The 235,274-nt window shown below is 58.4% G+C and overlaps 3 protein-coding genes across 3 annotated transcripts; 1 reads left to right on the top strand and 2 right to left on the bottom strand.

Annotated features, from left to right (window-relative positions):
• Positions 1 to 26,015: 26,015 nt before the first annotated feature.
• LOC122387601 (rho GTPase-activating protein 32-like) lies at positions 26,016 to 159,692 on the bottom strand. The gene is made up of 19 exons (XM_043377941.1): positions 159,515 to 159,692; positions 138,000 to 138,108; positions 128,800 to 128,953; positions 116,258 to 116,416; positions 113,462 to 113,698; positions 50,124 to 50,342; positions 41,632 to 41,867; positions 37,359 to 37,471; positions 35,063 to 35,165; positions 33,866 to 34,090; positions 33,274 to 33,421; positions 31,684 to 31,918; positions 31,272 to 31,447; positions 30,598 to 30,720; positions 27,675 to 30,284; positions 26,964 to 27,470; positions 26,505 to 26,636; positions 26,196 to 26,348; positions 26,016 to 26,108 (listed from the first exon to the last, which is right to left on the bottom strand). Exons 2-19 carry the CDS (start codon positions 138,101 to 138,103, stop codon positions 26,016 to 26,018), a joined length of 5,727 nt encoding a protein of 1,908 aa, XP_043233876.1. The 5' UTR covers positions 138,104 to 138,108; positions 159,515 to 159,692.
• Positions 139,632 to 149,891, top strand: LOC122387600 (B1-hordein-like). The gene is made up of 2 exons (XM_043377940.1): positions 139,632 to 140,006; positions 149,775 to 149,891. Exons 1-2 carry the CDS (start codon positions 139,632 to 139,634, stop codon positions 149,889 to 149,891), a joined length of 492 nt encoding a protein of 163 aa, XP_043233875.1.
• Positions 159,693 to 170,409: 10,717 nt separating the features above from the next.
• LOC122387599 (nascent polypeptide-associated complex subunit alpha, muscle-specific form-like) lies at positions 170,410 to 227,075 on the bottom strand. Its single transcript, XM_043377939.1, has 19 exons — positions 226,811 to 227,075; positions 209,629 to 209,749; positions 204,267 to 204,617; positions 196,560 to 196,670; positions 191,570 to 191,612; positions 191,021 to 191,076; positions 190,114 to 190,124; positions 189,785 to 189,922; positions 183,831 to 184,038; positions 182,837 to 182,953; positions 182,326 to 182,439; positions 180,859 to 182,009; positions 179,222 to 179,384; positions 177,678 to 177,796; positions 173,954 to 174,040; positions 173,255 to 173,365; positions 172,422 to 172,602; positions 171,858 to 172,017; positions 170,410 to 171,399 (listed from the first exon to the last, which is right to left on the bottom strand). Exons 1-19 carry the CDS (start codon positions 226,855 to 226,857, stop codon positions 171,269 to 171,271), a joined length of 3,420 nt encoding a protein of 1,139 aa, XP_043233874.1. The 5' UTR covers positions 226,858 to 227,075; the 3' UTR covers positions 170,410 to 171,268.
• Between the last annotated feature and the right edge of the window lie 8,199 nt (positions 227,076 to 235,274).

The raw sequence follows: 235,274 nt of genomic DNA, 5'->3' as shown, positions 1-235,274 counted from the left end.
TGACCTGCTGTTAAGTATTGTGGTTTCAAAGCACAAAAGTGATAGAACGAAGCGGATATCTCCAGTATTTTCCGAATTTAGTATTTTCCCATAGGCTTAACATTACGACGTAATGACCTCTAACTGACCTCAGGTCAGTGACCTCAAAAAAACGAACTATATGTTATACAACTCGGTGAACTTAGCACATCCTGAAAGTTTGAAGGAAATCAGTCCAAAACTGTGAGTTGGACAGGTGCAAAAAGAAAATTGAAATTTGACCATGACCTTGTACCGGTTTTTCTGACCTGGTGACCTGACCCAAGGTCACCCGGATCTGAAATTATCAGGTCATATGTAAAAAGGTTGCCTCATAAGCTGTGCCAAATTTGGCGGCGCTTTACGCTATCTTCGAAAAACCTTAGGGGGGGTCGCATCGACCCCCCCCCCCCTGCCAGGGCGAGGGTTAAATAGCGACAGTATACTAGTTCACAGTTCGGGAAGGTCATTTCATGCACAAAAGAAACGAAATATACCATTCGAGAGCTGACGGTGAGCTGATTCCAAAAATGTACTTTTTATCAAAATAGTACGATGGCCTTTTTCAAAAATTGCGTTTTTGTAAAAACGTTATAATTCTTTATTCAACGGGTCCTAGTGAAAGCTGAACGCCAAAAGAACAATATGCCGCCAAAAATATTCTCAAATAATAATATGCGTCTCTCACAGCCGACAAAAAGGCGCAACCTCACAGCTCAGTCTCACGATGGACCAAAGTCAGCCACAGAGAAGCGTGTAATGACCCTTATCGACTCGCAAACCCGGCACTCTCGGCCCGCCCGACCGACCACGGAAGGAACGTTCGGCTCTCGTCTACTAAACGAGTGTCATATTTGTTAGTTTAACGGTCCACATCGCTATCGAAGTTATTCAAGATACCTGTGAAGAAAATTCATTGTTCTGCTTGATTTACCACATGCTTTAATTTACATGTTGTTATAAATCCAGCTTCGCTCAATGCCCGCGCCGTGAAAGTTAGCGGGGTTTCACTGTCAGAGACTGTACTAGCGACAGCTGTTCGGCCGCGCGACCGGTCAAAGGTTACCCTGCCACCCTGCCCACCGGGCGCTACCCCCACTCCAGCCCCGCTGAGGCCGGTACAGCCTCTGACAGTTGTTTTTACAAAAATACAATTTTTGAAAAAGGCCAACGAACGATTTTGCTAAAAACTACATTTTTTTAATCAGCTCACCGTCAGCTTTCGAATGGTATATTTCGTTTCTTTTGTACATGAAATGACCTCCCGACGAACCGTGAGTTGCAGCTGGGAAAAAGTAGGTATGCGGAATGGTCACGACCACATTATCAATACAAAATGCATTATCATCTTCAGATGTTCAAACACACTGATACTGGTCACGTTCAAACAGCTCTAGTTTGTTTATAGTTTATAGTTTGTGTGCATTTTCAACCATGCCGATAAATGCTTAAGAACGTATCCGGTTTATGACAATGTCACACTACTCTCTGTTCCAATAGCAGCGCGGCCGCCGTTCCCGGTGCCGGCTTCTGGCCTCACCCGCTCCAGGCCGCACTCTATCAGCTGGCATACTCCGGGCACCACAAGAAGTTAGCACACACACACACACACGCACCACATCCGAACCGGTCGGCCCGCCCCGGCGCGCAGGCAGCAGCTTTCCATGCCGAGTTTTTACGTGTCACTGGCGCCGGAGGCCGGTGGCTGAGGCCGCACCCCGCGCGGACTGACTGTCTTGATCTTAGGGGTACCCCGCCGACTGCCCTGACCTCAGGGGCGCCCCTGACTGCCCAGGCCGCAGCTAGGGGCGCCCCACCCTGCCCTGACCGAAGCTGGGGGCGCCCCAGACCGCAGCTAGGGGCGCCCCAGACTTCCCTGACCGCGGCTAGGGGCGCTGTCACACAGCTCTCTCCGCCAGAAAGCGCTGTCAGACCACCCTGTCCGCCCGGGGGGGGGGGGGGGCTGTCACCCCTCTCAGCGGCGGGGGGATAATCACCCCTCTCAGCGGCGGGGGGGGGGCTGTCGCCCCTCTCAGCGGCGGAATGGCGCCCCCCCCCCCCCTAATCAAAGGCGGGTGCAGCTCGGTGGGTTTAGAAATGACAACTATGAAGCGGCTATCAAAGAGAAAGGTGAGTGCATTGTGTCAACAACAAAACCTAAGGCAAACCTCAGCGAGCAAAATGCATCCGATTACCTGGGCCAAAACTGTTTCAGTATACCAGTATAACGCCTTTTTGGGCGACTAACGGAGCGAGCGAGAGGCCTTGCACGAGCCTTGCACGTGCGAAATTTCGAGGGGGTACCTCCAGCTGACTTGTGCACGGCACCTTACTGACCAGCTGACTGCCTTGCACGTGCGAAATTTCGAGGGGGTACCTCCAGCTGACTTGTGCACGGCACCTTACTAACCGGTCTCTAGCAATGTGCCAAATTTGAGCACAATCGGCCCAGCCGTTCTCGAGATCTGGAAGCGGCACCCTGCACGTGCGCACGTGCAAAATGGGTCCCAACCAGGGCTGCGGAGTCGATGGATTTTCGGCGACTCCGACTCCAACTCCGACTCCGGCTTTCAAAAACCAGCTCCGACTCCGACTCCGACTCCGGGCAGAATTGTCGACTCCGACCGACTCCAACTCCCGACTCCGACTCCGCAGACCTAGCAGGGCTGCGGAGTCGACAGATTTTCGGTGACTCCGACTCCGACTCCGGCTCGGGTTTCTAAAATCGACTCCGACTCCGACTCCGACTCCGGTCACAACTGTCGACTCCGACCGACTCCGACTCCGACTCCGACTCCGACTCCGCAGCCCTGGTCCCAACTGACTTGTGCACGGCACCCTACTAACTGGTTCCTAACCGTGTACCAAAATTGAGCGCCATCGGTCAAGCCGTTCTCGAGATCTGGAAACGACCCCTGCACGTGCGCACGTGCAGCAGCACCCCAACTCTGGCACATGGATATGCAGTGCCTAGTGGGTGCCTACCTACATGCCAACTTTCAGCGCAATCGGCCAAGTAGTTACCGAGATATTGCAACAATTACAAAACTGACACCCCTTCGTTTTGCACGTGGCACGTGCATAAGGGGTCACCCACATGCATCGGGAATAGTCCAATACTTGGTAGAAGGAATGAAGCTACCCTACAAAAATTACCGCGTGTAAATCGGTCAAGTGGTTGCTGAGATATAAACGTCGCAGAATCGTGACCACGGCCGGCCGGCCGCTCATACTCAGAAATTTCCGTTATTCTACGTAAGACTCCGCTCGCTTCGCTCGCTCCGTAATCACAGCCTCACATCTGCCACGCACAGAACCAATTCCAATTTACGAGCTGCAAGCCACAGCCCGGTAAATATTTGCAGAGTCAAATAGTCACAATGTGCACTGTGCATGTCATTGAATGTAGGTTCATCTTAAATGAGCTCTGAATAAGCCACGTCGCCTGCGCCAGACGATAGATATACAGGGTGGAAAGAAAAATATGTTCTGATTTTAACAGCCCGTCACATCAAATCGAGTAGTAATATCTCAAAATGAATTAGTGCATTTGAATCATCTTTTCTGGAAGTTTCATACCTGGTGTCATTCACACTCTTTCTCGCTCCTGGGCGTCCCCCACAGCACGTGTTCTGAGTAACCTCTTTTTCGCAGAATTTAGAGATATGTGTACCGCGCAACCTCCGAGATGAATTCAGCGCACAAATCGGGTGGATTCTACGTGCGACCTTCCAAATCGTCTTCATCACGTTCGGGAGACTCTCTGGGCTCATGGCTGGTACCTGTGATTTCATTAAACCCCACAGATAAAAACCAGGGGCGTCGGGCCTGAGAAGAGGGCTGGCCATGAAATTTCGGCTTTTTTGACTGGTCACGTGCCCTCTAAAGTGTTCCTCCGGCCAGGAGAGGCCCGCTCTTTACGTGCTAGGTGGAGCCCCGTCTTTTTTGGAAACAATTTACTCAGTTAAAACCTTCAGGGCTGCCACTATTTAACGCTAGAGCCTCTCCAGCACCCGAGCGTAGCGTTCCTTATTGACGGTGGCCGTGGTGCCTTTCGATGTTTCGAGGGAAACGGTCCGAATGAGCGGTAAAATCAACCCAGAACTGTCAAGTTTGGGCTTCATTCCCTCTGGGCACAACGTTATAGAGCCCTCTGCACAGTCTCACATTGACGTAATGATGTGTTATGTTCACCGCCTGTCTCATCGGACCGTTTTCCCTCGAAACATCGAAAGGCACCACGGTCACCGTCAACAAGGAACGCTACGCTCGGGTGCTGAGAAGGCTCGGGCGTTAGATAGTGACAGCTCTGGAGGGTGTAACTGAGTACACTGTTTCCAAAAAAAGACGGGGCTCCATCTAGCACATAAAGAGCGAGCCTCTCCTGGCCGGAGGAACACTTTAGAGGGCACGTGACCAGTCAAAAAAGCCGAAATTTCATGGCCAGCCCTCTTCTCAGGCCCGACGCCCCTGGTTTTTATCTGTGGGGTTTAATGAAATCACAGGTGCCAGCCATGAGCCCAGAGAGTCTCCCGAACGTGATGAAGACGATTTGGAAGGTCGCACGTAGAATCCACCCGATTTGTGCGCTGAATTCATCTCGCGAGGTTGCGCGGTACACATATCTCTAAATTCTGCGAAAAAGGGGTTACTCAGAACACGTGCTATGGGGGACGCCCAGGAGCGAGAAAGAGTGTGAATGACACCAGGTATAAAACTTCCAGAAAAGGTGATTCAAATGCACTAATTCATTTTGAGCTATTACTACTCGCTTTGATGTCACGGGCTGTTAAAATCAAAACATATTTTTCTTTCCACCCTGTACATCACAAGCCACGCCGACCGAAGAATCCAGCCTTGCATAATGTATGGGGGCATGCTTCTTGGTGTATTTAAAATGAAATAATATTAGGTCGTTCAATAAGTAACGAACAATCGGTCATAACTTCTTTATTTCTTTATTTAACACTTTCAAACTTTCACAGATTATAGATCAGACATTTTTGAATGCAGCCTATGCCTCAAACCAGTCGCCGCCCGCCTGCACACACTTCTCCCAGCGTTCCGGCCAACGCCGGAATTCCGCCCGGAAAAACGTGTTTTCCGTCTTTTTCACCCAGTTCATGACAGCGCACATGACTTCAGCGTCGGTCTCGAAGTGTTCACCATGGAGGCCATCTTTTAGGGGACCAAAGAGGTGAAAATCTGAAGGAGCCAGGTCCGGACTGTGGGGCGGCTGAGGCATGATATTCAGCCCTGTCACGCGATCTCCTCGCGCGTGGCGTGAGACAAGTGCGGTCGGGCGTTGTCATGGTGTATGGTGATGTTGTTGACATCCGAGCCGCGCCTCTTCTTCAGGATTGCTTTTCTCAGTCTCCTGCAGGACTGTGATGTAGCGGCCCGCTATCCATAGTCCGCCCAGGTTCAAGAAAGCCCACCAGGATGACACCATGACAACGCCCGACCGCACTTGTCTCATGCCACGCGCGAGGAGATCGCGTGACAGGGCTGAATATCATGCCCCAGCCGCCCTACAGTCCGGACCTGGCTCCTTCAGATTTTCACCTCTTTGGTCCCCTAAAGGATGGCCTCCATGGTGAACACTTCGAGGCCGACGCTGAAGTCATGTGCGCTGTCATGAACTGGGTGAAAAAGACGGAAAACGCGTTTTTCCGGGCGGAATTCCGGCGTTGGCCGGAACGCTGGGAGAAGTGTGTGCAGGCGGGCGGCGACTGGTTTGAGGCATAGGCTGCATTCAGAAATGTCTGATCTATAATCTGTGAAAGTTTGAAAGTGTTAAATAAAGAAATAAAGAAGTTATGACCGATTGTTCGTTACTTATTGAACGACCTAATATAATTCCTACTTAGAGAGTCAGCCATTATCAAATGAAGCTTAGGTTTTAGCAGTTTTTTCCTTGGAAGGAAAGCTCTTGGTTGAACATTATTGATTCAAACTGGTAGGTATTATTCAATTTTTTGGTATCATGGAAATGGAATGGTATTAGGTAGGTGTAATACCTAAGTGGTTTTCCTCAATACAATTCACTTTCCTGCTTAAAATGGTATCATTCAATCCATCTTGCGTATAGGTACCTAATTGTATATACCTAGGTAAGTACCTACCATAGGCGCGGGAGCCGGGGGGAGGGGCAGTGGGGGCAGCTTGCCCCCCCCCCCCCCAACTCTGGGGCCGTGGAGGCGGTGCCCCCCCAGGGCCTCCTCTAAGGAATTTCCACTGGGGGGGCCAGAGGCTCAGAAGCCAAACCTAAGGTACCCCCAAATCCGGTTTTCTCATCGGATTTAGGCCACTTATTTTTCGTCACAGCCCTGATGCCATGATTTTTATTTTTATTTTGAAAAAAAAAAAGAAATAGTAGGCCACCTGACCCTATACCGGTGGATCCAGACCGGCACGGGCAGGGTGACATTTGGGGTAAATATTCCCCGCAGCGTCCGAAATCGACGAAAATTTCCGGCTTTCCGAAAATGAAGAAATGCCTTTATTAAAAAAGTATTAAACGGCACAGCAGTTCGTAAAGACTCTAACCGTCCGCAGAAAGTGTGAGGGCTTAGGTATCGATTTTCCAAACGCTGGAAACCAACAGCTACCTGCCTGAAAACAGCTCACCATCCTAAAAAGCTATTAGCTACTTGCCTGAACATGACTCAAGAAACAGGCCACATGAGAAACATGAAACATGAGAATGAGGGTTAGGGAACAGGGTAATTACATTGTCAGGAAATGTGTAGAATTGAAGCAATCACGCGAATACCTACTAAAACATTTGCCACGCTGGGTCACTTTTTATGCGAGTTATTCGCAAAAAACCTAGGGGTGGGGTCTATCATAATTCATACCCCTAAATAAGTGAGAGGGCTTATCGCTGCTAGTCCAAAACACTGAAGAAAAAACTTTTATATCGTGCTATAAAGCTCAGCCGCACTCTTATTTGCTCATAGAAAAATTTCCTCTTGAAGAATAAACCCGTCTCCCGAAAAAAAAAAACATAATGCTTCTCCGTGTTGAACCGTAAGCGCTTGACTGAATGAGACTATAGAGGGCGACCGTTCGGACTTCGGGCTGTTTCCTTCTCAAAATGATGCCCCGTTCGGGCTTCAGTCGGCGTTCGATTATACAATCTGCAATGTCTGACCTCATTCCGCGGCTCATCCTAGGCGGATCTGTAAAAAAAAACCCTGTAGATAAGAAACCAACGATATAAGGAACCTAAAATAAGTAGCGTGGTGATCGTGGAGATAGTCTGGATTGTTTGTTTGGTAAGCTTATAGTGAAATTTCCTCGTTTTTCTACGTGATTTGCTTAACTGCGTGGCCCCCCAGTGACGCGATTTCAGCTCCACTGGGGGGGCCAGCGGCATCACTGGGGGGGGGGGGCGGCCCCCCAGTAAACATGTTAGAGGAGGCCCTGGTCCCCACAGCTTTGAGACGGAATACCACACTTTTTTTGCAAATGTTTTCTTTTTTGTTGAAAAAGCCAAGGGATGAAAAATAAGTGGCCTAAAACCGGTGAGAAAACTAGATTTGGGGATACCCTAGGTTGATATCTATTATGGTGTGCCCCCCCCCCCCCCCAGTCTGAAAGTAGTTCCCGCGCCCCTGGTACCTATAAAGCTGCGGAGTAGCTATCTTGATCTATGTACCCACTACCCACTGGCCACTACCCAGGTCCCAGAGATGTTTACAAAAAGTCCAAAAGTCGAGAATGACCCTATGGTCTTTAGGCACCTGGTTGCCGCCCTTGTTCCATTTATTTACTCCTCCCCGAAACCAACAAGACAGAGAGAGGGCCGAGTGGAGTCTGGTTGCAGTTACGGTCCACGGCGCACAACACTGACATTCGGAACAGAAAATGAAGAAACAATCCCTTCCACCGGCAGAAAGAGAGACTATAGACTTAGAGGGACCTAACTAGGGAGGGAGGGAGGGAGGGAAGGATGGAGAGATGAGAGAGAGAGAGAGAGAGAGAGAGAGAGAGAGAGAGAGAGAGAGAGAGAGAGAAGGCGAGAGCGGGTGCCGAGCCGCCACGAGAGAGCGCAGAGTGATGACTGCTGAGTAATGGGTCACACCGGTGAATACGATGCATGACGCTGGGTCGCCACTGGGGCACAGTCGGTACGTCACCTTGGAGGTCACCCGGTCGTCAGTTGAGGTCAGCGGCGGTCAGCAGCCCGGGGCGGGCGCCCAGTCGTCCCCCGCGGCGGTCAGCAGCCCGGGGCGGGCGCCCAGCCGTCCCCCGCGGCGGTGCACGCGGCTGTACTCTGACAGAGTCGCGGTCACCAGTCGCCTGCCGCCCCCTGAGGCTGCCGGCCGTTCACCATAGTGAGCCGCGGCGGCGCACTGCCCACACCAGCACTGCCATCACTACCTGTGTTCTTTACTCTGTGTTCACCGTCACCGTCACCAGCACCGTCACCAGTAGGCCGGACGGCACCGTCACCACTACCAATCACCACCACCCACCTCGCCACTGATTTGTCCTTCCGCGTCTGCGTCCCACTGCCGCTCGCCCGGGCCGTCCCGAGGCAGGTCCCGAGGCGCCGCGCCGCGCCGCGCGTCTCCTCGTTCCATGGCCCCAGGCGGTGGCCTCTGCCCTAACCCCCCCCCCCCCCGCCCCCGCCCCCGCCGCGAGCTGCCGCGAGTGCTGATTGGTGGAGGTCGGACTCGTCCGAAGCCCGAGAGCGGGTCTGGGGAGGGGCGGGGGAGTGGGAGGGACAGGGTAGACGGAGTCTGATGGTTGAACAATTAAACATGCAATGTGCATTGTGCATAAAGGATAGACCCTGGCCCTGGCAACCATGAAGAGAGGACATGGAGGCTACGCCTACCTATCACTCCTAACATGGTGCGTGAAAGTACAGTATAGCGGACTCCCGACTATCAAATGCTCTCTTTCTGCCTCGGCTGTCTGTGTGTAACCTTATGATGTCAGGAGCCAGTCCAACGACGCTTATGCCTTATCTGGCACACATTTGGTCACAAGTTTGGTTCGATTTGGTCAGATTATATTCTTTATTCTTAGCATTTTTGAGCTTAGCCTTAGATTGTTCTAACCTAACTTGTTCTAACTTCTAACTTAGTTGTTCTTAGTTCCTCAAATACCTAAATTATCTAATCATCCGATATTATTTTCGATTAAAACATGGAAATAAAGTAATGATCATGAGGATGCTGTTTGCTGTAAAATAGATTTGGCTAGACTTGATCAAGTGCGCCTGAGCCAAGTTTGTTGCATTCGCCGAATAACCCGTCGTGAAAACGGCCAGTGTCCTTGGCACTCCGCGGCCTGCATGACTCACTCAGCAAGGCTGCAGAGTCGGAGTAGCAGTCAGAGTCAGCCGGAATCGACTGCTCTGGCTGGAGTCGTAGAGATCGTATTTAATAGTCGGATTTACTGGCAGGGCTCCGATGATTGCTGATTTTCGGATTCCAAAGCCATTCTTACCATACATCACCATATTACCAAGGTTAGAATGCAAAAACTATTGGTAGCGCTCAGATCATGCCAGGCCTACATCGAGTAACGACACCCGACCATATCTGGTAGCCAGCACGGTATTATTAACGTATTGGGAATGTGCAATGTAACAATGTTATTAACTATTATCGTGCACTACATAAGTTCGACATTGAAGCACGATGCAGAGTGGATGTTTAGTACGGGTCAGCATGCTGTCGCTCCTGCTGAAACTCTGCTCCTGTCGAGGAGCTGGCGTGTCCTGTCCACTGCAGAGCTGCACTCTAAAGTAGGTAAGGCATCGCACACAAGTCTTTGGAATGTCCCCGAATGCTCAGATAAATACAATCTCAAGCATCATACCATCATACATACGAATTTTTACCGTGATGCAGGATATCAGAAGAACACCTGGGCATGCCCTGAATTGAAATCGCAATCGCAATAGAAAAAGGAGTATGCTGTATTGAAGGCGGAGTCCGAGTCTGGGGCCGGAACAGAGCCGGAGCCGGAGCCTCCTGTGGCGGCCGAGACGAATGATAATGATTAATGATAAAGTTATATTGAAACAAAAATAAAAACAATACAGTTTGAAAGAAGGCCGCACACTAAACTAAAAACAATTTCTAATATCGACGTTGACTCGGTTTTCTGAGCTAAAAAAAAATATTGTGTTTCACCAGCGCAACAATAAAAGAAAATAAACATGAATCAAATAAGGCGTGATAAAATAGGAACAAAGACCTCTAATAAAAGGAAGTAAGACCTCGCCACAACACTCCCCGCCCCAGAGCGGAGCTAGAAAGTAGGTATAGTAAATTGCTAGCAAAATCGATCACAAATTGTCAGGCAGAATGGGCGCAGACCAGCTCTTATTAAGGGCGACACAGCGCCTGCCGCGTCGGACGGGAGCGGCGATAAAACGGCGCAGCCCGGAAACTCCGGCGACGGCGACTTGCGACTCGCTGACTTGTGTTCTGCGTTCGCGGCGACGTATAGTACATGTCGTTGACGAACGCTTGGGTATGTAGGTAGGTAGGTAAGAAGATAAAGAAGCACCGCGGTGGAGCAGGCGGCGTGGCTCAGCGCGGCCTGGATCCACCTTGGTTACGGCCACAAGTCAGCGAGCCGCTCGGAGAGGCGAGCTTGAGGTCGGTGCGCTGGGATCAGCCGGTGCGGAGGGAGGCGGCGCGGCATGGGTGCGGCGCGCACTGACAACCAAAACGATTCTCTATTCCCTTTGATCATGGTGTGTCATGCTCCTATAACTCTGCCGTTTTTCTGGCGGAATGCCCTTAAGATACTCAAATGATTCCTCAAACGATTCCTTTTAAGCATATCAGGGGTTTTGGTCTAAAACAACACCCTGATCATTTCTTTCGAACATACCCAAACTATGCCCCTATTCTTTAAAGACCTCCCTTGAATTCTTCTAATATACCCTAGTGTACAGTCTTTGCCGCTACTGTCAGATACCGTACCTGTGCCGCTCGGCGACTCCGGCGGTGACCGGTCGGCGGGCCGGGACTGGCCGGCCGGGCGGGCGGGGAGGACGGGCAGTCGCTCCCTGGACGTGTTGCTGACCACTAATACAGCACCAAACGCGGTGCCGTCTTCGCTGAGTGCGTGTGGGCGAGGCGACGACATAACTGGCAGCTATAAGCTTGTTTTGACGCGCGGTATGGGCAGCTATAACCAGTCGCGGCGCAAGTGCGTTTGAGCCAGGTGATTCGCAACCGCCACCCAATCAGCATACTGCAATCCAGTGCCGGCAGTGACGTACATGACACGTGATCAGACAGCTGGGCCGAAAGCGCGCCAATTTTCAAAGGGTTTGAGCGCGCCAGTTGAGTTTGAGCGTGCAGTGCGAGAAGGACGGTTGTGCTCAGCGCGGGTGATAGCGGGTGTGTAGTGTGTGCATTGATCATTCGAGCAAAGGACTTCGTGGAGGACATCGAAAGCACAGCTGTGGAACCCAGAACAGACGAAACCTGCACGACAACGACTTTTCGGCGTGCCGAAAACCGGAAAATTCACCCAAGAGACCCTTGGTGGGCGTGTTTGCCCGCACCCGGTGTAGATCTGCACGACTATTTTACGGTCAGCGCCCGGACCCGAGCAGTGCGCAGTATCTGGTCCTATTATCCCGTTTACAGGATCCGGTATAAAGTTTTGTCTTGTAAAAATGTGTCGTGTAAGCTGCTAGGTGAAAGTCAGCAATTGTTACAGGATATGCAATGCTCTAATGACATCTCTTTGGTAATGAACAGTTATTCAACATACACGCCATTTTTGCGTAGCTGAAACCACCGTTGATTTTCGTGTTTTATAACCGAAATAGATATAAAATATCCGTTCATGATGATCTCATTTCATTTCCTTTCATTTATTCACCATATCAGCCACGGGACATGCCCATTTACGGCCAAAGTCACAGCACAATAAAAATACATGAACCATACACAGTCTTCATAAAATTTTCCCTATTGCTAAAGTACAAGATAAAATAAGGAATAAATTTAAAAATAAACAAATGCGAGCACTAAACATGCTAAAATCGTTTCAAGCGCTATGAGAACAAGCACTCTTAACATACCTTAACCCGCGCGGGGCTGGGGTCTCCAGCCGAACGCGCGGGGCTGGGGGGGGTGCAAATTTTACCCCCCCCCCCCTGTTATCTCCCGAACTAATGGTACGATTTGGAAAATTCAAACGCCAATCGAAAGATCTCATCACGAACAACTAAAAACATGTACTTAATATAAAGTTTGAGGTCAAGGTCAAGGTCAGGTCAAGGGTACAAATTGCAAGTTCCTACAGTATCGGCCTTGCACCGTAGTTGCCGAAGAATGGAGTCATGGACTGAGACTGATTGCCCAAAACGTGTTCTTAGGCTACCAAGACAATATTCGTTGCATACAACATCATTCAGAGGTCAAGGTCAAGGTCAGGTCAGGTCAGGTCAGGTCACCAAAAACAAAATATAGAAAAGGGCATGTGCGACACATGTTTTATGGGTGATTTTACTCATAGAATTCAATAGGCACACTCAATAAGTGATATGGACCACCTCTGGATGAATTTCAGGTCGAGGTCAGGTCAAGGTCAGGTCAAGTGAGGTCAATTTTTAAAGTTGGTTGTTAAGGCCTAAAAAGGTGTCTATCTGATGCAGTTTTTCACGGCAAATCGAATGATGCAATTTTTGTTTCCGTACGAGGTCTAGAACTTCCCAAAAAAATCATTTTTCAAATTTTGTGTGTGTCGTGACGTCATAAAATGTTTAATAACTCCCACCTTTTTGAACCGATTCTTCTAAAAATTGGTATGTAGGTGCACATAGACCACTTCTATGACATATATTCCGTTTTTTTTTCGATACACTCAAAATTTTGGATTTTATAATTATTTTCCCAAAAAAGTCAGTTTTTTGGAAAAATTTGGGACAAAATCCAAAATTTTCAAAAAACCGAGATAGCCATTTGATAGACAAAGTAGAACTACGTATAACCTTTTTTGTTACGCCTTGATTCCTTTTAAAATGAAGTTGTTAGCGGCGTTTGAAATTGTGCCGTTTTTGAGGCGAAAATGGCGAACATGACGTCACTAAAACGTCAATTTCTCAAAATTTTTCCGACGGATTTCGCTCAAATTTTCAGAGAACGTGTCAAATTGAGGTCAGAAAAGGTACTGAAAGTTTGGCGGCGCTGCGCGCCGCCGTTTTTGAGATATTGCAAAAGTTCGCGAGGGGGGGGGGTAAAATTTACCCCCCCCCCTCCAGCCCCGCGCGGGTTAAAATACAAGACCTGACGCGAGATAAAGAATCATGAAATATGTCAACCTGATCACATCGCTGCAAAAACTCATTCATCACCCTGGGAAGCCTACAAAACATGCCCATTTTCACCGTTTCTACTCTTCCGTGGGGCACCGCAAGAAAAGTACGCAGCCGGGTGATGCGGGGCGGAACGGCCAAACCGAAGTGCGACCGCAAGAAGCTGGAGTCGATATTATTTTTCAAGATGCGTGTCGAGAACATTAAGTCATGTTGAGTTCGCCTTACATTCAGTGGACAGAGAGAAAAGTGAGAAAGCAGGCGGCTATAGTCGAGAGTTTGTGGCGCGCCAGAAACGTGGGTCGACAACCAGATAACAAATTTGTGTTGTACGCGCTCTATTCGTTCTGTATGGGACTTCGCCGCCCCACCCCACACCACGCTACAATACTCCAGTATGGACCTCACATTAGCACAATATGCAGCATGCAGCAATATGCATCTCAAATTTACTTAACCCAAGTTGCGTCTTATCGGAAGAGAAACGGTGAAGCATGTCCATGCTGTTGTCACCAATGTAAAACATGAATAATAATAAAAGACCAAATGTCTGTGAGTTTTGGATGTGTTACGATATATAAAGGGAAATCGGACGAGGGAGCTGAGAGTAATGAGACAGTTTCTGAGCAAGTTCTACGACGAATATACCTAGGGCATTATTATTTTCCCTTCTGGGTTTATGTTGGGTCTAATGCAAGAATACATTGAGATCAGTGATAGAAATCACAGAATAATACGGGAGTGTTAAGTGGTATAATGCGAGTATAGTTTGCAAAATATTCCCCTTATACGCTTAGAAGGAATACTAGAGGTTTCGATGTAAGGGTATTTTGGTAGGTTAAAAGGAGTACTGTGGGTATGGCAGGGAATAGAACAGGAATCATATTCCTTTCCTCTTCGGTACTTACTAGGTTATATTAGAAGAATTTAAGGGAGCTATTTAAAGAACAAGGGTATAGTTTGGGTATATTCGAAGAAATGATCAGGGTGTTGCTTTAGACCAAAACCCCTAATATGCTTAACCCTATTAGTGGCAGGGGGGGGGGTGTTTTCATCCACCCCTCAGGTTTTTCGGGAATATCTCCGAAACCGCTGAAGCTACGATGCTGAAATTTTCTGACTTTTCCTAAAACTACATTGGGCACATTTCCTGAAAATTTCAAGTTCATAACTTTACCAGGGGCGGCTCCAGAGCACTGGGAATTGGGGGGTCCTATTCGTGAAGCGAGTCATTTGGGCGAAGATCACGATGCTGCACCAGTTTTACGAACAGTGAATGAAAGGTATCATGTGATAACATATACAGTTATTGTGCATCCTCTTTTGACACGTTTTTGCTATAATAGGCGGATCCAGGCGTCCAAAAAGGGGGGTTATGTTTTGCCTCCCAACATAGGTGCCCTGACACCACCTATGCATGACCAATACAATTGTAGTCGTTCTCTCATAAGAAAATTGTAACATAACAAGACCATTACCACCCTTTTTAGAAACAGTACCAACAAAAACCTTATTTACTATACTTTTTGTGTACCCCCAATCTCAATGATCTGTATCCGCCTATGATTTTTGAAAATGCATATTTTTAGGATCCATGTGAATTCCTGGTTCATTCTCTATCGATCGGCAAAAGTTGCGTTAAGATTGGTTCAGAAACCTGGCCGTGATAAACAGTCTAAAATGTATCTGCAATTTGCCCGTTTTGACCCCCCTCTACCCCCCCCCCCCCCCTATTGACATTTTTTAATTTTTATTTTTTAGAAATGTAGATCACGTTGAGCGAAATCGAATGCCGTTTGAATTTTGAAAATCGGCCCGTTAGATCTCCAGATATCAAGGGGGGGTCGTAAACAGCCCCCCCCCCCTGCCACTAATAGGGGTAGCCAGGAGCCTGCCACTAATAGGGTTAAAAGGAATCAAAAAGGTTTCAGTGTAGGGTATATTAGAAGAATTTCAGAGCGATATTCAAAGAAAGTGTATTTGGGGTATATTCGGAGAAATGATCAGGGTGTTGTTTTAGACCAATTCCCCTAATATGCTTAAAAGGAATCAAAAAAGCTCTCAGTGCGGCCCGAAACCACCGGCGATTCTTCAGGTGATCGTTTGATAATGGTTCTTGTTGCATGAGAAAATATCGTATTTCGCTTTCGTTTCGATGATTGACATTTCCTCATTCTTATTCTTGATGTCGCGTCGAAGGACAGACGTCGACATCGTATAGATACATAAAATCTTGAAGATCAATAATTATTTACTGTTATAAGATAAAGAACGATCACGTCAGGGTCACCAATGTGGCAGCCGAGACGAATAATAATGATAAAGTTATATTGAGACAAAAATAACGAACAATAGCTACATGCAGTTTGAAAGTTAGCCGCACACTAAACTAAAAACAATTTCTAACATCGACGTTGACTCGGTTTTCTGAGCTAAAAAAAAAAAACTATTGTTTTTCACGAGCGCAACAATAAAAGAAAATAAACATTAGTCAAATAAGGCGTGATAAAATAGGAACAAAGACCTCTAATAAAAGGAAGTAAGACCTCGCCACACGCCCCCCCCCCCCCCACAACTCGGCAGCCCCACGCCGGCTCGGGCCGCTCGGCGGGCGGACCTCTCAAGTCGCACGGCACCAGCGATATTTCCGATTCCATGGGGCCATAGCCCATACCTCCCTCTGATACTCGATTTGCATTGCTCCTACAGCAGTGCACGGAAAGAAGCGAACGGTCGGGTCTCGACTGGCAATCCCAGTGTTTGTCCCACCCTCTTTCAGTCCCAGCTTTAGTCGCTGGTGCTTTTCATAAAAAGTAATTCAACTTCTCTTGCGCCTGAAGCTACCAGTGCAGAAGTCGCCAGGGACGTTTCCGAACAAAGACTTACTGTGTGGCCGGCGTGGTTCGTGGGAAGAACCAAGGAGCGATGACGCTCGGCCGTACAGTTTACACTGGCGATGAAAGGTAGCTCTCGTTTGTGGGGTGGAACGACATAGTCAACAGAACGTTGCTAGGTAGGGGAGAGTGGGGCAATGGCGACACCATAAGCATTTTGCTCAATAGCTTAGCTATTTGAAGCTATTTTATGGTGATTTTGACTGTGGTTATAGCCAAAGGAATAGGCTTTCAGATAGCACCCAGTTTTAGTATCTCAGATCACTGATGACAGATTCAGAGCCTACGCGAAAATGTGGTGAAAAATGGAGGTGCAAAAAAGCGAGGGGTAATGCCGGCCACTAAGTGCAATAGCACAAAAGTCGAAATATCGTCACTGGTATTCATCCTTAAACCGTTCTTTCGATGGAAATTTAAGTGAGAATTAAGAAACGACAACTGTATTCAGCAGTTAACAGTACACTGCACTGCAACACAACACTGCACTCGCTGCAACACAACAGCGCAGCGCCAACAGAGCAGCAAACTAACACAACCGTAAACACAGCAAGCAAACTAACACAGCCGTAAACACAGCAACCCGAAACGTTGAGCTTTAACGACAGAAGTCGCAAACAAAACCACGTGGAGTCATTCCGGACACGTGTCCGGTATTACCCCGAGGTCAGCTTTATTTTAAGAAAGCAGGCAGCAGTCAAAGGCATTGCGCCGCAAACGCCTCACATCCAGCAGTCGCCTAAGAAAGGCTTAATTGAAGGTCATTGCAAAGCAGCACTTCTGAAAATGCGTTAACACATTTCACAGTCAGCAAATAGATGCAACAAAAATTAAAAATCAGATACGAAAAACACATTTAACGCTATAAAAATGAAAATAATGGAGCTACCGTGACAAACTTGCACCACGTGCTAGAATGGCGCTCAACTGAAATGTAAACAACATCAGCTGATTAGTGATGGACAAAGTACTCACTAGAGATGGGTGGCCGGCATTACCCACCGTCCGCCATTGCCCCACTCTCCCCTATGTGGCGTCAGGCGTGTATTTGCACTCAAAGCTCAAATGCCGAGTGAAGTAAATGACACAAATAGAAGTTCTGTCTGGGGCTCATTGTTAAGTCGATGTCGGCTTGTTTCAATCCCACAGGAGCACAGTGCAGTATAAGTTTTGTCTAAGTTCTAAGGTCCGCCGTTCCGCCCCTCAGGAGCGCAGAGCAGTTCACGCTCTGTCTGTAAGGAGGGGGCAGGTGCGCTGTTCCGCCAATGACGACCTGTTTCGCGGCCCTCAGGAGCACAGCCGGCTGACGGCCACGCTGGTCGGCATCATCGTGCTGTTCCTGGTGGGCGAGTTTCCCACCCACCTGGCCAGCCGGCAGTCGAGCCTGACGCTGCTCTACGCCGGCGACCCGAGCCGGCTGCGCAGCGCCCAGTACCACCGGCTCAAACTGGCCGCCTCCCTCCTCATGGCCGTCAACTACTCCTGCAACTTCATCCTCTACTGCGCGCTCAACTCGCACTTTGTCAGCATGCTGCGCTGCGTGCTGCGCTGCCGGGCGCCGGGCACGCGCCGGCGCCGGCGCCCCCGGCGGTCCGGGGCGCCGCCGGGGCGCGCCGCTGAGCGGTCCGGGGCGCCCGCTGAGCTGCAGCGGCTGGACGGAGCACCCGCCGAGCTGGAACAGCTGAATGGGGCGCCCGCTGAGTTGGAACAGCTGAATGGGGCGCCCACTGAGTTGGAACTGCTGAATGGGGCGCCCGCTGAGTTGGAACAGCTGAATGGGGCGCCCGCTGAGTTGGAACAGCTGAATGGGGCGCCCGCTGAGTTGGAACTGCCGGACGGAACGGCCACTGAGGAGCGGCCCAAAGAGACGCCCGCTGAGTTGGAACGGCCGAATGTGACGCCCGCGGAGTTGGAGTGATTAAATGTGACACCCGTTGAGTTACCGTGACTAAATGTTACGACCGCTGTGTTAAAGTAACTAAATGTGACGCCAGCTGAGTTAAGATGACTTAATGTGACGCCCGCTGACCTAGAAGGTATACAATCGGTACCTGAGTTGCTGCCATCACGGCAATGCACAATGCGCATGTGTCATGTATGTGTCAATGTTACATTTGCGTGTCATTTAGGCACCTACATATGTGTCAATGTCATATTTCTAAGCTATTTACGTGTACGTAGGTATGTGTCATATTAAGGTATTAACCTGCGCCCTGGTGGGTGGGGTCTGTTTATAACACGACCTGGTGGAGGGGGGCTATTTTTGCCCCTCCCCCCGTATCTCCGAAACTACTGGAGGGATCCACAAAATTCAAACGGTGTTCGAAAACCCTGTCAAATTTGTTGAAAGAAATCCAATTTCATTGACCTCGAGGTCACCGATGACGTCAGATGTCAGGTCAAAGATGTTTTGTCGTTCACGGGTCTTCTAGGGAATGCGCTATAACATCGAGTAAAACGCATTTTATCGAAAACCAGCGTTAAGGCGTCAGTTGCCTAGTAGGTACATATGTTGTTATTAGAGGTCACTGATAATACCAGGTCAGGTCACAGGTCAGGCAGGTCACCAAGGGTCAGCACATTAATCCAATTTTACTAGGGCTGTGTAATGTACGTTTCATGGCCAATTTTTCATTTCCAACTCAATGATGCTGGTTAGGTATAACTATAAGACCATCATGAACGATTTAGGTCACTTCCTGGTGGAGGTCAGGTCAATGTCAGGTCACGAAGCTCAAACTTCAAACCTGATATTTTTGCATTAAATGGGTATTGATTCGATGCAGCTCGTCACGGTGAGGAGTCTAATGGTAGTCTTTGTTTTGCGCTACGTAGTCTAGATTGACTGAAAACTGAGTTTGAAATTTTAACGTCATCAATTTTGAATACGCTATAACTTGGCCAAAAAAAGAGGCATCGATCTACAATTTGGCATGTGAATAGAAGTCGGTAGGGGCTATCACATTTAGTTATTCCTGTTTTTCATAAATCATTTTTTTTTTGCTTTTTCTGCTATTTTATTCAATTTTTTACTTTTGGGGGTCAAAATCCTAAAATTTCAAAAATTCTAGATAGCATTTTATTAGCCCTGGTAATTCTACATCTTTTATTTTTCGCACATTTTTCTGTATCTTCAAAGCCTGACAGCTCTTCCCACGAAACCTTTTTCGGGTCGAAAACGACAGAACTTGATGTCACTCTAACGTCATTTGCGGACAACCTATCATATAGCCTGTTTTTTTTTGTCACAATGTGTAACATTGATGCCGAGAGGGTACTGAAAGTTTGGTGACGATCGGCGCAGCGTTTCTGGAGATAGTTATATCGAAAAGTCTGGAGGGGGCGGAGCAAAAAAAAATAGCCCCACCACCAGGGCGCAGGTTAAGAGCAAGGCCCTATATACTGTGAAGAGTAACAAGGTGTTATTCATGCGTCACTGTCGTTATCTATGGTCATCTTCCATGCATTCACTAATCAACTATCGTATCAATACCTAGGCCTACTATTTATCGTGAATTTGCAGGTCACTGAATATTGAATGGGGCATTACGCTTACCCGGTCAGAATGTAAATTGCCTGAGGAGTAGGAGCACTGCCCGGAAAGCAGACACTCTTCCTTTTTCTATCCACTTTTCACATACGGATAGGTGTTTTCATAGACAATGTAGAAACTGTTGTCATTAATATTTTGGCTTACATATTTAGGCAGCTTTAGTTGTAACAAGTTTAACTGTTTACCCTTCGCCCGGAAAAGGGGTTGGTTCAACCCCCTAAGGCTTTTTCACAAATTGCGTTAACCTTCGCCCCAGTGGGGGGGGGGGCATATGTTACCACCGCGTCGCGTTTTTTGCGTGCGAATATAAAACCGCGGCGCGTAGCGACGCGTCGTTTGGAGTATCTTTCTGTTCATCAATTTCGAACAATATGTGAATATGTGAATTCGAACAAAAATGTGCCTGATATTAGGCATCTGGGATCAATTATTTTGCCTCGAGATAGGTAGCTTTCAATAAATCATGCGCTTTTTCGATCCACTATATACACTGGGAGGTATGGGCCATGGCCCGGGAGGTATGGGCCAGTGTCATGTCTCATATTCTGTTCTCGACATTTAAGCACAATACTCGTAACTGGGATCTACCTTGAGCTCTCTTAGAGCCCAGGAACCGCACAAGCAGCCAACAGCTTACTTCATGGAGGTCACTTGGCCAGAAGCGGCGGAACACCTCCAATTAAGGGGGAGGGGCACTGCCGACTTTTGGTCCCATTCTTTCCATGCAATAACCATAGGGCTAATGTTAACCCGCGCCCCACTGGGGGGGGGGGGGGCTATTCATAGCCCCCTCCCGTTTTTCTGCAATAACTTCCAAACCACTTGACGTATCGACGCCAAACGTTCAGTACCTTCGGCTGCATCAATTTGACACCGTGTGTCAAAATTTGAACTTCGTAGCTACCATAGGTCGGCCGGAAATGACGTCAGAGTGACGTCATGTTTGGCCGATTTCGACGCAAAACATTGAACCACGGCAATCGCTCCCAAGAGCTCAATTTTTAAGCTAGATCCAATTTCTTTGCATGAAAGGACTCAGAATTGACTGCGCTATCAAACTTCCATCTCGGATTGTCAAAATTTTGAACAATTTCGAAAATGTGATATAATAATACAGGCATCGGTAAAATCCTTTTTGAAAGGATTGCATTCCCAATCCACATTCCTAGTGCCGAAGCGGATTGCATTCCTACCCGCAATCCCCTTTTTTCACTTGGATTGTGATCAAATCCGCAATCCTTTTTTGCAATCCTGTTGTATTATTATGTGCACTAGTGGATCTGGGGGAGGGAGGGGGGCATAGGGCCGTGCCTCCATCCCCAAATCACCCATTTCTAGTACCTAGTCTTGCGAGTAATTCCTATCTAAGGCACAGGTATTTTATGGGAAATATTTTTTGCCTCAAACACCCTCACATTTAAACCTCTACCCAACCAGTGTTTCATATTTTTAAAACTCGCCCTCAAATACGTTATCTTGCCCTTCCTATTTAGTTCATCAGCGTATATTATTTTGATCGTTTAAATTAAAAGCGTTTAAATTATTTCAAGTTTCGATGTAAAGCCCTTGATAGCAAAGTACATTCAGCCGATGAAGCCGATCTCATAATTTTCAATCGCAACAAACCATTTCAAATCACTTATCAAACACCAAAACACGCAATCCGGATTGGATTGCAAAAATTGGAAGTATGATGCAATCCAATCCGCAATCAAATCCTGTTTTTTTGAATGGATTTCAAATCCAGGTGCAATCCACCAAAAAGGAATGCAATCAGGATTTTGCAATCCTGCAATCACAATCCTACCGATGCCTGTAATAATATTTAAAATTTATATTTTTATATTTTTTCAAAAAGTTTTTTATTTTTCGAAAAAAAAAACAGAATACATGTGACAGAACGAATGCTTATGACTAACTCTAGCAAGTTTTAGCTAAATATCTTCAAAAATGGCCAAGTTATACGCATTGTTGCAAAAATTCTCAATTATTAATTTTTCAAATCAATTTTTCAGTACGTATTTGACATCGTACACCAATATAAATAGCACCATCGTGTTCCTGAGCTCAAACTGCATCCTATAGACACTTTTTTGTTGAAAAATTTTAACTTCAAAATTTGACCTTTTTTGACCTGAAAGTGACCTGACCTAAGCTAAATTCGACTCAAAATGACCTCGAATGACACAGAAGACATCAAATTCGAAATCTATGGCCTAAATGGACCATAAAACATGTGTCACGTGACCGACGCATGCTATAATATTTCCGTGACCTGTGATGACCTGACCCTGACCTGAAAATCAAAGTGCAAGTTTAGTACCCTCAAGGTATCTAGAGCATCTGTTCACGAGTGTGGAAACCAAAAATGAGCCTGATCTGACTTGTAAGACGGCGGCCAGAGCCCAAAATGTGAACAAGCCAAAATGCTAATAATTCTTACTTTGACCTGACCTGTGACGTCATCAGTGACCTCGAGGTCAATGAAATTAAGTTTCGTTCGACAGTTTTTCCGGGGCTATCAGACGCCGTTTGAATTTTGACGATCGGCCCAGTAGTTTCGGAGTTAGGAGGGGGGGGGGGCTATGGAGAGCCCCCCCCCCCCCAGTAGGGCGTGTTATACGCAGACCCCAGTGGGGCGCGGGTTACAATGCCAAAATCAAAGGGGGTACGGCGGCGGTGCCCCGGTGCCCTCCCCGTTCCGCCGCCTATGCACTTGGCCACATATTTAGGTGGGTAAATTCTATCAGGTTCCATGACATAAGACAAATAGGTAATATTTTTTCAGTTTGAACATAACTTGTAGTTAAATTTACAACCACGCACGACAAAAATAAGACTTATTGAAGAGGGCATTCAATGAAAGCACTATTTTATTGATTTAGGATCAACGGGGGTGGGTGGCCCGAACCTCCCGGTTAGGACGCCAGAATGTGCGTAGCATCTCAGCTCATAATCTTGCAAGAAAGCTTCAAAATGTCTATCCAGTCTTAATTTGGGTGCTTTAAACTTTATGTTAGCGATGGTCTGACATCATAAAACGAGCCTGGTTCAAATATATCACCAATTTCTTGTATGTACCGTATTTTACTCGAAGAGGGAAAACACGCTTTATCACCGCTCATTGCCAAGGAAGACTGAGGAAGATTTTGGAAATCATGTGGGCTGCATAACGGAACGGCTGCTACCAGTTTACGCAGTCAAATGTGTAAAAATACGCAGCACTTCCTCAAAACTGCGATGGCCCATACCTCCCGGGGGCCCAATGCCTCCCGGGTCTCCCCTACGGCTACCTAAGTTGTTCAGGATACCTGAGAGGAAGATTCATTGCTCTGTCATGTTCACATTATGTATGAATTTGCATTTGTTTATGTCTACTTTGCTCAAATCAGCTAGGCATCAGGAAAGCTGACCGCGCTGAGCTGCCAGAGCTTGTACCGGCCTCAGCTGGGCTGGAGTGGGGGTAGCGCCCGGTAGGGCGGGGCAAGCTTCTGACCGGTCGCAGGGCCGAACAGCTGTCACTGGTACGGCCTCTGACAGTGAAACCCCGCTAACTTTCCCTGCGCGGGCATTGAGCGCAGCGTTACGGAGCAAAACCTGCATAAAAAATGTAAATTAAAGCATGTTGTAAATCTAGCAGAACAATGAACTGTCTTCACAGGTAGGTATCCTGAATGGCTTTGATAGCGATATGGATGGTTAATTGGTTAAACAAACAAATATGACACTTGTTTAGCAGGATGAGACTCGAACGTTTCGTCGGTGGCCGGTCAGACGAGCCTAGCGCCGGGTCTGCGAGTCGATAAGGGTCATTTCACGCTTCTGTGTGACCGAGCTTGATCCATCGTGACGCTCAGTTGTCCATCTGCCGGCTGTGAGAGGCGCATATTAACCCGCGCCCCGTAGGGCTACCGGCGGACCCTACCACCCGTAGGGGGGGGGGGGGGGCCGTTTCGGCCCCCCCTAAGATCTCGGAAATTTACCGGCCGATTTTCAAAATTCAAACGGTGTTCGATAGCCTCACCCGGGAACTACCTTGTGACAAAATTTCATTGACCTAGGTCAAACCGATGACGTCACAGGTCAGGTCAAAGGTCGGATTTTCACCGTTCACAGGCATTTCAAGAAATGTGTTTTGAAAACGAGTAAATTGGTAAGTTATTGAAAACCATCGATAGTACATTGTTCGTCAAACACATACTTCGCTATCTGAGGTCACTGACACCAGGTTAGGTCACAGAGGTCAGGTCACTGGGGGAACACAATATGAAAGTGTCGTGTGATACGTTTTATGGTCCATTTTACATGACAAATGCGATTATGTGGGTCAGGCAGCCTTTGGGGCTAGCTTAGGTCACGTTTTGGTAAAGGTCAGGTCAAGGTCAGGTCATATTAGGTCAAATTTCAAAGTTGATATTTTTGCATAAAATGGGTATCGATTCGATGCAGCTCGTCACGGGGAGTCCAATGGTGGTCTTTGTTTTGCCCTACGTGGTCTAGAATTGCCAAAAAATGAGTTTGAAAATTTGACGTAATCATTTTTGAGCAGTTTTTCGCTATAACTTGGCCAAAAAAACGAGATATCGATCTCTGAAAGTTGGTATGTAGATAGAAGAGGGTAGGTACTATCACATCTATTCCGGTTTTTTCGAAACTCAAAAAACTTTTGGGATTTTTTTTGGGGTCAAAACTAAGAAAATTCAAAAATCCGAGATAGCAGTTTTGTAGCCCTGTTAATTCTACACCTTTTATCTCTGATAATTTTTCTGTATCTTCAAAGCTGTAGGCCTGACAGCTCTTCTCGCGAAGGTCTTTTTTCGGTCGAAAATGGCAGAACATGACGTCATTCTGACGTCATTTGTGGCCAACCTATCATAGCCTCTGGAAAACTTTTTTTGATCACAATGTGTGAAATTGATGCCCGGAGGGGTCCTGAAAGTTTGGTGGCGATATCTCCAGCCGTTTAGGAGATATCGACGGAAAAGGACAGGGGGGTGGGGGGCGTTTCGCCCCCCCCCCCCTACGGGGCGCGGGTTAATATTTGAGAATGTTTTATTGCTGCATATTGTTCCTTTGGTATTCAGCTTTCACTGGAAAACGAAAAAAACATGTCTATGATTTCAAGACTGTCCTGGACAGCTCGTTGAATAAAAAATCATTAGGTATGTTTTTAGAAAACGCAATTTTTGAAAAAGTCCATCGAACGATTTCGATTAAAAATACATTTTTGGAATCAGCTCATCGTCAGCTTTCGAATGGTATATTTGGTTTCTTTTGTGGATGAAAAGACTGTCCGCCGCTGGACACCGACGAACTCCTGCACCGGAGCCGTGCGGCACAGCCTACCTGCAGGCGCCGACCGGCAGCGCCACCTATGGACGGAGGACGGCGCGATCCTCCGCCGGCGCGGGGGCACCGCAGGGCCTCCCCCCCCCGACCCCCTGGTGGAGATACGTCACGGACGTCTCAAAATGACAGCTAGGTCAGTTTCGAACTGGAGCAACGTCCGGCTGATCCAAAATTGAAACAGATAGTTCTTTGACATACAGTGGTGGGGTGTAGAGTGGTGGGGTCGCCGCGCCAAATTGCCTGGGCGCTTCTCGGTGCATATCTACAGACAGATGTAGACCAGTTTATGACATGACAGTGTCTGCTACGTAGATACTCTCGTTAACTGTAAAATAAACTGATCTGCGCACGAGGCCTGTCGTTCTGTCGTTCGCTCACTGAACTTCCAGCTTAATTTAGTTCTTTCTAGTTCGTTCCAACCAAGCCATCAAAAAACGTGTCCTCAGTAACTACATTCTTTTATGTAAGCATTGTTCAGTCACTTTCTTACATAAATAAAAGCAGCAAGCTTATATACAAAATCATTTCGAGTGGCACAGTACCTGACAGGTCGACATACCATTTCTGTTCTCCACGTCACGCTTTCTTTGGCAACATCCACAATCAGGTCAGGTCAGAGCGAAGCTCCGTCCGCACAGTACACGAGCAACGAATCCAAAACACGAGATGAGCAAATCCATATTGTCACATGGACAGACCTGGCGCAAAAATTATGAACAGGTGTATAAAGTAGGGTGAACAACACAGGTGATGAACTGGCGAGCGGCATGCGTACGACACCGAATACATACAAAATGACATGGCTCCAGCGGCCGGCGGCCGGCGGCCGGGCGCGGGCCAACAACAACGTCCCAACAGTCAGATACCGGCACACACTCTGGAATGGGTTGGCCGCCTACACGGACCAGACGACGCCGCCCTGACCGGCGCCCTCGGCCGCGCCCTCGAACTTGGCGGCCATGTGACGGATTTTGCCCGGGTCCGGCAGCTGGCCACGCGCCGCCGCCGGCCGGGCGGGGGCGGCGGCGGCGGGGGCGGGGGCGGCGGCGGGGGCGGCGCGGCTCCAGCCGGCCACCTGCTGGCGCACGTTGACGTCCTCTGTGGGGTCGCGGACGGGCGCCGCCGGCCGGCCCCGCGCGGCCGAACCCTCCTGGCTGCGAAACCGGGAGACCTTTTCCCGCGCCGCCGCCAGCCGGTCGTTGACGCTGGCCGAGGGCGACACGGCAGCCTCCGGAGCCGGGGCGGGGGCGGCGGCGGGAGCGGGGGCGGCGGCCGCCTCCTGGCCGGGGCTGCGCAGACTGGCCGTGCGCCGGAAGGGCGCGGCGGCCGGCGGCGCCGACACCACGGCCGGCCGCAGGGCGCGCCGCTCGGCCGCGGCGCCCACCTCGCTGTCACTGCGGCGCAGCAGCTCGCGCTGGCGCCGGGTCGGCGACGGCGACTGCGGATCGACGCCGGCCGGCCGGCGCAGCTCCTGCATCACCTCCGTCTTCTCGCGCTTGAAGCTCTCCGTGTTGAACTTTTGGCGGAGGGCGCTGCGTCGCTCCTGCTTGTAGCGCTCGATCCTCTCCCGTGCCGTGGCGTCCAGAGTCGCCGCCGACGGCTCGGCCGGCCGGCCGGCGTCCTCCGCCAGCGCGGCGCCGGGCTCGGCCACAGGCGCCGCCGGTTCGGTCACGGGGGACACAGCAGCCGGGTGAACGGGAGCCGGAGCCGGAGCCGGAGCCGGAGCCGGAGCTGGGGCGGGGGCGGGGGCCGTGGAGGAGGCGGGAGCGGCCGCGAGGCGGTGGGCTGCAGCAGGGGCCGAGTGATGAACGGCAGCCGGGGCGGCCGGTGTGGCGGCGCTAGCCGGGGCCGGCTCCGCGTCGCCCGGCCGGCTCGGCAGGCAGCCGACGCGCGGCTGGTGGGTCGGCACGGAGCCCCCGCGCAGCCCGTCCAGCGGCCGGGCCGGCTCGGCCGCCGAGCGCGCCAACCGCTCGGTGGCCGCGTGCAGCGGGTTCTCAGTGATGCGCAGCGCGGCGCCGGAGGCGGGCGACACCAGCGGGCTGACGCGACTGCCCTCCGGCCGGGCGCGCGCCGCCGTCTGGTCAGACAGCTGACGCTGGAACGGCTTCGGCGAGAACAGGTAGCGCGGCCGCTCCGGCAGCGACGTCTTCCGCGAGACGGGCTCGCGGTCCGGCTGGACGCCGGTGGCGGGCGCCTCCCCGGCCGGCCCGACCAACTCGTCGCCCTCCTCGGCACCGTCGCCCTCCTCCTTCAGCTCGAACTTGGAGAGCAGCTGGCGCACGCTGGCGCGCCGGTCGCTGAGCCGGCGCAGGTCGGAGCGCAGCCAGGCGGGCGCCGGCTCGCCGGCCCGCTGGCCGCCGCCGCCGTCCCCGGGGCTGGGCCAGCTGGCGGCGGCGCGCGCGCCGGCCGGCCGCCGCTCCGCCTCCCGGCCCGGCACCGAGACGGGCGACGAGACGTCCCGGCCGGCCGGCTCTGGCCGCGGCCGCGCCACGGCCGCCTCCTCGGCGGTCAGCACCACGCCGCGGCACCCCCGGCCGCCGGCAGCGTCACCGGCAGCCGGCGGCGGCGCCCGCTCCTCAGAGTCCGGCTCAGCGACCGCCGCAGACTGGACCGGCGCCGGACACACAGCGGCCGGCGGACTGGGACTGCCGCTGCCGCTCGGGCTCGGACTCGGGCTGGGGCTGGGGCTGGCTCGCGCCGCGCCCACCAGTCCCCCCTCTGGCGAGCCCAGTCCGCTGTCGCCGGCCGGCCGCGGGGGAGTGGCGCCGCCCGCCGGCGACTCCGAAGACTCCGTCCCGCTGGCGTCACTGCCCTCCGCTCCGTTCTCGTCGGCCGGCGGCGGAGGCAGCGGGCTGGGCGACAGCAGGTCCTCCGGCGGCGCCGCACAGTCGCCGTGCAGCAGATCTGCGAGTGCGGACACCTCCTCCGGCCCGAGACTCACTCGGTGACCGGTCAGATCCAGTGGCGCAGATTCCCGGTCAGGGGTCGGAGCGTCCGGCGACTCCTGGTCGCTTCCCGGACCGCCTCCGTCAGATTCTTCTCCTGAGACTCGACTCTCGGGCGGCGGCACGCCCTCTGTCCCGGCCGGCGGCGGGGCTGCGCCAGTCCCGCCGACAGAACACTCCCGGCCAGCAACGGCCACCATCAGATCAGCACAGGCCTCGGCCGTCAGCTCCGAGCCCAGCTCCTCCAGCAGGTAGTCCACGGTCGTGTCCTCAGACAGCGGCTCTCCCGTCACAGGCGACACCAGCTCCTCCGCCACACTGTCCTCCAACCTTCCCTGCAGCTCCGGCGGGGCGGCTCCGGCCGGAGTCTGACCGTCCTTCGCAGCTGCTCCGGACACGGTCAGACCGATCTCCGCAGGTGCTCCGGCCGGCGTCGGACCGTCCTCCGCATGTAATCCCGAGATCAGACCGTCGTCCGCAGCTGCTCCGGACAGAGTCGGACCGGCCTCAGCAGCAGCACCAGACGAGGTCAAACCGCCCTCCTTGGAACCCCCGGCCGCCCCGGACGCGGTCAGATCACTTTCCAGCCCCGCAGCTCCGAGCCGCGGCTGGTCGTCGGCGCCGTCGCTCGCCGGCGACTGTCGGCCGTCGGGCGGCGGGCAGCGCTCGGCCTCGGACGGCAGCGGCCGCTCGTCCAGCGTGTCGGAGCAGGTGGCCGCCGTGGTGAGGTCGGCGGAGCCGGGCAGCCGGTCCGGCGAGCTGGCCGCTGAGCTCAGCTGACTGTAGCGCACGTCCGTCGGACTCGGCGAGCCGTCAGAGAACGTCGGGCACGAGCGGGTCGGCGAGCAGCCGCCGGCGGCCGCCGAGTCGCCAGGCTCGACGAACGAGCGGCGCGCCGGGGCGGCCGGCCGCTCGGCGGCCTCGGCCCCGGCGCCACCGCCCACCAGGGCGTTCACCTGCTGCAGCGAGTCGCGGAACACGCGCACCTGCTGGTGCACGGCGTCCGGCGCCGGTGGCGACACGTTCTCGTACACCAGCTCGCCGCCGTCGCCGTCCGCGGCCGGCGCCGGCGCCGAGCGCGGCTGCCACACCTCCGCCGCGCTGGCGAACGCCGCGTTCTCATAGACGGCGGTGCCGGCGCCGTCGCCGCCCGGCGCGCCGAACGACACGGGCTCGTAGCAGTCATCGGCGTGTTCGGCGTGCGGCGTGCGCTCGTCGGCCGGCCCCACCGGCGAGATGTTCTCGTAGGTGTCGTCGCCGTCGGCGCCGCCGGCGGCCGCGTCGGCCACCGCCCGGCGGAAGCTCTCAGAGTTGAGCCGGCGGTCCAGCAGCTCGAGCGCCTCGGGCACCAGCGTCGAGAGCCGGTTGGCGTCGGCGGCCGGCGTGAGTGCGCCGTCAGAGTCGGCGATCTCAGACACGTCGCGCTCGGTGACGTCGTCGGCCGGCGAGCTGACCGACTGGCGCACGTACTGCTCGGCGCTGGAGGCCGTGCACTCGCTGATGGGGCTCAGCAGGATGATGTCCTGGCACGTGCTGGGCTCGGGCGACACGTGCACCTCGGCCACCACCTGCCGGCCGGCGGGGGCGGCGGCGGGGGCGGCCGGCGGCGTGCCGCCCTCGGACAGCGCGCCGCCCACCGAGCCGTCCGTGCGCAGCGAGGAGACGTCCACGCTGGTCGACTCGGAGCAGGTCAGCGTCTCGACCGAGGCCTTCTTGCGCACCTTGACGCGCGGCGAGCCGCCCGCCTCTGCGGCGGCCTCCTCGGCGCGCCGGCGCGCGCCCGGGCTCAGCGCCGACAGCACCTTGTCGCGGAAGGAGCCGGAGGCGGCGCGCTTCACGCCGCCATCCTCTGAGCGGGCGGCGCGCCGCACCCTCGGCGGGGAGGTCAGCTGCCGGATCCGGCCGCGCCAGCCGGCAGAGTCCGAGGCGCGCATCGTCTCGTCCTCGCTGAAGACGCGCATGTCGCTGTCGTCGAAGCAGTACTGGGTGTGCAGCTCCTCCTCCTCTTCCTCCAGCCGCTCCTCGGCGTCGCAGAAGGGCAGCTTCAGCTCCAGCAGGCTGTTGAAGTACGAGTCGTGCGACACGGAGCGGGCGTGCGCGCGCACCGCCGGCTCGGCGGCCTCGGCCGTGTCCGACTCGGAGCACGAGCGGAGCGCGGCCGCCTCGGCCGCCGGCGCCGAGGCCGGCAGCGTCACCGGACTGGGGCTGGCGTCCAGCAGCTGGGGGCACAGCGCGGACCGCAGTCAGTGGGTGGGCCGGGTGGCCGGGGCGAAATCAGCGGCACAGGGCGCGCAGGGGAGGGCACCGGAGGAGGGACAACAGATCAGTCGAGCGAGCGGAGTTGGTGGGAACACATCACTGGAACACAAAGCTACCCTCCACAGTCACCTACGGGAAGCTGCAACAAAGAAGCATCTCAGAAATGTCTGCCGCATCCCATTAACATTCGGACTCATATTAGAGCATCCCCCTCCCAACCACCACCCCACCCAGCCACAGGGCCCTCGCGCACCACGCCACACCGTGCCGTACCATGGAGCCGCGCTGGCTCTCGGCGTGGCAGAGCGAGACCAGCGAGTCGGCCGATTTGACGGAGCGGAGGCGGCGCGTGCGCATCCGGCCCTGGGTCAGGTCGGACTCGGTCAGCGTCTTGTCCTGCAGCACGAGGGGGGGGGGGGGTCAGACACCGGCCCTGGGTCAGGTCGGACTCGTCAGCGTCTTGTCCTGCGGCGCGGAGGGAGCGGGGGGGGGGGGGGGGTCAGACACCGGCGCAGTTACACGGCACGTTCAGATGGTCCGATCACAAAATACATCAGACATTATCCACATTCCACGATGGATGCAGGCCAGAAATGGAGAACAAACGCAAAAGGCTTACTTAATAAAGTCACATTAGGTCTGTACGTTCCATTAATGCAGAGCCATGCGAGAAAATGGCGTTTTTACCAAAAGTTATTATGCAGAAGTGAAGATGTGGAAGCAAAAAGTTGCGTAATTGTATACAGCATATAGGCCATAAAAGTGTCCCATCCATGCATTAGCGCCACTTTTTCATTCTAACCATGAGAAGGCTCTGCGGCCTGTAAGTCAGCCCTCATTACGCTACCCACTAGCCACCAGTAGCGCTCCTCCCTCCCCGGCCCCCGGCCACCGCACCCGGCCCCGTGACCGCCGCGCCCCCGTCCCCCTCACGCCCCCGGGCCCACCGTCAGTCCGATGTCGATCGGCTCGGAGCCCTTGCGCTGGTGCGCCTTGGCCGGCCGGCCGCGGAACAGCGACTTCCAGCCGAGCGGCGACCGGCCCAGCTTCAGCGAGCCCGTCTTGCGCTGCGGCAGCTCGATGACCGTGTGGTACTTGGTGGGCAGCTGGGACGGGCCGCCGCCTGCCGCGGACAGCACGGGGCGGTCAGCGAGGCAGCAGTAGGTTCGAACTTGCACGACACGGGTAAATTTGGCAAATCCCATACAGCCTGTAGCTACGTAACTCATTGGATGCACGCAGCTCAGAGTGTTATCTTTCCAAATGCATCACCCTGACTAACAAATAGCCATAACAAGTGCACCACAACGCGCAGTTTCGTAGCCCCTGGCCGAAGCCTGCTCCCGTGCCCGCACTGACCGACTTCGATGTACTTTTGGTCGGCCTTGGCCGAGACGCCGAGCGCCCGGGAGCGCGCCTCCTCCAGACTGAGCAGCTTAGTCGGCGTGGAAATGGCCAGCGACTTGGGCCGGGAGCGTTTGGGCGTGCGCGTCTGCGGCGCCAGCTCCGGGCAGAAGGCCGGCAGCTTGTCGCTGAAGATGAGCTCGCAGTAGCGGATCAGGTACTCGACTACCACCGCCTGGATGCCCACGCCCTGCCGGTGGAACGGGGAGGTCAGCCATACCACGGTGGTACTAGGTGATCCGTCACACTGTCGACGGAACGGGGACGTCATCGAAGGCCACATCAGCATCCCACTAGAACCCTCCCATCCGCGCCGACCTCACACCCAGACTCCACCAGCAACGTCTGCGGCCATCGGCAGGGACATAGCCCACCACACATATCCGGGTGACAGCTCAGCGCACCCGGCACCAACAGTCCAGGGGGCCGCCCGCTCGGAGTGAGGACCCGGCCTCCTGACGCCGCCAGAGAGGGCCGTCCTTCACACTGTGTGTACGGTGTATATCAGCACGGCGGCCGTGCAGCCCGCCGGCCGGCCGGCGCGCGGTGGGGGCGGGGGCCGCCGGCCTTCTGCAGCGAGCGGTGGTGAGTGACGGCACTGGCCGGCGGCCACGCGCCCGGCGCTGCCGTCATTAATACTGGCGGCCGGCGGCTGTATGTCAGCCGTGAGGTCACCGCCGGCCCACACACAGATACACAGACTCGCACACAGGCAGCTCAGACCCACAGACCCACACACGGACACACGGACCCACACACAGGCAGCTCAGACACACAGACCCACACACAGACACACGGACCCACAGACCCACACACGGACACACGGACTCGCACACAGACCCACACACGGACACACGGACTCGCACACAGGCAGCTCAGACCCACACACAGACACACGGACTCGCACACAGGCAGCACAGACCCACACACAGACACACAGACTCGCACACAGGCAGCACAGACCCACACACAGACACACGGACTCGCACACAGGCAGCACAGACCCACAGGCCCACACATGGACACACGGACACACACAGAGAGGGAGCGGACACCTGGACACACACAGGCCGGACACACACAGGACGGGCCGCCTGCGCGGGAGTAACGCCACCGCCCACAGGTGCTGAGGGACATCAGTCCAGATGGTAAATGTCAGCAATGTAACTAGGATTTAGACAGCTGTTTTATCATATAGGCACTACTCTCCATGTAACTGATACATTAGTCAGTGGTTTCATATATGACATCCATGTCACTGCCCCGCGGTCGGTAGGTAGTGGTGAAATTTTGGTCGACCTGAGGACCGCGCCGCTGGTCTCGATCCGGTCCTGGTACAGACCAGCCCAGTCACCACAACCAAACGCGCCATAGCCAGGATGTGCCGGACGTCCTGTGATAGCCCGCGCTGGCCGCCCAGACCCCTTCTCCTGTGGTGTAAGGTCCGTCCCTCCCCGCCGCGGTGCGCGCGCTGTGACCCTCCCCTCCACTGTGTTGTGAGGTCCGCCTCCCCCCGCCGCGGTGCGCGCGCGCTGTGCCACTGACCTGGAGCGCCGCCACGCCGCCCACCTCCAGTTCCTTGCTCCGCACCAGGTTCGGCGCCCACACGATGGCCAGGTTCTTGGGCGTCATGCCCGTGCTGTGACCGTGAGCCGAGACTCGCGACAGGTGCCGGATCAGGTACTCCAGGGTCCTGGAACAGGTCAGGTCGGGTCAGGTTAGGGACCCACGACAGGTGCCGGATCAGGTACTCCAGAGTCCTGGAACAGGTCAGGTCAGGTCAGCCAGCTATAACGGATCGGGTCAGAGCTGCCAGGGGCGGACCCGAAGCACATCCTGACGGACCCGCGTGCATCGCAGCAGTCGGAGTACGGCGTGCGTCTTGTGTTACTCCGTGCGCTAATGAAAAACAAACAAAATAAACTTAATAAACAAATGACAATCAAACAAAGGAAACCGGAAACAAAAATGATACTTCCCTCCATGACCAGCTGAAATATCTATACTGTGCGCTAGTCAGCCGCCGGTACATCATCCCTAACCCAGCAGAGGCCACACGTTAACACCCCCGTCCTGACCCGTCCCATCCCTGACCGCCGCCCGCAGCCGCGGCGCCCGCTGTGCCAGCGCCACCGACCTGTAGTGGGGCGGCGGCAGCTGCTGCACCACGTCTCGCATCCGCAGCAGGCGCTGGTCGTCGCCGCTCTGCACGGCCGACACGAACTTGTCGTACAGCTGGTAGGTGAGCAGCGGGTTGGGCAGCTCTCGCAGGTACTGTTTGAGCAGACACGACACGCTGTGGATGTCCTGGCGCACGCTCGGGTCCGCCAGGTCCGGTACCCGGTCCTCGTCAAACGTGTTCCTGTCGACGGTCACACTGGGTCACACTGGGTCACAACGGGGTCACACGGGGAGCGGACACAGTGCGCCCGGTCAGGGGGCGAAACGACCATCCAGCGGGGAGCAAGGGCCTCCGGGACCGGCGGGTCGACTAGCCAGGTAGAACCAGTTTCGTTAAGAAGTCGCGAACCATCTGAGCTGACCCAGCCGACAGGACATGACACGTCAGTGACGGGGCCGCCGGCTGCGGAGACGGCGTCACACAGACACCCTTCACACAGGCCACCGTCACGTCACAGGCCACGGGGGTACACCCGCACAGAGCCGGCCCGCCGGACTGCAGTGTCCTGAATCGCGGGGACGGGTACATCGGTCCGGCGAGTACGTCCCGTGGGACGGGTACATCGGTCGGCCGCCGCCCCGTCCCCGCCGGATAGGAGCGGCACGCCTCCCTCGGCGGCACGCACTGGCCGCTGCACGGCCGCGGCGCCGCCGGCAGCCGGGCGCGGCGGAGCGCGCTGGTTCCCCGCGCCGAGCGGGCCAGAACATCAGACGCGGCGGCGGTCCGCCTGGCTGTCGGCGCGGGGCGCCCGGACCGGACTGACTCAGCCGGCCGCGCACTGTTTACGGCCGGTCACGCCGAGGTCCGGGCCGCCGCGGCGGCGGGTGGCACTCTGGTCAGACAGCGTGCCCGGCGGCGGTGACATCAGCGAGCTCCGGCCGGCCGGCCGGCCGGGGCGCTGGTCAGGACTGGGAGGTGTGGTAAGGATCGGGCGTCTGGTCAGGACTGGGAGGTCTGGTCTGGACCGGGGGTCTGGTCAGGACCAGGAGGTGTGGTAAGGACCAGAGTTCCGGTCAGGAGGTCTGTCGGAGTCGGGAGGTGTGGTCAGGAACCGACGGCTGCGGAGACTGCGGAGTCTCAGGTCTGAGAGGTGACATCGGCCCCTGCTCGGTTGAATCACCTGAGCCGCTGGATGTTGGAGCTGACCCTCACCTGAGCCGCTGGATGTTAGAGTTGACGCCAGATAGCCGGTAGATGCCGTCCACGATGCCGTGCGCCTCGATAAACTCGGCACAGCTGCGCAGCACCACAGGAACTGCAGGGAGACGCGCACAAACCAGATCAGACAGTGGGGCAGACGGGCATCAGACATACCAGGCAGCGAATCAGTCAGGTACCAGACAGACCTCACAGCGGGTCAGACTGGACCGCACGGTGGACAGGATAGACGGGAGGGGCGACACGCGCGCTCGGCGGCCCCGGCTGGCCTGCAGGGCAGACGGCCAGTCTCCGACGGCACACCAAACATGAAAACAAACCGGCGGTCCGTGGACAGGGTCCGAGGGGCGGGCGACACGGACAGACAGACACACGGGCGGCCGAGTCAGGAGCCGACCAACTGCAGCCGCGGCACGTGGTTGGTACAATGGCGGGCAAACAGGGGCAACGCACCCAGGGAGGAGTGGACCAGATCAGAGGCATGGACGGATCACAGCGGCAACGGTGACGCCAATGGCTGCATGACCCACTGCTGATAACACACGAAAGCGGAACTGGTGACCGCCCAGCCGCTGGCCTCCCAGTCATGCCCTCTGGCACAGACTGTGACACAGACGGGCCGGAAGTGCGGCGTCCGAGGCTGGATAAACACTCGGGGGACACCGGAAGACAACCAGCCGGCCGCGGCGGCCGGGGCCAGGCTGCGCGGCACTGGTGGCAGCTCCGTGATTCAGCTCAGGAACCGGCGAGGTCTGACGGGTGGAGGGGAGGACACAGCGTCCCCGGCACACACCGCACATACCTCGCCCATCCCCCGTCCCCCGGCACACACCACACATACCTCGCACCCCTCCCATCCCCGGCATACACCGCACTGGTCCGTGTCAGCAGCAGCGGGGCGACCAGTGAGCACACTGCACAGCACGCAAGGCCCCCTAGGTCGAACACGGCCGAACTTCCCCAACATGCGGTCGGCCACGGCCGCAGACCCTCCCGAACATGCGGTCAGTCCCCACACAGCCCTGTAATGCACATTGCACACTGCGGGCCGCATCCCAAGCGACGCCTTAGTCGAATCTGCATACGGCGAGCCCGGCCGCCCGGTGACACCGAACACGGGGCGCCACACAGCAAGGAGCGTAGGACAGGGAACACGAACCGGGGACACCGTAGGGGACGCACGATATCACACTGAAGGGCGCGGAACACACCACGACGAGCATAGGGTGGGTTCAACGCATACACACCAGTGATCTTGAAGGTGGAATGGAAACATACAACAGTGAACGGAGAACATAAGAATGCGGTAGCAACACGACTGTGACAATACAGATGAACATCAAAACTGTCATCACATTGGACTTCAGAGAGTAACATCATGAATAGTACTCAGCAGGGAGACCCACCACACGGCAGACGAGCACATAGAACACATTTATGGACTACAACCACCCACCGGCTCCTGCCCACCGCGTCCCGTCGCGCCCCTCCCAGTGCTCACTGTCGCGTCCGGCGTAGGTTCCCGCCACGCCCCTCCCAGTGCTCACTGTCGCGTCCGGCGTAGGTTCCCGTCGCGCCCCTCCCAGTGCTCACTGTCGCGTCCGGCGTAGGTTCCCGTCGCGCCCCTCCCAGTGCTCACTGTCGCGTCTGGTGTGGGTTCCAGTCGCGCCCCTACTCACTGTCGCGTCCGGCGTAGGTTCCCGTCGCGCCCCTCCCAGTGCTTACTGTCGCGTCTGGTGTGGGTTCCAGTCGCGCCCCTACTCACTGTCGCGTCCGGCGTAGGTTCCCGTCGCGCCCCTCCCAGTGCTTACTGTCGCGTCTGGTGTGGGTTCCCGTCGCGCCCCTACTCACTGTCGCGTCTGGTGCGGGTTCACGTCGCACCCCACCAGTACTTACTGTCGCGTCTGGTGTGGGTTCCCGTCGCGCCCCCAACAGCACACACTACAACACTACCACAGTGCAGCATCAAGATACAGCAGCAAGACATGTAAGTACTCAAAATCCCTCTCGGTACTGCCACTCTGGCACCCTTTCTGGCTTCCCCTTGCACTTGCTTCCACCGGACGTCACATGAGCCGGTCTAACGTAAACTTTGCTCTTGATATTGCCTCGGGCCGGAATAACATAGCCGGCATTAAAGTAAAGTAAAACGAAAGATCTGGCTAATTGCCAGCCAGTAACTTCCCCTACCCCGACCAGGGCCTCGGCCTGTCGGGAGCAAAATTCAAAAAAAAAAATACTTACTGTCGCGTCCGGCGTGGGTTCCCGTCGCGCCCCCACCAGTACTTACTGTCGCGTCCGGTGTTCATGAGGTGCTCGCCCAGGTCACAGCCGAACACCCGCTCCTTGAGGATGCCCGACTGTTTCAGCTTGCGCCGCGACGGCCGGGTCTGGATGAAGCTCCTGCAACAGGTGGCCACGTTACCGAGACCGCCGCTGAGCAGCGCCATGGCGCCGACTGACACTCAGTCACAGTCACTGCACTACCACTCCAGTCACAGCCACAGTCACTGTGACTGTCAGTCACCACTGCTGGAACTCAGTCACAGCCACAGCAGCTCCAGACCGCCGCTGATCAGCGCCACATGGCGCTCACTGCCGCTCTGTCAGTGCCACAGTCACTGCAGGGACTCGGTCACTGGTACTGCCACATCCACAGTCATCGCTGTTTCAGTCACCACCCTGCCGGGACTCGGTCACCACAGTCGCCACCGACACTGCCGCCCCTGGAGCGCCGACTGTCACTGCCACTCCAGGCCACTCGCCACTCCGCCGCCGGCCGCCGCCGCGCCGCTACTGCCCCGGACGTCGCTGCCGCCGCGGCCTCGGCCGTGCGCGTCCGACATTAGCGGGCGCTGCCGGCCGGAACGGCAGGCGGCTGGACGGACCGAGCCGACCCTCGCCGGTCACCCGTCAATGGAGTGCTGGCAGCTGCACCGAGTATCGCCTCCTCTGGTGAGCTGTTGGATGGGGGGCATCCGCCCAGTCCCCCTCGCTGCAGCTGGGAGGTAGGACAGCCTGTCCGCGCTGCCCCCCGGCCGCGCCGCCTGGCGCCGCCGCTGCGTCACCATGTGACCGTCACAGTCGGTCCGCATACATATGCCGTCACCGGCGGCGGCGGCGGCGGCGGGCCACGCACGGTGCGGGTGGGAGGGCGGCGGCGTGCAGATCGAAACATGCCGACAGGAGGCCGCGGGCTGCCGGGGAGCCCAGCGAACGGACCGAGAGACAGCGGAACGGGCGTGGCTCAGATGATCAGATATTACTAAGGTAAGCCTCCAGATGGACTCAAAGTCAGTTCATTGAACGGACACTGTCGTTACGTGTGAATATGTGAAACTGGTGAGGTCCCGTTCCTTTATATAACATCCAAAGAATCCGACATATCCAGTCTGGACAATGCATCACACCAACCGGCGACCAACAGTGAGGCAGCCAGAACAAAACTCGGCGGACCGCACCAGAGATGACAGACAGCCACCACCCGGGGCCGGGCGGGCCGGCCGACACTTCGGCGGAGCGCACCAGGAATCGACCACAGGTCGGCCATCATTAGAGGACAGCCGGGCGAGAAGGCACGGCTGTGGTTTACAGAGAACAGGGAACAAATAATTCCTTGAGCAGACAGGACGTGTGCACGGGACGGCCGCCCCCGCTCCGTGACAGATCGCCACCAGAGACAATTATTGGTCCACAGGCGACGGCGCCATTCGTACCCAACACAGGGTCACCCAGGATGATCCGGAGGTGCCCGTACCGACCCCCCCCCCCCCGCCCCCGCCGCGCCGATCGTCGACCATCGACCGGGCCAGAGTCGGCGGCGACTATCGGCGCCCGCGGCGCAGTGCGGATCACCGGGTTCGTCCGTGTAGTGCCGGGTTTATCTTCGCTGCCAGGCCGTGACCGGGACCCGGTGGCCCGCGGACAGCGGCGGGGTAACAGCCGCAGGGGAGCGCGGCACTGCGACAGCGGAGGACGGCGCGGCGGAGACAGCGTGGGTAATCCGACCGAATTACCACACAATCGGCCCACCGGGAGCACTCACACACGGAGCGGTGAATGGTCGCCGGGGGCACTGTCTCGCCGCGCTGAATACGGGGTGCACCCAGAGCAGGGCGGCGCTCCGCGTCTGTCTGTCGATACACTGTGGCCCGCAGAGGCGGCGGCCTGGGCCGGCCACTAATCCGTCTCAGCTGTCTGCGGCTCACAACAGACGCTCAGTGCCGTCCCGTCCCAGGGAGAAGGACAGCCGCTCCCTGGGAGAGCTGTCCCTCTTCTCTATCAGGGAGAGCCGCTCCACACACGCCACAGCTCTCCAATGGCCCTTCAGTCCCAGAGAGACGGCAGATCTCCAACGGCCCTTCAGTCCCAGACACAGGCAGGAGCTCTCCAATAGCCCTACAGAAGACTGACAGTCGGCGGTATCTTCCAGGACAGAGACAAGAGACACCGCCGCTCCTTCAGACGAGCGACGGGCGCAAACAGCTCTGTTCGGTCGGGAGAGAAGGAACCGGACGGCGCCGCTCCGTAGGAGGAGAGACGGACACCTCGTGATAGACGGATCGCAGATACTCCCCTACGGAGACGTCGTTTCTGACTGACGGTGCGGCCAGCTACCGGCTAATAGTGAGCTTTTTGACGTAAGAACGCAACAACATAGAGCCCGAAAGCTGTCGGCGGTTTGTCACACGACACAGCGAGCTCACCATCCACCCTCGGATGGAAGCGACACAGAACGCGTAATCCGTTCACTAAACACACTGCCATTGATACAGCCAGCCGAGCAATAAGCATGCTGTTCACTTTCCAGCCGTGCTATTCTAAAGTCGGGATCAGTGGCTGTTGCTGACCGCAGTGCTCAGTTATTTTGCCTGACATCAGACCCTGGACTCTGCAGTCGCACAGGCTGAACCGACCGACCTGACCAGTGCCCCGAGTTAGTTCACCTCGGACCAGACTCTGGACTGTGCACCGTACCCCGAGTCGGCCAGCCGACCCATTCAATCAATTCCTCTGGCGGCAGTCAAACAGCCCGTCCGGTTCCGCCCGGCAGCCGAGACTCTGTGGCGACTGAGACTGACCCGGGACCACGCCCGGCCAGTGACGTCACCGACCGCGGTCAGTGCAGGACAGACACCAGCACAGCACAGCGGCCAGCGACGTCACTGATACAGCACAGCGGCCCGTGACGTCACCGGACAGACACCGGTACAGCACAGCGGCCCGTGATGTCACAGGACAGACACCGGTACAGCAAATCAACCAGTGATGTCACCGGACAGACACCGGTACAGCACAGCGGCCCCTGAAGGCACCGGTACAGCAAATCAACCAGTGATGTCACAGGACAGACACCGGCACAGCACAGCGGGTTCAACACTCTCGGGGTACACTAGACTAGCTCATATCCATCGAGCGCGCATCGTACTTCTGCGTCATTTTGAAGGCAGTACTGCTCTAATAGCCAATCCGATTCTAATCAAAGTCCCTTGGTAAGCCGTAGTAACATATTTTGGCCTCATTTGACCATTCATCATCGAAAACAATCTGGTTCGACACGCGAGAAGGCATGTAATGTAGATTAGCAAACCGGGATCAAAATATTACATCGATCAAAACACCGAAGAAGGGACGGACGCAAAGCGTTTCAACTCGACTCGATCGGTCTTCCGATCACTGCGGATCAGGCGCCTAATTTGTGGCCAGTGGGTAGCGACGGGACTGATAACCGCAGCATTCAGCCGTCAGCGAGGTGTCACCACTTGCAAACGAGAAAAACCGCCCATTTACTGAGCGTATCACTATAGTTGTCGGAACAATGCGATCACCACATCATTCTTCTGCAAAAGTAACCGGATCTACCGAAAAAAATGAAGAAATCCTCCAAGCGTGCCGTAATATTCGTTCAGAAATACTAATCAGTCTGGTTTCAGCCAGGGGTGGAGATCTGTCAGAATTTCAGGGGATCCAGGCCGGGCAGATGGAGGCGGGCTGGATGCAGTACCATTGACTTACATAGCAGTAATTCGTTTTCAGGAGGGGGTCCTGACCCCCCCCCCGAGATCTCCACCAGAGGTTTCAGCACAAAGGCACGCTAGCTCGGCTGTTTAGAGGACATTTTTACCCCATTTGCTACTTTGTACATATAGCATTGACCAGTCTCATAGTTCATCATTGTCTCTCGCGCAGAGGTTGGCTGCAAACATTGGTATTCAACTAAGGTCCACTACAGACACAGTACAGTTATATCATCCTTCTAACAGCCTTCCAAAGGCCTTCCGTGGCACATTCAAAATAAGCTGGAGAGATTCTTCCTTTCCGTTCAGTATACACGCAAGATGTCAACACAAACAACTTCACATAAAACTAAAAACACACATCGTTCAGTGCCGCTTGTAGGCGTCCAATTTTTAATAGCAGACCTCAAACCTGAAAAAAAAAACACCCTACCAGCGCATGCAGTAACATTAATCGCAATTGCTCGCCATGTCCACTCGAGTCACGTCCTTACAAGTTTACCCATCCCCAGCACTGACCCGCGGCTCAGCGGGCGCCCGGCTCACCTGAAGAAGGCGATCAGTTTGCCGTGTTTGCGCAGCACCGGCCGGCTGGGCTGCTGCTGCAGCGTGGCCGAGCGGCGCGGCCGGGCGGCCACCTCGGCCAGCTGCGACGGCACCTTCTCACCGATCAGCTCCACACACTCGCACGGAAAGAAGCCCACCTCGAAGCCGCGCTTACCGCGCCACCAGACCGACTCGTCCGGCGGAGCCATGTCGATCACAGAGATCATGTCTCCCACCTGTGGGAGGGGGAGGGGGAGGGGGCGGGTCAGGTCAGCTCAGGCCAATCACAGAGATCATGTCTCCCACCTGCGGGAGGGGGAAGTCAGGTCAGGCCATGACAATCATCGATATCATGTCTCCCACCTGTGGAAGGCGGAGGGGGCGGGTCAGGTCACCAGGCAGATCAGTGGCACACAAAACACAACCTACGCGCCGACAGACAAAAATGAAAACGAAAACATAAGCTTAGTTCACGGGCTCTTGCATTAACGCGAATGTCCTTCCTGGCAACCTCAGTAAATGGAGTCTCCAAAATGAGCTCGTAGCTCCAATAAACGACACCACTCTGCGGCCAGACCCGCTGCTCCGGCGCCCAGGCCGCCGTTCGGGAGCAGCGAATGGCCGGCGCCATGTGGCGACCGTCGCGCCAGCTCCACCCCCTGACGCCGTGTGGGGACCGCCGGCCCAGCTACACCCTGACGCCGTGTGGGGACCGCCGGCCCGGTTACACCCTGACGCCGTGCGGGGACCGCCGGCCCGGTTACACCCTGACGCCGTGTGGGGACCGCCGGGCCAGCTACACCCTGACGCCGTGCGAGGATCGCCGGCCCAGCTACACCCTGACGCCGCGCTGCCAGCTCGCCACGGGAAAGTCAGTCAGAACGGCAGACTGGCCGTCCTGTCTGCGCAGCCTGCCACGTAAGGAGGCCAGCAGCGGGTGTTAGCGAGCCAGGACACCATAGAGCAGGGCAGGCCGGGAGCGTATTGAGATGGAGGAATGACGGACTGGACAACGACGGGAACGGAAGGCGACCAGACATCCTATTCATATTGGCTTAGTTTGTGAACTCTGCATCACCACGGACCTAAAAACGACCCAGCCAGTGAAGTAACTAGCGCCATCTCTGATTTGCTGGCGCCACAGTACTGAGAACGGAGCACTCAGCAGAACACTCAGCAGAACACTCAGCGGAGCACTGAGCTCTCAGCGGAGCACCCGGGTCTCGCGGCGGGTCGGCACGCACCGGACAGAGCCGCCAGAGACGTCTCTGTATTCATACAGACGCGCCTGTGCATCTCCTGTGCTTGGCACGACCACCGCCGTCCACCGTCCACCGCCCACCGACCCTCTGGCTGCCCCCCGCCCCCCGCCGCCCATCGACGTTCGCCGGCCGTCGATACCGACAGCCGTCGGGAGCGACGGCGGCACACAGGGCGCGGCCGGCACAATGGGCCCGGGTGGCGCGGCGGCGTGTCCGACCCACTGACGGATGCTGGCGGCGCATTGTGGCCGACTACCGGCCTGTAAGGTCGCTGATGGAGCGGCGGCCGTAATGAAGAGAGCAGCGCGCCCGGCCGCCGGCACAGCGCCGCTGCCGCACTGTTTACCCCTGGAGCAGGAAGCGGCAGCCGGGAACGACAGCACACACACACAGATCGGACAGACCGACGGCGGTGCTCAGTCTGTGGACACCGGCGAATCGATAACACAAACATGCTTCTGGCTACACTGGAGCGATCAGTAACTACTCGCTCGCTCGGCCCGCGTGGAGACAGCCGTCACAGAGCGCTCTCGAGCACAGCCCAGCCGTCAGCCGCCAGCCGCCAGTCAGATCTCACGGCTTCCTGAAATCCCCCACGGCCGCCACTGAGCCCCGTCAGTAGCTGCGACCGTCCAGTGGCAGCACAGCGGAGCCGGCCGCGGTCCGGCGGTCCGACGCACGCACAGACCGTCCATGGCCAGCGCCGCGGGACGGCCGCCGATGGAAAATAAACACTGCACCGACCGACCGCGGCGAACCTGATGAGAACGCTCCACCGGCCGCCGCTGCTGCAATAATGTTTGTGTCCGTGCGCCGTGTTGTCGCTGGCCGCCGGGGACGCCGGCGGTGCGTCGGACCGACGGGGGGCGGGGGGACGGTCCCACGCCGGGAGGGTAGACACTGAGCCGAGCCCACACAAACGGAGAGGAAACGGGAGAACGGAGTCTTCAGCCGCCCAGCAACTTCAGCCGACAGCCGACTGAAACTGAAACGGGCTGATACAAAAACCGATAAACTTTGACCAGTGATCTCTGCGGCAGTGGCAGCCGCAGCCAGGGCGCCCGTCGCCAAGCCAGCTCGGTGGGCGGCGGCGGGCCGATCGTTATGGGCGGCGCTGAGCCAACAGCCGCCGCTGCGGCATCCATCGGGACGCGTCTGAGCAGCCCATCCGCGCGGCCGGCCACGTCAGACGGCGCACCCGGCCCCACCGCCGCGCCGCCCGGGGTCTATCGGCAGACCGAGCGGGGCGCCCGGCTCTCCGCGCCGCAAACACAGGCGCCGCGCAACAGAGTCTGTCAGCCAACCATCGCTGACACTGGGCGCCTGTGATATGACACAAGCAGCGCAGCGCCGCCCGCGCACCAGCAGTCGAGCGGCGGGCCGGGCACCAAGGAGCTCTGTGCGAGCTCGTCAGGAAATGGAGCCACTGTTAGTCACAAGCAGAGGCTACAACCAGGGATGCGGAGCCGGATGCGGAGCCGGAGCCGGAGCCGGAGCCGCCGGAGCCGGCATATTTTGCCCGGAGCCGGAGCCGGAGCCGGAGCCGTCAAAAAAGGGGGCGACTCCGGCTCCTTTTCTTAAGAGGAAACAATTATAATTTGCCTAGTTCGGTTTGACAGTACATACAAGGCGTAAAACAATGTGGTATTCAAAATATCCTTGTTATACAAATACAGAAGCAACGTGAACCAATCCCATCGCCTTTTTTCTTCCACCCGTATTTAATTGATCGCATAGGGGATGTACTGAGTAGAAGCCGGAGCCGGAGCCGCCGGAGCCGGATCATTTTACTCGGAGCCGGAGCCGGAGCCGGAGCCGCCATGACATTTCACCCGGAGCCGGAGCCGGAGCCGGAGCCGATTTTTTTCTCCGGAGCCGGAGCCGGAGCCGGAGCCGTCTGAAATTTCCACGGCTCCGCATCCCTGGCTACAACCATATCGGAGCACATCATAATATGCAGTTCCGGACCCTGGGAAACCAGGGGGCCGCCAAGGACAGGGGTTCCGCAATCCGCCTCAGACCGCCGCAGCCGGATGGAACAGCGGCTCCGGCTGGCGTGAGTACGACCCAGCTGCTGCGCCGTTCCCAGAGCGGCGTACCCGGTGCGGCAGCTCACCCAGCCGGGCCGGCGCCGGTACATTGTGATGGTAATCCACCGGGAGCGCCGCCGTAACGCCGCGCCAATTTACGGCCGGTAACGAATGGCGGCAGCGCGCGCGCGCGCGCGCGCCCGCGCACAATGGCCGCCGCTCGCGCCGCGTGCGATTAATAACACTGGTCTGCGTGATTTATAAGGTCAATGGTTTCTCAACTGTTTGTAGATCAGTTTTTCACGCTGATTCCGGAAATGGAATCCGTTTTGCTCGATTAGCTCGATTTTTTTAAGATACGTTGTTTTGTCCATATGAACAAAGCCATGCTGATTGGTTTAGTATAGTTAATCCCACAGAAGCATATATATGTTTAAACTGCAAACTGACGCACCATAAGTGAATTCCGATCACAGTACACACGCACTGCTGCGACACAAATGGCCTTTTCACGGATTTCCGACTGTGTTGAGCACGTGGGACGTCCCTCTTCAAGCACCAGCAATAGTCCGCCAGAAAGTTGACGTCCCACCGACCCTCGTACCGTTTTTTCCATCACACGCATGTCTTTGTGGAAACGTTCTGCCTGCTCTTCAGTATAATCACCAGTTTTCTGGGAAATAATCGAGATGGGACCTAAAAAAGTGCAGAATGTATCAGTATGCCGGATGCCCACTCCAATGTGCATATGAATGCATCGGTGTGTAATGTATCCTTGACAGTGTGGAAACTCGAGCTAATCGAGAAAAATGGATAGCTTTTCCGAATTCGGCACACAAAACATGCATTAGATTTAGAACAGTTGATAAATATTCAATCTTGGGGGAAAATGTTTCAGTATGCCCACTTCAATATGCATATTAATACATCAGTGTGTGAGCTGTTATCCTTGACATAGTGTGAAAAGTCGAGCCAATCGAGAAAAATGGATAGCTTTTTTGGATTCAGCACACAAAAGTTGTATTATAGAACAGCTGAGAAATCTCCAACTTTGGGGAACAATGTATCAGTATGCCCACTCCAAGATGCATATTAATACATCAATGTGTGAGCTTTTATCATTGACATAGTGTGAAAACTCGAGCTAATCGAGAAAAATGGATAGCTTTTTTGAATTCAGCACACCAAACTTGTATTAGAACAGCTGAGAAATATCCAACCTAGGGGAAAATATATCAGCATGCCCACTTCAATGTGCATATTAATGCATCAGTGTGTGAACTTTTATCCTTGACATTGTTTGAAAACTCGAGCTAATCGAGAAAAATGGATGACTTTTTCAGATTCAGCACACAAAACTTGTATAAACAGCTGAGAAACCTCAGACCTTTTGAAAAAAGTCTTGAAACGCAGGCCAGTGTAATCGGCTCTGTATACAGCCGGACACGCAGATCGCGTGCATCTCTGGCGGACGTCGCCGCGACGTGCACAGGACGGACGTCGCCGCGACGTGCACAGGACGCCGGCAGCACGTCAGTGGGACGTGCCAAGGACGCCGGCAGACAGGGCAGTGCGTCGATGGGACGTGAAAGGGAAGTAGGAGGGCATGACTAAACGGGTGCTGGTCGCATAAAGCGCGTGTCTGTGGGCGGGCGAGGGGGAGGTAACACGGTAGTTCAGAGGGCGGCAGGTGCCGTCGCCGGGTGTCGTGAAAGGAGAGCACACGACAGGGTCGTCACCGCTCCATGATATAATCGGAGGCTCAGTTCAGTTTGCCATCCACGGGCGGGGTCGGGGACGGCGGGGGCAGGGGCGGGGGCGGCGGGGCGGCGCCACATGTATCGCGCCGTCGCCGCCGCCGGGCCGTTGGCGGCAGTAAGCTGGCGCCGAGCGAGGGCCAAGTGCCGGTCAAACGGCCGCCGTCCCGACTCACGGCCAGCAGAGCCGCGCGGCGGGCTGGCTGCAGCCCGGGCGGCCGGTCAGTGCACCGCGCCGGGCGGCCCCGACCGGCACTGAGGCACTGACACGACCGCGGGTCAGTACAGCAGAGTCGGCCGGCGCCTCAGACTAGTCGAACTGACCCCGACCGGACACTGACGGCCGCCCACCACAGACACATCATCAGAGAGGCGCACACACTACACACTACACTGTACACAGTGCAGCAGAGGTGACCAGGCGCCTGCGACTCGGAACGCCATCTCACCTCCGCTGGGAGCAGCGAAACGGACAGAATGCTGGTGCGCCCCGGTGTCATTTTGATATGCTGTGATTCCGAGCTCAGCGCAGCTCAGACTGAGAGGGCAAATATGTGAGTGGCCGTTCCTCGGGTCACCGCCGCACCAGACGACCTCGTCCGGCCGGGGGCGGACCTGTCGCACGTCACTGTCCGACCGAAGTGATCTGAGCGGTCAGCCGGCCGTGCCAGCCCGCTACAGGCGGCACGCTGAGACACGGCCCGGCCGGACCGGCCGCAGCCGCCGTCCGGCGTCCACCCCGGTCCGGCCCGCAGACCACGCTGCGGTTGCCGGAACCGAGCCGACCGCGGCCGAGCCGCCCCAGATGACGGTCACTCTGGCCGGCGGTCTATTTCCACACCAGCCCGGCCGTCCGACAGCACACAGAGCGGTGCGTTTGATCTCCGGTTGCCATGGCGACCAGTCGGCGACAGGCCGTCTGGTCGGGACAGATGAAAAACGCTCCCAGCTGTGACCCAACCAGGCTCGGTCTCGGGGCGTCTGTGGTCTGCTTTTCATTCAAGAACAAGCTGGGAAATTTGAACATGCAAGGTTTGAAATTTTTGACACAATATGCTTGGACAAACAGTTCTGCGCGTAAATAAATCATACAGCTAACCACGACCCCAGCGAGGCCCAAAGGTGGCCCACGAGCTGCGTCATTCGTCTGCATCATTTCGGGCGGCTATTTCAGCGACGAGCTGCGCCGTCACCGGACCGCCGCCCCGTCCCCGTCTAACGAGCCGAGCCGTCACATTAAACGCGCGCCGAAAAATGAGTCTCGCACAATCCGTCATGCGGTGCCGGGAGCGCGGGCCGGCGGCCGCCGAGCCGTCGTCACACGACTAACAAGGCGGCAGTATTAATGACCAGTCGAGGACGGACGAGCCGGCTCCGTCAGGACGGAGACGGGAGAGGAGCGGCAGCAAACGAGAGAAGACCGGACAGCACAGGAGAGGACGGGCCGACAGTGAAGGTCGGGACGCGGACCAGTGGTGTGCAGAGGTCGCCGGTGACGGATACGTGTCCAGGAGAGGACGGGCCGACGGTGAAGGTCAGGACACCTACCCGCCAGCGGTGTGCGCGGCCACAGAGGTCGCCGGTGACGGAGCCGTGTCGGAGGTCGGCCGACGCCGACGGCGTCACGCACAATTCGTCTCGACTGTCAGACTGAGCCGCCGTAGGTGCCAGCCGCCCGGACACCCGGAGCCGAGGAGAGAGGACACGACAGCCGCCCGGACACCCCGAACAGAGGACGGCATGACCGGCGGGTGCGGGGCCGCCATCGAGGTCAGCACCTACCCAGAGAGACCGGAGCATCACCGGCGCCGTTCGTTCGCGACCTGCAGTGTCACTAACACCGAGTCCGGTCTGAGCCGGGGGCTGGCCGGGACGCGTGCCGTGCCGGTCCGGTCCGGTCCGGTCCGTGTCGGCTCGGCCCGGTCGCGCCGCCGTCTCCGGTCCGTCTCCCCCGGACAGGTGCCAGTGGCTCCCTCCGCCCCTCCCTCCCTCCCTCCCTCCGCAGACACAGGTAGAGGGTGGCGCGGCCGCTCCGGACCGCCGGCCGCCGGAGAAAGGACGGCCCCGCTGCCCAGTCGCTACTCCCCGGAAATGGGTCAGTTCGGTGGTGGAATGGACCGCCCGCTGGCCCCGCCCCCGGTCCGGGTAACCGGGGTTCGTGGGAGTCACCGAGCACCAAGGGCCGGACAAATGGCACCCGTGGCACCTGGCGCCGTGCGCGGATACAGGGGTACAGGGCGGGGCACCTGGTGTCGGTCCATGTGCCGAACCACCTGGGGAATCAGAGCAGAAATACCCTCAAGCTGTTTGGCATACGCAGAGCTAATCTGATATTTACGATAGGGCCGTTTAGGATGAACAGACGGGCTGCGATCGCCCACTGGGCCTCGGACTCGGACTCAGACTCGGAGCCAGTCACCGCTAGAACGTCAGAGCCACAGAGACTCGAACGACCACCACCCCGCACCCGGTCCGCCGTCCCCGACACCCCGACACCCCTCTAACGGCGCCCTTCTGCCGGCAAACCGAGCAGAAACGGCACCACGCCCGGAACCGGGCGAAGGTCGCCAGACGCCGGAACTCGCCCGTCCCCTCCCTGTCCAACGGCGCGGGGTGGGGGGGGGGGGGGGTGGGGAGTGATTCGGCACGCGCCGACCAGAGAGGGGTTCTACAGAGGGGAGATGTGGAGTGATTTAACAGGAGTCCACCTGGCCAACTACCACGAGCAGGAGGGTGCAGTGCCGGTGTAGCGAGAGTCGGACAATGTCGCCTGCCACGGAGTCAGTGCCATGTCAGCTGTCATGCCACGCCTGCCACGGGTCAGCTGTCACGAGTGACACACCGTCACCCTCACACCAGGCAGAGGATATGACAGTCTCTCCGCGCTGGCGACCGATCTCAGCCGGCAGGCCCGCAGCGCCCCGTTCATGCCCCACCCGGCTCGGGGACGCACCGCTATCTGCCGCCCCGTCCCACTGATACAGCAGCGATAACAGCCCTCGAATGGGTCCCGGGAGACCGGCGGTACCTCAGCTGAATGGTGTGAAATCGGACACCCCAGGTGTTCTAAACGACGTGAGGGCACACGCAGAACAGACGCGCACATCCCTTTACATTCCCAGGCGTGCCTTTTATCTATGAAACAGCCGCTTTCCGCCATAGGCCTATGTGTCTCTGATGCATCTACCAACCAAGCATCTGGAGACGACACCCCAAGCATATGCTCGAGTATGCATTTTATCATACAGTTCCGAAGATTCAGTGCCGTAGAAAGACAATCAAATTTCTGAGCCAACCCACCAGGCACTGCTCCGAGTTCACCGAGCCCGCACCACCTGACAAGTGACAGCTCCCTCCCCGTCCCGCCGACACTCCCGGGCCCCCACCCCCCCGCTCACCTCCTCCCCGTCCTGCCGACACTCTTCGGCCCCGCCGCCGCTCACCTCCAGGCTGATTTCGTCGCTGGCCTGTGCCACGTAGCGTTTCCCGACGAGCGCGGCGGCCACGGCCGGCGTGTTGATGTCCGAGTCGTCGGCCACCAGCAGCCGGTTGCCGCGGTTGTCGAGCTCGAACCAGTTAAGGATCGGCGCGCAGTTGATGAGCGGGCCGGCGATCTGAGAGAACCGCTGCAGGTAGTCGGCCACCAGCGCCTCGACCGCCTCCTGGGAACACAGGACAGCAGTCCGGTCAGGTCAGGTCACGTCAGGTTTGGTAACACAGCTGACATCATCTCCATCGAATCTTGAGAACTCCGGGCACCAGTGCGGTCGGGCGCCAGGGACAGCAGACTGGCGCCAGTCTCTCCGTCCGTCCTGATCCGTCCCGCCTGGCGTGGCACTGTCCACTGACTCCGCCAGGCGACTGGTCACTAACAGAGGTGACACCCGATCACCCCGCCAGTCTCCGACACTCGCCACACATCCCTCAGTCATTACCATCAGCCCCTGTGGCGTCACTGGAAGCAGAAAACGGCGCAGGGTCCAGCACATCTCATCCATCCAGTCAGAGGTGCCGCTCCGAGTCCCAGAAACTCCGGTGGAAGATACGAGCCGGTACATCTCGTTAAGCTGCGAGTGAGACGTCATTCGCCGGCCACGAGAGCACCGGAGCCGGTAGCACGTCGGGGATGTTCCCGCTGGAATAATTTCAGCGCCGGGATAGTTCGCCCGGGCTGGCAGCCAGTCGCCGCCCGGGCGGGCCCGGCTCCCGTGCGGAGCACCGAGGTCGTGCGAGCAGTGGCGTGCGGGCGAGCCTCGATGGCGTGATCCCACCAAAGCCGCACTCTAGCCACACAGAGCCCGCCTAATTCCTCCGCAAATAAACGCATTACGGCCGGATTGTGCGGCCGAACGCTGAGTTAATCACGGACCGATATATCGGATGGGGCCGTGCCGCCGCCCACCGCTCGGCACGGCAGCGGGCCCGCCGCCGGTAGCACGGCAGCCGGCACCGCACGGCCGCCGCCACTTCCTATTTACCGGCGCCGTCCGCCGCAGCCGCGCCGTCTATCGTCCCAGCCGCGCCGCCGCTGTCGCCGCAACAGGCGCGCCGACAGCCGCGTCGGTAGGGGATCGTATCACCACGTTTCTCCCGCCGCCCGCTGCCCGCACCTGCGTCGAGGGCAGGTGCGAGTCGAGGGAGGAAGCGGACCTCGGGTCGATCACTGACCTCAGGTGGTGGGGAGCACTGACCAGAGACAGGGGGGGGGGGGGGGGCGGACCCAGCTCTCACCACCGACCGGAGGCAGGTATTGATGACAGACACCCCAGCGACGCCGGCCGGGCGATATCAAGCCCAAGAAACTGCGGCGTTACCACGGACACGGTGCTGTTACTTTGGAGACGCTCAGTTACTGCCGCGGCTGACGGCCCGGCCCGGCTGCGGATCGCGCCAGCCCGACGCGGCGCTGTCGTACGGCTCCGGCTGCGGATCGCGCCAGCCCGACGCGGCGCTGTCGTACGGCTCCGGTGTTCGGGGAATGGAGCCCACCCGGCCTGATCCGGCGCCGGTCGTCACCAGAGCCCACGGCGCACCTGAACCGACCCACTGCACTGGCTCGGAGCCGGACCTGCCGCCCGATACCGTACAGGGTGTCCCATAAGTTCCTTCTCACCTAAATTTTTCTTTTAGAGGCTCTCTTATTTAAAGCCACGCTTAATTCATTTTGTAACTGAGCTTTTGGGGTTGCCATGGCAACTGTGAATGTGCTCCACGGTAAATAATTCGTCTAGACAAAATATTTTTTGCCAGAGAGTTCACTTCCTTTGGAGACGGCTTACGCCGCAACATAGAGGTCTCTGATACGGGAACGTCTCGGTATTTAGACCGCACTGGGCCATTCACGACGGTTGAGGGTGATTGAGGCCATCCAGTATGTAGCCAATGTCTGTCGCTAACTGGACGCACAGTCAACAAGTGACGCCGATGATTTGTCGGGAGTCAATCGCTGCAAGTTTATGCTCTTTTTTTGTCAGCTTTCACGAGTGAGCCATGTGGCCAAAACTGTGTGGCGCCAAAATGGCCGTCAAAAAGGTCTTAGCGTTAGAAAGTTGGTAAACAGGCTTTTCAGGATGCATTACCAGCTGTCTAAGAGTATCATTTCGGGGTACCTAACTCAAGGTCACTTAAGCTCTACTTACTGGAGGGCTCAAAACAGTCAAAAACGTCTTAAAATGGCCAAACATGTGTTTCGTTATGCCTGAGGCTAAAAAAACTGGAGGGCCGATAACATCAATGTGGTCATCTGGACTACCTAGTCCGTGCTCGAGATAAAACACCCGTCCAAACCCCAAAACGGTCCCATATGGGCGACGGAAAAGGCCTTTGTGTCATCCAGCTTTATTCCTATGCAAAAGGCCAGGGTCACGGTAATGTGGAGTAATATGCGTCCAGACACTGATCACGTTGCGATTGATGCTCCAGAAACAGTCTTGGGACGCAGAATGCTTCTCCAAGAAGATCTAGGAGGAGTTTCAGCTTTCTAGCTTAACTCGAACCGCAAGTATGACCACATTTTTTTAGAAGAAAATGGCATCCGTGAGGTCGTAGGCCCATCTTCAAGCAAGACAGTGCATCAGTGCAGAGGTCAAGCAAAGCATAAAAGCAGTGCCAGGAGACTGTGATAGGCGTGTGTGGCAAGATCACATCCCAGGCAACTCATCGGATCCAAATTTCATAAAAATGTGTTGGGAATATTGAAATCGAGGCTCGTCGAAGCGAAGCGGTGTTCCAGCATTGAGGAGCTCACGGCGCATGCCAAGTCAGTCTGGGCTAACTTCAAGCCTGCTATGCTGCCAAACATACCGGTTGGCATGTCGCAGCATGTATTAACGTGTTTGCCTATGAAATGGGGAGCACATTGAGGGGTTATAAACATATCAAAACGCAGTGTACTATGTTTTACATGCAAATAAAAGGTGAGAACGAACTTATGGGACACCCTGTACACCTGCCCAGCTGCCGACAATGGGCCATCGCCGGGCCCCGGCGGAAGCGGACACTGCCCACGCGCCGGCGGCTGATCCCACCCGAGGCGCCGGCGGCTGACACCGTCCGGGGCGCCGCGGCCTCCAGTGGCGGTCCTGGGACGGGTCGGGGCCCGTAACGCGGGGGTGGCACTGGCGGCCGACGGGCGGGAGGGACGGGTGCGTCGCCACACGCCGGCGACGACACGCACACCGGCGGAGCGCCATCACGCAGCTGCACAGGACAGGTCGATCGGGATCGACGGGGAGCTCAGGTCACAACGTCCGCACATTTCCCGCACGGTCCGCCATGCCACAGCTCAGTGCACCACATCCCCTCTCAGCTTCCAGGGACACTTGCTGTGACGGGGGCGGTTCGCCACGTTACAGCGGTGGGCGCACACGGTTCGCCGTGCTATCCGCGCACCAACTGGTGCCGGTCGCCTCTGCCTGGCCTTCAGCCCTATATGCTTAGCTAATTAGGTAGGTCATACAGGGCAAGGTCGACTTTTCCATCTTTCCTATCACCCGCTCTTCGGGAGACTCTTAGTCTCCCCCCTCCCCCATCGCTCATCTTTCCTCCTCGCGGTGAGTCGGGTTTTCCGCGGTAACCGGCAAGCCGGCCCGCTCCGCCCAATTTTTTTATATTTTTTTTTTCATCAGCTATCTTCGACTTAGTCTCAAGTTCGACCGTACCGGTCATGTATCGGCAGGGGGAGGATCCCCCTGCCATCCTCGAACTAAACGACAGACCGCCGGAGGGAGCTTGCTTCCTCCTGGCAACCAAAAAAGACAAGTCCACGGACTTTAAAAAGACAAACCCCTTCGCTCTCGCCCGCGAAGTTGACCGTTTGCTCGGCCCCGTTCTGGACGCTAAACCGATCCGGTCGGGAGCCCTCCTACTAAAGACCCACAACCTGAACCAGACCAAAAAAGCACTCGCGACCCAGTCCATCTTGGGTCAAGATGTCAACGTGCAAGTGGCGGTGCACCTAAACAGTGTGCACGGCGTGATCCGCAGCGAAATGCTGTCGGACATGTCCAACACCGATCTCCTGAAAGAGCTCGCCCCCCAAAAAGTCATCCGGGTGCAGCGAATGCCCTCAAGGAACCTCGCGACGCGAGGACCAAACCCTACCATCAGGGTCAGCTTCGCGGGCACAGAGCTCCCCACCCACATCCAGTGCGGGTATGCCCGGGTACAGGTGGATCCCTGGGTCCCGCCCCCGCCCCTGTGCCAAAATTGCTGGGCAAATCACCCCACCCGACACTGCCGCCGCCGTAACCCGCTGTGTGGCAGGTGCGCGGACGAGCACCCGACAGAACTCTGTGAGGCCGCGAGCTGCACCTGTGCCCACTGTGGCGGTGAACACCCTGCCTGGGACAGGCGATGCCCCATCCGGCGGTATTCCGCCGAACTCCACCGGACCGAACAGGCCCGCGCCCGAGAGGAGCATCATGCTCGCGGGCCGCGGTTCAACCGCCCCATCTGGCCCCCGGAGGAACAAGAGTTCCCAGAGCTGCCGGCACGCGCCCAGCGCACGCAGCAGTGGCTCGACCCCAACCGGGAAGAGCATCAACCCAACCAAGGTCGCAGGGATGAGCGCCCACAGCGCCAACCCATTCGAAGCGACAGAGCCGCTGAGCCACCTCTGACGAACACCCGACAGGAGCACGCTAAGCGAGCTCCAGGTCACAGGGACGAGCACGCACAGCGCCGACCCATTCAAAGTGGCCCAAACGCAGCCGGCCCTCAGCCAGCTGTCGCTCACCCGACCCGATCAGAAGAGTCCGAGCGCGCAGAGCACGCTCAAACTCGATCCAACTCCGACCAGGGGCAGTCTAACCTGACTCCCGACCCGCGCCATCCTGCTGACGCAAAGAGCGCAGCGGCGCCACATGCGCAGGAATCCGGAAAAGAGATAACTGCGCATGCACCCCCCGTAGCGACTGAAAGTGTCGCTACACTGAAAGATGGGGACCAGCTGGGAAGCCCGGCGGAAACGGAGTCCCCTTTCAACTCCCCACTCTCGGAAGCCTCAACAGTGGAACACGAAGTCAGTGTCACTGAAGAGGACGTGAACTCAACAATAACGGAGAACCAGTCGCCCCTTGACTCAGAGCAGTCTTTGCGGCTGCGTAATCGCACAGTCTCCAGGTGCAGCTCGCGGACCTTATCCCCGTCCACCACCCAGAGCTCCCCGGTTCTCCGTCAAACCACGCTCTAAAGTTTTCTAACCACTAACATGGGTAGCATCAGACAGGAATTCATTCTCCAATGGAATACAAGCTCGCTAGTATCCCATTGGGGAGAATTCCGAGAATATATGACCGACAAAAAACCATTGATAGCCGCAATACAAGAAACCCGCTTCCTTGATTCAGACGCTGAGAACTATTCCTTTACTTTGCCTGGTTACTCAGCCTACTTCAATAACGTAAATGAACAACCCCGCCGAGGTGGCACGGCACTTTATATATCAAATAAGCTTCTCCACTATCAATTTAACGTAGACTCGACGCTTAATTATGTAGCAACTAATGTTCAACTTGCAGAACAAAGTATCAACGTAATATCAGTTTACCTTTCTCCAACTAATGTTATCCCTAGTGAAGAAATTGATAGGTTTTTTGAACAACTACCTACCCCGACCCTCATACTTGGTGATTTTAATGCTCATCACGTAGCCTGGGGCTGCTCCACAAACAACACTCGCGGAAACATACTCAACACCCTACTTGACCAGCATCAGCTTGTCTTTCTCAACGACACTACTCCAACACGACAAAGTCTTTCAACTGAGAGACATACCCAGTCAGTAATTGACCTTGTTATATCAACACCTAGAATAGCGCCTATTTTTAAACCAGAAGTTCAAATCGATACTTACTTTAGCGATCATTTTCCCATTCATATTATGATAGGAGCACCTTCAATACAACAAGAATTGTTTATGCCAAAATGGAGATTTAAGAAAGCAGACTGGAATAAATTTAGAGAATACGTTGATGAGAATCTAATTGAAACCGAAAATGAATGTATTGAAATAAATCAAATACTTAACGTAATATCACAAGCTGCTTTTGACAATATACCCCGTAATACAGGTCGGAAAGATCAAAAACACGCACCTTGGTGGAACGATGAATGTAGGAAAGCGGTAGCCCGGAGACGCAGAGCGTTGCGGGCTTTCCAAAGACATATTACGCCTAGATACGAACAGGAGGCTAGGCAAGCTAGATATGATGCTAAAATGACAATCCTTAAAGCAAAACGTGAGGCGTGGGAAGAATTTTCCAGTAAATTTAACAGATTTACCCCCCTTAGTGAGATATGGAACCTTATTAGATGCTTTAAACTCAAACGTAAACCTAACTTTAAAATACCTCATCTCTCAATTGAAAACATACAATACACCACACCTTACGACGTTGCAAACCAGTTTGCAGCCCATTACGCTCGAGTATCAGCACACAACATCTACACACAGCAACAACACAACACTCTCAACACCATACTTTCAACACTCCACTTCGAATCTGACAACACAGAGCATTACAATCAACCATTTGTACTAAAAGAGCTTCAACTTGCCATCAGCAAATGCGGTAATACTTCAGTTGGTCCAGACCTTCTAGCCTACCCCTTTTTTCGAAATCTTTCAGAGTCTGGACTTGAAATATTTCTTAGTGCAATAAATAAACTCTGGGAAGAAGGTAGCTTCCCTGATACTTGGAAAGATGCGACGCTTATCCCCATACTAAAATTCGGAAAAGATCCAAAGGATCCCTCCAGTTATCGCCCCATTTCTCTATGTAGTTGTGCCTCAAAAATCCTAGAAAGAATGGTGAATAGTCGAATTAGAGTTTACATTGAATCAAACAATAAACTTACAAACTGTCAAAACGGCTTTAGACCTGGCCGATCCACTTCCGACGGCCTAGTCCATATAATTGACTCAGTACAGCGCGGATTTCAAAACAATAACGTAACGGTAGCACTCTTTCTTGATCTTAAGGCCGCCTTTGATAAAGTACATCATTCTGCCCTCCTAATTAAATTACACCAAATGGGCGTTCGCGGCCTTCTCGCCACTTACCTCCGAAATTTCATTAGTAACCGAACTTTCTCTGTTAGGTGTGGCGTAGCACACTCAGTGCGCACATCACAAGAGCATGGAATACCTCAGGGTAGTCCGCTCTCACCTACGCTTTTTCTGATGCTTATTAATGATATTTGCAAAGAACTCCCTAGTATTTCTTCTAATATTAAGTTTTCTCTTTACGCTGATGATCTGGCGATATGGTTTTCACACCCCAGCGTAGATAAGGCAAATGAATATATCCAGTTAGCTCTAAATCTGATCCAAGAATGGTGCTCCCGATGGGGTGTGTTTATTTCCCCTGCAAAATCAGCTACCATGATTTTCTCAACGCAGCGTCTGCACATTTCTCCACGCATCCCCTTGCATTTGAATGGTCAAATTATCCCACTAGTTACGTCATTTAAATACCTCGGCTTGACACTAGACAGACGCCTAACCTTCAATGATCACGTAGAAAAACTCAAAGCTAGATGCGCCCGCCGCATAAATGTTCTTAAATGTATAGCAGGAAGGACATGGGGAGCGGACCGTCGTACGCTCCTTCGCCTCTATACATCTCTAATTCGACCCATTCTAGACTACAATGCTTTTTTGTTCGGTGATATATCTCAAACGGTCCTTAACAAACTAGAAGTAATTCAAAATGCAGCACTTAGAATAATAACAGGAGGTCTTAGAACAACTCCGGCAATGAATCTCAATATAGATACAAATATTCCCCCACTCGCAAGGCGAAGGGATACTCAACTACTGAGATTCTATATTCGCTCAATGGCGCGGCCTGAAAATCTTACTACTCAAATTCTGAACATTCCAGTACCTCAACGGCTAACTACCAAACAAGCTCGTTATCGAACAATTAACGTAAGGATAAGCAAAGTATTGCAAGATCACAAAATTGACCCACCTAAGGTTAAATTGGTTCCCAAATTGCAGCCCTTCTGGCTATTTGAACCACTATAGTTCGTTTTTTTTCAAAAGGACGCTGGCTCAAAGTATGTTTTTCGAACAAGCACGTGTTTTAGCGAGCAAAACGGGCAAAAACTGAACCCGAGAAACTCGAACGTCGCCTTATTTTAACATGTGAATTATTCCCGGTAAATTCCATGCCTGCGTTTTGGAACTAGACATGAGAACAGTGGTGACGTCATGCTGTGGAACTTGCATTGCAATGCAATGCATAACTATCATGGAAAGAATCGCTTACTCGATTCGGGCCTCGGTAAGAGCAAAAAAACGAAGTTTTCTCAAAATTCGTTGGCAACGAATGCTTTCGTACGGACATTGGGTGCCAGCTGCCACCAGTGACGTCATCATAGTATGCTCATTTTTGAAGTCACAATTTCCATGCATTTACCGAGCACAATTTGAAATCGATCATTTTTTCGGCAAGAAATTCTTAGCCAGACGCTGAAGCTGCCAAAACTCACGTGAGAGCTTCGATAATGAACTTTGAGCCAGCGTCCTTTTGAAAAAAAACGAACTATAGATACAACACTTCTTTTCTCTGACCCAAAAATCCTAATACACCCCCTAGAAATCCAGGAGATGTTCAATGAATTCAAAAACGAACATAATGAGTATGATTTTATATATACCGACGGTTCCAAATCAGAGAACAGCACAGGTGCAGCAATTGTGCACAATAACTTTACTCTTTTTTTCCGGCTACCAGACATTGCTTCTATATATACAGCAGAACTTTCTGCGATATTTGCAGCTCTAAAATACGTAAATACCGAAAGCATTGATAACGCAGTCATTTGCTCAGACTCTAGAGCAGCTATTTGTGCTCTGGCCTCTCTCAACTCACTATCACATCCCATAGTGGATGAAATAAGATCATTTATTAATACCAATAATCATAACATCAAATTTCTTTGGATTCCCGGTCATAGCGGGATAAGTGGAAATGATCGAGCTGACCTGGCAGCCAAAGAAAGCTTGAATGACCCCCAACAAAATCAAATTAGCTGCCCAGTCAATGATTACCTTAACGCAATAGCATTAGCCTCTAAAAATCTTTCCAACTTGATTGGAACGTAAACCCACATTTTCACCTTTACCCTATTAAGCAAGAGGTGGGACATTGGCACTCCTCTAGTCAGGATACTAGAATTAAGGAAATCATACTTGCTAGACTACGGATGGGTCACACCAAAATTACACATAATTACATTATAGAAGGAACGCCTCCTCCAAACTGTCACTATTGCGGGGATTACGTTAGATATAATATAAAACATTTTCTTATAAGCTGCCCACAATATCATCGTTTTAGACAACCATTGATTGATTACACGCAAAGACATAAAATAACTTTCAACATCGAAAATATACTAGGAGATACCTATCCAGATTTGCTAGAACTGCTTTTTAACTTTTTGCACAACACAAAACTAGAAAATTCCATTTAACATGAGGTTTGACGGAGCCCGGGACCTATCCTGGGGTCCCAATTGGACTTGACTTCCTCCTTCTGGGTCTCGCCCGGTTCTCGACAGGGATCCCGCTTAACGGTTGAGGCCCACTCGAGACACAGGATTGGTCGGTCCTAAACCGGCTGGTTATTAAGCCTTTCAGGGGGGGAACCTGTTCGGCCAGCTGCCGCCGGGCGTTAAGGGCTCCCCTATGGACAACCCTGGTGTCGGGGGGATGTGGCTCTCCTCCCTCGCCACTGGGGCACGACAAGGCCTGACCGGGCTTACTGAACGTGACTTCCCGACGTTACCAAGTTCTAACGTGACAACCACTGAGTCGCAGCGTCAGCTCCAAGAGCTACTTCATTACAGATGGGAGAGCCAAAATTTGCTACCAACATTGACACCAACCGACTATGACTACCCGAATATGAGACTTCACTGAATTGACATCCGTCCTCCTAGCGTTGCTGACGGCGCGCCTGGACACATCCTGGGGTCCCAACTGGACTTGACTTCCTCCTTCTGGGTCTCGCCCGGTTCTCGACAGGGATCCCGCTTAACGGTTGAGGCCCACTCGAGACACAGGATTGGTCGGTCCTAAACCGGCTGGTTATTAAGCCTTTCAGGGGGGGAACCTGTTCGGCCAGCTGCCGCCGGGCGTTAAGGGCTCCCCTATGGACAACCCTGGTGCCGGGGGGATGTGGCTCTCCTCCCTCGCCACTGGGGCACGACAAGGCCTGACCGGGCTTACTGAACGCGACTTCCCGACGTTACCTAGTTCTAACGTGACAACCACTGAGTCGCAGCGTCAGCTCTAAGAGCTACTTCATTACCGATGGGAGAGCCAAAAATTGCTACCAACATTGACACCAACCGACTATGACTACCCGAATATGAGACTTCACTGGAATTGAAACTTTGGTTCAGCTCGCGTTGTTGTCGGCGCGCTTGGCGGCGCCGGTCGCTGCTTGGGGCCCGGCTCGCACCTGGCCCTTCCGCGTTAGCTGATGGGGTAGGGGCGGGGCGGGGGGCTGGGTCCGGCGGCGGTCGGCGCCGGCGGGCGTGCTGGTGGCGGCGTCGGGGGAACCCTACCGATTTTGACCTCCTCCTGGCCCACCGATGCGGCATTGGCTTCAATTGAGGCTGATGCATCACCGGTACTACCCTCTACCTTTCAGTCATTCATAGACCCACAAAACAGTGACACTCTAGTGATATAACGTAAAGTAATTACTTCTAAAGGGATTTTTCCTGTGCAATTTGGCAAAAACGCACAGGTTTTGCCCTCTTGGCTAGGCACCAGGTTTTTTCTAGTTAGGACTTTTCCTGGTAGAAATCATGCACAACAAACACTCCACGAAACAACACCACACAACAAAACACGAAGATACAGCTGCAAGACATCAGAAGTAAGTACTAAAATTCATCTAAATCTCGGCCTTGCCACTCTGGCCTTCTTTTCGGCTCTCCCTAGCTTTCCTCCCACCGGACGTCACATGAGCCGGTATAACGTAGCTATTTGCCTTAGTCGCTAGTTTTGGGCCGGTCTTGAATAGCCGGTGGTAAAGTAACGTAAAACCGAAGATCTGGCTCATTGCCAGCTATTAGCTTCCCCTCCCCGGTATGCCTTAGTGCAACCGGGATGCAAAATTCAAAAAAAAAAAAAAAAAACCTCTCAGCTTGGGGCCCAGATCCAGCCGGAGATGAGAATCGACCGCGGTCTGAGCGACTTTAGAACTCAGTGGCGGTTCCGACCGTCGCCAGTTACCCGCGTGGAGCACCGCTCCTGGCCAGGTCGGCGTGATCGAGGGCAGCTCGGTCCCCAATCTACACCTGGTCAGCCGGTAGCCACAGGTGTGATTACCTGTGAGTGGACCTCGGCCGGGCCCGGCTAGCTCCACACCTGTGACTGTCCGTAGGAGCAGCGGACCGCCGAGCCGATCGATGGTCTCGGCGTCCCGTCCCGCCCCGGCGGCGGCCGGAGACGAGACGGCACCGGGCGTGGGCATGACAACTGAACCAGACGCACCGGGCGTGAGCATGACAACTGAAACAGACGCACCGGGGCGGCCATGGCAACGGCGCGCCACCAACGCAAACACACTGCGGCATTATCGGCGGCGTGACTGGTGATATGTGCCGCGGGCGCCGCCGGCCGTTTCCGGCTCACCGGGACCAGGCGCCGCCCATCCCGCCCAGTGGGTGCCGGTTACCTGGCCACAGACACGGTCTGGCCGCCCAGCCGGGTGCCAAGATCGGGAGGGGCGCTGGCGGCCGACGCTCTGCTAGTCTGGCCGGCGCGGCGTCTGGGTCCGCCCGGTAACGAGACCGACAGAAGTGGGGCAGGCCGGGGGACGGCACAGGGCAGGACGGCACAGGGCAGGGGACGGGGTGGCGGCAGCGGGGACGGGACGGGGACGTGCTGCGGCAGCGGATAGTAACGACGGGATGACGAGGGACGGGCCAGGGGAGCCGTCACTGCGAACAATGGAAGGCCGGCCGGCCGGCGCGGCTCATTCAGAGCCAATGGTGTGAGCGCGATGAAGTTAGCGCCGGCTCGGCCCGCTACAAAGGCAGCACGCGCCCCCCGAGCGGGGCGACGACCGTCGAGCGTAAACCGACCGGCAAACCGGCACAAACCGACACGCCGGGGGACGAGCCCACGTGTAAACTCCGGCGTAAACTCGCCGCTGACGAGGGTGCTAACAGGTTGTCGCACTGAGGAAACAAGCTGTCCGACTCGTCCCCCCCCCCCCGCCCGCTAGTGAGGGTGATTAACAGGCGCAGTGGCTGGGCCGCAATCAGGCTACCACTGGGAGTGTATTCACAGACGCTGGTTAGCCCAGCCAAGGACAGCTGCAGACACAGTCTATTGTGTGCGGCAGCCGAGTCAGGCTGGCACCCCTCCCGACATACGAGCACCTGTTTATCCAGTCAGCCGGTAGCCCTGCCGTCCCTCCCACCACCCTAGCGCGCGCTCCAGTACCTGGTCGGCGCACGTGGCCAGCTCGCGCCGCAGCTGCTCGGCCAGCGCGCCCGCCTCCGCCTCCGCCCTGGACGCCGCCTGCTGCCGCCTGCCCGGCACCTCCTCGAACGGCCTCCAGGCGCCGCTGCGGCGGCGGCCCGGCCGCGGCAGCGAGCGGGTCGGCGTCAGCCTCCTGATGCGGCTCCACATGCCGCCGGCCTCTTCCAGGTCCTCGGGCGCGGCGATCGGCGCGCGGCACCGGTCCGCCGCCGGCGACAGTTCGCGGCCCAGGGAGCGGGCGGCCCGGCGCCGACGCCGCTCGCCGGCCGGCAGCGGGCCGTTGTTGTTGGACGCGCTACCGGCCGGCCCCGGCGGCGCGGCGCGGCCGGCAGACGGGCTGCAGCGCGAGTCGCAGGTGCGGCAGGAAGGCGCGCCGTCCGGGCAGGCGGCGGCCGGCCGCAGGGATGTCAGCCACTCGGTGCACCACGAGTGGCGCTGCTGCTTCTGGGCAGGCGTCAGCACCATGGCAGCTCACCGCGACCGAGGACCACAGGGAGCGTCACAGCACGGCGCCTCTCCGCCGGCGGACACCGCACCACACAGCCACCACATCGGCACCGCCCGCTCACACTAGACCACCGGCCGCCGGCCCGCGCCGCCGCCCCCGGCCGACTGCCGCCGCCGGCGGCGCGTCGGGCGCGACGGGGCGCCGCGGGCGGCGCGTCGGCCGACACCGGCGAGCCGACCGGCCGGCCATTGAGCGGCGCGGCCAAACGGCCGACCGACCCGGCGGACCGCGCGTCCGAGCGACCGAGCGGCCCGGCGGACCGGGTGTCGGAGCGACCCACCGGGGGACGAGGAGTGCGGGAAAGATAATGGCACCGAACCGAACGGAACGCGATGGGAAGAGAACGCGTGGGGAGAAGACTAAACGCACTACACTGAAATGCTACACATCTGCCCATTTAATTTTAGGCAACGCAAATAGTTGGCTGGCAGAAGTCGTTTCGTTTAGAACGCGATATTGTTTACAAGTCTTAAATATATGAATTTCGTAAGACCTTGGGAAATAACTGTACTTATTCGGTTTGCAGCAGACCGTGGTCTCGAGTAGAGTGAACAACTAATGTCCCACCATGAACCTCTGCCGACCCCAGTCTTCTCTGTGTTCCTGAGCACCAGAGCAGCAGCGGTACATAAACGTGGCTACCGACCAGCAACTCAAATGTCTCTCAGCCTCCCACCGCTCCCATCGACCAGGGCCGGGCCTCCCACCGCTCCCATCGGCCAGCGCTGAGCTTCACATCGCTCCCATCGGCCAGCGCTGAGCTTCCCACCGCTCCCATCCACCAGCGCTGGGCGGGAGCTCCATCAAACGGCCAGCGCTGGGCGGGAGCTCCATCAAACGGCCAGCGCTGGGCCGGCGCCCCATCAAACGGCCAGCGCTGGGCCGGCGCCCCATCAAACGGCCAGCGCTGGGCCGGCGCCCCATCAAACGGCCAGCGCTGGGCCGGCGCCCCATCAAACGGCCAGCGCTGGGCCGGCGCCCCATCAAACGGCCAGCGCTGGGCCGGCGCCCCATCAAACGGCCAGCGCTGGGCCGGCGCCCCATCAAACGGCCGCCGCCCGCGCCGCAGCCGACTATGGCTCCCCGGTGATGTTGGACCAGCCGTCCGGTGCATACGTGGGCACCATTAATGTTCATATCGCCCCCGGGTGTTGTATTTCGACAGCTCAATCGGCCCGGGGCCCGCATACAGTAGTCACAGCGATGCATAATATCGGCTCCATTACGAAATCCGCAGACGGTCGATATGAGGCGTCACGCGCGCCGGCCGGACGGCCCGCTTTGTTTGCGAACCCAGCTCGGCTGGGTGAGTCGGGACTGAGCTGAGCTGAGCTGAGGCTGCTGGGTGAGTCGGGACTGAGCTGAGCTGAGGTGAGGCCGCTGGTCGCAGCACGCCACCGCCGGCCGGTGACCTCGCCTCAGAGGGCCAGGAGCGGGTGCGGTAGGCGCGGGAGCGGCGCAGTCCGCGGGTAACGCCGGGTCGTCCCGGCGGGGTCCGAGCGCCGCAGTCTCCTTCACAGGACCCGTGCAGCGCAGCGGGGAACAGTGCGACCGAAGGCCAGGGGTGGTCTAACCAGCTCCGTCTCAGGGACCAGGCGTCAGGTCTCAAAACCAGCCTGTTCTCAGTGACCAGCCCAGTCTCAGGGACCGGCGGCGGGCCGACGGCTGCTGCCCGTGTCGGGGGACGTCATCAGTCAGCCGGTCGGCCGGGGCGTCACCGGCCGTCACCCGGGCCATCGGGTACCGTCCGCGCCGGTATCCGTTACTGCGGGGGAGAGGAAGGACACGGAGGTATCCGTTACTGCGGGGGAGAGGAAGGACACGGAGCAAGTTGATGGACAAGCCCATCAACTGGAGAGGGATGGAGCCCAGGACGGAGACCGGGACACCGAGGACCAAGCGCTGACTGAATGTGAACAACGAGTGAGCTCCGGCACGGTTGTGTCCTATCGCATCACGACACTCCTGACTGTGTGTCCGTATTCACATCACATCTGATTGGCTGATCCCGTATGTAAAGATGAAAGTCAGAAGAGTAACGCAGTGAGACTGTCAGACCAGCACCTGTCTGTCGCCGATTGTCGACTGTCGGCGCGGCGGTCCGGACAGCTGGCCGCCGCCAATGGCAGCCGTTCGACACCGGTGAGCGCTGAGCAATGAGCCCCCATTGCACCGCGGGGCGCCGGCGCCGCGACCCGACCGCGCCCCAGCAGACAATGTGCCCGGCGGCGCCGCTGTCGCTGCCGGGCGCCATTGTAGCAGCTCTCCGGTACCGCCGGCTCGGATGGCCGGCATTGTCCGCCGCCGCGCCGGCCCTCAACAGAGCCCGCAGCGGCACCCGGCGGCTATGCGCGGAATGCGACCAAAGCCGCGCCGGGACGCCAGACCGGCAGCTGTCGGCCGCGACGGGGGTGCGTCGGGCCGACACGGGGCCGCGTCGGTCGCCGCGCCAATCTCGGACGCCGCCGGAGCACGGCACGCACAGAGGAGCCGCAGCGGCCGGCGGAACGGCCGCCGGCGACGGGCCAGGGACCCCGCAGAGCCGGACTCTCCGAGACCTGTCACCGAGGGCGGCATACGGGGATGGTGGGCACGATCTGCGGGCAGCCACCACTGCACCCGTGGCGAGTCCGCCATGGTCAATCCCGACCAGACACTCGTTGAGTTCTAGAAGACCCAAGTGTATGTTAAAAAAAAAACAATGGGTTCTCTGTCAGTACATTCCGGCCACCTCTTGATCCCACCAAGCTGGCCGTGGCTGTCGGCGCCGACGACAGCGTCCGACACGACGGTGGCGCCACCTGGGATGCCGTCGGCACCGACGGAGCGCCGCCTGGTGTGCCGTCAGGGTCGACGGAGCACCGTCTCAGCGGCACCTAGCGTCACCGCCCGCCCCAATGGCAAGCGTCGGCGACATATGGCCCAGTCGGCCTTCCACATTGTGCTGCTGCTATCTGTGTATCCGTGCTCACAGCTGGTCGGCAACGAGCCAAAATGAAAGCAGCGGAATAATCCAAATGACAAACAATGAGAAACAGGGGACACTCAGCTACAAAAGGCAGACGAAAGACATTGTTGAGCATGGTTGAGCTCGGTTCATGGTTGAGCAATGGAGACTAGGGTAGGGGCATTAGGGTTGAGATGGCCGCGGGTAAGGGCTGCTGTGCGCGGATGACACCGATAGCCAGCGCAGGCAGGCCTGCCGCGCGGCAGTAGGTAGTAGGTACCCACCCCAGCGGGTTACGCCCAGACGCAGTGCGGCACACATTCGTCACCGGAATGGGGCAATACCTGCCGTCCGACCGGTCCCCGTCAGCGCCGGGCGCGGGTACCGGCCCGACACGAGTGGGCACGCCGCTATCGGAGAGCCGCGCATAGTTCACCGGACCGCGCCCGCCGGCCGACACACGGTGAAAACGACCGAGTCCGCGGCGGGGCGGCGCCAGTCCTTTCTCCCCGCGCCGACATCTCCAAATAGGGCGCGCACTTTCTGCGAATGTGGCGAGACTGCCGACCTCCCGCCGCTCTGTATGCTAATGGGACGCCGGGGCGCCATCGGTCCCGTCCAGCGGGACTCCTGTGTGGCGGCGGGCGCAGGGACGGGGGTCGGTGGGTGGTGGGCTGCGGAGGACGGTCGGTGGGCTGCGGAGGGCGGTCGGTGGGCTGCGGAGACCGGTATCGGTGGGTGGTGGGCTGCGGAGGGCGGTCGGTGGGTGGTGGGCTGCGGAGGACGGTCGGTGGGCTGCGGAGGACGGTCGGTGGGCTGCGGAGACCGGTATCGGTGGGTGGTGGGCTGCGGAGGGCGGTCGGTGGGCTGCGGAGGACGGTCGGTGGGCTGCGGAGGACGGTCGGTGGGCTGCGGAGGGCGGTCGGTGGGCTGCGGAGACCGGTATCGGTGGGTGGTGGGCTGCGGAGGACGGTCGGTGGGTGGTGGGCTGCGGAGGACGGTCGGTGGGCTGCGGAGGACGGTCGGTGGGCTGCGGAGGGCGGTCGGTGGGCTGCGGAGACCGGTATCGGTGGGTGGTGGGCTGCGGAGGACGGTCGGTGGGTGGCGGAAGTCGCGGCCCATCCTCGCAGACGCCTCGGTAAACCGCAGCGGACACGATCCAGCCACGCACCCCAGTGGTATCGGACAGGCGGTGACAGCTGACAGCCGCGGCGTGCCATGGCACGCGTCCATCGCGGCCCGGGGTCAGCGATAATAAACATATCCCCCACACGCAGCCCGTCACCGCCGGCCGGTCCGGCCCCAGGCACTCAGTGACACGACACTGGAGGTCACACTGTCCACAGCATTAGCCGAGAAGATGCAGAACGTGCGCCACGCCACGCCACAGCCACACGTGCCACTGCACGGCGGCAGAACCAGCTGCCAGGTCGACCAGGACTGCACGGAGGCCCATCCCAGTCTGTGTACCGGTCACCAGTCTGTCGACCAGCCGGCATCTCGGCCTCGCCGCACTGCGGCAGCTGCTGTGACGCTTCCCGCCGACCCCGCCGCTCCCGTTCGCCCATTGAGACCGCCGTCCGCCGTCCCCTCGGTCCACCGTCCGTCACCGGGCGGGCATTGTGCCGTCACCGTCTGTCACAGAACCGGTCACCGCCCAGTGACCGCGCTCACCCAGTGGTCCACTGCGGCCCGTCACCGCTAACCCAGAACTGTCCATTGTCCGTCCGACGTCCCTCGGACCGCCGCCCCGCGCGACTGTCCCGGCGAGTCCTGCCCTGCCCCGGGGTGCCTGTAGTCCGACCCAGAGTGTCCCGACACCGGCCGGCGGCTGCCCCAGATGTGTCTCGGCTGTCCCAGTGTCCCGTGTTACCCCGAGTCCCAGCGTGTCCGTCGCCCGCGCCTGCAGCACGGGCCAGGTGCAGCTAACGGCCGTAGCCGTGCCGCGTCGGTCAGTCACTGCCCCCGCGCCGTGCACCTGACCGGAGGGGAGGGGGACCGGGGGACAGGTGTGGGAGAGGGGACGCCGGCGCTGCCCCCGCACAGTCATCCCCCATAGTCACCGCGGAAATACAGCCGACTGTCAGCGCCACCAGTCACCACCGGGACCGGCGTCCCGGCGCCCCAGTCAACTGTGAACGACGGGGCCGCGTCTGTGTGCGACCAGCCCCGGGTCAACATCACGGGGACGACGACGACAAAACCAGATACGTGACCGCAAGGAGCAGCTTTGGCCGTGTTCAGGCCGCAGCGGCTGGCAGCCTGCGGCCGGCGGACCGCGGTGCCCGGATCAGTGAACCCCAACTGCCGTCCGTGGGTGCCCGGCGCGGCCCCGGCAGCCCTCCGTGGGTGCCCGGCCCCGGCAGCCGTCAGTCGGCCCATATCCCCGGCTAGCGGAGCGGACACAAAAACGGCTGCAACAACACGGCCCAGGGCTGCCGGCCGGCGGGGTCACCGACCCCGACCGACAGCCAATGTTTACGCCCCCGCCGCAGTGCAAAAAACGGCGCGCCAAATTATCGGCGTGTCAACCTGGAATCGGCGCACCGGCTGACGTCGCGCCACGGCTTTGCCATCGCCCCAGGTCACTCACGGGTCGACAGAGACCCCCTTCCACGGTAACGGAGGGGGGGGGGGGGGCGACAAAGCCGGGGGTGAGACTGAGGATAACCCGGTGCCGAGGACGGCCCGACAAAAACGGCAGTACGATGAGCGACGGCAAAAAGCCCACACCTGAGACCGGCTGTCGGTGAGCGGCAGGTGGAGCTGGCGGCGATGGTTCAATGAAGGGCGGCTCGAGATCGCGGGGTCGACGGCGATCAGTGACGAGGCGAGGGGCTCCACGGGGCAGAGGAGGGCAGGTCGGAGAGTGCACTGGGCTGTGGTGAGCGCTGTGAGCGCAGTGAGCAGGGTGGCTAAACGAGCCCCACGCAGTATATCGCGCGCAGGCGAGCCACCCGCGACCCGTCCAGTGTCCATGAGCAATGAGCACGGTCTGAGGGAGCGTCGTCATCTGATACGGTCTCGGCACTGGCCAGGCGACATTTTAGGCTAATCAGTCCCCAGATGGAGCGGCGGTGTCGCCCAGACGCGGCCCAGACCCTCCGTCACCGGAACAGACGCGCGGCAGGCGGGGCCATTAATTAGCCGTAATTAGCCGGCCGTCCAACTCAATGCCGGGCCCGGGCCGCAGACGTCACACCCTATCTGACGTATTCAGATCGATGGGAGAGTGTCGACCGAACTGCGACACTGCTGGGACGATCTCCGAGCAGTGACGGAACTAACCGATCGGCCGGTGATATCAAACGACAGAAACGTGTCACTAAGGGGCTGGTGCACACACCCGTCCGGCTCACGCTGTGCTGCGACGCCATTCATTCCGGTCTTTATCTGAGCGTGCCCGGGATCTATAACCCGCCCGGCGATATCCGGCCGATGATCTCAGCACGCCTAGTGACGGTACCGGAAGGCTGTGGCCGTCCGTCAGTAGATATACGTCACCAGATATCGTCTGATCGGTCCATTCATCGTCCCAGCGCAGCCGCACTGAATGGTGCGAATGGTGCGGCCTCTTCTTATCGAGGCTCCGGCAGTGATTCAGCCGGGTATCTCTCGGTAAAATAATCTGAGCCCGCCTGGACCGCCACACAACTCAGCGGCTTCTGCTGCCGCTATCACTACACCTACACATAGATCCAGTGACTCAGAGCTGGGAGTTATCTCTGTGTTTGCCGGCGCGCTACCAGCAGAGCCAGCCAACCGGGCGGTACACACGCTGTGTTACTCGCTACCGCAGTCGCTGTGACGCGGACAGAGTGAGCCTTCTGCACTTCACGCTCCGTCCCAGTCGTGTGAGTGGAGACGCGGCCTTCGCAGTCATCACATCCAGCCGCTTACAGCGAGACCGGACATCAGCGGCACCGAGGATAAACCCGTTCCGACAGAGGCAGAGTAAAACCCGACACAAAACGGTGTGGTCGTCAGAACAATTATGTAAAGGATGTCGTCCATTTTGGGCAGCTTCGCAGCACCTTGGCGAAAAGCCGGTGAAAAGACCGTCTCCAGAACGATAGGGAAGCCGAAGGATGAGAGACGATAAGAACAACAGGAAAAAAACTCATAAAAAACATCGACAAGGTCCGACCCTGACTGATGGTAGGGAGATTTACATTGACCTTGAGACCCGAATGAACACGAACCACTAGCGACACCGATTTTGAGTCTGTCCCGGCGCAGTGGCCGGCCGGGCTCTCCCTCCAGCTCCGCGGAGCCAGTGGGCCGGAACAGGCGGCCGTGATCACCGGCAGCCGACCCCGATCGGCCGCCGCCGCTCTCGATCCGGCGCGGCCGCTCCCGATCAGAGCGGCTGGCCGCGATCTGACGGCCGGCGGTCAGCTCCGGTACCGCGATCTGACGGCCGGCGGGGACGGCGGGCGCGCGCCGGCACCGAGAGCGGGCGGCGGGTGGCGGAGAGCGGCCGCGGATCAGTGGCTCAGCACTCGGCAGCCGCGGCGGGTGGCCCGGCACTCTGCAGTCCGGTGGGGTGAAATGCAGGTCAGTGGTCACGGGCCGGGTCAAGGCGGCAGCGGTGACAGGTGGTGGTGGAGGGGACAGCTGGTGTTGACACGGATGACCCAGAACAGGGAGCAGCCAATGCTGACAGGGAGCAGTCAATGCTGAGCTCCCCCGGGTGACAGCACCGCCGGTACTCACCCCACGGCCAGTCACCGACGCCCAGTCTCCCGCAAAACGTACCTGAAACACAGAGATTCAACATTAGATAACGGTACGCGACACAGACCCGGCGTCGTGGCCACGCAGAACATCTCACAGATAATTCCATTCAGTCTCCTGCACAACCGCTGTCGATGCCCTATGAAGACCGATACATAAGGGACTGAGTGCTACGCATTCACGCCAAAGATGCATTGAAGTGGCTCACACGTCCCGGGGTCGCCCAGACGTCGGTCGCAGTCTCCCATACTGTGACTCTCTCTCTCTCCCTGTTTACCCCTGCCGGTCCCAGAGTCCGGCGGGGACCGGCAGACGGCCGGTCGCCACCGCCGGCTGCAGCGGACCCCCCCTACCCCGCCCAGATCCGTCACCGTGACTGACGGCGCCAGACGACGGCCTTGGAACCGAGCGACGCCAGCGACGCGCCGAGAGACCTTACCGCCGAGCACAGCAGGGGCTGCGCGGCTACCGTCGGCGCCTGCTCACCCCAGATAGACAATATCTTGAGAAGTTTTCGTGGGGACATGAAGCGTTATCAACGAGCCATCTATCTGTGTAGTCAATCTGTTTCCAGTTAACAAATGCCAGTCACTAAATAAGTCATAATTTGCATTTGTCAGTAATCTATTCAACCATCAAGTAATTAGACGATCAGAGTCTCTCAGTATCTCTCCATTCAGTCAGCAACTGTCCGTACTGCTCCGCCCGTCAGCAGCGCTCCGCTGCCGCCCGTCAGCGCCGGAAGCGGTCGGCGGTCGGCCGAAATGGCTCTGTTCCTGCGCTAATATCACCCGGACGTGGACCGGAACCGAGCGACGACCCGCCGATGGCCCATCGGACCGGAGCCCATCGTTATTTGGCCGGGCTCAGCATCGTCGTTTGGACTGGAACGGGCGCTGTCTCACAGTGCTGAGGCCAGCGCAGTTCCCGACCATTTCAGACGTCAAACTCAGCCTTTGGCACCCGTCATAAAGTCGCCGAACTTACAGCGAGAAACGTCTGGCATACTGTGACCTCACCGCTGACAAAGTGCCGTGACAAAGTAATTGAAACGAGACCAGAAGGCTGAAGGCTAGAAGAACCTCCTGAAGGCTGTCTGGCAGCGCCGCCGCACTGAGCCCGCCGGCCCATCATCAAGTCGGGTCTCCGCTGGAAACCGAGCAGCCCCACACATGTCACAGCGGGGCTAACGGGACAGCCGGGGTGTTCCTAATCGCGAGTCAAGGGTGTCCGTAATCGTGATATGCGTGCGGGTGTCTCCACCACCTGGGACCTTCTGCTGACGTAACGGCCGCCCCACCAGACCCGGACGGCGCAGTCCGACCGGCTCCGTCGGCCTCATCTCCGCAGTAGATAAGCCCACGGGGGCGGTGTAACCCCGACGGCGGTGTAACCCCGACTGCAGTGTAATCCACGGCGGAGTGGACCACGGACACGCTCACGGCGCGCCAGTCGCCTTGAACACGGCCGATTATGATCTCCGGCGTCCCAGGCGCCTTACAAAACCGGCGACCACTGCTCCCACGCGCAACCGATCCACGTTACCCCCACACGAGCGTGGCGTAACCGCTCTCACGGCGGCTCCACCAAACACACAGACACCGCATAGCTGTATACGAGCGCAGACAGCACCGCGACAGTGCACCCGTGAGCTGATTTACACAAACAACACGGCACATGTCATCCCACGCCAACCAGAGCGACGGCAAGGGCCATCCACATTGCACAATGCAACATATGTTCCGTCACGCTGTTGAGGATATCACGGCTTTCTACGGTGGAAAGTGTGCGCGGCGGTGGCGGAAACCGTAACAGGGATTACTCTCCTTCCCGGCTAACGCGCTGGTGGCGTGACCGTGCCGTCACACACATGACGGGCGAATTAACCACGGCGCGTCACGAAAGCCGAGTCGTCACGGGCCTCCCGGGGCGCGCCAGGGGGGAGGGGGGCACCGAGACACTGGCGACGGCGGACGGCGCTTTCACGCGCCCGTCAGACAGCTCAATGGTCGTGGGTCGTGAATCGTGAGTCGTCGGTCGTGAATCGTGAAACGTGCGTCGTGACTGCCCATCGTTTGCGACTGCCACAAGAAACTCGTGACTGCCACCCGTGAGCTGTAAATGTTACCCGTGAGTCGTGCCTACAGCCCGTGAGTCGTGACTAATACCCACGAGTCGTGACTACAACTCGTGAGTCGTGAGTGCCGCCCGACTGCACGATTGTGACGGTAGCTCGGGATGGCTATACTCGTACAGTTTGCGGTGGCGGTCAAACAGCAGTATCAGTCCGATAGTCTGCTGTTACCAGCCCCAGCAGCTGTCGGGCCGACCCGGTGTGCTGACGGGATACAAACCGTCTGCGCCCGCCGACAATGGCTGCTGTGAGCCGTCCCAGCGGGCGGCGGCAGCGGCGGCGGAGGCGGGCCAGGGTCACGGAGCGTGCCGGCCGGTCACACCTCGCCACCGACAAACATCAGCCAGCGCCTGGGCGAGCGCATGCATAGGCAATGCGGCGCGCCGGGCGAGCGGCGGCGACCCGGCGACCCGGGGCCAGGGGTCACGGTCGGCGGCCGGCGCGCGTGCCGCGGGTCACAGGTCAAACGGAGGCGGCCCGCGGCGGCGGCGGCGGCTGCCACTCGCCGGTCACGGACAGGCGGCAGGCGCCGGCGGGCGGACCCGGGCCGCCAGCACAATAACGGAATGGTGATCCACACATACAAACCGCGCCAGAGTGCGGTCATCAGAGAACCCAGCATGTCAACACGACTCAGGATAGACTAAGGCAGCAGCAAATACGGAGAGCACGGGGTCAGACCAGGTTTGGACGATCGATCCGTGAGACCGCGCGGGGAGGCCGCCGGGGGTTAGGGGTCGTGTGACTGGGTAATGGGCATACCGCCAGGAGGCCCCTACACGATACACACTGCTGGGACAGACCCACGTCCCGCCGGGAGGCTCAGTACGACACCCACTGCTGGGACAGGCCCACGTCCCGCCGGGAGGCTCGGTACGACACACTGCTGGGATCGACTCCCAGCGGGAGCCAGACGCCGCCCCCCGCGTACCGTGACAGCGCCCCAACCGAACCATCACGGGGGGGGGGGCCTGACGGCCGCCTGGGTTCCCGCCCGACACAAGCGACCTCAGGATATCGCGGGAGCCGATAGTTCGCAGCTGGAATCTTTCCATATCAAACTACCAGCGCCGAGGGCTGACATATCGTCCGCAGTTTTCACCGGTGTCTGAATATCTGCAGCAGGTGGAGGGCCGCCGCGCTCCGAGTTTCACTTCCTGCTATGGCCACCGGCGCTGGCCGCCGAGCCGCACACCCTTTCACTGGCGACTGTTTCTCACATCACTGACATCGCACATCGGCGTCAGCGCCCGCTCCTATTCCATAATGGATGACATCAGTCAGCTTTCGGAGCGTGTGATTCAGCCGCTGAGGTGGCGTCAGCTTAGCCCGATTAGCCCGATTCACACTCAATGTTCGCAATACAGTGACCATGCGCCATTGAAAAACCATTGCGGGCGTAATACCTGGGGATCAGGTACCTATCCGGTACCGACGTTACCGGGAGCTGGACCGGGAGACTGTACGGTACCGGGCCAGATCCGGAGGTTGCGCGTACCTGGTAAAGCTCCCTGAACAAGCCCCGCCTCAGCGATAGGAGCACTTGAGACTCGCGTGCGCGCTGCGAGCCTATTGTGACGAGACAGCGTCCCACCGGTGATGGTCAGATCACGCACAGCCGGTATGTGGTGAAGGAATCAGTCTTAGGGCAGGCCTACCGCTGGCTTCACGGGTGCGCTGGGCGCTCCCAGCGGAGCGCGGCAGATCAGAGCAGGTGGATCCCTGCTGCCGACCTGGTCACCACAGGGAGCGACTCAATACCGGCGACGGTGGCACGCGTCCCAGGGTCGCGCGCTTGAAACTGCGGTCACCAGCGTGGAACATCACCAGCGTGAGTGAGGCGAGGAGTGAGGACCCTGAATCAGACTGGCGTGGCATCGGACCAGGCGCTGAACATCTGTCCTGTCTGACGAAGTTAGCAGCCGCAGCCGGCCGTTCGCACTGCACCAGTAGAACGGCGCGGCGCAGCGGCAATTCGCAGCCTCTCACGCACACGGCTTCGCGGCCAGCGAGCTTACGTGCGCCGGGGCCCAGGGGAAGAATCACGACACAACCCGCACGGAGCTGCGGCTGACAGCCCCGTGCTACCAGCCGGATCAAGGACAGCCCCCAATCGAGTGACGTGTCTCGACCGGCGGCGGCGCGCACTTGTTTTCAGCACATCCGCGCAAACACCATCAGCGCTCGGCCGAGCACAATGCGGCCGCGCCGCTGACGAGAGCAAAAGCAAGGCAATTACGTGCCGCCGACCCGCTGCAAACAGGCTGTGCAACTGCGCAGCTCGGCGCCCGGCCGACATTGGAGCGCCTCGGCCGCGCAGTGCGAGGTGCCCGAGCCGCGCCGCCGACTGAAAGGGAGACGACGGGACCCGATCCGCAGACGCGGGCCAGACCCGCCGCCTCTGGTGACGGCGGTCTGACCTCACAGTGTCGCCGGCCGCTGCAGACCGCTCCACCCGGCATCTCCCTATATCCTGCCGTCCGGAGCGGGCGGCGATCGCCAGGAGCGCAGGGTGCAGCGGCGGCGGCGCGGGCCGGGCCGGGCCCTCCCCGCCCCGCACCATCAGCTGCACCTCTGGCCTACATCCGCCGGGCCGCGCCACGTGCGCCTGGCGCCGGTCAGCAGTTCCGACACGGCCCGGCGCGGCGGCGGGAGGCCGCTCGGTCCGCCGGGCCGGCCTGCCTCAGTTCAGATCAAAGTGGCCAGTCACCGGGAGCTAGTCACCAGTCACCGGAGCGCTAACGAGCCGCGGCGGCCGGTGACGGGTGCCGCTCGACTCACAGCTCGCTGACAGTGGCGGTAGTGGCGGCCGCGGCCGAGCCGCCGCTGACAGCTTCGCTGGGGTAGCGCGGCCGGTCAGCACGGGGCTAATACCCGGGCCCGTCTGTCCGGACCGGGCCTCTGAGACCGGACCGGGCCTCTGAGACCGAACCGGACCGAACCGGCGCGGCTGACCCAGTGAGCGGCAGCGCGCACTCCGCCGCAGGTCCAGTGCAGGTTCAGATCCAGTACAACCAGCCGACAGCCAGCCTCCACGACACCGACCCACCAACGGCAGCAAAGGAATTCATAGCTGAGCCGCGATTAGCCGGCCAGGCAGCGACAGCAACGGAATAAATGAACAAACTACTTGTAATGCAACCAGCTGGGCTGAGCGAGCCAGCATACATTTCAGGCGGATCTACTGTGCCGCCAGCGTTCATTCTCATACACAAATACCTACCACAGTCTCCGTCAGGTGCTGGCGCGGCACCGGGTACAGGTGCAGCAGGTGTTTAGGCGCGCTCCAGTGTGACGACTAACGCAGCCCGGAGGACGGTCGCGATCCTCACCGTATACTTTATTCCGCGGGTGGTAGTGGGTGCACAATCAGATCGGGATGCACCACCCAGCAGGGAGTGAAAGGCAGACTCAGTATATCCAGCCTGTAGCCAGTACAGCACAGAAGACGCAGAGCGGCCCACCTGCACCACAGAGGGCGCTGAGCGACCCAAGCACGGCGGGTATTTACGCCACAAACAGTCGGGAGCGCCGCAGATGCGCCACAAAGGCCGTCGATACGGCGCGGCGGTCGACAGATAACCACTAACGGCCCCCGGCGGCATCTGATCAGCAGCGGGCGCAGCTGGGAGAAGAAAGGCTTCACGCCAGGAGACGGAGCGCGCCGTGCGGCTGGAGAGATAAACGCGAGCGCCGTGATGCCATCAGGCGTGCACTCACAGCGGGCGGGGCGGCACCGGCGCCGTCCCGTGTGACACGGCGATGGGCGCGATTCAAGGGAGGACGGACGGGGAACTACCAGAGGTCCTGCTGTGACCATTGCGACAGCACACAACTCACAATCGTTCGACTGCCATGCCATGGCAGTCGATCTCTTATCAGGCCAGCTCGGACCGGTACATTCCATTCAATCTGCTACCGATGGTGTGCCTGGCTATCTCTGTGTTCCTCATCCGGTCACAGCGGTCTCCTCTGTGGGACCGTCGCCCCGCGCCGCCCGGTCCTCTGCAGCCGAGCTCGTCTGCCGGGCTGCCGGGCTGCCGGGCAGCTATTGACCCGTATCTGACGGCCCGGCAGCGGCGGCCGGACGGACAGTCTCCCGATCAGCCGGCGAGGGGCACCGCTCGGTCAGCACCGCTTCCACGGACAACACCACTCCATTAAACAGACATGCGCCGCACGCCGTCACCTAGTAGAGCCTCCCGGAGGAGTGAGATGGCCAGGAGCTGCTCAGGGAGCGCAAATCCCACCGGAGCTGCGCAGAGCGCCCCCCCCCCCTCCTCCCCGGCGCCGCGCCTGTGTCCCGAAAGCCAATGAAGCACCTTCAGCGACGACCGACGGCCGTAAGGCGCCCTGATTCAAATTGATCGGGCCTCGTGCGGGACCGGGCCGCGCAATACCGGGCGCAGCTGCCGGCCGCCTCAGCGGTTCATCACGAGCAGTGGGGCGGCCCTTGTCGGGATATAACGCCCACATAAATCACACGCGATGGCTGCACAACTACGCAGCCGGTGTTGTCAACCGGCCATAACGCTGGGCCGTCCACCGTCCGCCGGTCCGTCAGGCTGCAGCGGGCTGCCGCGGGGAGGGACGTGCCGCTCAGCACTGCGACCGGCCGCTGCCGGCGGCAGAGGCGCCCTCACCACAGTGGAGAGGGAGCGACTGGACGGCCGAGGCCGAGTCGAAACCGCGAAGCCGGAGGAGAGCCACGGCGGCACAGTCAGGGCAGGTCAGGGCGCAGGGCACTCAACACAATCGCTTCATGTACGGCACATTGTCCGGCTGGTGATGGGGCGCTGAGATCCGGTCAGGTCAGGGCAGGTCACACCACAGTGCTGGACGCCAGTCCCATCGATATATTGTCCAGCCGGTGGGACGTTGAGGTCAAGTCAGGTCAGGTCAGAGCGCTGCTCATTCGCGACCCTCTCACCACATAGGTACTGCGCATTGTCTCTCCGTTAGGGCGCCCTCGGCGCTGCTGCTGTGCGCGGAGAGGCGCACTTTCACCGCGCGGTCCGTCCCACGCGCACCCTGGTCCGGGCGCCATCCCGTCCGCCAAGGATGGAAACTGCACAGAGGCGGCACTGGCAACTCTTCGGAGGCCTGGGGACCGCAGTCCCGCCCCCGCCCCCATCGGCCCTCCGTCAGCTCGTAGGGAGACAAGACCCACATCTCTGCGGACCGGTGGGACGCGGGAACCCATCCGTCCAGCGTGCGCTATCGCGTCTATCCAGGTCATTGGGCTCGAGAGGAATCAATAATTAGTTGGATTCTCCTTCAGCACGGACTGTTTCGTGGTGAGTGCGTGCGCCTCGTTATCTGATACGGCTCTAATACAAAGCTATGATCAGCCTTCGTTTCGTGTTTATCGTCATCACCAAACAAAACGTTAAATAGGGAATGTAGATGTGACATTATCACCAAACAAAACGTTAAATAGGGAATGTAGATGTGACATTTACTATCGATACGGTTGTCCAAGTATGTTGGTTCAGTGTAACCACGAAAGACGGCTGGTCGGAGTACCATGATGCTGTAGCCAGCAAACACCCGCCCACTGCGCCGGCAGTCACCCGGTGCAGTTGTTTACGTAGCAGCCGGTACTCACGGACCATGCAGCCGCCACCGTGCCCCGTAACTCACCTGAAACAACAGAGAGCAAGGTCAGCAGTGTCAGCGGTGGCCGTCAGAGACGGAGCGGGACAGCGAATGCACAGCATACACAGCGGACACAGCGGCAGGCCGCGAGGGTATGCCGATATGAGTCTCATTTTCCCAGCACGTCGCAGGGACAGCTCAGACTCCCGAGAAGGCTGAGCGAGCGAGCCGAGCGGCTAGGCTCTCATGTCCTTCATGCCAGAGTTAAACAATCACGGTAATCTCCCACTCATCAGTCACGCAAGCGACTATCAAACGACCATCGTGTCACTTCCCAACCACTTCGAAATCGCTTTGCGCAACCAGGTTTAACAGCACACGCGACTGACGTCAGACAAATGCGCCCGATGCCGCGATAACCTCGGATGACGGAGCCGTCTGATGACGCCCGTCCGACGGCGCGTATCCGGCGTCAGCGACCGGAACGGGCCGCACCGACCGGCCGGAACTGACGGCTGACGGACGACGGCGCCGTCAAAAGCCAGCCGTCAGCAGGTCTCAGAGGATGGGACGAAAATCCAACAAAAATGATCCATACCTACAGCAGCACATATACAACAACGAGGAGCATTCAATGCTTCTCCCTTCGCATCGGATTCAGTAGTGCGGTATTTACGTGTTCCATGTAGTTGTCAATCCGTCGCATTCCCCGGTCAAACGCTGCAGTATTGGCGGCACCCACACAGCGAGTACCCGGTCGGACCACACCCTGGGACCAGGGTACGCCGCGCCCGGCCGCCTGTCCGTCCCGCTGGACCGGGCCACAGTGTACAGTAGGTCTACTAAAAAAGTCCCCCGCTCCAGAGGCGGCCGGCCGGCCGAACCCCCGGATTCCAGCCCCGACTCTATTGCGCAGGCCGCGGCAGTGACACGGATCAGGTCGCGGCGCCCGGCGAGTGGGTCAGTTGGGTCAGTTGGCGGCGGCCGGCCGTGGAGTGAGGGCGCCGTGTGTGGGGCGCAGAGATGCCGCAGTGCAGAGGAGGGGAAGATAGTGACTCTGCACGATGCCGGAAACGATGCCGGAAACGATGCCTTTGTGATCTAAATTAAACACCTGCACTGCAGTGCATATCCTCCCTTGCCCCATTCCTATTATATCATAATCCTTCAATAATCCGTGATGACCATTCAACGCAAGCAAGCAAACAAAACAATCCGTTTAGTGGCGACATCATCTCTGATAAAAAAGCGACAGTGATGATTAGAATTGACTTTGCGCGAGGGCAAATCGAGGGGTATATATGTATCATATGCCGAGTATTTTATTCCCATCTAGCAAATTAAGATTGGGGATCTTGTCCAACAAGTCAGCGGCCGTTCTAGACACAGATAAATGCTTTGTTTTCGGTCGCATCATTATCTGCAATAATTCGAAGCGAGGTTTAACCCTCGCCCTGGCAGGGGGGGGGTCGCATGCGACCCCCCCTAAGGTTTTTCGAAGATAGCGTAAAAACGGCGGCGCGCAGCGCCGCCAAATTTGGCACAGCCTATGGGGCAACCTTTTTACACATGACCTGAAAATTTCAGGTCCAGGTGACCTTGGGTCAGGTCACCAGGTCAGAAAAACCGGTACAACGTCATGGTCAAATTTCAATTTTCTTTTTCCACCTGTCCAACTCACAGTTTTGCACTGATTTCCTTCAAACTTTCGGGATGTGCTAAGTTCACCGAGTTGTATAACATATAGTTCGGGTTTTTTGAGGTCACTGACCTGAGGTCAGTTAGAGGTCATTACGTCGTAATGTTAACCCGCGCCCGGCTGGGGGTCCTGGATTTCCACGCCCTGCTGGGGGGGGGGGGGTGTTTGAACACCCCCCTTCTAACTCGGCTCCTGGGCCACGTAGCGATACGCGGAAGGCGGCGTTTGAAAGAGCGTCAAAAATAATGACGAAATCAATACTGTCAATTTTTTGGTCAGGTCAAAGGTCAGGTCACCAGAGGTCATTGAAGGCAAAATTTCGCCGATTTCCAGGTCGAATGTCGAAAATTTCCAAGAAGCCAACGCATAACTCGGGAACCAATAGAGCTACAGCGCCGCGGAAAAGCGCATTCGATAGCCCTATTAACGCCCTTTCTGAGTGATTCTCTCAGATTTGACCTAACGTCAACGGTTTTGCCTGCAGGGGACAAAAACTGCAAAAATAGCCGATTTTTTCGAAAACAGTTTTTCTGCAATAACTTTTGACCCAAGCCTTGTACGAGCTTACTCTTACCGGCATCGTGTTCCTCTCGTCAAGACGCATCGAATGAACTATAACTTGACCTTGAAAGGTCAACTTGAAAATTTGACCTCAGGTCAAGGTCATGACCTGACCGGAAAGGGTCATGTTGCATATCAGTCGATCTGTATCGTCGAGCTGAACACATTTAAGGCGTTTTCATCGCTCTAGCATGCCTCTATCAAAAGTTATTTCCGAAAAACTGTTAGATACCATTCGTGACCTAAGATGACCTCAGGGCATAAACAAGGGTCACGGACACCATTTTCATGTTCAGTGTGTCTGAACCACTTGTGATTCGGTGTTTGGGAGTGTTTATAATGTCTTGCATCCAAAAGAGGCGCATTTCAATTTTCTCCCATTGACTTATGATGGCGAGGTCGCAAAATTGACCTGACCTTAGGTCATCGATATCAAAATTCTGAGATAAACATTATGTACATGCTATTGCCCTTAGCAATCGCTGAAAGTTTCAAAGCGATCGGTCACTTGGTGTAGCTATGACAGACATTGAAACTTTTTATGAGGTGAGGTCACTTCAAGTGACCTGGTGACCTGACCTTGAATGACCTTGGTCTGAAATTTTCACAACATGTGTAGAATTGATGTATGATAAGGTGTACCAAAAACGGCGGCGCTCCGCGCCGCCGTTTTTGAGATATTCGCGAAAAACCACAAGGGGGGGGGTGTTCAAACACCCCCCCAGCAGGGCGCGGGTTAAGCCTATGGGAAAATACTAAATTCGGAAAATACTGGAGATATCCGCTTCGTTCTATCACTTTTGTGCTTTGAAACCACAGTACTTAACAGCAGGTCACTTGGTGCTTCTTTGTTTGGTGTACTTATCCATGGGTCAGGTCAAATGAGGTCAACTGAGGTCAAATGACGTTCCCAGCCAGCAATTCACTTGGGCTGAACTGTGGCAAACGTCGGGCAGCTTGGGCTTAGCTTGGGTTTGCCCACTTTGATCAAAACCAATGTATTTTTTACTAGGGCTGAGCTGGGGCATGCCACAGCTATGCCCACGTGCGGATAGCAGTAGCTCAGCCCGACATCTGCCCGCGCATCCAAAACAAGCTTAACTTGGGCGGAGCGCGGGCTGATCAAGCTGGCTGTGTCCTTCGGCTAACTGGAGTAAAGCCGGAGTTTAGCCATACTTGTTCGGCTGTTCGCGCATGCGCATTTCTGCGCCAATCATGTGCAGCGTTTGTGACAGTCTGCGCGCTGAGCGACGAAACGACACACCGGTGTTGGGGCATTTGGTGGTTGATGTTTGGGCGCGTGTGACAGCGTGAAGAAGGGATAGTGCTCACTGCTCTTATCAAGTGGACTGGCATGGAGTTTTACGGTAGGTAAGTGTATTGAATGGTGCGCTTGATCGTATGTAAACGTCATTATTTTGATTGAGTTTCACGCCATCAAACATGAAGCTGAATAGCTGTTCAGTATGGTGTGTCGTAATTAAACTTTTTATTTCAAATCATGGTGCTCCAATGATTTTCTTTTGCTCCTGCACGGTAGAAGGCCAGCTGTATAAGAAAAAGATCCTAGAAATAAAAACCCATCCTGCCGCATCATGTCAAAGTTTCGATGAAAATCAGTTTCTGGCGTTGAAGTCTCCACATACAACCCGATTTGTGTTCCATTTTCGTGATATAAATGCCTTCGCTGACCAGTTTGGTGCCTAAATGAGCATTCTATGAACCACCCTATGGGGTTTGTGGCGAATATTTGGAACACTTTTGGTGAGAAAATGTCCAAAAGGAACATGGTTCTAAATGCATGCATCTGGTAGTAGGAAGCTAGCACCACAAAAAGAGACATATTGAGCTTTAACACCTGTAATGTTGAGGCAATGTGGTGGCGGATCCAACAGAAGTCCTAAGGTTAAGGCACATGCTTGCTAACACTTTTAAACATGATTCCTCCCCCCCCCCCCCAACACCACCACCGCCAAAAACATGCAGGCTTAGGTAGGTATTGTTTCCAACCGACCTGCCCGATTAACAACGTCCGTCAAGTGACTACCATTCCTGTTCATAAACGTTAGCTGCCGGTCATCATCCATCGCCAGTCCGTGGACCCGGCTTTGCAAATTACTGGAATGTGCCCCCCCCCCCTCCCCCCCACACACACACACATCACGGTTAGATCCGCTTCTGAGGTAACGTGTTGGACGGTACTCGTCACGCGGTGCATGGCGCTTAAACTAGTCCTTGTGCTTTGCATCAGATTATGGGCGAGTGTGCCCTGATTTAACCAATGTATTCTCAGCCAATCAAAATCGTCCAACACCCATGCGATCATCTGATGTTTCGGATAATTGGAGTATTTATCCAATAAACGCCTCACGCATACGACATATTTCAGGGACAGCATTTGCGAGTTAAGCGATTGCTTCAGAATGTACTAACTCAAACCGTGTAGTCAAATTCACCACTGGTGACCGACTGACAACTCTCAGCACGTTGATACTTTTCGTCCACACATGTTAGGCGGCTACAGCTGATATACAGCCGTGCCTCTGCTTCTCAGTGGCAACCGACTCAGCTAACCCCATCACGACCTTTACGGCCCCTTCATTCACGGCCCGCTCCTCTGCTACCGCATGAATGAGCTAGGAACCCATCATCCGCGGCTCGTTTCGGTTGTCTTCATTTTCAGATTCGCTGTGATCTGTGTGTTTGGAAATGACTCGATGATCAGTCAGGTGCTCTTTTCCAGCAAGTCTGACAGCTCACTCAGTCAAAGCGAACCCCACACTTGTCAGCTCATATCGCGCTCTTCTGGGCCGTGCAAAAGAAAGCTACGCTGTCAGTAACGCTGGAAGCGCACACCTGTGAGTTATGTGGGCCAGAACTCACGAAGACTCACAAATACACAGGGACTCACTGTTGTATCATCTACACCTACAGGCTGCGCAGAACGTTTCCGACACCGTGGACTCGGCTGCTTTCGGTGGTCGTTCACGATTGCCCGATGCGGTTCCGCATACAGAGCGAAAGTTAAAATAGTTGACGAACTGCGGCATGCTAAATATAAGGCTACCGACTCTGAATTCAATTGCTGTACCTACCTGTCGGTCGCTACTGATCAAGGAAGCTACACACACGGTGTTGCTACAGAAACTGTTTAAAGTGTTAGAAACTTCCTGTCTTGCCGGGAGGTGCAGTCCGGACTCTGGCGAAGAACCTACACACATAAGCTCCTACTGGTAATGGCACAGCGTAACTTCTTACTGGGTTCATCTTGCTATGGTGCCGTTCTGCTCGCAATACCCGCACAGGTTTGCATTTCGGCCGTTCAGGTGTCACCGCTAGACGCTAGGGCAGAAGCCGCACGGTCTCAGAAGTACGGAATATAAGGAAGCGAGTGTGGACTTCGCTGTAACTTTTTTGAAAATGTAAGAAAGCGGCGCTTCACCACTCACCGAGCCACCTCCCAAGACAATCAGCGGCTCGGCGTCTATTCCGTCTACACGGCGGCATAGGAGCGGTCCGTAAACGTAAGGGGGCGGGGGTAGCTGGGTCAGTCGTCGGGCGAGCAGCAGACGCGGCGGTATCTGAAACCGCCTCACACGTCGACTAAATGTTCCAACGTTTGAAAGAAGTTGGCGATTGGCGACTACTGTTGCTTTGGGCTAGTGATGCTACAAATATTTGGCTCGCAAATGCTGTCCCTGAAATATGTTATGTGCGTGAGGGTGAATAAATGCACCAATCATCGGATGATTATGTGGGTCTGGGACAACAAATATAGCACTTAAATCATGGTACACCTCCCACATTCGGATATAAAGCACGAGTACGAACTAAGAGTTTAATCGCCATGCATCGCGTGACGAGTATCTACCGTCCAACACGTTACCTGAGAAGCGGATCTAAGCGTAATGTGCGTGTGTGTGTGGGGGGGGGGGGGGGAGGCACATTCTAATAATTTGCAAAGCCGGATCCACGGACTGGCGATGGATGATGACCGGAAGCTAACGTTTATGAACGGGAATGGCGGCCGATGGTAGTCACTTGACGGACGTTAATCGGGCAGGTCGGTTGGAAACAATACCTTAGCCTAATACCTAATACCGAAGTTTTTGGAGGTGGTGGTGTTGGGGGGGGGGGGGGGAATCATGTTTAAAAGTTTAAGCAAGCATGTGCCTTAACCTTAGGACTCCTATCGGATCTGCCACCACATTGCCTCAACATTACACCTGTGTCAAAGCTCAATATGTCTCTTTTGTGGTGTTATCTTCCTACTTGCAAATGCATGCGCTTAGAACCATGTCAATTTGGGAAATTTATGCTCCAAAAAAGTACAAAATATTCAACAAAAACCCTTTCATGTGGTTCCTAGGTTACTCCCTTGCATAGAATACCGCTCACCAAAGACATTTATATCACGAAAATAAAAGAATAAACAGGCCGTATCAGGAGACTTCAACGACAGAAACTGATTTTGCTCGAAACTTTGACATGACGCGGCAGGATGGGTTTTAATTTCTCGAAAGTTTTACTTGTACAGCTGGTCTTCGGTTGTCCTGGAGCAAAGGAAAATCATAGGAGCACCGTGATCTGTGACTAGCGACACACCCTACTGTTCAGCCTGGCGACTTATACCCTCGCTCAGAAAAGCCGCATTCCGTGCCTTTATATCTTTGTGAAATACCAGCACTTCTGAACCAGGAAAATGAAATACAAAACACAAATATTTATCTACTTATTAGAGATGTCAATCGGATACCGACTTTTTGGTATACCGATACCAAACCGATACCAACTCGGTATTTGGTATTTCAATCCTAATGTGTTTGGTATTTTGTTGGTATCATGAACCCTCGCTAATGTTTAAGAGGCTAAGAAATCGGTAAAAAGTTGGTATTTTCCTCATGTTTCAAAGTTGGTTTGGTTTCGGTATTTCTCCACGGTTTTGGTTGGTAATTGGTTTGGTATCGGTATTCCGATTTTCCGTAATTGACATCACTACTACTTATCACCGAGCACGCTCATTCTCTGTCCGCGTTGAAAATCGAATGAACATTTTATACGGATCAATTAGAAGTGCTGTTACAGTATTAATGCAACAATAAGTTATTTTTCAAGCAAACATGCAATGTAAATTAAACCAATTGATCTCTTTTTCAGGTACGTACCATTAGAGCAAATGGTTCCAAAAAATGGAATAGTTATACAAACCAGGACCGGGTGGACGCCGCAGTCGCCCTCGCCAAGTGGTTTAGCGGAAACTGCCTGCTTATAATTAAGTAGGTATACCTACATATACGGAAACTGCGCCGAAAGCTGGCCGACCACCTACTGCAGATATGTGTGTGTGTGTGGAGGAGCCAGACGCCTCCAAAGCTCCCATTCACCAGAGTGAAGTTCCTTAAAAACGATTGCTAATTGCTTTATGTCTTATGAGCGATTACTTGCTGTCCTTACTTTATGCTTTCGGTTAAGTGTTCAACCAAGTATTATGAACGGAGAGGGAGGCTAGCGGGTCTTGTGATTGATTTATAGTTTTGATGGCGCTTTTTCATGACTCATGCCATATTATTGCTGCAGTTTGCAGTCCACTGTTTCAGGGGTGGAGAAATATGCCGAGTTGGGGTTGCACGGGCGCAGCAAATCCGCCGCCGCCCTGGCGGTGACCTTGACCTCCGCTGTCTGGTGCGGCTCCAAAGCCAAGCCGGCGCAGCCGGCGTGGAATTGGGAAGACTCGTGCTACCCCAACTCGGCACATTGGTCCACCCCTGCACTGTTTCATGTATTTGTGTTTCATTTGACGTGTCTGTAGTCGTTTGAAATATACATACATTCAATCAAAGTCAACCACTCCTTTCCTTTCGCAATGCTCGATGACCGGTTAACAGAGCATATGAGTGACCGTAGCAATTTTAACCCGCGAGTTGCTGGGGGGGGGGGGGGCGTTAAACGCCCCCACTTTTTTCGCCGGGCCAAAAACGGCGCGCCGCAGGCGCGCCAAGTTTTGGGTACCTGTAGGGAATTGATTGAAGTTTATTGTGACAAAGTTTAAAAAAAAAATTGGTCGGAAAAATTTTGAGATATCGAGGTTTTAGTTACGTCATGATTTCTAGTTACGTTATGATTTCTGAGTTTTCGACCAAAAACGGCATATGTTCAAAAAAATCATATAAAATCACAGAATAGACATACAGACATGCCGTAAACGCCATTAGACTGCCAATACCATGAGCAATCAAATGGCTATCTTCGATTATTGATTATCGTTCCGCATTTTCCAAATTCTTGAACTGAAACTTGGCAATTTCTCGTGACTACTTGACGACCATGATACATGCATTTCTTAAATTGAACTTTTTGAGCCAAACACGTACTTATATGATAAAATGAATGTCACCATCGTGTTCTACGCCCCAAATTACCCATAAAACATGTGTCACGGGCTGCGAATATCAGTTTTGATTTTCGGGGATATGTGCCTACCCGGTTGACCTGACCTTGACCCTGACCTATGCTTGACTGACCCCTACATGGAGCTGACACTCTTGTAGGCCTTATATGATGGATTGTGCACCGTTTTGACAGAGTTTATGACGAGAGGCGCCCATTGCGAAGTCCTGAAGTCCATGCTACTGAAAGCCCGATTTCAGGTGTTTGACCTGACCTTGACCCGACCTGTGACCTCAAAATTCAACTTTAAAGTACTCATCTGAAGCGTCTCGTCGCGTTCTTTCGTTTGCCGCCTCGTGCGTTTCGCTGTGCCTATTGGTTCTCGAGTTATCGGCTGGGGGCGTTTAACGCCCCCCCCCCCCCCCCAGCAAACGGTGGGTGGCGAAATACCCCAGCAACTGCCGGGTTAAATATGCATTAAAACCACACAACCTGCTGAAAGTGCATTGGCTGCTCCTTGCTACTTGATCCAGTGTGAAGCAAAAGCAAGATGAAGTCAAGTCGAGACTTGAGAAAACAGGAGCCGTCACTCGAGCCGAACCCGAGCAAAGCCACAGCAGTTTGCAATGTATAAACCCCATTCACTTCAAGTCGGGATAGACAGGGCACACAGAGTGGGCTTACCGGGGTTCAGCCCGCTCGGGCCCAGAGTAATCTCCATTATATAAATGGATTCACTGCTCGGGCTTAAATCGGGCTAACGCCAATCGTCGCTCAACTAGGGCTAAACTACGGCTGCCCGGAGCTCGCAGAGCGGGCATACCTCCGGCAGAGCATGGGCCTTAGTCGGCGTTTCTGTGTCATACGCCGACTTTAGCCCAAGCCCTAGCTGACTTTAGCCCGACTAAAAATCTCGGGCAATCCGCACTTGAGCCTGCTTGGGCCCGGAGCAAAATTGCTGGCTGGGTTTTTGCCAATAACTTGGCACATAATGACGCTAGAGCTTAAAAAATGGTATCATTGTGTTCCTGGTGATCAGCCGAATCGAATGATATGCGATATGATGCAATTCGGTTAACTTTAACTTAACTTATTAATTTAAGTTTACTTAAAATTTAAGAAAAACTTTAAGTACACTTAACCCGGCAGGCGGTGGGCCTACCAGCCACCTTCCGCGCGGTGGGGGGGGGGGCACTTTTTTGCCCCCCCGTATCTCCGAAACTACTGGACGGATCCGGAAAATTCAAACGGCGTTCGATAGCCCTGTCAAATTTGTCGAGGGAAACCAAATTTCATTGACCTCGGGGTCACCGATGACGTCACAGGTCAGGTCAAAGATAAAATGTTTCACCGTTCACGGGGCTTCTAGGGAAAGCGCTATAACACCGAGTAAAACGCATTTTGTCGAAAATCAGCGATAAGGCGTCAGTTGTTTAGTACATATGTTGCTATTAGAGGTCACTGGTCATACCAGGTCAGGTCACAGGTCAGGTCACCAAAGGTCACCAAGGGTCACCACATGAGCCCAACTTTACTAAGGTTATGCGATACATGTTTTATGGCCAGTTTTTCATTTCCAACTCAATGGTGTTGGTTATAAGACCATCAGGTACGGTTTAGGTCACTTTCTGGTGGAGGTCAGGTCAAGGTCAGGTCAAAAAAGGTCAAATTTCAAAGTTGATATTTTTGCATAAAATCGGTATCGATTCGATGCAGCTCGTCACGGGGAGTCTAATGGTGGTCTTTGTTTTGCGCTACGAGGTCTAGAATTGCTAAAAATTGAGTTTGAAAATTTGACGTCATCAATTTTGAACAGTTTTTTCGCTATAACTTGGCCAAAAAAAGAGGTATCGATCTCAAATTTGGTATGTAGATAGAAGGCGGTAGGGGATATCACATATATTCCGGTTTTTTCGAAATTCAAAAAACTTTTTGGATTTTTAGGCCATTATAATCGAAAAATCTATTTTTTGATTTTTGGGGGTCAAAATCCAAAAATTCGAAAAACCGAAATAGCAGTTTTGTAGCCCTCTTAATTCCACACCTTTTACGTCTGAAACATTTTTCTGTATCTCTAAAGCTGTAGGCCTGACAGCTCTTCCCGCGAAACCTTTTTTTGGGTCAAAAATGGCAAAAATGACGTCACTCTGACGTCAATAGCGGCCAACCTATCATAGCCTTTGGAAAAGTTTTTGGTCACCATGTGCGCTAGCTGCTCCCAGGAGGGTACTGAAAGTTTGGTGACGATCGGCGCAGCGGTTCTCGAGATATATCGAAAAAACTAAAGGGGGGGGGCAAAAAAATGCCCCCCCCCACCGCCTGGAAGGTTAAGCAAGCTAAAAAGTATATTATTTGACGCGCCTTGACGTGCTGAGTTCACTGGTGCTTTTCTTTTTGCTCTATCTCAATTAGATCAAAAGTTATAAGCGAAAAACTTTTGACCTGTTTTTAGCGAAATTTTTACATTTATACCCCCCAAAACCCCCCTAAATATTGACCTAGAGCAACCAAATTTGCACAGGGGCGAGAAATCCAGGGGGTCCACCTACCTACCAAATTTGGTGTTTCTAGGTGCCATAGGAGCCAATCGCGAGGGGGGGGGGGTCGCATCGAACCCCCCCTGCCAGGCCGTGTTATGAAAAATGCCCTGCCAGGGCGAGGGTTAACCCTCGCCGGCCGAGAAGAAGGGGTGGATGCCGCCACCATGTATTTTTTTTTGCGGTAGCTCAAAGCACACTGATGATAGAAGGCTGACATTTCATATGCCTTACATTTGATTCAAGCCGGATCATTTGAAATCAACCACGTTTTCATGTCAGGTCACTTAACCCTCGCCGGCACAGGGGGGGGGGGGGGGGTTGATGCAACCCCCCTAGGGTTGATGCAACCCCCCTAAGGTTTTTCGAGAATCACTCGCGTAAAAAGCGGCCGATCGCGACGAAACTTTCAGTACCCTCGCATTGATCAATTTTACACCTACCCTTAAAATTTCATGACCCTGACCCAAATGACCTTTGACCTCTGACCTCTTTTCCGAGACCATGTTTGGCCGGAATCGCGATTCGGCGTATGTCGGCTCGCATTAGCCGCGCGTTTGCAAGCTTTTCGTGGTTTCAAACGTTCAAACATGTGATTTGATGTTGCTTCCATACATTTGGGTGGGTGTCAAGGTCACCTGAAGGTCAGGTCAGGTCATTGACCTTTGGTGACCTCGGGTGACCTCGGTTCACTTTTTCGAGTTTTACATGTTTCTAGGATAGTTTTTGGAGCTGAATTAGAATTTAGCAGCCATTTGAACATTTACGAAGTAGTTTTGGTGCCTTCGTAACATGTTACGAAGCTGTCAGAGGCGGTTGACACGTATTTCGAATACCCGTGTCAACCCTACCGGTTGACCTGACCTGAACTGACCCGACCTGGGCTAAATGCTTAAAGACATCATCTCTGATCAAAACTAACACGATATTCGTGATCAGCACCCCGGAAAAGCACATAGCAGCCACACTTTACGACTTTCTAACAAGTCCCGATTTTCCCGGTTTTCGGGTCATTGACCTGACCTGGAAGGTCACCCGATGACCTAGGACCTTAAAATTGGGTATCATCGGCTTCGTCTCGTGACGGGCAACACGCTCGTTTTTTCCGCGAAGCTCTAGCTCGATCAGGGGCCAAACGCGAGGGGGGGGGGGGTCGTACCCCCCCTTGTGCCGTCGAAGGACGCAAAATGGCCTGTGCCGGCGAGGGTTAACTATGACGTCTTAAGTAAACCTCTGCAGACTGCACGGTTGTCGGTTATAAAATGATGCGAATCCATAATGCACTTAGTGTCATGATATAAGCATAATGGGAAAATATGGAAACTGTTAATTTGGCGTCGGAAATGAGCTAAAACTATACCTCACGCACATGAAATCGTGATTTCATACATTCTTGGCAAGGTTTAATGCTTCACTTTTGCATTGTTCACCTTGCGTGTCGGAGTGCTCCTCAATAGGAGTGCTTCGTCAATAACTCCCGATCAAAATGAGCTAGCCAGTCGGGACAGCCATCAATGGACTCTGCAAGACTTACCGAATCAAATGTTATGCAACATGTCCTCCTTTCAACAGCTTCGTGACCTGTGTTGCCCTAACATGACATTAACCTAAACATCTGCTTCACCTAAGCAAAAAAGCATATAAATCGACGCGTCTGAGAACACTGAACAGAAAACACGATTGTATCGAAATGACGATAATGCGACCTTTTTTGCGAAGTTATTCACCAAAAACCGATCCAATGCCTTGGGGCCCTTGACCTGCCCTAAGAGGTCACTGATATTTTAAAATGGGGTGACAGTCGCTGCGTCACGTAACGACGCAAGCGCTCGTTTTTTTCCGCGAGGCTCTAGCAATTAGCTCAATTATAGGAGCTAAACATGGGGATGGGGAATCGCTCCCTTCTCACTCACTATTTGGCCGGGATAGTGTTTGCAATTATTGTTAAAATCTAACATTTTAAGATTTCAAATGATCCATTTTTCCCGCCCAAGTCTTTCAATTCAAGGTCATAACACCAGGTCACGTCAAGTGACCTTACCTCAAGGAAAGTTCCTGTGCTTATCATATCTAAATACATCGACTAACCGATCGCTTTAGAACCTTCAGTGATTTCAATGGGCAACAGTATATGTATTTGAAACGTTTACTTTGCAAGTTTGACATTGCTGACAGAAAGGTCGGGTCAATTTTGAGATCGCTAAAGTCAATGGGAGAAAGTTGAACTGCGCTTTTTTGGACGGAACGCATAATAAACACTATGAAAACATGTGGTGCCTGATGAGATACAATACTGAATGAGAAAATTGTTTGTTTTGTTGGGAGCCATCTTTTTCGGTCTGAGAAGGCCCTTGCAGAGCTATGACATAACTATGCTCTGGTGTAGTAATTTGGTTGTGCGAGCCAGCGACAGTGATCTGCGGACTCCGGAAGCGTGACTGTTCCCGTGGGACGATTGCCCTGTCGGGCGGTCCAGCCGTCTCCCCAACGGTCACCCGAAGAGGGTTATGTGTCTTGGAATGGAACCGACATCAACTACAGGTTGGCTGGTGGGGTGACCTCCAGTCCAGAGAGGGAAGCATGAAGACTAGGGGCGATGCGGATTGGTTTTTCCTGAGGATAGCGAGGACGGAAGGAATCGAGCACCCTTGACTCTTCCTTATACTGAATGTATCTCAGGCTGTTAAATCTTCTAAGCGTTTTTTTTTTCTCGACATCGTCAAGGTGCCATTAATAAAAATATGAAATCCGGGAGGATAAATTAAATATAGAAATTGTGGCCAACAGAACATTATCAGTTGCGTTCAACATACTCGTAAGCATGATCACACACCCAGCTTACACATGAGCCATGTAATAAATATTTTTGATAGACATGCTTAAGTTATGAAATCATCTAAAGTCTTTGTAAAGTTTCACGATACGGATCTAATATCCTGCTATCCATCATGACCATTTCTGGTCAGGTCATGTCTTTGAACATAGGCCAAATTCTTCAAATGACCTCCCTCGCCGGCACAGGGAGGGAGGGTTGATGCAACCCCCCCCCCCCTCCAAGGTTTTTCGAGAATAACTCGCGTAAAAAGCGGCCCATCGCGACGAAACTTTCAGTACCCTCGCATTGATCAATCTTACACCTACCCTGAAAATTTCATGACCCTGACCCAAATGACCTTTGACCTGTGACCTCTTTTCCGAGACCATGTTTGGCCGGAATCGCGATTCGGCGTATGTCGGCTCGCATTAGCCGCGCGTTTGCAAGCTTTTCGTGGTTTCAAGCGTTCAAACATGTGATTTGATGTTGCTCCGATGCATTAGGGTGGGTGTCAAGATCACCTGAAGGTCAGGTCAGGTCATTGACCTTTGGTGACCTCGGTTCACTTTTTCGAGTTTTACATGTTTCTACGCCAGTTTTTGGAGCTGAATTCGAATTTAGCAACCATTTGAACATTTACGAAGTAGTTTTGGTGCCTTCGTAACATGTTACGAAGCTGTCAGAGGCGGATGACAGGTATTACGAATACCCGTCGTGACCCCTACCGGTTGACCTGACCCGACCTGGTCTAAATGCTTTAAGACATCATCTCTGATCAAAACTAGCACGATATTCGTGATCAGCACCCCGGAAAACCCCATAGCAGCCACACTTTACGACTTTCTAACAGGTCCCCATTTTCCCGATTTTCGGGTCATTGACCTGACCTGGAAGGTCACCCGATGACCTAGGACCTTAAAATTGGGTATCATCGGCTTCCTCTCGTGACGGGCAGCATGCTCGTTTTTTCCGCGAAGCTCTAGCTCAATCAGGGGCCAAGCGCGAGGGGGGTCGTGCCAACCCCCCCCCCCCCTTGTGCCGTCGAAGGATGCAAAATGGCCTGTGCCGGTGAGGCTAAAAGATCAACTTTTGATTCATTCGAAGCGTTTTGATAGGAGGAACACGAAGCTGGTAAAATTAATTTCATGCAGGTTTAGCTTAAAACTTTTAGTGTTTGTGGAAAAGCAATTGGTTTTCTCATAATACCGATGGTGGCAGTTGCTGTTATTTACGTGCTAAGCCGTTGACCTTAATTAAATCTGACAATATTATTCAGACATAACGGTAAACGAGCTGCTTGTTGTGTTAGGTTAGGCTCTTTCGGTCGATTTCAGAGTGGGAAGGATGACAGGAATTAGGGGGAGACAGGGGGCCTGGGCTGGAGTCCTGAGCCTCATGCTCCGCTGGGGCCGAGCCCATCACGTGGGTTGGATTGCCCTGATACATGGATAGCCCTGGGCGGTGTTTCACGGCCCCGCGCTGCAGCACGCTGCGCTGCGCTGCCATGCATTGTAGCGGCGGTTGATATGAATTCGGCTCCACGCTAGCGTTACGAGCTTCCGAGTCTGTTGATGTTTCCATGGAAATTGGAAACCCAATGCACCGGTGCGCACAACGCATCCTGTCCAAGCAAAATTTTACCATCGATGACCTCTGGTGACATGACCTTTTGCTCTGAACCGATCTAAAATTGGCTGAAGTATTTTTCTTCTTTTTGCTACTTTCGACGCTACTTCGAATACCACTTAAATGCCCAAAGCTGAGTTATAAGAATGATGCTCAATCCCCATTTCCCCTCCAACAGGGCGTGAGAGTCTAGGCATTCCTGTGGGGCACGGGCTAACAATGACTATCTCATAATCATTGTGGCCATGAACATCTACTGCCATTCTTTAACACCGGTTTCGCTGCGCTGAGCGGTGGCCGTCTCGTTTGTTGGATTCTACAGCTGGCTGGCGGAAAGCGTTACCGGCCGCCCGTCCACCGCCCGCGGGCCGGACCGAGCGGTCCCTCTGACCCTACCTGACCTGATACCGGCGCGATACGGGACAGGCATACGGGGGTTCGGCTCAGCGAAGGCAGCGCCCACTGGTGCTGGGGACTTTTTTAATAGACCTACTGTACGGCCTCGCCTGGGAAACACTCGGCCCCGCCGGCCACCAGCCTGGCCATGATGCAAGCCCCGGGTGTGCAAACAATCGCGGCGCGGTGTCAGCGCGCCCGGCCCTTACAGACGTTCCGCGGGCGCCGCCCCGACACCCTTCCGGGCCCACGAGATGAGCTCAGCGCCTCCGCCGGCGACACGCACTCGTCCGGTCCACCGGGCCGGCGGGAGCGGTGCCGACAGGCTGCAGAGCCCCATCAGTCAGCGCGGGCGGCCGGCTGTGTGCGCACTGACGTCAGGAAGGCGACTGAGGACGCAACAGGGCGGTGGACTGTCCTCCACCCACCGAGCAGCCCAACAATGAGTGGGCATACAGCCGGATGTAGTTTCGAAACAGCCACTTGAAGTACAGCTGGCTTTATAGTTGTAATTCGGCAAAAGGTTCTTCAGAGAGGTAACCAACAAGAGAAAATCGCAAATATTTCTCATGAACATCACAGCCAACGGTCTTCCTTCGGATGTCACCTAGCAGCGATCAGCCGTGGGTAGAAGGTTTCGCTCCCTTCACTAAAAACTGGCTTCTCAAGAGCACTGCAGTGCAGTGCAGCATCTAATATGAGTAACATGGAATACAGGCGACATTCGATGGCAAGACTAATGGAGAAGAGCGATCTGCGATAACCTCTACCGGCTCTACAGGTGGAACGGGCACAGGAACAGCGGGATCCGGCCGACAGTCGGCACTCGGCACTCGGTACGGCCGCGCAGCCAGCGGCGAGTCGGCCACTCCAGCACCGTGTGCGAACGGAGCCCCGGGCACCGCCGGCCCGCCGCGGTCCGGGGCAAACTAACTGTTCCAGACACAGCCCGGCTCACACGCGGTTTAACAATCAAAACGCCCAGTCCGGCGTTAGTCAACGATTTCGTGGCCGGCTTAAATGATGTGTGACGGTGGGGCAATTCAGGCGTCGTATCAATCATTGTTTCCCAAGTCAAAGCATTTATCACGCGATGCGTTGCGTTATCGCGCTTCCGAAAGGCTCGTGTCACAAAACAGAGCACTGCGGAGGAACTCGGCTTCCCCGCCACCAACCGCAGAACAACCACGTCATCCATTCACCACGGCCAAACTCATCCAGTGGTCTTCAGTGACTGACCAGAGGGGGTTGGGCGGTGACACAGGATGGTGGCAGAGGAGCCACAGAGCTCTGATTGTGAAACGGAGCTCCCTCCGCTGGCAGTCCTGCTTACAGGGATGTCCATGGAGCACTCGAAATCGGAGGGCAGCCGGTATCGGAATACCCAGCCCAGGTAGGATGGGAGCAACCGACACTGAATGCAGCCCGGGGGACATTTACCGCAGGTGGGGAGCTATACCCACAGGAAGGGGACTACATCCATAGGTAAGGAGACTGAATCGGCAGGCAGGGAATCTGCAACCTTCTTCAAAGTCCACAGAGAAGAGCTGGGTAGACCTTTCCAAACTCGTCGTTCCATGACGCCTGACAAGGTCGCACAACCGGCTGGAGTAGGCGGTAACGAGGCGACTTCTGACAATCGCGGCCCCATTACCACACTTCAGTAATTCTGTGCCGGAAAAGGGGGACCAGCCACTACCTGGAACGAGCTCAGGGCCCCAGATGCGGAGAAAGCAACAACCCTCCAGGCACACCCATCAACATCATAGCCGACGCAGTTCAAACAAGCATTTGCGCCCACACCGCAGACTTGGATTAATCGCCAAGCAGCCAGACATCACTGGTTGATAAAAGTAGGCTCATAATGGTATAAACGCGCCCGAGTTGACACACGTGTCGTCCGTGTACCGAGACGAGCCATCCCGCGCGTCCCGGCGCCGGCCGCTGGCGGTGTTTACGGAGCCCGTATCGGCCGGGCTGCCGGCGCACGTCCACGGCGCGTCAGGGGCGCCTTGCATCAGTTCCCGCCGCCGCGGAGGTATTTCATCACCAGCTGCCATTCATCATCAGGGAACATCGCTCACCGGGGAGGGGGCGATCCATCCCGCGAGGGACGGCGCGGCGGCGGACGAGTGACATTGACCGTCGCCCGGCCCGGACCGCCCCCCTCCCTCCGGCCGCCGCGCCACCGAGGCACCCGCAGTGCCCAGGGACGCCGGACGGCACTGCGGGGCGGGAGGCAGGCTGCGCCCATCACCAGCCGGAGTCCAGCCGCGTCATCTGCCGCCGCCCGCAGCCGTGCCGAGGCGCAGCGTGACCTCAGACGCGACTCCTGACGCGGGGCGCACGCGACCAGTGACCTGGTGACCCAGACGGCGGCGGCACCCGGCGGCTGAGGTCAGAGGTCAGAGCGCTAGGCCAGGTCCGGGACCGAGCCCACCCTCCCATCCCGTGGAAAACTCGATGTGACCGCGACAACGGAGAACATTGAGGCAGAGAGGGTGCCGTGGCTACCCACGACCGAATAATTGACGACAATGGCATCAGACCGACATGCAGATAAGCACATGCCAATGACTGGAGGGCTGAAGGCTTCCTGAGTATGATATGATCCGAAAGTATTGTCAGAACATAGTAAGGTTTCTCCCACTAGAATCAAATTCACTTTCCTACTCCGCAATAAACAGACAGCGTCTTTCGAGCTTTTCCACAGACGCCGTGAGGATGTTCAGAAAGTCAGCAGAGCGGCATAAACGATCGGCCGTTCGGGGCGAGGACGGCCCGGGTCTGCTGCGAACAGCCGGCGTAAAAAACAGCCGCGTCGAAAGTCGGACAAACGGCGGCTCGGGTCTCCGGTACTGGGCCTGGCGTCGAGAAAGGAGCGACATCCGTCACTGGCCGGGGATAACGACAGCCCGCGAGAGGAACGAAACGAGGACAGGGAACATCGACAGCCAGCGAGGGCGAAACCGACGAGAGGGCCGATACCGGCCGGGGATATCGACAGCCCGCGAGAGGAACGGAACGAGGACGAAGGGCGCAGACATCGACATCTCGCGAGAGGGACGAAACGTGTACTGAGAGCCGAAGCCGAACGAGGACTTCGGCAGCAGCGAAAGGGACGGAAGGAGGACGAGGGACACCGACAGCCCGCGGGATGAACGGAACGAGCGCGGAGAGCAGACACCGGCCGGGATCGCCCAGCAGGAGCGCCCGGAGACGCCGCGGAGGCTCGCGGGATTCGTGTCTGGAGTCCTGTCATGCCTTCACCCGTCTCCGGGCGGTGGGGTCGGCGGCTCACCTGGTGGATCTCGCTGTGGAAGCCGCTGTTCTCCCAGGAGCTGAACAGGGCGCCGGCAGAGTTGTGGTACACGGCCACGTCCTCCACCGGGGCCATCATGGTGTCCCCTGCGTCCGGCCGACCCGGCGCGCTACCTCAGCCGCCGAGCGGCGGTCGGGCACGCTCCTCCATGGTCCGCCACCGGACCAGGTCACCCAGTCGGGTCACTGCGCACTGAACGGTCCCGGCCGCACCACAGAGCCGCTCCAACTGGCCCTTCCACTCGGCCGGCCAGCCGCCAGGCCGCCGCGGCTGCGGTTGCAGAGACGGTGCAGCCGCGCCTCGGGCGAACAATGACCGGATCGGGCGGCAGCGACGGCCTGGCTGCCGTCCAAACGCTGCCCCGGAGACAGGCTGGACACCAGCACCGCGACTCCTCTCACTCCGCTCACCTGACTGAGCCGGTCACGCGTACCGTCCGTAGCACTATAGGAGTCTGTTCGAGCAGATGCTCTTCCAACAAAGCTCTGAACAGTCCTTTTCAAAACTAGACTCTAAACAGCACTTCGGTCCGAGCAGTCCTTGCAGTTCCGCCACCCAGCTTGTCCTCGCTGGGGATGTCACAGTTCACCACCACTCTGTCCTGCTGTCGCCTCTCGCACTCGGCAGCCACGTCGCACCGCACCACCAGGTCACACGGTGCGCGCCGACCGGGCCACTCTCTCTGCGGCGCGGCGCAGGTGTCTCCGCACCGAGCTCCGCGGCCCAACTGGCTCCGCCGCCGCCGCCGCCGCCGCCGCCGCGAGGTGAGGTGCCGTGCCGCGCGGGAGTGGTGAACGTCGAGCACCGGCGGGCCGCCGCCGCAGACGGCCGCAGCTCCAGAGCCGGCCGCCGCGGGACGGCGATACGTGCGGCACACAGCAGCGGCAGACGACAGGAGTGTGGCGGTCTGCCAACTGGAGAGGTCCTAAGACCGGTCCATGCCGAGAACTGGTGCTGGGCCCAGAGACTGGTTCTGGTCCGCCTATGGTAGGTACCACGACACACGCGTTCTGCATGTAAATGAGCCAGCTGTGTCGGCGCAGCGGATGACCTCTTGGACCGGATGCAGCGCGGAAGGTCGTCTCACCGCTCACCGGTGCGACACGCGCTGTCTGCGCCGCGCCGCGCCGGCGGCGGCGGCTGGTAGCGGGCCGCGGCGACCCTGGCCCCAATGAGCGCCCCGGACCGCCCGTCGCGCCGGCCGCTGATCGCTGACGGGACCGACTGCTGATCGCTGACGGAGCTGACTGCTGATGGCTGAGAAGCCCGGTGGCCGGCGGCGTCAGCACGCGTGCCCGCCGGTTTTTCAGCCGCTCAAACACGCCGTTTTTGCTGCGCCGGGGATACGTCAGTGACAGCAGAGGCCGGCAGTAAGCGGCGAGGGGATGACATCACCCCTCAACGAGATCACAGCTGATGACAACGAATCATGCTACAAGACGTAAACCGCAATCTAAAGCGGCTTGGCCATAACAGCCGGCTGTTTTTACACAAAACTAATGAGCTTCAATTTGGCCCCGAAGGTGAAAACACAGTTGCGAAACAGCTCGGCTCAGCTCCGTGACTGCCGGGTAGTTTCCTGATGGGCGGCAGTCAGTTTCTCTGAACGGGCTCCACAAATTGGCTCCCTTTTTCTCCAGCTCTAACGAAGCTGCCAACTCGTGGTGGCCGGTTGTATTTCGTTGATCAGTGAGAGCCTGGTGGCTGGCCGCTGGCGTGCCCGGATCGCCACGGCGAACGGACAGACCCCGTATCACGGCACTCTGTCCCACTCCCAGCTTCTGTGCCCGCCTCTGATCCGGATTTCCCCGCTGTCCACCGGCAGACTGCACTCCCACACGGCGCCGACTGCGCCCCTAACAAATGATAACACAAGAAAAATAGACGGGAAGACTGACGATGCGCCGCGCTCATTATGCGGTCTAATTGTCCCCTGAAGCCGGCGCCGGGAGAGACTGCCGACTGCCGACTGCCGCGGAGTGTTGGCCACACGGCCGGCTGGTGGCTGGGACTGGCAGCTCAGACCCACACACGGCGGGCTGGTGGCTGGGGCTGGGAGATCCACGGGTGACGCCCTCAGACCCACGGTTGACGCCCACCGGATGACGGAGGGAGCTGCGAGAACAGCAGGGCGCCGACACGGGGGCGGTACGGACGCCCTGTGTACAATCGGTGAGACAGCGGACAGAATAGCTCGAAATGTGCTTCAAACCATTCAGATGAGGGAGAGAATTACTTGAAAAACTCGCATTGGAACAGACAAAGCGCCGTCCACAAAGACAGTGTGAATGCTGTCACTCGGCTTCCCTGTGTTACTGAACGCTGTACTGGTACTGAATACGTTTCCCTCCTGACCAGTGACCACCGTGCCATGGGACCGGCGGTGTCCACTCGTCCAGCTGGCGTGTAGCCTGCAGGTTACCGGTCCGGGTCCGCTGTCCAGTTGACCGCGAGCGGCCAGGACGGAGGCCGGGCGGCGCCGCAGCCGGCCGTGCCGGCCGTGCTGGCCGCTGGGCGTACCGGACTGGCCAGTCCTGTGACCGGTCTCCGCACCTCTCGGTCGGCAGTGTCCCTGCCGAACCGCCCCAGGGACCTTATCCTCCGCCTGACCAGAGCCCGGCAGTCTCCCAGACCACCGGCCACCGCCAACGCAGCCACCACAGCAGCGGGCCACAGCATCACCCAGCGAGCTTTGCCAGCCGCCCGGGCTCAGCTCCCTGCTTGTCGGGAGCATAGGACGGTCTGCTGGCAGTCCCCCTACGCTGAACGACAGCTGCGAGACACAGTTCAGTGTGGGACCACAATCACAGCACATCACCCGGCTACCACAAACAAACACCGACATTTCATCACTTGGATCTGCTCTCAAATACCATTTTAGAACTCGGATACATAAACATGGCCACGGCGGCTGATGTCAGCTGTTCCACCGGTCAATCCCAGTTCTCTGTCTGTGTCTGTCCGTCTGTCTGTCTGTCTGTCTGTCTGTCTGTCTGTCTGTCTGTCTGTCTGTCTGTCTGTCTGTCTGTCTGTCTGTCTGTCTGTCTGTCTGTCTGTCTGTCTGTCTGTCTGTCTGTCTGTCTGTCTGTCTGTCTGTCTGTCTGTCTGTCTGTCTGTCTGTCTGTCTGTCTGTCTGTCTGTCTGTCTGTCTGTCTGTCTGTCTGTCTGTCTGTCTGTCTGTCTGTCTGTCTGTCTGTCTGTCTGTCTGTCTGTCTGTCTGTCTGTCTGTCTGTCTGTCTGTCTGTCTGTCTGTCTGTCTGTCTGTCTGTCTGTCTGTCTGTCTGTCTGTCTGTCTGTCTGTCTGTCTGTCTGTCTGTCTGTCTGTCTGTCAGTCTGTCTGTATCTGTCTGTCTCTCTGTCTGTCTGTCAGTCTGTCTGTATCTGTCTGTCTGTCTGTCTGTCTGTCTGCATCTTTCCTCTCGCACACTCTCCCTCCCTCCCTCCCTCCCTCTCCGTCCACTACTCTGGAATGACGACCTCTCGGTCCCCACTCCAGGGCTACCCCGTCCTATCACCTAATGTCGCCCACACGCTGCCGGCTCAGACCATTTGCGGCGCGTCACTCCATCTGAATCAATCGCCACCCGCCCACCGCGCCTGCTCTGCACCCACAGCCATCGGTGTCCTGCTGTGGCCGGTCGACCCCCGCCATCTCCTCCGCACCCACAGCCATCGGTGCCCTGCTGTGGCCGGTCGACCCCCGCCGCCTGCTCCGCACCCACAGCCATCGGTGCCCTGCTACCCTGCGAGTTAAGCCCGGTTCCCACTGGGCCCGTCACCCGTCGAAACGGGCCCGTCGCCGTCACCGACCGTTTTGAAGGCCGCTTTTCCCAAGTTGAATATGGTAGCCATGAAACGGGCCATATGGTAGCACTTGCCGTGACAAAAACGGCGCGCGTGATTCGTTCTACGCGCAGTGTTGGGAAACGGGGAGGCCGGCTGGCCGGCGGCGTCTCGCTGTGGGGAGTCCGTCCCGGGTCCGGCGGGCCGTCCCGGACCACGGGGTCTGTCCGAGCGGCCGCGTCCCCCTTACCGCCTTCCGGCGGAGAGGGGACAGTTTGTCGAGAGGTTTGGTGCAGTGTGCACGTGAAGTGAACATACTGGACAACGACAGGTTTGCTTTAATTATTTCAAACACCTACTATCATAATATTTTCCAGACAGGACCACACTTCAATCAAGTTGACTACCTAAAATACCATCACATTTTCATCCAAACCGCTAGATGATCAGTAATGTAATATTGTGCTGGGGGGTGGGGTGGGGGGTGTATAATACTCCTGTTTGAGCTGTTAAATTTGAGCATTGTCCTCATGGCTAGACCGACATATGTACCAAAGCGGCGCAATACCAGAGGAGTTAACGACAATTTCTCTTCAAAATGTACGACATTCTACGCTATTTTACTGAAATTATCAGTTTTATATGTTTTACAGTCATCTCGTTCCTCGTTCATACCATACTCACACGTAAAATAGGAAGGAACACAGAAGCACCGACACGAAAAACGGGCCCGTTCCGCACCAAAACATGAATATTTTCATGTCTCCGAAACGGGCTCCGACGGCGACGGGCCCGTCGCAGTCAGCTGTTGCGCCCCGTCATGAGGCGTCGCCGCCCGGTTCCCACTGAGCCCGTCAGGGACGGGCCGTAAACGGGCCCGTCAACGGCGACGGGCCCGTTTCGACGGGTGACGGGCCCAGTGGGAACCGGGCTTTAGTGTGGCGGCGCTCGGTGGGCGGCGAGACCCGAGAGCACTGCTGGGCTGATGGCCGGACTGAGAGAGAACAGGATCGCAGCGCACGGCATCTCAGCGCTGCTAACCCGGGCCCTCAGATGGATCAGGAGCCGCGGGCACACGCAACCATCAGCCGGGGGCAAGACCAGTGGCGTAGTGTCGTGCCGTGCCGCGTTAAAGAACCCAATGGCCAAACTGGCCACACGTCAAATGTTCATCATTTCTCATAATCTCCACGACATAAAGCTGTTTTTATTGATTATAGGCCTGTACACATTCAGCTGGTGTGCTTTTGTCAGCCGAAATAGGCTCCACCCACCGTTTCTGGCTGATGGAGTTGTACACATTCGGCTGATGAGAAATGTCAGCAGTGGCTGACTGTCTACAAATGTGGCTTTGTAAACAAATATATCGTCTCATATTCATGTCCTTTATTAATACAATATTTTAATAGTTAGGTATATTATCAAAATATTTGCATATAATATGCAATGGTAATATTTAGTCTTCTTACATTGATAAATAATTATGAAAATAAAATAACGTGAAAAGCGTCTATACAGTGTCGAATTTTCATTTATCTGCAGTACTTAGTAAAAATGTGGCACGTGATTTGTTTACATGCGCCACTACCAGTGTCTAAATGCGTCATTTATGGCTTCTGCTGACGGCTTGGCATCTCTGCACTTGCTTTCTCCTGGCAGCACAGCTCGTCAGCCTATGCTGCCGTCAGCAGAGAGATGACGTCATGTTGCAAGTGCAACATGACGTTATTAATTTTTCAGCCAATAAGGTGAACGTTTCTCGGCTGACAACAGCACAACAGCTGAATGTGTACAGGCCTTATATGTTTAATGAGAAAGTGAAGTAAGTAATAGTACAGGTGCATTAAACAGGTGCACAGGTGCATTATACTATTAGCGCCGTGCCTCACGCAGTCGGATGTCTCAGCAGTCAGCTGGCAGACGTGTATGTACTCACCAGCACAACACCTCCCCCGCCGTATTTGGACTCCATTACGCCAGAGTTTCATACAGCGATGGGTATCAGCTGGTCGCCCCCGTCAAGCACGGGTACCCGCGTGTAGCCACATCGCCACCCCAGCAGCCATCAGACCCCGGCCGAGACCGCCTTCCGACATCGGTTCTGTCCGCTCACAAAAACGGTCTCGGCGCAAAAACAGCTCGGTACGTGTCACTCTGAATTAGGGTCGGCGCGGCCCACCGAGAGGGCGCCGGCGCCTGCAGCAGGTCCGCCCGCTCACTGGTCGGCCTTCTCCGTCTCCGCGTCCCTGGCCTCCTCCAGCTGCGCCTTCTGCTGGCGCTCCAGCAGCGCCCGCTCAGCGGCCAGCTCCTCCGGCGAGCGCCACACGCGCGGCTCGTACCAAATATCCACGTCCAGCGTCACGTAGCGCGTGAACGCCGCCTTCACCAGGCTGAAGTGGCGGAAGTACATGTCGGCGAAGAAGCGGGCAAAGTGCTCGGCCACGGCCGGCTCGAACAGATCGAGGCTCCAGGGCGGCCGATTGACGCAGTGCGCCGCCAGTAGGTCGCGGAAGTAGCCAAACGTCTCCGTGACGTTGCCGAAGCACGTGCTGGTGGCGTACTCGTGCGTCACCTTGGCCACGCTGAACACCACCGAGGTCTGCTGCTCGCTGAGCTCGCGCTCGCGGGCGTACTGCAGCACGTAGAGCAGCATCTCGAGCAGCAGGCCGGCCGGCGAGCCGGGCGAGGCGTGCAGCACCTCGGGGCAGCGCAGGCCGACCACGTCCCGCAGCTGCGCCAGGCTGCTGGCGCCGCGGATGGAGCGCACGTCGGCGCAGCTCAGGTGTCTCCAGAGCAGCACGGCCGGCAGCGGCGGCGGCCGCGGCCGCGGCAGCGCGCCCAGCCCGTCCACGTCGACCAGCGCCGGCGCCGTCCGCTCCGGCGCCTGGACGGCGACGCCCGACTCGGGGCCGCAGTCCTCCCAGGTGGCCTCCCGGACCGCGGCGGCGGCGGGGGCGGCGGCCGCCGGCGCCGAGCCCTCCGCGCAGACCGCCCGACCCTCCGCCATCAGCACAGACAGATTACCGACACCGGTTTTTGTTGCATGGCGTTCTAACGAAAACTAGCTGAAGTTATGCAAAGCTCTAGCGAGATAAGCAAATCCGCCCCAGGACAAATGAATGGCCAGGATGATGTAATCCGATTGGTCTAAGGCACAGAACAGACCATCATTTTTGCATTATCTCACAATACAAACTAAACATTATACGAGGCGACGAAGAATAACAGATCCGCCGGCTTCAGCAGTCAACCCCATTGGTAACTTGTATTGGCAACTGAGAGAGACTTGAAATTGACACTGGAAATTGAGATTGACTGAGATTCGGCATGAAAAACACCAACATATGCCAGTGTAGTTATTGCGGATCCTCCAGCTTAACAACACCACCCACAACCATGCAATCGTTTGAATCATCTGAGCGTCAAACAATTCACAAATTTGCATTCAAGCAACCATATGCGTTTATCGTTTGATACTTACATCAACCGGACGGAACGAAACTGATCATTAACTTTAAGGGCATCACGATGTATAATAAATTCTTCCAATAAGCCCAGCCGCACCTTACACACAATTAATGAAACCTTACCCCGGTTGATATATGTATGGTCGCGCCCAGCCACTGCAGCACCGCACGCGGAAATACCAGAAATAGCGCATTTCCATAGGTCCGCGGCAGTGGCGTGTGGGCAGATCATTACCGCAATTAAACGGTGCGGCCGGCGGCTGGTGGGCGGCCGCGCTGGGAACCGTTCCCGTGCGGCCGGAAGGAGGCGGCCGGCCGGCGTGCACAGCGGTCACCGGCTTCCGGCGGCCGGAGCGGGACGGCCCGAGCGGTCAGCCCGGCGGAGCGGTGACCACTGACCAGTGTCACGGAGCGGCCTGCAGCCTGCCTGGTGAACCACTGCACTGACGGCAGCCACGGCGCGCGGTCAGCCCGGCGCGGGCCGGTGACCGGTGCCGCGGCCTTCCTACCACAGCCGGCACTTCAGCCAGCACAGAGGTCTACACTTCAGCTTCCATACCAGTTTTCATTCGTCGTGCGCGAATGGAGACCCCTGCGTCTCTCCACATTGGCCCCGTCCGATCAGACAGGTTAAGCTATAATGGATTAGCAACATTTGTCACCAACCAGATTTCAAATGTTAGCCGCAACAGAACATCATACAAACGCCACGTCGAAATATGTATAACCAGAATGATGCAGATACCCACTTACACACAACTTTAATTTCGAGTCGGCATCTCCGTAACCGGTTTCTGCAGAACGAGCTCAGCTCTAAAATGACAGCGCTCGATTTCAGACGTGCGACAAAAATAAAAAGAACATAGGAAACGCCACAGGAACAATGCAGGCGGAAGTACACATACTCAATACAGATATCTGAAAGGTTGGACGAGCTCCGGCAGCAGCGGCCGCAGCTCAGCCAAGCGAGACCCAAAAACACAGTTAAAGGATACCTATCACAGGTACATACATACTGACCGACCACAGGCCACTGATTGCAGACCGCTGGGTCCGAAGTACCGGGGCAGACCACAGGAAATCGACCGGAGACCTCTATCGCCAACCACAGATCACACACACTGCGGCCGTGGGCACTGATTTCGGCAGCCAATCAAAGTGCACTCGGTCTGTGATATACCTTTGGCAGTGTTCAGACAGTGTTTAAATGGCCGTATCTAGCCTCCGAGGAGCGAGTCGGAATCGGATGGCTGGATGTCACCTGCTTAGAGCAGCGCCGTATCCAATAACACGAGGTCCCCTATAGCTGTCATAGCCGCCATCCCAACTACGGCAGCGTCACAGGGGTCTCCCAAACTCCTCGCTCGCCCCAGCAGTCATCCGTTACAGTCCACACCGACCCGACCCGTCGCAGCCCACACCGACCCGACCCACGACCCGAAGCGTCACTTTCGCCGCCACCGAGCAGCGGCGCCAATCGCGGCGCAGCGCGGGACGGCGGCGCGTGGCGCGCAGCGGCGTCACTTTCACCGCCGGCCAGTGTTTGTGGAGTTACGCTGAGGGACCGGATGGCTGACGACTGTGACACCCAGCCGCCGCTGGTGGTAACACGGAAACGGTCACAGGGGGCCGAGACAGAGCGCCGCCGCCACTGCCATCTGACGGCGGGACGGGAAACCAGCCGGGCAGTCACGACCGGGAAACAGACACGGGCGCTCACCAAAGCCCGTCTGCGGGTGTAACTTGTAGCTGTCAGCTATACACTGCGACTTTTGGCTGGCGATATCGCTAAATGAGCAAACACACGGCACACCGCATTGAAGACAATAGCGCCGTGTTGTCGTGCTGTGTCGGCTGAGCGCTCTAACAAGCCTCACGTGCCGCATGTCTTGCAACACCGCGTGGAAATTTCGGCTGCCATTTACCAAAAATGACAGTGGCACGTACTTAGTGAGCCACGAGAATGTTAATGCCACTAAATTCAGTGGTCGGCCTGCCGGCGGGTCGCCCAAAACCGATCACCGAGGCGGACTTTGGTCCCCGTCCGCCGCGCCGTTCCCGTCATGCCCGTGTGGTCTATGGACCGCTCAGCCTCCGGCGGCCGGCCGGGCCGCGCCGAGTCCGGACGGCGGCGGTCCTGGCGCTGCGCCAGCCCGCCACCAGCCACTCTCCGTATATTGGACGCCGGGGGGGGGGGGGGGGGTGACCCGGGCCGCTGTACGCTCCGCCGATTTCCCCGGGGGCACCGCCAGCACGCACTGGGTCACGGCCGACTCCCGACCCGCGCACCGGGCAGAGTCTAAGTGGCCGACTCCGACCCGTGCGCCGGGCAGACCCCGGGCGGCCGACACAACCCCGGTGTGGGAGGCGACACTCCGGCGCGTAGGACGACCCGCCACTTGCCGCCTGTGCATTGTACATGGTGAGGAAGCAGCACCAGTCAGACTGACTGATAGACACTGCCGTCTGTGCCTCGGGATACTGCGTCTCAGCCGAATTCCCCAGCGGGCGGCGCCAACTGGCCTTCTGCGACCGACTGCCCGACGAGGCACAACCAGCTGTGTGTAGTTAGATCGATGGACGTCCCTGAAACCCATCGGGACACAGACCGGGACGCCACGGTCTGACCCGGTCACGGACGAATGGGAGACGATGCCAACTGCTGGGCCTGGGTGAGTTGTCCCCGTGACCCGCTGCAGTGGTCGATACGAACGTCATCCCACTGCCGTCCCCTGCACTCTGCAGAGGCGACAACCCACCCACACTCACACCCGCGCCGGTGTCCCATCAGCAGCGGGGACACTGTGCCATATCAGCAGCGGTGCACGGCGTCCCATCAGCAACGGGACACGGTGTTCCGACAGCAGCGGGACATAGTGCCCCCCCCCCCCCCCAAACAGCAGCGGGACACAGTGTCCCACCTGACCCCCCCCCCCCCAACAGCAGCGGGACACGGTGTCCCGTCAGCAGCGAGGCACCGCTGCACCCCACACCCACACCCCGTGCCGGTGTCCGGTCAGAGGCCGCTGGCCGGACCAGTGCAGAGGTGCCCTTTGCCGTCCGACAGGGCGGCGCCGCTGTACCGCCCCCCCCCCCCCCCCACACTGCTGGACAGGTAGTGGATACCTCAGCGGTACCTCAGCAGAGCTCCCACTGCTGGATAGAACCGGGCGCAGCCGCCACCGACTCCAGCCGTAGCTAGAGTGTCACGACCGACCCTGTCCCTGCACCTCTGGCCACACCCACCTGCACTGTGTGGCTCTTGGAGTTGGTGGGTGGTGACGCACAGTAAGGTGTCATTTATCAGAAAAGCCGCAGAAAAACGGCCCTTTAAAGTAACAAATCATAAAAGCATCCCGCATCAATACAACATCGGCAGTCTCGGCATCATAAGGCAAGTGGTAACATCTGGAATGCCTTCAAACCGGATGAACTCTAGAACAAACACGATTGTCATAAAAAGATAACCAATACAGCAGATTACGTTCTCCGCAGTTGTGCCTGCTGTCCGCTCCGACTGGCGGGCCAGTGAACCAGTGACGTCATCGTGACGTCATCCGGCGGCGGGGACCGGTCGGCGCCGGCCGCCCCACTCCGCCCCCGCCCGGTCACGGTCAAACTCCCGGCCCGGCCGGCCACTGCCGGTGATGCTCCAGACGCCGCGCATCTGCCGGCTCCGTCCTGAGACCGCGGATCTGCCGTCTAAACCGCGGATCTACCGGCTCCGTCCATCCTAACGCGTCGGATCTGCCGGCTCCGTCCTGAGACCGTCGCGGATCTGCCGGCTCCGTCCTGAGACCGCGGATCTGCCATCCTAAGACCGCGGAACTGCCGACTCCGTCCGTCCCAACACCGACTGTCGGAGAGGAGCGGCTGGCTCTCCGTGCGGTGTGTGTGCACACTGCGTCCCTCCGCAGCGGGCGGCCGGGCGGACCGGCTGCATTATTCAGCACACCTCTGGATAGCAGTCGGCGCCGTGACGGACGGTCACCGGTGACCGATGGGCGGCACTGGCGGCCGTGACCGATCGGTCAGACGGCAACGACCGTGACCGATCGGTCAGACGGCGCCGGCCGCCGCCGGGCCAGGGTCAGACGCACACACACACACTGAGCGCCCCGGCCGGCTCACCGTCCGGGATATGGCGCAGTTTGGCTGACAAGACCGGGCAGCACACCGTATCAGTAAGCCGGGCTCCAGCTGGGATAGAGTCGGAGCATCCTCGATCCCCGCCAGCCAAACATCGGAGCAAGCATATCCGATCAGCAGCCATCCCCCGGGGCGCCATCAAACGCAGCCAATGTGACTGCAGCCTCGCAAACCAGCCGCCCCGCAGCTTCTGAATCACAGTATAGCGCCTGTATTTCGGCGACGGTGACGGGACGGGATCAGCGCGCGGCGGGGGGGGGGGGGGGGCGCCACAGAGCTCCGTCGGACGCCCGTGTCGGCCCGTCGGGCTGGTAGGTCGACTCGCCGCGGTCGTATCGCTCGCCTCCGACACTGGTCGCCGCCCAGAGCCGTGTCACTGCAGCCGCAGGGCTTCCCGGCCGGCGCCGAGGCCACTTGATGGCCGGCTGAGGCGCCGGCCGGCCGCCCCCAATCAATGGGCTCCGGCGGGGCGGCGGCGGCGGCAGGTAGGGCGCTGAGTCAGCGGGCGGGCGGGCGGACCGAGTGTCGGCACCGGCGTCACCTGGGCGCCGCCGGCAGAGGGGCGATATCGAGCGTCCAGGTCAGCCCCGCGGACCCCGCCGTCGGCCAGCCCCGCCCGGGGACCCCGCCGCGCCGCTCACAGCTCAGCCCCGTGGCTCACTGGTCAATGCCGTACCTTCCGTCGCCACCGCAGCCGCACACGGCGGAGTGCGGACACATACCCCGGCGCGCCGCACGGCTGGGGGCGACAGGTCCTCGGCAGTTTACGGTGCTGGTCCCGGGAGCTAGGCGGACATTTCCAGCGCCAGCTGCGGCGGAGTATCCCTCCGCCACACTCCCAGGTTCACCTCCTCATCTCCGCTTCCTCCCGCCCCGACAGTGAAGACCCACACACTACACATGTAACCATCGGGAGGGCTGTGTAAGTAGATTAGCGCGCGTCATCTGCATGGAGGCGGTGGCGCTGCGAGCGGCAGGCCTCACACGGTGTCTGCACAGTGTCAGCGGAGAGGGTTCACCGCGGAGGGGCGGGCCAGGACACTGTCACAGGCGGTGAGCGGATGACATCACCGTGAGGGGGGAGGGACGGCAGCTCCGGCCGCCTCTGCAGCTAACGCCGAGCCGGGGCCTCGACTCGCGTCACCCCTCTCAGACCAGAGCCCATCCCACTCATCCCGGCTCAGATAACACAGCCCAGATAACCCGGCTCAAAGCGTCTCAGACTCGCCGAGTCCATACATCTTGATCAGCCAGCAGCTGATACATTTTAAACACCCTCGGGAAAACAGAGTGGCGCGGCCGGGTGCCGGTAGAAGGGTAGAGCACCTCCGGATGTCCCGCTCTCACTGAGACAAACGTCCGGCGTCCCAAAAACCAGACCAACGACAAAGGGCCTCCTCTGGAACCAGCCGGGAGCCGGCGGGCGGGCCGGAGCGGGCCGAACTGTGCCACTCGGCTGGGCACAGCTGCCATCCACAGGACGTTCCATCGATTTGGCGGAGACGGCAGAGCTGGACGGAAAGCCGGCAGCCTGGCCGAGGGGTTTTAAATCCGCCAAGCAGCGGTCCGGAGAGACACTGTCTAAGGGCATTGTGTCCCGGCAGGTGCAGTCTTCTTCACTAGGTACCTAATTTCTTTAGTGCGGCCCCATCACATCAGCCGACACAGCACCGCATCGCCAGATCCGAGGCGGACTGGGCCACAAAAACTGCCGGAGAAGACGGGGAGCGCCGGGAGCCGGCGTCCGACACGGGCCCTCCCGGCCGGCCGGCACCTCAGGCACAGCGGGACGCGGGGAGGGGAGGGAGAGGGGAGCCGCCGGAGCCGCGGCGGCCTGCAGCCAGTCACCAGGGACCGCCGGCCTCATCACCCGTCATACATCCAGCAGCGGCCGTCATCACACCGTCATCATGGCGGCCTAATGGAGCCGTGACGCAGCTGTCGGCGGCTGCAGCCCGGCAGAGCGGGGGCGGGCTGCCGTCTCAGGGTCAGCGGTGGGTGCACGCTGCACGAGGGCTGTGGGCTGGGCGGCGAAGGGGCACTGACCGTTCACCGGCCCTCAGCGGGGACTGGTGGCCGGTGGGCGCTGCTGGGAGACACTGGACTGCCGACACCTCCACCGTGCCGACACCTCTACCTTCGAGGATCCACCCGACACCAGTAAATATCATCAGCGTACAGACCAGACTCAGCATGAGCCACACATCACCTCCCCGCCGCCGGTCTGCCGCGGCTCTCCGTCCCCTAACGTCGGTCTGGGACCGGAGCTGCCGCGGCTCTCTGCTGAGCTGTCGGGCGTGCCCGGCGTGCCCGCGGTGCCGAGTAGCACGTACAAAGGCCATACCCGGCCCGCCCCAGGGCGTTGGCCAGTCTCGGCGGCGCCAATGCAGGCGCCACGGGGTAATTCAGCATGCACAGCACGTCGCTATTACGACAAAAGGCGCCGCCCGCGGCTGGACGCGAACCGACGACCTTTGGGTTGCCACGCCGAAGCCCTCAATGCATTTTCCGTAGCTTAGACGAAGCTGCTCCCCCCCCCCCCCCCCCCCGAGTCCCCGAGTCCCTCCGACTCCGCGGCCGTCCGTCTCTAGGACCGGTCAGCTGGCCGCGCCCGGGCAAACTCGGGTGTGGCCGAGGGGCCGCCCGGGTAAACTCGGGAGTATCCGAGAGGCAGCACGGGTAAACTCGGGAGTGGCCGAGGGGCAGCACGGGAAACCCCTGCCGCTGATTTGATTGAACGGTCTGCCGGCGGGCGAACTGCTCTGGTCACGGACGGCGGCTTTTAGGGCCGGGTGTGAGCTGCTGCGGCAGTCGGCCGGAGCCGAGTCGCCGTCAGCCGTCGGTCAAACGTCCCCGGAGACAGAGTGGGGACTGATAGACGCCGGCAGAGCAGCGGAGAAACCAACGAGCAGAGACCGGCAAAAACACACAGAAAGGTAGAGGGCCGGAGCGGCCGACAGAGCGGCGGAGACTCGCAGGGGCGTGCCCGCCTCAGCAGTGTGATACCGCGGCGATTACGTCACGTTCGCCCCCTGGGGGAGCGGCGCCGGAGAGCGGTATCGATATGCATGGGACGGGAGCGCCCTGGTCCGCCCTCAGCCCGTGGCGTCACACCCGGCGCGGCTCTGCTGTCCTCCCCCGTACAGCACAGTACGCCGGCCAACACGCGCCGCACCACAGCGGCCCCTCGCAGCTCACTCAGAACTGCCGGCCGCTCCATCTTCTGCCGACAATGGATACCCGACGAGCGGCGGGCGCCGGCCGACCGGACACGGTCTTCATCCGACCGTCCCTCCACCCCGTCACTGCTCAGTGAGCGTGAGAGCAGCCCCCCGTCCTGGGTGGAGTGATGAGATACGCGTGACCTACACTATCCCCTGCCCAGCAGCGGGCGGGACTCGGCCAGTCGGTGAGATGACTATTTTCGCTGGGACGAGTCAAAGACGGACATAGGCGATGAACTTGGGCCTGGTTGCAAGAAGTATCGTTTGTAAGACGGTTCAGAGCATGAAGCTATCAGACCACCGGCTATCTATTTCGATCTAGTGATAATTGTGTCCCTCACCGACGTATATTGCTCCTCATCTGTCATCACCACTCCGAATCGCCCCGGTCTCCTCCGTCCAGCCCCCCCCCCCTCCCTGAGCATCTCTCCAGGGCCCGGTTCATGGCTGGACAAAGCCCCGTGGATGGCGCGGCGCCGGCCAGCCGATGACGAGCTATCGCTGCCGGCCGGAGCCGCCGCAGCGCCGGCCCGCATACTAAACAGGTACCGGTCACTGGGCGACAGCCGTGTCTGCGCGACACCTCGCGGCAGCAGTATGTACTAGTAGTAACAAAAACAGCCACTAGATGGCGGCGCCGTACATCTGCATGGCGTATTTAGGGCCTTGTGCATGGCCACGCGTGGACTGCATCAATCCGCATCGGCCAAATTGAACGGCGCTCGTTCACCTTACATCTTATGTGTGAAAAAAACGCTGAAAAAGCACATTGTTCGGCTGAAATGAGACCAAAACCTCACCCATCACATTCCCTACCCCCCTCCCCCCTAGGTTCCCCTCCGCTGTCCGCCAGTGAGGGGCGACCCGACCCACCTGTAGGCTGTCGCCGATGGGCGCCAGGTTCTCCTCGAGCGGCAGCTCGGGCAGACACGAGTACTTTCTGTCGTAGACGCACTGGTGCAGCTGCGTGTCGAGCAGCCGCAGGTTGTCGTAGGTGCGTCGGAGCACCCAGGAGCGGCCGAACGAGGTCACCTGCAGTGACAGGTAGCTGGCGGCCTCCTCGTCCGGCGCGTGCGACGACCACTTGAGCTCCTCGTCGTACAGCTGCACCTGCACACGGCAGGCAGGGAGACAGTCAGAGCGGGCAGAGAGAGAGACGGTCAGAGCGAGCAGAGGGAGGCAGAGCGGGTCAGAGGGAGACGGTCAGAGCGGGGCGGTCAGAGCGGGTCAGAGGGAGGCAGAGGGAGGCAGAGGGAGGCAGAGGGAGGCGGTCAGAGCGGGTCAGAGGTAGGCGGTCAGTGCGGGCAGAGGGAGGCAGAGGGAGGCAGAGCGGGTCAGAGGGAGGCAGAGCGGGTCAGAGCGGGCAGCGGTAAGGGGTGGGAAGAGCGCCGGCCCAGGATAGTTCGGCAGAGCAGTTGGTGTTAGCCGAGCACAAGGGAGAGTCGGCGGCAGATGAACTGTACAGTGTACACTGTACACCCATAGCCTGCAGTAGGGGCATACATTAGCCGCATCCAGGCGACGGAGGTCCCGACAATGACTTCGTTTGGAAACTAGATCTTTGGGAGAGCACGACTGTATATTTAGCTCAAGTAAGACTGGAGCTAATCTGACCTTTTAGTCACGACAAACATGGTTTATGCATCAACAACACGGCTGAAGCATCCCAAACATGTAAACCGCGCCGGGGTCCGTCCGGGGAAGTCGGCCCGGATTCCCAGGAACCGTCTGCACGCTGTCACTCTGAAACATGAGCCCGGAGTGTGAGCTGCACCAGACGTGTGTCCCAGACGGCTGCCTCAATGTCCCGGCGCTGTGAGACGCGAGTTCAAATAAACAGCAGCGCCGCTGTGACATAACGCCCGCGCTGTATACACGGCCTCTGCGGCACGCCCGCCGGCAGACACGTGCACCCGGGAATTCAGGGTAGTTAGCGGGGAACGGCGTTCGACGGGTCCCCGAGTCTAGTCCACTGTAAGTCAGTGAAAACAGAAAGGGCCGTCGGGCGGCAGTCATCGTTCCGTAACGGTCAGAGCCTGCAAAATGACATCCACCGCCAGCCACTGGCACCTCGATAACGACACGTAGGCCAGAGACCACCCAATCGATCCAGCATTGTCCACGCGGAACGGTGAGTCAAACGGACCGGACCGACGGCTGACGGCCGCACAGTCCACAGCGGACCAGAGCAGCGGACCACAGCGGACCGGAGCAGCGGACCACAGCGGACCAGAGCGACGGTCCACAGCGGACCAGATCAGTGGGCCACAGCGGACCAGAGCAGCGGGTCACAGCGGACCAGCCCACAGTCCACAGCGGACCGGACCAGATCAGCGGGCCACAGCCCACAGCGGACCGGAGCAGCGGGCCACAGTCCACAGCGGACCGGAGCAGCGGGCCAAAGTCCACAGCGGACCGGAGAAGCGGGCCACAGTCTACAGCGGACCGGAGCAGCGGGTCACAGTCCACAGCGGACCGGAGCAGCGGGCCACAGTCCACAGCGGACCGGACCAGCGCAGCGGACCACAGTCCACAGCCGACCAGAGCAGCGGACCACAGTCCACAGCGGACCAGAACAGCACCCGACCATCGCGGACCAGAGCAGCGGGCCACAGTCCACAGCGGACCGGAGCAGCGGGCCACAGTCCACAGCGGACCGGAGCAGCGGGCAACAGTCCACAGCGGACCGACTAACGGCCGACGGCCATAACTATCAATATAACAGCAGCAAAGTTAATATCAAACATGCATCGTGTCAAACGTGATGTTACCCCGATGTGAACATAATGCGCCAGTGGCAACAAACCATAAAGCAACGAAGACAGGAAACAATGTCAATATAACATGCTAATTAGGTTCAACTTACGACCAAATATGCCCCATATTGGTCCTCAGAATTAATGACAACACCAGCTTGCGGCCTCCGTAAGCTGGCCTCTATTGAATTCCAATCAGCGACCACAATATGAGGTAGGTAGGCGGTTCCGCGGTTCGCCAACGACATCAGCCGTCACATCCCCTCACACTGCGCTGGTCACTCCGCTGGGAGCCCCCCAGCCCGCCCCCGCCCGCTAATACGCCGGGCCCACGCCATCCCGCGTCCCACACGCACCCAGGTGGCGGGGCGGGCCACCCGAGACACGCGCGCCTCCTCTGATACACACCGGTAATCAATGCCCACATCCCATTACACCATTACCGCGCTGTTGGAGGAGGGAGGGCCTGCTCCCGATCGGCTCGGCGGGCCGTGATTGCTCCCGTAGCAGACCCATCAGGACAGGTGAGAGGGCGGGCGGCTCGGCACGGAGGGAGGCACGTGAGGGAGTAGCGGCGAATAGGTGACAGTGGACTAAGGATAACAGCCGGGGAACACCTATACAACACATGATTCAAGGGCGGAAGGAGGCAAGATGAAATTGACAACGGAGCTGAGATCCGACACATGTGCATTGTGCACTGAAAATATTCAGCGTCCTGAATGTGGCGACAATGACACAGCTTAACATGATTTGATGGCGGTAAACACATAAGAACGCCAGGAATCAGTGCCAAAGACAGCGCTTCTAACCATAACCTGCAGGACGCTGCAGTTAGCCGGTACAGCGACAAGAAGTCAATTGCCCTCGCTCTCCGCGGCGGGTCGGCGGGTGGGTCTGTCAGTTCACTCACCAGCAGCGGGCCGAGCTCGACCACCTCGTAATGGAAGTGGGCGCACTCCTCCAGCTTGGGGAAGCGCGGCTCGCCGACCGGCGGCCGCGTGCCTGTCAGGTGCTGGATGCGGATACTGCCGCGGGACGTCTCCATGTCCGAGGAGAGGCACAGCCCGCTCTGCGGACACAGCGGGGACACAGAGGTCAGTCACAGCAGGGACACAGAGGTCAGTCACAGCAGGGGACACAGAGGTCAGTCACAGCAGGGACACAGAGGTCAGTCACAGCAGGGACACAGGCCGGTCACTGTCGGAAGAGGGGAAGAGACAGAGGTCAGTAAATAGCCGGGGAAGACAGAGGACAACATACACAGAGCCCAGAGGTCAGTCACAGCCGGGGAACACGTCAGTATACTGGCGGGGGGCACAGAGGCCAGTGTGTAGGGACACAACAACAATGACAATGACAATAAAGATAACGGTCAGACAAACGCGTTGTAAGCTTAGCTAGGTAATGCAGATAAAAACTAGGGACTAAAATTTCAATATCAGATAATACGACCAAGGATGTCTAAGCGTTTACAGCATTACGCTCAATGCTTCCAGCACCGGCCTTTTAAATGCTGAAAAGACTCTCAGTACCATGCCATTTCCTCGAGTGCTCTGTACACTTGTATAGTGCCCGCTGCGAACACTTCCCCTCGCCTGCACACATTATGTGGAGTACCCCGCGTCCCCGTCCCCCGCTCCGCCCCGCTCAACAAATGCATCAGACAAATGGGACTGAAAACTTATCCGGTTCGATGTAGGCCGGCGCGCTCGATCGATCTCGGAGCTGACCCGGAGCGCAGTGATCTGATCACAGAGCTCGAGGCCGGGCCCCGGTCCCAGGCGGGAGTGTGTGACTGAGGCTGAGACTCAGTGACGGTGCGAGGGACCGGAGTCCCGGGGAGGCAGACAGACTGACTGCGCCCACTGCGGTGGCGGCGTGCGCCCGTCACTGGCCCACCGGCTGTATCTCGCCCGTCTATTCCCCAGCTCCCGGCCTATCAGCCGAGTACCGGTGCTGTCTTTTCCTGCGTGTTACTGAGACCATTATCGCGGCGTCATCCGTTCTGCCCCCTCACCGTCACCGGGGCCGGCAGCAGCACCCTCCGCCCCCGCCCCTCCCGGTACGGCCGTCCGCGCCGCGCCAGACCCCGGCGGCACGACCGAGCAATGGCCTGCACTCGCGACCAATCTGCATCCAATTGGGTGCCATCCAAACGGCGGCAGCGGCAGCCGAGCAGGGAGAGGCGCACTGCGGAGCAGATGGCATTTACAGCTCCGACAGTAGTCCGCTGCGGGGTAGTCCGGTATTCACAGCCCCGGTTCAGCGGGCAGCAGCGCCGGCTAGAGAGTGTGGGAGGGGAGGGGAAGGAGAGGAGGCGCGGACGATGCACGCCGGGACCGACACGACACACCGAGAGTACCGGGACGGCGCCAGTCGGGGGCAGAGGGGCGGAGGCCGGCTCGGTGTTCCGCGCAGTGACGTCTGGAGGGCCGCCGCCGACGGGAAGCTGTCGGCAGCCGAGTGGGATTCAAGCCAACAGTCATGACCCAGCGGACCGGTCGCTCCCGCCGGCCTCTGTCCCATCGCCCTAGGGGTGGGGTAAGGGTACCGACGACACCACCTCTCCATCGCCCTAGGGGAGGGGTAAGGGTACCGACGACACCACTTCTGTGACTCACCGCGGCGGGTGGAGAGGCCCCGCCCACCTTCCCACGGCCTGAACACGCCTACAGTGCCGGACAATGCCCAGCGGTCGGTATAGCTGGAATCAGACCACGCCCGCCGGTCGGTGTAGCTGGAATCAGGCCACGCCCACCGGTCGACGCAGCTGGTGAGTCGGACCACGCCCACCGACCACCCACGGTCGGACCAAGCGCACCTACGACGCGCCAGGAATCGACCCGGCTCGTCACGCGGATAGGCCAAGCTCGGGCCAGCCCGCTGATCACACGGCCAAAGCTGTGCCACGCCCACTGATTATAATACACACTCAGACTCAGACCACGCCCAGTGACCACACGGACGGATTAGAGCCCCGCCCACAGCCAACACGCACGGACTCATGTCTCATACCACGCCCACCAAGAACACGCATTGACTCAGACCACGCCCATTTCCAGGACGGCAGGGCCACGCCCATCAGCTCTTCGACAGAGTTCGATCGAGCGAACGCCAGCCCCTCCTCATGGCGTGGCCACCAGCCGGTCAGCATCGGTTCCTCCCCTCCCTGCAGTTGAGGGGGGGTGAGCGGCCGCCGACGCCCACCCCCGGCACTTCCTGGGCAGAGACACGGGTCAAATACTCACCCCTGGCACTTCCTGGGCTGAGACACTGGAATCGCCGGCGGGAGACAGTGACAGACGGAGAGCGGAATAGGCGGCGGAGAGAAAGGGTGGGGTCGACGAAGACGGACAGAGAGAAGCCGGGCGGGAGTATCCGCCGCCGCCGCCCCACAGTGCGGCATTCAGAGCCGTTCTAAGCCGTTTTCAGCCGACCACCGTCTCCATAAAAAGCCAGTAAGTCACCGCCAAATCGGATCGGCTCGACTACGAATGGATCGAGGAGCTCAGGCCGAGCTGGGGGCTGGGGCGCTGAGGACCGGGGAGTATGGGAGAGGGAGTGATGGAGGAGCCTAGCGGTGGGTAGCGAAATGTTCAGAGCTCAGCAGCATGTGGTCTCCGGACAAATGAGGCTGATTGCTCTCGTGGTGCAGCCACATACACCGGACTCCTACCGCAGTCAAATGGCTTTCAAAAAGCAGCCAGCGTCCCACAGTGCGTTCCAATGCCGGCGGAGCTGAGGGCAAACATCACGGCGGCAGAGGAGTGTTTGCGCCTGAGTGGCGCCGGCGATTGACCACCGTCGGTCGCGACTGGTGGACAGACTGGGAGTCCAGTATTGCTCGGCTCGAGTCCAGTATTGCTCGGCTGGGGTCCAGTATTGCTGCTGCTGGGGTCCAGGATTGCTCGGCTGGGGTCCAGTATTGCTCGGCTGGGGTCCAGTATTGCTGCTGCTGCACAGTTGGCAGTTCACGGGCCGGCCCTGCGGCCGCGTTGGACAGGCGGGGTGGGGTGCGCGGATCGATACTGGCCCCGTGGCCGGCCAGCCCTGGCAGGACCCTTCCGGGGACGGTGGACAGTGAACAGAGCTGATCCGTGTGGGCTGGCGCTCGTCACACAGCTCCACTGGACATGGGTCGGCCATCGGCGGTCGGCGGGACGCCGGGTCACCGCCCGGGGAGGACGGCACCGGGTCACCGCCCGGGGAGAAAAGTAATGAACCACGGCACCGGGTCACCGCCCGGGGAGGACGGCACCGGGTCACAGCACGAGAGGACAGCTCTGAGGCATATCCGAGCAGTTGGTCCGGCAGGCATACACCGATGGTAGGCTACTGGCGAGCAGGACACCATGGTAGCTATGTTCTTCATTTATGACAGTGGTACTTACTGTAGGTCAGCAGCCAGGATAAAACTGAGAACGAGAAGGCACTGAGCGAGACACAGAGAAGGGGAAACTCCGCGCTCTTGGACGGAGAACATGGCGGGCGGAAACTTACAGCTACCGATCGGCTGAGAATATTCCGGCACGGGAAGTTAGAGCTATACCGATCGGCCGGCAGTACACAGATCTAATGAAATCGGCCTCGGAGCGAAATCTACTTACGATCGAGAACAGAGCGGCACGCCAGCGAAAACAACCCCGAGTCGGGGGCCAAATATCCCCGGCGAAGCCCATCCGCCATAGCTTTAGTGCATTGCGCAAACCCGCTGAACCTGAAGTGAAACGAGCAGCTAGCATGATACATTACGACAGCCCAGCATCCATCCATCGGAAAGCTCATCCCACCGTGGAATTCGCTCAGAATGTTGGCCATTTGCGCGGGCGTTCAGACCAGAGCGTCCCAGCTGCACTACGGACGTCAGCTAGGGACCGGAGAAGGGTGGCGACCAGACCGTCCAAAGTCGGCTCCGCAGAGCCGCCCGACGTCCGTCCGAGTCGATCCAATTCCTCACACCGAGAAACAGGACCGAGAGCGGTCCGCAACTATTCTGACATCCGTCTAGCTCGCCACGGAACTATTCAGACACTCCGTCCAGCCCGGAACTATTCAGACACCCCGTCCAGCCCGGAACTATACAGACACCCCGTCCAGCCCGGAACTATTCAGACACCCCGTCCAGCCCGGAACTACTCAGACACCCCGTCCAGCCCGGAACTACTCAGACACCCCGTCCAGCCCGGAACTATTCAGACACCCCGTCCAGCCCGGAACTACTCAGACACCCCGTCCAGCCCGCCAGAGCAGGGCGGCACACAGCCAAAAGATTAGGCACAGCACGAAACAGGGCAGCGCGGACAACCCACAGTCAGCCTACACTCTGCTCTAATCGACTCCGGAAAAACACCAACCGAGCGGGAGACGGAGACCGCTCCGGGAGAGACGGAGACCGCTCCGGGAACCAGCATCGAACAAAAGATCAGAAACTTGATGGAGACGCCCGACTAAGCACAGCCTCGACTGGCCAGAGGCAGCGGCAGGCGCCATTTCGGCAATTTAAGCCAGCCGGCCGCCAGCGGTGCACACCGCTGGTAATGCCAGTGTGGGGGTAGTTAACCCGCGCCCCACTGGGGTCAGTGTATAACACGCCCTACTAGGGGGGGGGGGGCTCTCCATAGCCCCCCTCCTAACTCCGAAACTACTGGGCCGATCGTCAAAATTCAAACGGCGTCTGATAGCCCCGGAAAAAACTGTCGAGCGAAACCTGATTTCATTGACCTCGAGGTCACCGATGACGTCACAGGTCAGGTCAAAGTAAAAATTATTAGCGTTTTGGCTTGTTCACATTTTGGGCTCTGGCCGCCGTCTTACAAGTCAGATCAGGCTCATTTTTGGTTTACACACTCGTGAACAGATGCTCTAGATACCTTGAGGGTACCAAACTTGTACTTTGATTTTCAGGTCAGGGTCAGGTCATCACAGGTCACGGAAATATTATATCATGCATCGGTCACGTGACACATGTTTTGTGGTCCATTTAGGCCATAGATTTCGAATTTGATGTCGTCTGTGTCACTCGAGGTAATTTTGAGTCGAATTTAGCTTAGGTCAGGTCACTTTCAGGTCAAAAAAGGTCAAATCTTGGAGTTAATTTTTTCAACAAAAAAAAAGTGTCTCTTGGATGCAGTTTGAGCTCAGAAACACGATGGTGCTATTTATATTGGTGTACGATGTCAAATACGAACTGAAAAATTGATTTGAAAAATTAATAACTGTGAATTTTTTTGCAATGATGCGTATAACTTGGCCATTTTTGAAGATATTTAGCTAAAACTTGCTAGAGTTAGTCAAAAGCATGCGTTCTGTAACATACATTCCGGTTTTTTCGAAAAGTCAAAAACTTTTTGAAAAAATATAAAAATATAAGTTTTGAATATTATTAAATAAAATTTTCGAAATTTTCAGAATTTTGAAAATCCGAGATAGCAGTTTGATAGCGCAGTCAATTCTGAGTCCTTTCATGCAAAGAAATTGGATCTAGCTTAACCCGCGCCCTGCTGGGGGGGGGGTGTTTGAACACCCCCCTTGTGGTTTTTCGCGAATATCTAAAAAACGGCGGCGCGGAGCGCCGCCGTTTTTGGTACACCTTATCATACATCGATTCTACACATGTTGTGAAAATTTCAGACCAAGGTCATTCAAGGTCAGGTCACCAGGTCACTTGAAGTGACCTCACCTCATAAAAAGTTTCAATGTCTGTCATAGCTACACCGAGTGACCGATCGCTTTGAAACTTTCAGCGATTGCTAAGAGCAATAGCATGTACAAAATGTATATCTCAGAATTTTGATATCGATGACCTAAGGTCAGGTCAATTTTGCGACCTCCCCATTATAAGTCAATGGGAGAAAATTGAAATGCGCCTCTTTTGGACGAAAAACATTATAAACACTCCCAAACACTGAATTACAAGTGGTTTAGACACACTGAACATGAAAATGGTGTCCGTGACTCCTGTTTATGCCCTGAGGTCATCTTAGGTCACGAATGGTATTTATCAGTTTTTTTTTCGCAAATAACTTTTGATAGAGGCATGCTAGAGCGATTAAAACGCCTTAGATGTGTTCAGCTCGACGATACGGATCGACTGATATGCAACATGACCCTTTCCGGTCAGGTCATGACCTTGACCTGAGGTCAAATTTTCAAGTTGACCTTTCAAGGTCAAGTTATAGTTCATTCGATGCGTCTTGACGAGAGAACACGATGCCGGTAAAAGTAAGCTCGTACAAGGCTTGGGTCAAAAGTTATTGCAGAAAAACTGTTTCCGAAAAAAATCGGCTATTTTTGCAGTTTTTGCCCCTGCAGGCAAAACCGTTGACGTTAGGTCAAATCTGAGAAAATTACTCAGAAAGGGCGTTAATAGGGCTATCGAATGCGCTTTTCCGCGGCGCTGTAGCTCTATTGGTTCCCGAGTTATGCGTTGGCTTCTTGGAAATTGTTGACATTCGACCTGGAAATCGGCGAAATTTTGCCTTCAATGACCTCTGGTGACCTGACCTTTGACCTGACCAAAAAATTGACCGAAGTGATTTCCTCATTATTTTTGACGCTCTTTCGAACGCCGCCTTCCGCGTATCGCTACGTGGCCCAGGAGCCGAGTTAGAAGGGGGGTGTTCAAACACCCCCCCAGCAGGGCGTGGAAATCCAGGACCCCCAGCCGGGCGCGGGTTAAAAATTGAGCTCTTGGGAGCGATTGCCGTAGTTCAATGTTTTGCGTCGAAATCGGCCGAACATGACGTCACTCTGACGTCATTTCCAGCCGACCTATGGTAGCTACGAAGTTCAAATTTTGACACAAGGTGTCAAATTTATGCAGCCGAAGGTACAGAAAGTTTGGCGTCGATACGTTGAGTGGTTTGGAAGTTATTACAGAAAAACGGGAGGGGGGCTATGAATAGCCCCCCCCCCCAGTGGGGCGCGGGTTAACAATATACGCTACAGAGCATGAGCTTCGAGGTTCGAAAGCCATGCAGTATGCACAGACCGTCGATGAGTTTCGAGCTCCAGTAGTCCTGGAGGCGCTAGCAGATGACGAGGGGCTGGGGTGGGGAGAGACAGACCACCTGCGCAGCGGACAGTCTTCTGGAGACGCCATCATCAATCACGGGCCGTCGGCGTCGCAGCGCGTGCACAGTGCCCGGGTGGCACGCGCACAATGTGTGCACAGGGAGCCACGCACCTCGTGCACGGAGGGGCGGACAGAGCCGGCGCTCGGCCCGGTATTGTGACAGCCGGCGGGGCGGTCCGGTACTGTCCGACGGTCTGTCAGCGGGCGGCAGACAGACCTGTCTGCACACCTGTGTGCAGGGACACAGTGGGGTCGACACACCATCGGAGGAGCGGACGGTCCGTACCGTCGATAGTCTGTCAGCGGGCCGGGAGCGCCACGCCGGCGGGTGGGACCGCACAGGCCGCGAACTGCAGCACTGACTGCGACAAGGATAATGTGAGAGGCCAGGCCAGGACAGGTATGGGTATATAAATGGCCTGGAGCGAAAGTGAGTTACTACGTTAGAGTTGGAGTGGGAGCGGTGGGCTGCCGGGAGCTGAGAGAATGAGCTGGGGCTTAGACCCGGGAACAGGCAGGGGAGATGAGAGAGTCCCGCCTGGACTGGCAGAGAGATGAGGAGCGAGCCGCGCCCGGACAGAGCCGGTGATATACGTCCGGGCCGCACTGCGCGAGCCGGTCCGGCGGACAGCGCGCCAGGTGGGCTGCAGGACCGACAGCGCCACTACCCAGATGGTGCACTTAGTGCTGAGATACGCGCCCGGTGGTGTCAGAGAAACTGCCAAAGACAGCGGACCAGCACCACACCAAGGTGACAGACCATGGATCAGCAGACCCATCAGAGAAGCAGGATCGATGGATAGTGGGTACGAACTCGTGCACGATTAAAATCAAACTATCAAACCTGGTAACATCAGACGATATTGATAACCCTGAAAAAAAAAACAGACAGCACGCAGCTCACTGTGACATATTGGGGTGACAAAATACATTGCGACATCCGACAACGGAACAGCACTCCAGCGGCCAGCCCTTTTTCTACCTGACAGACGGGGACAGTTCATACCCACCAGACGGGTATGGACAGCTCCTTTCTGACAGACGGGTATGGACAGCTCCTTTCTGACAGACGGGTATGGACAGCTCCTTTCTGACAGACGGGTATGGGAGACAGTTTCTACCTGACAAGCGGGTGGGACAGGCAGCTCTTACCCGACAAATGGGTATGGGGAACAGTTCCTACCTGACAGACGGGTATAGGAGACAGTTCCTACCTGACAAGACGGTATGACGGATAATTCCTACCTGACATGGTATGACGGTCAGTTCCTACCTGACAGACGGTATGACGGTCAGTTCCTACCTGACAGACGGTATGACGGTCATTTCCTACCTGACACGGTATGACGGTCAGTTCCTACCTGACAGACGGTATGACGGTCAGTTCCTACCTGACAGACGGTATGACGGTCAGTTCCTACCTGGCAGACGGGTATGGGGACAGTTTCTACCCGATGGACGGGTATGGGGGAACTTCATACCCGGCAGACGGGTATGGGGGACACGTCCTACCCGACCGACGGGTATGGGGGACAGTTCCTACCTGACAAGACGGTATGACGGATAATTCCTACCTGACAGACGGGTATGACGGTCGGCTTGCAGCCGCAGAACACACTCAGCGGCAGGAAGGAGCACATGAGCCGGTCAGTGATGGCCCACAGGCCGGGCTCGGCGCTGGCCATGGCGGCCCGGCCGGTCGCCGCCGCTCATGGGGCCCGCCGCCGGCCGGCCGCCGCGCCCATGGCCGTCGCCGCAGCGTGACCCGGCAGAGCTACTGTCCCCGTCCGCCGTCCACCGGCCGCAGCACCGACCAGAAGCCGCCCAACGCCCGCGCCGGGTCAGCGCGCCGGTCACCGGGCTGGGTCCGCCGGGCCGGGTCACTCACACGGCGGCTGGATCACCCGCCACCCACCGACACTACACAGACACCGCCGGGATCAGCCCTACCGCCCCGCGCCGCTCAGCACCGCCCACCCTCACCGGGCCCGCACACACACTGCCGGCGGCCAGCCGACCCGACCCGAGCTGACCGCGCCGCGGGGACCTGACCTGACGGCGCCGCGGTCACACCCGGCCGCCACGCCCCCGGCCGCGTCCGCCCGCCGCCGGCCGATCTGGGTTACTGAGTGCGCCGGCGGCGGCGGCGGCGGCCGACAATTGATCGTCGGCACCGTCGCGGCGCCGACGGCGGCCTCGGTGCGTCGCGTCTCAGTGCTGGCCGAGGTCAGCGGCGGCGCGGCCAGTCCCTGACAGTGGGTCGGCGGGGACGGCTGCCCGGGGCCGGAGCGTCATACGGAGGGCCCCAGAGACCAGTCTCAGAGCTCGGCGCCACTATCAAATGAATCCCCGGAGCAGGAACGCAGACGGATTAAGGCGGATAACTGCTCGGCTGAGACTGACGTTCTGAGGACGAGTGCTAATCCGGTGCGTAATAGACAAAGCCACCTCCCAGCCTCTCAGTGCAGTGGGCTGGGCGCTGTAGAGACGGGAGCGGAAGCAGTGTTTCCGCTCCAACTGTTACAGCTGGAGCGGACGGCGCAGAAGATGGCCCGGCGTCCCTGTGCGAGTCATTTGAAGCTAGCAACAATGCTGTGCATTCTGCTATTCCTTCTGGAAGAACAGGCACGTCCCGTTCCCCGACAGCGGACACAATTTCCACACTGTCACGAGCAGCCTCCGCAGACAGCAATTCCTCCGCACGCACATCTCCCACAGCAATGACAACAGACTGGATAACAGCCATATCTGACAGAGACGGCAACCATCTGGATACCACTGCTATCGTTTCCTATGGAAATGACAACAGTCTGGACAACAGCGCTATCGTCCCCGATATCATACTGGATAACAGCGTTATCGTCCCCTACAACGACCTGGACAAGAGCCGGTATAATCTCGGACTGAGATGGTAACACCAATGCCATGGTCCCAGGCTGCGAGTAGCAACACTGCGGCGCTGGAGCGCGAGCCCAACTGATCGTCGAACAGGGGCGCGTTCTGCCGCTCGTCAGCAGCTAGGCCCGTGAGCCTCCGATTCCAGTGTCATTGGCTCGGGATACCCCGCTCTGACCACAGGGCCATTGGCCCGGGACACTCCGTTCCGACCAGAGGGCGACCGGCCCGTTGACTCACTGGGATACCACTACAAACGCACGCCACCAAGCCGACTGGCGGTGACTCGTGAGCCCCTGGGCCACAGCCAGCCGCGGCTAGAGGGAGGTGCGGCGGCCAGCGGTCCCCTCGGCCACACCAGCCGCGGCTACAGGGAGCTGCCGCCGCAGCGTCAATCGCCGGCGCTTTACAGAACAATGAATGTGCGACTGGTCCCAATGGGTCATGCTGAGCCCGAGGGGTGGGTGTGAGAGCCGCGGCCGTACAGCCGGCCCCGTCTGCAGCAGGCGGCGGGTGCGGCGGCCGTACAGCCGGCGGGTGCGGCGGGCCGACCGCCGGCGCAGCCTGCAGGTGGCACGCGGATGCGTGTGCGTGTGTGGGCCGCCGGTGGCCGGTTGGGCGGCCAAAGAAAACGGCGCGTGCGGCGGTGACAGCGCCGTGTCGCGGAGGAGGAGGGACGGCGGCGACGTGCCGTCAGCGGCCGAGACTCGCCACCTGGGAGGACGCCCGGCCGACCGACGCCGGGTCACAGCTCAGACCGGCGGACTGGCGCGGGGTCACAGTCACAGACCGGCGGACTGACGCGGGGTCACAGTCACAGACCGGCGGACTGGCGCGGGGTCACCGCGGCCGCAGACCGGTGCAGGCACACTACACAAACACAGTCAGGCACCTGCTCACAGGAATCCAAACAGACCAGTGCTGCTCTTACAAGCACAAACACAGCGCCTGACACAACAGAACACAAACTTCCGAGTACTGATATGCACACAATCACAGACACACATCATGACTGCTAGGTTGTGCATGTACGAAAACACTTAAGCATACTTGAATTCGAGAACACAGATGCCTGCATGCAGTGCTGCTGTAGCATTGTATAAACACTAACAGTTCCAGTGTCTACGAGCTCAAATGGCAATGAGGAACCCAAGTGACGTATGAGTACACTCACAGTTGTGCCAAACAACGATAAACCAGAAACGACACAACCGAGATACCATTCAATCACAAGCATCTGTGAGACATCCCTTCCAAAAATGGAACCAAATCAGCAACGGAGCCGGCGAAAGACAGCTTCTGTATCTCAGGCTTTTGGGATGACCTTTCTATCGTACCTATCTACATAGCTGTCGCCAGGACGGGACTCATACTCGACGGAGATGCAGCTCCGCAAAGGGTATATCTGTGTCAGAGGGACAAAGGGGCCGCACAGCCCAGATAGCACCGCCAGCCGCCGCCGCCAGCCGGCCGGATATGGGCCATTTCCGGTGTCATGGAGCGCGCGCGCCAAGGTCGCGGTCGCCGAGGAAGCAGCCACTTGTCTCCGAGAGAGCGGCGCGGTTTATCAATGAGCTATCTGTCGGCGCTCTGGGCTGCCGTCAGGGCCGTAACGGCGGGAGTTGCTCCTCATCGACCAGAGAGCTATCACCAGCCACACAGCTAACACCACCAGAAAACGGACGGAGGACGCCGCGTCCCAACGCCTCTCAGCTTATTGTTCAGGCTTATTGGATCGACAATGTCTTTCAACAAGAAGTCCAGAAGGCCACAAACACGGGGTGATATAATACTTACACATGAACAACAGCCACCGAACAGTCTAGTATCTTACCGCCTATCGTCGAGCAGGCAAACAAACCACCATGACATCATAGCAGCAGTGACAACAGCGAACCAAATCCTCCAGGGTCAAACTAGTGCCATTGTTTACTTCAGGGACTTATGCTGACTTGAGCGCTGACCCGGAATAGCGCACTGCGCAGCGATTTACGCCCTTTAAAAATCATGGTTGTATCGTTGTTAAAAAGGGGCTGCAAAAGCAGCACTTTTATTCAGGATGGTTGCACCGTTTGTACATTGGACGTTTAAGGATGCCCTTGGCCCATGTGAGATACAGGAAATCGCATGCATAAATTGAAAGTAAGGCGTACAGTGTGCGGCGAACTCTTTCCTCTTTTCAGCCGCGCCCTAAACAGCCGGGGTGGAAACATTCTATGGGTGAATAATTGCATTCAAAATGGGAGGAAAATCAACCACAACTTAACCATTCCGCGCTAATTAATCACTCAGCATAAAACAAAACAAATGACCCAGGAAAAAAAGGTGGGATTTGGATGACTAAAGGAGGCATTGTAAGCCGGTACCACATGATGTCAGCAGAAGACGCGGCTGGTCTAGTCGCGCAGTCAGCCCAGCGGACCCATTGTGCAGACTAAGCAGAGGGACCCGCCCCTCCCCGGGCGGCGCCGCGCCCCACTGACCTGTGAGACGTATTTGGGGTCGATGTCGGATAGTTCGCGCGCCCGCCGACAGAGGGGAGTGGTGGCGGTGGACGGCGGCGAGGCGGCCGTGGTGACGGGCGCGGCGGCCAGCGCCGCCAGGCCGCTCCGCTCCCCCAGACAGGGCGTCTGCGACCTGTGGACAGCGCCGGACACTGTCAGACGGGGGGACAGGTCCATACACACACAGAGACACGGCGTGTACCACCTGCAGATAGCGCCGGACATTGTCAGACGGGGGGACAGGTCCATACACACACAGAGACACGGCGTGTACCACCTGCAGATAGCGCCGGACATTGTCAGACGGGGGGACAGGTCCATACACACACAGAGACACGGCGTGTGCCACCTGCAGATAGCGCCGGACATTGTCAGACGGGGGGACAGGTCCATACACACACAGAGACACGGCGTGTGCCACCTGCAGATAGCGCCGGACATTGTCAGACGGGGGGACAGGTCCATACACACACAGAGACACGGCGTGTGCCACCTGCAGATAGCGCCGGACATTGTCAGACGGGGGGGACAGGTCCATACACACACAGAGACACGGCGTGTGCCACCTGCAGATAGCGCCGGACATTGTCAGACGGGGGGACAGGTCCATACACACACAGAGACACGGCGTGTGCCACCTGCAGATAGCGCCGGACATTGTCAGACGGGGGGACAGGTCCATACACACACAGAGACACGGCGTGTGCCACCTGCAGATAGCGCCGGACATTGTCAGACGGGGGGACAGGTCCATACACACACAGAGACACGGCGTGTGCCACCTGCAGATAGCGCCGGACATTGTCAGACGGGGGGACAGGTCCATACACACACAGACAGGGAGTCTGCGACCTGCCAACAGCGCGGCCGACACTGTCAGAAGAGCGCAGAATACAACCATGACAGAAGGGTGGGGAGCAGGCCCACACACACACGAAGCCTGCGACCTGCGGACGGCGCAGACAGAATTCTGTCAGATCACACCGCAGACCCACTGCGGCAGCGGTGCCAGTAGAATATGCGAGTCAAAAAACACCATTCGATGGTCATCATTCTCAGAGCACACAACACAACGCACAGCGGCAGTGGCAACATCCACAGCCGACAGAAAACAGCCAGGCAGAGGCTCACGAGTCACAAAGCTGCGCTCATGGACTGGCGGCCAGAGGTCCACCGGACAGCGCCGTCCTGGACATGCGGCCGAGCCAGCACCTACAAAAACGGGCGGCTGGTCGTCCCACACACCCGCCTGGTCCATGTAATTACCAATGTTCTGGCAGTCGTACTGGCGTCGGGATGTGTCAGGGAGAGGCGCCGACGGCAGCGATGGGAGAGAGTAGAGGGAACAGAGAGCGTCGCGGGTGATTATCTAATCATTCAGGGACCTGGTACCGCGCCCACAGCAGCACGTCATGTCGTTCCGGCTGGTATGGTGCTTCTGAACAGCCTCGGCGAGCGATAAGACACAGCCTGACTGAGAAAAACCAGATAGTATCGCATCAGACAACAGCATATCGTCAAAAACACACCGTGGAATGGCTCGAGAGTAAAATCCTTTTCTTCACATGCGATTAGAGGTATACGATTGGTGTTCAATGTGTTCGCTGACACAGCAAAGCCGAGTGGTGTGCACTGAGCGTCTCAGCTATCTCTGGACCAGGACGGTAGCCCTAGCCCAGGAGGACAGGGGACGACGGCCATTGCCGGGCCAGCGCTGGCCCGGCTGCCGAGAGAGGTCACCTTCTCAGGCTGGCCACAGCCGAGTCACGGGGCCCGGGGCGAGCGGTGCTACCGGCACACGGCGCTCCCGTGAGACGGTATCCACGCCAGGTCACCGTCCCACTGCCGATCACCACAGACACCACCACCACATAAACACCAGGCCACAGGTCACTACAGGAGGGCCAGTACACCACTGCGGCAGCGCAGTCACCAGCCGCCGTCCACACAAACACAGCCAGTCAGCCGGCCGGTCAGTCAGACGCCACAAACACCAGAGTGACCGCGGCCGGCGGCGGGCGCGAACTATGGCACACGGATGGAGCCGCTCCGACGCTCCATACCCGCCCTGGCGCGGCGGGCGGCCACTTCAGACGGTCGGCGGCCGGGGCAAAAAGGCGGCCCGGCCACAGCTGATCGGCCGCCTCAGCCGCGATTATTGTCTGAGTCACACTGGCCGCGTCAGCTGAGCCGGGCGGACGGACGGACGTCACAGCGGCTGGGGAAGCCGGTCAGCGGCACACTCACAAACAGAAGCGCCTGCGGTTAGAGCTGTTACGCGGATAACGGGGAGGAGCACCCCCGGGGCAGCAGCACCAGCGGCAGCAGAGCAGCAGCAGCGCACCAGCGATGACGAGCAGCCGGGCTCATGCATGTTAGCCGGTGTCCATTCAGAGCTACAGTGCAGCTCCTGGGGTCGGTGCCAGTCACCTCTGTAGCACGGATGTCGGTCGGGGGCCGACCCGTCTCCTGGTGCCGGCCGCTGTGGAACAGGACGACCGCCGAGGTCCCTCAGTGGGATCAGCCGGCCGCCGGGGCCGCCTCCCAGGGCACTGCCGGGAGGAATCCTGGCGACACCTCTCCCATCGGTACCGCGTCAGTACCGTGAGGAGGTCCGCGGCTCCCTCCAGCCGGCCTATAACGTCCTCCAGCCGGCCCACAGCGCCCTCCAGCTGGCCTATAACGTTCTCCAGCCGGCTCACAGCACCCTCCAGCCGGGCTATGAGCCACTCCAGCCGGCCTGCCGCGTCATCCGTCTCTGGTCGCTGTGGGACGGCCTGCTCCCTGTCCCGGCCCGGGGCTGGCGCCGGGGCGGAGGCTGTGACCGGGGCGGAGTCTGGAACGGGAGCAGAGGTCGCCGGAGTGCGCCCGCCGCCTCTGTCCACCGGTGGCGGGGACAGGGAGCCGGTGACCGCCAGCCGCCGCCTCTTGGTGGCCCGCTGCGGCCGCTCGGCGGCTCTGGCCGGGTCGCAGACGGACCGGCGCTTCCCGGCCCGTCCCACGCACGCCCTCAGCATCGTCTCTCGGATGCGGAGGGGTGTTGGGGGATGGCGCCGCCGACCGCCGCGCCGTCAGCTGTGACCGCGCCGCGCCGGACCCGGTCCCATGGCTCCGGCCGGGTCAGCTGGGTCCCGCCGAGCCGGCTACTGGGGAAAAGGTCACCACTCCGGCGCCAGGTCAGGTCACTGCGCCACCACTGCACTGTCGCGCCCCGTCCAGGTCGTGTCCGAGCCGCGAGCCGGTGTCCTCCCTCCACCACTGCCGAGAGCCGACTGCGCTAACTATTTTCATCTGTGCTCCTAGGAGCTGCCAAGATTCGTCTGGAGTTCACCTGTCCATTAATCTCTCTCAGCTGAGCGCCAATGACGACCGGCCGACGGGCTCAAAGGACCACCGGGCTCCTGAAAACGGAGCTGCGCCTACTGACCCCTATTCCGGCGGGCCGCTTTGATGCGTGAGCGGGTGGCGGCGGCGGGCGAGCACCGGCCGGCCGGGGCCCTGGAGTGGTGCCCGGGACGTCATCGGGGGCGGCGTCACGTCCGGCGGCCGCTGCCAACCGCCGCCGCCGCCGCCGCCGTCCGTCATCGGTCAGAGAGGCCCGGCCGGCGGCAGCGGGGTAGTCAATAGTCATAGTGCCTCTCGAGTCTCGGTGGGGACACGGTCCAGGTACGGTATCACTGCGGTATGCCACAGAACGGCCTCGGAGCGCCGGAGCCGACCGCGGCCCCTTCCGTGCACGAAACCTGACCTGATGTGTGGTGTAATATAGCTCTTAATTATGTTGCCAGCGCCTCCCGCCGGTGTTCTCCATCCGACACGGAGCCCACCGACCAGCTGTCTCACGCCGTCACTCGTCAGTCACATCCCCATCAGATCGCGGCAGCTCAGTCACCAGAACACTGATATCCTTCCGCCTCAATCAGCGCGGCCCTGTAGTGAGTAGCCACTGACGGGTAACCGGTAGGGTTGTACGAATCGAGGTCGGTGGGAAACTGGGGCACCGACCTAGTGACAATGATCCCTCTCTTCCCCTTCTACCGCCTTCCGGTCAGCGTGATGAGATCAAACACCCGTGTCTCTAAGCGCACCGTCCGCCGTGACGGCAGCCCAGGCCGACCCAGTCAACCCCGGGCCCGGGGAGGTCACCTTCGGGCCCGGGGAGGTCGCCCTCGGACACGGGCAGGGTCACCCTCGGAGGCAAACAGGGTCACCATCTGTCTCATCCCGTTCCAGCCATTATCCCCGGAGCATCCCGGCCGCAGTGATCTATCTGGACGGCGTGATCCGGGGACCGGTCGACCGTGGCGCGCACCGTTCCACCCTGCCGGTCACCGGTCAAATGGACGGTGAAATTCGACCCGACCGGCCGCAGACCCAGACCGGCCACAGGCCAATGGGCGCATCGCTCACTGTCGCACCCGGACTCTTTGAAGGGCTCGCCGCAAATGAGCACCGCGACTAAAATCAACAACAGCCTCATGCGTGCGCGCCAAGAGCGACAGAGCGCGTCTGTACGGCCGCGCCGTCAGCCCTCTGACCGGTGAGTCTCTGATGGATCGCACGTGACTCGCCGGCCGGCCGTCGTCACCTGCGTCTAATTCAGCGCGGCCCGCGCCACCGCCCGACCACACGTGAGTCTGTGCACGGCGCCGCAGCTCGGCGGGCCACCGGAACCACCATGGAGGGATCGATCCAGACCGGGCTGACGGCGGACCGCGACCACCACGCCATCTGCACACCAGCCAGCAAACTACAGTTTACGTTTCCGCCCACAGGTGGCGGTCAGGTGAGCAGCGCTTCAGCGAGATCCTTTTTCACCGCGAGGCGCACGCGGTCGTCAATCAAACAAATACGAAAACAATGCCGTAAATCCGCCGAGCGCCGCCAGCGCCCGGCGTGGCAGACGGGTGAGTGAGCGGTGCGGCTCCGTCTGAGACGGGATGGGGACGGGGTAGGTCGGTAACTACGCCGCCGCCGCCGGACCACTGCGGGACAGATACATCACACATGGAACTGTATCTAATCACAGGACCAGTGCAGACCCTCACAATTGCTCTCTCCCTGTCGCGGAGGGCAGTCAGACTGAGACAGGGTCTAGAATTAGTGGGCTAGAATGGGAGGAGAAAGCGTCATGAGGCGAGGGGTCGAGGTCAGGTCAACAATGGGTCGTCTGATGAATGATGTTTGACTAACCAAGTCGCGTATCTCGACTCAACATGCTAGTTACCTAAATGCTGTGCAATTATCAGAGCGGCAAGGTAGCCTAGTCTCAGGCAGCTCAACGTAGCAGAGCTGCCATGAACAGATGTCATGGACAGCTGACACGGAGTCGGGAGTTGGTGTGACTTCATAGAGCACTGGTGACACAGCAAGCACGGACCGTTACCAGTCGAAAGGTAACCAGATAGTTAGACAGCCACTTAGCCAGCCGGAGCCAGCCAGCCAGCTAGCCAACCAGTTACCAGCCACTCCGGCAGCCGGGTCGGTCCCAGCCGCGCGCGGCATTCCCTTTTCCAACTCTGCGCCTGTCGCGTTCCCACCACAGCACACCCAGTCGGCGGCTCCGGGGGCTGTCAGATCGCATATGTCATCCCTCGGCTGTACGGCGGGGCGGGCCGGGCGGCTGCGGGCTGGAGCCGAATCTACCAGCGCCCCCGCCGGCCGTCTGGGAGGGGGGTAGGGGCCCCCTACCCCCTCCCAGACGGCTGACGCCAGTCCGCGTCTGAAGGGCTGAATCTACCACAGCGGCCGTCTCTACTAATCCGCCCTATCACGGAGCTGTCGGCCGAGTCCGTGTGATTCAGCCGTCAGAGACGGCGCCGGGCATCGGCCGACGTGGGACGGCACGGCGCCGAAGGACGGGTAAAATAGACGCCTCATAAGGCGACGTAGCGACGAAACGATGACTGGTCAGAGCTCCGACATGGCGCGACATTCACAATCGACACATCTGACCTCGGCTGCTCCCCGCGGTCAGCATTGCTCGGTGTTTGAACTGATCGGCGGCACTCGTTCCGGCCATCCTCCTCTGGCTCCGTTTGGTCATCTCCAATCAAAGCCTCAATCACGACCCTCCCACATCCTGCGCCGTCACTGGCACGCCCCTCCCCTCTGCCGGACTGGGTCCCCCCTCCCCCCTACTGTCCGACACCCTATCGGCGGCCATCGGCAGGCAGTGTGGCTCCAGTGGCACAACACACTGCTCTTCTACGGCCGCTGGCTGTTGTGGTGCCCACTGCCCAGCCGCCACGGTCCTTCCCGTGAACTGATCGCGCACGGAGACAACTGTCCAGTGTCCATCTGCCCACACGGAGCTGGTCGCACAGAGCTCTTCCCACAGAGCCGCCCGTCAAGAACTGTTCAGATCGGAACCTCAACACCGCTGCTGCACTGAACAGCACGGCACACCAGCCAGCGTGTCCAGCGTGTTCCGTTGCGCCGGTGCAGTGACGGGAGCGGCGCGGGGTGATTCCTCGGCGATGGGGGCAAACGATCACTGCACGCCGCACAGACAGTCACCGAGCAGTCAGACGGCCACTGAACGCTGAACAGTGGACAGCGAAAGGTGGACATTCACCACATCAGGCTGTCACCTGACCCGTCTGCCGCGGCCAGCTACCACCACAAATAACAGTGGCTGCAGGAGCCATTCGGCCGCCAGCCGCCAGTACAGTTATCGTCGCAGCCGCCCTCCGCTGTATCTGCTCCGCCAACAGATCCGCTCTCCACTCTCTCCGCAGGTCCGCCCAGATTTCCCTCCGATACGGCCCACTGAGTAATTGAAACCGCTCCCGGTAGACGCGTTTTCCCTCCTCAGCTTAATGCATTTATTGAATCACAGCACACAGGCCAGCGCTGATGTCGATCCAGGAAAAGTAGCCTCTCAATGAGTCAAGCCAGCGCTGGTTTTGTCCAGCAATAGCGTAATTACTCACTTTCGAACCGCCCTCGGGATAGCGGCCTGGGATGGACGGCGCCGCTGCGGCCGCGGGTCGCGGACCCAGTCACCTCTGCAGAGCCACCGGTACCGTCTACCCCGGCCGCTGCGAGCGCCGACCGCCGGGTCACGGGCCATCCACCTCCTCAGGGCCGCCGGTACCGGTTCACACGGCGCCGCGCAGCCCGCCGGCAAATAGAGCAGCCCTGTCCACGGAAACCGGAGCTGAGGTCCGCCACACGACCGGCCCGCGTCTGATGCTGCGTGTGCCCTCGCCCTTTCAGTGGATATCGTCGTTCCATGGCGACTGTTCGATAGTCGCACGGAGAAAAGCCCGGGCCGGTGGACCAAATAGCTGGAGCCGGTGGACAGAATACCCCGCCAACTGATAGCCGGAACTGCCAGAGGAGTTGTTGGGGATTTCGTATCAGCGTGGGGGCTAAACCTCATACAAACTCTGTCAAATCCCCTGTGAATCAAATCCAAGTTTGTTCAGAGATCTGACTGAATGCGGTCCGAGCCAGGTCGAGACTAGCTCCTCGGCTCCGCACGCGCGGCCGGACCGAGCCCCGCCCGCGGGGTGCCCGGTCCGCAGAGCCCCGCGTGGACGGCCGGTCCGTGCAGGCCGGTGACCGGCGCCAGGGCGGTCATTCACGGTCCAGCCGAGGTCCAGCCGAGGCCGGACTAGCGGTTCGTCCCAGGGCGCAGCCCATCTGATGACCAGGGTTTTCCCACTCTGCCGGCCTGGCTCCAGGGCGATATAGCCTATCCACTGCTGCTAACTAATTGTGTACAGCTATAGAAGTAGGCACTGAAACTAGCTAAACATCAGACCAAATGTGAAAGGTACTGATATTCCACACACAGTTCCAGTTACCACCAAATGCGTACTATCCCCTAATTCTGGTATGCATATCCCGTTAGCTTTCCAGATGGTTGTTCGCTATGCGTAGTTGTGGCGATCTAGTGCGATGACGCATCCCCGCATTCGGCTGGCGGCGGCCGCTCGGTGCCGGCTTGGGCAGCCATACATTACGGAAGGTCAAAGCGCACCACTCGGAGAGGGAGGGACGGCAGAGCTGGCAGCGCGACCGATCGACCGACTGACGAGTGACGACCGACCGATCGGCACTGAGTGGGTGCGGCAGGTCAACATGGCCCGTCGAGTGTTTGTCCGTGCGTGGCGGGCGAGCGAGGCTGGGGAGAGCAGCCATCGAGCGGAGGCGAGACTTGGCCACTAGTGTGGATACGGAGCAGCCACGTTCATTAATGGCGCCAATGTTCTAAAAATGAGACAGTTCCTAAACGGCAATGAAGGTTAGCTGTGGCACCCGGCCTAGCCAGTTCAGAGGCTGGGACTTCGGTGCAAGGCCCGCCCGACAGGTAATCTTGCCCGACAGCGTCGATGCAGCTGTTGTCTGGGCCGGCCCGAGGCCGTGTGAGAGCCCGGGGCATGTGGGTATGGTCAACGTTCAGCAGGTCACTCTCACTGCACAGTTCACATTCACCAGATCCGTCGATACAAGCTGTGCATGCCTGACTGAGTATCGGCTGCCACAAACCACCTTGAGACAGCACAGGTCCAGTCGTCAGTACCCACACTTAGCACATGCACTACTGCAGTCAACTTGCGGTCAACCTGCATATCAGCAAACCAACTCGATCATCGATGGCATCCGCCTAGCAATTAGGGCGCCTGTCTCCGAAACACCAGCCCAGAAGCTCCGCCATCCAGTGTTTGCCCCTCACCCGAGTGCTGTGTATTGTTCACAGCTCCAAACAATGCCCCTGACCATACCGGCCGGGTCGCGTTTCTAAGGCGGGCTGCTCCGGTTCCCATTGTTTGGCCGGAGACGGACCAAACATCCGTGTCCTGTGGCGTGGCTCGGCGGCTGAGCCTCGGGCCATGTGGCGCGGCACATCCTCTCACCACGGAAGGGCGCAGCGGCCGTGGGCGCCGATATACAGGCGTCAGCCGCTGCCAGCGGTCCCCATACGGTCCGCGATCCGCCAATCAGATGGAGCAGCAGTCTGTGCCGACCTGACCTCAGCTGACCAGACTAGGCAGTAGGCACTGACACAACATGACCTCAGCTGGCTTGACCTCAGTTGGCCTGATCCGACCTCAGCTGACCTGACCGGTAATAACCTGAAATTACCTCAACTGACCTGACATTGCGCAGACTGACCAGCTGCCGCCTGGTGTTACACTGCATGCGTTACCGTGTGTCGCGGCACTGACCTGACATCGCGCAGGCTGACCAGGTGGCGCCGGTGCCGCCGCGCCGGAGCCGTCCGGTACGGGTTCTGCGACTTGGACCAGCTGGCCGGCGCCGACACCGACATGCTGCCTGTGGACAGACACACAGACAGTGGGGGGTTAGTTTCCACTCAGTCACACAGACACAAGTCAATGCGGGAGACACGTACCACGCCGTATTTCCTTCCCTGCAACGTAGTGTGAAGCTCCTCAATGTAAATCCATCTGTTAAATCCCAGACCTATTAGCATGAGAGCCACGTCAAGTGTCAAAACATTGGCGCCCGATAATAATCTCGAGTGTTTACTAAGCCAACAGTCTGTGTGCGGAGCTCAGGGCGCCGATCTGTGTGCCGAACTAGCGCCGCCGCCGGTCGAACGAAACTCGATACGGCTCTGGCGGTCCTGGCGCTCCCCGGTCCCACCGACCACACGGGGTAGGCGCGCAGAGCTCTGTGATAGCTCGGCAACTCGTGCTGTGTGCGCTGGTTTCGCTGTTTGGACACGACCTTTATTACGCTGTTAGAGATCCCCGCCCCCCTCAGTACACATTACACCTGCTACAGAGCAACGGCCGGAGGCGAACCACAGCACCCGCCGAGTTCGGCAGCCGCTCCCAGCGCCTGCCTCCCCGTGCACACAGAGGGGGAGGCGGTGTCAGTGTGCACACAGGACAGGCACGCGCCGGACAGCCGGTAGTCCTGGGGAACCTGACGGCGCCGAACACAGCTCTCCGGCGGCTGCCGAGCCGCGCCGGGTCCCGCCGAGCCGACAGGGGAGCAGCCCCACCCAGCAGGAAAGTCAGACCGTACCGTCCATTGTCCGCCCCGGCCGAGTCCCGACCGCGGCCGTCCCTATGGCGGCCCCGCGTCCCGTCCAAGTGCAGGCTGACTCACGTGTGCTTTCCGCACGCGACGCATTCATCGACTTTAGCCGGGCGCTCGGCAGAAGGAGCCAGCTGAGGCTCGTGACGCCGCCGACTGCCGGGCCGTTCGGTCGTCCATCAGAGCTGCGCTGCGCTGCAGCCGACAGAATCTGCCAGAGTCGGCTCCCAATGGCCGGGCGTGGCGCCGCCAGCCCGCGCCGGCGGCTCACTATACGGCGATGCGTCATTGTTTGAGCAACAGTTCTGAAGTATCACCCGGTGGATCAACACAGCTCGGCGGCGTTCGACTTTGGACGCCACCCAACAAACTACTTCGCCGCCGTAAACCGACTTCATCTTCCCGGGAAAGATAAACACCATTTGTTTATCAGTTTACACCGATCAACAGCATTTCCTCGACGCTTTACCCCGTCTCGCATGTCGTCGACGCTTCGTCCTGTAACCGCCAAGATTACAGTCCAGGCTCATCAAACGGCGACCACAGCGGAGAGCAGGACAGAAGGGTCCGTTCAGTGGTGCCGAGTGCCGGGCTGCGTGGGTGGAGCGAGCGGGGGTCGGCCGCAGTGTGCCGTCCCCTAGGCCACTTCCCGCGGCAGGCGGACTCCGACGCCCTGTCCCTGGGGAGGAGGCGATAAGGACTAAGGAGGCAGGCGCATAACGCTTCACCGGCGACCGGCGCCGGCAGCGCCGGCTGGCTGCCTTAGGCGACTGCGCTCAGAATCCAGGCAGATGGTGTCCCGAGGGAGCCACGAGGAGAGCGGGGGACTGCGGACCGGGCGGCCCAGACGGAGCCAGCGCCGGGGAGATAGGACCAGACGGGACTGCGTGGCTGGGAGGCCCGGACGGAACCAGCGCCGGCCAGAAAAAGGACGGACGGCCGAGCCGTTCCCACAGAACCCCGAGCCGTTCGCAGAGGATCCCGAGCCGTTCGCAGGGGATCCCGAGCCGTTCCCGGAGGATCCCGAGCCGTTCCCGGAGGATCCCAAGCCGTTCGCAGAGGATCCTGAGCCGTTCGCAGAGGATCCCGAGCCGTTCCCGGAGGATCCCGAGCCGTTCGCAGAGGATCCCGAGCCGTTCCCGGAGGATCCCCTGGGAGGAGCGCGGGTGGGGACACGGCGGCAGCCTGTCTGCTCCACTGTCCGCTCCACTGTCCGCCGCGGCTGCCGCGGCACTTCACCAGCCCCGATGGTCGGGTGGCGTGTCTCGGTCCAGAACAAAGCGGTGTTAGAGGTGTCCGTTTCACGCCCTGCCGCCCATCACACGAACACCGGAGCCGGCCGGACCGGCACTAACCGGGGACGGCACGCACCTCGACACCGCTGTCCCGAGGGCAGACGTCCGGCGACCCACTGCGGCCCGGGAAGGCCGCGGCAGCTCGGCGCAGCTGACTTAGTGATGGGTGGAACACCATTACAACGTGCAGGGGGCTACCTGGCTTGGGCGATAAAGGGACGAGAACATCCTTAGCAACGTTAAAAAATCACCGGTTGCGTGCCTGGCGACAAGCAATGTCAGGCAGGTAGCTTCACTAATATACGTTCACTTCAGCCGGGATACTGTGCGAATGATGTGCAAGACAACGGTTGTCTTTCATTTCGTGACGAGTTGTATTTATCAAAATGCCATTTAAGCACAATGTGGAAAAGCTAAGCCACCGTTCACAGCCGCCGCAACCGGCAGCAACGTGCCGAGTCACACACAGGCCCGGATCGGCCGTATGTGCGGCACTCGGCACCTGCACAGTGTACGGCGTATCACGGCCGGTACGTGATCGAGCAGCTACCGTTACACGCTGCCGTGCGCGCGCCGCCGCCGGCCACCCGACACGTCCGCGGCCCAAACACGACCTTCGCACGGCGGCCGCTGCACCGCTGCCGTCCTCGGTCAGGGACCAGGGTACGGTCGGATACGGCGGGCACTGCCGCTGCGGCCGAGCCGGCCCGGCGCCTGCTGTGTGACCAAGCGGGAACCCACAAGCGCCGCTGCCCGCTACCCACAGAGCCGCTCAAAAGCCATATACGCCGCAGGTTAGCGTTTGACGGCGGTGAGCGCGCCCCCAGAGCCGGTGATGCAGCCGGCGGTTACAGCGGTCGGCAGCGCGTACCGCCAGCTCCCGGCCGCGTGGCGACGGGTTACGGCCGTCACCAACAGACGACAGACGAGCAGTGCCCGCCGTCTGCCGCCCCGCCCCGGCCCCGGTCTAATTCGGGCGACATCCGGCCACAGCCTCCGAAAGGGTGACTAGACACCCGGCGTGACGCCCCCACACATGGGACCGAGTCGGCGGTACCCGAGACAGCCACCGGCACTGGGCAGGATGGTCACTCGGTGATCCTAGACACAAAAACCAATCAAACTACCTACTTTTTGATAGAAATGGTCATGGTCTTGATGAAAGTCAGGAGTTATCGATAAGTTGAAACCCTTATCTAAAATAACGAGGTGATAGGGGTGGAATGCGTGATGAGTAGGTATGCATGTAGTTATATTCATGGAACCCCGAAATACCGCACACAACGAAACGTAGCATGAGCATTCAATATGTGCTCCTACCTTGGCCAAAACACAGAAGTCACTGAAGGACACTGGGGGTGTGGTCCTCTCGAGGAGGAGCTGGAGTCCCGGTGTGTGAACGGCTGGCCGCTCCGGGCGCCAGTAACCGGGGTGTGGTCCTCTCGGGGAGGAGATGGAGCTGTGGGTGTTAACTGTGGACCGCGGGCCGCTCCGGGCGCCAGTAACCGGGGTGTGGTCCCGTCGGGGAGGAGATGGAGGTAGGTGTTAACTGTGGACCGCGGGCCGCTCCGGGCGCGACCCCTGACGTCACCGGTCGGCGGCGTCAGACGATCAATAGAGGCGGCGGGCGTCTCTCAGCGCGCTGCTGGCCGGCCCGGACCCCGTGACCGGGGCAGGGCGGCGGAGGGCGCGGCGCAGCGAGACAATATTTAATCTCTGCGTCACAGCGAAACACGGGTAGCTGTCGCCCGGGGCGTGTAGAACTCATGTCACGAACGCGGTATCTGTGCACGGTAGCCGCCGTCCTGAGCCCGGTACGCGCCGTGACGTCCACCGACACATGTCGGTAATGTCAACAGATCAGTCACTGCAGCGTCGCCCCGTCCCTCGGGATACACGGCCGGGCCGACCCCTGCCTGTGGCCCGCGAGAGAAGAGCAACTTCGCTAGCAGTCTACTCGTATACGACAATCTTGGAGCTCCACTAGCTGGCTTCCGCAAGTCAGCATTCCAACTTTAGTTCCAGCTAGCAGTCAAAACTGACAACATGCCATATCCCTCATACACATGGACACGATTCGAGCCCACTGTCCCGCCCGTGAACTCAGGGGGAGATGGAGGAGCTGGCGGAGGAGACTGGCGACATTCCTCCGCCAGCTCCATAACCACTGTAGGCTGCAACAGGAGACAGCACAGTGCCTCACTGCATGCCAGCTCGAACGGAAAACAAACAAACACCAGCTGTTGGCCGCTGCACTACGCCGGGCAGCGCCGGGGAAGTGAGGTGGTGGTGAACCCCTGCCGGCCGCGTCAGTCATCCGCACCCATTACCCAGTCGGCAGCCCGGATCCGCCCGGACCCCGGGCCCGCTGTGACCGGGAGGGCGGGCAGTTCAGACCGGCCCCTGTCGCTGCTCCGGTGCAGACCGGCGCTGCTCGGAGCCGGCGGCACGGACGGAGACGGCGGCCCTGCCCCCGCGGCGGTCACGTGCGGCCGCGGACGGCGCACTCCTCGCCCGCTACCGAGCGGCGGCGTTCACACGTTTCGGCCGCCGGCGCCGCCGACGGCCGGCCGGCGCTCGGTGACAAAGGCAGGCCGCGCGCCCGATGGGAACCTGCCCGCGGGGTGAGCACACGAGACGCGCCCGCTGGAAGACGCCGCTGACGGCCGTCACTGCAGCCGGGCGCGGCTGACCCAGATGGTCCACAGGGTGTGACCTTGGCTGGCAGTGAACAATGGGGAGCCATACCGCACCTGGCGCGGCCCGCGGCACCAACTGCACCACAGCGGTCACCAGCCCGTGCAGGGAGGCCGCTGACCTGACCGGTGGACGGGTCAGTGTGCACTGTGTATCTCTCCGCCGGGAGCGCCGCCCGCCGGGCGGCACGGGGCGCCGCGGTGAACAGCCCGCGGCGCCCCGTGCCGCCGGTTCGGGCCGCCCAGACGCAGCGGCGCGGCGCCCTGAATGACGGCAGCGGAGTCCGCTCGGCGCCGGCGCCACGTTTTCCCACCGCGACCGGCCGTGACGGACGGCACAGCGAGTCCGTCTCCCCCCCCCCCCCATCCAGCGCGGCTTGTTTATCGTCGGCGGCCACTCGGGTACTCTCCACCAAACGACGCATTCACCGGCCGCCGGCGAAAGCCCAGCCCAGCGAGGTAAAACAGGCCTGCAACAAAACACAATGCAGGTAGAAACCGGCGGCGAGTAAAAGCGAGTCCGTCATCGCCGGGAAACTCGCCACAGTTGGGCTGCCACATGCTCTACTGACTCCACGACGGCGGCCCGGACTGGTGACGGCACACGGCGGCCGCAGAGGCGCGCCGGCCGAGCCACGGCGGGCCGCGCAGACCGGGCCACGGCGGGCCGTACTGCCACCAGCAGCCGGCTGTCCCCGCCACTGACCCCACCCGACGTCTCAAACCAGACAGTCCAGGTAGCTGAGATAATAAAAAGTGAGGGCAAGTCAAATGGAAGCATTACTTCATGACTATTAGATAAAGCAGAACCCCGTTAACACGACAGTTGATCGATAAATATGCCCGGTAGCGTCGTTGCCCCCCCCCCCCCCCGTCGTAGTTCTGTCAGAGGCGGAAGGAGGTCTAAGCTATGCCAGGGCCTTTTCTATCAAACCAGCCGTCTGCGGCCTGCCGGCCACAGTTCGTTAGGCAGCGTCCTCGCTCCGTCTCCGCTCCGTCCGCGGCGTAATCTCTGCTCCGTCGCCGAGCCCCACCCGGCTGTGGTCGGGCGTCGGCGCTTCCCGTGACAAAGTGACGGGCCATCGCGTGACACGCTCCATCGCCCACGCAGTGTCCCCGGCGGCGGCGGCTCTGCGGAGCGGCGCGCGCGGACGACGGAAGGTCGCAGGGTCACCGCTCTGAGGCGCGGAGCCGGAAGCCGGATTGCATCAGCTGCTATCACACCTGAGTTGACGGACCAGAGTACACGGCCGACGCCACCCGAGCTAAGCAGCTGGAGCGGCCGGTCCACAGCCCCGCAGGCGGCCGGAGCTGAACGAAATGAGTGTGTCAACAATGGAGAGCTCGACATACGCCCGGTCTGGCAGGCGGCGTGGAAATCTGGTATGCGACTGGCACAGAAAACGAGAGCCACAGCACAGCCGAATGGAGGAATGTACCGAAATGACGACACCGGTACCAACAAGGCAGACAATGCCGCTCAGGCCAACGGCACGCCGGCAGGGGCGTCCGCGGAGGAGCAGAGCTCGAGCTGCTGAGGCGAGGGAAATACGCCGCCATGAGCCGGCTTTACGCACAGTCCCCAGTAAAAAACGGAGAAACGCGCGCGGCGGGCGGCGGTGCGGCACGACGCGCTCCTGGAAAGTCGCTGGCGAGGTCGGCCGGTCCACGGAGGTGCCACCGAGCCACCGGCGGACCGGAGCTCGTACAGCCGCCGGGTCCAATCACTCACCATGACCAGCGGCGAGCCGGTGACACCTGCGCCGCCGCCGACCCAGCCGACCTGAGCCGGCGCTGCCACCAGCCAGGGCGGCGGCCGCCCCCCACAGCGGCCTTTCACCGGGCTGTGGCGGCCGACTGTGTGCATCACCCGCTCAGCTTTGGTGGGCGACGGCGCGGCCACCGGCGGCATTTACGGTCCGTGACCCGGCGGCCCGTAAATACCGTGACCCGGCGGCCCGTGAGCACCGTGAGCCGGCGGTCCGTAAATAACGTGACCCGGCGGGTTAACTCCCATCTCCGAGTCTCACCACATCGTGATATTAGCCGTGAGCGAGAAGCCTCGGCCCTGAAAAGAACCCGCCTGAAAGGAGACAGCTGCTCTCAGAAGATAGTTAAATTCGGTATCTGCTTTCGGAGTTTTTCGTTATCAGCAAAGGGACGAGTCTCCCTTCATTTGCACATTTCATGAGAAGACAAATGAAAACTACAAAACTTGAAGTTACAACACGCAGTAAAATTAGTGGAAGAAGAGGATTACCATGGGGTAGCGTCGGTGCAAAAGGATGTGGAATATGTATCATCCCACGGATAACAGCGAATACGGCTCTCGCGGGCCAAAGCGAAGCCCCGGGGCCGTTATCTCAATCAACTATCAGCAGTGTGGGCTGGGCGATGGTACGCGCGACGACTTTGTAGCCGACGCCGTCACCTGCCTTGGACAGTATCCAAATTCCAAAGCCACACCAATCCCTCATCTGAATGTGGCTGTGGGCCCATGAGGCTGTGTGGGACTGCGAGGGCGCCATTGCTATTCAGCAGCCGGTGCGCCGGGGGGACCCTCCATAGTTCTCCCAAACAGCCCGCCTGCGGACGCTGGGACGGCGGCGGCGCCATCGCGTATGCCGCTCACCACATGGGCCGCTTTGCTGCTCCTTTTTTGGGAGATCGGGCGGCCGCTCGGTGCGATGTATGTCCCATAACGCCGAGTCTGAGCCGCATGCAGCCAGCCGGAGTGACGCCGATTGAGCGAGGGAGTGGGGTCAGCTGAATCAGCCAGACATTCCCTTAAATTTGAGAGAAAGGGATCGTGTGCCACCAGCGGCCAAGGGAATCCCAGGATCTTAGCTTGGCTTCCCATATTGCAGTCCTGAATGCACTGGTCGAGCACGATGCACGCCGTCAAAAGGTGTTGCTCGAAAATGCATTGGAGCCTGGAGCCCAGCACAACCAGCACAATAGTCAGCCAATATAGACACATCACCAGTGCATGCCGTGAACTTCTGCAGACCATCCAGTAGCAGCGAACGATCCCCGAGGAGAGATAACAGATGTGTCAGCGGAACGGTGACACGCTCTCCCGCCCGCCATGACCGCGGCTGAACGGACGCGCCAAGTGAACCCCCGCTCACATCATCCTACCTACCAGTCACTGTAAGCCCCAGAAACCCGCAGCCGCTGGAGCCCCTGATTCACCATCACGGGATAAACAGACGTAGCTAGCACACGTCAGAGGCTTCTTGGATCGCTGGGAACGTGACGACAAAATGTCGACCCACGTCCAAAGCAATAATGACATTATACATACTGCCATCGATGCCCCCGGACCTATTAAAGTCTCCGGTCCTCAGCCTGAACAAAGCGACCATCAGCCGACGAAATCGATCCGTGGGTCAAAGGGTCGGGTGGTTCCTGCGCACCGCGGGACATCCGGTGCCGGGTGGTACAGGGGCGGAGCGTCTGGCCAGCGGGCTGGTGCACCGGCCGCACCTCTCGCATTAGACGCGCGACAGCCCCATGGCCGCCGCGTACACGCGCCATATGCGCCCCCGCTCCTCCCGCGGTGAGCCAGTGGAGCGCGCGCCGCCACTTTGCATCGACGTTTGGCCTGCAGCTCCGGTAGTCGCCGGAGCTGCCGGCTGCTGGAATTCCTGGCCCCGGCAATGGGTCGAGGCCCGAGGGGAAGGTCAGCCAGACCTCAGGCAAAGCACAGGGTTGTGCTCATCGTGCGCTGTTTGACCGGGGAATAAATTGACCAGGAGCGTCACCATACGAAGTAACTGATATTCTCGACAGCCGACACACGTAAAATCATGCCACGGCAATCATCACGACAGAGCACCGTATCTATCAGTCCCAGGAGAAACCGATCATGTCCAGCTGACATTGGACCCGCATTATTCACATCTCCCTTCACACCCCGTATGCAGTAGCGGCGGAACACCTTCAATTAAGGGGGGGGGGCACTGCCGACTTTTGGTCCCATTCTATCCATGCAACGCCCATAGGGCTAATGTTAAAATGCCAAAATCAAAGGGGGGGGGGCACGGTGCCCCGGTGCCCTCCCCGTTCCGCCGCCTATGCCCATATGATGTCGTCCACATAATGTCAGCGGCTCCAACGTGCCGAGTCGGGGCGGCGTGCGGGCGACGGCCGCGGGTTGAAGGGACGGAGAGCGCCTCCACCCGCCGTGACGGCCACGCCAATCAAGCCGCCGCCGTGGCCGACGGCGCAGTCCGACCGTCCGTCCGTCCCTCCGTACGGCTGGCTGCCGGGGACATCCGAGCGAGAGCGGACCCGGCCGATTTCTCCGGCCCTCCCGGCAGCGGTCCGGCCGGCGTCAGAAACATGGCGGCCGATGGCGGTCCGTCCAGCCGTCAGCCGGTGCCATGTGCTGCTGTCACCGCCGAGACTCCAGCACACACCCACCGCCATCACCTCTCGGTGGATATACACTCAGCATGAGTGCCGTCTGGGTACTCCCCGAAACGACCCGTGGTGTTATCACACACAAGACACCCACAGCGCCACAGCGCGGTCTGGCACAGCGCCGCTCTGAGCCAGCTCATCCCGCCTCGGCCGGCCGTAAGCCTTTGCTGAGCCGCAATCAACACGTCACCGCCAAACAGCAGAGTCTGGCAGTATGGGACGGCGAGTGATGCCCGCCGGTCTCCGGCAGACGCGCCACTCTGGGTGACGTCAGGCGTGCCGTCCCCGACCCGTAACGGCCGTACGGACCTCCCCCAGGGAAATCATCGGCACAAAGCCAGACGGCGTCGGGCCGAGTGTATAGGAATATCGGCAGAGACGGCGGCCGCGCCAGCCTACATAAAAAATAACTCGGAAATTATATGGGCTCGAGCAGAGGAACTGCAGACAACTCATTTCCATACTTGCATTGATCGCTGATAAACAGTTCATCAGCAGCCCGCCAAAGTCCATGGAAGTCCCATTTCCCGGTCCAGAGCGCCCATAGTCCGCAGGCGGCCAGCGATGACAGTGTCGCCGGCGCGCGCTGTTCGTCCGCCGCCGGCGCTGGCCCAGATCCTGCGTCTGGCGGCCGGCGCGGCGGCCCGACGGCGGATCCTGTGACCCCGATGGCGGCCGGGTCACCGGCGGCCGGCGACGCACGGCCACATTCCAGGGCCGCGGCTCCCACCGGCCGACAACTCGCCCGCACTGGCAGTGTGCGTACCAGCCACGGTGTGATCGGGCTGGCCGCCGCCGGCAGCCGCTCACAGCACAGCCCGCCCGAGCGTCACACGCGTGAAAAGGAATACAAAGTAAAAATGCCACGGCGAGATACAGCCCAGTGGCGTGCTTCGCAGTCCACAAAACTGCTACCGCGTGCTCACACAGCGCTCCAGTGCACACTGCACGCCATTGCACTGTGCACAGCTGCACAGGGCAGCGCTGTGCACGCCCAGACCGCAGGCCATCAACTGCACAGGGCAGTGCCGTCAGATGGCTGAAAGTGAGACGTGATCTCGCAGTCGGACAGCCCCCGAGCGGCTAACTGAGTGAATTGGTCCTAATAAGGCTGATGTCCCCACCGCAGCTCAGCTCCGGGTGACGGCGACAGCCTCGTCTGCTGCGCAGCTGCGCGGCAGGCGCGGATACCCGGCCACATGGGCTCCGCAGCCACCGCCCAGAGCACGGCAGGGCGCTGTTCGCCGCCCCGAATGGTCGCCGACTCGCCACTCACACATCCTACAACAGCGGCCGATCGGGAACAATCGGCCCGCATCGACAGCACAGAGACTTTCCTCGAACTCCGAGCGGCCCGAATCGGCCCCTCGCCGCGAGGTGTACCGTCGGCCCGATTTGGAGGGCTGCCGCTGCCGTGACGGGCCGGTCTGCCGTTCGTGGAGCCGGTCTGTGCGCGACACGGCAGTCTGTCGGCCATAGGGGCCGGTCCGCAGGGACGGGGGCAGTGCGAGCCGCCGGCACCTGTGCGCCGGCACAGTCGCAGCCGCCCACACCGCCACCCGCCAGTCCCAGACCGGACGGACGGACCCGCGACGGACGGACCGACCGACCGATCGACCGACGGACGGACGGACGGACATCATAATCGGCCGAGATAGGAATCCCGGACGGACTCCGGCCGGACGACATGTGACGCGGACGCCGCTCGGCCCAGGCCGGCCAGCATGAGTCAGAGCATCTGCATTTAGATCGACAAACGGGACAAACGACACTTCCCGGAGGTGGCCCAGTGTCGCGTCGTCCCCGCACCTGTCCGCGCCGAATCGCTCGACAAGTTTCAGAGCCGCTTTATACACGCTTTATAGGTAGTTATATGACGCTTGTAAGTATAGATGGGCAAGGAACAATGAAAAACAAAACTTGAAGTCTTTCTAAGCAGTTGCACAAAACGAAAAATGAGCGAGTGGAACGCTAAAACGCTGCTGTCAAGCGCCATACCTGAAAGCTCGAGAGCAACAGCCTAACACGAGAATGGCGACAAAACAGATCGACACCGGCTACGCAAAACCATCCGCCATCACGCCGCGACATTCAACAGACACCCTATGATTGTTCGGATACAATCAAATCCAGCCCTGCGCAGTGCGCTTAGTGTCGACTGTCGTTAATAATTGAACAGCAGGTGTCCGGATTCCATTGATTCAGCCGCGCGGGGCGCGATCCCGGCCTCCGGACCGGGGCGGGTCCGAGCTAATCAATGTCTGCCGCTGCTCCCGCCCGCCACTGCCGGAAACACCTGCCAGGGTAGTCCTGCTCACTGTCATATAGCCAGCCAGCAGTACCTTCAGTGTCGCAGAGCAGGCCAATCGGCCGTCGACAGTAAATCCACTGCCGCCTCCCAAAGCCAGAATCCTCATTAGTCAGCAATCGCCTGCTTTGAGCGGTCCCGGCCGTTGTTCTAGTAGGTGACCAGTAGCTCTAGTGGCCCTCACCTTCCTCCCCCACCGTCCTGCAGTGTACCCAGTCACAGAGCGGCCTTCGGCCCACCCCGGCCAGCCAGCTGCCCGGCCCGGCGGCCCGCCCGCTGCAGCCGACATTGGCCGACGGCGCCCGGCCGGCGCCGCAGCTGTAAATGGCGTACCGATGACAGCTCTGGTCGGGCGCCATCGCCGGTCAGGTGAGGCCGTCACGGCCGGCGGCGCGGTCAGGGACGGGAGAGTTCCGCCGGCGCGGCGGTCAGCCGGTGGGAGACATAGCTGACGGCCTCCAGAGTCCAGGAAGACTAGTGACTAGTGAGCGATCTCGCCCCGGCACCGTCCGCAGCCGAGTTCGGGGTGCGCAGCCACGGGCAGGGCAGCTGCCGGCACACAGTCACTGTGAGCACAGTGCAGCTGTCCGCCCGCAGGCAGCGCCAGCGGTGGCCCACAGAGCTCTGCATTGCATGGCAGCATGAGCCACCCGGCCGGCCGACCCGGCAGCCGGCGGCGGACGGGGCAGGAGGAAACGGCCTCGCGTGCCGGCGGCCTCGTGTGCCATCAGTGATACCCGTCCCCGGCGGTCAAAAATGGTAGGAAGCCAAATCAAGAGCACGCTGGAATGCGAAACAGGTGCTTATCAAGCCACCGCTGTCATTGGAATTGGTTTAACAGCAAAGAGCATCAGCATTAACAGCACAACTAGCAGGACAAATCTGTAATCGAGGAACAGCACCACAGCACAGCACGTTGAACAGACGGGTAAATTCCGACAGCACCGACAGGAGGCCGGTAGTCGGCGATATCGCCCTTCCTACCCCTATCACGCCCTGGGCCGGCCCGCATGGGTCGTCCGCGCGGTGACCCGGCCGGCAGCCAGCCTGCTGCCGCCGGATCGGCCGATAGGCGAGGTTCAGTTACCTGCTGGGTGTCCGAGCCGCCGGGGGTGGGGCTCGCCGGCCGCCGACCTCAGCTGCTGTCGATGTCACCGGCGTCACCCGGCCGGCCGCGCTGCGTCTCACAGAAATAGCGCCGCCGCCGCCGCTGTGCGCGCGGCCGCCGCCCGCCGGTCACAGCGCGTCGCTGTCGTCGGCGGCGCGTCGGCACCGACTCGGCGGCGGCGCGGCCGCACCGAGCCGGCCGGCTGGGTCGCGGGCTCGGCCACCGAGCGGGCTCAGCCAGTCACCAGAGCGGGTGCGCGCCTCACCCCGACATCACCATCTCAGCGGCGTACTTCCCGGACACCACAGCCGTCGCACTGCACACCAGCCGTCCCTGGCCGCCGCACTTGCACAGTCGCCGTCCTGCCGCCCTGCACACGGACACCGGCCGCGCTCCCCCGTCACGTGCTGCCGCCGCCACGCCACGCTCGGCACTGGCGGCGGCGGCGGCGGCGAGGCAGCGGCGACGGCGGACCGGGCGGGTCTCACCGGCGCGGCGGCTCAGCCGCTCCACCGTCCACAGAGATAGAGAAACTCCACACGCCAGTCGGCGCTCGGCAGATAGGAAACAGCGAGAAAAAGAGACTGAAAATCTGGGGAAGGCAACGGCTGGACCATGCAGAATGAGCAAGAGCATGAGCACTTGAAAGACAACGTAGCCGTTCGGCACCGGCAGGGGGCAGTGCGGTGGCGTCTGCTCTTAAATTCAGATCAGGTGAAGCCTCCCACCGGTATGTCGAATTTCCTCAGAGCAGTGACGGAACACACCAGAGTGGAGAGGATGCGGCTGCGAAACACGGCTCGGATGCTGCCGGCTGCCGCATCGCAGCACTGCGTGAGGTGCCGGCCGGGCGACCCGTCCCTGATCGAGCTCCCGTATACAGCCGACCGAGGTGCCGGGCCCTGGCCGCAAGACGGCCGGCGCGGCGGTGACGTGTCCTTCAGAGCGGCACACATCGGCGCCGGCCTCCGGAGGCCGTGCAGCGCCGGCACAAAAACCGTCACCTAACGGGCGGCCGACGCGGGCGCGCGCCGCCGCCCGCCGGCCCGTGCCAAAGGTCCCGCGCCGCGCGCCGACACCCACCGTACGCGGCAGACACGCCCCGACCTGGTGCACACCCACCGTACGCGGCAGACACGCCCCGCCCTGGTGCACACCCACCGTACGCGGCAGACACGCCCCGACCTGGTGCACACCCACCGTACGCGGCAGACACGCCCCGACCTGGTGCACACCCACCGTTCGCGGCAGACACGCCCCCGACCTGGTGCACACCCACCGTTCGCGACAAACACGCCCCGACCTGGTGCACACCCACCGTACGCGGCAGACACGCCCCGACCTGGTGCACACCCACCGTACGCGGCAGACACGCCCCGACCTGGTGCACACCCACCGTTCGCGGCAGACACGCCCCCGACCTGGTGCACACCCACCATTCGCGGCAAACACGCCCCGACCTGGTGCACACCCACCGTTCGCGGCAGACACGCCCCCGACCTGGTGCACACCCACCGTTCGCGGCAGACACGCCCCGACCTGGTGCACACCCACCGTACGCGGCAGACACGCCCCGACCTGGTGCACACCCACCGTACGCGGCAGGCACGCCCCGACCTGGTGCACACCCGCCGTTCGCGGCAGACACGCCCCGACCTGGTGCACACCCGCCGTTCGCGGCAGACACGCCCAGACCTGGTGCACACCCGCCGTTCGCGGCAGACACGCCCCGACCTGGTGCACACTCGCCGTTCGCGGCAGACACGCCCCGACCTGGTGCACACTCGCCGTTCGCGGCAGACACGCCCCGACCTGGTGCACACTCGCCGTTCGCGGCAGACACGCCCCGACCTGGTGCACACCCGCCGTACGCGGCAGGCAGGCCCCTGACCTGCGCGCCGGCGTGTGGACGCTGTGTACTGTATACAGAGCTCACCGACGGCGGTCCCTTAGAAACACGAGTACTGGTGGAAGCCTGGCCGACATCAGCTCAAGCTCACCGATTTCTGAATGACGGGAAAAGAGCCGGCGATGGTGGGCGGCAAACCAATCCAGTGAACACATACAGGTAACAATAGAAGCCAAACACTTTTAGGATATTAATTAGATACCGTTACCGGAAAACCGTAAAGCCCATGACCCAACCTTGCCACCCTTCTTAGAAACATATGAGAGGAACACTTATTCGAATTTGGTAAACGCAGCAAGAGAATCCTACATGCTGACAATCTTCCCGTGAATTCACTTATATGCAGCGGCGTTCACTGGTAAACCCAGACCCCGGGCGCCCTGTTCAGCGCGTCCCTGGCGGTGCTGCGTGCAGCCCCTCTGGCGCTCTGCCCGGGGTGTCTGCGCCGCCGCCGGTGACTCGGCTGCTTACAAAGAGCGGCTTGTTACCCAGTCGCCGCCTCGCAAACGGGCGATGACATACAGAGCACGCCCGCGGAACGGCGTGGGCCGGGCGGCCTGCAACCGGCGCCGCACCGCGCACAGACGTCCTCAGCGGGCCCATTGTTTTGGCCGGGATTCGGCTCACAATTTTACCGCACTGTAATGAGCCGGTCCACACAGCTGGGGTCAGCGGAAGCACTGCGGCCATTCCGTGTGCGCAAAACATAGCCGGTTCGCGACCAGGCACGCTGTTTGCAAGGTGGCGCTCCAAAACTGAGAATATCCGGGCTCGTCCCGCTCAATAGCCTACTGGGTTTGACATATTGGGAGCAGCGCTGGACAAATGGGTCGATTTGTTCAAGTACAAAACCTATACATGTTTCGGCCTGCCAGAGACCACAGGCAATTGATTGCAACTAGCCACACTTGCAAACGAACGGCACAAGACGAATCACTACACGGTAGACGCCCGCGACGAACGGCTAGTCAGTGAGCAGCGCCACAGACACGAAACAGCGCGCTCCTCAACCCCCCGTGAGTGTCCCACTCGTGTTGGACGGTGGGCAGGCACGCAGTGACTCGCGTTGGAATAGCTTCCCGTCCGCCGCCCGCAGCGCTCTGACGCCGTCGCGTCGGGTCGGAGCCGCGCTGCCGAACGCCTTGACGTGTTTACTCCGCGGTGACTGTCTGCTGGGGAGGGCGAGTCGCCGACACCGACGGATGGGGAGGGGGACGGGACCAGCTCGGAAAACGGCAGCCGCGTCAGCGCCGACGGAGCCGCCGACCTACAGACAGACTACAGCCAGCACACCTCCAAGGACATATCTACAGACAGACCTAAGACCCAACAGCCAGAGACGGACCGGCGGACCAACAGACCGACCTAGCAGCCAGCAGACATCCACGAACGGACATACAGACAGACCCCACAGCCCGCAGACAGACCGACCGACGGGCCAGCCCGGGCAGACAGGCACAATGGTCAGTCAAATTATCAGCTGAGGGACCGCCGCTCAGTCCGGGCAGGATTACTCAGTCCGGGCAGGATTACTCAGTCCGCCGTCCGAGGACGGAGCTGGCGGCTCGAGGGCGACGGACCGGCCGCCGACCACCTCGCGGGTCAGCCGATCGGCCACCGACGGACGGCACGAGCGGCAGCACATCCCGCAGTATCACCCCGCCGTGCTGGAGCCGCGAGGTGGCGCCTGGCCGAGCGCTGCCCGCCACCATCCACGGCACAGGACACACCGAGGGCTGGTCCCGCCGACCCAGAGGCGGCTCCACGACACAGCCGTGACGCCAAGAGCCCCATGTGGCAGACGCAGGACCGTGCCGGGCGCACCCAGACACTGGGGTTAGACGCCTCAGTCAAGTGCAGAGATACCTGGCTGCAGACACTCCAATATTTGTGTATGATATGGTGAATACTTATGGCGGATTTAACAAGTAAATAAGTAGGCACTTTGGTATGAGCTGCAGCTGAAGAGCCCGGCACATAGTTATACAAGATAAGCAGAGGTACCCATATCCACTGAGTCAACAATGACACACGATTCAAAGGCACCGGGGAAGTGGACTCGTGTAAGAACATCAGTCAACACCACACATTCAGCCTGGAAATCACCAAAAGCCTGGCGTTCCCTGACGTGGTGGCACGGTCAAAGTCAACGCCTCCCGGGACAGACACCGTGCGGAACCACGGCCGGTTAGCGCGCCTCCGACCGACCACAGCCACCGCCCCGAGACCTGACCACTGGTCAGTGACGGGACATGGCACGCCTCCGACCGACCACAGCCACCGCCCCGAGCCCTGGCCACTGATCAGTGACGGGACATGGCACGCCTCCGACCGACCACAGCCACCGCCCCGAGACCTGGCCAGTGACGGGACATGACACGCCTCCGACCGACCACAGCCACCGCCCGAGACCTGGCCAGTGACAGGACATGGCCGGCAGCAAACCTGGAGCCTACCAGGACCATCAACAACGCCCACAAAATGTCCAGGGAAAATAATACGAGGACTTTCTGGGCGCACAAGAAGGTACCTTACAATTATCGAGCACTCTTCCAGGCAGGGAGCTCCCCATCCTATGCGTACTATGTACTCTCCATCGTATCGTGTCAGACATTGTGATATTTATTCACTTTCGATGACAACACAAGCAACAAGGGACTAAGAGTTATTGCCTACTGGCCAATAAGCACAATGAAAGGCATGGACATTGTTTAATAACTCTAATGTTAAAAATAGTTACCTTTTGTAAAGTTTGGGTCACAACCCACACACCTGCTACCTACAGGGTGTCCCATAAGTTCCTTCTCACCTAAATTTTTCTTTTAGAGGCTCTCTTATTTAAAGCCACGCTTAATTTATTTTGTAACTGAGCTTTTGGGGTTGCCATGGCAACTGTGAATGTGCTCCACGGTAAATAATTCGTCTAGACAAAATATTTTTTGCCAGAGAGTTCAGGGGGATGTCACTACTTTGCTTCGCCATAGGTCCAGTACTGATGTCGTCGGTTTCGATCCCGGTGACGTCAGTGCTGTCTACATCCGGGAACTTATCGCACTTTGTTCTCATTAGAGGTGGCCATATTGTTTTGTCTCGTGACGACACATTTGCGTCATCGGGATCGAAACTGGCTGTAAACAAATCGCTCAGTGTCGCTACCTACTATATATGGCCTTGAGAGAGTTCACTTCCTTTGGAGACGGCTTACGCCGCAACATAGAGGTCTCTGATACGGGAACGTCTCGGTATTTAGACCGCACTGGGCCATTCACGACGGTTGAGGGTGATTGAGGCCATCCAGTATGTAGCCAATGTCTGTCGCTAACTGGACGCACAGTCAACAAGTGACGCCGATGATTTGTCGGGAGTCAATCGCTCCAAGTTTATGCTCTTTTTTTGTCAGCTTTCACGAGTGAGCCATGTGGCCAAAACTGTGTGGCGCCAAAATGGCCGTCAAAAAGGTCTTAGCGTTAGAAAGTTGGTAAACAGGCTTTTCAGGATGCATTGCCAGCTGTCTAAGAGTATCATTTCGGGGTACTATATAATACTGAACGAGGCCGGTGTAAATAAATTTTCAAGACCGAGGTCCTTACTGGATTTTTGAACGAGGCCGAAGGCCGAGTTCAAAAATCAGTAAGGACCGAGGTCTTGAAAATTTATCACCGGCCGAGTTTGGTATGTATTTTACTGTATGCCAACGATAAATTTATGTTCTGGACCGAAGCTCTTAGCCGACTTAGGAACGAGACCATCCCAAAATGTTGGCTTAAGTGCAAACTGGTAATGCATTTTTGACCGTGGTCAATTTGCTTACACCAGTTATTACCACACCCCTCCGGCTAATGTATTTGAATAGGCCAGGCATACAGTAACTAACTCAAGGTCACTTAAGCTCTACTTACTGGAGGGCTCAAAACAGTCAAAAACGTCTTAAAATGGCCAAACATGTGTTTCGTTATGCCTGAGGCTAAAAAAAACTGGAGGGCCGATAACATCAATGTGGTCATCTGGACTACCTAGTCCGTGCTCGAGATGAAACACCCGTCCAAACCCCAAAACGGTCCCATATGGGCGACGGAAAAGGCCTTTGTGTCATCCAGCTTTATTCCTATGCATAAGGCCAGGGTCACGGTAATGTGGAGTGATATGCGTCCAGACACTGATCACGTTGCGATTGATGCTCCAGAAACAGTCTTGGGACGCAGAATGCTTCTCCAAGAAGATCTAGGAGGAGTTTCAGCTTTCTAGCTTAACTCGAACCGCAAGTATGACCACATTTTTTTAGAAGAAAATGGCATCCGGGAGGTCGTAGGCCCATCTTCAAGCAAGACAGTGCATCAGTGCAGAGGTCAAGCAAAGCATAAAAGCAGTGCCAGGAGACTGTGATAGGCGTGTGTGGCAAGATCACATCCCAGGCAACTCATCGGATCCAAATTTCATAAAAATGTGTTGGGAATATTGAAATCGAGGCTCGTCGAAGCGAAGCGGTGTTCCAGCATTGAGGAGCTCACGGCGCATGCCAAGTCAGTCTGGGCTAACTTCAAGCCTGCTATGCTGCCAAACATGCCGGTTGGCATGTCGCAGCATGTCATCACGTGTTTGCCTATGAAATGGGGAGCACATTGAGGGGTTATAAACATATCAAAACGCAATGTACTATGTTTTACATGCAAATAAAAGGTGAGAACGAACTTATGGGACACCCTGTATATTGACAACAAATTAAAGCATTTGTTCACTGAACACTGTAGGGACACCAGACAAGAGTCATTAAGAAAGCAAGCCATTCACAACATTATTTATTATTGTTAAGGGGTTTTTGGGCGCTTGGACTACAGTGGCCATCGGCGCTGTTGCCGACAAACTGCACTAGGTAGTTGGTGTTGCGGCTCATTTCGGCTCTGATCGTAGCTGCCGGGCCGGGCCGACTCGTGATCCCGGCCGGCGCCGCTCCACGCCGCCGCCGCCCCCATCCCCCTGCCATGCCGCCGGCAGATGGGCCGTCCTCGAGAGAGTTTATGGCAGTGATCGGGTGACGGGACGCTTCTCTCTCCCTGCGACCGTGTTCTACAGCTGCAGTTGTATGAAAGGATGCGCTGTTACCGGAGGGACTGACCCGGGGGGAGGGGGTGGGCTGGCGTGGCGTCGCACGTGGAACAGTGTCCCCGGCGGGTCGGAGCCGTTAGGCCGACATGTGCCGACCGCGTGGTAGGGTTACCAGGACGCTGTGTAGTGTGTAGCTTCTTTGTTATTTCATCACTTCCGTCGCCATCTGTGTCCTCCCGACCCAGTACATAAACGGGGCGGGAGCAGCCCTCGCCCTCACTTCTTTACTTTTCGGCGCCGAGAGAGCACTGCCTCGCTCTCTCTGGCCAACTCTTCTTGTCAGTGATACTGTGTTGTCATCGCCTATTCGCCATCTGCAATACTCACCAGTTCGGAAGAATCTTGTGTTTGTGAATGGTGAAGAGTGGAGTGCAGCGGCGGATAAGAGCACGGGGAGAGTGGCACACAGTTCGCACAGTCTTCTATTTCACGGTGACCGGGTCTACTTATCATTCCTATCTGATTCCTTATTTTCCTAATACCTCTTGCTCTCTGAAAAGAGGGTTCCTTTGTCTCTCTGTAAAGAGGGCTCTATATTTAGGTCTTAACATGCTCTCTGTAAAGAGGGTTCCTTTGTCTCTCTGAAAAGAGGGCTCTGCATACCCTTTTAGGTCTTAACATGCTCTCTGTAAAGAGGGTTCCTTTGTCTCTCTGAAAAGAGGGCTCTGCATACCCTTTTAGGTCTTAACATGCTCTCTGTAAAGAGGGTTCCTTTGCCGCTCTGAAAAGAGTGCTCTTAAACCTTGATCCAAAATTATATCCATTCATATAGCATCCACTTCTTATATTATAAATTCCCAATTTCGCCTCATTACCATATCAACCTATATCCTGTCAGGCCCCGGTCGCCACACCAAATGATGCGAGACGTCAACACACACACAGTTATACAGTCCACTGAGTCAAGTTGAAGAACGTCTGCAACAGGCGCCATTATTGTTAAAAATGTTTCCATATAGGCACCTATGTGAAATTTGAAATAACTAAACGCTTAACATTGACAAAGAGACATACCTAACAAAGAGACTGGTGAAATTTAAGTACATACTATTGCAACAACCCAAGCATGGAAACCCATGTGATTTTATGATGCTCCCAGATCCCAGTTTTCTGCATGTAATTTTGCATTTAAGCAACATTTCAGCAAGTGCCTAAGCTAGTTACCACTAATCACCCTCCCACCTGCTTCCTCATTCATGACCAAATGTCATGGGTCCCTGGAGAAAAATCTACAAATAAAAGCAGAATCAGTAAAAAAAAAAGGTCAGGGCCAGCCTCCAGTTGCATAAAAGGGTCTAAATTTACCTTAACAGTGGCATCAATTTACAATGAATAGGTACCTACCTACCTACTCTATCTAGGTATTCAACAGTGCCCTTGCTTGAGAGCATGTGGAAAACAAGTCAGGCCAGTCAGTCGGATCAGCAATTGAGACCATGCAGCATTTGAGGGGCACTACCCAGCAGCAGCTCTTTGCTACACTTCACTAGCTATGTATGTACTTTGTCACTCTTTGTTAATCAATGCAATAGCTTTGTATTGTTCCTGTGGTTACATTAAAAACATTAATAAACACTCAACTCAGTAGCAGTAAAGCAGGCATCACACTTTTTTCAACCAGGGAGAGGTGCTGTAGGTTAGGTTGTAGGTTGTAGGTTTCAGGTTTAGGTGGTAGGTTTTAGTTTGTAGGTTGTAGGTAAGGTTAAGTTAGGTTTGATTAAGTTTGGTTTGATAAGAAAGTATGTCTGGGTATAGTGTGTCTCCTTGGTTGCAAAAAAGCAAGTGTGACACCTGCTTTACAGCTAGGTACCCAACACACCAACTCACCTTCTTCAGAGCTGTCCTGTGCAGAAAGCTATCTTGACAGTCTTCCCTTCGGAGTTCAAATATTATCACCATGAATTGTCATGATGAGCATTTGTCAATGATTTTACCAGAATTACAGTTCAGCCTGGTTATTGCCTTGATAGGTAACTGTAATGAAGGTAAGTTATCAGATATAGTTCAAAATAAGGCCCCGGCCTTCGAGTAAGGTTAAAGGGACCCTCCCACCTTCAAACAAGTTAATGGAATTAGAATATAAGTGATGTCCCCGGGTTCAAAAAGATCAACAATGAATATCTACCTAATTTCACCAAAAAATATACACTGGTTTTCAAGATATTACTTTTACTTTTGTTTACTTTTTGGGACCTGCGCTGTTCCTACGACGTCATTTGGAAGCAATAATTTGGCGTCCTTAAACTAAAGTGCGGCAGATATTGCAAGCAAAGCAGCATATACCAGTCACCACCACATTTTACTGATAGTTATAGCATAAAATTTAAAAAAAATAGGCCTCTGCTGATGTCACAAATTCTAAGAGGGCATTCATATCCCCCTTACAATCTGAAAACTGCAATTTTGAAATTAAATATCTCTGAATTAAAGCAGTTCTCGATGTTGTGGGTGCCCGGCCAAACTGAAACCGGTAAGTGCAAGCCATTAGCCAGGGACCCCAACTTGCCAATCTCAACTCAAAACTAATGTTAGGATGGGATGGTCACTTTAATTACAGAACATGAACAATTCACTGTAATTTAATCCAAGTCAAGGCTAAAAACCTCCCAAGCTTCAGCTGAGCTTGAGCTGCGCTGATCTGGAGGAAAAGTCACGGTAATGGTAATGCTCATATCTATTTCCGAGGTCAGTGAAGCCAACCTACCGAAACTAGGTACCAATCACAAAAGCAGTTCACATTAATTTAAAGGTGAATTACAACTATAGAGCAAAATAACTTGATAAATGCACAAAATTCCCGACGATCAATCACAGCTGCCCACCTCTCGCATCCCACACATCACAATGCGTGAAATTCCTTTGCGCGCCATATTCGCCGACGAGTGCAATGAACTCGACTAGCGAGTGTTCGTGTGCTTCGTCAGCACTTGCGTCAGCATCAACTACATAGGCCTGTTTCACTAAAAACTTGCGATTACAAGTGTTTGAACTTTACAATTCATAAGTATTTTTGCAAACTATGTAAAATCGGATTTCACTAAACTTCATCACCAGTGGCACCTCCGATAAAAAGAGTTTGCAAAAAAACTTGTAAACAGTAAAAATGTTTTTAATCAAGAACTACAACATGTTACAGATATTGCTTCTTTTTATCAAATTATGTCTAGTATTCATGTCAAAAATGCATGAATAAATTATAAATAATGATGCTGTTTCTAAATGGTATAAATGATAGTTCACAATATCTTATTATTGAAAGAAAATAACACGCAAAACATTTGACAGCAGAAGACTGTTGAATGCAATTATGGCGCGCGAATGACAAAACATGACGATATTTATTTATTGCTCGTAGCTGGTTCGTAGGGATTGTGCTAAGTAAAAAAGAGCATATAATGACTCAGCGTATCATATTTGTTTTAAATAATTGATTGCTTTGCATCATTGCACAAAAAGTAATAAAATTCCGAACGTAAGAGCCACTGGAATTTCGGGTTTGTAAGTACAACGTTTTCTTTCAAGTTTTTGGTCTTCATGAAACAGAAAGTTTGCGATTTTGATGTTTCTTACAAACTTTTTTCTTGTAAAAAAGTTGGTAAATTTTAAACTCAAAATTCATGCTCGGAGGTTTCGTGAAATCCAAATTTCAAATGTTGGTAAACATTTCTTTTAAACTCAAGTTTTTTCTTTGTAATTACACACTTTATTTGTTAGTGAAACAGGCCTCTGAGTGACTCGCAACCGCGTATTTACAAATTGCAACCGAGCTCCGCCGTGGGGTAAGCGTATTTACAAATTGCAACCGAGCTCCGCCGTAGGGTATTTTATTTCCGCCGTAGTGTATTTCACTTGGGGGATTTTCTACCAGGCATCTGCCTGAGCTTAGGGCAATTACAATTTGTCGGCGACGTTCAAAAATCATGCACCTTTTTTCGCAGTATAGGATATCGCATGTGCATATTTCTGCCTTTTTGGGTGCGGTTTATCGGTTTTTCGTGAGTAACTCGCGTAAAAACCGTCCGATCGCGACGAAACTTTCAATACCCCCGATTTTATCAATTTTACACCTACCCTGAAAATTTCATGACTCTGACCCAAATGACCTTTGACCTGTGACCTATTTCTCGAGACCAGTTTGGCCCGAATCGCGATTCGGCTTATGTCGGCTCGCATTAGCCGCGCGGTTGCAGTCTTCACGTGGTTTCAAGCGTTGAAACATGTGATATGATGCTGGTCCCATGCATTAGGGTGGGGTGGGTGTCAAGGTCACTTGAAGGTCAGGTCAGCTCAATGACCTTTGATGACCTCGGTTCACTTTTTCGAGTTTTACATGTTTCTAGGCTAGTTTTTGGAGCTGATTTCGAATTTAGCAACCATTTGAACATTACAGGGGGTGTAACGAAATTATCCGGACACCTTTCTTCCCGCTGTAATTAAAAAGCAAAACAATCTGGTACTTTTTCTTTTAACTGAGCTTGTAGCCACCTTTCATAAAAACACAGTGGCGAATGTTCTGGAGCATTTCAGCCAATGGATTCTCCAGCACACTGGCTTTGATGCGGACCAACGCCGTCTAAACCTGTGCCTGCGGTTGAGCAGTGCTTATGGCGGGTGGCTCTTCATACACCTCCTGCTGAACAAGAGCCCACAGGTTTTCGATTGAATTGGGATCGCGACTTTTTCCAAGTCATAAGCGTTAGCCCAGAATGATTGAAGATTCTATCGGCATCACTTCCCGTTCTTTAAGGGACTTTAAAGTAGCGCGCCGCCCCGCATGAAGACAGCGTGGCTTGAATCAGGCATCAGTGCGCGTTCAGAAACCGTGCCCTCCTATGCCGTCTGGTTGAGCGCCTCCAATCATGCTCCACCACCTTCCCTGGAAAAGCTCCACCCTTGCCTATGGGGCAAAATATAAGGGACAAAAACACAAAACAAGACAGATAAAAACAAAGCAAAATTAACTCATTACCTAATGAAATTCAGGCTGGAGAAAAAGCATAGGTAATAGGTATCTATTTCAAATTAGAATGAAAGATTAAAATCAACCTGACCAGGCCTTACGGTCTGACCTGGTCCTAACCACCTAACTTCGCCTAACTTAACCCAATTCAACCTAGCCTACCACAACACCCTGCAGAGGTACCTTCCTGGAAAAATGACGCCCAGGGAGGTGACTGTCCAACTTATTGGAATACTACCATGATTGCTTGTCAAAATGTGTGTCATCATGCTCTTGTTTGACAAGTGATGTATAATAAATCGGATATTCAATAATTATTTTATTATTTATTTATTTTTCGGTTCACCCGACAACCACAACCAAGTGGGCATATCTCCTGACTGTTGACTGTTGAGTGATCAAAATATTCAAATAATCAGGGTATAATGCTGTGCATAGTGCACACTAATCATGTTGTTTTTGTGTAGGCCCTCTGCACATTGTTGTGTGCACTGCTATGTGCACCTTAAGTAAAAAAGTGACTGGTGGACGGTGGTACATGACAAAAGGTTGTGCAACTGTGAAGTTCATGCCCTTGGTCTTGCTGGTGCCAAATGCCTATAGCTATAGCAATATCAGTGAGGGTTGTAGACATGCTACATACATTGTGCATTGAAGATATTGGCACAAAGTTCATCCGTAATTACTATGCTTAACACCTAATGTAAGAAGCGACATAAATGCTCAGATGATAAAGCTCTCTGGTCAGCATCACACAAATTTATTGACATACTTTGCAGGTACATATTTACATTCATGGCAAATACTTTCAATTTGATTCAGAAACTAGTTGCTAGTAAGCTTGCATTTTTGTAGGTACAACAACGACCATATATTAAATCATAAAAAACCTTCTAATGGCATTCATCACATACCTTTTTACCGAACAAGTACCTAGCTACCATGCAATGATTCTAAAATTTGTCCGCAATCCATCTATATCTCAACTGACACAATGAATTTGAAATACCCTGACAAAATCTATAACTGTACATAAGAAGAATGCAATGCTACAAGAACTATGAATTTCTGAAGTTATTCTCACATGCTGGAATGTTGAAACTCTATTTTTGTCGTCCATTTCCACGTTTGATTGCGCCATCATATAGAACTGTTTTCGTTCTTCAGTCACAAGCTTTCGCACAAATCTTGAATTTTTACACATCATCTTGAACCATGCTCCAGTCTTTCCAACAAGGTACTATGTAACATCAAAGCAATTTTGATTTGTTACAACAGCTTCAGATCATGACAGGCTTGAGGTTTGTTACACCATTTGCCAGACAAATCTCTACAAAATGTGTATCGATTCCCAAACTAAGCAATTGATCATATCAGTATTTGCAGTTTCCACACAATGTTTCATAATACTATTCTATGTTTATATAAAGAAACTCAAATAATCCAAAATTGTTATTAAAACACTCCCACTTCAAGAATTCACAGCAATAACAGTACGAGTTCAGAAGCAAACAAACATTGCGCCAGATTTCGTATGAAACGCGCCATCGTCCTGAAGTTTCTACCACAGACGGTAGTTTAACCGCAGCCGTAGTGCAAAAATCCCTGCCCACCTTACCCCACGGCGGAGCTCGGTTGCAATTTGTAAATACGCGTCCCGACCACATATAGTAGGTTTTCTAGTAGTTATACTAGAAATTCCTACCAAAGTTCGTCCTACCCTTCACTCAATATACCCTGGGTTATGCTGCATTGATTTGGCATCGTGTGTATTTTGTTTTTACTCTAGGCCAAAAAAGGTCAAGTCACCCGCTCAGCTTAAGTGACAATGCTTAAAACTTTTTTTAAGTTAGAGCACTTGACATGACCTGATGACCTTGCTTTTAGCGACTTTGGTTTGCATTTTTAGAGCACGTGTAAGAGCAATGTACCAAAAGGTGTGCCCCTCCCGCTCACCCACTTCCCTCTCTCCCCCAGGAAAAAAAAAACGGAAGCTCGTAACGTAGTGGCACCTTTTTCGGACCTTTTTTAACCGCATGTCTGAAGAAACCTCCTGGCGCGGGTTCATCTCACACGTGACAAAAAGGTTGCAAGTTATTGGCATAGGTACTAAGTTCCTAGTAAAGAAGAGTTTGTGAAATGCTGCGCCGAAGGCGCGCGAAATTTTTGAAAACAACCTTTTCCTCCGCTTTCTAGGCACATCTTTTGCGTGCTCACTGTTCAAAGCTCTTCCCGCTCTTTTACCAAATTTGAATTTGTAAAAAATACCTAAGGTTTGGTGGGGCCGATGCCAGACAAGCTGTATAGAAAGCTTCGCCCATGGGTGACGATGTAGAAATTTAGAAAAGTTTATTGGCGGTGGCATACACACCGACACCAGATCACCATATCGGATTGATACCGGAGTGCGAGGTGCGTAAACACAAGCGCACAACGAGAAGGCGGCAACAACAGAAAGAGAAACCATAACAGGGTTGTTCCTCATGAGATCGATTAGTCTTCTCGGGCTTCTCATCCAAATTACCTCGACCAGCCCTAATTTCCTTCTCACAGATGCATACAGTGTTGAGCACCTTCAATCACCGAAACTTGGACGCCAATGGGTAGAAGGGCGGCGATCAAAAGGGGGGCGCCAATAGGTAAGAAGGCTCCGATCAACAATCAACAGGAGGGTGCCACCATGGGTGAGAGGGCGGCAAGGAACAGGAGAGCACCAATAGATAGGAAGGTGGCGATCAACAAGAGGTCGCCAATGGGTAGGAGGGCGGTCATCAACAGGAAGTCGCCAATGAGTGGAAGGGTGACGATTAACAGGAGGGTGGCAATGGTGAGGAGGGCGCCTTTGCCCGAGGATGACATTGAACAGGAGGGCGTCTGTGAGGAGGGCGCCGATTTAACAGGAAGGTGCCAGTGGATAGGAGGGCGGCGATCAACAGGAGGGCGCCAGTGGTTAGGAGGGCGGCGATCAACACGAGGGCGCCAATAGGTAGAAGGGCCCCGATTAACATTCAACAGGAGGGACTAGGAAACCAATAGGTAGGAGGGCGCCAATGGCTAGAAGGGCGGCACTCAACAAGAGGGTGCCAAAAGGGAGGAGGGTGGCCATAAAAATTTCACATGAGGGCGCAATAGATAGGAGGGCGCCAATAATTATGAGGGCGCCGACCAGCAGAATGGCAGCAACCCAGTAAAAAATACCATTAGAAATTACCAAATGGTTCCAAATGGGAAAAACCATTTGACTTATTGAACACTTTTCCAAATGGTTCCAAAGAGGTTCCATTTGAAATGTGTCCAATTGGCCACCAATTGGTACCAATTGGAACCATTTCATGACCATTTGAAATGTATCCAATTGGTCACCAATTGGTACCAATTGGACACATTTCAAATGGTCATGAAATGGTTCCAATTGGTACCAATTGGTGGCCAATTGGACACATTTCAAATGGAACCTCTTTGGAACCATTTGGAAAAGTGTTCAATAAGTCAAATGGTTTTTCCCATTTGGAACCATTTGGAAATTTCTAATGGTATTCTTTACTGGGCAGCTGGATTACCATTTGAAGATCCTTTTGAAGTCCATGCATTTCATCCACAAAATAAAAAACTGCACCGTGAATTATTTTTATTGTTTTACTCTGCAAGCTTATAATACATTTTCATCAGTACGTACCTACCAACATTAGACATTAACTACACATGGACACTGTTGTTTGGTCAACACCACATCGATGAGGCGACTGCTATCAGAATCAAGAACAGAATTACAATGTAGTTATACACTGGGCCATACGTACGCTATTCCACATAGGCACAATGAACGACATGATACAATATCATTCCGATCGGTGATACTGTCTGTTGTTCTGACAGATTTCTTAATCTTCCGTGGCGATCAGAATTTTCAGAAGTCAGAACGTAGCTATAATGCAGGCATGCAGCCCATCTGGACCCGTTTAGAAGCGGTAGACGGCGTCTGTCTGGTGCAAGTTCGTGCCTGCAACAGTACAGGACAGCACGGGTTAATTGGGCGATGGGATCAAATTAATTACCACACAGGGTCATTTGTCAAATATCACAATATAATAACTTTAAGCTCATGCAACTTGCATTGTCATTTAGGCAGCCTGACCACAACAAATATGGCACTGACAATTTTCTGCTGGCAAAATAAATTGTGATCGCTAATTTTAAGCCTCTTTCTCACCTCTGTTAAACTCAGTAGGTACTTACAAGGATGCCAAATGCAACCAAATTTATTCAATTAACTATTTTCAGTATTTGCAGTCGTAAAACGAATATCGCATACAGAGGCACAAGAAAAGTCACTCACCAGCCGCGTGATTCTGCTCAGCTTCCTCTTTAGGACTGGGTCCCGGTCGACCGCGGGCAGTCCCAGGCCCAGCGAACGCGAAACGGTGGCGCGCCGGCCGGCCGGCCGACGTCGACGCCCGGTTTGAACTGTGGCGCCGGCGCGGCCGGCCGGGCGCCAAGCCGCCAACGGTCGGGCGCCGCCAGCGTAGGCACACAGAGAAAAAGTAGTGCTGTTTAAATGAGCGGAAACGACGTGGATTTTGCGAATCATTTTTATTTAATGAAAAACCAAGGCCTTGTAGTGATGCTTATCAAGTATAACCAGTCAAAGGTCTTCCCATTACCTCTAAGTCTATTATTTAAGCAAATGTTTAAAAACCATTAGAAACCATTAGGGTACCAATTGGGAACTAATAGATACCTAGTCCATACTCAAAACACACTTGAAACCATTAGAGACCATCAAGGTAGAAACACTTTTGAAGCATACTTGTCACACATCTGGAAACAGGGCTGCAAAGTGGTGGATTTATGACTCTAACTCCGACTCTGACTCAAAAATTGACTCCAGCTCCGACTACGGTTCGGACTTTGCTTTTATTCATCTCATGAAATAAAAGTTATTGCCATATAAGTATGTTTTTTCTTGCCTAAAACGACCCTTGAATGCTTTTCAAATGCATTTTTCATTTCGACACCAGTTGAAATAGAATGGGAACACCATTTCAAAACAGATTGGCTTTTCCATTTGGGAACCATTTCGACACCAATTGGGATCAAATGGGAAAACCATTGCCCATTTCATATCAAATAGGAATATATCTTCCAAATGGAAACCATTTCAATAACAATTGGGATTAAATAAGACACGCTTTATCAGATAAAATTCTATTTCGAGACCACTTGGACAATTTAGATCAAATATGAATATCTCCCGACTCCCAAATGGAAACCATTTCAAAACCAATTGGGATGAAATGGGACAAACCATTTGGGATGAAATGGTTTTCTTCCATTTGGAGACCAATTGGACACCAATTGGGATCAAATGGGAAAAACCATTTGAGATCAAATGGGAAAAACCATTTGAGATCAAATGGGAAAAACCATTAGATACCAATTGGGATCAAATGGGAAAAACCATTAGATACCAATTGGGATCAAATGGGACACACCATTTGGGATGAAATGGTTTTATTCCATTTGGAACCAATTGGTATCAAATGGAAAGCACCATTTCAGACCAATTGGGAAGTTACCAATTGGAAACCATCTCGATACCAATTGGGGACATACCATTTGGGATCAAATGGAAAGCACCATTTCAGACCAATTGGGAAATTACCAATTGGAAACCATTTCGATACCAATTGGGATCAAATGGGACACACCATTTGGGATGAAATGGTTTTATTCCATTTGGAACCAATTGGGATGAAATGGAAAACACCAATTGAAATCAAATGGGATTTATTTTCCAATAGGAAACCATTTCAAAACCAATAGGGATCAAATGGAAAACACCATTTCGGAGCAATTGGGAAATTACCAATTGGAAACCATTTCGATACCAATTGGGGACATACCATTTGGGATGAAATGGTTTTATTCCATTTGGAGACCAATTGGACACCAAGTGGGATCAAATGGGAAAAACCATTAGAGATCAAATGGGAATTTCTTCCATATGGAAACCATTTAGATACCAATTGGGACCAAATGGGACACACCATTTGGGATGAAATGGTTTTATTCCATTTGGAACCAATTGGAATCAAATGGAAAACACCATTTGAAATCAAATGGGATTTATTTTCCATTAGGAAACCATTTCAAAACCAATTGGGACCAAATGGAAAACACCATTTCAGACCAATTGGGAGAAAACCAATTGGAAACCATTTCAAATGGTCATGAAAACCATTAGAACCTATTTCAAACCATTTGACACATTTGAAACCAATTGGTAAATCCTAATGGTTTCAAATGGTATTTTTTACTGGGAATGTGTAGCAGGGTGACGACCTACAGGAGGGCGCCTTCGGGTGAGAGGGCGCCTATTTACAGGAGAGCACCAATAGGTAGGAGTACACCGATCAAATGAGGGCACCAGTGGGCAGGAAGGCAGCGATCCTATAGGCTTGGCGTATCCAGTCGCGATTGTTTTTCGATTCGATTCTATCACAATTGCATTCGCGATTGGAGGGCGCCTTCGGCGCCCTCCAATCGCAAAGGGCGCCTTCGGCGCCCAAGGGAGGGGGCCATGGCCCAGTGCCCCCCCCCCCCCTGCCTACGCCCCTGCTAACAGGAAGCTGGAGTGGAAACTGGAAAGGGTTCAGAACCAAATGGCATGCTCAAATCGTGAGCAGAGCGAGCATGTTTCACATAAACATTTGTCCATTAGAGATGCAGGATTCTGCCACTTTCCGTGACGAGCCACTGATGAGCAGGCAATGCCTGGGCAATGCCAATGACTGACCCGACCAGATCCGACTGACCATATAGGCAAGGCCCTATATAGGCATATAGGTACGGCCAAGGCCATATAGGTATGGGCTTGGGCTAACGCGTCTGTCGGCAAACTCTTATAAGACTTTGGGCAAACTTGTAGGGCCTTTTAAATCGCCGTGATAAAAGACGGCTTTTTACGCATGGATGTGCCCCTATAAATTTCATAGGCGCCAGCTTTTGTTCGCACGTAGGCGCCCTATGGCTGTCAGAGGCAGGGTATGTCAGAGGTGCCATTTATTACAGGCTCCATTACAGGCCTCATCTGCGCCCCTCTTGCATGCAATGCCAATCTCTTGCATGCAGCAGCCCCCTCGCATAGAGGTGACCTATGACCTTCATATCACATATGCGCCCCTCATTTGCATGCGGACCTGAGAGGCGCCCCGCTTTCGCATGCAGGCACAGGGCACCACAGGCGCCCCCTTCCCTTAGGGCTTTAGGTGATGCCCCCCCCCCCCCTCTGAGGGATGCTTCCCCATATGCCAGTTTGTCCGCACCGCTCGTTGAACGTGGTTACGCCACTGCTGAAAAGCTGCGGAGGGGCGAAGGCAAACTGCTAAAAAGGGACAATGTCGTAAGCTCAGATTTAACTTCCTTATGCATAATGTTCGGAACGAACTTTTTGTTGATTGCTTCTGTATTCGCCACACGCGGAGCGGCAGACGCTCAGTGCCCGCAAATGTCCGCCAACACCGCCACCTCCGCCAGCCGACCCCTGTGCGCTGTCTCCGCCAGGTGTCCACCGTCCCCTGAGCTGAGCAGTGTCCCCGCCAGGTGGCCGCCGACGCCTGAGCGCTGTCCCCGCCAGGTGGCCGCCGACGCCTGAGCACTCAGAGCACTCAGAGCAGTGTCTCCGCCAAGCGCCAGTGTCCACCGACCCCCGAGCAGTGTCCCCGCAGCCACGTCATACACGTCCCCGCACACACACCGCAGCCACGTCATACACGTTTATTGGGGTGCGGACTGCGGATGAAAATGATCTAACACATCATTCATTTGTAGCTTGCATCACAACACTCTGCACCGCACCTATGTACAACAGTCTTTACAAAAATACCCTCGCTGGACGCAATGCTGCCTCCTGGAAGCTTAAACAAACAAAATAAATACGTGTACGGTCGGCCTCGGGCCACGCCGCTCTTTTATACCCAATATACGAACGTGTATTGTCAGTACCGTTCCATCTGTGTGGCTGGCCGGCTGACGGCGCGGGGTGGCCCCGGCGCTCGGCCGGGGCAGGGCACACGGGGAGGCACGCATCCGGTAACGCTGGCACTTGGAGCGGGGCGGGCGCCGGCTGAGACCGGCGGCCCGGCACCCGGGGCGGGGAGAGAGAGACAGGGGTGAGCGAGAGGAGGGAGACGGCGTGTGCCGGGGCACTGCCCCACAGAGGAACCGTGACCGGGGACGGGACGGCGGGGACAGGGAGGCAGGGCGGCTGCCTTGTCAAGGCATCGTGTGAGGGGCGGCGGCCGGCCGGTGTCGGCCGCGCCGCCAACCGGTGAGTGACGACTGAGAGAGAGAGACAGGGCGATGGGCGATGGTTTGGACTGGTGGCCGCCGCGCGGCGATACTGCGGCCGGCGTCTGCGTGCCCGGCCGGCGATGGCGATGATCCGTACAAAAATACAAACCCGGCCTGCACTGGGCGGCGCCGGCCGCGCGCCGGTACAAAACGGGCCCGGCGCGGCGCCCGCGGAGGGAAGCTCGGCCGGCGCCGCGGCTCCGCTGCCCGGCTCGGATTGCCACGGAGTACCCTGATACGGTTGTGATGCGCGCGCAGGTCGGCAGCGCTCAGACAGCGGCGCCCGTGTGCATGGCCTGCAGCCGGCGCGTCGTCTCGCGGATGTAGTAGACCAGGTGGAGCAGTGTGCTCGTGTTGAGCAGGCCGCCCATCGTGCGGTCGATCTCGGCGAAAAACTTCCCTGCGGGCACACGGAACGGGCGCCGTCAGCCAGGGCCGAGGCGGGAACTACCGATCAGAGCAGTACTGTTCGCGCACAGTCAGCAATCACACCACCCGGGGGAGATGTATATCCACAACACGTCATGGCTACAGCCTACAGCTGCGAGCACAAGCCTGCCTGCTCCGGCCAGGCAGTAACGAGTCAATCCCCTCCGAGGCTCACAGAGCTCTCGTCAATATCCCCTGGTAGCCGTGCCGACACTCCGTCTCTCAGAGATCAACGTTCATTAGAGTCCCAGACACTAGTTTTAAAACACATACCTCCCTCCACCCGCTGTCCTTCACTATGCCCTCTGTCCCGCGCCCCGGCACCCCCACCAATGGACCCCGGCCTCTCCCCACTCCCCGCCGTCCCGCGCCCCGGCACCCCCACCAATGGACCCCGGCCTCTCCCCGGTCCCCGCTGTCCTGACTCACCTATGTCGGGCGCGGGCTGCATCAGCTCGTCGGCCTGCTCCCAGTAGTCGAGCCAGTCCCGCAGGTGGCCCTGCGTCTCGTTGCATTTGATCATGAGCAGGAGCAGCTCGCGCGGCACTTGGTACGCCCGGCCGTCTTCGGTCAGACACTCGTTCAGCATCTAACCGACACAGCGCGGCGGGTCAGACATCCAACAGACACAGCGCGACGGGTCAGACATCTAACCGACACAGCGCGGGCGGGACAGACATCTAACCGGACAGAGGGGCGGCACGTCCAGCCCACCGGGGGACAGGCTGACACGGCCGGGGCGGACGGCATACACGTCGTCTCTCCTCAGACGACCGCCTACGCCTGGGGGCCGTGGGGAGACAACAACCACCCCAACACCGACCCCCGGAACACAGGGAACACCAGCGGACGCACAGCACAACACAACTGTCTTTAGAAAAGGTCGACGGTGAACTGTGCAGTTACCACCATCAAACAGTTTCAATTCAACTCATTTTTAATATCTACATCCCCCCTACATAAACACACAAACAGTCCCATGCAGTGGCGCACCTGGTTCTTGAAGTCGGAGATCTGTCGCTGCGCCTTCTTGTGCTCGGGCTCCTTGAGTTTGAACATGCGCAGGTAGATGAGGCCCTGACAGCGGAGCAGCAGCGTTTGCAGCTTCCGGTCGATGTGGCTCGGCCGCTTCCCCTGCTTTCGATAGGTGGCCGACGAGAGGCGCAGCATGTCCCTGAGGCAGACAGGCCCGGCAGTGTCACACAATGTGTTTATTTGGGTGGGAAGCGACATCCAAATGAAAATCATTTTGCACTCTCATCTCTTGCTTCTAAGAGCAATTTTCCACTTCCAATTTTATAGAGAAAAAAAAAAACATGTGCATGGGTGGTCGTTTTACATCCTATATTTTACTACGTGTATATAAATTTATGCCATCAATCCCTTTTCACTCTTTGGGCCTTATCTCACTGGCAACTTTCCACTCGTATCCTCCTTTTTCGAGAGGAATTTCCGCTCTAACACCCAAGCCAAATTACAATTTTGGGACACTCACAGGGAATGGTCGGCCGGCCCAGCTTACGGTAGGTGGCCGACGAGGGAGGGGTCACACCATTACCCAGCGTCCCACAGCGCGCGCGGCACGGCCGGAGCCCGGGTCACAGACCGGTGCGTATGTGGGACATGGGGGATTGGACGGCACAGACTGCGCTCCTCGCCGAGCACAGACCGGACCGCGGCGCGGCTCCCGGGGCGGACTAATGTCAGCTACACAAAACGACAGCGGCGCTCAGCTGAGCCCAGGGCTCCGCAGTCGACCGACCAGCCCACAGGGTGGCGACCGACCAGCCCACCGACCAGCCCACAGGGTGGCGCGTTCCACTCACTTGATGAGCTTCAGCGTGTCGTTGAGCATAACCAGCATGTTCTCGGCGTCATCGGCGTCCTTCTCCATCGACAGGGCCGTCAGCAGGAAGTACAACACCGCCTGGGTGTACCTGTCAGCGGGGAGAGCGGGTCAGACGTACCGACACACGGTCGGACAGCTGTACAGTACAACACCGCCTACGTGTACCTGCGAACGGGGAGAGGGGGTTAGACAGATAGATACGGTCAGACAGGTGTACAGTAGTACTGTGACTGCGGGTACAGTATGTACAGCCTGGGTGTACCTGTAGGCGGGGCGGGACGGCTAGAAAGACAGACACACGGTCAGACAGGTGTACAGTTCAGCACCGCACGGGTGCATGTACATGTGTATGTACATGCACCCATGTACAATGTACATGTGTATTGTGTATGTACATGCTTCGCCTGGGTGGCGTGGGAGGGGCGAGACGACCATCGGCCAACGGCTCACAAGTCACATAACACCTCGATATTAAGTCTGACTTCAAACTGCAAAATGCACATTGCATGGCTTTATGTCACGTCAAACGAGGTCAAGCAACAGGGACCGTTGTACTACACACCCTATTACGTTCAACACTAAAAACAGGGTTTATTCCATGTAAACGATTGCATGACCTAGCGCTGGCTGTCATTCACAGAGCCAGCTGCCGGCTGGGCGGCCGCCTCTGACCCACCTGATGACCCGCAGGGTGAGGTCGTGCTCGGTGTCGGCGGCGCGTTTGAGCAGGCGGGCCTGCTTCAGGTACTGGTTCTGGTCGCCCCTGTGGACGCCGTCAGAGGCGGGTCAGGGGCGAGTATAAGAGGCGGTCAGAGGCGGTCAGAGGCGGTTAGAGGAGAGGTACGGGCCGGTCAGAGGCGGGTCAGAGGCGGTCAGAGGAGGGGTGCGGGCCGGTCAGTGGAGGGTCAGAGGCGAGTAAAGGAGGCGGGTCAGCGGCGGGTCAGCGGCGGGGTACGGGCCGGTCAGAGGCGGGTCAGAGGTGGTCAGAGGAGGGGTGCGGGCCGGTCAGTGGTGGGTATAGGGTATAAGAGGCGGTCAGAGGCGGTCAGGGGCGGCCAGGGGCGAGTATAGGAGGCGGGTCAGAGGAGGGGTACGGGCCGGTCAGTGGTGGGTATAGGGTATAAGAGGCGGGTCAGAGATGGTCAGGGGCGGGTCACAGCCCCGGTGATTGGTCCATCCTCAGGGCGGGGTCACGGCCACCAGTCACCACCCAGCGGCCCTGGCCGGCCCGCCCCCGGGACTGGGGCTGGGGAGGGTCCGCGCAGGTGCCTCCGGGACAGTCACGGTATCGGGCCAACACCACCGGAGGTGAGATGTACACACGGCGGGGGACGCAGGCTGCAGGATACACCGAACAGGTTACAATGACAATCGTGACGATGAGATAGATGATGATGAATGAATGAAATGATTTAATGAGAGTGAATGATGAATAAAGTAATGGAATGATTTTAGATAATCGCGTTGACTGCTAGTTTTAATCATGACTTCTGACCGCGTTAGTTCAATGCCGTTATGACAGGCAGGGAAGCATCATCTGACATTCAGCTATCATCACCATCCTCCGTATGTATTCTAGACACTGAACGTACGAGGACTGCTGTTGGGCTTGGCTATAGCTCAGTCGCGACGGCACAGCAGCGGTTACCGGCGGGCATGCAGCAGCAAACGGACACACGAGGAGCGCTCAGCGGTTACATGGACAGCCTGAGCGGCGGGCGGGCCTGGGAGCGGCGCTACCTCAGTCTGGGGGTACCCGACCCAGTCAGTCTGCCTATCGTACGGACCTCCGAGCAGCGCCATCAGTCTGGGGACGCCTCGACCCAGTCAGTCAGTCTGTCTGCCAGTCGGTCAATCCAGTCTGTCTGTCAGTCAATCCAGGCGTCTCCAGCCAGACCAGTCTACAAGTCTGACGGTTAGTCGGACCAGGCGTCACCGAACACAGACCACATCAGTCTGTTAGTCACTGGGACCGCGAGCCGGCCCAGCATGGCCTAGCCTACAGAGAACCGCAGGTAGTCAGGCAGCTATACAGTCAAACTGTCGACTAGCCGGAATATATTCCTGAATGGGGTGCTGTAAGCAGCACCCCCCCCCCCCCCAACCTTCCGGTCCGGTCCGACAGTCATAAGCTCTCAGAGCCCTGTCCGTCAGTCAGTAGCCCAGTACCCGGCCGGTCAGAATGACAGGGAGCCCCTGACAGCCTGGCAGCAGTCAGGAGTCGCGCGGTACGTCTGTCAGGGAGGCCCGGCGGCCCGACAGCAGTCAGGAGCGGCGCGGTACGTCTGTCAGGGAGGCTCGGCGGCCTCAGTCACGTGTCGCGCGCGGCCGGCGGACTCGATATACCTACCGCGGGGGCGGCGGAACCCACCTATCCACGTACTCGTCCAGACACGAGTCTACGCACGGAGAGCGCGCCTCAAACCACGACGTCCTGCCAGAGAGCCCAGAAGACGGTCACGCTCGCGGCGGCGGCGGGCCGGCCGTCACACGGACCAGCCGGGGCACGGCGGCCCCCACATGCATGCCTCGAATACAGACAGGGCAGGGCAGCTCATAGACGAGCCCAACCGATACTGAGAAACGGACAGATAGCCAGGAAGAAGCGGCAAGCCGACTAAGTGGAAGCACTGTGGTTCAACACTAGGATTTGTTGATTGAAGAGGTAAAATATCTTTAACTATGGTACCGTGGCTAGCAAAAATATCAACCCGCTCTCGAAAGCCATCAGCAAAAAGCGAGATAAAGTGCCGAGGCATATCAGTAACCAGAATCAGCTGTTATCTATCCAAGCCTCGCTATCCAGACACTTGAGAGCAATACCTAAAACAGAGGCAATCAAGTCTCGACTGCAGAATATCTATCGGGCATCCGAGCGTCGAAAAGCAGAGAAGCAGCTGAGAGGAGCTGCGATGCAAAGAGGCCCCACGGGCCGCTGGCAGTAAGATATGTAAGGAGCCTCTAGCAGTCAGCTATAGAAGGAGACGCTGGCAATTGGATACTGGAAAGCGCCGTCACTTCGCCAAAGGAACCGCTGACACGTTCCGGTATAAAAGCAACTGGTAGGCTTCTATTGTGTTGATGAAGTCGCCAACAGCCCACTACAGGAGCCGCTGACGATTCACTACAGAAGGGGCCGCTGGTGATCCACTACAGAAGGAGCCGCTGGTGATTCACTACAGAAGGAGCCGCTGGTGATTCACTACAGAAGGAGCCCTGGCAGTGCGCTACAGAAACTGGAGCCGCCGACAGTCTGCGATAGAAGCTCCCCAATTTTCCACACGGTGACCGAGTGTCCGCGGGGCGGGCGGCGCCGTCAGATAGGACAGAGCGGGCGCGCGGACCAGCGATAGCGGAGCCAGGCAGTGCAGAGCAAACTCATAGGCGTCAGGCAGGAAAGCGCAGCGTGAAGGACTTCAGCAGAGGCATAACAGCTAGGCTATTATCTATTCTAGCGTAGCATGTCTTATAAAAGCATCGAATAGCAGAAGAAGAATACACAATATGAATACGCATACATCAGTTACAGTTAAAGAAAGATACTGATAACAGTTGAACATTTGAAGCACGAAGCATCACAATTGATACAAAATGCAATTTTATAAATAGTAAGAAATGTGCAAAAAAAATACTTCGAAGTCTGATGAACACTGGAATTGAAACGTTGAAAGCATGACGCTCAAAAAAATAACATGACTCCAGCCAACAAAACTTAACACTTGAGAGTAAAACTTTAACATATATCTGGTCGGAAGCGCCTATGCAGAAATTATGAAAAGCTGACAGTGCAGTGATTATTACATAATTACATAATTATTATTTATTAATAATTATACTAATTAATAATAATTATTATTAATTAATAATTATTACATAATTAATTACATAATTATATAATCAGAATGGAATGCTTGCACGCCACTGAAAGGTTCGTCTGTTGGCCAACAAGTATAAAATTAACGATATCTTGGCAAAGAACGACCGCACAGTGGACGGTAGCGCCTGTTCCATTTCAATGTTTGATATTAACTTTTTGGTCGCGATTTGATGTGCATGAATGGTGATGATGTAATGATCCATGCGATGATGGGATGAACATGACAATAATGGACAATGAACATGGCAGCTGGGGACGAAATGAGCGGGGCTGCAGGCCGGCGGCATTCACTGGACGTTATTGGCGGTAGCACAGCCGTACAGTTACATACAGCCCATTAGGAGGCAGCGCTAAAGACAAATCGGCAACGGTCCACACACATCAAAACAGCGGGTACGACTCACGCCGGGATGGGGAGGGGCTGGTTGGTGTAATTTACGCCGCTATGGGGAGGAGCCGGTACTCACGCCGGGGTGGGGAAGGGCGGGAGCTCAGCCGCTGTAGGGGAGGAGCCGGTACTCACGCCGGGATGGGGAAGGGCTGGTTGGTGTAGAGCGCCTGCGGTACGTTGCTGTCGTAAGGCTCGGCGCTGGGGTTTGTACTGCTGTCTGCCTCCCGGACTCCGGTAGGCGGCGACTCAATCTGCCGACACACACACACACACACGGTCAGTCAGACGGGCAAATGTGGCGCAGCCAGCTCCCGGACGCCGGCCCTCGGAGACTCAGTCCGCCTGCACAAACACACAGGCTCAGACGGAGCCCCTGGACTCGGCCACCCGCGCTGTGTCTAGCTGCTCTCTCTCTCTCTCTGTGTCTCACTAGCCTCCCAGCCATGTGTCGTCCCCGGTGGCTGGTATCCCTGGTATGTACCCACTGCGTCTCATGATCTGTCTCACACTAAGCTCCAGCTCCGTCACTGTGCTCCTGGAGTCTCACATTGGCGGTCCCCTCTCGGTCCCGTCGTGTGCTGCAGCCACCTCTCACTGTACGCCCCGATTACCACCCCCTCGGGCCCTCACCCTGTGCTCGTGCTGGCCGGCGGCCGGGCCGCCGTGTGTAGGTAGGTACCCCGATTATCACCCCTCACCCTGTGCTCGCGCTGGCCGGCCGGGCCGCCGTGTGTGTGTAGGTACCCCGATTATCACCCCTCACCCTGTGCTCGCGCTGGCCGGCCGGGCCGCCGTGTGTGTGTAGGTACCCCGATTATCACCCCTCACCCTGTGCTCGTGCTGGCCGGCCGGGCCGCCGTGTGTAGGTAGGTACCCCGATTATCACCCCTCACCCTGTGCTCGCGCTGGCCGGCCGGGCCGCCGTGTGTGTGTAGGTACCCCGATTATCACCCCTCACCCTGTGCTCGTGCTGGCCGGCCGGGCCGCCGTGTGTAGGTAGGTACCCCGATTATCACCCCTCACCCTGTGCTCGCGCTGGCCGGCCGGGCCGCCGTGTGTGTGTAGGTACCCCGATTATCACCCCTCACCCTGTGCTCGTGCTGGCCGGCCGGGCCGCCGTGTGTGTGTAGGTACCCCGATTATCACCCCTCACCCTGTGCTCGCGCTGGCCGGCCGGGCCGCCGTGTGTGTGTAGGTACCCCGATTATCACCCCTCACCCTGTGCTCGCGCTGGCCGGCCGGGCCGCCGTGTGTGTGTAGGTACCCCGATTATCACCCCTCACCCTGTGCTCGCGCTGGCCGGCCGGGCCGCCGTGTGTGTGTACTAGGTACCCCGATTATCACCCCTCACCCTGTGCTCGCGCTGGCCGGCCGGGCCGCCGTGTGTGTGTAGGTACCCCGATTATCACCCCTCACCCTGTGCTCGCGCTGGCCGGCCGGGCCGCCGTGTGTGTGTAGGTACCCCGATTATCACCCCTCACCCTGTGCTCGTGCTGGCCGGCCGGGCCGCCGTGTGTGTGTAGGTACCCCGATTATCACCCCTCACCCTGTGCTCGTGCTGGCCGGCCGGGCCGCCGTGTGTGTGTAGGTACCCCGATTATCACCCCTCACCCTGTGCTCGTGCTGGCCGGCCGGGCCGCCGTGTGTGTGTAGGTAGCCCGACTATCACCCCTCACCCTGTGCTCGTGCTGGCCGGCCGGGCCGCCGGTCGGTGTGTGCGTGCGCGGCTCGTCGGCGGCGCGGCGCTTCCCCAGCGGCCCGTCCTCCTCGGCGGCCGGCTGGTCGGCCGGCTGGCCGGCGCCGCACGGCGTGTTGGAGTGAACCGAGCCGGGCCGCCGCCTGCGGGCAGAGACCGGACCGTCAGCGGGCACAGACGGGAGGGAACCCGACACGGCACAGAGCACAACACTGGACAGCACAGTACACGGTACTGGCACAGCACGGCACGGAGCCGGGCAGACGCCTGCGGGCAGAGACCGGACCGTCAGCGGGCACAGGAGGGAGGGAGCGGCACATCACCCGGCGGAGGGGCACATCACCCGGCACAGCACACCCAACACAGCACACATAATGAAAACACAGAACGGTACGGGGCCGAGCCGCCGCCTGCCGGCAACACCGCGCCGTCAGCGGGCTCAGGGGGAGGACACTACCCGGCACAGCAAACAATACGACCACACAGTCCGGCCATTGATCGGGAGACGAAACAGCACATCAACCGAAACAGCACACACCACTCAGCACAATCAGCGGCACAGCACAGCACAGCTGAATGGACATCATGGAAAGATTCCCAGATCCATCGCCTAAGTAACCCATACTAAATGAGGTGGCGAATAGAAACTTGATGTTACTACGTGGTACTCAATGCTACCATAGGGCATATCAGACGTTTACGAGGAGTCATAGGAACTTTACAGCAGCGAACAAGGTGAAACAGGATATGACCAGTAAAACTGTCAGTAACCGCAACAACGGAAGCCTCAACGAAAAAGACGAGTCTGCGGCAATTTAAACGAAGTAAAAAAGGGTGTGACCGCTTGAGTGCCTATTGCCTAACAAGACGGATTCCATCAGACAGCCTGATACCTATTATCAGTTCCAATCTGAAGCTTATCGCTTCTTGCTACTCATATACCGCGTACATGCGTGGAATAATGCGTTGTTCTAACGTTTGGCCAATTAAAAGTTCCGAGTCTGAAGAATAGCTGTGCGGGGCTGTTGGGGAACACCTCAAGATATAAAGACATGATAACTTTTCCAATTTTCTGTGAAAACCGGTGAAAACGGGGACGCACCTCACCTACGACAATCATAGCGACCAACGTACAGACACTTCCCAACACGCTGGAAACATGAGACATGCCAACACAAACCGGTTGCAATTGGCCGACCGGCACAGACCACCAGCGCACCAGTCCAGACACATCCTAGCGTGCCAAACACACTCCAGCAGCCACCGACACATCCCATTGCGCCAAACACATCTCACTAGTCCAGACCCATCCCATCGTGCCAAACACACTCCAGCAGCCCCGACACATCCCATCAGCCCACCGTGGCACCGATACATCCCACTGCGCCCACCGACACACCCCACCAGGCCCCCAACACACCCCACTGCGCCCGCCGGCACATCCCACCAGCCCACCGGCACACCCCACCAGCCCGCCGGCGCACCCCACCAGCCCGCCGACACACCCCACCAGCCCAGACACATCCCACTGCGCCCACCGGCACACCCCAGCAGCCCCCGACACACCCCACCAGCCCGCCGGCGCACCCCACGGCGCGCCCGGCCGGCGGTACTCACTTAGAGGCGGCCTCGTCGCGTCGCTCCTTCTTGGCGCGCCGGTCCGAGTCGCGGCGCCGCCGCTTCTGGCCGGAGGTGGCCGGAGAGCCAGCCGACGCCGTCGAGCGGACCGAACTGGCCGCCGGCGGCTCCGCCTTGACGTCCGCGCGGCGCAGCTCCGTCTGCGGCGGCGGCTCGTCGCGCGCGTCCGTCCGCTGCACGAGCCGCTTCTCTATCCGACAGCGCAGCACCGGCACGCCGTTGTGCCGGCTGAGCGGCGGCAGCGGCACGGCCGGCGTGGCCAGCAGCGCCGGCGGCGGCGGCGGCGCCAGCGGCGCGGCAGGCGGCGTCGGCGCCGCCGCCGGGGACGCGTGCCCCTCGCTGCGCTCGCTCGAGTTGGCCGGCCGGCCGCGCGGCGTCGACTTTTTGACGCGGTGCAAGAAGAGCCGGTTGACGGTGGCCTTCTTGTTAGCGTCGCTGGTGCTCACGCCACCGGCGTCCAGCTTGGGCGGCGAGTCCGAGTCGGACGAGTCGGACACGGCGGCCGCCGCCGGCGCCGGTGCCGGGGCCGGGGCCGCCATGGGCGCCGGCCGGTCGTCGTCACTGCTGGCGGCGGCCACCCGGCGGCACGCCGACGGCGCAGACTCGGAGTCGGACGAGTCGGTGGTGCTGATCATCTCGCGCGACGGGTAGCTGGGGCTGGGCCGGCCGCGGCCCCGGCCAGGCCGCGCCGCCTCCACCGGCGCTGCCGCCTTCAGGCTGCCCTTGCTGGGCGGCGGGTTGGGCGGCCGGCCGGGCGGCCGCGGCGGCCGGGTGGGCGGCGGTGGCGGCGGCGGCGCCTCGGCGTCTGAGTCCGAGTCACTGTCACTGGGCGGCCGCCGCGGTGAGGGCTTCTGCTTGACCCGTGGCCGGCCGGGCCGGCGCGGCGCGCCCTCGGCCGGCGGCGCGCGCCGTTTCGAGCGTTCCACCTTTTCACTATCGCTCTCACTGAGGGCGGAGAGTCGCGGCCGCGGCCGGCTGCCGCCGCCGGTGGAGCGTACGCTGCTGCCGGCCGCGGCGGCCGCCGGCTGCTCGGCCGGCCGGCGCGGCTCGTCCTCGGAGCCGGACGAGTCGTCTGACATCTCCATCGGCGCCGGGCCGTCCGAGAGCAGCAGCGGCGAGCCCGACTTCACCTGGGCGGGCGGCACACGGCGGTCAGTCACGGCGACGGGGGTGGTCATCAGTAACGGCAACAGAAGGGGGCGGTCAGTCGCTGTCGGTGGCCCGCCGTAAACCACGTACGAGAAGGGCGGACCCGAAATCGACCAGCCTGCCCGATCTGTACACTATCGCAGACCTAGCCTGGGTGACCAGGTCCTGTCTGCAGATGTGCACGAGGTATGAACCTGGGTGACGAGGCTCTCTGTAGAGATGTTCATTTGCACGCGGTACGTACCTGGGTGACCAGACCCTCTCTGAGGTAAATGTGCAGTTGCACGCGGTACGTACCTGGGTGACCAGGTCCTCGATGGAGATGCCGTCGTCCTGACCGTCGGCGTCCAGCGGCTCGGCACTGCTCGGCCCCATGGGGTCCACGCTGCCGGGAAACTCGGGCGGCGACAGCTGCCAGCGGACACAGAGTACGGAGGTCAGAACACTGCATAACGCACACACTGGCACAGCTGGTCAAACAGAACACTGGATACTTATATCGGATATCAGGTACACTGGTACATGTCAGACGGAGAGAGGCCTGTATGACTGAGCAGCTTATTCCAGCATTGGTTTGAAAAAAGTGAAAGGGAACATTTCATGAAAGTGAAGGCCGGGTTCAAAACTGGAAGAAAAAGGCCACCTTCGAAGCGATATTTTTTCAGGTATTATGATCTCGCGTTCACTGTTCATTGAAATGTCCACGGCTCTTCATGACGTCAGAGCGGTTTTCCCGACTGCGGCCGAGTATGTTTGGCGCGGCGGCCGCCGGGGCGGCGCGGCGGCAGCGGCGGCGGCGCTGGCGCACCTTTCTGACGGGCGTGCCGTCGAATATGGACGAGACGGGCGTGCTGGCCGAGTCCTTGCCCATGATGGAGCTGAGGCTCCACTGGACGCCCAGCTTGGTGGGGCTGTCGCCGCCCTCCTGCAACCGGACACGGACGTCATCGGACGGACACGGACGTCATCGGACGGACACGGCGTCATCAAACACGCATCACGTGTCATCGGACAGAAAGACATAGCTTCCCTCTCCAACTGTTGACCACTGAGCGAGGTGGGACAAAGTTAAGCCTTTTTAGCCAGATAAATAGCCCTGTATAACCCTGTACGTGAGTACAGGGTCCCAAAGGGGTAAGTGAGTGGGAGAGGGAGACAAACCACAGAAAGAGAAAGAGAGAGAGAGAGAGAGAGAGATAGAGAGAGAGAGAGAGAGAGAGAGAGAGAGAAAGAGAGAGAGAGAGAGAGAGAGAGAGAGAGAGAGAGAGAGAGAGAGAGAGAGAGAGAGAGAGAGAGAGAGAGAGAGACCCGCCCCGCCGTGTGGCCGGCAGCCCCCTGCGCGGCCCTAATGGACAGTTCTCGTCTCTCAGACGACCCCCGGTCCGACGGGGTGGTGACTGCTGTGGTGGACTGTGACACAGGGTGGAATGGATACAGAGGGCGGTACAGCCCCCGGTCCTATGGTGTGAGGCGGTACAGAGGGTGACACAAGTCACAGAAGAAGGTGAGAAGGGGGAGACACGTGGGAGGGTGAAAGAAAGGGAAACCCTGGGTCAGGAAAATGACTATACTGTACCGGCAACATAGGGATGCATGAAGGAACATAACAGTGGAGAGCGCTGGAGGATGCAGCGATTTGCTACATGAGGGGACGGCACGGCGACAGTAAGAGCTGGTGGGGGGGGGGGGGGGGGCGGATGTGCAGGACCTGGTCACCGCGACGCCGACACAGGCTCTGAAGGCCCGACCGGCGCCCCCCGCCAGCTCTGTCGGACCGGCGGCGCCCGCGGTCGGCGGCTCACCTTCTGTTCGGCCGGGGAGCCGGGCGCCGGCTCGGCCGCCGCCGGCACCGGGCGCAGCTCGTCGGCAGAGTCATCCGACTCGGACTCTGAGCCGGACTCGCTCGACGAGCAGCTGGAGGCCACGCGCACGGCCGGGGCGGCGGCCGGCGCGGCGGCCGACTTGGCCGAGGGCGCTGCCGGCCGGTCGGCGGATCCGGACGGAGACGGCCTGCGGGCAGAGACGGAGGAACGGTCAGACGGCGGGCCGGCGGGCGGGACACACGTCAGAACACACGGCGGGACGAACTCCGGTCCCCACACCAGTCCCCACCTGTCCCCAGCCGACCACCACACGCCGGTACCCGTGAATTCACAGCGGTCCACAGGGGCCGCCAGCAGCAGGCGGCGGCAGTGGCGCTCAGCAGTAATGGACGACGGCTCGGTCACGAAAAGGTCACCGGAACTCGCAGAAAGACGGGGCACACGGTTCACCAAGGGTCACGGCAGAGGTCAAAACACCAGCTCTGACGTTAAGTTCAGCCCATGGGAATGGCGATGGGCTCGAATTTAGACCATCAGGCGTGCAATCGTGTCTAAGTTCAGAGGAACCGTGTTCATTCTGGGTTTGATAATGCCAAGCGTGTGCAGGAGGTGTGTGTGGTGCTGGACTCTGCTGGAGAGGAGCGAACCCACCACCGCGCAGCGACGCCGGTCTGACGGAACCACTTACAGGTGCCCCCTGTGTCATACCAGGCACAGAACTTGCTGCGGCTCTACCCGGACCAAACGGACAGTGCTCTTCTTGAAGTACAATATAGCGACTACATTAGTCGCTGTCGCGCTCACCACGGCGTCTGAGCAGACCGTCGAGGCGCCTCTGTCCCGCGTCTCGGGCCGTGTGCGTACGCCGCACAACCCCGCTGCGGGGGCCATCGATCCGGCCGAGCCGCCGCGGTCGGAGCTGTCCCGGTGATACACCGGTCCGCTGCGCCAGCCGCCCGTGTCATTAACTAATTAATTAATTCACAGATGGCCGAGATAACCAGCGCCAGCAGCCGCTCTCCCCGGCCTGCATCCGAGCGGCTGGCAGAGCCATCAGCCAACCTCACAGAGCAGCAGAAGTTTGCATTCCGAGGCGCCACCGAGACTGTTGCTTCCTGTCGATGCACGCTGAGAGGGGATTAATGCAGCGAGTGGAAACTCTAATGATCCGAACATATTCATGGGAGCCATGCCAACACCCTATAATTAGGTTGAATATATTTGATTTCCGGGATTCCAGGATGCCTTGTCGAGTGCAGAAGTCCTCCTTCCAGCTGGTTCTCGAGCTCCCATTTGGCCACACCTCCCACACCGAGCCGCCCCGCCGCGCTGCCAGTGTCGGCCCGTCCGACCCGCCCGTCGGCCCGTCTCCGGCCGCCCCGACCGGGACCGGTAACGGTGCAGCGCGCCCGGCCGGCCGGCCTTGCCGCCGGGACCGCCAGGATAGCCGGAGAATGATTCACGGCACCTACACTTACAGCCCGAGCGGCTCCTCCGCCGGCCGGCACCTCGGCAGCGGCAGCCGGATGCACGGGTTGGACAGCGCCCGTCACCGCCCCACGCAGCCGTCTGCTACTCGCTCCGCGCGGCGTCATGCCCTTTCGCGTAGCACATTATCATTCAGTCATGCCAGCCAGCCAGCGACGTTATTGAGGCAGTTAACCCCAACGCCCTTTCCAGGTTGAGTCAGGCCCGCAGGATCGTAAAATACTGTGAGTTGCAGGGTCATTCCGGCTTCCTGCAAGTTCCAGATTCCAACAAATATGGATGGTTAGCAATCCGGAGCGGGAGCTCCAAAGAACTGTCACGTTAAGTGTCTTGATATTGCTGGTCCCTGCGCGCCGCCATCTGGGGCCGCCCCACGGCCAGCGCCGACCCTGCCTGATCCCCAGACTCCCCCAGACAGACTCCCCCGACTCCCCAGCCGACCCTCTGGTCCGTGACTCCCCCGACTCCCCAGCCGTCCCTCTGGTCCGTGACTCCCCCGACTCCCGGACCTTCCCCGTAACTCCCCCCGCCGACCCGCTCCCGGCAGCTCGGTAATCAGGCCGCCCGTCTGGCGCGCGTTTCAACTGAGCTGGCCAGTCGGACGGTTGGCGGCGCCTAGCACCCGGCCAGGATCGATAGGCCAGCCACACGGCTCTGAGTGGTACTGCTAACTGCACCGTCTCACCACGGCCCGGCCGGCCGGCCGACAGATCTCAGCTCTCCGGCGCTACCGAAGACGCCATCCATCGCTGGAAGAGACGGCGACAGGACGAGGCAGGAACCGCCCGTTGTCCACCCAAGCAGGGGTTTCATTACCCCGTGGACTCCCCGCCCGTCCGTCCCAGCCACCCCGGCGGCGGCCGCCCGCTCCGGCGGTCCCCGGCCGGGCTGCGACGTGTAGTCAGTTCGCTCCGGTCCCCGTGTCGCCCCGGCCGCCCGCTCCGGTCACCCCGGCGGCTGCGGGTGGTCCCCGGCCGGGCTGCGACGTGTAGTCAGTTCGCTCCGGTCCCCGTGTCGCCCCGGCCGCCCGCTCCGGTCATAGCCAGCTGGTCCGGTCCGCACGCTCAGCCCGGAGAGGCGCCCCGGCCGACCGGCGGCGGCGCGGAGAGAGAGCGGCCGGTCGGCCGGCGCCCCGTGTGCCGGCCCGTGACCCGCTCAGTGTCGTACTGAAAATGTCTGGCAAAATGTCGGCCGGTGTCGGCCGCGCCGCGGTGTATACGGCGCCGGTCAAACAGCACGAAAAACAGCGGCTAAAGGTTACCGCGGCACTGCGAGCCGCGTGCGGCAGCCGCCCGGATCAGTCTGCAGCTGAGCAGTACAGACCTACAGAGCGAGGTACAGCGGGGCCACAGCACACACACGCCGATTTCGGACACACCAGTGAACGGACTCGCCGCCCGCTGAGCCACTAACACTGAGGTGCTGGCTGATCAGCGCATGCTCATCACGTCAGCCCTAAGTACACAGTACCGGGCGACAGCGGCGCCTTGAGGGCCACTATTAGGTCAAAAAGAGCTCCAGTCGGGACTGGGTGATATGCTCTACAACAGTGCTGCGCCGTCGGTGAGGCGCGTCCCCTTCTGACCACCTTCGCTGCTGCCACCGCTGGCGGCCCGCCGAGCCTGCCACGGCTCTAACCGGGCCGTCACCGGACAGAGTCGAGAGCCCCGGCGGCTACGAGGCCCCGGCGGCTGCGGGCCGGCGGCAGCTGCGCCCCCGACGCCGCCTCGAACAGACGTCAGCGGACACGGAAAGCCCGGCCCCTCACAAACACAGGTGGCAGATCAGACGGCCAGCAGTTACAGCTGCATACATTGGTAACATAAATATGGAGACATTGTTCGTGACAATCATGCGCTGATATGTTGACATGAACTTTTGTTAGACGTGCCTCATGACTTTTGAGTGGATATACCTAAATAGGGTAACAATAGCTGCAGCACTGTAGCACAGTTGTCACAGTTGCAGTGCCCGTGTGGCGGGTATATCCGTCACCCTGAGGATGACGGGGATACCCGGGTGACGGATCCCTGTCACCCAGAGGATCGACTGCGGACGGCGGCGCTGCCAGCCCGGCGGGCCGCTGGCTGCGGCGGGCTGAGCGGTACGTACCGATGTCCGGACCGCGGGGCCCGAACACCGAACGGGCCGCAGACGCTCTGCCGGGCCTCTGCATCGCATACTACACAGGCGGCTTCATTGAGGGCGTCATAGTAGGCGTCTCCACAGCAGCGAGCCGGCAGACGATACGCTAAAGCGGACATCACAGACTACCAAGACACACAAACTGCTTCCGCGGATTACCTCGTGTGTGAGCTGACGGTAGCCTCCTGCTGACACAGAGCTGGGGACCGCGCGGGCTGACTCGGTGACGGGATCGATCAGACGGAACCCGCCGCCGTGAGAGGCCCTATGACATCCAGCGGCGGCCAGGAGCGGCCAGCCGCTCCGCCGGGGAAAGTGACACGGCTCGGGAAATCGGCCCGGCGCGCCACTGTTCCGCCAGCGGCCGCCGCAGGGCGTGCCATTCCGGCCGGCCGCACCCAGCACACCTCCGCCGACACACTGGTGCAGGTCACAGTCACAGTGTGACGGCGGGCGGCCTCTGGTCGGACCGCGGCGACACACAAACAGTCGCCGGGTCCTGCTCTCCCCTGCTCCCGCTCCCGACACTCGCTGCTCTCCCAGCCAGCCGGTTTCGTCACTCCGAGTCCCCGATCACGTGTGGCGTACTGGTGTCACCGCTCGAAATAGACGGCTCAAACACACTGTGATCCCGGGCTCCAGTCCGGTCACAGGACGGCCGGTCCCATGTGGGCGTCGGTGAGGAAAGGGCTAGGTGACGACACCCCCGTCCCCTCCCCAGCAGACACCGCAGCCGGCCCGCGGGCCACGCCAAACCTGTTCAAACCGACTCACGACACCGCCGCCACATCAAGTGACCCGGCCGCCGGAGCCACAGCCCAGTCACGTGACGGCGCCATGGCCGGCGGGAGTGGGTCACGTGGCACAGCCGAGCCGCCGGGGAGAGTGAGCGTGGGAGTGGGAGCGGGGTGGGAGGGGCTGGCAGCTACCCAACAGCCCGACACGTGGGGAGAGCAGGCCGATCGAGTGATCGGTGCGTGACTGTGGGTGTGTGACCTGTGACAGCGAGGTGTGACCTGTGACTGTGGAGGGTGTGGCGGTGACTGTGGGGTGTGGCCTCTGACTGTGGAGGTGAGACCTGTGACGGAGGGGTGAATAGGTGACATGTTACAATATGGAACATGGATGTGACCATCTGATGGTGTGGTAACACCATGTGACCATGCATTGACATGACGGTGTGCCGATGGCACGATGTCGTGTGACGAGACCACAGTCGGCTCCCCCCCCCCCCTCCCACCCCACCCCTGACCGGCCCCCAGAGGTCTGGTTCAGTACTGGGGGACTGCGAGCTGGGGACTGCCTACTGGGGACACCCCGCTCCGGGCTCCCCGCCGCTCTGACACACACCGGCGCCACCGGTGCCAGCCCGGCCGCCGTCCCTGGACCAGCGGAAACATGGAACTAATGGGAGCTCCTCTACAGGGAGGCCAGCCGCGGCAGAGCCATCAAATGCCGACGAAAACCGGAGGAACCGGAACGCGGCGCGGTCCGCTCTGCGGCGAAATCCGCCGCCAAGGCTGGGTGAAAGGAGTGCCGGCCGGCCGGAGAGCGGGGACGGCTCGGCCGGAGAGCGGGGACAGCTCGACCGGCGAGCGGGGACGGCTCGGCCACAGCTCGCCCGGCGAGCGGGGACAGCTCGGCCGCTCTCCGCACCGCGCCGGAGTCGGCAGCGGACAGACCGACCTCCCGGCACCGACACTGACCAGCTGCGGTACCGACGGCGGACCGAGACTGACCCTGACCTACCGACGGCGGGCCGAGATTGACCTACCGACATAGCGGGCCGAGCCTGACCCTGACCTACCGACAGCGACCTCCAGAGGAACCAGAGGTCACCACTGACCTCTGGTTCAGACCTGACTGCACACTGTGGTCCACGCCCTCCGCTGGCCCGTCGACCTGTTCGTGCTCGTGCATCTCGTCAGTCAGTGATTTGTCTGTGATCTCTGCTGGGACACAGCTCCCGCACCCCACCCATGATGAGCCTCCGGTACCCCAGCTGTGCCCTGGCACCGGCGGGCAGGTCCTCACTGACCTGGACCGTTACCCCTGTTGGCACAGCCATGCCCCTGGGGTAGGAGGACGGGCCGATCGCACTGACCTGGACCGCTACCCCTGCTGACACAGCCATGCCCCTGGGGTAGACGGGCCGGTCGCACTGACCTGGACCGTTACCCCTACTGACACACAGACAGCCGTGCCCCCTGGGTAGAAAGACTGGTCCTCACTGACTTTCCGTTACCCCTGTTGGCACACAGACAGCCATGCCCCTGGGGTAGGCGGCCGATCGCACTGACCTGGACCGGTCGGAGAGGCGGCCGGAGCCCCGGGAAGCCGACACCGACACCGCCGGCTGCTGAGGGAGATGCTGGTGTTTGTGCGCCGCCGAGTCATCGTCAGAGTCCTCCGACAGAGTCAGGTCCTCCGACAGAGACCTGAAACAGAGTCACACCACAGTCAGGGTCAGGTCCTCCGACAGAGACCTGAAACAGAGTCACACCACAGTCATCGTCAGAGTCCTCCGACAGAGTCAGGTCCTCCGACAGAGAGCTGAAACAGAGTCACACCACAGTCAGAGTCAGAGTCCTCCGAACGACAGCTGAAACACAGTCACAGTAGTCAGAACCTCCGACAGAGCTGAAACAGAGTCACGGTAGAGCCAGAGTCACCATAGTACTCCGGTCCTCCGGCCGCGGCCGAGGGCTGGACCAGTGCGCCGAGGGAGCGCGGCGCCGCCACAGCTGAGCTGGAGCGGCGACACGCGCGACCCTGGCCCAGGAGCCGACCGTACTGTCCTCGCCCGTCCGTCTGGTTCAGCAGTTACACGACCAGGAAAATCAGCAGGCCTCTATTGAAACTTTACGGACAATGAGTTCCAAATGAGCATGTGCCAAGCACGGGCATCGGTTTCATTTCTTACACTGAGTGCGCTTCCATAACGACAGTACCAGTGTTGTGTTCGATCTCTCACATCATTGCAGCAATCTCTATCGCGCTGGAAATTATCAGCATATGTCACGATCACGCCTTTCCTGGTGGCCTGATTTAAACCGCTGCGGCGAGGTGCTAATGCGCCATCTCACACACTGCCGTCCTCCGTGCACAGGCGATAATGACACGCCGCGACGGGCGCCGGCGACCCCTGACTGCTGATCCCGTGACCGTGGTTCGTGTCGGTAATAAGACAGGCCGAGGGTGCAGCTGGGGGAGGGGGGCTCCCCCGCCGGCGGCTGCACGGTCCCAGTGCGGCGTGCACCATAACACGGGCTACCGTAACACAGTGTGCTGCACTCACTGAACGCAAACCAGCGCAGACGGGGCTGGTCATTTGAACGGTATGGACAAATTCGCGTACAACACGGCCCGTTGCGTCAGAGAAAGCACACCTGAAGGCGATAAAAGGTAAGAAACAATCCACCGATCAAACACTCAGACGCGTACTCACGATGTAGCAGCGCTACTCACGGTATGGCGGCAGAGGCGGGCGCGGGCGCGGCGGCCGGCCGGCCGGGCGCCGTCGGAGCGGGCGGCGCCGCCGGTCGGCCGCGCCGCCTCTCCGTGTCGTCCCGCGGCGCGGCCGGCTCCCGACCTGTAACGAGCGTCACACAGGGCCCGGTCAGCGCGCCGAGTGACCGGCCGGGCTCCGCTCCGCCGCCCGACGCTCCAATCAATGGTTGCCCAGCTTCAGCGCACCACCGAGCTCCAAGCCAGCGGCTGGTTGCACACTCAGCTGTGCACAGCGACTCACACAGGTCACGCACACACATACACACGAACATACCCAAGGACATCACACAGGGCTGTGGGTGCGGGGCGGAGGAGTGTGATTTGTCCGCACTAGTATATGGGAGCAGTGAGACATCCCGTCCCCCCCCCCCCCCCGCCGCCCTTCTGATGGGGCTGACCCGGGAAGGTAACGACTGCAGCGCGGGCCCAGGTGCGAGCCAAAGCGGTATGCGGCGGCCCCATTCCGCGGATCGATCCCGTCCCCGGTCGGTACCGGCCTCAATGCACCGACTGTGTACCTGAACACGACAGCGAGACGCGCTCACAACTACCGCACATACAGCGGCGGAGCTCACCGTGCTGCTCCGGCGTGCGCTGCAGCGGCGTGACGGGCGCGTCCTGAAACACCCGGGAGGGGGCGGTCAGACGGGGAGGGCCAGCGAGACAGAGGGACAGTCACAGGTAACAGACAGTCAGACGGAGATGAGGCGGTCAGGTGTTTAAAGAGGGACCTTGAACATCACAAAGGTACACGTTACAACTCGGCAAAGTGCGGTACTCGTACGGCGAACACAGCGCGGCACAAAACACAAATCGACGCTCAATGGAATAAATGGAGGCGAAAAGGTGGCGGCGCTGTTTACTTTCATCAACGCAATGCCTTGAGTCACGGGAATCTATCCAGGAGGCGAGAGTGGCAGGCATTCCGACGGTTAGCCAGGTCAGCCCGTCGGCCTGTCCGGCACAGCGCCGCCGGGGACACCAAATCCCGCCGCGGCCACAGCCGACCGACTGACCGGCGGGCCGGAGGCACTTTGTCGGTACCAACAGCGCCACATGTCTGCCCGCCGATCCACCGTTGCCCTATGGCCGCGGTGCCCCGTCCCTCCTGCTCGCCCCGTAGTGCCCCTCTCCGCGTCCCCGTCTCTGTCCCCCCCCCTCCCCGCTGGCCACCAGCTGACCCGGCGCGGCGCCGTCCACTGACCAGTGACCAGTGTCCGGCGGTCGGCAAACACAAACCTGTTCACCACTTTCACCTGCCGCGCGAGCCGTGCACGCCGTCACCATACCCGTCGGACGGACACGGTGGGAGGGCAGCGACCGGTCACCGCTGGTGGGGCCGGCCTCACAACGATGTATCTATCCATCATTAATCTATCGTTACAATATTGCCTCATCGACACACATATTTCACCATGAGCACAGGCTGCTTCGGCATGGAGCGGCTACCTGCCGCTGACCGGCCCGGTTCGGCGGCCGGACCCTGATCAGCACTGGGGCGACCTGTCCCCTCTTCTGTCCGTCTCAGTGGAAACAGGCCACCGCGGACCCGGCCCACAGTCAGCAGTCAGCGGCCGGCGGTCAGCGGTCAGCGGTCAGCGGTCAGCGGCCGGCGGTCAGCGGTCAGCGGCCGGCGGCTGACGACCCGCCACACCCCCAAAAGGTGACGCACCGCTCCGGAGTCCGGAGAGCTGCTGGCGGGCATGGTCGGCCGCCCGGAATGCCGCTTACATTGGCCGTCCGCGAACATTCCACACCCCTAACCCTTCCCGCCCGCGGAGATTCCACGCCCCTAACCCTTCCCGCCCGCGGAGATTCCACGCCCCTAGCCCTTCCCGCCCGCGGAGATTCCACGCCCCTAGCCCTTCCCGCCCGCGGAGATTCCACGCCCCTAGCCCTTCCCGCCCGCGGAGATTCCACGCCCCTAGCCCGACCCGCCCGCGGAGATTCCACGCCCCTAGCCCTTCCCACCCGCGGAGACTCCACAGATCTAGCCCCAACAGATCGCAGAGGCAGGAAGCAGCGAAACCCAGAGGTTTCCGTTGCCGAAACCGTGTGCCTCAGGTGAGCAGCCAGGGTGGCGTCTGCTATACTGCCTGCGTTCCCACCCAGGCGACAGAAGGACGCTAACCGGTCCACTGTGCGCCCCGGCCGCACACGATCCGACATTCTTCATTCACTGCGCGCACCCGTGTCATCACCTGTTCCCAGCAGCTCTGGACGGGTTTGCGTCAGCGGCGCTCGGAGCCATTCCGTCCACATTCCGGGCGGCCGTCCCGTGAAACCAGCGGGTTCGGCTCGCTGACGGGTGACGGGCGGCGGAGCCGCGGGTGCCGGCCGAGCCGCAGTGACGGCGGCGGCGGCGGCGGCGGCGGCGGCGGCGGCTAGCCCTGACCCAGTCCGAGTGGCCGCGCCGGCGACAGCTCGGCCGCGCCGCGCGCGCTGTTCTGACCCAGTTACAGGCCTCCACCCGGTCACCGCGCCGTACCGTCAGCGGTCACGGCAGTTGTCCGTCTGTCTATCCATGTCTGTCTGCGTCTGTCTGTCTATCCATGTGTCTGTCTGTTTGTTGTCCGACGCCAAGTACCGTCTCAAAACGCCCAGCAAAGCAGCCCCATTCCATAACGGGACGTTCCCGAAAGGCTCGAGTGAAACACAAATAGCACCACACCAAAGGAGGCGTCACGCATGACAGCCGCACCGTTCCAAGATGTCTCTAAATTATAAATTGTGACAACAGAAGGACGTGAAATCAATTCTCCATGGCTACCGTTGACTCTTACACTGTGGTTCTGCAACGGGCCCCAGGGCGAGCTGACGATCGTTTACTAAATACACCACGTGCCATCTCAATGTTCAATGTTTATCATCAATGCCATCGGCGCTACAAATAATCCAGCCAACAGACGCCAGCCCTTCCCATCACCACCAGATAAATTCCCCGAGAGTCGTTCCATCAGAGCACGGAATGCGGCCCCACAATACCGCACGGCCGTCGTGACACGTCCAGTTCGGTGTGAGCCCATCGGACAGGCTGGGGGGGGGGGGCTGGGGGGGGGCGGTCCGTATATCCGGGAGGGAGTGGGAGGGAGGGCGGCACTGGCCGGTACCCCGAGCGGAACCCCGTGGGCCCGTCACCGGCCACCGCAGTGGCGGCTGACCATTGTTAGCTGTCACTGACGGCTGTCAGAGCCCAGAGGTCTGTCACCGGCCGGCCGTACCGCGTAGCGTCTCTGTCACAGCTCAGAGGTCTGTCCCCGGCCCGCGGTGCGGCGCCGTGTCTCTGTCAGAGCCCAGAGGTCCTGTCACCGGCCCCTGGAGCGGCCCCACACCTTGTCAGAGATCAGAGCCGAGGTCCGTCACCGGCCCACAGCGGTGTGCGGCGTGGCGCGCTCACCGCTGGCCGTCTTCAGACGCAATCAGAGCCGGTCCACAAATACCCCGACTCGTGCCGGGATCAATAGGTTACCGGCGGCCACCGGCCGAGTACCGACACCGGCCCCCGCCGCGCCGGGTGGCCGCCGCAGCCAGTTGGCGCCGCCGCTCACAGATGGCAGTGGCGGCGCCACTCCGAGCCTCCGAGCCGGTCGGCTTCAGGGAAAGCTGCGAACACAGGCCGCCGCTCGGCCGACTGCCGCGCCCGGTGAAGGTTTGTGTCGATCACGGCGCCGTCACAGAGACCACCGTGAGGGCCAGGTACCCAAGCAGCGACTTAGGTGCGTCTGCCTTGAGACAGGATCATCAAACGACCATCGCTGATGAATGTAATCGGTGACTGATCACTGATCAGCTATCACTTGCTGCCGTCGAGCCGGTCACCTGAGGTAGTGACGGAGTGAACGTGAACGGTCGGCAAACACTTCTTGTGGTTAAGTTTCAACGCCTACTTGATATTTCTTTCAGAAATGAAGCATCCCTAATTGGGTGCAATAATGACAGAAATGTTCCAAAACGTCATCATAGGATCCTGGATCCAACAAAGTCTGACACATTGCACCGGCCTTCAGGGACTGTTTCAGCCTCCAAATATACCAATGACGTCAATAAGGATCGTGACTCCATTCAGCTACCAGAGTTGATACCGAATTGATTGGGGACGGTCACCGGTCGGCAGCGCCGCAGTTCCGGGCGGCCGCTGGCCACCGTATGGCCACATATCACTCCAATCTCCGCCGGCCCAGGTGTGCTCGCAATACCAAACGATAGCGGCCAGACGTAAAATGGCGCCGCGCCGCTCAGCGGCTGGCTGGACAAAGCGGCTCACCTCCACGAGTAAGCTCCAGCGTTATCTCCATGCCGGAAACATGAGTACCGGGCTCGAGCGCCTGCAAATGGCCTTCAAATGGACTGGTCGTAATGAGATAACCGGGTGCTGAGAGATGAAGGATATGCGAACCACCACTTCAACACACCCAAATCAGGTGATCAGCCACTGGCATAGGAGAGATACCAGTCTGACACCGGTCCCCTCACCAGCTGCGGGTCCTCACAGCACTGCCTCTAACGGCAGTTCCCCCGGCTCACGGCGGGAACAATCTGCAACTCCCCCGGCTCACGGCGGGGATGGAACTGCAGTTCCCCCGGCTCACGGCGGACACAGACCTGCAGCTTCCCCGGCTCACGGCGGACACAGACCTGCAGTTCCCCCGGCTCACGGCGGACACAGACCTGCAGTTCCCCCGGCTCACGGCGGACACAGACCTGCAGTTCCCCGGCTCACGGCGGACACAGACCTGCAGTTCCCCCGGCTCACGGCGGGAACAGACTCCGCTCGCCCACCGGTAAAGCTCGGGCCACCCGGCGTTCGCCCGCACGGCGCGGCACCTCATTAAGCGGCGGCCGCGTGTGAAATGACGTTATTTGCCGAGGGCGCCGGGCGGCCGGCTAACGAGCCGGCCGCGCCGGGGGCGTGCTCCGACTACGGCGGGCGTAGCGCCGTGCTCGGCCTGTCTCTCGGCCGCGGCGCCTCACCGCCCCCCCCCCCCCGGCCCGTGAGGCGGGGCGGGTGACGGGGTCAGGGTGGCGCAACACAGCCACTGGCGCGGCGCCGCGCCGACTGCACCGCTCGGTGAACGGTGCGCCGCTAGAGGCGGGCCGCGGCGGGTGCAGGGAGAGCGCACAGTACAGCCGGATAAACCACCAGCCACCCGCCTACCGGGACACCATGGGGACGGGCCGCGGCAACACCACCGCCCCCGGGAGTCCAGGGTAAAACGAGCCACCAACCTATATCCGTCCACTTGCGTGGCAACACGGTCGAAAGAATCGGTGACTGACCCAGTGACTTCCTGCCGCCCGCATTCTAACGCTACCATGCAGCCCAGTGACTGACACAGCCGTGACCTGACCCACCCATATAGCCCAGTGACTGGCAAAGCCGTGCCCTAGCCCCTAACGCTCCCCTGTAGCCCAGTGACTGACAGAGCCGTGCCCCGACTCTTCCTATGTAGCCCAGTGACTGGCAGAGCCGTGCCCCGGCTCTTCCTATGCGGCCAAGCGAGTGATTCGGAGACTCCCTCTGCCCTTGCCCTGCCGCTCGATGACGCTAAGCGGCCGAGTACTAACCCTGGAGGCGGGAAACTGGAAGGGCGGCGGGTTGACCTTGAGCGGGGTGACCAGCGCCGGGAACGGGCCCACCATCTCCTGCAGGATCGTGGTGAGCTCCGGCCGGTCCCGCTGTGGACAGAAAAAGGGGGTGGGGTCAGACAGTCAGACGGGAGAAGGGACGCTTACACCGACGCGACACAGTCCCAGACAGAGATGCTGACACAAGTACACAGAAAGCTGACAAAACACGCATGTTGAATGCATGAACAGATTACACCACATGTCGATACAAGAGCACCACAAGAGCTTTGTCATAGCCGGCATGATAAACATAGACAGCGATCAACTTCGAGACAAGCGCCCACACAGCACACAGCCTGAGCTCAGATGATGCAATGGAAACGGGAAGCATTTGGTCTTCTGGAGCTGATGAGCTGTCACACCCGGCAGTCGTTTTAAACAACATCAAAAGGCGTGCCGGAGCTCGCCCGCAGCCCGGTAGCTTCGGGTTTGCAGGGTACGAGCGTCGCCTGACCTGTGCGTAAGCCACCATAATATATTTACATCTCACAGATTTCGTTTATTTGATGAAAGCTTTAGGAGACAAGACGGCTGAGGTCAATTTGCGCCAACAGACTTCGTTGACAATTTATATAACAGCACAATGAGCGGCAGGGTACGCAACAGGAATCGTGCCCTCTAGGCAATCTCTAGGCAGCGTTCGCCCGGTATCGTCCTGTCCCGCGTCCCTGTGCGTCCCGTCTCACAGCTCCATCCGTTCCGTCCCACGGCCGGCGGGCGGGCGGCGGGCCGCGTCAGCGCCCGTTCAGGGCCGCCCGGTGGGCAGGGCTGAATAGGAAGGTGGTCGCCGACCACCGGCCCCAGCTCGGCTCGGCAGGGGCTCGGCGGAGAGGGGGCGGCCGGGCAGGTGGCCGTCGGACGCTGACGACAGCCTGAGAACGGTCCGGTCCACACCGCACGGGCCGCGAGAGCAGCGGCGACCGGAGCGAGAGGGGGAGGAAGGCGGATCCGCCGAGCTGAGGGGAGAGAAAGGTACAGACAAAAGGGAGGCTGACAAATAGAGGATGAGACAGGAAATGAAACGATGAAGCGCCACGAGGCAATCTAGGGCGGACTGCGGGTTACGGAGCACCATCAGCTCGACGACCCAGACGGCCGGTCCAGTGAGCGGCGATCCTCCACCTCAGTCACCCCTAGCCCGCTCAGGCGACACCATCAGAGCACAGCGTCCACCGCCCGGTCCAGAGCAGAGCAGCCAGCCACAGCCGGCCGGGGCTGCTGCACGCCGCGCCCCACACGGCAATGAGTTCGGCCGCGGACCGGCGGGTCAAACAGACCGGACCACACCGGACCGACCGGCGGAGTGGTGGGGGACGGGCCGGCGCCGATCAGAGACGGACTGACTGACTGACTGACCAGCCGGCGGACAGGAAATTCAATCAGGGGCGGCGCAGACCAGTTCACTCCGAAACATCGGCGGCCGAGTTTGAGCGGTCAGTCGGGCCTCCCCCGGGGTGCGCCGTGTCCCCAGTACACTGTCCTGAGGCGTCAGACCGGTAGGGCGCTACATTTACCATATTCCGGGCGGTCACATAGCTGCACAGTGCACACAGCAGCAGGACTCGACAGCGCCGGGAGAGCCGGGAGAGCTGGGACAGCGTCGGGAGAGCTGGGAGAGCTAGACAGCGCCGGGAGAGCTGGGACATCACCGGGAGAGCCGGGAGAGCGCCGGGAGAGCTGGGACATCACCGGAAGAGCCGGGAGAGCGCTGGGAGAGCTGGGCAGCGCTGGCAGAGCTGGACAGAGCCGGGAGAGCTGGGCGGCGCGGCGGCCGCTGTTTGTTTGGACGCGGACCGTGCTCTCCTGCGTCAACGGGTGGCGGTCGGCAGTCAGCGGGGAGCGCCCCGGAGCGGGTTCACGGCACCCGGGGACCGGGAACTCCCGGCAGTCGGGGCTGGGCCGAGACGGGAGCTGCCGGCCCCACTCGCCGGTCTCCACCGTGTCGGAGAGAGAGCTCGTTACGGCGCCAGGTGGTGAGACCGCAGCCCGCGTCCCGACAGACGGCCGACGAAAAACGGCCCGGCCGCCGAGAGCGGAGCACGAGCCGGTGGCGCGACACCGGAGACGGGGAGACGCAGACACCGGAGACAGGGAGACAGACGGAGACACAGCGGTCCGGGCGGGGTCAGCAGCAGCGGGCGGAAGACGCCCGCTCCCGGGCCGGTGGGGACCGTTTTGGGGAGGCCAGCGCTGGACGGCTGCTAGGCGCCGCGAACAACCGCGCCAAACGCCGTAACGCCAAGGCAGATCATCGCCCTGAACTTCTCATGGCTGTGAATTTCAATCCTCTTCACCACAGCGTCTCTGTGCTCCGTGGCGACGTCTCAGCCTCTGCGCCGCGGTGGTTTTTCTCCTCACCACCCTCGTTCTCCCGATTCGATCACTCCCTAAAGCCCAACGAGTCGTGACCGCACAACTGGCCGCTGCTAACAGCTGACAGCTGCCTAGCTGCAGAGGACTGCTGTCGGAGAGCTGTCGGACATCGTGGACTGCCGCCGTCACCGCCACTCGACGACCCGACTGCACCGAGCCGACCAAACACCGCCGCCAATAATAGCTCCCTCAGCTGACGGCGGCCTGTAAAACGATACATCAGCCATCGGCCGCGCGGCCTGCACGGCGCCATCAGCTAGCACCGGGTGTGGGCCCTCAGCAGTGCACACAAAGTGATCACATTTGATGGCCGGGAGTGAACCAGCCCGTGGTCCTCAGTGTCACACCGCTACCGTCCTTCGGTGTGGCAACACTTGAACAAAAAACATACGTCCATTTTAAGTTTTTAACAGCCTGAAGTGGCATAAACAGAACGAGGAGCCGTGTTTTTCAGCATGTCACAAAGTACAATAACACCGTTTCCATGAAACGTATTCCGCAATGCGGCCCTTCCTTCCCGATACTGCTTCCTCCATTGCCAGAGTCTTAATTTTCATTTTCCACGTTTGCATCACTAACTAATGCATGACTCTGTCTCTGTTTCCATCTCCCTCCGACTCGGACGGAAGCGGACTGGCTCTGTCTCTGTTCCCATCTCCCTCGGTCTCCGTCCCGGTCGGACGCGGCCCTCGACCGTGCCGTGATCGGGCGAGGATTTATTGAATCGGACCGCGGCCAGCATCGACCGCCGACTGCGGCGCTGAGCCGACTCGCGCCGCGGCGGACACCACGCCGCTGATACACCACGGCCGTATACGGACAGAGAGCGGGCGGATACAGCCCCGAGCTCTCCCCGTTCGGGCTGCACGCCGGACCGAGTCAGTCAGCGTAAAAACCGGCACCGGGCCGGGCCGGGCGCTCTCAGCTCATCCCCGGCCCGGCATCATCCCCGGCCCGGAAGCAGCGGCGTGCTCGGTATGGATTACCGAGCGCGGCGCAGCGGCTACAAACCGGGCGTCCTTACCGCCGACGTGCACTCCCGGCCCATCGCTGGCAGTCTGGTCACCGCCGAGCCTCTGCTGGGTGACTGGTGGACGCTGCCCGTCCGGCCCTGAGTCAGGCCCTGACCGGTGACTGCCGCCGGTGGCCGCTCCCCGCCGGCCGCGGTGGTCCGCGCCGCCCCACCCGTCACCATCGATTGATGGCCGCTCTCGGAGGGCCCAGTGCGCCCCCAGAGGCCATCCCAGCCACGGCGGGCCGAACACTGGACGGGGAGCTGATGGCCGCCGATAGGTGCAGCTCTCACCGGCCGACCTCGGCTCGCGCACACGGGCAGCCCGTCCGCCGTACCGGCCGGGCTGGGAGCGGCGGCACACCGTCCCAGTTCCGTGACAGGGACTCGGGGATCATCACGGCACCAGGCCGTCGTGAGGGACCGAGCTACACGACAGAGCTCCGTGACGGCCCAGTGTCACAGTTCCACAGCGGCGGGGCAGAGCGGACCACCGTACTCCACCCCATCCACTCGGCTGAGGGCAGGGAATCCCAGCGGGGCTGGTCCCTCCCACCGACCACTCCTCTAACCGTGGAGCTACGTCACGCGGCACAAGCCCCGGAAGCAGCCTGCAGCCCACGGCCCCGCGCCGTGCGCCGACTCCGAGCGCGTGGTCCCGCCCACCGAGCACGCCGGTGACGTCACTCGGCCGCCGGGCCCCGCCCACCCGTGACGTCAGAGCCGCCGCGCGTCGAGTGCCACTCCGAGCTGGAGTGGGGGGACGGAGAGGGCGGGGCGGGGGGGGGGAGGGAAGCCGTCACTCCAAGGAGCCAATCGAAACACGGCGTCCGAGCCCGCGGCCGTGTCCGTGTCCGGCGGCGGTCGGCGGTCGGCGGTCCCGTGCTGGCCACTTTCCCTGCGCGTTCCGCCAGCAGCCAGCAGGCAAACCTCATCTGCCATCCTGCAGAGAGCTCCACCGAACACAGCGCTCAGGCAGCTGCCGGGCAGTGACAGCAACATCCTGACGCCACCGCGGCCGGATAGCGGCAACACATCGGCCAATACTGGGCGGAGCTCAGGGCGGCGTCTGGGGTACACCAGCCGCCGCCGGCGCGCGGCCACCTCCCGGTGTCCTTCATAGGCCGACTCCCCAGCCCGGTCCCGTTAGCGCAGCTCCAGCACCGCCCGCGGCACCCCGCTCGGCATTGCAGACTGTCCCGTATGCACGACCAATACTGGAGTGGTATGGTGTTGCCGCAGGAGGGTGACAACGGGACCCGACCAGAGGACTGGGACACAGTGACCCAGGCGGTGGCAGGCTCCAGAGACGGGCGGCCGGAGAGACCCACGGTGTCTCACGCCCCGGTAGTAATCAGCTCTGCGGCTGGTGGGAGCGGCACGGGACGGCACCACACGTCACGGCAGCGCCGTGACCTTGGTCAGGCTCCGGGCGCCGGCGGTCGGCCTTGACCCGGCCGAGTCCCTTCCTGACTGGAGGGGGGAGGGGGAGGTGGACGGTGGGCCGCCGCCGCTGGCTGACGGCCAGGGGCGGCCGAGTGCTGCCCGGAGGCGGCTCGGAATGCTGCCCCCCCCCCCCTCCAGTGAATGTCTGCGCCCGGCGCCACCACCACGGGCCGGGGTATCGATCACACCCAGTCAGGGAACACCGCGCCGGTCGGCCGAGGGACCATCCGGTTCCATCCGGGACGGGATGGGATGGGCAGCACTAGACAAAAAATGTCAAACTGGTCCAGTCCTTGCCCGCAACTTCCGCTTCAATCTGTGGCTCAGTGCCTGAGACAACAAAACGGTTCCGCAGAAAGGCATGAGCTCTCAGTAGTCCGACAATCCTGTCTTCCCAACAGTCCTGTCTTCCCATCATCCCGCGTTGCCTCTCCGGAGTTTCTCAAATGAACCACGCCCGCGTCTGACCACACGGGCCCTGTGCAGCCGTCTTCAGCCGGGACATGGTCGGCCAGGCTGTCAGGCCGACGGACCAATCTGCACAGCGTGACCAGCTCGCCTTATGCTGCACTCATTGCTGAGTCGCAGACCTATCGGTGCGCTTTCTCACAGACTGTTGCTCTCCATGTCGAAAGACGGGGGCAAAGCAGAGCTCAACCACCAGCGACACCATTTTCTTTCTCTGACAGCTCGCCACGTTAACAGTCATGCGTGGCTCGGTCGGCCGGCCCCTGTTGCCGCCGCCCGTCAGCCGTCATCCGCCGGTCTCCGCCGCCGTCCGCCGCCGGTCGCTGGGGCTCGGTTCAGCGGTGGTGGCGGCCGTTAGCTCCCGGCCTTGGCCACGCGGAAGAGCTGTCTGTCTGTCGTCGGCACTAGCCGCGGACACGTGACGCCGGCGTCAGTGCACAGTGGGAGGGAGGGGGAGATGGGGGACGGGTCAGAGCGCCGTGGACAGTCGGTGACCCAGCCGACCTCCCGGGAGACTACTCCGACCAGAAAGGTCAGGGACCGCCGGCGGGGTCACTGGCCGGCCGCCGGCGCCGACCAGCGCAGCCCAGCGCGGCGCCGGTAACGACACGCGGGAATGTCGACCTTTCGGTAACACCACACGGCTCAGCCCAGCCCGAAAAGCTGCACTCGGCTGCCGGACTGAGTTGGGGCGTTGTACTCCAGCTGAGCTAACAGAGCAGTCTCGGCAGATGGGTCGGCTGAACTGGATGGTAACTGAGAACCCATACGACACATACCGGCTGGCGCAGTGCGGGGAGCCGGCGCTGGGTCAGCGGGTTGGACGTGCAGCGCCCGGCAACACTGAACTGACCGGCCGGCCGGCTGGACAGTACACCGGCTCCCTTCTGTGTAAACAGCGACAGGCGGCGCGGCGACGGAGGCCATCGACAGGCGGCACGGCGACAGAGGCCGCGGGCGGTCAGACGGCGGGTCTGCCTGTCCGCCCTATCCAGAGGCCGCGGGCGGTCAGACGGCGGGTCTGTCCGGAGGCCGCGGACGGTCAGACGGCGGGTCTGCCTGTCCGCCCCGTCCACAGAGGCGGGGGCCGGCGGGGGCCGCTCCGTCTCAGCAGCGGGTCTACCGCCGCATCTCACGGCTGGCGGCGGCACCGGGGCCGCTCAGACTCCAGTGTCCACCGCCGCAGCTCACGGCTGGCGGCGACCCAGTCCGAACTGAAGGCGGCATAGGACAGGGAATGATAGCGGAGTGTGCCAGCTCCCTGACCCGGGCAGACAGCCGGCAGGCAGCTGGGCGGTCACACTACCGCCCGGAACGGTCCGCAGTCCGCACTGCCATACCCTGCTGGTCCGCCGGCGGGAACACCTCACAAACGTTAAAACGCCACAGACACATGTATCCATCCAGTCCCACAGCCGGCGGTCACGCCACAGGTTCCAGCCACAGCCACCGACGCCTGCCGCGCCGCCTCACACTGCGGGGCCGCCCCACTGGTCCCAGCCAAGTCACAGTGACCTGCCGCGCCGCCCCACAGGTCTCAGCCAAGTCACAGTGACCTGCCGCGCCGCCTCATACTGCGGGGTCGCGCTATCGGCCGCCGGGTCGCAGCCCGCCCAATTTAGCGCCGGCAGAGCCGACAGGCTCTGCCGGCTAATCAGGGGCCGTGTCAACAGCGGCAGACTGCCGGCGGGAGGCTCACAATAGCTGGGGGCTCGCCGGTGGCCGTCCGACCGCAGAGGCCGTGAGGAGGGAGGACGGCCGAGTACCAAACAGACGTGGGAGACGTAAACAAACCCGGAGCGAGACGGACTAACTGAGAGGAGACACAGCCATGGCGACACGTCATTCCCGAGCAGAAAATAAATTGAACCTGAAACTATATTCACGTTTTAGTTGCAGTATCGTCTTTGCAGCGTTCTCGTATGACAAAGCAAGAGAGCCCACATGTGTAATGCATTGCCATGCTTAGGCCACTGCATTCTGCCAATTGGTGGTCTGCCCAGCAGTCAGCACCATTAGATCAGCCCAGTCAGCACCATTAGATTAGAGCAGCCCAGCCCGACCGTTCCTCCGCTGGACACCCTGCACTCTGCAGTGTCCGTCCACCTGACCACCGTCCGTCCGTCGGGCCGCCCCACCGGCGCGGCGCGGCGCGGCGGTCAGGTGGGCGCCGGGCGGCCTTGGCCAGCGGAGTCCACCGGCGCGGGCAGTCACGGTCGGCTGACGGCTCCCTGAACGGCTCTGACCAGCAGCTAAATCCGTGTGGGACCAGGACCCGGGGCAGGAACGACAGTCGACACACATCAGTACCACCCTTGGCACACGCCCGCAGCGGCTGCACTCACCTTCTCACTCCTGGCTGGCGGCCGCGGGGCCCGGCCCGAGTGGTGCACGGCCGGAGCCGGGGCCGGGGCAGGGGCCGGCGGCGGGGGCGGGGGCGGGGGCGGCAGCAGCGGCACACGCGCCGGCCGCCGCTCGGGCGCCGGCGGCGGCGGCGGCGGCGCGCGCATGGCGGCGCGGCTGGGCGCCGGCGCCGGCGCCTCAAACAGGTGGTCGTGGTCCTGGTGGACGGGCGCCGGCGTGCAGGGCATCACGTCGGCGCCCACCAGACTGGCGCTGGCGTGCTCCGAGCGCATGATGGGCGCCAGACGGTCAAACTCGCCCAGGATGGCCGTAATCTGCGGGTTCTGCCGCTTCTGTGGACGACCGGGGAGCGGCGGTCAGCGACGGGTCACACAGGGGTGTCACAGGGCCAGACAGGGGTGTCCCAGGGCTAGACAGGGGTGTCACAGGGCCAGACAGGGGTGTCACAGGGCCAGACAGGGGTGTCACAGGGCCAGACAGGGGTGTCACAGGGCCAGACAGGGGTGTCACAGGGCCAGACAGGGGTGTCACAGGGCCAGACAGGGGTGTCACAGGGCCAGACAGGGGTGTCACAGGGCCAGACAGGGGTGTCACAGGGCCAGACAGGGGTGTCACAGGGCCAGACAGGAGTGCCACAGGGGTCAGACAGGGGTGCTGCATGGTTACCGGGGTGTCATTATCATACGGTCAGACAGGGATCAGAACAATCGGCGTTTTAAAGCACCGGCAGTGCGCGATATCACACAAACAGGAAACCGAGTGACACACAAACAAATGCCTATCGCTTGCGCATCGAGGATAACTGATAACACTAGTGCTGCATCAGCTGAACTACGTTTCACCATCAAAAACATATATGTAGCTGGGCCTCGACGAATGGGGTGATTATAAAAATAAACTCGGCTTCTGCTCAGCCCGACACACTGTGGACCATCTGGGTCCGCCGCAGAGGGAAAGTGGACGCTTACACAACAGTTACTGTCCGGGGAAATCTGTCTGGACACGACAGTCGGCGGCCGATGTCCCGCAGATCTCAGCAAACAGGCTTTGATATCCGTCACCACTCGGCATCAGCAGATGTGAGCCATCAGTCACTCAGCATGTCAGCCTCAGCAGCCGTCCCACAGCCCAGCGGTCGTGGACATCAGCAGCCGTCCCAAATCCCGGCAGCCGTGGGTATCAGCAGCCGTCCCAAATCCCGGCAGCCGTGGGTATCAACAGCCGCCTCAGGCCTCAGCAGCTATGGTTTTAAGCAGCCGTACCTAATTCTCAGCAGCCGCCGTGTTTAGCAGCCGTGCTCTCAGCAGCCGTGGTCTCAGCAGCCGCGGGTCTCAGCAGCCGCGGGTCTCAACAGCCGCGGGTCTCAACAGCTCTGGTCACATCAGTCGCGGCTTCAGTTGCCGTGTGTCAAGCAGCGGCCAGCGGGTCACTGCGCAGTTGGGCCCGCCGGCCGCGCCACACAGCAGACCGGCGCCCGTATCGCCGATACAGACGGACCAACAGCGCGTCACCCAAAACAAACAGCGGAGGCGGCGGGCCGGCCTGTCGCCGCCGACCCGGCTGACCTCCCGGCGGGCACGGCGGCGCGGGGGGGGGGGCGTGAAAGACGGGCCGCCGAGCGTGTCAGTCCGACACCGGGCGGCGGCAGCGGCCCGCCGGCCGGCCAAAGACCAAAACAAACACTTCCAGGAAAGTCGCCGCAGAAAAACCCACTCAATGCGCCGTCCGCTGCCGCGCCAGGCCGCCGAGCCATCCGTTCAGCCGTGTTCGGGCATGACACGTGCACGGCGAGCGGGCCGCCCTTCAGTGCGGCGTACCCGTCCTCTATGGAGGGTGCCGGAGCGGCGCAGTGGGCCGGGCCGGCAGCCCGGACCCGCCGGAAAACAAACAGCCCGGGACGAGCCGAGCGGCTGGCGGCACAGAGTATCGGGTGACGCCGCCGACCCGGTCCGCGCCGCGCCTCTGGCTCGGCAGAGCGGGCCAGCAACCTACGAGCAAGTGCAACACCGACACTGCACGGCCGACCGCCCGGGGTGGCCGGAGGCCGCTGTCCGTGTCGGCCCATCGGGCTGATTACACTCAGAGGATGATTTGGGGCTCTGGGGTGATAGAACTCGAGAGACTGAGTGCGCCAGTCAGTAGGTCCCACCCGCCCCCTGTCTGTCGCCCGTACGCATCACACATAAGCTCAGTGTTCACCAAACCAGCCCAGACCTCGCGGCAGTGGCCTCCGAGCGGCGGCTCACCCACATACCTACCGCCCAGTCTGCGGACAGTCTGGTATTACACTCAGCCTGCTGCCGGGGCGGCCCAACAGCGGGCTCTGCTACCCCTCCCCCCCCTCCGCGGCTATGGCGGCACGACAGGCACGTCCGTAAACAAACCGAACGCCACCGAACTGAGCGGGCACCGACTGGCGCGCGCGGCCGACAGCCACCGCGCGCGGCGGGCGCTGTCACTGACACCGCGCACGGGCCGGCTGCACACGGCGCGGGCCGCACACCCCACCGCGCGGCTTGCGTTACAGGCAGCCCTTTCTGAGGACAATCAGTGCTGAGGGATCACCCCATCCGAGGTTGATTGATCATTTTCCCGCAGTTGAGGCAAGTTGATTAAACGCGCCTTGCACGACGGGCCCAGTTAGCCGCCGGGCAGAGTTGCCACACGGGCCGCCGCCACAGGTTGTCACCGTGTCCGCCCGGGGGTCACCGTGTCCACCCGGGGGTCACCAGCCTGACCGGGGTCACTGTGTCCACCCGGGGACGTGACCCTGTGACCCCACGCGCCGGCCGGCGCCGGCCTTTGTTACAGCGGCACGGCGCGGCCCGGCGCACGGCTCGGCTCTACAGTGAGCACGCTACCAGAGCTGATGGCAGGAGGGAGGGAATGGCGGCATCCATTATTGAACGTGAGACCACATTCACACCTTGCGACGTCGGCAGCTGGGTGCGGAGAAAACGACCTGATTCTGTTCGAGAAGCCGCCCCGGGACCATGGCCAGTGGCCACTGGTGTGTGACGCATATCTGGGCGCCTCTGACCTCGGACGACACAGAGCGGCTCGGCAGCACCCCAGATCTGGGTGCTGACCGGCTGGGCGCGGCGGGACGCGTCGCCCCCGGTAACGGTGCCGTCCGGAGCGGTCGGACGGCGGCCGGCCGATGGGAACCGGGACACCTGTGGACGATAACGCTCCGCCGCGCCGCGGCGGCTCTGAGACTCTGACTCTGACTCTGACCGGACTTTGAAAGAGGACTCGGCGCCGATAGAGTGGCTCCGGTGAGCAGAGCTGTAGCCTGAGCGTAACACCTAGCTGTGGAGAGCATCGGATGCCGCGGACCAAGCGTACCACCGAGTTCGGAAATCCCCAGCGACTAGAATTGGCTGAGCGGACTCTGCCGGCCCTACCACACACCTATGAAAGCGATGGTAAAAGCTAGCAAGCAAACACGAGCAGATGACTCAGTCCGTCTCCGCCGTCCGCGCCTGCCAGCAGAGTCGCCGCGGTCCGCCCCGTCCCCGCCCTGCACGCTGGCAGAGCTCCCAGCCGGGCCGGGCCGGCAGGCCGGCAGAGGTCGGTCAGCTGAGCGGTCCGCTCACCAACCCTCTGTTCGGCCCAGAAGAGCGCCATACATTACCGAAAACCACACTGACTCACACACCGACCAGCCAATCAGCCCGTATGATTCACTCAGGCCGGCAGCTCCGCGTCGTGCACGTGCAGAGAGCTGCCGAGAGGGCATGAATCAGATGGTAATGACTGACGAAACGATCGGAAACTGTCGAACAGCCGCACACACCTTACCGCTATCAGACGGGCGCAATGACTCGGTACAGTGGTGCTAAAGAGCAGCGCTACTGGGGAACTACTACGAAACCATGGCGCTGCGACCACTTGCAATAGTGCAATATCATCTGAGCGACATCACACTGACAGCGCTCGATACCGTGCGCCTATTCAGCACGGACGGACGGACCCGGGTGGTCGTCAGTCGGCGCTGACCTCTGACCTCTGACGGACGGCGCCGTGTCAGGGGTCACAGCGCGGTGTCGGGGGTCACAGCGCGGCGTTACGGTGCGCGGCTGCTCCAGTATCAAGGTCAGTAAATGAAAGCCGCCGATAGTCGCGCACCGTGGCGGCCAGCGAGGCGCTCGCAGCCAGTGTCAGGGCGTCCTAGAGAGTGCCGAGTGCCGGGGGAGGGGGGTGTCTGTGCTCAGTGCGGACAGGCACCCCGACCCGACCGGTCTTAGTGGCGCTGAGGAACAGCACGGCCAAGAGGCTCGCCAGACCCTACAAAGGCGTTAGTTACGGCGCAGTTCGCTGCTCAGAGCTACCCAGCTACCACAGCAGACGCGCCAGGCCCTACCTCCACACCGGCTCCGTCCACCCGGCGCAGTTCGCTGCAGCACAGCCTCGCTGGCTGACCTTTCACTGCGAGGGTAGGTACTCTAAGCACGCATCGTGCAGCCTAATTCTTCCTCTAAACTCAACTCTTCAAAAGTAAGTTGATACATGTGTATTACCAGCACTAGGAAATCATTGCGAAGCTACTACGGCGTAACTACGCTGCCTCTGTGTAGCACACATGTTCAGGAAAAGCAGCCACACCACAGCGGCGGCTCAGAGCGGTTCGCTGATCGGCCGCTGTTCAATGTCACCACCTGTGTGTGTGCCTCACGCCGACCCGGGCCAGCCCACCGAGCCGGGCCAGCCCCACAGGTCGGAACAGGGCCCGGCAGTGCCGGCCAGAGTTAGCTGCACTCAATGGCAGCGATTACACAGAATAGAGCAAGCATTTACCTATATCTACTGATCTTTGACCTTGGCAGACCGAAAACTAGTTTCAGGTACAATCGAGTACCTAATGAGAATGGGACAACAGCTGTGTTCCGAGTCCGACGCGTTACCCAATACCGTGGATAGTGGGCACCAAATGGACACTTGTCCAGTCTCAACCTCTTCGACGGGCAGAACTCGCTTTAATTCCGTCGAAAGCATGTGAAGGATGCACGGACTCCTAGGTTGATGTAAGAAGAGAGAAGATGCAAGACAATTCTAATGAAAATCAGCCATGTAGCTCATACGGATCATAATAGCCACTCACAGCAGCAGTTCCTTTAAATAAGCTTCTTTTGCTTATGATCGCTGGATAAAACAAGACAATTAGGAGCTTAAATTGCACCATAATCCTTACAAGCCCACGTGCGAGCCATACTACACCACATCCCGTTTTTGTACACACACCCTTGTACGATTCAGTCCCCCCCCCCCCTGGTATGTACCCATGCGGCCCGTCGGCCAGGCCGTGACCCGGTGACCTCTGACAGTGCTGACCGTTCTGACCTTGATGGGCTCGGCGAACTCGGCGCCGCTGGCCTGCTCCATGAACGTGTCGCGCGCCGCCTGCTGCGCGATCTGGCTGCGCGACTTGCGCTCCCGCTCGCGCATCTGGTCCCGCTCCTGGCTGTGGGTAGAGGGGGACTGGGTCAGACGTGGGTCCTCTGGTCCCGCTCCTGGCTGTGGGTACAGGGGGAGGGACTGGGTCAGACGGGGGTCCTCTGGTCCCGCTCCTGGCTGTGGGTAGAGGGGGGACTGGGTCAGACGGGGGGTCCTCTGGTTCCGCTCCTGGCTGTGGGTAGAGGGGGGACTGGGTCAGACGGGGGGTCCTCTGGTTCCGCTCCTGGCTGTGGGTAGAGGGGGGACTGGGTCAGACGGGGGGTCCTCTGGTTCCGCTCCTGGCTGTGGGTAGAGGGGGGACTGGGTCAGACGGGGGGTCCTCTGGTTCCGCTCCTGGCTGTGGGTACAGGAGGGACACAGTCAGAGGGAGGTCCTCTGGTCCCGCTCCTGGCTGTGGGTCGTGGGTACAGGAGGGACGGACCAACTCAGAGGGGCACAGTCAGAGGGGGACAACTATCAGATCCCAGAGGGCGCAGATCGAACCAGTTTCACGTCCCATAAGCGGCAGGTGACAATCCTTAGGGGAGACACCGGTTGTGATCAGGCTCTGGTACGAGTATTGAACACAGGGAGGTGAGAACATGCCGGGGAGAGGTCACCACAAAACAAACTCAGCAGTCAACAACGGGTCACGATAGCATTGCTGTGGTCACAATCTGCATCGCAGCAGTTCCTTTTCCAATTGTACTTTTCTTCACCTATTCACATGAAATGGGCTACAGGCACATAGACGAGAAAAAAAAAACATAATAAGAACAGCAATATCTCAGCTCGATGTAGGCTTCTCAGTACCAACAGCGCCAGCGAGATGAAAAAGTATGTCAGCGGTCGGGCACGATACCATCAATCAATGGCGGCACAAAAACTATTCTCTGTTGGCACGGAGAGCGGGCTCGTTGCCGGGGCCGGGCTACCGACTAATCCACCTTCAGCCTCGTGCACGCCACTGACCCCGCCACACTCCGACCTGCCCCGGGTGATCAGAGGTCAGCTGGGGCTCTGAGCTGTTCCGGACGGCGTGCTGCAGTCAGATGACGTGCTCATTTCTAGCCAAATACGATATCAGCTCGGATGAAACACGCTAATGGTGGCTCAATGACTCCCGTCCCGCAGGACGCATCCGGCTCTGCCACCCCTTTGCCACTGTAACTGTTAGGGAATGAGACGACGACGCGCCGCGTCCGTCGGTTACGCGCCGTGGCGCGGCCGTCGGCGGCCCGAGGGAGGGGGACGGCTGCCGTCCGTCGGCCGGCGCTGCTCCGCCTGCCGTCGGCCGCGGCAGACACGTGCGCCAGCGGCCGCCGGCACACGGGCCAATCGATCTGGGCCGCCGGCACCGGCATCGGCACCGGCACCCGGGCGTCCCGTCCATCCCGCGCAGAGGAGCCGCCGCCACCGGCACCCGGGCGGTCTCACCCGGGCAGAGGAGCAGCGGCTCAGGAGCGGAACGGTGGTCCCCCTGAGCAGCCCCACATCCAGTCCCAGTCCCAGGCTCCGGTCCCAGAACTCCAGTCTCTACTGCCGGTCCGATCCCGTGCGAGGCCTGGCGGAGCCCCGGCCGCAGCCCTCGCGCCATCCCACCGAGTCTGTGCTCAGTCGTGACCGGCGGGGTGGGCCGTGGGGTGACCTCCAGACCGCTCACGGACGCCGCCCGGGCCGCCCGGTGCGTCAGGGCGGCTCACGGACGGCGCAGTTAGTATACGCCGAGCCGCAGTATACGTCGGAGTCCAAGGGGATGATGTGGCGCAGCGCCACCGACCGCCCAGCAGATCGGTCACTGGCGGCGGAAGGCGACAGCCGCCGAGGGTAGGACACGGCGGCGGAAGGCGGCAGCCGCCGAGGGCAGGACACGGCGGCGGAGGCGGCAGTGGAGGGCATGGTATCCGTCCCTCAGCCCGGTTTTACACTCAGCTCAGCACATCCCATGAGCGCCAGTTTGAGCCGTGTCGGTGGGCGCGGAGTCGGCCGCTCAGTCGTCACCCTGTCCGGGGTGTCGCCGCCGCGGCCAGGGGCCCGGGTGTGGCCGGACGGCCGGCCGTCCCTGACCCTGCCCACCAGCCGCCGCCGCCGCTGCCGCCGCCGCGTCTGCCCCGTGCCGCCGCGTGACGTCACAGTCACGGCCACGTGACGTCACCACGGGCCGATCCCAGAACCGGGGCACGGCCCAGCAGACGTGATGGCCGTGTTCGAAGTTCGTCACAACTCTCAACAGATGTCGCCCAATATGGTTTCCCAATGCGCTGTGCGTGCGTGCGTACACGACAGATGAGTGGGATGCGGGCTAATTAAAAGGAAATGCACTGTGGTTGCCAACACCTCGACGCATTGGATGCTGACAGCATTGGGTAACGGCTGTCGCTGGGAGGATCCCTCCAGTCACCCGCGCCGCCGCTCGGCCTCTCTCCCCCTCCCTCGCACCTCTCTCCTCGCATGTGGCGGTGATATCCAGTGATCGAGTAGCGCCGGTGAGTCGACAGGTCTCAGCCGGACCTTATTCATCAGAAGACGACTGTACGACATCGCTCTGTCGCCGCCGGCGGGATCCGAGACCAGACCCGGACCGGACGGCCGCCCGGTCGCCCGCCTTTTGCCCATCCACGGAGACGACGCCGGCGCGGCGGTCGCGGCGCACCCACAGACAGTCCATTGTCACCGCCCGGCGCCGGCTCTGGCTGCCGGCCGGTCGCCGCTCGCCGCGGTCGTCAGCAGACCAGCGGAGCGGCCGGCGGCGGTCGGCCGCAGGAAAACGGTCCGTGAGGCGGCCGCCCGGCGCTCGGAGCCGCCGCGCCGCGGTCGCCAAGGCCGCCGCCGCCGCCGCCGCCGCCGCCGCGGGTCGGGCGGGCGGCCGCGGCAGCTCGGCGCGCCAGGTGAAAGCTGCAGCGGCCGCGCCGGTCCGCGGATTACCGGGAAAACCCACGGCCGAGCGGCGACGGGCCGGCCGAGGAGCGTGTCCTGGGACAGGCGCTGCAGCTCCCCGTCTGTCCAGGGGCCGTCCCGCCGACAGACCAGCCTCCCGGCTATGTATCTGACCACCCCGTTAGACCGCCCTGTCGTCGGTGGCAGGTGCGGTGGGCTGCTGGGCGGTGGTCAGCCCGCCACCCGCAGAGCGCTGACTGCTGCTGTAACACACAGACCACAGCCAGATGGCTGACGCGGTGACAGGTCCGCTCCTCCGTCAGCTCGGGTGGCCGTCAGACGCCTCTACACAGTCACAGGGACAGTGGGCTCACAGTGGCAGCGGCAGTGAGCTCACTGTAACAGCAGCAGTGAGCTCACAGTCACAGCGGCAGTGGGCTCACAGTGACAGGGTGGTGGGCTCACAGTCACAGCGGTGGTGGGCTCACAGTGACAGGGCGGTGGGCTCACAGTCACAGCGGGGACGCAGCGGGTCTCACAGCGGGTGGCGGTGACCCTGTCGGTCCCCGGGGGTGACACCACGCTGACACTAGAAGCCTTCACTTCACGCCTCTGTCCACCTGTGCCGGCCTGTCGCCAGATTTCACCAGTCCCTGACCGCGGCGACCGGAAAGGACCCGCCCTGGTGAGGCGATGGGATCCGTATCGGACAGACGGAGACCGCCGCGTGGCTATCAGCCCGGTAAGGCGGTCCAGACTGTGTCGGACAGCCAGGTACCGACCGGAAGTTACCCCCATCAGCAGCCACAAGCGGCCGGCTCGTTAGGCTAATCTGCCATTAGCCGGGGTGCCGTAATCAGAGTCGGATGGCGCCGGCCTCCCCGAGGGTGGTCCAGGAGCTCAGAGAAACGCCAGACCGCCTTTTACCCGTCCAGCCTGCTGGGGGCGGCGGTCCCTCCCACCGGCGGCGCAGTAGAGACGCGCCGGGCCGGTTCTGAGCAGGCCGTCATCGAACAGCCGACACACAGTCAGCGCTCAGCCGGCGCCGCTGCAATGTTGTGCAACGCGCGGCGTGGCGGCGACCCAGGCGGACGCAACACGCTCGCACGAGGTCAGCGGGCCGCGGCGGAGTGCAGACAGGTCCGGACCGGTGGAACGGACCGGAAGGAGCGGAACAGGAACGGGACGCAAAGAGAAGGGATGGGACGAGACGAGACGGCTGAATGGCCGGTGTGTGACGGGATGCCGGTGTGCCGGTGTGCCGCGGCCGGAACGGGACGGGGCGCGGCGCTCCGCCGGCCGCGCCGTGGGCGTGCAATGCCACCCGCTCCTGCGCTAAATACCGCCCCCGTCCGTCAGCGGCCCGGCGGCGGCCAGCGGGGCTGACGGGGCGGACGGGCGCGGCCGCAGGTGCCGGCCCAGGCGGCGGACCGGCACGGCCCGTGCAGCCGCTCCTCACGGCCTCCCACCATAGCCCTCGCCATAGGCCGATCTATGCTCTCACCAAGAGCCGTCTCTGCTCTCACCGAGGACCACAGGAGTTCCGTGCTGGATCGTACGGCTCGTCATTGTTTGAGCCGCCCGCCGCTCATATACAGTGTGGTGGTGAACAACATGCGGTCCTTTGCAGCAGCAGTGCAGACACCAAACAGTTTCAGCGGACATGGCGAACCGGTAGCACGGCACCTTTTCTGAAACGGACCCGACTGTCTCCGAGTGGGTTCTATCAGTCTGTGCCACACGCCAGAGCCACCCAACTGGTCCCCGCTGGACAATGTGCCGTTATTCCGTGTAATCGAACCAGCTCGACGGTGTTAACCAGACTGAGCGTCGAAAAGTCGCCAAACTGCCAGAGGGCGGCGCGCCAGTTTGCCGACCGGCCGCGACCGAGACAGCCAGCAGGCGGCCGTTCTAAGTGGCTCCGATGGGTCGGATATTGTGAGACGGGCTGACCAAACTTTTCCTCGCCGGCGCCGTCCGGGACTCTGACGTCCGAGGCCCGAACTCACAGCGCCCGCCGGAGCTGACTTACAACGGCCATCTCATACACATGGCAGGCACTTTGGTGTGCGGGATTCAAATAGTTTTCGGAATTGGGTAATCGAGCCAAAGAGTTTACCTGTGGTTTAATGGGAAAATCGCAGCTCGTATAATCGGCCCGAACCCACCCGGGCCAAGGTCAACATCCACGACCCACGATACAAAGACCAAGGGCCACAGACTCTGGACCAGGGACCAGGGACCAGATCAAGCACAATGGCTTTGTATAATGTACAGGTCGAAGGACTTACAGAGCGGACCGCAGATAAATTATCAGCAGACCCCCGGACCCCCTCCAGGCGACCGGTCGCCGCCTGCCAGCCTCTCACATACATCAGCGGAATAGCCGGCGCGGGCCGGGGAGCAGTGCAGCTGCAGCGGACTGTATTAATTACCGGCCATCCGGAGCAGCCGGGCGCGGGCCGGCCCGTCTCCCGGTACCGGTTTCACCGTGACCTTTAGAGCCGGCCGTGATTTCTCTGGGCTTCCGCTGGCCGGCCGTCCCCCGCGGACCGCTGGCTCCTCAGCTGACGTGTCACGCCTGCTGGCCGCCGCCGCCGACCCCGTTCCGCGCCCGCTGCTGCTGGGGGAGACTGGCTGGCGGTCCATAGGACAGTGTCAGCGCACGACGGACGCAACCCCAGCTGGGCGCCCCCCAGTCCGGCCATGGGACACACAGTGACTCCCAGCTAGTCTAGAAACGGCACGGGTCGTCCTCCGTCATCGAGGTGGGAGTGTAAGGAATAAACATCGAGTTAGGCACTCGGGACAGACGATCAGGCCACTGGGGTCAGGCCACTGGGAAGTACCCTCCCGCCGTCCATGAGGTCGGTGCCGACCCCCGCCTCCAACAGTGGAAGCAGCCCACCCAACTGCAGCGAACACTGCCCCCGCTCTCTCCGGCACCGGCCAGTGTCGCAGACGTAACAAAGGCACCGGTTTCTTCTCGGGAACCCCTTTCTAATGCCGACCGAGAGCTCACAGCTTACCAAGGCTCACAGCTCGCCGGGCCTTATCGCGGGGCAGCCCTGGAGCCGACAGCCGCCTGGTTTGCCGAGAGTTGCCTCACGGCGTGTACAAACACCGGGCAGAGTCGGCGGAGGCAGCTCAGGCGGTCGTCTCGCTCTCAGAGGCACCGGTGACGCGCTGTTCTGAGGTGAAACCGGCTCCGGCCTCCTCTCCGGACTCCGGGCCAGAGTCGGCGCGCCAAGTGGGCCGCACCGAGGGACGAACGTCGGACGGACAGACGGACGTCGGCAGGAAGGGGGACTAGGACCTGGCATCGAGCGGGGACAAGCGGGAAAAGAGATGATAAAGGAAACAAATGGGCAGAAAGAAGAAACAAAGACGAGGTACCAAAAACCAACAGAGGTAAAAGTAAACAGGAAGCGTTGTGTGACAGGAGTAGAAAAGAGAGAACGAAAGTACGCCAAGGAGAGAGAGACTAGGCGAACCAGACATACAAGTCCGGGTGGCGGGTGATGCCCGATAAGAACGAAAAGGAGAGCCGACAAGAGCAAATGAGGCCACATACAGCCAAAGAAGATGAGATACAAGAAAAAAAGCACTGGGTGAACATAAGAGACCAATCCGTCGAGCGAGTGCCGATAGATGTGGCACCTGCGACCGCAGCAGGTGTGTCAAGTGATGGTCAGTAATGAGGTTTGGGGGTGCTCGCACCGGACAGCAAGCCTTTGGCGGCAAGGCCCCAATGTCAAGCTTTCTCTTCACCACATGGATTGGAGCTGGGGATGACAGTCCTTGTCTTAGACAAAAGCACGCCTTTGATCGGCCTGAGGCCCGCGATGCTACCATCTGGATGGAGTCTTCCAATGTAAACAGAGACTGATACACGAGCCAGGAGCTGGTTGATACGCCACCAGCTGCACTGATCGTAAATAACCACCGGCGAACACCACCGGCATCCTGCAGTCTAAGGGCGAACCCACCGGCCTCTTTGGTTTAGAAGCGATGTCGTCCCATCACACTCCACCTTCGACCTTTACTCCGCCGCCGCTCTCGCTGTACAAACCGCCGACACCGACGCGCCGTCCGCCCGCTCCGCCGGTGACGGGCGCCGCGCGCCGTCACGGGTCACGGCCGGCGCCGTGGGAAAGGGCCGTCACGACACGGCGCTCGGCGGGACGGAAGTGGCGGCGCCGGTCCGACCGCCGCTGCAGCGCCCGGCCGCCCACAGAGCGACTACTGTGGCGGCCGGCCGCAGGGGTACGCGGACGGACGGACGGGCGCCGATCCGAAATGGGTCGCCCAGGACCGATTGGTCGGTTATAAAACTGCCGACGGTGCCCAGAGGCCGCGGGGACGGACGGCCCGGAGCGGGACACGGGTAGACCGATCACACCTACATCAGACGGACCGACAGAGAGGAGGGGGACCGGGAGAGCGGAGCCCATATGGCAGCAGTCCGGACACCGGCGATATCTGGGCCGGGATCGTAAAACGGCGGCGCACAGGGTGAATGTTAACTGGATTGGGATAACATGGCCCCGGCACCAGACATGTGCATGGATCCGAGAGCTGGATCTATGATCTCAGTGGATCTCTCGACAAAATAGAGGGGTTGGATCTATGCTCCGAGTGGATCTCTCGACAAAATTCAGGGGTTGGATCTTTGATCCGAATGGATCTCTCGACAAAATTTAGGAGTCGGATCTATGATCTCTGTGGATCCAGCGGGCAAAAATTTGTGGAGGACCTATGATCTGTATGGATCTCACGACAACATGTAGCCAATGAAACCCTTATCCTACATAATTGTACACCTAACAGTGCAATACAATTGAGAATTGTCACTTGTGGACATGGTTAAGACCAGTTGTAATCATTAGGTATCATCATGAAATCTGAATTTAAATCAACAACATTTGTACTACATTTAAAATAAACCAAGAACATGCACATTGCTACTTTTTTTGACCAATTGTTACTTTTTCATGACAGCAATCTTATCAACAAGCTACAGCCACTTTAATTCAATGAACAAACAGTACAGACAGATGCAGTGTATTGTATTGTATTGTATTTACATTTAAGAGCGATCCACATACGATGTGCGTGGCGATTACTGCTCATCTATCGCTTGTGGCAGTGGCAGCGGGGCACTGCAGATTTTCATTTTGGTCCCATTTTTTCCATGCAACGCCAGTAGGGCTAATGTTAAAATGCCAAAATCTATGGGGGGCACTGTACCCTGGTGCCACCCCCCGCCCCCCGCCCCCCTGTTCCGCCGCCTATGGACAGATGTTAGGAAATCAAACCTGGAAGCCAAATAGGTCAGTTTTGTTAAAAATAATCCAGCAATCCACTTCTGCCAGGTATGAAATCCCAATCCAGAATGTTCGTATGAGCTATTAGTATGTGCAACACAATTTCGATTTAGTAAGAATAGCAACCAACCTCTAATACTTTCCTAATAATAAAAATACAAGTTCAAAAATGGCATCAACTTCTTCAGATTACCTACTTTTGGCATCGTGCCCCGTGTGGTGCCATGCTGTGCTTTCGTTATGAGAGAACCTCCCAAAAAAAGACAAACGAAATTCACAGCTCACGTTTTGGTAATATTGTTTTATTACGTCATTATCGTTTGACCAATGAAAAATCTCAATTTGACTAAATCCGTAATGATTCCAAAAGATTCCCCGTAATAGGCCCTTCAAACTAATGACGTAAGATATTGTGATTCTTTTGAAAAGTGAATAAAATAAAGATGCAAGGCGCACACCCAGCTCAGGGCCATGTAATACCGTTTCAGCTTACGTTTACGTCATTAAATTCAACGCTACAAAGATGATATTCACAAACAATCGTATCGTAAAATCATGTGAGGCAGAAAAAAAAACTGAACATCCTTTTGAAAAAACTCCAGACTTTTGCATTTCCAGTTTAATTTTTTATTTATTTTCATTATACTCGAAGGTAGAACGCTAACCTCATTTGTTATTTGAAATGACGTCACGAGTTCTATTTAGATATTGAATAATCATTTTACGGTAAATATCCAAGGCCATTACAATTGATATTTCGCTTCCCATCGCTTCCGCAGGCTGTTGAATATTTTTATACTTTTGTTTATATCTCAGTTTATTTTATCAAATATTTCTTTCAATAGATTGAAATACCTTTACCTAACCAAGCCACATTTGTCAGCATCATCTTTTATTGTTTATCAATCAATTGTGTTAGCCGTAAACTGGAAAGCCTCATGGTTGTCTAATGCAAGATTGTCTTATCAATATCATTATGTAGATTCTAATATGAATTGTGATGTGGTAGGTGCCTAGTAATGTATCGTTCATTAGTCATTACTTTGACTTACCTCTATGTTAATTGTTAATGCAAACTTTTCTGTTGGTATGTGAACAATCTTCATGTCACTCAATTCTCTCAAGTTGTGACCGTCATGAGCCTCCTTTATTTTGTATTCTGTATAATGTAACTGGATGCCTTTACTAATATGGCCTTTGTATAAGATTGTTTGTTTCTAGCCATACTTTGGTATTCATAACTTTTTATGAAAGAAAGTTGTTAACATTTTTGAGCACCTATGAGCTATGATCCCAATGGATCTCACGACAAAATTGGGGAGCCAGATCTATGGTCCGAGTGGATCTAGCGACAAAATTGAAGGGTCAGATCTATGATCCCAGTAGATCTCTCGACAAAATTGAGGGGTTGGATCTATGATCTGAATGGATCTCGGATCGGGATCCATGGGATCGGATCTCAGATCCATTTTTCCGGATCCAAGCACATGTCTGCCCGGCACGGCGTCATACCAGCAGTGTTTCAAATCACAAACGGACAAAATACACGGAGAAAGGCGTGTGTTACACTTACTACCTAACGTCACATCCCTGGCCACAAATAGGGAAAATCGAGATACGCATTCGAAAATATTTGGAAACTTGTATTTGCCTCTCTCAAAACGACAGCGGCTTTACAAGGCACCACGGCTGTTGTATGCAAATGTCTAAATTTCTATAGCCGGGTAGCTTAGTCGGCTGAGAGATCAGATTCGTCCTCGCCCTTCACCATTCATGGTTTCGAAAACGGCCTCTAATTGGGCAGCAGATGGTACCCAGCCTCCGGGTCGGCGCCGTCGCCTGAGCGCAGCACATAGCGGAAGCGGTGCCCAGCGACTGGCCGACCGCGCCTGTTCACGCTGCACGCCGGAGACATCAGCGCTGGAGAGCCCACCCGTCAGCCGAGATCCCGACCGGCGAGAGGAGGAGGGTCCGCAGCCCAGGGCCCCACTGACGGGAGCCGGGACCAGGGGAAAGCCTCTGCCGACCCTGTGTGCCCCCGAGCTCACTAACCAGAGTGAATACACGGGAGCCGGGACCAGGGGAGAGCCTCTGCCGACCCTGTGTGCCCCCCCCCCCCGACCTCAGCAACCAGAGGGAATCTCGTTTGTCTGTTTATTCATTGGTGCTTCTCGTCTTGAATCGAGCTCGGAGCGCCAGTGGGCCTTAGAAACAATGTGGGTGGAGTGCATTTCACCAATCGAGCAGCCCCCTCCAATCGCCGCCTGAACGCGGTCCGTCTCCCCATCGTACACCTCGGGCTTACGAGTCGGTGCGGTGCCGCGTTGTTGATATCTTTGCATCGTTCCTCTATAGCACAGAGATTCAATGAGTATATTCATCCATCCGACATAATCCAATCCGCCATGACCACCTCTCGGTGCCTGCCATAACCTCCGCTCTCCAATCGTCGCGCATTACAAAACCGTGCGGCGCCACGGTGGAAGTGCCTGTCGCCGGGTCGCTGTGTGTCGGGCGGCGCTGCCGACCCCAGGGCAGGGGCCGGTGCCAGTCCGACCTCACCGACCCCGCCCACCCCACCCTGACGGCCCAGCATAGTGCCGAGTGGGGAGGGGGGGGGGGGGCGTCTGTAAATGCAACAGCTGAGTCCGACATGACCTTGGAGCGCCTGAAGCCAGCACCGCAGGCAGGTCCCACTCCCGACTGAGCCGAGTGAACGGCAGGTCCGGACCGTGCGGGGCGGATTAGGGCCGCGCCACGGTTTGATCGCAGCCAGTTACGCTGTACACTGGAGAGTTGTATGTGGTTCTGCAGGTTATGGCTATGCCGTCCGTGAACAAAATTTGTGGCACTGGCATCTTCAGGTGGCGTGGCCTTTTCATGAGAACTGGGGCCACGATGAGAACAGGAGTACGGTACGATTGAGATTCGGTGAAAACACGCTGAAAGGATCGCCTATGTAGCTGTAAGAACCATGAACAAAACGGCAATAAACATTTGGACGGTGGATGACACCTTCGCGAGTCGCTGCAGCTCGTGGTATTTCCGGGTTGGACCCGTTTCTCGCGGCCCGCCACTGCCGTGTCAGGGGATCTATCCTGGGAATATCCGGGTCCTCTCCGGCGCGCGGCGTCCGGGACCGATCGGTCCGGGTCCGGCTACGGCTCCGGATCTCGGCAGGAAACCATCGCGGCCTCCAACTGATGACACGGCAGTGGGACCGTACACGACACTCCGTAAAAACGCCAGCTAATGCGACCTTCGTGCAAACCAGTTCTGCGGAGGAAGGCGGTCCACACAATGCCGCCAGCGGAGTCCGGTGACTGGGTGGCTGAGCGGCCCCTTGCCCAGGTGACGGACGGGGTGGCTGAGCGGCCCCCTGGCCCCGGTGGCTGAGCGTCCCCTGGCCCCAGTGACGGACGGGGGGGGGGTGGCTGAGCGGCCCCTGGCCCCGGTAACGGATGGGGTGGCTGAGCGGCCCCTGGCCCCGGTGACGGACGGGGTGGCTGAGCGGCCCCCTGGCCCCGGTGACGGACGGGGTGGCTGAGCGGCCCCCTGGCCCCGGTGGCTGAGCGGCCCCTGTCCCCAGTGACGGACGGGGGGGTGGCTGAGCGGCCCCTGGCCCCAGTGACGGACGGGGGGGGGGGTGGCTGAGCGGCCCCTGGCCCCGGTGACGGACGGGGTGGCTGAGCGGCCCCTGGCCCCGGTGACTGGGTGGCTGAGCGGCCCCTGGCGCTGGAAGCGGCGGTCTGGAGCCGCTGCGGGTAACTCAGGCAGCAGGCCCACAGGCCTCGGTCACAGTGCGGCCGGGAGCTGTGTCAGCTGCGTCACCGGGCGGCAGTCGCGAGCGGGCGGCACGCCGATCAGAAATGTGCCCAATCACGACAGCAGGTGAGGCGGCTCGGCCCGACCGTTGTGAGCTGACGGACGGCGGGCGAGGCTGGCGGCGGCCCCAGCTACCGACGCGGGCCTCCTGACACCCCGCTGTTCAAAGCCCGAGCTACCGCGCCGCTATTCTGGCAGCACGGCCATCCCGCGCACCGGCCAACATAAAGGCCCGACACACTCAGAGATTAGATAGCACTCAAAGCGTCACAACAAACGAACCCAGCCTAATTAAATGGCATACTGCGCATCAACTGAAATGACGCTACACACCATGTCTATAATCCTCAGTCAAGCTGCTTCAAAGCATTCGGCTTCAGCAGCCACGGAGCCCGAAATAGATGGGATGTGGACATTCCGCCTGGCCTCTGACTGCAATATGTCAGCGACGCGAGTATCCAGCGCCGCTCTGACTGCAATATGTCAGCGCCGCGAGTATCCAGCGCCGCGAGTGTCGCTATCGCCGTCGGAGGTCCTTCCCCAGGCCGCTTCACTGTCCCGCCACCGCCCCACCATCCCGCTGCTGTCCCACTGTCCCGCTGCTGTCCCACTGTCCCACTGCTGTCCCACTATCCCGCTGCTGTCCCACTGTCCCGCTACTGTCCTACTATCCCGCTGCTGTCCCACTGTCCCGCTGCCGCCCCACTGTCCCGCTGCTGTCCCACTACCCCGCTCCCGCCCCACTATCCTGCTGCCGCTCCACTGCCCGCTGCCGCCCCAATGTCCCACTGTCCCGCTGCCGCCCCACTGTCCCGCTGCTGTCCCACCCCGCAGTCCGTGTTCCGTTCGAGATCTCCCCGTCTCTCTCCCACCACTCGCTCTGGGAGGGACCCTGGCCGACACCGTGTCACCCGGGGAGGGACCCTGAGCCGACACCGTGTCACCCGGGGAGGGATCCTGAGCCGACACCGTGTCACCCGGGGAGGGACCCTGAGCCGACACCGTGTCACCCGGGGAGGGACCCTGGCCGACACCGTGTCACCCGGGGAGGGACCCTGAGCCGACACCGTGTCACCGGGGGAGGGATCCTAAGCTGACACCGTGTCACCCGGGGAGGGACCCTGAGCCGACACCGTGTCACCCGGGGAGGGACCCTGGCCGACACCGTGTCACCCGGGGAGGGACCCTGGCCGACACCGTGTCACCCGGGGAGGGACCCTGGCCGACACCGTGTCACCCGGGGAGGGACCCTGAGCCGACACCGTGTCACCCGGGGAGGGACCCTGGCCGACACCGTGTCACCCGGGGAGGGATCCTAAGCTGACACCGTGTCACCCGGGGAGGGACCCTGAGCCGACACCGTGTCACCCGGGGAGGGACCCTGAGCCGACACCGTGTCACCCGGGGAGGGATCCTAAGCTGACACCGTGTCACCCGGGGAGGGACCCTGAGCCGACACCGTGTCACCCGGGGAGGGACCCTGAGCCGACACCGTGTCACCCGGGGAGGGATCCTAAGCTGACACCGTGTCACCCGGGGAGGGACCCTGAGCCGACACCGTGTCACCCGGGGAGGGACCCTGAGCCGACACCGTGTCACCCGGGGAGGGATCCTAAGCTGACACCGTGTCACCCGGGGAGGGACCCTGAGCCGACACCGTGTCACCCGGGGAGGGACCCTGAGCCGACACCGTGTCACCCGGGGAGGGACCCTGAGCCGACACCGTGTCACCCGGGGAGGGACCCTGAGCCGACACCGTGTCACCCGGGGAGGGACCCTGAGCCAACACCGAACACAGGCCTCACCGGCTGCCGGTAGCGGCGCCTGGCGGCGCTCAGAGGCCCGCGCCGCACACCCCACACCCCGCACCCCGCGCCCGGCCCGCAGCGGGCCGGGCGCGGCTGCATCAACAGCCTCCAGCTGGGCAACAGCACCGGAGCGCCGAGCGACCGCGGTCGGTGCGGCGGCGGTCACAGCCCAGCGGCGGGGCTCCGTCCTGAGGCCGACGCCGCCGTGACGGCCGCGCAGTGCTGCAGGGCGCCGCTAAATGTCACACCGGCCGCGGGGTCGGCTGCGGCGCCGCCGGCGGGGCGGGCACAGTCCGTCCGTCGGACAGACGGACACCGTCCCCGCCACACGGAGACGGCGAGCGGAGACCGGCGACCGGCGGCCGGCGACCGCCCGACCTCGACACGGCCGCCGGTGCCGGGGCGCCTCCACGGCCACCGTGTCCCCGCTCGGGGAGGCCAAAACGCCGCGCTCCGCCGCCGCCGGTGGCGGGGTGCGCGTCGCGGCGGCCGACCGTTACCCCGGCCAAGGTCGGCGGGTCACCGAGGTGTTTGTGGGCGGGTGTGTGCGTGTGTGCTGCGTGCCTCAGTTCCAGAGCTCGGTCGTTTCAGCAACTCCCGCGCCGTGTCGGGGAGGGAGCGATGGGCGGCGGGGGCTGGCGGGGACAGAGTGCCCCCGCTCCGGGCCGCGGGCCCCGGTCCGGTGGGACCTCACGGCGGACAGACGGCGGCGGCTGCGGCAGCTCCGCTCGGCGGCGCGTCCGTCCGGGTCCGGCGCGGCGTGTCGCCCTGGTCGTTGACCTGTGCTCCGGTGCCGACCGGCCGCCGACCAGCAGCGGCGCGGCGGGCCCGACCGGCCGGCCGGCCACTCCACCCGGCTCCGCTCCGGCCGGCCACTCCACACGGCTCCGCTCCGGCTGGCCACTCCACCCAGCTCCGCTCCGCTCCGCTCCGGCCGGCCACTCCACACGGCTCCGCTCCGGCTGGCCACTCCACCCGGCTCCGCTCCGCTCCGCTCCGCTCCGCTCCGGCCGGTCGGCTTCCTTCCTCCGTTGCACGGCCGCCCGGTGTGACGTCAGAGTGACGTCACGGTCCGTCCGGTAACGGTGAGCCGGTCTCGGCAGTGGGTCGCGCGTGGTTGTGGTGCCGCCGCCCAGGCCCGCCCAGGGAGGAGGCGCGCCGGCCGGCGGCCGGTGAGAGAACAGATATCAAACAGATGTCGGCGGGACGACTGCCGCGCAGCGAGAGCGAAACCAAACGGTCGTGAAACATCACACAATGAAACTGACGACCGAACGACCGATGGAGCGGGCTAAACACGAGTTAACATGGAGCTATAATTCATCACCAATTCAGCTTATGAAACATCACAGCCAAGTGACTGCCGGTGGGAGATAAGAACCCTATGCTGGCAATCAGCACAAGGATTCTCCGGAAGCATCCATGTGTCAGAGCGCATATCATCTCTATTTTGGGCGCTAAGCCCAGATCACACTCGTACCTGCCCATGTTCGCGGCCCGAGCCCACCAGCGGCGGTTTCCCGTCACCCAGTCATGTGCCGCTGGCGCCGCGGCCTCGGCTGCGGCACTGTGCTGGCCGGCGGACACTGGACAGTCAGTGGGTGACACCATTTGACATCTGTACCGTTCAGGGTGCAGATGTACCCCCGACAGCGCTGCGGTGATGGACGGTGAGTGCCAGAGGCTCCACGTGCAGGCTGAGCGGAGAGCGGTCAGCCGGCGCCGGCCGTCCGCAGACCCGCTCCGCGCCACGCTCACAGGCACGCTCGACGCCACGCTCCGCGGCCCACCGGTGAAAGCCGCCGTCCGCAAAAAAGCTGCCTGTCGGGAGGCGATGGCAGCGGCAGCCGCGGTGACGGCGGCACTGCAGCGCAGACAGTTTTGTCGACTAGGTGCAGCTGTCAGCGCCAAATACGGCTCTCACGGCAGCGTCCGACACTGCCAGGGGAACCAGCGGCCCCTGTCCACTGTCGAGAGCTGACACAGCCCTCCCCACTGTCGAGAGATGCCACAGCCTTCCCCTCGCTCCCTCCCCACTAGCGAGAGCTGCCACAGCCCCTCCCTCCCTCCCTCCCCACTGTCGAGAGATGCCACAGCCCTCCCTCCCTTCCTCCCCGGCCGGACAGCCAGTCGCGGCGACCGGACGCCGCGGGCCGTCTGTGAGAAAACACGCTGGGCGCCGCGATCGCGCCGCAAAAAGGGCATCATCAGGTGGCGCGGGTCGACGACCGCAGCGCGCGCGCTTCCCGGCGGCTGGCGGCGGGTGCCGACAGGCGCTGGGCCGCTCCAGCGCCGCCCCTCCCCGCCCGTCACCTGTGGACCACCGCACGGGCCACTGAACCACATACCGACCCCCCCCCCCCCCCCCCCCACCGCAAGTCCAGGTGGCCCTGGAGACGCCCCTCCATACTCGGGGCGCCCCTTCATACCGGAGAGAGGACGCACGCGTGGCGGCATAGACGCCGCTCGCACGCGCTGGAGCACCCGCCGGTGATCGTTCCAGAACAATCGGCGGGACGGTCGTCACTGCGTAAACAGCCGGACCGAGCCCACGGCACGGCGGCACTCCCCGTGAGCTGCACACTTAACCGTAAACACAAACCCAGTCCCGGAGGTGACACCGGTCCGCGGCGGGACACCCGGTGAACTGGGGAGTGGGAGCCTGCCGTGCCGGCTCTGCCCAGAGACAGGCGCGGACGGCGCCGCTCGGAATGTTCCCAGGTCACTCCCCTCTGGTCTCGGCCCTCTGCTCACCCCCTGCCGCGCCGGCCGGCCTCCCTGAGCTGTCCTGGCTGAGCCGACAGACCGGCGATATCGACCAATAATCTCAGGGAGGAGCCGTCAGCGCGGGGCACGGACGGCAAACACAGCAGTCAGCAGGAGCACGCACCAGTTACCGCCATCACACACAGAGCGCAGAGTGCAGCGAGCGACATACGACAGACACGGCGGCACGGTGACAGGCACGAGTGAACATCATCAGGGCCCCTGTGTAACGGGCCGGCCGGGGAGCCCCGCGGCCGCAGCCCCTCGGTGTGCCGATCGCCGCCGCGGGGAGAGGGACGGGGAGCCCCACAGCACCGGCCCGACCGGAGCCGGCCGCCGAGGATGACGAAACACTCCACCAGCTGCCGGTGGCGCGCGCCGCGCCGGGGGCGGCGGGGGTGACGGCGGGCCCGTACCAGTCAACACCGCCCCGACACACCCACCACCCAGTACAGCGGTCACAGCGGCGCCCGGAGACCCACTCACCTGGAGACATAGCCCTTGAGCATGGGGTTGTTGGCTGAGTTGTACATGGCGTCGGCGGCGGTCCCAGCCGCGTCTGTCGCTGCCGCGGCCGGCTCACATCGGCACCTCGCCTCCTGCCGGCCACACGCGCCGTCACACGGGGCCCGCCGCGGCACACACACACAGACACAGACACACTGTCACAGGGCCACTGGCGGTCGGGCGGCGGCCCGTCGCGCGCCGGCCGCGCAGCACACACAGCACCACCACCTCACGCGGCGGCCTCTCACGGGCGTCTGGCGTCGGCCGGCCGCCGGACCCAGCCACGGCCGAGCCGCGCCGAGAGGGCGGCGCGAGCGGCGCGGCGCGGCGCGGCGCCACCACCGGCGCCGACAGGCACCCCACTCCACCTGAATGGAGGCCGCCTCCTCCCGCCGTCAGATCAGTCCCCATCAGTCCTCTCGGTGTGACAGCCCCTGCCCGCCCCGGATTAACTCGTCAGTAATGAGGTTCAGAGCGGATCAGGATGAGGTTCAGAGCGGTACCTGCACGGCGACTCCGGCCCATTGCCACTCTCCACGGACACCTTTTGACAGAATCTCTGGCAATTTCCTGCTTGGTAGGTGGCTTGAACCAGACCACATTTGAGATGCTCGGCTGAGTGACCTGTGTTCAGCTCGGTGTGTTAATAATGTGCAGCTGGACAAAGTATTCGTCCAGTTACTCCCAGTGTGTCAGCAGCATTCCGATGATGAGACATACGACAGACATACGGCAGTACGGCAGGCGGGACGCCAGATCGGACACCGATGTCATCAGCCACATCGCGGCGGCGACGCTCCCTGGTGCTCGGCCGGCAGGCTCATCAAGTCCCGCCCTCAGCCCACAGGCCCCGGAAATGACGGGTCCAATCGACACGGCAGAGGGTTTCCACGAGGCCGGGGGCTAGCCGGTAATTAGAAATCCATGCGTAACCTGCCTTCAAAATGTAGAGGTTTCAGGGGGCTGTAATTACCAGACCGGCAGTCCAGCCCCGCCACAACGTTGGAAGGTCACATGGGCGAATACCGAGGACCTAAAAAGCCCAAGAAGTCCAATGGCAGGGAACCAACAGGGCCTGACCTCTGAGCACACCTTCTTAGGTCGTCGGCCATCCACTGAACAGACCCCCGGCGCAACCCCCGGCCACTCAACACAGTGCAGGTGGTCGGCGGCCACCCAACACAGTCCAGGCAGTCGGCCGGCCACTGAACACAGTACAGGCGGTCGGCGGCCACTGAACATAGTGCAGGCCGACCACTCAACACAGTGCAGGCGGTCGGCGGCCACTGAACACAGTGCAGGCGGTCGGCCGGCCACTGAACACAGTGCAGGCGGTCGGCGGCCACTGAACATAGTGCATGCGGTCGGCGGCGGTCCCAGCCCCGGCAGAGGCCCAGCATTCCAGTCGGCCGGCCGGCCGGCCAGCTGCCGCCGTCCGTAGTCCGTGCGGTCGCCAGCGGCGCCGCCGGGGGGGGGGGGGGGGTGACGGCCGGCACGGGATACTGGCACAAACGGGGAACATTCATTCTGGCCAGGGTTCATAATGTCCAGGGTACGATATGCCCAGTGTCGAAATGGCCAGTGCCTTGAATAGGCCAGAGTTCATAATGTCCAGGGATTGCATGGTCCAAATGCGGCCAACTGGCTGCAGATAGGGTATATTCAAAGAGGCCAGGGTTCATAATGTCCAGGGCACGATGTGTCCAGTGTTCGAAATGGCCAGGGTTCATAATGTCCAGGACACGATGTGTCCAGTGTTCGAAATGGCCAGGGTTCATAATGTCCAGGGAACGATGTGTCCAGTGTTCAAAATGGCCAGTGCCTTGAATGGGCCAGAGTTCATAATGTCCACGGATTACATAGTCATTGAAAGTGACGTCATTATGTAAAAACACGGAACCAGCTCAATGCGAAGCAGTGCAGTGCCGAAGGCAATGCCTTAGGAGAGATTACAGGCAATAGTAAATCTAATATTTTTAGGTTAAGTGGTTATGTATCTGGCTTCAGGCCGAAGGCCTGAAGCCTGATGCATAACCACTTAACCTAAAAATATTTGATTTACTATTGCTTGCAATCTATTCATGCGAGAAACTATTTCCTTATCCCCGGTAGGCAAACATCATTACCTTAGGTTAGGTTAGGTTAGGTTAGGTTAGGTTAGGTTTGGTTTGGTTTGGTTGACTGTGTAATCCCTGGACACTATGAACTCTGGCCAATTCAAGGCACTGGCCATTTTGAACACTGGACACATCGTGCCCTGGACATTATGAACCCTGGCCATTTCGAACACTGGACACATCGTGCCCTGGACATTATGAACCCTGGCCATTTCGAGCACTGGACACATCGTGCCCTGGACATTATGAACCCTGGCCTCTTTGAATTTACCTTATCTGCAGCCAGTTGGCCACATTTGGACCATGCAAACCCTGGACAATATGAACACTGGCCAATTCAAGGCACTGGTCATTTCGAGCACTGGACACATCGTACCCTGGACATTATGAACCCTGGCCTAAATAATACGCACCCGGCACAAACCAGACCCACGGACCCTGCAGCAGCACCGCCAGGTGCTGAATGAATACGAGGCAGGCTTCAACTCAATGTGAACTGACACCGCTAATTACATGTAGGGTGTGGCGTACACACAATTTACCGGGTGTTTCCAGCAACTAGACAAAACTGGACTGGGACACACGCGATCAAACCGCCCGCCAAGGATTCTAATAGGAACCTAAATCAAAATTATAATAGTAAGCATAATGAAACATTCCTAGGCTCATTGACCTTCCGTGAAGTCAATGGCAGCTCGCTCGATATGCACTGGATATGGCAATGGACAAGTTCACCACTTAGTGAACCAGGATGGGCTTTACAACTAACGTCCATTGTTTGAGACACATTTAAAAACCAGTGTAGCATGTAGCGCCAAACAAGATCCGCATTTCATTAGCGGTAGGCATGACTTTTGTCCCGCGGAGCTAGGGACGCTCGATGAAGCCGCTAAATCAACATACGCGCGGTCAAACGACCAGTAAGCCAGGGTACACTCGGGGGCAGATTGATGTTCCACCACTCCCTACCCATCGGGCTCCCATGGCTCAGCACTGGCTGCTGCCAGTGTGGCCTGCCCTGCTGAGCAGTGCTGAGGGCAGGCAACACTGGCAGCAGCCAGTGCTGAGCCATGGGAGCCCAATAGGTAGGGAGTGGTGGAACATCAATCTGCCCCCGAGTGTACTACCGTCTACCACGGTACACAGCTCTAACCAGGACCGCAGCCCCTCTCCAGTCTCTCCCCACTCGTTTAATACACACTACACAGCTCTGACCAGGACCGCAGCCCTCTTCACCCGCCCACCCGGCCGGCCTCAGTCAGACCTTGGGCACAGCGCCGCGCCGGCCCGGTGTTCGGCATTCCGCCCCCCCCCCCCCCCTCCGGCCTCCCACTCCTGGCTACGGCGTCACAGGTGACGCGGAGCCGCCGACCGGAGCGGCCGGCCGGAGCTGCCGCTCGGAGCGTCCGACCGGAGCCGCCGACCGGAGCGGCCCGTGACCGGGGCATCTCGCTCCATCAGCCCGTCCCCGTCCCATCTGGGAGCCGGTCCGAATCCACCCAAATGAATGGCTGATCGTGGCTGTCAAAGACATCCAGTGATAGGTCAAAGACGTCTCGATAGTCACACTGGGCATATTGCAAGGTTCAACACCTAGTGTCTGGAGTCACACTCATCTGTACCACAGGTAAGATCGCGGGCCGCGGGTTTAACACCTGCCCCCCTGCGTCTCTGCTCTCCGGGCACATTCCAAGGTTCAGCACCTGAGGACACCTCGCTGTACCCGGGGTAACACCTCTCTGCACCCCAGGCGTGGCCGCGGGTTCAGCACCTGCCCTCCCTCTGCGCCTCAGGGTTCAGCGCTACATCAGCAGTCAGCACGCAGGCGCGTCTCCTGGTACCGCGCTCTGCGCACACATAGCCGAATCGCGCAGCGCCGCCCTTCTGCCAGCCTGGGGCCGATTCGGACTGATGTGCTCGCCTCCCCAGTCTGATGGGGACCCCTCCATCCAGCGCCGCTGAGCAGCGCCTCCTCAGAGCAGACCTCCCAACGCCTCCCCAGTCTGACGGGGAGGTGCCCGGCACCACCGAGCACCTACCAGTGCAGCGGGCGGCGGACGGGCGCGGTCAGCTAGCCAGTAACCACCTACCCGGCACCCACTCGGCACCGAGTCGGCACCCGCCGTCCACCCACCACGGCGCCGGCACGTGGCGTCGGCGGCCGACCGAAATAGACAACAGCCGGCGAGTCCGATCGGCCGGCCGACGGGCCGTGGCGGCCGGCCGGTCCCGCAGATACATCGGCCAGTCCCGCAGACGAGTACCGCAGACACCTCGCCCACAGACAAACAGGCACCCATTACCACAGACGAACAGATACTCAGTCCGCAGACAGCCCGCCCCGTCCCGCAGACGGTCCTGCGCTGCTGGCTCAATACTGCAGACACTCCCACCATGACCAGTGTACAGTCTGTCTTAAAAGTACCGCGCAAAGTGACGGTGGATCCATCAAGCCTGACCGAGGAAGGGCTTGCTGAATTTGAGTCATCGAAGCAATTGACATCCTCGTCCATTCCCCAGCTCAATTTTTCGGTGACTTTCAAATTCAGCAGGCCCTTCCTCGGTCAGGCTTGATGGATCCACCGTCACTTTGCGCGGTACTTTTAAGACAGAGTGTACCAGGGTGCACGACACCGACGGACCGGTGAGCCGGCCATTGGCACACCTCACCGGTGCATGGCTACCCCGCAGTGACCGCAGTGGACGCGGGTGTGGCTCCAGCAGGGGTCGCGCTCAAGGGGTCGATGATTATCGTATCACGTTCAGCCGGCACGGTGACGCTCAATGAAACCCCAGGCGAGAACAGAGCACAGGCGTAGTCGGGCCCGGCGTCCGATCAATAGGGTTCAGTGGACGTCCTCCCCCGTCCCGTCCCCGTGGCCACGCCACCCACACCGGAGGCGAGTACGGCCGGCGGAAAGGTCAGCTGTCACCAGCCGCGCACAGTGTGCCCACCGGCCAGCGCGGCGGCCCGCCCGCCCCCGGCCAGACTGCATACACAGTACACACGGCCAGCGCTGGATAGCGGATAGGTATCAGTTCAATCAACACTTCTACTTTTGAATGATAAACTTGATAGAGCAGATATGTGCCAAGAGGCGATCAAAATACAAACCTGGGCTGATGATAAAAGTGAGAAATTCAATCATGTAAAAGGAGGATGAGACAATAACGCGATAACCATCAACAGATTCATTAAATAAGTTTTTGTGTTGTGACCAAAAATCAAATAAATACACATTTTAAATAACCTCAAAAAGCCGAGATGGGTATACAATCTACAAGAAATTAGACACCGAACCAGTGAATGCAAGTTAGAATGCGTTTCTGAAACATTGACACATCGCCCTCCCTTACCAGTGCCGCCTGGAACGTTTCGCTTCAACATACGTACTTCATTTCAACTGAGCGGTAAGAAAAAAAAACCTCCCTCCAGTCAATGACGTTGGGCTGAAAACTCAGTATATCAGCATTCCGAAGCAACCCGCGCCCCGTAGGGGGGGGCCGAAACGCCCCCCCCCCTGTCCTTTTCCGTCGATATCTCCTAAACGGCTGGAGATATCGCCACCAAACTTTCAGGACCCCTCCGGGCATCAATTTTACACATTGTGACCTAAAAATTTTCCAGAGGCTATGATAGGTTGGCCACAAATGACGTCAGAATGACGTCATGTTCTGCCATTTTCGACCGAAAAAAGACCTTCGCGAGAAGAGCTGTCAGGCCTACAGCTTTGAAGATACAGAAAAATGATCGGAACATAAAAGGTGTAGAATTGACAGGGCTACAAAACTGCTATCTCGGATTTTTGAATTTTTTTGATTTTTGACCCCCAAAAATCAAAAATGCAATTTTTTGTATATATTAGCGAAAAATCCAAAAAAATTTGAGTTTCGAAAAAAAACGAAATATATGTGATAGTACCTACCGTCCTCTAACTACATACCAAATTTCAGATCAATATCTCGTTTTTTGACCAAGTTACAGCGAAAAAACTGTTCAAAAATGATGACGTCAAATTTTCAAACTCAATTTTTAGCAATTCTAGACTACGTGGGGCAAAACCAAGACCACCATTGGACTCCCCGTGACGAGCTGCATCGAATAGATACCCATTTTATGCAAAAATATCAACTTTAAAATTTGACCTAATTTGACCTGATCTTGACCTGACCTTCACCAAAACGTGACCTAAGCTGGCCCCAAAGGCTGCCTGACCCACATAATCGCATTTGTCATGTAAAATGGACCATAAAACATGTATCACACGATACTTTCATATTGTGACCCCCAGTGACCTGACCTCTGTGACCTGACCTGGGGTCAGTGACCTCAGATAGCGAAAAATGTGTTTGAAGAACAATGTACCATCGATGGTTTTCAATAACTTACCAATTTACTCGATTTCACAACACATTTCTTGAAATGCCTGTGAACGGTGAAAATCTGACCTTTGACCTGACCTGTGACGTCATCGGTTTGACCTAGGTCAATGAAATTTGGTCACAAGGTAGTTCCGCGGTGGGGCTATCGAACGCCGTTTGAATGTTGAAAATCGGCCGGTAAATTTCCGAGATCTTAGGGGGGGCCGAAACGCCCCCCCCCCCCCCCTACGGGTGGTAGGGTCCGCCGGTAGCCCTACGGGGCGCGGGTTAAAAGTGGTGCTACATCGAAGATATAGCAGGATAAGAGCCGATTTGTTTTTGGGGGGAGGGGTGCAAAACCTTGTTAACGTAGTCACGTCAGTCATGAGCACGGGACGGCGAGTCACGGTCCGACGTTGACATAGGTCTTCAAGCACACGCTACGCAAGCTAAGGTCGGGTACACACCGGCGGCTCCTGGACACTTACCGGACATGGCGGTCAGGGGCCAGTCAGTGCAGCGGTCACAGCCTGGAAACGGACAGACACACCGCCGTCAGCACAGGGGCGGGACGATTCTCCGCGGCAAAACAGCGTCCCAGCCTTCCACATGGCAGCACAGCGTCCCAGCCTTCCACATGGCAGCACAGCGTCCCAGCCTTCCACATGGCAGCACAGCTGCGTCCCAGCCTTCCACACGGCGCACTGACACAACCCTCCACACAGCCCTCCACACACCGTCCCAGGCCCAGCCCTCCACACAGTTCTTCACACACCGTCCCGGACCTTCACACAGTCCTCCACACAGCGTCCCGGACCTCCACACAGTCCTCCACACAGCGTCCCAGACTCCCAGTCCTCCACAGTTCACACACCGATCCAATCCTCAAACACCGCCTCATCTTTTCTTTAGCGGACTGCTCCACCACATATAACATTGCGTCCACCATTGCGTCCTAACTCCCCCCCCCCCCCAATTCGGCAAAAGGCAAAAATTGCAAGTGTTAAAAAAATGTGTCCAAAATAAAACAACTGCTGTCATACTGAAAGGGTGTTGATTTCCGATTTCCGAGTGACTGACAATACAGTCTCATGTCTATCCTCAATCAATTTGAAATAAAAGAAGCTGTCGCACGGTACCTAAACCGAGTACTGCGCTGTCCGAGCTTCAGTAGCCCGCAACAAAGGTGGAAAATGCCGCGGCTCCACTGCCTGCTGTTTATTTGGGGACTGACTGCCTTTGCCTGCCCGCCCGGTCAGCTGCGGCGCGGCACCCAGACGGACCGGGGAGTTCCAAGGCCCGCTACAGTGCTGCCATCTCTGGAGCCGAGAGACAACCACAACAGCGAGACGTTCTTCCGGGAGCCATGCGGCGCAGGTTGAGACTGGATCGCAATAAAAGGCACAGCAATGGAAGACATTCTTTTAAGGCTCAATACCTATTAATATATTTATCTTCAGGTCAAAGATAAGCTTGCCAGGCCAGCGAGTGGGGTCCGGGACTAGTTCCAGCCCCGGACCCCACTCCAGTGGGGTCCGGGGCACCAGGGCTAGTTTCCAATCAGCGCGATTACTTTAACATGCTTTAACCATCACGGGTTTGGCAGCTGAGCTGGCTGTTTCGGCCTGGTTGGAAGCTGAGTGACGAAGGAGGAACACCCAGCTGGCGACAGGCAACTGAGCTGAGCCGAGCCAAGGCGGCGACGAGAGAAGGTGGCCGAAGACAGGGGAGTCAGCGCCGGGGGGGTCTGATCAGCACCATGCGCGGGGGCAGACTGTACCTAATTCAGCGGCCAGCCGGGGACCCGCGCCACGGATGCAGTCACCATCCTATGCGGACGATACGGCTGGTGGCAAAGGCCAGTGATGCTGGGTTGCTGTACTTTCTGATGAGTCACCGACTAGGAACAATTGGGGCCACGCCGCGCAGTAGAGTTTTTACAACACACCCCGGACCAGAGTCGC

This window comes from Amphibalanus amphitrite, unplaced genomic scaffold (assembly GCF_019059575.1).
Source record: "Amphibalanus amphitrite isolate SeventyFive unplaced genomic scaffold, NRLGWU_Aamphi_draft 000291F_arrow, whole genome shotgun sequence".
NCBI classification, from domain to species: Eukaryota; Metazoa; Arthropoda; class Thecostraca; order Balanomorpha; family Balanidae; genus Amphibalanus; species Amphibalanus amphitrite.
Note: the sequence above shows the minus strand (reverse complement) of the source record. Positions and strands in the feature narration are given on the sequence as shown.

Excerpts from the sequence above, each read along its gene's own strand:
- LOC122387599 (XM_043377939.1), bottom strand. The coding sequence starts at position 226,857 with ATGTACAACTCAGCCAACAACCCCATGCTCAAGGGCTATGTCTCCAG. Across the intron at positions 196,671-204,266 it reads CGCCAGCCAGGAGTGAGAAG|CGGGACCGGCCGGAGCTCAC; the intron begins GTGAGTGCAGCC and ends TTCTGTCCACAG. Across the intron at positions 173,366-173,953 it reads CTCACCCTGCGGGTCATCAG|GTACACCCAGGCGGTGTTGT; the intron begins GTGGGTCAGAGG and ends CCCCGCTGACAG.
- LOC122387601 (XM_043377941.1), bottom strand. The coding sequence starts at position 138,103 with ATGTCGGTGTCGGCGCCGGCCAGCTGGTCCAAGTCGCAGAACCCGTAC. Across the intron at positions 26,637-26,963 it reads GCGACGCGGAGCCGGCCCCG|TTCAACACGGAGAGCTTCAA; the intron begins GCTAGCGCCGCC and ends CTCCGCCAAAAG. Across the intron at positions 26,109-26,195 it reads ACGTCAACGTGCGCCAGCAG|CTGCCGGACCCGGGCAAAAT; the intron begins GTGGCCGGCTGG and ends GCGCGTGGCCAG.
- LOC122387600 (XM_043377940.1), top strand. The coding sequence starts at position 139,632 with ATGGTGTCCCGAGGGAGCCACGAGGAGAGCGGGGGACTGCGGACCGGG. Across the intron at positions 140,007-149,774 it reads ATCCCCTGGGAGGAGCGCGG|TGTACCCAGTCACAGAGCGG; the intron begins GTGGGGACACGG and ends ACCGTCCTGCAG.